Source organism: Paroedura picta, chromosome 9, assembly GCF_049243985.1.
Source record: "Paroedura picta isolate Pp20150507F chromosome 9, Ppicta_v3.0, whole genome shotgun sequence".
In the NCBI taxonomy this organism is placed as follows: Eukaryota; Metazoa; Chordata; class Lepidosauria; order Squamata; family Gekkonidae; genus Paroedura; species Paroedura picta.
The window spans coordinates 978478-1215791 of record NC_135377.1 but is presented as its reverse complement, the minus strand read 5'-3'; the positions used below and the strand labels follow the sequence as shown (position 1 = coordinate 1215791).

Here is a 237314-nt window from a genome sequence, read left to right as displayed (position 1 = left end):
CGCACCGGGCTGTGGATTGCGCCCGGCCAGGTCCTGGGTTCGAGGTCAGCGGCAGGAAGCCCTCACCCCGCGGCCTGACCCTTTGCCCCCCCCCCCCCCGGGAAAGAGGAGCCAAGCGTGTGGCCGTGCTGGGAGTGGAGCCCGGGTGCTTCGCAGGCCTCCCTGCCAGGGCGATGGGTGCCCAGCGTTTGGGGCAGCTCAGGGCAAGGCCAAAGTGTGCTTAAAAAAAGAAGTGGCAGCCCCCCCCCCTCTCGGAGCCTCCCTGTGGCTCACCGGGCACCACCCAGAGCCCTGGGCAGAATGGGGGTCTGGAACCCCTTCCGACTGTGTGACCCAGAATACCAGGGTAGGGCCAGGTGGGGCGCCCTGCCGGCCTCCCCAGGAATGAACCGAGCTGGTCTCAAAGTGTAAAAGTTGAAGGAGCCTTCTGGGGGCCTGGAGAGACCCCCCTCCGCCTCCTCCGCCTCCATCTGCAGCCAGCGGTGTGACCTTGGGCCAGTCACAGTTCTCTCAGAGCTCTTTCAGCCGCACCCACCTCTACTCCTCGGGCAGTCTGTTCTACAAGGTGGACATGGCAGGGACTGCAGATCTCTCTAAGCTTTTGGGTGGCCCCGCAGAAGGTCCTGCTTAGGTAAGTGAAGCTGTTGTGGCAGAGCAGCACAGACCTGAGGGGCCGAGGCCACGCACTGGGGGGGGGGGGCTTCATAGGCGATAGCCAATACCTTGACCTGAACATGGTAACAGACAGGCAGCCAATGGAGTGCCTGCAATATGGGGCTAATATCCATGCTCCACATAGAATCTAGAATCCTAGAGTTGAAAGGGAACTCCTGGGTCATCTGGTCCAACCCCCTGGATTTTGCAGGACACTCACGTAGGTACTAATAACATCTGAGCTGTGGCATTTTAAGCCAACTGGAATCTCTGAGCTGACTTCAAGGGCAGGCCCATTTTGAATCATAGAATCCTAGAGTTGGAAGGGATCTGCAGGGTCATCTAGTCCAACCCCTGCACAATGCAGGAAACTCACCGCTACCTGCCTATCCAAAGGGAGTCTAGTCTCTGTGGTTCCGTGGCACAGATCCTGGCAGCCAGATCTCCTCATTCAAGGCAGAGGGCCGCCTTCCAGTGTAGATGACATTGCAAGAAAGTGTTGGGTTGCAGCTGTATAGATTTGTTCATCCCCCACACCCGGAAAGCAAGGAGAAAAGGTGGCCTCCTCAAGCCCCGGGGTCTTTTCTTTGGGGGGGGGAAGTGTTACCCTCTGGGGGAGGCCAGCAGGACCAAAATGTGTGTGTGTGTATATGTGCGTGTGGGCGGGGGACAGGTTCTACCATCTGAAGCACCAAGTCTATTTATATGTGCCTTTGTTTATATGCCAGCTTTCTCCCAACAGTTTAGTCTGGGAAGGGGTACCTGACCCAAGGACCCCCAGGGAGTTCCCGCCAGAGAAAGAGGGGATTCGAACCCCAAGCTTTACAAACTGGCCAATCTTATTCTCTAGGAATAAGAATTGGAAGCAGCAGGCTCTGCCCACAGACAGGTCCAGATAACAGACAGTGTGTGTGTGTGTGTGTCCAGGGGCAGTTTTGTCACCTTGGAGTGGACAAAGAGAGTCCGGGGAGGGAAAGGACCATCCCTTCCTGATCCCTTGTTTTCTCCCCTTTGCAAAACTAATTTAGCAACTAGAAGCTCAGCTAAGGAAACTCAGCCTCCTGCAGGAGGCTGCGCTGGGTGGGTTTTCTCTTGTCCTGAAGTGGTGCAAGGAGCGGGGGGGGGGGGGGGCTGCTCATGATCCACTCTGCTGCCAAATGCTATGGGGGCGGGCCAGGTTCTGCTGGTTTAGCTCTTTTGCTCCAGCTGCCTGACCTCCCTCCCCAGCTGGGGGATCTGCCCTCCCTGGGGACTGCTGCCCCTGGTGGCTACTTGTCAAACCCGGCTGGCTAGCCCGATCCAAACCTCTATACCAACTGGCTAATCTGCAGGGCCAGGCTCAATTCCCTCCTCTTCCACATGCAGCCAGCTGGGTGACCCTGGGCCAGTCACAGTTCTCTTAGAGCTGTTCTTGCAGAGCAGTTCTGTCAGCGCTCTCTCAGCCCCACTAATGTCCCAGAGTGTCTGTTGTGGAGAGAGGAAAGGAAAGGTGTTGGTAAGCTGCTTTGAGACTCCTTCAGGCAATGAAAAGCAGGTATGAGAACCAACTCTTCTTCCTCTTCCTCTTCTGTTAAGCTGGAGCCAAGAATGATCAGCATCGTAGTTAGTCTGAGCACCTACACAGCAAGTTCAAAATCACAGGCATTGTTTTCCTTCAGTCTTGATGGCAGGAGGCAGGGTGGAGTTGCGCATAGAGGGTTCACCTTCAACCAGGAAGACATGGGTTCAAATCCCTGCTCGGCCGTAAAGTTCATGGAGTGATTTCAGCCCAGTCATTCTTGCTCCATCTGGTGTTACAGGGCAGGGTTTATCTATCTATCTATCTATCTATCTATCTATCTATCTATCTATCTATCTATCTATCTATCTATCTATCTATCTATCTATCTATCTATCTATCTATCTATCTATCTATCTATCTATCTATCTATCTATCTATCTATCTATCTATCTATCTATCTATCTATCTATCTATCTATCTATCTATCTATCTATCTATCTATCTATCTATCTATCTATCTATCTATCTATCTATCTATCTATCTATCTATCTATCGCCCAGGGCCGTTTACATGGGAACATTGTGGGATACATAGGACATTATACATTAACAGTAACAACAATATATCTACAATTCCAACAGTAAATATAAGTTTGAATATGTTAGAAGCATCCTGGTCTGAAAGTCCTTGCAAGAAAAGTAAGACAAAAATGGATAAACTACTTGGAAAAGTAAGTTGTTTTTTTGATTCCTCCTGCTTTGGAGTTGGGAGAGAACAGCTTGCCTGCAGCTCCTGGGAGAGTCGGTGGGGAGGGTGAGATTTGAATCCAGGATCTCTGGGGTGACAGTTCATCTCCCAGATGCAAGCAGGTAGCCGTGTTGGTCTGAAGCGGCAGAACAGATTTAGAGTCCCGTCAGGCACCTTCAAGGCCAACCAAGTTTTATTCGAGGCATGTGGTTTCGTGTGCAGCACGCTTCCTCAGATGCAGCGTCATCTCCTCGCCATGCCAGAGCGTGCAGCTGCAAGAGCCAGGATGGCCTTTCTCAGCTTTCTTACCACGGAGAAACCCCAGAAGTGGCACAATTGTGCAGAAGATGGCTGGGAAGCAGAGCTCTACACACCCCTCCCTGGGGCCCCCACTGGCAATTTTGGGAGGAGGGGGAGGTCAGCATGACCACACATGGTCGTTTCACTTGTGTCCCTGTCGGGAGGAAAAGTGGGGTATAAATGAAGGGCCTGAATAGGTGGATACACCTGCTGTTTCCAGGGCAGAGCTGAGAAGCATTCTTGGTTCTGGCATTTTCCAAGCCTGCTTTTCAGAGTTGGCCCCAGGAAAAAGCATCCTGCCCAAACCAACTGGACATTCAGTTCTGGGTGGGGGGTGGAGGGTCCCTTCCCCCCTGGCACTGCAGTGGGGAGCTTGGCCCAGGGGGATGGGGGTCAGGTTGCCGAAGAGGATGGCTCCTGAATGGAGCAGCTTCCAGAGACAGGAAGGGGAGAGGTCATCAGGGGCCCTTGGCCTGCAGGCTAGGCTGGGGCCTTTCAGTGCTTTCCTGGCAGGCACCTCCCTTGAGCTCCAGACCCCCTCGGCCTTTGTTGTGCTAACGCTGGGGGGAATTAAGCCCACTCTCCTGATGGCTTTGCTAAGGGGACTGCTAATGTCTCGCTGATGGCCCTGCAGGGCCAGGCAGGGAGGGCAGAGGAGCTGCCTTTGCTCCCAGCCAGGGGCCAGCCCTGCTGCTTTGCCAACCCAGGAGCCCCTTCGAGACCACTTTGTGTTGGGAAATACCAGGAAATTTGGGGGTGGAGCCTGAGGGGGGCAGGGTTTGGGGGGTGGGGAGAAGGGACATCAAAGGGGACGTTTTCTCCAGGGGCACTGATCTCTGTCACCTAAAGGTCCATTGTCATCCCGGGTCATCTCCAGACACTGCCTGGGGGTTGGCAAGCCTATTTCCAGGGCTTAAGCTTAGTGCTGCTCATGGGGGAGACCCTGGGGTTCAGGGAAGGTGTCCCTGGCTGCAGCCCAAGAGATACCCTGTGGAGTTTGCTTCTCACGCCAAGAGCTGGGTGGAAGACTGGAGCAGGGTTTGAATTTCCGTTTCAGGAGGCCCACTGGGTGACCTCAAGCGTGTCACACAGGATAGCCTACCTCCCAGGGTTGTTGTTGTGAGAGTAAAAAGTCAGGGGGAGAACCATGTATACATCCATGAGCTCTGCAGGGAAAAGATCTAAATATGCTTCATACACCAGTAGAATGAGGGTTGAGTCCAGTGGCCCTTTTAATACCAACAAAGCTCAATTTGGAATATAAGCTTTCATGTGCATGAAATAGCAAGGGCAAAAGGGGGGGCTTAAAAGCCTTGTTAGGAAACACCAGAAGGGCCCTGCTGGGGGAGTCCAGGGAGGAGGGTGCATCTAGTTCAGCATCATGTCCCACACAGTGGCCAGACAGTTCCAGGCCTTCTCCTGATGTTGCCCTTGGGCTCTGGGATTTAGTGGTTGACTGCCCCTGAATGTGGAGGTTCTCTTCAGTCACCATGGCTAGTAGCCACTGATGGAGCTCTCCTCCATAAAGCTGTCTATTCTTGTGGCTTTCACTGTGTTCTCTCCACAGCCCATTCCACGTTTTCATGGCTCTCTGTGTAAAGGAGAGTTTCCCTTGGCCTGTCTGAGTCGCCTGTCCACGGGCTCCAGTGGGTCGCTTTCAGTCAGCTCTGCTTCGGCACCTGTGAGGCTTCAAGAAACGCCAGATGTGAAGAGCAAGTGTCCCTCCTGGTGGTCTGCAGGTGCATTCTGAGATCCTGCTCCAATTCTGCTTTATTTCTATCCCACCTTTGTCCGCAAGGGGGACCCAAAGCAGCTTGCAACGTTCTCCCCTCCTCCTTTGCATCCTCACATCACCTCTGCGAGGTAGGCCAGGCTGAGCGTGTGTGGCTGGCCCAGGGCCACTCAGCAAGCTTCCAGGGCCCACGTGAGGATTTGAACCCAGGTCTCCTAGGCCAACGCTGTCACCACCACACCACACTTTAGCTTCTTTTCGTTTCCTTCCGACGGGGAGCCCACTGGGTGACCTCAGGCGTTTCCTTCTGACGGGGAGCCCACTGGACGGCACAAGAAGGAGATCACCACAATGGGTTTGCATTATCAGGACTTGCCAGAATGGGCTTAAGTTACAGGCAGAAAGGTGCTGGCTGGATATTAGAGGAGAATTTTCTTACAGTGAGATTAGTTCAAAAGCAAAACTAGTTCTGGGGGGAAGTGTTATTTATACCTCATACTGTAGGTATGTCCATGTTTAGAAATGTCATGCTCTGCTTGAGATTTCGGCTTGTTTTCAGGTTCCTGTAGCTGAAACTCCTCTTGGATCCTGTCGACTGGACCAGATTGTGAAGTCCACCTGCAGCCTCAGCACGAAAGGCAGACTCCAAGCAGCCTAGACTAATTAAGGAAGGCCACAGTGTAGCAGCGCATAGTGGTAAGTCGCACAGCTCTCTCTTCTTGCTCCTCTGTAGCATGCATCTCTGTCGTATGAACCGGCCACGCATTTCCTTTGGAGGTGCACATGAAGTGCGGCCCAAGGCCAAGTGTAGGCTCGAATTGCATCAGTCCCTCCCTGCTCTGCTTTCCCACTCAAATCCAGATCACTTCTAGAGCAGCCAGTTGGCTATCTGGATTCTGGATGGGACCTGCCATCCCGAAGAAGGGGCAGGAGCTGGTGAAGGCCTGTTGGTCCCAGACCTGGAACTGGAAGAGATCTGGCCTCGAGGGGAAGGGTGGGACGGATGGACCCTTTCACCCCCCCCCCGAAAGAATCCACTCAGGAAGGGAAAGTCCTGTTAATCACCTTTTCCAACCACGGACATGTACACAGCATGTGTATTTGTATTGTTTACACATATTAAGATCTACATTTGACTTTGGCCCGTTGGCCAATGGGCACATCCAAGAAGGCCAAAAAAAATTGACCTTGTGCAAAACAACCCTTCTCTTAAAACCACAACACGAAAAAACAGGCAGTTCTAAATAATTATTCTAACAGAAAAAGAGAGAACCTGTCCCAGGCTATCAAAATCAGTTAACAATATATTTATATATTTATATAATCTCTATTTTAATAAATGAAAACCTTGTAGAGGATGGAGCAGAGTTGTTCTCTCTTGCCCCGGAGGGACGGACCAGAACCAATGGGATGAAATTAATTCAAAAGAAATTCTATCTAAGCCGCCGGAAGAAGTTCCTGACAGTGAGAGTGGTTCCTCAGTGGAACAGGCTTCCTCGGGAGGTGGTGGGTTCTCCATCTTTGAAGATTATTAAGCAGAGGCTGCAGAGCCATCTGATGGAGAGGCTGATTCTGTGAAGATTCAAGGGGGTGGCAGGTGACAGTGGGTGGGCGAGAGGGTTGTGATGGTCCTACGTAGTGCAGGGGTGGGACTAGATGACCCAGGAGGTCCCTTCCAACCCTAGGATTCTATGATCAATGAACCACCTTCATTGTCAAGGGCTGTGCTCCAATTTGGCTTCGGATAGATGCACACAGCTTGCTGCACTTTGTGTGGGGTGCAGTTCCCCCCCCCCAGGAAGTGTGCCACTTCCTTGTGATTGGAACGCCATGCAATGCACACGCACACCTGCGGCTCTTGGAGAAGTGACCCTTTGGGCAAGGTCTGCTGCCCCGGTGGCATTTGCTGTGCTGTGTGGACTATGCCTCTGCCTGAGAGACGACCCTCTCCTGTCCTCCGGGTGTTTGTAATGTGGGGCATGTTTTGCTGACCAAAGGAAGGTTATGGTCCCCTTATGAGCGAAGCCGCACTAGTGCCCCACGTGTGGGAATTGTTTTACTGCTAACTTGAACGTGGTGGGCTCCGGTGGGCAGCCGAGAGGGTCTGACGCATGAGAATGAGGTTTGACTCCAGGGACACCTTTGAGACAAACAAGTTTAATGTATATAGCAGCCAGAATTAAACTTTCTTTGAATGTAGTGATGCCCTAGAGTGTGGGGGGGGGGGCGAATGGTGGTTCTCCAGATGTCCATGGACTACAGTTCCCATGAGCCCCTGGCAGGACCTCTGGAGAGCCATCGTTTGGCCACCCCTGGCATAGTCGAAGGCTGGCCACCACGAGCCCCTGCCAGCAGCATGTGGCCATCTGGAGAATACAAGGAGGAGAAAAAACCTTCCAAAACACTGAAGAGGCCACGCAGAAGAGACCCCCCCCCCATCTGCCCATGCAACTGGAGGGAGCACATGCAGGGGCCGCCACACCACCCTCCTTTTCCTCCCAGAGTACGTGGCAGAGACACAAAGTCCTGGGATTCCAGTGCAGCCCATGGGGATGCTTTCCCCTTGCTTCCCTCCCGCATACGTAGACCCCCATAGCTGCTTCCTACGGTCAGACCCTCAGTCCATCCAGGTCCGCATTGCCCACTCAGGCCGGCAGAGGCTCTTCAGGGTCTTGCACCCCACTTGCCACTGCAGCTGCTCTGCCCCTGGACTGTAGGTTACAGGGTGGGAAAGCCACGGGGTGGGAAAGCCACGGGCGTCAGGCAACTCAGTCGGTTCACAAAGCCAGCAGCCCCAAGTCTCAAGACAAGCCGGAAGCCGAGCTGCAGGAGGGCAGGGCAAGAAGAAGGGAGGACGGAGCAGCTGTCAGAACTTGTAGCTGCTGGGCCCACCAGGAGGGGCTGCCATGGACTGGAGCTCTGATGGTGACACAGATACTGCTTGATGCTGCAGAAGATGACACCTGAGAAGGTGCCCCATTCTCTGCAGTCAAAAGGAATAACCAAAGCACAGGGAAAGGTGACCCCCCAACCCTCCCCCCACTGATCTAGGTATCGAGGAAATCCCCCAATGGAGAAAAAGACGCTTCCTATTCAGAACATCCAGTCAAGGGGTCAGTGAAGATGCTGCCAGGTGGAGGGTCGCCATGTCCTGGCCGCAGGGCGAGAAAGGCAGGTCCTGGGATGCGTCCAGGGATGGGCTGGCCATCTTATGGACCCATTTCCAGTTGGCTCCGGGCCAAAAGAGCGGCTCCACAGGACTGCCAAGGTCTCCTCTGGACGGTGCTTTTCACAAGCCAGTAGGAGGATTGCTCTTGTGCGGGGGGTCAAGAGGCTTCCCACAGCAGCGAAGCCTTCCGAGAAAAATGCCCCCCCCCCATGTCCTGAAGCTTGCCACAGTGTGGGGGGTTGTCCATGCCCCCCCTTTTGTCCCCTGCCGTGTGCAGCCCCAGGCTGTGGCCTCAGCTGTAGCTCCTGCTGCTCCATGCTGGACCGGGGCTTGGGGTGCATCCAAGCAGAACCCAGTTTGGGGCAGGAGACTTTGACGGGAGGTCTGGCAGAGCAGCCTAGCAGCCTCTTCCGCAGGGTGTGGGGTGGGGGGTTCCAGCTCTCTGGCAGGGAGCCCTGGCCTTGTGCACGGAGGATCCCAGGGGCCATCAGGCAGCGGCCCACGCGGAAGATCTGGAGACGGGAACCCCTGGGGAATGTGCTGCTGTGGCTGTCAGCCCTGGCAGGTGGGACTGTGCTCCGAGATCCACAAAGCGGGGCTGGGGGTGGGGGGGGGAGGTTGATGGCAACGTTTGTCCAGCTCCCGCTTCCGGCCGGCTGCTCAGGAGGGGTCGTAGTGGGTCAGCACGGCCCTCCTGGCCCCCACGCTGGCAAAGGTCGGCTGCACAATGTCCAGGGGGTGGGACACCCACACGTCAAAGACAGTCTTGTTGGGGGGCATGGCTTGGTCCAGCTCCACAGAGAGCCGTGGCGGGGGGCCAAGCCCCAAGGGAGGGCCTGGGGTCTCCTCCCAGGACAAGGAGCTCCCAGCGGGCCCGGGGCTAAAGAAGGGCAGGCCGGGGACTGCAGGGAAGGCTGAGAAGGGGCTGGAGGGGGCCACCACGTTGGGGGCCACGCACTTGCTGTAGGAGGTGGGCAGCTGCTCCCAGTGGGGGGCGGGGGGAGGCAGCGGGGGAGGCGTGTCCCCCCCTGAGTCGGAGCTGCTGCTCTCCGGGGCCTGGAGGACCCTGGGGCGCTTGGCCAGAGCGTGGGAGCCTTGCCCCTTCCTGGGGTGCCGCCTCCCTGCCTCCCTTCCCTGTGGGGACGAGGGGCCGTGGGAGGAGAGGCTGCTGGAGGAGGAGGAGAAGGAGCGCAGGACCGGTGGGGGGCCCGGAGGCCGCCAGGGCAGCAGAGGGGGGCCCGAGGAGATGCGGAAGATGGGGACCGGGCTCCAGAAGTCCCCAGCAGCGGGCGGGGCTTGGGCTTGGGGCAGTTCTGCTGCTGCCCGGGGCTTCCCGCACAGGCCCACGTCCTGGAAGTCGCTGAGCAAGGCGTCGATGCTGAAGGGGCTGTTCTGCTGAGCCTCCTCGCCCGTTGGGCCCGGGCCCCGCTCTGGGGCAGAGTCGCCCGGAGGCACCTGGGAGCAGCGGAAAGGCCAGCCGTGGAGCACGTAGGGGGCCAGGTCCACCACAAAGGCCCGCTCCTCCTGGCGCGAGACAGGCGTGTTCTGGAGCTTGAGGGCCTCCAGGGGGATGCGGCTCACGTCCACCGTCCAGAAGTTGCCCTTGGCCTTGGGCTTGGCCGGGTCCTTCAGCACCTGCCGGAGAAGGGAGGATTAGGGTGGCTTGCCAACTCCAGATGGAGACCCGCAGGGAGATTTGGGGGTGGAGCCCAGGAGACAGGTTTGGGGGTGGGAGGGACATTGACTCTGTAAGACAGACTTTGTCTCAGCCTCCCTGGCTGCAAAATATTTTTTTGTAATGGATATTACCCAAGTGTAGACCGTCAACCTCTGTGGCTGTGGACCACAAGGGCAGAGTCTGGGATCCTCCTGCGGCACAGCGACTGGTGTGTGTGTGTGTGTGTGTGTGGCTTCTGGGTGGTCTCTGTTGGAACCGGGGTGGGCTAGATGGGCTGCTGGTTCTTCTTGTGCCCTGGCCCCAAGGCCGCTCCAGCCCCTGCAGTCGTGCACCAGGTGAGAAGAGACGTGTGGCCCTCAGGCTCCCCCCGGCCCGGCCCAGCCCACTATCCTCTCACCTTGTGGAAGCAGTCGTTGGAGGAGAGGTTGTGCCGGATCGAGTCCTTCCAGCCCTGGTAGCCCTCCTTGAAGAAGGGAAAGAGGGAGCTGATCTCCTTGATGATCTGAAAGGGGGAGAAGCAGCAGAGACAATTTGCGGATCCCCCCGATTTCTCTCCTGCCTTTCTCCCTAGTGGGAGTCCAAAGCCACCTGCACTCCGCCCCTCCTTGCCACTTGAGCCTCACAACAGCCCTGCGAGGGATCTGTCTTTGTCTCTGAAGAATTGGGCATTCCCAGGAAGGCGGATTCTGCAAGTGAAAGCTTGTTGGTCTTCAGAGTGCCTGGCTTGAACTTGACCCTGCTGCTCCAGACCACCATGGCCACCCCCTGAACCTCTGCGGTAAGTTGGGCTGGGAAGGTGAGCCTGGCCCAGGGTCACACAGAGAGCTTCCCTGGCAGGGCAGGCATTTGAACCTGGGTCTCCCTGGAGATGGCCAAGCATTCCCCTTTCCCACAACCCCGTAGAAGGGGACCACTCCCTTCTGGAAGCTCAGCCTAAACACACATTATTGGGAGGTGGGGGGGGATGAAATCCCCTTCCTCGGTTCAGCACTGCTTCCCCCTTGCAGGCTAGGGGGCCTTCCTGGGGTCCTGGTTGGTCCTGAGGCTGTTAGCAGGCATCCCCCACTCCACACAAGGGCTTTGGAGGTGCAGCTGATACACTTTCTCAATAGAAAACCACCCGGTCAGCTATGAGGCATCACCGGGAACCATAGAGTTGGAAGGGGCCTCCTGGTCATCTAGTCCAACCCCCTGCAGTCATCAGAATCCAGGCAGCCAAGCCTGCCACTGGGATAACCCCCCTGCTCAAGATGCTCCTAAAGCCACAGTTGTCATCTGGCCAGGAGAAAAAGTGCTTCTAGATGCAGCCGCAGATTTCCTCCTCTGTTTACAGCCCCTTTTCTCACAGAGGCTCGAAGCAGATATGCAGGGATGATGGGGGGGTGACTTTTCAAGCTGCTGTTAAGAGCACAGCTGGGGAGGGGGGTTGGAGGCTGGACTAGCAGCCTGAAGCCTCCCTGTGTGCAAGATTGGGTGAAGCACAAGAATTTCTTTCACCTTGTAGCTGCGAGGTCTCACGTCCCTGGAGAAAACCCTCCAGTAACTTGCACACTCTTGCATGCGCTGGCGTTTCTCTAAATGCTCTGGCCTGCATCTCCAAGAGAAGCAGAAGGTGCTTTCATGTGCTGTATGGCCACATAAGCAAATGCAAAAAGTCAATTAGGCAGGCCAAGCCCCCCCCCCCAATTCCCCCTTTGATGTGGAAATGTGTTGCTGGTCCGGCCTGTGGAGGCGAATTTGTGAATGCCAGCGGGGGGGGGGGGGGGAGATTTCCTGTGAGAGAAAGCCCTTTTTGACAAAAAGATTTGGCATTCCAACTGGGGGAGAAAACATTTTAAAAGTTATTTAATAATATACTAAAGTGCATGACTGGGAGAGGTCACTGGGTTGACAGTATGTAAAGAAAGCCAGAGAGGGCTTTTCCTGTTGAACTGCTGCCTCCTCTACAGCACTTAAAAGCTGCCAGGGAACGTTGAGGTAGTTAGTGGTGAAAGAAAGACACTCTGCACATGCCAAGAGGTGCTCCAGGTTCCCACAGTTTTTGTGCAAAGCCCCTCAAGGGCCCCGTGGCCTTTTTAGAGAGTAACAGCTTGAGGAAGCTGGGGGGGGGGGGGTTGCCCGTTCAGGGGTTGGAGCTCCTTCCCTGTGCAGAAGGGCTGAGGAGCCTCAGACAGTGTGGACTAAGGGGGGGGGTATAAAAAGAGGGGGTTTATCAAATGATGCCCGGCATGGAGGGAGCTGGCAAAGAGGCATTTCTTCCCTCTCCCCAAAGTCTTGAGAACTTGAGGAGGTCCAGTGAAGCCAATGGGCAGCCGGTTCAGGAAGGACAAAAGGACAAAGCACTTTCTCCCTGGGGTGGCCCTCCAGAGGTCCTCGGACTTGGATTATTAGCAGTCCCTGCCAGGCCGGGATTTTGTAGCCCATGGGCATCTGGAGAGCCCCCTGCTTTCAATGTGGACTTGGCTGCCAGGAGATGTTGGGACGGCCGTGGGCACAGACAGCTTCAAAAAGAGAGTTAGACACCTTCGTGGGCGAGAGGCCTCTCTGTGGTGCTCCTGGGAGGTGGCCGGGCCTGAGAGCAAATGGGCGGGCCCAGGTCTGCCAGAGAGCCAGGAAATGTGACCCAAGTCAGTGCGGGGCTGGGGCCAAACTGCTCCTCATTCATGCGTCAGACTGAACTGCGCACAAGCAGACCTGTAGCCTGCCCTGAGCCAGTTTGGATGCCCCTTGGCTCCTGGCAAAGACTTCCAGAAGGTTCCCTTGGAAGCTGTAAGGATGCAGCTGGGGGGGGTGGCAGGATTCAGCCTCCTTCTCGCTCTCCACAATGCCCCCCCCCCTGCAAAGCAATTTACACCCTGCTGGTTCTAATCTCCCAGCTGGTTGGGCTGACCCCTGACCTGGGGGAGAGATTTGCACTGCATACACTCGGGTGAATGGGGCGGCTGATGCCTGGGGCAGATAGCACTTCCCCTCCACTTGCATAGATAGGCCTTATCACCAGCCTGGCCTGCAGCAGCCCCCCCCCAACCAGAGGTCCAGGAGGAGGGCCCCCATGCTGAGAAGGAAGGAGGGCTGAGCAGATGCAGAGACCCAAGAGGCGACTAGCCGCCCCCCCCCCCCCCGGGGACATGCAGAGTGCCTTGCCAAGATGCCCCTGCCCTTGGACCCCAAGCCACCTCCGTCCTCATCAACTTTCCTCTTTGGGGGAGGTGGCAGGATTTCAGGGCTCCTGCCCCCACTCTCCACTGGCAGACGTATGGTTGCCAGTCTCAAGGCGGGTCCTGGAGATCTCCTGGAATTGCAGCATCTCCAGATGGCAGAGAAAGAAAGAGCTGCTTTGGATGCCTCCTGTGCCTGCCCCCCCCCCGATCTCCAGGAATCTCCCAGTCCAGAACTGGCAACGGCAGCCCTGCGGAGTGGAACCGCTGGGAGGCAAATGTCTGCGGCTTCCTTGACCCCCTCGCACTTGGGGCAGGCTTGCGGGGAAAACCAGAACTCCAAAGGCATCCAAAGAAGCTGTCATGGGGGGGGGGGAAGGCTTGGCACAGCCAGTGATGGGAATGTGGGATTGGGAGAGGGGGCCACGTGGAGGAGACCTCTAGCAAAGCCATGAGGAGCCTCCATGTCCGGAGGCAGTCCCAGAGCCAGGGGGCTACTTCGGGGGGAGACCTGGGCCCCCTTGTTTCCCAGGTTGCTGGCCTGGCTGAGGGGCAGGTGGAGGCTGGAGAGGAGGGACCCGCTCTTCTTTGAGACTCGTCTGCCCGACCCCTCACCCCCTCCGAGGGCTGCTGGCCGTCCCTGGGTCTGCGCCGAGGGATGATGGGCAGGGCGGTGGAGCGGCCTCCTTGGGGCGCCGTCCGGGCGGAGAGGCCTCTTACCTGCGAGAGCTTGAGCCGGCGCTCGGGAGCGGCCTGGATGACTAGGGCGATCATGGCCAAGTAGGTGTAGGGCGGCTTGGGGTGCCGGTGGTAGCGCTTCTGCTTCGCCTTGGGTCGCTTGCCGCCCGCTTCCTCGACGGGCGCCGGGATCCCGGGCCCAGCAGCCGCCGAGCTGGGTTCCTCGGGCGCAGACATGGCCGGAGGCTGGGAAGATGCGCGTCCCGGGACGGAGCGTCCTTGACGGCAGTTGGCCCAGGTGGGCTGGAGGGAGGAGGGCCCAGGAGGGCGCGGGGGTGGGCGTTCGTGCCCCTTCAGAGATGGCAGGGAGGGGCCGGGCCGGGCCGCCCTGGGGGGGGGAGCCGTCGAGGGGGCGGCGTAGCAAAAGCGGCCCAAGGCAGATCTCGGACGGGGTAGGTGGGTCCCCGAAGGGGGGGGGGCACGCGCCCTGCAGCTGGCAGACCACATACCCTCTCCACCCCCATCGAGGCAGCGCAGAACCGCGGGGCTTCCCAGGAAGGGCGCAGATAGGCGGCGGAGCGCGCGGGGGTTTGGGGACCCTGCAGGGGGCTGCGCCAGGTGCGAAGGGGCCCGAGGCCGTCTCTGGCGGGGCGGGGGGGGGGCTTGGCTGGTCGTGCGCTCGAGCAAGGGCCGTTCCCGCGCGCCTCGACGCCACTTCTGCCGGGCTCCGCGCAAGCCGCGCTGCGCAATAAGCTTCGGGCCCAGCCGCGCTGTTTTCTCTGTGGTCTTCCGGCCCAGATGCGGAGGATCTCCCCCTGCCTGGCGCTCTCACCCCACACGGCCGCCTCTCCGGTGCTCTACCCCGCCGCCCAGCCCCCTGGGCCCGAGCAAAGGACCAGCCAAGTCCCACTCGAGGTGGAAGCGCCCCTGCGCTCGCCCCCCTTGGCAAAGGTGCCCGGCCTGGACTCGGCCTTCTTCGGCTGTGCTCTGCTGCCCCACGTTCCCCTTGGTCCTCATCCCCCCCCCCCCCCAGGCGCATACAGGGAACCAGGGAACACCAATGTCTCCAGAAATCTCAAGAGGGTTCCGTTTTTGGAAAACGCCTCCCTCCCTCCCTCCTTCCCTTTATCCCCGAGAACCCAAGGGGGCCTGCATCATTCTCCCTCTTATCCTCACAACCACCCTGCGAGGTAGGCTAGGCTAAGAGGGTGCAACTGGCCCAAGGTCACCTGGCATGCTTTCATGGGGGAGATTTGAACCTGGGTCTCCCAGAGCTTCGCCTGACACTCTGACCTTGACCCCACACTGAGGACCCATGAAAGAACGCCCCCCCACCCCCACCCCGCAGATACATGCTTGGCATCAAGTGTGTCAAATTTCTGCAGAAGTTTCAAGATGAATTTTTTAGCAGGCGCTAAGGGGTTAGAAAACAAATAATCATAAAATCAGCAGCAGAATCAGCTGCTGGGTCAGAATTTGGCTGCCCATTGAGGGGACCACAGGCAGGCCTGGGCCCGAGGTGGCCATCAAGTCCTTGCTGTGGGACCTGCCTCTCCCCCCCCCACAGGAGCCCCCGTGTGCCCCTCAGAGGAGCCATCAGCGAGGCCCACCCTGACAGCCCACCAACACAGCTGTGGCAAGGAGTGGGGCACCAGGAGGCTGAGGGGGCAAGGATCACTGGGCCCTGCCCCCGCCTCTGCTGCTCTCAACCCCACCCCATCTCCTGCTCTGCACTCCTCCCTTGAGGCTCCTGGGGGTTGCTTCATCAGGTGCAACTCTTGTGGGCAGCCTGGTGCATTTTTAGCATCTCTGCCCCAAAATGTGTGTTTGTGTGTGTGCGTGGTGGGGGGGGGGGAGTTACTTAGTTGCTTGCTTGCTAACACACCTGGTTCCCCACCTGCGACCCAGATCAGCTGACCCGATTCCCCTCTTCCGTTTTCCTTTTTCCTCACAACGAACCCTGGATCCGAGGCAGGGGGCTCTCGGGGCCTCCCCCATCTTGTTGGTCTCTCAGGTGCTGCTGGAGTCAGGCCCACCTGTGAAGTAGGTAAGGCCCCCAGCAAGTTCCGTGGCAGAGTGGGGGTTCGTACCTGGGTCTCCCAGAGCCTCCCTGACCGCTGCATCCCGCTGGCTTCGCCTCTCCACTGCTGGGTCCCAGGCAGGACCCCTGTTTCTCTGCTGCCACTGCTAGAGGTGCTGGGGGGGGGGAGAATAACACACAATTCTGCAGGCCCCTCGCCTCCCCAGGGAGCCTTCCCATGGTCCAGGCAAGGCCTGGTCTGGCTCTGCCTGAACCGGGGGGAGGGATGGGGGGACCTTCTGCATGCCAGGCAGGCCAGGAGCCCTGAGCAGGGCCCTGCAAGTGGCTCCCAGGCTGGGGGCCGTTTCTATCTCTCCGGGGCCCTTTTGCTCTGAGCTTGGCAAATGGAAATCTGACATGTGTTGCTGGCTTTCTCCGCTTTCTCCGCTTTCTCCTTGGTCCCATTCAGCTCAGGGGCGGGAGGGGCAGTGAATGGAGAAGCACCATCGCAGGATCCGGATCACCCTTGAGGATTTATTGGGATGAGTGCCCACAAAGGCAGGAGGCTGCTCCTTTGGCAGCCTCCGTCAGGCACAGCCTCAAGGCCTCTCTTAGCCTGGGACGATCTGCCTGCAAGGCTGTCCGCTGGTCCCTCTTCCTGCCCCTTCGCCTCAGGAAGACTTCTGAACGGACCGGCCGGGATTCCGCAACGTGTTTCACCTCCCCCTTGTAGCCTGCCCTGGCTGGCTCTGCACAGGAGCCCCACCTGCCCTGCCCTGCCTCCTTGGGGGTCCCCAGAGCGCGGAGGCAGGATCCCAAGAGGACGAGGGCTCCCTCGCCTCCAGGTAGCCCTCCCGCCTCTTCAGAGGGCCCGACCCACTGGGGACGAGGAGTCCTGGCCGCTGCTCCTTCCCGTCGGGGCCAGCACTGCCCTGCTGTGGAGTCCTGGCCTGGCGCGGACGGTGAGGCCCTGCTCCAGAGACCGCCTCGCTGCTCCAAGGTGGCCGACTGCTTCTGTCCCTCGCCAGGGCTTCAGCCTGGGAAGTTAGTACAGCCCTCGAAGCCGGTCCAGGAAGCTGGGCCTCCTCCCCACTGGCTGCCCCTTCCCCTGGCTGTGCTCGAGGTCCCCCTCCGGCCCTGCGGCCGGCCTCGGCGCCCCCTCCGGCTCCTCCTTGGAGCGTGACTTCCGCGCCTTGGGGCCGCCCTGTGGGGGGTGGCCTTGCTTGCCGTCTCCCCGGCCCTTTGCCGCCCGAGCCCTTTTCTCCGAGTCTTTGTGCCGGGAGGGCTGCAGGGGCCGGTCGCGTTCCGCCCTCTTGGCCTCCCTCAGGGACCGTCGCTCAAAGGCCTCCACGATCCGGGGCACGCGGTCCTCGGCCTGCAGCTGGACTGCCACTTCCTGCGCGGAGGGGTCCGTCCCCTTCTGGCCTTCCCGCTTCGCAGGGGTGCGCTTGGCCCGGGCTTTCTGGCGCTCACAGAACAGGCAGGAGCACTCGGCTGGGGAGGGGCTCGTGTCGTTGCAGGGGACGATCCGTGCGACGGGCTGCAGGGGAAAGAGAGGAGGGGTGACCCTTAGACCAGGGGTAGTCAAACTGCGGCCCTCCAGACGTCCATGGACTACAATTCCCAAGAGCCCCTGCCAGCGAATGCTGGGAATTGTAGTCCATGGACATCTGGAGGGCCGCAGTTTGACTACCCCTGCCTCAGACAATTACGGCTTGCCGGTCCTGGCTCGTGATTCTCTTACTGGGCAGGGGCATTTATCAGCCGGGTGCCGAGTCTTCCCCCGGTGGAGGGGCCTGGCCCCTTCTCCCAGTGGCCTTCCCTGAGACTTTGGCCCAGCTACTGCAGCACGGAGAGCAGCCCTCCTGACCCCCTGGCCACCTCGGGAACTCTAAGGGGTGGCTGCAGCCGTCTGTCTGGTTCGAGTCGTGCAGCGGGACATTTTGCTCTCCAGATGGGCCAGAGGGGGTGTGGCCCGAGTGGGGCACGCCGGTTCCAGGTGTCAGAGGCCTGTGGGGGTGGGGAGAAGTGTGCAGGCTCCCTCGCTGGAGGAGCATGTGACCAGGGCTGAGCCTCAGGGTCCCTCCTGATCCTGGGTGGGAAAGCAGTGGCTCAGCTTTGGGGGACCAGAGGAGCTTGAGCCCACCCCTATTTCCTGCCGGAAGGGAATTTTAGCGTGAGGTAATTCCCCCCGCCCCCCCACACCCTTCATTTATATATTTGGAAATCACTTAAGTGGCACGTCTACACTTGGGACTTGCTTGAGGGGGCTCACAACGAAAGCCCTAAGACCCCCATGCAGCAGAACACGGCAGGCGTCCAAAGCACCGGGGGGGGGGGGTGAGGAGTGTGGGAGGGGCCGTGTGCACCCCCGAGCCCCGCCCAGAAGGAAGCTCTGCAGGTCTTGGAGGTGCTGCTGGACTCAAACGTTGGCCTGTGGCTTCACGGGACGCTGGAAACATTTCCAGTCTAAAGCCCCCAAATAAAACACGAACCCCCCCAGGTCTTCCCACCCGTCATACATGCCTGCCACGTCCAACTCCCTCGAAAGCCCTGGCCCACAGGCTGGCCTTGTAGGACCCCCAGGAGGAAGCCCCCCCCCCCGAGCCAGAGCCACAAGGGAAAAGCTGGCTTCCGGGTGGGGGGGCGTGACAGCCCAGGCTGCTTGAGGACTGTCATTGGCACCCAGCACAGCTTGGCTGGAGGCCAGGAGCACCTTGGAGGCCAACACGGTTTGGGGGAAATGAGCTTGGGAGAGTCAAAGCTCCCTTGGGAGGGATGCCAGCCTCCAGGGGGGACCTGGGGAGCTCCTGGAGTTCCAGACCAAGGGACCAGTTCCCCTGCAGCAGAGGGTGGCTTGGGAGGGAGGACTCTCTGGCATGGTACCCCACTGAGGTCCCCCCCCCAAGGGTCCACCCCCCAAATCTCCAGGGGTTTCCCAGCCTGGAGCTGGCAACCCTGTCCCTTTGAAGTCAAAACAAACCATCAGGGCAGGGCAAGGCGGGAGCAGGAGGGGGAGGAGCAAGCTGACCAGGCTGCTGCTTCACAGGGTCTGTGAGGGTGAGCATTTCTGTCCGCCTTGGATGGACATCACGGGGCTTCCTAAGGCAACAGCTGTGGTCAGCCTGCTTTCCCCCCTTTGCCAGATGGGTCGGGATGGAGCTCTCCGAGCTCTGGCTGCTGTAAAACGGCTTTGGGGAGGGGCTTGTTTATAAAAGAAGCAGCCTGGCCAAGCCCACCCCCCTTCCTCCTCACCTGGCGACCAGGACTCCTGGCTTTGTGGGGCTTCCTCCTGTGCCTGGGCTCTGCGCGGTTCTCCCCACTGCAAGGGGCTCCGGCGTCCCCTGCCCGGCCCCAGGGGGGCCCTTCCTTGGGCTGCCGGGAGCTGGAGGCACCACCCCTCCCTGGGCCCGGTGGGCTCGCCAGGTCCCTCTCTGCCTTCAGGGGCTCGTCTACGGGGGTCTGCTCCAGCCACTGCTGGACTTTGGCAAGCCTCTGCTGGGAGGAGGCTCCTCTCCTGTTCCTGCCTGGCCCTCTGTCTCCATCCTCTCCATGCCACGGAGGCCAGTGGTCTTCATAGAAGGCCTCCTTTTCGGCCGGCAGCTCGCGGTTGAAGGCTTGGCAGGCTCCACAGCTTTGGACGTGGCTGATCCGGCACTGGGGCAGGATCCTGGCCGAACTGCTCACGGAGGAGGAGGGCCTCCTGCCGTCCTGCCGGCCCTGGCCATAGTAGGTGCTTGGCTCATAATGGCCCCAGGAGCTGCAGGGCCAGTCCACCACCACCCCTCTGGCTGGGCCTGGCCGGCTGGGGTTCTGCCTCCGGCTAGTCCTCTCCGGTCCCACGCGGGCCGTCTCAGGCCTCCTCCGGCTCTGGCTGGGGCTGGCAGGCACTTGCGGGGCCTCCATGTTCTCGTAGCTGTCAGACAGCTGGGCCTCCTCGCCAGCCCAGGCCTTCAGCTTCTTGGAGAAGAAGGTGTCCAGAGTCTCCGCTGCGTTGCGGTTGAACACGGACGACCTTTCAATGCCCAGGCTGGGTGAAGAGCATACCTGTGGGCACAAGGGTGCCCGGTGCCCTTCCGGATCTTTGGCCGGAATCCTAGTAGAGTCTTTATAACTGCGAAGGTGGCTTTGGTGACGGTCAGATTCTTTCTTGTGGGAGACGGACCTTCTGAGGCTGCAATCTCGGATGGATCTCGAGAGATCTAGAAAGTAACAGAAAGTCTCAACTAAAGAATAGCCCCAGGTGGGTGGGGGGTTCACCCTTTGAAGAATGGCACCTGCCCAGGGTTGCTCTCTGTGAGGTTTTCTTGCTGCAGGATCATTATTGATTTATTAGTATCTGATGATGATGATTTTTACCCGGCCATTCCCCAAAAGGGCTCAGCTGGGGGAGGGTAAGCCCTGCTCTCCGCACCCCCACTAGCAGAGCGGAGGAGGGGGGCACCCTTGGCCAGGGCTTTTCCTCACCCTTGGAATGCCCCACCCCTTGAGGCTTGCTTGGTGCCAGGCCAAACGCTGAGTTTAATCTTTAATGTTGTTTTTTTATGTTCTGCCTTATGGACGCCATTTGAGGCTTTTTTAATGCTGTTTTTATGCCCTTGGCTTGTATTTATAATTTCATTTATCATTGTTACTTTTTATGCTGCTGATTTTATGATTTTTATTGTATTTGTTTCTTAACCCCTAAGGAGCCTTGAGCAGATCTCTGGAGAGACGCAGTAGATCAATTAACATGACATGCACTCCCTAACTGCCAGAATCTATCCTTTAGGGTCCTTGGAGGGTTTATAGCCCACAACCAACACAATTGTTGGGGGAACCATCTCAGCATCCTGCTTTTTGAGGCGTACCAGAAATGATAGAGGCCGTAGAAACCGCCTGCTCTCCGTGTGGCCTGCTGGCATTGTTGATGTAATCCGGGTCTGTCTCCCAATCCTCATCCTCATCAACGCTACGAGGAAACCGGGGTGCCGGCTCTGCTGTCTTGCGGCTCACCCTGTTCCTGCAGGCCTTTGGGGACCGGTGACTTCGGAGGCACCCAGACTGGTCCATGTTAGGGGATCAAAAAGAGGGTGGAATGTCCAAGTGGCAAACGGATGGCTGCTCAGAGAACGTGGCTTTGCGCCCAGCCAGAGCCGGTGGAGCCTGGCCACTGTGATGTCAACGCTGTGTCACATAGGATTCTCTCCTTCCACAGAACCTTCTGCTGATCTTGAGTGCAGCGTGGGTGTCAAAGAAAGAGAAGCGTTGGATCACGCTCTGAGCCAACATACCCGAAGGACCGCCTACTCTCTTGTGAACCTACCTGAGCACTATGGCTGTCCTATCGAAGCCCCGCCTCGGGTGCCCCCCCTTCTGAGAGGGTCTTCTCAGTTGTGGCACCAAATCTCTGGAGCTCTGTCCCCAGGGGGATTCGACTGTCCTATTGTCTTTTGCCAGAGGGTGAAGACTATTTGGTTTATGTTGGCATTCCCTCAGGGATCTCTTCTTCCTTGCCTATTTGTAAAACGGTTTGTATATATTCCATGGCCCAGGCCAGACTGACCTCATAAGATCTCGGAAGCTAGGCAGGGTCAGCTCTGGTGAGCACTCAGAGGAAGACCTCCCAAGAGGCCCAGCGTTGCTACACAGCGGCAGGTGATGGCAGCAGCCTCCAAGATTCAGAGAACCATAGAGTTGGAAGGGATCCTAGAGGCCATCCAGTCCCACCCCCTACTCAATGCAGGATCAGCTTAAAGCACCCTGGAGAACCGTCTGGCCTCTGAACATCTCTTGCCTTGAAAAACTGACACTGGGCCCACATTGTCACCATAAGTTGGCTGCAACTTGATTGCACTTTACAGGCACACATAATATACACATGTATTTTAACTCTGTTTTGTCTCAGCAGGAAAGCAAGAATCCAGTAGCACCTTAAAGCCTGAGAAAATTAGGGCATGAGCATTCTTCAGATACCTGGAACTAGTGAAAGCTCATCTCTGCCACAAATTGGGTTAGTTTTAAGGTGGTTCTGGGCTTTTCTGTTGCTGCAGACACAGCTACCCATCTGGATCCATCTTTGTATGGACCTTAACACTATTTTTAATTCTTGTTTTTGCATTTTTTAATTTGTGTGTTTGGAAAAGGGGGTTGATTTTTATGGCTTTATCATGTATGTTTTAAACTCTTGGTGGCTGGGCTTGCCAACCTCCAAAGGGGGAGGCCTGGATATCACCAGAGTTATAACAGATTTCCGGACTATACAGATCTGGAAATGACAGAAATGGCAGCTCCAGAACCCCTGGCAGAAATGGCAGCTCCAGAACTAGTGTGTAAGGGACACAATAAATTCTAGGTGAAAACCATCTCCCAAATCCCTTCTAATTCCACTCCTCTGTAGGCCTCCTAATCTCCAGGAATGTCCCAAGCAGGACTTGGCAAATCTATAACATTGTGGGGGCAGAAAGGCAGAGTACAAATTTTGTCAATAATCAATAAATAATAAATGATCCCACCAACATTGGATTTTACAAAATGTGTGCAGTTAGGGAATCGGGGAAAGCACCATCCAGGAAGATCTCTGTTTCTGTATCCTGGTGATGTCCCTGCAGAGGAAGTGGCTGCCCCCTGGGTGAGACTAGATGGACCCCCACTGAGGTCCTTATCAGGGGACGCCCTCGGCTTCTATGCCTGTTGTTGTACTCAAGAAGAGCTGGTTGGCCACGATGTGAGAAAGGATGCTGCACTAGATGGAACCTCCCTGGCCTGACCCAGCAGGGCTCTTCTCTTGGTCTTCTCAGAGGAAGGCCTCAGCCTCTCTGCCCTGTGGCTGGCCCTGCAGAGGAACTGGCTGGCCCCTGGGTGAGACGGGAGGCTGGACTGGAGGGACCCTCCCTGGCCTGACCCAGCAGGGCTCTTCTGAGGGTCTTCTCAAGGGAAGGCCTCGGCCTCTCTGCCCTGTGGCTGGCCCCTGGGTGAGACGGGAGGCTGGACTGGAGGGACCCTCCCTGGCCTGACCCAGCAGGGCTCTTCTGAAGGTCTTCTCAGGGGAAGGCCTCGGCCTCTCTGCCCTGTGGCTGGCCCTGCAGAGGGACTGGCTGGCCCCTGGGTGAGACGGGAGGCTGGACCGGAGGGACCCTTAATTTCCTGAGGCTCTACTTATGAGGCGCTGCTGGGAGTGGAAGGATAAAAATCTAAAGTGTAAATAAATCATAGAATCAGAATTAGAAGGGGCCTCCAGGGTCATCTAGTCCAGCCCTCTGCACAACGCAGGAACACACAATTTCTGCCCAGTCACAGTGACCCCAATGTCATGCCCAAGTAATTCCCCCACCCGCAAAAAAAACCTCCAGGATCCAGCGTGGCCTGGAGGAATTTCACCTCCCATCCCCTAGTGGCCATCAGCAATTCCCTGGGTTTGCAAGGAAGGGCCACGAGGGACAAGCCCTGGCCCATCCCTTCCTGCCCACCCACTGGCAGCCTTAGATCACTCAGTGTTTCTCGGCCTAGCCTCCCTCGCAGGGGTGTTGTGAAAGAGAAAGCCTTTTAGGAGGATAATTAGATCCGCCTCCTTTGGCTCCTCTGACCGGGCCTGATGGGCTTGCAGGACTCCTCCATGCACACGGCCTCTTTTGTGCCGGGGCTGCGAGACCATCCCGCCTTTGCTTTTAATTGCGCGGCCGCCCTCCGCCCTCCTCGGCTGCGCCCGCCCCGCCCCCGGCCCGCCCCTTGGCCACTCTCAAGATGGCGGCGGAAGGGCGGCCGCTGACTTCCTGCCGGGGCCGGAAGTGTTGCCGGTTGTCGTGGCGACGGCGCTGGGCCGAGTGGGAACGAGAGTCGGGGGGAGGCCCGGCTGGGGAGCGCGCGGGGGGAGGGGTAAGTGAGCGGCGAGGCGGGGAGGGGGCAACGGGAGGGAGGGGGGGGTCGTCGCGTGGCCCGGGGGCGGCCGGGGTCGAGCAGTCAGGTGACCGGGCCTGGGCGGGGGGCTCCGAGCAAGTGGGAGGAAACTTTGTAAACTCCCCCCTCCCCCCCCGGGAAGAGCGCGGGAAGCGGGACTGTCTTCCGGTGGGGCCGAGGAGAGGGGGTCGCGCCGGGCGGGGGCCAAGCTGACTACAATGCCCATGAGCCCCTGCCAGCGCAGAGGCTGGGAATTGTCGTCCACGGACCTCTGGAGAGCCTTGTGATCCTAGAAGATCTCCAGGGCTCACCTGGAGGTTGGCAGCCAGTCAGAGTGGTCCCCCTCCCCACGCCGCCGGCTGGGTCACCTCGGGCTAGGCGCAGTTCTCTTAGAGCTGTTCTCTCAGAGTGGCTCTCTCAGCCCCGCCTGCCTCCCTGGGGGTCTGGTGGGGAGCGGAGGGGGAACCCCTCTGGGGCTCTTCTGGGAAGTCGAAAGGGTACAAAAACCAGCTCTCCACCTCTTGCGGACCTGCGTGGCTCACACGCAATATTGACCGGCCCCCAGAGAAAATGCTGGTCTTTATTCAAATTGGACCTCCAGTTTCAGGGGCAGTATACCTGTGGATTCCGCAGCAGAAGGATAGGGACAGGTGAATGTCATTTGCCAGGGCACCCTCCCCAATCTGACTGTTGTGTCCACCGAAGGAGTTGGAGATGCCCCTCGTGTGGGCCAGGACAACATTGCCTGGGTGATGAAAGATACCAGGCCCCGCGATGGTTTCTCTGGGTGGGAAGGAGGAAGGGCCCTGAAGGGGAGGACTTAGGATCATAGAAGAACAGAACTGGAAGGGGCCTCCCAGGTCATCTAGTCGAACCCCCTGCATTATGCAGGGCACTCACCACCCTCTTGCTCACCCACTGTCACCTGCCACCCCCTTGAACCTTGCAGAATAAGCCTCTTTGTCAGATGGCTCTCCAGCTTCTGTCTAAAAATCTCCAAAGATGGAGAACCCACCACCTCCCGAGGAAGCCTGTTCCACTGAGGAACCGCTCTAACTGCCAGGAACTTCTTCCAGAGGTTTAGATGGAATTTCTTTTGAATTAATTTCATCCCGTTGGTTCTGGTCCATCCCTCGGGGCAAGAGAGAACAACTCTGCTCCATCCTCTATATGGCAGCCTTCTAAATGCTTGGGGTCTCTGGGCCTGGTGCGGGACCCTGCCCCCTGCCCTGTGTGTGGTTCACAGGAGGTTCCAGGGGACTTGTTTGCAGAGTATCTCCTGGCAGTGATGGGGGGAAGTGCTGTCCGGGTACTGCTGACTCACAGAGGCCCTGCAGGGTTTTCGGGGCAAGAGACATTCAGGGGCTACTTGCCGTTTTCTGCCTCTGCATGGTCAGCTACGTCTTCCTTGGTGGTGCTAACCAGGGCATAACCAGGGTATAGCCAGCCTAGCTTCTGCATTCTGATAGGGTGGGACTGGCCTGAGCCATCTGACGGGTGGTGCTGTTACATTGGAGTGACATCCCAAGGAGCAGTACTGATGACTGACAGAAGTGAGCTTTCTGAACCTTTTGCCTTAGTGGGAAACCTGTGCTGATCCGACAGTGTGAAAAACAGGATGCCTTCTTCTTTCAGCGATGGAGCCTGCAGCATCTTTGGTTTACGTCAGGAAGTGGTGTGTTGTGGTGTTCAGAGTGTCAGACTAGGATCTGGTTGACTTGGGTTCAAGTCCCCACTCTGCTGCCAGTCATACACGCTCAGCCTAGCCCACCTCACAGTGTTGTTGTGAGGTTACAGTGGAGGAGAGGAGAATGCTTTAAGCTATTCCTGCTGGGTAGGAAGATGAGGTATAAATGGAAGTATATGAATAAAATAAAATGCTTCATCAGTGCAGAGACTGAAGGGCTCTGTATTACACTAAAGCCTGCATACTTTAATCAAGTAGAAATGGCAGTTGCTATTCTGATTGTTTTGTGTCCTCCAGCAAATAAAGCACACCTTCTCTTTGCTCTGTGTTGCATCTTGGTATGTGGAGAGAAAGTCTGCATCTGTATCTCAGGCATGCTGGCTTTGTGGAGTGGATGATCTGATCGCCAGGCAGCTCCTTCATAATGTGAGCACCCCTTTCTGCTGACTTCCCTGCAGTTTCTTCCCTGCACGGCAGATGCTCCCCCTGAGCCTCTCTCCCTCTTTCTGGCCAGGGATACAGGAGTTTGCGCTTCCGTTTCTCAAGCTGACTGGCTGCTTTCAGACGGCCTCTTAGATCTCCTGCCGTCCCGTCCCCTCCCCTGATTGTTGTACCTTATGTTCTGCAAGGGAACTGCTGTCCTTATTTACCCTGCACACTTGTGTGCATTTCCATAGCAGCCACGCACAGTGGCATGCAGTGTGCACGCTTGCGGTAGATGGTGAAGCAAGCTCATTCAACCTGTTTTACTGGCTGGGCTGGCCTTTGCAAGCCACTGTTGTGCTGGCGCTCTCAGCCTAGGGAAGGCTGTGTTAATCCGAATAACTAGATTACTTTGCAGCTGAATTCCAAGGTGGCTTTCAGAGGAACTTAATTCCTTCTGCCTTTGAAACATTGCTTCCCTTTCTGAATGTTCTAGCTGTTCCCCTGGACTTGCTGGCAGGTAGTCCCAGGCCAAAACTCCTGCTTTTGTGTTCAGAAGGTTGAGTCTGTAGATGGCGGCCTCTGTTTATGTAGTAGGTTATTCTTAGAAAATTACTGTAGTCTCTGCAACCTCTGGTTTGGTTTTTGAGGGACGAGATGTGGCTGTCAACCTCAAGGCCCTCCTGACCCACAATAAGGTTGTTATCCTCTGATACGCAGAAACAGATGGGACAGCACTCTTGGTTTGGACAGGGGTTTATTGAACAAAACTGTTATACCATTTGTCTGTTAATTGTCTAAGAGGGCTTGCAAAGAGTGGGTTTAAAGAGAGAGAGAGAATAATTAAGCCCCCAGGATGTGACCATTTCCTCAGAGCCCTTCTAGAACTAATTTCCCATGGTCCTTGGATGCCTCCAGGGGTCCCTGTTGAGGAAGGAGCTCCACACCTTAGAAGAGCCTTCCACGAAGGGAGGAATTCCTCAGCAAGATTCCTCTCAGATGATCCAGGAACCTGGGAAGGCTTCTAGGGTGGAGGGCAGCCCTACAGCTCCTGTGGGCCAAGGCAGCCGCTCTTTCCACCGTGCGAAATAGCCAAGGCTGGGAGGCACAGGATGTGGGGAGGCTGGGGTGGTTATTTCAGGAAGACAAATACCTCCTGAATCGTTGGCTGTATACATACACCTCTCTTCCTGGTTGGACTGGTTCTTCAGAGCAGAAATCGAGCCCAGGGCCAGAGGAAGCTGCCTGCCTGGCCCTGCTCCTGTATCAGTGGGGCTTTTGTGGGATTCCCATGTGCGTCTCATTGGATTGGAAACAGGTAAGGGGCAGCTGTGCTTAACAGAAGGCTTCGGCTGTTCTGTGCAGCCCTTCAGCGGTGTGATCTCCCCTGGGCAGGGGCTTTCCTTGTCGTTCCCCCTCTCTGTGCCAGGAGGAAATGACTTGGGGAATGAGGAAGGCTGGGCACTGGGGGTGGCTGTTCCACCATCCAGGTGCCTGGGAGCCAGAGCTTGAAGTGCAACAGGTGCAGCTCTAGTCGGGCAAGAGCGGAAGGCCCGCCTCCTTATGCTTCTCCTCCGCGCATGTTGGAAGTGAAGTTCTGCAGCCCGCTTTGAGGCTTCAGCAGGGTCTCAGGCAGTTCAGAGGCCATCACAAGAGAAGTGGGAAGCGGCCAGACTGCTGCAGCCGGCCTGGACCAAGCTCAGTGGAGAACCCCCTGAATGAGGAAGGGATCAAGCTGGGCCTGAGGCCCCAATCTTCTTGCTTCCTGTTTTAGGGCCATGTGGGACTGGGCGGCAGGCCTGGGCAGACCCCACCCATCTCAGATTGGAAGAGTCAGGTTTTTATCTATTGTGGAGATTTTTATACCTCGTGAGTAATTGCCTTGTAGCAGGCTTTAGATGATTTCCTTAAGATCTGAGCCCTTTAACTTTTAAAATAATGTGGTTTGTCTGATGATGCCTTAGAGATGGCAGCCTCAGTTCCTCCCTCTCTGGATGGATGGATGGAAGCAACCCTGCCTGCTGAGCGAGCCGGCTACCTGGCTGGGCGGGATTTGCTGCACCCTCCTCCTTGCTGCCAAGAATTGCCCAATGCCCTTCCCCTGCGACCCAGCCTTGCCTGAGCACCTCCAGTTTTGGGTTTAGAAATCGGTGTAACATCTGCTGCTTTCCGTTCTTCTGGCACAGAGGCTGGTTTTAGTGACCAGTTCCACGGACTGGTCAGCTGACCCACCCTTTTCACATTCCAGGTCCTTGAGAACTCTCCGGTGTCTGCCCCCTGGACCTGGAGACTTCTGTCATTGCCTGTTGCGTTTCTGCAAGAGAAGAGAAGCAGGGCTATCTCCTTTATTTCTCAGCCATTGGACATGACGTTGGGAGGGCCGGTGTGGCTTAATCCATTAGAACTCAGAGAACAAACAGTTCCTTTGAACAGACATGCTTCCAAAAGGTGTCCAGGCTTGGATTTGTGCAGGGTGAGAATCGTTGGCGCTTCAGGGGTTGGGGCTTAGATAGCTGAGTGGGAGAAGGAGGCAATAAACTTGCGGACGTTTCTGAATGGCGAGAGTTATTGTTTTGGAAGGGTCTCTCTGGGGTGCTGCTGGCACCTTCTCTGATCGCAGACTGTAAGGAGGCAATCGCATAAGTCTGTGGACAATGTCTGGTTGCTTGACCCACGTTTGCCATGTCCGTGGCGGTCTGTTGTGATGAGCACATGACGCATGTGGTAGTGGATCCAAGGCATGCATGGTTGCACAAACAGCAGACTCAGCCTAGGGAGTTGTAGATGGCCCCATCTTGTGTCTCAGAGGTCTTCCTCTTGTGTGCTTCTTGCAGAAGTTGCAGTGCAAAGTTGTTTGGTCTGGACCGGTCTGGTCGGGGTCACGGCCTCTGAGTGGCTCTGCCAGGGGCCCTTCTTGGCAAGGAAGGGAGCAGAGTCCTTCTGGCTGCCAGAACCCTGCCGGCTGTGGTCTGACATTGACGGGAACCTACGATGAAGAGTGGGAGGCCCACCGTCAGAGACCTCTGTGGAATGGAGCCAGCTGGCCCCAGCCAGTATGGTTCTTGTGGGCACCCGCTGGCACCTTTCCTGGTGCTCACCTACCGTTTTTAGAAAATGGGTGGCTGCACAGACAAGGTTGTGTCAGTTGCAGCTGCCCCTGCAGTGTGGGCTTTGTTATCCTGCTTAAACCTTTTCCCTCCTCTCCCCTGCCCCCGAGCTTCCTCCCCATGCACGGTTCCTCCTGCTGCGGCAGCCGTCTTGCAGTTGTGTCCCCCACCCCAACCTGTGTGAGAATTCTGAAGGTGTCCCCCGGTCAGAAAGGCTGGGGCCCCCCTGTGGAAGCCCTGGGGCAGGCACGGAATGGCCCCTTGAGTCTTCGTGGGCGAGGGAGAAACGTTCACGCTGCAGCCGTGAGGGTGCAGACAGATGGGTGGCGGGCTGGAAACAAGGCAAACAAATTAGGTAATTGCATAAGGTGAGGAAAGGTCGTGTTTTCTGCAGCCATGGTTGCTCCTGAACCTAGGACCAGGTTGTCAGCGGAATGCCCCGAAGGGCTTCTGAGCTACCCTGTTCCCCTGCAGAGGCCTCTGGGGCAGAGCAGGAACCCGGAGGGATGTTTGGCTGAATGCTCACCTGAATCCCCTTGCCTTGAACCTCTGGGCCAACCTCTGGGGGGGGGGGGAATCTTTTCTCCCCAGCAGTAGTGCACAATTTAGCTGCTGCTTTTTGAGCAACCAGCACTCCTGGGGGAGGCTTCCATATCAGGCAGTGGGGAGGGGGTCCTTCTCCCCCCTCCCCTTCGCAGGAGCCTGCAGCACACGGTGTTGATGGGAGCTCTGTTTTATGGGCCCTTGTAAAACTGATCTTTGCTCAGGTTATTAGTGCTGATGATGATGTGTAAATCGCAGAGGAGGAAGTGTGGACATGCCGGGAGTGAACTCTCTCTCTCTCTCTCTCTCTCTCTCTCTGGGGGAGTGCCAGAGGAGCATTTGATCCCTCCAGGAGGGAAGCAGGTTCCCGAGGGGCTGCAGGAGCCCTGAGGTGCTTGAGCCGTTGAAGGGGGGGGCTCCTAATGGCATAGGGAGGGTTCCCGTGCAAGCTCCTGTCCTGGGAGATGGGCAGCTGAGAGCCCCAGCCTGCTCCGGTCCCTCCCTCCCCCATGGGCTGCCACCTATTCGCAAGTGTCTCAGGGCCCACGCCTGCCCTGCTCCTCTGTGCTCTTGGCCCTGCTTGGCATAGCAGCCCAAGGCTCTGCAAGGAGATTCTTGGCATTCTTCATTCCATGGAGGTTTCGGGAATTCCTGCTCAGCTGTGTGTGTGTGTGGGGGGGGGGCTGGAATGCAGCTCCATGGTGGGAGAGGCAGTGCTGCGCTTGGGCAAAGCAGACCTCTCACAATCCGGGGCTCTCTTCCTGTCCGGGGCAGCAGGTGAGGGCAGCCCTTCCTGCCTCCTGACTTCTGCTGTTCTCTTTTGGGAGCTGCTTTGTGGAGGATGCTCCTTTGCGCCTGTGATCTGGACAGTGGCTTTTACTGGTTTATTCGACAAGTGGCCCCGGATGTGGCATTAATGGGGGGGGGGGGGCTGGGCTCAGCCTCAATAAAAACAAACCAGTCCCACAATCAATAAGAAACAAGCAGTGCTGATATGCTGCACCCAAGAGCTACACCCGTGTCAAGAGGCCGCCTCTTTGGTGCTCCTCTGCCTGGATTTGGGTGGCCTTCCCACTTCAGGAGATCCCACTGCCCCTAAAGGCTGGATAAAAGTGGCAGCCAGACCGGACCCTCCGAGAGGCCACAAGCCCTTTGTCGGATCTCCTGGACCGGACCGGAACTGTTCTGCCGGAGGCTGCTTTTTGAGGCTGCCTCGAGGAACTGATCTGCCTGCAGTGGGACTTCCGCACGGATCAGGACAGGACAGGCCAGGCCAGCTGACTCTCGCCAGAGCTTGGAAGCTCAGCAGTGTCGGCCCTGGTGGGAGACCTCCAGGGTAGTCCAGGGCCGCCTCACAGAGCCAGAGGACAGCAGACGAGTGCTCCTGGAAATCCTCCCCCCACCCTTCAGGCCCTGCATCCATCCAGACCTTAGAGGCTGGGCGCATGGGGCCCTTGGAGCCCAGGAATGGAGAGTGGGTGGCTGAGCTGGTGCCCCCTCGCCTCATGCCCATTTCTGTCCTTGGGCCGTGGGATCAGGGCATGGCAAACGACGGCACACAGCCCTGGCCGGCCCCAGAGAGAAGGGTCCTGGTTGGGCTCGGGCTTTGAGAGCGGATTGGTGCTGAGGGCGGCAGAAGCCTCTTGGAGAGGAGGGATGTGGGTTGCCACAGGAATGAGGGCAGGACTCCAGGCCCCTTCCCCTGCTGCAGGGCAGGATGGCACTGTGCTCCTGGAGCCCGGTCTTCCCATGACTCACTCGCCTTCCTAGCCAAGCCTCTCTTGGGGGGCGAGAGGGGGGGGAGGCGCTCAGGCCACAGTCAAATGGCACAATGCAAAATGCGTAGGGAAGCTGAAGAGAGACGGTGGGGCAGGCCTGCTCCTCCCTCCCTCCCTCCTTTGGCACAAGCGGTGCGCATTCCTCTTCTTTGGGGATTAGGGTGCTGCAGCAGTGCTGCGTTGCTAAGCTCAATTGGGGCAGCATTCCTCTGGGGCTCTTGGGAAGTGATCCCTCTGGGCCTCGGGGTGGCTGGAGACCCACTGATGCCCTTCCAACAGGGTTTGCTTTGCGCGGAGTAGACCCCAGCCAGTTCTTGGAGGCCTCTTCAGCGAGAAGGCCCAGTCAGTAGGGGATCCAGTGCTTCTGAGGCCCTGGAGAGCCACTGGTCCAAGTGGGCAAGGCTGACCTGGGCAGGCTGGAGGCCTGCTCTGCATAAGGCAGTCCCCTGTGTCTAGCAGGGGCCAGCCTTGGGAATATGCTGGGCAGCTCTGTGTGTGTGTGTGGGGGGGGTGATTTGTTGGGGGAAGTGGAGGAAGCACTTTTGTAGCGGGTGGGGGGCTGTCTGCAAGAGGCAGGCCTGTGGATCTGCCTGGTTGTGTGTGTGTGAGAGAGAGATTGTGTGTGTGTCAGAGGGTCTGGAATGGACAGGAATGGGTGGCACTGCTTCATACTGAATGAGATCTTTGGTCCATCAAGGTAACTCGTGTCTACACAGGCTGTCGGCAGCTGCCCAGGGCCTCAGGCCAAGGTCTTTTGTATCGCCTGCAGCCTGGACCTTTGAGGTGGAGATGCCGGGACTTGAACCTAGGGCCTCCTTTGCACCAAGCAGTTCCTCTTCTGTGGAGCTACATCCCTTCCCTAGGAAGGACTCTGCCCGGATGACATCCGGCTGTGGGGACTGCTGTTGTTCAGCCCAGTGCCACAAAGGTCTCTCTTGAACGCGTCCTCGGCTGGCCCATTCCCCTCCGGGTGCCCCAGATGTGGTGGGCTGGATCCCTTCCGAGTCAGAGCTGAGCCTTCTGTTCCCCGCCTCAGCAGTGCTGAAATGTCTTGCAGCGTCTTGTAGCTGCTGAGGCTGACAGGCTTGTCGGGGGACATCCTGCAAGCGGAATTCTGGGCGGGGGCTTCTTGGCTGTTGCTGCTGGGCTAGCTGCCGTTCCCTTGCCGTGTCTGTCTGCTCACCTGTCTGGATATTGCCGTGGTGGCACTGAGCTTCTCGGCATGCCTGTTTCTGCCCTGCTTGCTGAACGACTGGGGCTTGGGGTTGCACCAAGGGCTGGATCGTCTGTAGCCCTTTGGGGAACCCAAGCCCGCCTTGCGCTTGAGGATTCCCTCATTCAGTTCCCTGTAGCCAATGCTCAATTGAGGCGCTTTTTGACTTAAAGGATGAGTGAAATTGGATGAACCTGACTTGTAGCTGAATGTCTACCTTGTCAGGCATCATGAATTCCTCCCTTTGATACTTCAGGCAATAAATCAGCATCCCAAACTGCCTTTGTATAAGGAATTATAAGTATTTTGGATTGCGTTTAGCTTGAAACTGCGTATACCTTATTCCGTTTGTAGCTGTGCTCCCGGCACAGAGACCCAAGAGCAGGGGTAGTCAAACTGCGGCCCTCCAGATGTCCATGGACTACAATTCCCAGGAGCCCCCTGCCAGCGAATGCTGGCAGGGGGCTCCTGGGAATTGTAGTCCATGGACATCTGGAGGGCCGCAGTTTGACTACCCCTGCCCAAGAGGGTGGAAAGGCCAAGCGGTGGACTTGGGAGGCTTGGGGCAGGCCTGCTTCAGCAGAGTGCTTGGCGTGGGGCCTTGGAGAAGCCCCAGCCTCCCCTTGCTGGCGACCCAATGGGGGGGAGGCTCTTGCCTTTCCCAGGGCCAGGGAGAGCATTCGTGGCCTGAGCACGGCACACTCCCCTGTTAGCCTTTTGCTGCACAAACAAGGGGGAGGCCTGGACAATCCTGCCCACCTGGCGGGAGATAACGGGCTAAGTGTCGAAATGACCTGACCGTCTGCCACTTTGGGATATTGGGTGGGGGGGAGGGAGGGAGCCCTGCTGCAGGCTGGGGGACAAAGTGCTTGGCCTGCGCACGATCCCCCTCCCTGCACGGTCGCTGGAGAAGAGATAAGGGGTGGTCTTTGTTCCCCAAGGGGGCGATGGGGGTGGGAGGGGGTCAAGAAGAGCCCGACCCCCTTGCCAGCCCTTTGACCTGTTGCTGGCAAAGTTTGCTACTCCCTTGGCCCTGTGCTGGCTTCCTGCTGGGTGTTTTGAATGCTCTTGAGAGGGAGAGAGAGAGAGAGGGGGGGGGGGCTTGGATTTGCTAAAGATGCAAGCAGTTTGTGGAAGTTGTTGATTGTAGGTTAATCCGGGCTTACAGCACCATGTGGGGTGGAGCGAGGGGTTGGGCTCTCGCCAGCAGTGCTGGCTGACTCTTCCTTCAGCTCCCCTTCTGAGTAGTTTCCTCTTCTGTTGCAGGACTCCCAGGCGGCTGGAAGCGGAGCCTGGCTCTCTGGAGTGCCTTCTGCCTGGAGGGAGGAGTCTCCGGCCTGGGTGGCTCCCCCCCCCCCGCGCCAGTTCATTCCACTGTGCTCCTGAGTCGCGGGCGGGATGGGAAGAGGAAGCGCCGGCGGCCGGTCTCCTTGCTGAAGGGTCCCAAGCGAAGTGCGCCCTCTCTGCTGCCTTGGAGAGGGTGGATGTGGCCGGGCCAGAGAGGGAGCAGCCAGCGGGGGGCGGCAGCTCCCGGGAAAGCTTTCCGAGACCCATCCGAAGCTCTGAAGGCGGCCGGGGGCTACGGGCTCCTGGAGCGAAGCGGCCCACAGGGTAGCCGTGAGCCGTTCCTGGGGAAGGAGGCGCGGCATGGGAAGCTCTCGCGGGCACCCTGAAGCCACCTCGCCCTGCAAAGAACGGGCTTCGGCAGTCGTGGCTTGGAGCGGGGTGGCCGTTTGCAGAGCCCTGCCCTCCGTTGCTGCCAGCCTCTGAGACTCTGCTTTGCCCGGGAGGAAGCACCAGGCTGAGCATTATCCAGCTAATGAGCTCTAATTGCCGGTGGGGCTGGGGCAGTTTGCCTGGGGAGAGCTCCTGGGAAACCGGTCCCCGCGCCCTGCACCGGGGATCTGGAGCGGCTGTGCGGGAAGCAGCTGGGCGGCAGCCGGGAGAGAACCCGGGCCGGGCTCTGCTCAGCTTCTCTTTGAGCAGCAGCCAGGGACTGGACTCGCCGTGCCGTGCTGTGGAAGACGGGCCTTAGGAACTAGGCCATTAGGACTGCAAAGCTGATCGGGGGAATACCCCCTGCACTCAGACCCCCTGCCAGGAGCCTTGGCCCAGCTTGCTCTCCTCTGCTGGCTCCTCCTCGCATGGATATCTTTTGGGAAAGCAGAGGGGCTCAGGGCTGACGGTGGGGGAACCTGCCCGAAGTTTGCAGCGTGCTTTCTTCATGAGCTCCCTTGCCTGGGTCCCCTCTGAAGGACGCCAGGCGCTTAAGGACCCATTTGTGACCCATGCCAGAGAGGGGCGATGGAGGGTTCCCCTTTTGCCCTGGAAGGGGTGCTGCCGCCTGCAAAAGTAGCCCCAGGGGAGAAGTAGGGAGACCTTGCCTCCGGAAGAGCTGCTGGGGATGCTGGCGGGGAGGCCCGGATCCTTAGGCCCCCTCCCCCCGCTCTCTTTTCAGCTCATCTGGGGACTTTGACTCAAAAGGAGGCCGGCCTCTGACGTTGCCCAGCCATGGCTGACCACCTGGAGCTGCTGGCCGAGATGTCGGCGGTGGGCCGGATGGGCACGCAGGAGCGGCTGAAGCATGCCCAGAAACGCCGCGCCCAGCAGCTGAAGAAGTGGGCGCAGTTTGAAAAGGAGTCTCTGGGCAAGAAAGCCAAAGTGGAGAAGGAGAAGAAGAGGGAGAAGAGGAAGGGGGGCGCCAAGGAGCGGCACGTGGTGTTTCCCGACAACGTCCGCCTGCTGGAGGCCGCCTGCCGCAACGACGTGGAAGAAGGTGAGCAGCCGGGGGGGGGGGGGGAGAGCCGGGGGGGGGCTTCTGATACAGCCGTCCCAGGGAAGCCGAACACCTTGCTTAGCCCCGAGGGGCCTGGACCGGACCTGGGAGCCTCCTGCACCGTTTCTGACGGGGCCCTTCCCTGCGGCTGAGCCTCCTGCCGTGAGTTTGGCAACGGGCTTTGGGGCTCTGTGCTTGGGAAGCCCTGGACACCTTGAGCAGTCAGGACGGGCGTTTCTCATTGTTCCCTGCTCCAGCAGCTGCTTCTTGTGGAGGTGGCTTCTGAGGACTAGAACCTTAAAATGTAGGTTCTAAGGAGGGCCTGCAGGCGGCACAGAAACACCTTGAGGATAGAAGCCTCTCCAGCCATGGCTGGAAATCCAGCACAGCCATCCATGGTCGCCAGTGGACAAAATGGGTGCATGCCAACCTCTGGGCTCTTCCTTTGGTGTGAAGTAAAAAGGGAAAGGTCTCCCCTGTGCAAGCACCGAGTCACGTCTGACCCTTGGGGTGAGGCCCTCCAAACGGTAATGCCTGGGGAAGGCCCTGGCAAACCACCCCGTGTGGAGTCTGGTGTGAAGCAGGTATTCTCAGGCAGGGTCTTGGCCATGAGGCTGGATAGTTGCATAGACTCATTAGATCTTGAGGGTAAATCAACCTGGGCACCTGTGTTAGTTGGTCTGGAGCGGTAGAAAAGAGCCAGAGTCCAGAAGCACCTGAAAGACTGGCACAATTTGTGGTTGGGTTGAAACCTCCATGAACCATCTGAAGAAGTGGGCAGGGACACACAAAAGCTCATACCCTGCCCCGGGTCTTGAGGGGCGAGGCATAATGGCAGAGCACCTGCTGTGCATGGGGAGATGCTCTGTAAGCTGGGTTTAATCCTCGGCATCTCCAGTTAAGAAGAGAAGAAAAATGGCTGGTTTTTTTCTATCCCGCTTTTCACTTCCCAAAGGAGTTACCAAGCAGCTTGCAGTCAGCAACTCTTCCTCTCCCCACACCGGACACCCTGTGAGATCGATGGGACTGAGAGAGCTCTGACAGAACTGCTCTGCAACAAGAGCCCTAAGAGAACTGTGACTAGCCCAAGATCACCCAACTGGCTGCATGTGGAGGCAGAGTGGGGAATCAAAGCTGGCTCTCCAGATTAGAGTCCACTGCTCCTAACCACTGACCCTCCCTGGTTCAGAGAGTAGGTAGGAATGTAAAACTGAAAATTCTGAAGCCATGGGGGGGGATCCCCAGAATTTTCCAGTTATCACACTGGGTAAAACTGAGAAAATCCTCAGACTTTTTAATATTGTACTTTTGGAGTGAGTGAGTTGCTTTGCAACACACGTCGTCCCCCCCCCCCGACAAAGAGAATATTTCACCGTGAGATCCACCCCCTCCCCACCCCCCCAGCACTACACCAAAGTGTTTGAAAGTTCTTCGGAAAGGTTCTTCAGCCGTTATCATGTTTTGAGTGTGAAAAACTTTGTCTTAAGAAGCATTTTCCAAATTGTCCATTAGAAAAGTTGGAGAAAATAAGTTTAAAAAATATTGGGGAGGATTTTTTTTTTTTTTAGTTTTTCTCAGTTTTTGCCTCTAGCCCCCCCCCCCCCCCCCCGGGCCCTCACATCGCTAGCACACGGGGATGCGATAGACCCATGCTTGAGGCCCCGGAGAAATCCTGCTCCTTGTAGGAGACGGTGCTGTTCTTGACCAGATAAGGCTCCGATTCAGGCTCAGGCTGCTCCATCATAAATCCCCCAAGCCCTTGTGCAGGTTTTGGTTTCTCTGCTTACCTACAACCCTCTTCGTTGTGTTTGGGGAGCCAGCTTGGTGTCCTGGTTAGGAGGCCTGATTTTGATTCCCTGCTCCTCCTCCACATGCAGCCAGCTGGGTGACCTTGGGATAGTCACAACACTAATAAATCTCACTGAGCAATAATGTCAAGGGCCTCTTGGCCTGCTGACTGCCTGCTAAGGAGCTGCCCAGCCCCCGCCCACCCCATTTAATCTGGCTGCCACCTTAAGCTGCCTGGCCGGGGGAGGGGGCCCTTTCAAGGCCCATTCTTAGGAACGGGCTTTGCAGCTGGTGAAGAAATGAAACACAAATTGTGTGGTGACTGAAAGGAGAGGTGCTATTTGGTCAGAAACTGCCTTGGACATTCTCAGTTGGGCCAGCCACTTGTTTTGGGATTGAGCTGAATGGCATCAGAAGCCCTGACCTTCTCAGCCACGCATTGTCACGCACATGACAGCATGTCAGTCGCAGGCAGGATCCATTGATGCTGGAGAGGGCCATCAGGCTGCAGTGGACTCCTGGTGACCTGCAGGGACAAAGGGAGGATCACTGGGCCCCCCTGGTGGTCTCCCCTCAAGGACTTGCCCTCCGAGTGCTGGTGTGATTGGGCTGCTAGCCTGGGCAGGATTAGTCCCATCTAAACAAAGGCTTGAAAACATGCTAGGCAGAGAGTCAGGCGCTGCCAGCATCTAAGACATAAATGTATTAATACAGTGCATGTTGCATAAACTCCTCCTCGAAACAGGCAGGGTGTTTTCCCATTGTAAATATTTATTTATTTATCATATACCGCCCTCCCCGGAGGCTCAGCAAAGGAGTCCGTGGCGCAGTGGGGCTCTGTCTTTCCCTTGATTTTTGCTGTGATTTACTTGTAGATGTTTGCCCTCATGGGCTCCCAAGTGTTGAGAGGGGGTTCGGTGGCTTCTTATGAGACTCACTGTTGGGACAGGTTGGGGGTCGGAGGCTAGTCGCTTTCCCAGAGTTCACAGCCATGGCGGCAGCTCCCAGCCAGCCTCCGTGGCTACCGGGTCCCTGCAGCCGTTGCCGGCTGGTGGTCCGTAGGAGGAAGGGGTGGCCGAGTCTGGCTCTCCCTTGCTGACGGCACTGGCTGTGGGGCTTGGCGAACCAGCTGCCTTTCTGAGGAAAGAGTGAGCTTCAAATCCCGGAGCACCTTTAAGACCAACAAAGCGTCATTCTGGGGAGAAGCTTTTGTGGCATGCACACTTGTTCAGGTGTCTGGAGAGGCACGCACAAGCTTCTCCCCTGAAAGGTGTCCCTGGACTCACCCTTTGTGCTGTTGCTTCAAACCCACATGGCGACCCACTTGAAGATTTGGGGGGTTGAAACTTTTGAGAGCGGAAGCTCCCTTCTGAAGAGTTACCTGCCGCTGGACCTCTGCCGGAGACCGGCATGGCTCCCCTCTGAAACTGTCTTTCTGATGAAGAGTTCTGTGTCACTTGCTTGCGTGCAAGGCTGCCTGATCCCGGTGCATGGGTGTGCGGTACCACATTGGTGCTTCTGTCAGCGTGTTGTTATCTTTTAATCGTGATGCTCTGCAGATTCTCGTGTTTTTCAGAAAGCCGGAAGCAATATTGGGTGGCCCTTGGATGCTCTGAAACGTTTAGGGGTGGGCAGGGTGTGCATGTCCTGGAGGTTAGGGTGGGCAGGGCCAGTTTAACAGGGACCTCCTCTTGTCTGAGATGACTCCTGCCCAGCGGTGCTCGCTCGGTTGCTTGCCGGGTTTCCTTCCGGGGCATTATCGGTTGGGAGGGGCAGAATCCAGAAACAGATTTTGAACACTGCTCCCACCCACCCACCCGCCTCCTCCCACCCGCCTCCAGCCCTGCTCTCCCTCTGGGCTGCACACCCTTCCGACAGGCCACATTCTGCTTGTTTTCTACCAGTCTGTGGAGCTTCTCTCTCTCTCTCTGCGGCATTTGAGGGTGTCTGAGCACCAGCTGTTCTCCTGGGGCCCAACGCCATCGCCCTCTGAGACGGTCTTCCGGCAGGAAGCTTGAGGGACACTTCCCACAGATGGGAAACTGAACGTAGGCCATTATGTGGGGTGGGTGAGGTTAAATGTTGAGAGCGGGAAGCAGTTCACCTGTCCCCATGTCACTTCCTTCGCCAAAACCCAGCTCAAACAGGCCCCTTTTGAGCTTCCGCAAGAAGAGGGGAGGCAGGAATTCTATAATGGAGAGGCCACTGTGGATAATCTCTGCCATGGAGTCCAGCCCCCGGTCCCTCTCCTCCAGTCCTGCCCTCCTGGCTCCACAGACCCTCCCCTGGGCCTCCCAGAGGGGGTCCTTCCTGTTCTTGCTTCCAGGCGCTGGAGGAGAGGCTTGTTCTGCTGCTGGATGGTCCCCTCCTTCCCCAAAGCTCTGAATTCTTGCAGCTGGCACAGAGAAGGCAGGTGGAAAAGGCTGTGCTCCCTCTGTCTTTGCAGTTGTGGGAAGTGGGTGGGGGTGGCCCATGTGGGGCAGTCCAGGCAGGTCTTTGTCTTGCTTGGGCCAAAAGAGAAGCAGCATGGGGGCTGGGCCTCACCCTTGGCTTCTGTGTCCAGCATCAACAGAAGTTCCAACTTGCCCTCGGGGGCAGGCCTCCCGCCCAGGCATGGAGGCACGGATGGCAGATGCCAGCCGCTGTGGATCTGACCGGAAAGAACAGGGGCAGGATGTGGCTCAGGAGCTGAGAAATCCCAGGCCTTCTCTCTGGCATCTTGAGGAAATGGGTCTCAGAGAGCCAGGATCGGAAAAGACCTTTTCCTGCCTGAGAGCGGGAGAGCTGCTGCCACTCGGCGAGCTGGGCCGGTGGTCAGATCCTGTGTACGGCACTTGTGTATGTCCGAGCGCTGAAGGTGGGCGACTGTTGGAGCCTGCCCCGTCTGTTCTCTGCCCTCCCCTTGCCTCACCCTCCTCCTCTTCACCCACCTGAACTGGGGCCTCGTGCCCCACTCGCCACAGGGGCAGCCGTGAGGAGGGGCGGAAGTGCCTGGGCCAGCCAGACCTGCAGGACCTGCTCTGCAACACTGAGGTGGTGGTGGGTCCTCCTCCAGTGTAGAGCTCTTCCTCCCGGGCTTCCTGGGCCAAGAAGCCCGAGCCTTTGACTGGATCCTGCTGCTCAGGCTGGCTCCTCCTGGGCCATGGGTGGCTGTTTGGATCTCAGGAAGCAGGTATCACCCCTGGGACCTCCCCAGAGGGTCTTCTGGGCATGCGGCCTGTTTCACTCATGAAACGGGGGGGGGGGGGGGCTTTTGCACGTGCTAAACAATGGAAATTCAGTCCGTTTCAGCAACCATAAGATTCAGTTGCAAAGTGGATTGAAAGTGTATTGTTCAGCATGTGTGCCAGGGCTCCGTGTATGTGTGTGGCCTAGGGGACAGGAGTCAGCTGTGTGAGTCAGAAGCTAAAAAGGCAAATGGGATTTGGGGCTGCATTAAACAAAGGAGAGCATCCAGATCTCACGAGGTGATGTTACCACTTTACTCCGTTCTAGCTAGACCTCACTTGGAGTCCTGTGTTCAGTTTTGGGCACCACAACTGACGAAAGATGCAGAGAAACTGGAGCGTATCCGGAGGAGGCCTACGAGGATGATGAGAGGTTCAGAGACCGAGTCAAGTAGACAAATGTGGAAAGGTTGAGGGAGCCTGGTCTGTTGAGCCTGGAGAGATAATGGCTAGGAGGTGACAGGATCACCAACCTCAAGTACTTGAGGGGCTGTCCTAAAGAAGCCGGAGCAGAGTTGCTTTCTGTTGCCCCAGAGGGTCGGACCAGAACCAGTGGGTGGAAATTGATTCAAAAGCATTTCTGGCTAAACATCCGGAACAAGTTCCTGACAGTGAGAGCAGTTCCTCAGTGGTGGTGGGTTCTCTTTCTTTGCAAGTTTGTAAACGGAGGCTAGATAGTTGTCTGACAGAAATGCTGATTCTGTGAACTTAGGCAGATGGTGAGTGGGTGGGCAGGAAGGGATGTGCCAGGGTTTGTCTCTTGTGGCCCTTCCTGGCATACCCAGGGAATTGCTGATCACCACTGTGGGATGGCAGGTGAATTTCCTCCAGGCCAGGCGGGATTCTGGTGGGGGAGGTCACTGGGGCATGAAATTGGGGTCACTGTGGGTGGGCAGGCAGTGGTGAGTTCCTGCATTGTGTAGGGGGTTGGACTAGGGCTGTTTTTTAGTTGCTGCAGTTAAGGAAAGGGGAAAAACCCAAGTGAATCCTCCACATCTCAGGTTTGCAAAGAAAAACTAGGAAATGCAGTCCTCTCTCTGAGCCCCACTGAGCCCCTTCCAGCCTGGATCAAAGGCATGCTTTGTGTCCCCCCCCCCCCCCCCGGGCGGCTGAGCACGTGCTCTGGCCAGAGGAAGTCTGATCCCAGGCATCATCTCTGTTTCAAGGGATCTCTGGGAGCTGACCTGGATAGCCCATGCTAGCCTGATCTCGTGAGATCTCAGCAGTTCAGAAGGGCTTGCCTTGGCCAGTCTTGGGCTGGGAGACCACTGAGGAGCACCTGAGGCATGAGGCAGAGGCAGGCCGGGGAACGCCACCTCTGAACGTCTCTGCCCCTGAAAACCCTGCTGGGGGTCTCTGCACGGCAGCTGTGACTCGAGGGCGGCCACAGCAGGCAGCAGACAGGGAGAGCTAGGAGGAAAGACAGCTGGGCTAGGTCGCTTGGGATGAGGCCACTTCCTTGGTTCGGCCCTCTCTTATTCTAAGCTTTTCTGTGCTGCCAAATCGGGCACCCAGGGGAGCAAACAGCAAAACACCCAGATCAGTATGGGTGGCCATGTTAGACTGACCGTAGGAGTAGAGGAGAGCCAGAGTCCAGGAGCACCTTCAAGATGAACACTGTTCGCTCCTCCCAGGCCACAAACGGCATTTGAAATAAAGTATACATAACAGAACATTCAATAAAGCTTGTAAGTACGCCAAGGGCCAAGAACAGTTGTTGTGGACACGCCAAACAAAACAAAGTCTTTGCATGCAAAGGAACTCCAAAGCTTCTGCCACCTCTCCCGGGCGGGCAGCCGTTGCCTCCCTGCGCTTCTGCTTCCAGGGCAGCTGGCTGAAGGCCTGGCCGGCCACCACGGCATGCAACCGCGGCATTGGCACAGGCTGCGTTCCTTGCCGGCACAGTCAGCGAAATGTGATCAATCTGTGCTTGGGCCTGTGGTCAAGTTTTCACAAGAGGCTAGACGGGTAGAGCTCCCCTCCTACCTCTTAGGAGCCTCCTTCAGGATACTGTTTCATGTATTGTTGACTAGTTTAATGTAAACCGCCCTGAGCCTTCGGGGAGGGCGGTATATAAATCTAAATAAATAAATAAATACCCGGAATTAGGCTTCAGCTGACAAAGGCTTCCCGTCCCTCTGGACTCCGGTTCCTGCAACGGTCCACTTTTGATTTCCCTGTTGACCTCACTGTGAACATTTCAGTTGGCCACATTTTGTAGTTCTTACTTGTTCAGACTTTGGTGTCGTCAATCACTGTTAATGGGATGACTTTATCACAAGGTCTTGACTTTCTGGTTTGTATTTGCACACGGATCAGTCTCTGCCACAAATGTTGTTAGTCTTCAGCAGAATGAAAGCCAGATCTTGGGGAAAGAAAGGGCATGCGGGCTGGCAGCAGGAGTGGCCGAGTGTCCAGAAGGAGATCAAAAGAATTTCCGACTAAACCTCCGGAAGAAGTCCCTGACCCTGAGAGGGGTTCCTCAGTGGAACAGGCTTCCTCGGGAGGTGATGGGCTCCTCTTCCTTGGAAGTTTTTAACTGGAGGCTAGATAAGTCATCTGACAGAAATGCTGATTTTATGAACTTAAAAGTACAACCTAGCATTTGGCTTGAGATTTGTACACTTGGACATTTGCTTCCAATGTTGGGAGCATTTCCACGTGTGGTGAAAGTGGACTCCTGCGTATTTCAAGGGGTGCCCTCGCTCGATGTAACGGTCGTTTCTTTTATACTCGGTGAGCTTTCTGGACTTGGAAAATACGACTGTTTTAGATTTGGTGAAGTTGATCTTGAGTTGGTTTTGATTGAAGTAGCTCCAAAAAAACTTGAAGAAGAGCTTTTAGGCCAACCTTTGTACAGGAATGGAGGGCCGCATTGTCTGCGTACAAAAGGGGGGGTGCTGGAGAGCTCCCTATGTACAGCGTTTCATGCACACATGGACAAGTGCAGCGTGCACATGCTGTGCTTGCGTTTGGCGTCCAGAAGGTCCAAGATTCAATCTCTGGCATCACCAGTGAAAAGCACCAGGCAGCGAGTGACATGAAAGACCCCCACGTGAGACGCTGGGCAGCTGCTTGGCATGTAGAATGTCCCAGTTCAATCCTCAGCAGCATCTCTGCTGAAAAGGACCAGGCAGGAGGGGATGGGAAAGACCTCAGCCGGAGACCCAGGAGAGCCGCTGCCCGCCTGAGTAGTGGGCAGGGGTCTGATGCCATGTAAGACAGCTTTGTTTATTAGTGGGTCTCCCCACCTACTGCCTGTGTTTATGCTGCAAACATCTGGGGCACAGGACATTCTGCTTACGTTGCTCTGTACGCCTGGGGACAGGGGAGAGATCCTTATAGCCAAGTGCCTGTGCAGTCCAGGGGCAGCGCACTGGAGAAGGGAGGCCCCAGTTCAAATCCCCACTCAGCCCTACGGGCCTTGGTGCCTTCTCTCCCGCTTGCTTTCTTGCTGTTGTGTAAGGATCAAAGGGTGGGAGGGAATCAGAGTGGAAGTTTTGTTTTCAGTAAAGCTTCAGCTGCAGAAATGGCTGATCCGACTCTGGATGCACGGCTGTTTCATCAGACTGGAGGGAGGTGAGTAGCGGGGTACCTCAGGGCTCGGTGCTTGGCCCGGTACTTTTTAACGTATTTATTAATGATCTAGATGAGGGGGTGGAGGGACTACTCATCAAGTTTGCAGATGACACCAAATTGGGAGGACTGGCAAATACTCCGGAAGACAGAGACAGAGTTCAATGAGATCTGAACACAATGGAAAAATGGGCAAATGAGAACAAGATTGCCAAGTTTAATAAAGATAAGTGTAAAGTTCTGCATCTGGGTCAGAAAAATGAAAAGCATGCCTACTGGATGGGGGATACGCTTCTAGGTAACACTGTGTGTGAACGAGACCTTGGGGTACTTGTGGATTGTAAACTAAACATGAGCAGGCAGTGTGATGCAGCGGTAAAAAAGGCAAATGCCATTTTGGGCTGTATCAACAGGGGCATCACATCAAAATCACAAGATGTCATAGTCCCATTGTATACGGCACTGGTCAGACCACACCTGGAGTACTGTGTGCAGTTCTGGAGGCCTCACATCAAGAAGGACGTTGATAAAATTGAAAGGGTACAGAGGAGAGCGACGAAGATGATCTGGGGCCAAGGGACCAAGCCCTATGAAGATAGGTTGAGGGACTTGGGAATGTTCAGCCTGGAGAAAAGGAGGTTGAGGGGGGACATGATAGCCCTCTTTAAGTATTTGAAAGGTTGTCACTTGGAGGAGGGCAGGATGCTGTTTCTGTTGGCTGCAGAGGAGAAGACACACAGTAATGGGTTTAAACTTCATGTACAATATAGACTAGATATCAGGAAAAAGCTTTTCACAGTCAGAGTAGTTCAGCAGTGGAATAGGCTGCCTAAGGAGGGGGTGAGCTCCCCCTCACTGGCAGTCTTCAAGCAAAGGCTGGATGCACACTTTTCTTGGATGCTTTAGGATGCTTAGGGCTGATCCTGCGTTGAGCAGGGGGTGGGACTAGATGGCCTGTGTGGCCCCTTCCAACTCTAGGATTCTGTGATTCTATGACTTGCAGAGGCCAGCGTGAGCAGCCAGAGCGTTGGTCATCTGCCGCAGAGCTTGTGCCCAGACTCCCGGTCCCGGAGCTTCCCCCTCTCTCCCTTTCCCGGGAGGGCAGCCCTGTGCAGCAGGCTGGGGAGTGTGCGGAGCCTGCAGGAGGAGGGCTGGTCCCTGAGTGCTGAGTCAGCTGAGCTAAAAACAGAAGCGATGTCCAACCGCTCGACTGGCCCGAGGGATCGGTGGCTCCTCGCACCAGGCTGGAGTAGGAAGCTCTGTGTGGCTTTGGGGAGTGCTACCCCGGAGAGCACGCTCTGCCGCCTGCCCAGCCCAGGCTCTTCCGAACTGAAGGCTAAGTGGACTGAAATGTGTTAGGCCAGAGATGTGCCACAGAACTCCTGCAAGCCCGACCTCCTTTCAGGCCCCCCACCCACCCCACCCGCAGCCCTCCTGGGTGCTTGCTGAACCCCGGGCAGGTTTTCCTGCTGGGGAGAGGCAGCTGAGTGGACGTTGACAGGTGCTTTCGGGGCATCAGCGTGCCCCACTGGCTGCTGGCCCAGGTGCCTTCCCTCGGTGGTGCCCCCTCTTCCTTTGGCTTCCGCCACGCTCTTGGCCGCCAGGAGTGGCTCCTGCCTCGTGGGAGAGTTGCTGGTCTTGCCCTGGGCCTGCCTTGGGAACGGCAGCTTTCCTCTCCACATGAGGCCCGCCAGCCGGCTTGGATCACAGCCCGATGTGCGATCTGCAAAGACCTCATCCAGGCACGGGTCTTTTTGCCATTGCATCCCATCATCCTCTGCTTAATGTCTGCACTTACAGCCTCGCACCAAGAGTTCTGGGTCAAGGTAGCTTCATGGTGGGATTATACTCCCACTTTCTCCCCCCCCCCCCAAGCTATTCACAGCTCCTACTGAGGAATGTGGCTTAGTGCATCTAATTGCTTATTTCTGAAAGAATATGAGCCGTCATTTTATTGTGTAGAATTTTTGGAGCACTTGCTTTAAGTTAAGTTAAATTCTACACAACAGCCCTGTGGGGTAGGTTGCTTTCGGTTCTGTTTGTCTGAGGCTGAAAGCAAGAGAATTGTTCAAGGCTGTTGCTCAGGTTGGTTGTTTAGCAGGCCCTTGAATCTGGGATCCTGGACAAAGGCTACTGGATGTTGCTGCTGTGCTGAAGACCAGCGCCCTCCCTTCAGAGATGTCCCTTCCTCCACCTGTTTGTGTTCCAGAGACTGTCCTGGTAGAAAGCCCCCTCCCATTAGTCCCATGGGGGGGTTTGGAAGCCTCGGGGAGTGGGAGGGTGCAACGGGCTTTTGGCCTTGGGCTCTTCCTGGGCCCTGGAATGGAGTTCTTCCTCTAGCAGTGGGACTGTGGCACAAACACCACCTCTGTGCCTGTGCCAGTCTGCATGGCAGGGAGGATGCCTGGCATCGTGCCCGACTGCCAGGTGGGTTGCCTGGAGGAATTGCAGGTGCTGTGTTCAAAATAAATGATGCAGGTGTAATCAAACATCCTGTTCAGCAAATTGGGCTTTGGGGCGGCTGGGATCTCCCCCCCCTTCCCTGCAAGGGGTGGGAGTCGAGCGGGGGCAGGAGGGTGTGCAGAGGCTGGAACTTGGCAGCCCTGAAGGCTGCTGAACTTCTGTCACGAAAAGCTGCCTGTGGTTTCCGAGCTTCGTATCCTGGCCGTGAATAACAGGCATGTGCTCAAAAGTCAACAGGCCGCGACTTCCAAGCCGGATCCTGACCCTCAGATCACGTGGCCCGTTCCCAGAGACTGCCCCGCCCCTGGCCCTGGCAAGAGGGGAGCTAAGCATGGCGGCCTCCGACCTGGAGAATGGGGCTCGAGCCCCCGCCTCTCCTCCTCCTCCTCCGCATGCGGCTAGCGGGGTGACTTTGGGCCAGTCTCAGTTCTCTTCGAGCTCTCTCAGCCTCCCCTCCCTCACAGGATGTGGGGAGAGGAAGGGAAGTGATTGGAAGCTGTTTGGAGACTCCTTGGGGAGGGGGGTTTGTGTAAAAAGTGAGATACAAAAAACCAGCTCTCCCCCTCCCCCCCATCTCTGCAGCTCAGCTGCTGCTGTGATCCTAAAGTAAACAGCCGGCTGGTGTTGCCCTGATGAAGGTGCCTGAGCTCTCCCCCCCCCCCCCTTCCAAGGACTGAGTTTCACCCTGCTCTCCTTTGGCTCACTCAGTGCTGGCGAGCTGCCCTGGTTTGTTGTAGGCACAACTCCTGGTGTTGCAGGTGGACTTTGATTGCCTAATTTCCTGGCTAAATGCCTCTTAAACGGTTGGCTTCTTCCTCCTCCTCTCCGGAGCTTCTGTTTGAATTCAAAACCTGCCCTCTCCCGCCCCCACCCAGCTTGGGACTCCGGTCCCAGCCCCTCCCGTCAACCCGTGCAGCCTCCAGGGTCCGGGCGTCTCGCCTGTGGCTGGGTTGAAAAGAAGCCGGACCCCCCAAGGGTGGGAACCTCTTTGCCCACCTGGCAAAGCTGCAGGGGGTGCCTGTGGCTTAACCTCAGCTGCACAGGGGGCAGGGGGGTCGGGGGTTGCCTGTTAACGCACTTCCTTGGCTCTAGTGCTCTAGGATGGGCAGAAGCTTCTGGTGCCACTTTTTGAGAGTCAGGTACAAATGGAAAGCACGTGTCCCAAAACCCTTGTTGGTCTCTGTGGTGCTCCCGGACTTGAATCTGGCTGCAGAGCAACCTGGCTGCCCTCTCCAACTGTTGCGGGTGGAACAGTGCAAGGCAGATCCTTCCCCCCCCCTCAAGACCACTGTAGTTGTGGCAGAAGCGCCTTCCACTCGTGGGCCGTGCCAGGCCTCTGCCTGCTCTGAGGGGAGGGCTGTGACCGTCTTTCTAGAGGGCTCCCTCTCAGAGGCCATGTGTCGGGTGGGGCCTCGTGCCATCCCAGGCCTGAGGTCAGGGGCGCTGGGGGCCACACAGGCCCCCCCCACGCTCACTTTCACTTCAGAGAGCACAGCAGGGAACGGGTGGTGCTCAGGGGCCTTTGCGCAGCTGTCCTGCAGTGTTGCCCATGGGAAAGCTGGCGGATTCTCCAGAGGCCGGGGGTCTCTGCCTTCCTCCACATCCTTGCAGCCTCCCCCCCCCCCCAAGTCCTGGGGTCCATCTCTCAAAAGCTCTTTTTCCTCCCCCAGTTCGGCAGTCCCTCTTAAGTGGCGTCAACCCCAACTTGGCCAATGAAGACGGCCTCACTGCGCTGCACCAGGTGAGTCGGACGCTTCCTCCCCAAAGCCCCCAGCACCCCCTCCATAGCTCTGCCTTGCCCATTTCCACCCAAGAGTTCTGTCTCTGCCTGCTGCTGACTTCAGGGCCCTGAGCAGTTCCCCTGGATAAGGCCGCCCCAGCTTCCTTTCCTGCCCCATTGCTGTTTTGGCTGGCAAAATCTGCACAGCCTGTGGTGGGCGCTTGTAGCCCCAAGAGGTATGCTCCTCAGGGGGACTAGAAGCTGTGTTTTAATGCTGGCCTGGCTTAACTTAATACTTTGTTTTTTACTTTGTAAGCTGCCTCAGACAGGTTGCAGGGGAGGCAGCACGCACGTTTTCTAACTAAAATAAATAAAAGCCAGCAGGTGGAGATTGTCCAGATGTTAAACCAGCCATACCGTCACAGGATTGGGGAGGCAAGCCCCCTAGACTCACTTTATTTACGCTGAGCACTGAGCTCCTGCCCAGAGGGGCAGAGGAGAGCCTGGCTTGCGACCTCTCTTGGCTCCCCGGTTCCAAAGGAAGCTCCCGGCCGGCTCAGTCTGGCAAGGATGCCCAGTTGTTTCCGGGTGGTCAGAGGAGTCTGCAGGGAGCAGGGGGGTGGCCGGGTCCTTCCAGAAGTCCAGCCTCTTTGTCTGGGAAGTCTCTCCCTCTGCCCGAAACCTCTGAGAGCTACGGCTGGCTTGAGGCTCACAGCAGCCTTGGAAGCAAGGGCTGTCTTGCAGCAGGGTTGGGGGCACGCCCTCTGAGGGGTCCTCTCCTTAGTCTGCTAATGCCCAGTATGGCTTGGCCAGCCCTGCCAGGCATTCCCGCCCGCCCTGCTCTGTTTACTTTGCTGCTCAGAGTTCCAGAATGCGCCAGCCTCCGTGCCAAACGGCTGGAATGTTTCTTTCTGCTGATCCCCAGCATGCTGCGAACTCTTGTTCAGAGGAGCCCCCCCGCTGCGCCTTTGATCCCAGCCCTCTTGCCCTTTGCAGAATGAAAGTGGTGGGAGACGGGTTCGAGCTGCAGTCTGGCAAGAACTCCTCTTGCACAGAGCAGGCTGCCGGCTGGCACCCCTTTCCCCCTCCCCTGGAAGGACACATTGGCCAAGAAGGAGAAAAACTGTCGTGAAAGGGAACTGAGTGCCTGTGTCCACCTGCCGATACCTCTCCCCCCCCCCATACGGAAGCAGTAGCATCGATCTACCCTGCAGGGCTGATGTGTGGGGACTGCTTTTTAACAGCGTCTTGCAATGCCTCAGTGGCCAGAAGGGGCTCCATCTTATTGCATCCCCCCCCTTTCTCCTGAAAGAGGGGACAAGGCAGATTCCATCCTCTCCCGCATTTTATCCTCACAACCCTCCTGTGAGGGAGGCTAGGCCAAGAGGGCGTCAGTGGGCCAAAGTTACCCAGTGAGCTTCCACGGCCTTCTTGGGGATACTAGCCCGACCCCCCTGGCTCTCATTGGGGGGGGGGGCTGATGCCTCCCACGTCTCCCTCCTGTCTCGCCTCGTTTTGGGATGGGGCCGCCCCGTGTTCAGATGAAGCCCCAGGCCCTCCTCAGGCGCTGAGTGGGCCCTCTCTGTCCCCTGGCCTTCCTTTCCTGCCTTGCTCCAGTGCTGCATCGATGACTTCGGGGACATCGCGGAGCTGCTGCTGGAAGCCGGTGCAGATGCCAACGCCTGCGACAGCGAGCTCTGGACCCCGCTGCATGCGGCCGCCACCTGTGGGCACCTGCCCTTGGTGGAGCTCCTCATTGACAAGTAAGGGCCGGGGATTCCAGCAGGGGCCCCGGGTCCCAGAGGCGGAAGATCCCCAAGTGCCAGGCAGCAGCTGTGCAGGGTGGGGCCTGCTGTTGGTGGGGCTTGGCTTAAGATCCAGAGGGGGTGGCTTGGCCAGGGACACCACGAGGTGAGTGTGTGTGTCTGTGTGTGTGTGGGGGGGGGGATAGAAGCCCCACCAGATCTATGCCTGCAGTTTGCTTTGCTTAATTCAGATTCTGCCAGCCATTGGTTAGGAAACCCTGAAACCCCATCTCTCCTGAGCCAGTGCACGTCTCTGGCCACCCCTATGAATATCAGGAGATCCCTGCTGGGTCAGGCCAGGGAGGGTCACAGTCATAGAATCACAGAATCCTAGAGTTGGAAGGCGCCACACAGGCCATCTAGTCCAACCCCCTGCTCAACGCAGGATCAGCCCAAAGCATCCTAAAGCATCCAAGAAAAGTGTGCATCCAACCTTTGCTTGAAGACTGCCAGTGAGGGGGAGCTCACCACCTCCTTAGGCAGCCTATTCCACTGCTGAACTACTCTGACTGTGAAAAACTTTTTCCTGATATCTAGCCTATATTTTTGTACTTGTAGTTTAAACCCATTACTGCGTGTCCTCTCCTCTGCAGCCAGCAGAAACAGCATCCTGCCCTCCTCCAAGTGACAACCTTTCAAATACTTAAAGAGGGGTATCATGTCTAGCCTTTCTCTGCATCCTCTGTTAGAGTTTGTCCATCTGCACCCAACAGTGGGCCTATTGCCTCCTTTACTTTACGTTTGCTCCTCACATAACTGAATCTTTTCTTCTCACAAATCTTTTCTTGTCACAATGGGCTTCCCTGGCCAATCTTAGCTCACTCTCAGCTTTGGCCTTTCTGATGATTGAGCTCATTCTTAGCTTTGGCCTTTCTGATGATTGATTGGCCACTGCCAGGCTCAAGAGCCCATGGTGGTTAACACCATGACAGTCCCCTGCTGTGTCTGATTTGCCTGACCCCCAAGTGGGCTCTGGACTCTGTGAGTGATTGCCAAAATGACGGTCGTGGGCTAAGGGGCCAGGGGACTCCCTGGTGTTACTGCGTGGCTCATAGGGAGGAGGTGGCTCTGCCCGTATTGCAGAGTCACCATTTCTGGATGTCCAGAAGCTGGCTAGGGACTGGCTCAGACCATCCCATGTTCCTAGGCATGCAACTATGGCAGGGGTCCAGGACCCGCCACACCACCCCATCTCTATGCTCCCAGCCCCCCTCAAGAGTTCCTAGTCTGTGTTGTGGCCAGGCCTCCCTGTGCCTTTTAACTGGCACCTCTCAAGAAATGCAGCCAAGGGGCTTTTCTTGGGCTCTGAGTGGTGGAGCTCTTGCTGATTCTCAGCTGCTGCAGGGACAGAGCCTCTGCTTCTGTCGCCTGGACTATCATCTCCATGGCAGGACAGATACTGCTGCCCCCACACTGCAGGAGACGGCACCCTCAAGAGGCCCTCCCAGGCAGTTACACCAGAGGCCGAAGGATGCTGGAGCCCAGCTCCTTGCCTCGTCTCACCTGGAATTGAGGTCGTTTCTTCAGGCTCTGGGTAATTGCTCAGATCTTGCTTGTAGGGCTGTAAATATTTAACGGGGGTGTATGGTTGACCCGTAACTGAGTCCTTGGTGCTGCTGGAGGCCTCCAGGGATCTCCTGTAAGCAGGAGAGTTTGGGGCACGTGGCACACAATGAGTTTGTGCTGCAGCCAGAGCGTGCAGCGTCCGAGCTTTCGTTCCACGGCAGGGAGTTCTGGGGGATCTCCCCATTAAGTATCCAGCCACACCTTCTGGCTATACTTCCCATGATTTTTATGTTCTCCAAGAATTGTAGCCTTAGCGAAATAACCTAATTTTAGGCTTCGCTGTACTCATCTTCACTCTCAACCTGGCCAATGAAAACTTAGCAGGGAGAGGGTCCAGGAAATCCGCCCTGGCTTGGCCTGCATGTGGGAGCCGTGCTTCAGAACCCTCAAGACGTCTCCCTCAGCTGCTTGAGAAAGCGGACAGGAGAAGTTGCCGGGTTTTGAGGCTGGTCCTGTCTGCCCCGAGCCGTGTTTGCAGAGGAGGGCTCTGGGCTCAGGGATCTAATGGGTGCAGTTTAGCCAGCCAGGTGGCCATTCACATGCAACTTGATCTGCCTGGATTACGGAGGACAATTCAGACTTCCACTCTGGCATAACTGATAGCAGACTAAGCAGATTTTGAGTCCAGAGGCACCGTTAAGATCAACAAAGATCGATTCTGGGTAAAGCTTTTACCTAGAATTGAACTTAGTTGGTCTTACAGGTGCCCCTGGACTCAAACTGGGCTCCTTGCTTCAGGCTGAGAGGGCCGCCCACCTGGATCTTGGGTGCCAGTGCCCTCAGGTGGCCTCCAACTTACGACAGCCATTTGAACCAATGCAAGACCCGCAGGGAACAAAAACCCCACCAGAGAAATCAAGTCAGGAACCAAAAGGTCGGGCACAAAGAATACTTAAAATCATTTATTATTGTACATGTAAATTAGATTAAAACCGCCATTGAAATGTAAACTCACAATTACGGTTGCCTCTGCAGTGCAGCACGTAGAGCCTCAAATGATGGCCTCACCTCGGACTGCTTCACACGTGGGGACACACACTGGGCACTGATCCTCAGCCCTGCGCAGAATGGTGGTTCGGGACCATTTGGATTTTTTATAGTGAGCTCCATAGTAGAAAATAAGATGATGCGTCCCCTAACAGGCCACATCGTCTTATCACACTTCTATATCAGGGGTGGCCAAACTGTGGCTTCCAAGATGTCTGTGGACTACAATTTCCATGAGCCCCTGCCAGCCACTAGCAGGTGATCATGGGAATGGTAGTCCATGAATATTTAGAAAACTGCGCTCGAAAGCTCACCCCTTGAATAAATCTTGGTTGATCTTCAAGGTGCCTGATTGGACTCTTATTTTTGTTGATCAAGCTGGTAGTTGACTGTGCCTTCCAGGGAACCCCCAAAGGCTAAGGCAATTCTGAGCTCGGTTCTCCTCCTGGCACCATCTCTACACCCGCTCAGCTGCTTCACGGCTCACGTCTTGCTTCCTCCGGGCTCTTGTGAAGAAGCAGAGAGGTGTTGGGGGGGGGAGGGTTCGGTTTCTGCCACTGTCCCTTGAGGTGAGGAGGAGAGGGAGAAACCCAACCCGCCAAGTGCACGGAAGAGCCAGCGCCCGTAGATCTGTGTTTGCTAAGCAGGCCTGGTTGTTCACGAACGAAAATAACTCCTTGTATCTGTTACACTTGGCACCCAGCAGCACCCTGGTCTGTGCCGGGCAGGCAGATGCCCTGGGCACGGCTCACTCCTCCTCTGCTCCTTCCCCAGAGGTGCCAACCTGCTCGCCGTCAACTCTGATGGGAATATGCCGTACGACCTCTGTGAGGACGAGGTGACGCTCGACTACATCGAGACGGCCATGGCGGACCAAGGTGAGGCTCTCTTTTGGGATTGGGGGGGGGGGCTGTGGCTCCGGGGCAGACCCTGTGCTTGGCATGCAGAAGCTCCCAGGTTCAGCCCAGTTAAAAAAGAATCAGGCCGTGGGTGACATGGAAGACTTCCGCCCGAGACCCTGGAGAGCGGCTGCTTCCCCAATACTGACCGATTCCGTGGATGGGTCCGTGTCCGTGTTCATGCGGCCATGTTCGTGTCCGTGTTCATGCGGCCATGGAGAAATCATACACGGTTGGCTTACAAGGTTGGCTTACAAGGAGATTTTTAAATAATTTTTTAAATAAAGCGTCAGACGTACCGAACGTGAGATCTAAGCTTCCGTCTGCTTGGCCACAGGTCTTGCCAGAGTCGGAAACCGCAGGTGTCGCTAAAACGGCACACCTTCTGCCCTGAATCCAGCCATCCCAAGCCCTGCGAAGAGCCTGGCCATCTTGCCTCGGGTGTCCAGGGGGGGCTGGCAGGAGTCATGGGGACTCATCCACCCCAGCCCCTGACGCCACAGCCACTGGCCTCTGCCGCGCCTGCTCCCCCAAGGGGCCAAGGGGGGTCAAGGGCAGGGCGAAGCCCCTCGGTGATCTCTGGCCATGCCCAGGTGGCAACAGGCTGGCCTGTGTGCCGAGGGAAGGGGCGCTGCTGAAGGACTGCCAGACCGCCATGACGGCCTGGCCCCCTGGACCAAGTGCAGGGCCAGGCCAGGGCTCCATCTCGGCAGCCTCTGGGAAGCCCAGGAGCAGGAGGAGGGCTGCCGTGCTCCCCCCCCCGGCACAGAAGGCAGAACAGCCCCCGGGAGTGTGGGGGGCAGGGATCCCACGTGGCTCCTGGCCCTCAGTAGCCCCGTCCTCCATTCCCCTTCTGAAGCCTTCTAAGGCGGGGTCCCTCACCACATCCGCCGTCAGTGAGTTCCGCAGTTTAACTGTGCCGTGAACATATTGGTCCCCGACCGCCCTGAACCAGAGGCCCCTTTGCCTGAGCTCTCCGGATTCCGGCCCGCCTGTGTCTTTCCTCCAGCAATGGGGCTGCGATGGGTCTCCTGTGCTTCGCTCCCCTCTTGCAGTTGCTTTCTGATGACACGGATGAGACACGAGGGTTGTCTGTCCTGCAGGTTGTTTGTTGATTTGTGTCTGGGCTGGCACCTGCCACAGCTCCGGTTGGGGGGCCAGGCTGGGGGTGCTTCTTAGTTATGACCTTCCCTTGTGGCCTGGAAGGGGGCGGTCGGTTTGCGGAGGCGGCTGTTCACAGCGATGGCCTCTGAGCCCGGGAGCAGGGCAGCTGCTGGGCAGATGGGAAAGGTGGAGTAGGAGCCTCTGAATCCGGGGGGAGGGGGGCAGCCCTGGGCAGCCCTGAGGCTCTCCTGCCTTCCTCTGGAGGGTGGCATCCCATGGACCTTCTTTCAGGAGCCAGCAAAGGGCAGCCCCCCCCACTTACGGCACCCCCCCCTCTTCCCTGCCCAGGCATCACTCAGGACACCATTGAGGAGGCCCGCTCGGCAGTGGAGAGGGTCATGGTGGACGACATCCACCGGCTGCTGAAGGAAGGTGTGGACCTGGACACACCGCTGGACCACAGAGCGACGCTGGTGAGGGCAGAGGCGGGGGAGGGGTCTGTCCCCACGCCGAGGCCAGACTGGCTCCCTGGCTTCCTCTCCGCCCTGGAGACGGGACCGTGCGTGGCCGAAGGCGCCCGAGTGGTTCCACGGTCCGGACCAGTCCTTGGGGCCCAAACCCTCATTTCCTGCCTCTTTGTGGCTGCCGCAACCGAAGTGTCCTTTCAGTAGAGCAGCTCGGTTTTGGTCCGCAAGCATCTTCATGGCCCACAAGATTTGGGGGGTGGGAGCCCTCGAGAGCCGCAGCTCCCTTCCTCAGACTCCCCACAGCGCTTGCCCACAAAACCCCCGTCGGTCCCCCAGGTGCTCCTGGACCCAAATCTGGCTTTCGTAGAAGCATCACAATCTCCGTTCTGGGCACGCTCAGCTGGACCACTGGGACCCCCTTGACTGAGAGGCAGGCAGCCCAGAGCAAGGTCCAAGGGGGAGGGGGGAGGGGGAGTCCGGTGTGGAAAGGGTCAAGGGGGCGGAAAGGCTCTGCACTCAAGAGCTGCCCCCTGAAGAGGGCCAGGCCTGGTTCTCTGGCAGCCCCAGGTGGGATCTAAGGGGCACAAGTGAGACCTGGGAAGGGGCGGGGAGAGGCTGGAAGGGGTTGCTCTAACCTTGGAGGTCCTGCATGGAGCATGGGGAGGGCGAGAGAGGCCCCATGGTCCAGCCCCCCCTCCCCCCTGCCCCAACTCTGATTGCAGGACCCTGCCTCCCCAAGCCCAGCTCTGCCCCCTGCTTGTATGAGGCCTGTGGAGGAACGCAGAGCAAGGACAGCTTCACAAAGTGTACTGTTGAATGCTGAATGTGTTGGGAAAGCACAGCCCTTCCTGGTGCCGAGGGCTAGAAGTGAGGGAGGGGCCCTCCAGCATCTGCTGCCCCCTCCTGGAGCAGTCATGGCCATGGCACCCTGGGCTGCCTGGGCGGGGGACCCTCCCTCCTCCCTCCTCCCCCTCTGAGCCTCCTCCCCTCCTGTCCCATCCTGCAGCTGCACATTGCCTCGGCCAACGGCTACCTGGAGGCTGCGGAGCTGCTGCTGGAACACAAGGCCAGCATGAGCGTCCAGGACAGCGATGGGTGGCAGCCCCTCCACGCAGCTGCTTGCTGGGGCCAGGTGAGTGCGTCCACCTGGGACGAGGAGAGGGCTCCCACCTGGCAGCAGAGGCCCTCTGCTCCCCCTCCCACCAGCCTTGTTCTGTGGGGAGGAACTGCCCCCTAGTGGCCACGGTGACTTTGGCCCTCCACACAAGGATCTTGTTAATCTGGATTTGCTGGGAGGCCAGGGGGTCCTTGCGCCCCCCTGCTCAGCTGTACAGAGAGCCCAGCAAGAGGGGGGGGGGCTGGTAGCAACGTGGAAGGAAGCGTCGGATTTTGTGCAACCTTCCTGGAGCAGCCTGGCCCTCAGGAGGGGGGTGGGTGCCTCCCAGGCCTATAGGCACGTGTGGAACAAGTGGGGTGCTTCAGAAGAGCCCTGCTGGGGCAGGCCAGGGGCCCACCTGCTCCAGCACCCCCTTCCACACAGCAGCCTGAAGGGCCCGCAGGCAGCGCAGGGAGGCCAAGCTCCTCCTCCCCACGGAATTGTCTGCCTGCCTCAGTCTCACATCTGCCATCTGCCAGTTTTCCATCTGTCTCCTCAAGCTCCACGTTAGGCGGCAACCAGATCCCTTTGCGTTTATTTATATCCCACTTTCCCTCTCCACTTGTGGCTCAAGGAGTCAGTCTGTCATTCTCCCCCACTCCATTGCTTTAGGATGCTTAGGGCTGATCCTGCATTGAGCAGGGGGTTGGACTAGATGGCCTGTACGGCCCCTTCCATCTCTAGGATTCTATGATTCTATGATTCTCTCATAACAACAACAACATCCCTGTGTGGTAGGCCTAGGGGAGAGTTTGCGAAGAGCCCAACTCCCTGCAGCGCACGTCCATGATAGAAGTGGGGGTTCAGACCCTGGACTCCTGAGCCCTTCATCCACGTCAACTCTCCTGGCCTCCTCGTGTGGGTGGTCTGAGGTTGGCTGCTTCTCCCCCAGTCCTGGGAGCTGCTGGGTCTGTGAGGAGAGGGGGGCGGGGGGGGGGCGGGGGGGGCAGGGCACCGGTCCTCCTGGCTCTAGCCGAGGAAGCTTGAGGGAAGGGAAGAACCTTCTGCTGTAAGGCCTCAGGGGCCACCTTTCAGGTCAGCAGAGGAGGAGACCCACTGTCTCCCTGGGGCCAGGTCCCCTTGTGCCATTCCTTGCCGTGAGGCCCCTGTGGCAGGGCTCGGGTGAGGGAGGCTGGCCGGTGAGCTGATCCGGCAGGGCAGCTCTCTTCTCCTTGCTGACCTGAAGCCTCCTTCCCTTTCGTTGGCAGATCCATCTGGTGGAGCTGTTGGTGGCCCATGGAGCAGACCTCAACGGGAAGTCGGTGCTGGATGAGACCCCCCTTGGTGAGTAGGAGACAGCAGGATTCCTAGCTGGCCCCGCTTGGTGGCCTCGGCCGCCTCCTGGCCAAAATTATTCATTTAATTAAAGCGTTTGCCGGCTGCCTTTCTTCCCTTACGGAAGCCACAGAAGCTTACAAACAGCGATGAAATGCGGCCAAAATGAAATACATCAAAAAGGGGCAAGCCTGAATCTAAAATGGCAGCTCAGGGCAGCTGGTAGGCTCAGTCCTGAAGAAGACCAGCCGTGGTCCTGCTGTCTGGCTCTGCTGGGCTGCCTCCGTGGGCCCCTCCCTGCCCCTCCCCTGCCACTTCTGCACAGACACAAGTTGCTCCTGGGAGGGACAGTTCCGGTTCCTTGGCACCTTTTGGCTGCAGCTTCCGTACAAGGCTGGGAAAAGGGACTCCCGTTGCCGTAGCAGAAGCGGCTGTGCGGGCCGGAACGGCGTTTGCAGGACCCCCCCCCCACCTTTTCGCCAGTGCAGATGCAGTGCAGAGTGGCAGCCCCCCCCACTCCCCCCCATGGCTTCGACACCCCTCCCTTTCCCTTAACCTTCCTTCCTCAGCCCACTTCTGGTCCAGTTTTGAGGGGGGAAAGCTTTTAAAGAATGAATGGCCCCATGGCCCCCGGGGAATTGGGAGACCAAGGGAGCCCTGTTTGGCCAAGGAGGGATGGCTGCTTCCCTGGGGGTGGGGGGTGGGGGTGGAGAAGAGGGGCCTTTGCAGGCAGCTGGGCTGCTGTTGGGGCATCTGGGACGATCCGTATCCCTGGCACGTTGCAGGATTCTTAGCCACTAAGGAGCGGTGGGTGGGGAGACATAGCGCAGTCCCTGCCGTTTCGGGGAAGGGATCGGGACCGTGGGAGCTGGGATGGGCCGGTGGGGCAGGCTAACGGCCTCTCTCCCGCGTTCCCTCTCCTTGCAAGACGTCTGTGCAGACGAAGAGGTGCGCGCCAAACTCCTGGAGCTGAAGCACAAGCACGACGCCATCATGAAGTCACACGACAAGCACAAGTCTCTGCTCCAGCGCCGCACCTCCAGTGCAGGCAGCCGCGGGTATGATGGGGAGAGCCTGGGGGAAGGCCCCGGACTGGGCGCTGCCCCACGCAGGGAGGCGGGAGAAGGCCAACCAAACTCTGGCCGGGGGGAGGGTGGGAGAGGAGCCTGTCTCCTGGGCTGCCCAAGACTTCTCTTCCTCCAGGAAAGTGGTGCGGCGAGTGAGCGTGACGGAGCGCACCAACCTCTACCGGAAGGAGCACGAGAAGGAGGCCATCGTCTGGCAGCGCATGGGGCAGCGTGAGAGTGAAGGGGAGGGGGAGGACGAGGACCGCCAGACGGATGCCGAGCTCCAGCGGCCGCTTCCGGTGAGTCGGGAGCAGAGCCCAGACCCTGCCATGGGAGGGAGGGCCCGATGCCCTGGCCCTTGGGCTGGAGGGGCGTTGATGGACGGCCTGCCTGTTTCCCCACCAGTCTGGAAGCCAAGCCATCCGAGGGGCACCAAACTCTCCATCCTGCCTCCCTTGGCCTCCCTGCGCTGCCTGCGGGCCCTTCAGGCTGCCAACCAAGTTTTATTGAAGATACAAACTTTTGTGTGGATGTAGGCAGATGAAGGCTCATACCTGCAGGAGCTGGTTTTTGTACCCCACAGTTTACTACCCAAAGTAGTCTCAAAGCAGCTTACAGTCGCCTGCCCTTCCTTTCCCCACAGCAAGTACCCGGGGCTGAGAGAACTCTGAGAGAACTGTGCCTGGCCCCAGATCACCCAGCTGGCTGCATGTGGAGGAGGAGGGGGGGGGATCAAACCCAGCTCTGTTTCTCTTAAGCAGGACGCCAAGTTCCCTCCCATAGTTTGGATAAAACATTGTTGGCCTTAAAGGTGCCCCTGGACTCAGACTTTGTCCAAAACATAAGAGAAGCCCTGTGGGTCAGGCCAGTGGCCCCTCAGGTCCAATGCTCTGTGTCACCCAGGGGCCCAAACCCAGGGGCCCTCAGGAGGTCCACCAGCAGGGCCAGAGCTCCAGAAGGCCCCCCGCTGTGGGGCTCCCCTCCCAAGTATCAAGACTACACAGCCTCCCTTTGTTCCTAGGGAAAGTGTTCCATCCCTTTAACCATTTGAGTTTACTTTCTTTTGCACCTTTCCCTTTCTTGACCTGTGGGGACCAGAACTGCACACGGCTTTCCAGATGTGGCCGCAGCATCCATTTCTACAGAGCGTTTTGATACTGGCTGATCCCCCCCCCCCCCCAGTTCAGTTGTTCTGCTGCTCCAGACTAACCCAGCAAATCCTTAACTTAGTCAGACATTGATTTTGGGGACGCAGGACAGTTAATGAAAGGCTGGAGTGTCCCTTTCCTTCGCAGCAGAGCCAAAGGGAATTCATTAAGGCCATCCTCAAGGAGAGTGGAGACGAATGAGGTTGGGGCAGGGTGAGGGGAACAAATATCTTTATAATAAAGTGGAGAGTGAGGAAACCTGTGCAGCTATCAGGACCCCCAATGATGGGGCTGAAAGGTCCCTCGCCGTTTCCGTGCAGCAGGACTGAAGGTGGCATATGGGGACGGGCGTGGCCAGTGCTCTGTCGTAGTTAGGGAATTCCTAAGGGACAGCGTTAACTCACTGGAGCAGAATTGGACCGGGATCCCCTACTGCTGGAAAACAGCGGGCCTTGAGTCCCTCGCTCCCGTTGGACTAGATGACCCTTCCAACTCTCTGATGCTGTGCGATGCCTCTGCCTCTCTGTCCTCAGGGTCATGCGGGGTCGTCCCTGCGTGGGGGGCCACGCGGAGCAGAGTGCATAACACCTTCTCTCTCTCTGTGGGGCTCTCGGAATCGGCCTTGCTGCTGTGGGCCCCGAGTGTGCCAAGCTGGGGGGAGCCGAAAGGCCGAGACGCCAGTGCCTCTATCTCTCCTCTCTGCCTCCAAGCAGGATCCTGCAGCCGAGGCCGAGGCGGTGAGGCCAGGGGGCCCGCCAGTGGAGGAGGTGTCCCAACGCAACGGCACGGCCCACCCCAAGCACCTGTACTCCAAGCGGCTGGACCGCAGCGTTTCCTACCAACTGGCCACGCAGGAGGAGCTCAGCACGGAGAAGGCCCACCACACCCTGGCTGACTTGAAGCGCCAGCGGGCTGCCGCCAAGCTGCAAAGACACCACCCCGAGGACTTAACGGCCGGCCCGGGGGAGGCCCCAAACTCTGTGTACTACACTGCGGCCAGTGGGGAGCCCCCCCTCCTCAAGCTGACCGCCCCTGCCGAAGAGAGCCCGGTCGAGAAGAAGCCTTGCTGCTACGTGATGTGAGCCGGAGCAGCCTCCCGACCGGGCCGAGCGTCCCATGGAGACAGGGCCTGTGCTGCTCCTGAGGGCACCTGCGGCCTCTTCTTTGAAAGCTGACACAGGGGGGCTGCTGCTCCCTTCTGGGGCAAAACAGGAGCTCGCCAAAGTATTTGGACAACAGCAGGCCCAGAAACGTGGCAGACCAGACTACAGTTCCCAGCATGCACCCTGCTGGGAGCTCTAGTCTCCGTGGGTCGTCTCCCTGGGTTTGGGGCAACAGCTCTTGGGCTGCACATGGCCTCCCTGGGTTCTCAGGGGAGGGTCCCTGCAGCCTTCTAGGGTCTCAGGGAAGGACGGGCCGTGCTGCTGCCAGGGCACCAGGGGAGGCCAGCCTTCCAGTCCCTTGGAGAAAGCCTGGGGCTGGGACGGGGCGGGAACGGCCGGAGTATTCTGGGGCTGGGCTTCTCTGCATCTCCGTGATGAAGCCGCCCCCTGCCTGCCGCATCCTTTGGGGTGGAGGGTGACGCTGGCAGCCCCGGCTCTGTTTCCTCAGGTTTGACTTGCAAGCAGCCCTCTGACGTTTTCCCAGCGGCAAAGGCCGCTCCAGCTGCACGGAGGGCAGGCTGCCTCTTCCCCCAACGGCAGGCCTCTGCTCTGCCCGGCTGTCTGGCATTGCTCAGAGGAAGCCCTGCTGGGAAGGCAAGGGGGGGAGTAGAGCTCCCCCTTCTCTCCCCTGGAAGCCCAGCCTGGCTTCTTGGCCTCCGCGGTCAGACTCAGCGGGCTGTTTGCTTCAGAGGCCCCGGGGCCCAGGCCTGGGGGGGAGGGCAGAATGACGGAGGGGCCAAGTGGCCTCTGGCTCAGCCGTGGAAATGGCCCCTGGTGGGGCAGGGGGCGGACTCTTCTCCCCTGTGTGGGGGCTCTCTGGCTCTGGGGTGCGGTCCAAGGGGACCCTCCCCTCCCCTTGCTCTGGGGGCCTTGGTGGGCAGCTGGAGGGAGGCAGAGAGGCTCCAGGGGCTGGCACAAGCCCTGTCCTCCCTCGCTGTGAGGTCAGGGGGCTTTGGATGATTCCAGCACTTTGGCACTTGGGGGAGGGGGGCTCACCTGGGGGAGCCTCTTTCCCAGCTGTCTGGGCTGCCAGCCTGCCTCTCTGCAAGGGGAACCAATTTGCACGAATCACGGCTGCGTTGATCCTACAGGAGACAGCCAGGCAGCCGCAGATTCCCCCAGGCCCTTGGAGAATTTTCTCTCCCCCCCTCCCCAGGGGGCTTGCACACTCTGGATTTTCTATTCTCTTTTGCATAATCTTTTTCTTAAAATGTTATCAGGGTCACCCCCCCCCCTCCATGTCTTGTCCTGTTTTTGGTCTTGAGACTTCCTCGCTGTCAATGAGGCAAAATAAACAGTGTGGCCCCCACCCTCTTGGCACCCCATGGCCTCTGAGCTTGGGTTGGGGGGAGGGGCTGGAAACCCACCTCATCTATGAGAGGCCAAAGCAAGTACCCCCCCCCCCACACACACACACGGACACATTCCAGGAGAGCAGCTGAGGTGACTGGGGGGGGGGGAGCATAGCTCTACCACGTTGGGAAGGGGCCTGGCCTTCCCCTGGCTCCTGGCTGCCTTATTGCCCCCCCTTAACAGGGCTGTTAAGGGGAGGAGAAGATGATTTGGGGCCTGTAGATTGCGGGGTCGCCATAATGGTGCATCACACGCCCAGGAGGGTGTGGGGATGCTGGTGGGAGGGCTTGGTGCCTCAGCGAAAGGACCCCCCCCCCCAGTCTAACTTATCTGGGAGCCTGATCTGCCCGACCACCCTTGCCAGAGCAAGCTTGAAGCCCGCCGGCCGGGAAACCAGGGAATGCAGCCGGCCAGAGTGCCGCTCCCAGGCCAAGCCCTGCAGCCACCCAGGGAGGTGAGCAGAGGGGCTGGCCCCCAGGAGCTGCTTTCCCAGGGGGTGCCTTCCCACTCGCCCCGCCCGGCTGCCACAGGAAGCGAGGCCGTCCTCATCCCTTGGAGGCCTGTGGCTCTCCAGCCGAGAGGGAGGAACGGCAGGAGGGGCTGCTCTGCCAGGGCCATCCCTGGTGGGCGTAGAGCGATGCTCCCGCCCCTGGCCAAGTCCTCCAAAGTGCAGCTGCGGGTCTAGGCTTCAGGGGGGCCAAGGACCCAGGCAGCAGAGAAGGCCCAATGGCAAACCCGCCGGGGTCCCTGCTTCTGGCCCGTTGGCCAGACTGGCTCTCCAGGTGTCCGTCAGTGACGATTCCCCTGGGCCGCTGTCCCTGAGGCTCCTCCCTGCCCCAAATCCCTCCTCCTCCTCCCGGCCCCACCCTCAAGGTCTCCAGGTGTCTCCAAACCCAGAGCTGGCATCCCTAGCCCCTCCTGGAAGGCAGGCAAAGGGCTCCACCCACCGGCCCCCTCCCTTATCTCCAGGCTCTGCATGTGGCAGGCAGGAGCTCCAGAACTCAGGACAATCAGCAGATAGTTCTGTTTGCGAGGAGGGGCCTGGGGTGGCCGAGGCAAAGGTCTCTCTGGGGCAGCCCCCCCCCCCCCAGGGCTTGGCCTGCCTTCCTCTCCAGACTCTGCCACTGGGATTGGCCCCCTGCTGCAGCTCGGGAAGTGGCTGGAAGAAGGGGGTCTCCTCCCCCTCCCCCCCCCCCACACACAGAGCTCAGCTTCCCTGGGCCCGGGACCACCCACCACAAGTCGGCTGCTTTTGTGTAGCTTTATTCAGCCCCGGCCCACTTCCCCGGTGTGGCAACCACCAGCGTGGCAGGGGGGTTCAGAGCATCTGATTAGCATCTGGGAGACCCCTGCTCTGCCGGCTAACTGGCGGGTGACCTTTGGACGGTCCCACCCTCCTGGTCCTGCCGGGGTGCTTGTAAGGGAGAAGGGAAGACGGCCGCCAGCTACTCCAGGCTCCCGCTGGGTACCAGGCAGGGCTGTGGGGGCAGGGCATGCTAACTTTCACCCAGCCCTCAACGGCGGGACCCTGCAGATCAGACCCCGGAGCAAAAGGGGAACCGATCGCTCTCATCTGTGTATCAAGCGTAATTTGGGGGAGGAGGTATCTCCCGGTCCCACCTGGAGATTGGCAACCCTGTGGTCATGGTGATGTTCCTGAAGCCCCATTGGGTGGGGGGAGGAGGAGGGGTACCCCGCCCTGGGAGCCTCTTTGTGGGGGGCAGCAGCTGGAGGGAGGGGCGCAGGCCCCCGGGGGCTCCTGGAGAAGTCTGAACGCCTCTCTTGCTTTGGGTCAAGGCTGGTGCTAAAACTGCCAAGTCCAGGTGGGGCCTGCAGCTGTCAGCCCCCCTGGAGAAAAGGCTGACTCCAGGGACCCCCTAGAGGGAGACCCACAAGGGTTCGGGGCCTGCGCTCCCCTCCTTGCAGAGGTCTCTGGCAACGGCCGATCCGGCTCTCCAAAGCCCCCCCCCTCCCCCCGCCTTGTTGGTTCCGAAGGAGCTCCTGGCCTCGGAGGTAGCGGCTCCCTTGCAGGCCAGGAGGGCATTCGGAGGGGGGGCAGGCTCCGTGGGGAGACCCCTTTCCAGACTCCCCCCCCCCATCTCCCGGAATGGCCCTGGCCAGAACTGGGAACCCCGTCAAGAGAGAGACTTCTGTGGCCGGCACAGCCAAGGGGTGGGCGTGGGGGTGGGGGTGGGGGCAGACCATTGGGCCCTCCTTAACCGCCCTCTGGTCTGACGCATCTGGGTTGGGAAAGGCCCACCCGCCACCCACCCCCACCCTCGTGGCACCTCCTCAGCAGCCCAAACGGAGATTGAGGCAATCTCTGGATCGGGAGCTCCTCCTCGCTGGGAGAGGCCTCCGCCCGTTCAGCTCCCTCCCTCCCTCCGTCCCTCCCAAGGGCCCACAGCCCAAGTGACTCCCGGCCGTCCTCCTTCCCTGGCCACCAGCCGGCCGCCACCCCACTGCTTCCTCCCGTGGACTCCGGCATCCCCTGGGCCCCAATGAGCGCAAATGCAGCAGCAGGGCCCCCGCCAGCATCCAGAGGGTGAGCAGCGCCTCCTTTGGGTCTCCTTTCTCGGCTGAGCAGAGCAGGGGGCATGGGGAGGGGATTCTGTTTGGGGGGGGAGCAAGAGATGCGGCTGCTGTCCCCCCCCCCCAGCAGGAATGTCTTGGCCAGCTGCTGACACCCGAGCCGGCTGAAGGACGGGTTCTCCTTTTGGCCCCTGGCTGGCAGTCCTCGCGGCAGGGCAGGCACCTGTCTTTCCCCGTTCTGCCCCATCCTTGAGCCCTGCTGGGGATCCTGGGAGGGGGAGGGGGCCTCCTCCAGGCAGAGACGGAGCCCTTCTCCCAGGCCTGCCTGCGCAGGGGTTGGCTGCCGATGCCCAGGGGTCACGAGCCAGTTGGCACCGACCCTCACCCGGGGAAAGTTGCCCAGGAGAGGCGGAGAGTGTGGCCAAAGCACAAGAAGCACATTGCCTAGACCAGTCCCCTGAAGGGAGCAGAGATCTGTGCCGCCTTCAAGTCTTAACACATTTTTATTTCGGTCGCGGCAGCAGAATCCGGCATGCGTTCATTCTAAACGTGCTTCTTTAAAAATAGTTCTTGAGCCAACTGCACCTCCGCCGTTCCCGTGTGACCCTCTCCCAGTTTCAGGCTGGTGACTGGCAGCAGACGGTCGGGCCAGGCGGTCCTGCGGAGGGAGCCAGCAGCCGTCGGGTGAAGGTGCGCCCAGGCTCCTGGGAGACTCCCTTCGAGAGAGGATGAGTCTCTTCTCGTCAGTTGTGAAATCTGCGGCCGGCCGGGAACACCTCCCCAGCAGTCCTTCCGAGCGAGGGCCTCTTCGCTGGCCGGGAGGAAGCCTGCAGGTCTGACTCTGCATGCGGGGCCACGCTCTCCGGGCCCTCGGCTGCTGGCTAGCTCCCAGCTCCGTCTCTGGAGAATGGAGTTCGGTCTCGCCGGAAGCCTGGAAATCCCCTGCCAGAATCATTGGTGCCTGGCTTGTGCTCCTGCAGCCCAGTGCTCTGCACATGCCCAGAAACACTCCTTGCCCCATCCCGACTTTGTGAGATCCAGGAGAGAGTAAACAGGCCTGTCCTAGATCGGCCCGGGGCCTGGCTGGAGAGAAGGCTGAGTCCCTGGCGTGCTCCTGGCCTGAGTCACAGGACGGCAGATAATGTCTCTGGGGATGAGCCCAGGTGACTTTCGGCCCTGCCCCTGGTCTCCGGGGCGGAGGTGGGCCCGCGTGGCTCTCAGGCGGTGGGAGGAGGGCCCTTCCCCTGGCCCGGGGCGGCTGCCGTGGCCCTGCTGTGGCCGCAGAGGACGCACTGCACGGAGTGATGGTGCAGCCTGGGCCCGGCCCTCGAGGCAGCTGCTGAGGCGGAAGCAAAGGTCAAGCTTGCCCGTCAGGTGACACCCGCTCCTGGCTCAGCCCTCCCTGGCCCCCACGGCCTCATTAGCCCCAGGAGGAGGAGGAGGAGGAGGAGGGCTGTCGAGAACCCGGGGGCACGTGGGCCCAAGGGGGGCAGCCCTCCACAGCACCCCTGCAGTCCGGCACAGGTAGGACCACCGTTGCCTTGCCTTGACTCGAAAGGGGTGGTGGGCTCAGGGTGGGGTCTGTCCAACTGCCGGCTCAAATTGCTACGAGCTACCTGCAGAAAGTACCAGGCACTGCGCTACAAACACCCTGCGTCCCCCAGCTTCCTTTCAAGAGATCCCCCAGCCCTCAAGCACTTCTGCTGCCAGCCCCCCATCTCCCCCCAGCCTGCTGGGATGTACAGAGCATGCCCCATCGGAGGACGGGGTCTGCTAGTCTTGGGGCTGGCTGATTGGGGGACTGCAGGGTCGTGGGGCTGGGGGTCACTGGTCTCCCTGTCCCCTATGGACTTGGAAAGGTATGGGGGAGCCCCCAGAGGGGCTATGGGGAGGCATTTTGGGGCCAAGAGAGGCCCCACTGCGCCTTGCAAGGGAACCTCTTGGGGTGCCCTTCTGCCTTTGCCCCGTGGCTTCATTGGTGTCCAAGGGGAAGGGAGCCCACAGCTGCCGGACGTCGGGCTCCTCAGGGCTTGGCCTCTCCTTGGGCCACCTGAGAGGAGAGACTTGGGGTCCCTCTGCAGATGGGGTGGTGCTGGATGGGACTTGGCACGTGCCTACTTTCCCCCGACTCTTCTGGGGGGAGGCAGGGATCGGGGCCCAGAGTTCAGAAAGGTCACCTCAGCAGGCCTTTTGCCCTCTGGCCAATCCCTGGAGGTTGGTGGGGAGGGCAGTTTTTCCTCTGCCCCCGCGAGGACTGGTGCCCTCTCCCCCTCCCCCTCCCAAGTTCCGCAAGAGCTAACCCACCCCAGGAGTGGCTGCCAGGGATTGGAACCCATAGCTGGGTTGCCCCCTGCCCAAATTTTATTTTTCCCAGGCACTAGCCCCCTGCAGGGCGGGCCTTCACTCCCCTGGCCGTTCCTGGGAGGACGCCAAAGGTGGACAATAGCAGCTCTGCTTGGCTGGCCACCCACTGCCTCTCCTCTGGGGTGACGCTTCCCCAAGAGCCTTGGCCAGGCGAGATGCTCCCTTTCTTCCCCAGGCCTGGGGGGGGAGGGGGGTTGCTGTTCCTGCCAAGTTTCTGTCCCCGAGCAAAGATGTGTTGTTGGCAGGGATGCCCCTTTCCTGCCTGTCCCTGTGCTAGGTGCCAGGCGTCCTGACCCAGAAGGGGCTCTGCTTGGGAAGGGCATTGTTGGCCGGTGGGCGGGCGGGGGGGGGGGAGGGCCACATGGCTACTTGAACAAGAAGCACCAAAGGAGACGGGCACAGGGAGGCCGGCCCTGGCTTGGCGTTGCGCCGGGTGCAGGATGGGGCTGAGCCCTGTGACGGTGACACCGGAGCCTATCGGCGTGTGCAGAGGGGCCCCGCCCTCCCCTGCAGCTCCCAGGGCCGATAAGAGGCAGCTCCCTCCAACTCCCATGACCATTGCCTTGTTTGCTCCGGAGGATCGTGGGAGCTGGAAAATCCCCAGGTGAGTCCTCGGGGCTCCAGGTACACAGAGCAGGAGGTGGCAGAGGAGAGCTTCGGAACACGTGTGCGTTCGCACACCGTGGAAGGGTGCCACCGTGCTGCTGCACAACTCCTGCGGCAGCCAAGAAGCTTGCCCTGCCGGATGGGGTCCCACGTCCAGCTCTGCTTTCCTTTGCGGGGGCTCCAGCCTGCAGCCTCCCGTGGCCTCTTGGGGAGGCCTTCGTTGGAGATCCTGCTGCTGGACACCCCCCACACCCCACACGGCCACCTTCACGGGGCTCTGGAGAGGGGTCTTCCTCCTGACTGGGATGCCAATCTTCTGGCGGGGCTTGGAGATCTCCCAGAATTCCTCCAGGCTATGGAGACGGGTGTCTCTGGAGCAAAAGGCTGCTTGGGAGGGTTGCTCTGCACCATGCCCCCTGGCTGAGGTCCCTCTCCAGGCTGCACTCCCAAATCTCTCAGCCCCACCTCCCAGGGGCTCCTGGGACAGAGATTTGTGAGGCTGGGGCATGCTCGTTCCAGAGATTACCCTGAGGTTTCAGCTCCCAGTGCGAATGCTGCACTGGCGGGCTGATCTCTGACAGGGAGGGACAAACTGTGCAGCAGCCCCTTTGAACAGTGGCCTTGCCCACCCACCCACCCACCCAAATGGTGCCCCAACATCTTGTGCCACCATTCTGAGATTGTTCAGCATCAGAAATTCAGCAACTGACGCTTCCTTGGCATGTCGGGGAAGCTGCACCGTGTGAATCACTGCCTGTTTTTATTTTATTTTTAAAAATAGTTTTTTTTTAAAAAAGGGAGAATATCTGTCCACCTATTGCTTAAATACTAAAAGATGAAAAGATGCAGATATATAAAGACTTCCGGTTTTCTCTACAAGAAATATGAAGTTACAAACTTATTGCTAACTTTGCAATTATGAATGAAAAATGCTCTCCCCACCCCCACCCCTTAATTATCAAAAATGCAAATCATCGGTTCACTTCACCCCCTTTTTGTGCAGAAGCTCTCTCGGGGGAAGGTTCCCCCTGAGCAATAAATGTAGATATTGTCTTTCTCCCATCCAAGTCGTAAGTTTAGCCCTCTCTGCGAGTTCCACCGTCTTCCGCGACCGAGCCCCCCGTGGTGGGGAATGCTGGACCTTGCCATCGTTGAGCATATCACAAGCTTACGGCTGTTACACAATTGTGCCCCGTTGCACAACTGACGAGGCTGCAGCAGCCCCATGTGGGAAACTGGCCTTTCCAGCTCCTGCGGCTCACAGCCGCACTCAGACACCAGATGATGGATCGGAGGCCGGCTGGGCCTGGAAGAGAGGCAGGCCAGACTCTGTCCCTCTGTTCTCCTGCCTTTCCTCCAAAGAGCTCCAGGTGGCACATGCATCTCTCCCCTTTTTTATCATCACGACAACCCTGTAAGGAAGAAGAAGAAAAGCTGGTTAGTTGTACCTTGCTTCTTAATATCTGAAGGAGTCTCAGAGTGGCCTCAGAGCGCCTTCCCTTCCTCTCTCCGCAACAGACACCCTGTGAGGTAGACGGGGCTGAGAGGGCTCTGAGAGAACTGTGAACAGGCCAAGGTCGCTCAGCTGGCTATGGGAGGGGGGGCGAGGAGGAGGGAATCGAGCCCGCCTCTCCAGGTTAGAGTTGTCCACTCTTAATCGCCACACCACGTTGGCTCGAGAAGGCTAGACTGGCCCCCGTTTGCAGCCGCGTGACTATCTGAATTCCGGATCTGCCTGGTCTTGGCCCAGCCTCCTAACTGCCACGGTGGCTACCTGTCAGCGCCTGCCTGGTTGTGGCCCCCTGGGTCCTGGGCTGCAGGAAGCAAGATGGGGGGGGGGGTAGGAGAGTCCCCTCCCCTTTCCACCTTGCCTGTGAGCTCCCCCCCCCCCCCACAGTGCCAAGCCGAGGAGCCTTCCAGCTTGCCAGGCCAGGGAGGGCTCCCAGGGGGGCGGGAAAGGGCCGGAGGGGCCAGTGGGCCTTTGCTGCATGAGGAGCGCCTCCGGGAGGATAGGGATGTTGGGTCCAAGCTGGGAAATTCACACGAGTTTGGGGCTGCAGCCTGGGGAAGAGGGAGGGCCTCAGCCAGGCATAACCCCCGAGGTCTCCAGGCCGCTCCTGGAGGCTGGCAACCCCACGCAGAGCAGGGGCCTGTCAGCAGGAGGCTCTGCGTGGCCACAAGACTGTGGCTTAGACTTGCTGGGAACGTGCCCTGGCCGTTGGGCGGCCCTCTCTCGCGGGGATGCCATGTCCCGACCGGCCTGGCTGCTGAGCAGGCTTGCTCCTCGCTCCTCGCTCCAGGGGAAGCCCCGGTTGGGCCTGCCGAGCAGGAAAGGCTCCCCATGGCCTCTCGGGTGTGGTCAGGCAGCCGCCTCTCTCTCTCGCCCACTGGCCTGGGAGGGGCCGGGAAGGTCCTCAGCGGGACCGAAAGAGATCTCTGGAGGACTCAGGGTTGCCAGCCTCCAGGTCGGGCCTGGGGATGCCCTGGGATTCCAGCTCACCTGTGCACCACAGAGATCAGTTCCCCAGGAGGAAAGGGCTGCTTGGGAGGGGGGACCCTACAGCATGGACCCCTTGGGGTCCATCTCCCTCCCCCCCACCAACCCAGAGCCTTGGTTGTGTTGGTGGCTCTCACTGACCTATTGGGATGCCTCAGGCCTCAAAGGGCAACCAGCCATGCCCCTCCCCCGGCACTGGTGGGGCAGAGGGACTGCAACTCCTGGAGATCTGGCAGGAAGAGCCCAAGCAAGGCAGGTTTTGGGCAGGGGAGGGGCTGGTGGGATCCAGCTTGGTGTGGTGGTGAAGAACAGTGGCTTCTGATCCGGAGAACTGGGTCGATTCCCCACTCCTCCTCCTCCTCCTCCTCCACATGCAGCCAGTCCCCGTTCTCCCAGAGCTCTCTAGGCCCCATCCACCAAATAGGGTGTCTGTTGTGGGGAGAGGAAGCTGCTTTGAGACTCCTTCGAGAGGTAAGAAACGGGGCTCAGAAAACCAGCTCCTCCTCCTCTTCTCCGCTGGCCCCTCTCCGGAGTCCCAGAACCTGCCTGGCGTTCCGGAATGTCCCGCCTTGTTCCGTTCCTCACAAAGCCAAAGGGCCACCTTGGCCTGCGGGGGCCCAAGACCGGCTCCTGCCGAGGGGGGAGAAGAGGCAGCGCAGGGAGGGCCCTGCCCCAGCCAGGCAGAATGAGGCACTCTTGGCGGGGCCCTGAGCCACACCGGCAGGTGAGAGGAAGCAGTGGGGCTCCCCCGAGGCACTCTGCAGGGGGGTTGGCACTCTCTTCCCTGCATGGAGCTTGACCTCTGTGGGTGTCCAAAAATGGGCAAACATGCTCTCCCTTTCCCGTGGGCAAATTCGTCAGGGACACGCCTCCCGGGAAACCGATCAGCCCCGTGCTTTGCTTTTGCGAAAGGGACTGGGGCCGTGAGCTTATCATCGCTCTGCCAGCTATATGTTTTCCGATTGGGGTCAAAGGGACAGAGCCGTCGAAATGGGGGTCAGGCCACAAAGTGGGATCGGCTCTGAGCTGAGATTCACTTCTCGGCTGCTCATGCAGCAAGCCATGGGGCAAATTTGGACTTGGCATAGAACTTGGGGGGGGGGCTTCTCGAGCATCCCGGAATGCATCTGTGAGCCCCCCTCCTCCCCGTGTCACGCTCCCGGGCAGCCTCCAAGGCAAGTAGCTGTGAGTTTCCTGCATTCCGCCCTGGAGGTCCCGTCTAAGAAGGGCCATTGGGAGGGGCCCCCTGAAGACCAACCGAGATTTATTCAGGGCACGAGCGGTTGTCAGCCGAAAGCTCTTGCCCTGAATACATCTCTGTTGGTCTTAAAGGTGCCCCTGCTGGACTCTGATTCTGTTGTGCTGCTTCAGACCCATGTGGCTGCCCATTTGAATCTATCCAGTTGCAGGGGGGGGGAGTGTTTTGACCCTGGAGTTGCTCTCTTTCGATTGGCCCTGCCCATCCCCTTGTTTTTTGCCTGCCTTCCTTGCTGGGGCTGCAGGCCGATCGCTCAGCGTGAGCGGATACAAGCAACAGGTTTTAGAGCAGCCGTCTAAAGAACGGGAGTGAAGCAAAGCTCAAGGGTTCACAGGACACGTGAAAAAGTCCCCCAAATTACTCCACAGCAAACTCTTCCCAGCAGTGCAGACCACCGTCCGTCCCCAATGCTTTCTCCAAGTCCAGGTGGGAGCAGTGAACTCTGTGGCCTGCTCCTGAATCTTTCAGTTCCGCCGAGATTTAGGGGGGTGGCCAGGCTGATCTGAAGCCCCCCGACATATTTGGAGTCCAGGGGCCGACAAAACCATTTCTGGGTCGAAGCTTCTGTGTGCCGACTTTGTTCAGTTCTGCACCGTTTGTGGGAAGCAGCCGGGAGAGGGGAGTCCACTCCGGCAGGGACGTTCCCAGCATCGATCCCCAGCAGCCTCTCCAGTTAAAGGGGCAGGCGATACGGTGAGGGGCAAGAGCTCCGCCTGAGACCCTGGGCAGCCCTCGACAGGCACAAGAGGCTGAGGCAGGGCAGGGCAGGGCCGCTCTAGGCGTCCAGCTGCATAATGGCTGGCCGCACTGCCCTGTCCGAGTTTGAAAGTCTGGGGGAGAGGGGAGGGAACCCAGCAGTCTGCCCTCCAAAGGAACCACTTTCTCCTGGGGGCTCCGAGGGGTCCCCAGGCCCCACCAAGAGAAGGGCAATCATACTAAGCAAGCACTGAAATTGGGGGGGGGTGCACCCTTGGGGAGCCCCCCTCCAGGCCCTGTCTGGGAGCTGTCCTGCTGTCTTCCCCTGCCCATTGCCTGGCTCCATTCGTGCCCAGGGAGGGGTGTCTCTTGCAGAACCCGTTCCTCAGGTTTGCTGGTAGCCAGCCTGTTTGCTAAGGGATTTGCCTCTCTGTTTCTGCCCTCCTAAGCCCAGCAGAGAATGTCCTGGCTCTTCTCCAGGGCACTTTTTAAACCCTGCCCTTCTCCTGAGGCACTCGGGTGAGTCCCTCCCACTCAGTTTCACCCTCTCAACAGCCCTGTGTGGTAGGCAGGCCAAGAGAGGGCGTGTGATTGGTCAGGGCTGAGAGGGTCGAACTCAGGTGTCCAACACACAACCTCCACCCCCAGAGAGAGTCAAGCAGGTGGCCATGTTGATATGAAGCAGCAGTTGGTCGTGCCCTCTCTGCTTGACCTCCCTCACAGGGCTGTTGTGAGGATAAAAGGGAGGAGGGTGAATGTTGTAAACATTCCCTACTGGGGTAAAAGGCCAGGTAAAAGTGAGGGTAGTCAATCAGTAAATAATGCCCCCTTCTCTGGGGAGCCAAGTTGCCAGTGCTGGGAAACACCTGGAGATTTGGGGCAGGGAGGGACCTCAGGGGTCTCTAATGTCATGGAGTCCCCCCTCCCAAGCAGCCAACTTCTCCAGGGGAACTGAGGTCTTTACTCTGGAGAGGGGCTGTAAAACCCAGGGATCCCCTGATCCCACTGGGAGGTTGGCATCCCTCCGGGGTCCAGCAAGCCATCCCTGCCCCACATGCCAAGGGCCAGTGAGGAGCTCCCCCCCCCAAGATGTGTGGGTCTCTCTGCATGGGGCCAAGTCGTATTCCCCTCGTCTGCAGCAGGTGTCCTGCAGGGGCCTTGGCGAGACCCTCTCCACCCAGGTCTTCTTCACCAGCTTCTGCAGGGACAGTTCCCCCCCAGGCCAGGCCAGGCCGCCTCGTGGGACGCAGGGAAGCCTCCTGGAGCGGGCTCTGGGGCGACGGTGAGCTGGAGGCCCTTCTCGTCTTGCAAAGATGGCTTTTCTGGAGGGGGGCCGTCCTCCAGGGGGGACCCAGCCCTGGCCTCTCCCGGCCCTGCCACTGGTCTCCAGGCAGCCAAAACCAGCCCCCCCCCCCCCCCGTTGGAAGCGGCCGCTTTGGTGGGGGCTGCCTCTGTGGTGTGGGCACAGTCCGAGCCCTCTGGGCAGGCCAAGCGGTGCTCCGGATTCAGCCCGGAAGGCTGCCTGGCAGGTGCTGGTGTGCGCTACCCCTGCAGGGGCCAGGCTGTGCTCGCACGACACGCCTGCATAGCCCTGCCAGGTGCTGTCCTCAAGTGGGAGGTGCGTACGTTGGGGTGCCAAGAGCCGGCAGTCTCCTTGAGAGCAAGCAAGCAAGCGGGGGGGGGGCTCTGTTGCCCGCTGCCTGCCTGAGCCTCTTCCGTGCCCCCCCAGCCCTGGCACCGAGCGCTCCTCCCTGCCCCTTCCCCATCCTCCGTGGGCAACATGCCCAGCGGTGCTGAAAGGCTCTGCGGGGGGCCGGGGGGGGCAGTTTGTTTTCCGCCTTTGTCCCCCCCAGCAGGCAGGCCGGGCCCTTTCAGCGGCTGTCCACAATGTGCCTGTGTCTCCCTGCCCCACGCCTCCTCCCTCCCTCCCTCCCTCCCGCCTGCCCTCTGACAGGCCCTGCTCCTTCCCCTCCCTGCCTGGGTGGGAACCGGCCGCCTCCTTCCCCGCCTGCCGGGCAGCTGGGTAGGTGCCCTTCTCCTCCGGTGGGGCAGGGCCCTCCCTGCTTGCCATGGGCTGGGGAGGGCCTCTCGGAGGAGTCCCGGCCCTTTGGCCCCTGCCTGCCGCTTTCCCACAGGACTTTCACCCGGCCAAGGTCCCCTGACGGCAATGCCGAGGAGGAGCAGAGTGGCCAGGGCCGTCCTGGCTTGCAGTGCCCACTGGGTGGGGGTGGGTGGGGGCCCACGACCGACGCCGCCCCCAGTCCCGCTGAGACCCGCTTCCCTCTTCCTGCACAGGGGCCAGCAGCAGCAGCAGCAGCAGCCGGAGAGCCTGCCCAGGATGGCGGAGAACGGGCCGGGAGGCCGCCACAAGGTGCTGACCCTGGGCTCCATGAACCCCTGCGTCCAGAGGGTGGAGTATGCCGTGCGGGGGCCCATTGTCACCCGGGCCGTCCAGCTGGAGAAGGAGCTCCAGGAGGTAAGGGAGCTGCTGGCCCTTCTGAGGTCCCGCTGCGGCAGAGCCCACCTGGAGGCCACCGGGGAGACCCTCCGTGTGAGGTGCTGTCTGCGAGCTGTAGCCAGGTCCCCGGGGCGACCAGCAGGGGGTGGGTCTGGCTCCCAGCTGTTGTGTGCCTGCACGCTGGCCCCTGCACGCCAACTTTGTTCTGCTGCTTCTGCACCTGGACCTGCTCCAGGGGGTGATGCATGTGGGGCCAGTCCCTGCCAGGCCATCCGTGGCACAAGGGTTGCCGCAGGGGTGCAGCATGAAAAAGTCCTGTGTGTACTCTCGACGAAGCTGTGCTGGGGGGCCACGCCAGCCCCCTGTGTCCCCAGCAGCTGAGCCCAATACCAGCCTGCCCTCTTCCACAGGTAGCAAGATGGTGGCTGGGCTGAGGCACCCACTGACCAGGCTGACCAGGTGGGGCTTCTCGGTCTGCACTTTGCCATGCTTTGCCGTGGCACGATGCAACACACCCCTCCAGGAAGGAGCTCTGGCCCCCAAACCTGTGCCCAGTTGCCTCAAAGGGTCTAGCCAGGAAGTTCTTGCAGCAACCCCAAAGAGGGAAGGGGTCATGCAGGCCATCTAGTCCAGCCCCCTCCTCAATGCAGGATCAGCTGCAAGCCTTGGGGCAGGTTCCCCCCTCTGCTGGAGGCAGCCCTCCTCTGCAACTCTCTGCCCCCTCCCAAGCAGGTGGGGCTCTTGGTATTACCTTCCGGGGGGGGTCTTTGGAAGGGCAGGATTCGTGTGGCCAGCTGCTCGCAAGGCCTTGTCTCTGGCCAAGCCCCCCTCTCACTGGGGGTCCACCGGGAGGAGAATGCAGGGGGGCAACTCAGGCCCGGCCATGGACGGCCTCAGGCCCAGTGTCAGAGGTCAGCAAGGAGGCAGATGCTTAAGGATCGCTGCCAGCCCCACTTCCTGGCCCCCACTTTGTCAGGGGAGGGTGCCAATTAGACATGTCAGCAAAGGGGCCCCGGAGCTGTCCTGTTTCGGGGGGGGGGGATGCCGGGAGAAGCAGCAAAGGGCAGCCTTGGGCTCCCCCCCCCCGACCTTCCTGTAGCTTGGGGACTTTGCCAGCCGTTCTCCTTCTGCCGCCCTGCCTGAAGGACCCATGAGCAGCTGGCCAGGTGACCTGGGGAGGGCCTGGGCAGGTGAGCCACTGGCCTGCTGGGCAAGGAAGTGCCCTGCCAGCTGGTAGTTGGGCTTGCCAAGCGGGGGAATTATGCCGCAGCAGCTGACTGACCAGGCAGGAAAGCAGCTCTGCAGGTAAGCAAGTGAAGAAATTGCCAGCTGACCAGCTGGACAGGCAACACGTCCCCTCCCTGAGTAGCTGGGAAAGGGAGCTTGGGGACTAAGCTGGAGGGGAATGCAGAGATCCTCTGCCTGTTTACTCAGGAGTAAGACCTCCCCAGTCCAATGGGGCTCCATCCGCAGCAAGTGTGCCTAGGGGGGAGAGGGGTGGGAGAGGGATCGAGGAGGCAGTCTGGTGGTGGTGCTGGTGTTGAGAGGGGTGAATCCTCAGGGCAGCTTGCTTGGGCCAGCCACACACTCTCAGCCTAGCCTACCTCACAGGGTAGCTGTGAATGGAAGAGAGGAGAGGGAAGTGATAAGGAGAAACTAGAGGGGAGGAGAAGGAAGCAACAACGAAATGTATAATCTGTCCCTTCCCAAAGGCTCAAGGTGGGTAATAACATCTGAACAAGCAAGACTAATTCAATCTATTCATGACCGAGTTCCCTTCCTCAGCTTGGCTCTCCAGTAGAGGTGTGGGGCTGGGAGGGGGGAGAGGGGTTCTTCTCGCTTCCAAGCAGGGGCCGGGGGGGGGGGGGTTGGCAGGCCTAAGGAGGCCTTTGTTTGCCTCTCCTCTTCCCAGGGAGCGAAGAAGCCTTTCACGGAGGTGATCCGAGCCAATATTGGCGATGCTCAAGCCATGGGGCAGAAGCCCATCACTTTCCTACGCCAGGTAGCATTTGGGGGCTTCGCTGGGGGTTGTGCAGTGGGGAAAGGGCCCCTGAGATCACTCAGAGCACACAGAGCCCTGCTGGGAGGGGGGGGTAGAAGTGGTCCCTCTTTAATGTCTGCCTACCCCGCAGCTGTTACAGGCATTGGGGCCCTACCAGAACTCCCTTCCTCCCTGGCAGGAACCATTGCCCCAGATATAGGGGAAGACCCCAGGATACCTTCTTGCCTGTCCTAAGCATTGACTTAGGACATTTATGTCCACCTCAGTGTTGTGGTGAAGAGCAGAGGCCTCTAACCTGGAGAACCAGGTCAGATTCTCCACTTCTCCCCCATACACAGCCAGCTGGGTGACCTTGGGCCAGTCCCAATTCTCTCAGAGCTCTCTCAGCCCCACCTCCCTCCCAGGATGTCTGTTATGGGGAGAGGAAGAGTAGGTGATTGTGAGCTGCTTTTGGACTTGGAAAGAGGGGTACAAAAAATCAGCTCTTCTTGTTTTTCTTAGAATCCTAGAATCACAGGGTTGGAAGGGACCTCCTGGGTCATCTAGTCCAACCCCCTGCACTATGCAGGACACTCAGGTCAAGAGAGAACAACTCTGCTCCATCCTCTACATGGCACCCTTTTAAATACTTGGTTATGAGATCCCCTCTCGGTCGTCGCCTCTCCAGGCTCCCCAACCTTTCCTCCTACGTCTTGGTCTTGTTGTTATTGTTCTCCCTCTCCGCCTCCTTCTGTGCCATCGCTTCAGATTCCGGCTTAAGGCAGCTGACAATTACAATTACTGCTATAAAAAAACAACTAAGCCATTCAAAGCAAGCCATGGGGCAGAAGCAGCGTGGAGATGATCCTTCAGCAGAAGCAGAAAATTGAAAAGGCTGGTGAGAGGAACCCCCAAACGCAAGGTCTGTTTTAGCCGGGCGCTGGAGAGGAAGCTCAGTAGGTGCCAGGAAAGGTTCAGAAGAAGAAGAATTGGGTTTCATATCCTCCTTTTCGCTGCCCGAAGGAGCCTCAAAGCGGCTGACAATCACCTCCCCTTCCTCTTCCCACAATAGGCACCCTGGGAGGGAGGTGGGGCGGAGAGATTTCTGACAGGACTGCTCTGGGAGAACAGCTCTAAAAGGACTGTGACTACACCAAGGTCACCCAGCTGGCTGGAGGAGAAGTGGGGAATCAAAGGCAGCCACTCCTCTTGACCGTTACATGCTCAGGAGGAGGGCATTTCTGTGCCCCCCCCCCCAGTGGGCCCTGCCTCGTCTCCATCAGCCTCACATGCAAAGGTGGGGCACAGAGAGCAGGGCCTGAGAGGCAGAGGGACCCACCCACTATGGAAACAGCTTGGGAAGACCCCCAATTGTGTGTGTGGTGGGGGGGCATTTTCCTCATAGCAGCCGAATCCTGCAAGAGAGACTTTGTCCCCGTCTGTCTTCTTCGATCTAGTCAAGGCTTGAGTCAAAGGGAACTTGGGCAGCCTTCAGCCCCTGGGGGCAGTTTCCAGGGTTCAAATTCAGGCCCAAGTGATGCGCGAGAGAAACCAATCGCAAGGAAGAGCATCCTTCACCTCCCCACCAGCAGCTCCTGCCCCCCCCCCTCAGGGTCCAGGCAGCTCAGGCAGGGGGGGGGGGAAGGCTGCAGGCGAGGAGAGGGCAGGAGCCTCATCTGGCTTCTCCCCGGCAGGTCTCTGCCCTCTGCATGTGCCCGGAGCTTTTGAACGACCCCAACTTCCCGACGGACGCCAAGGAGAAAGCCTCCCAGCTGCTGGACGCGTGTGGAGGACGCAGCATCGGTGAGGACTCTCTTCTCCCTCCCCGCCCCCTGGCCGCAGTGGGGTGTCCTTCCCAGGGTAGACGTGGTGGGGGAGAGACGGACAGGCCTCCTCAGACCGCCCCTCGGCCACCTGCGCATCGGAGGGCCAGGGAGGACCCCGAGACGGACTGCCGGCCAGCAGGCAGAGCCCAAGCGAGCGCCGTTCCGCAGGGCCGGTCGGACGGAGCTCTCCCACCAGGTCCGCGGGTGTAATTTATGTCGGCTTATTACGTCATCCGCCACAAGACGCCTTGCCGTGGGTGGCAGGATACAAGTCGAATAATAATAATAATAATAATAATAATAATAATAATAATAATAATAATAATAATAATAATAATAATAATAATAAAAGTCCCTGTATCCAGAGACCAGTTCCCCTGGAGAAAACGGCTGCTGCTTTGGAGGTTCCCCCTCCTCTCCCAAAATCTCCAGCAAGCACTCCAGATCAGGGGCCTGGTCCTGAGTTCCAGAGTCAGACTCCTCCCAGTGCCAGGGCCCAGGAGACAGGCTGCACTGACCCGCCTGTGGCTTCACACATTACGGAGAACCCAAGGGAGGTCTGGATCAGGTGCAACACACAGTGGCATGTGAACTGCAGGCTCTTCTCACTGCATGCACATGCAGCCCCTTGAAGCGGGGGGGGGGGGGCTATTTGGGGATGCGTGTGGTTTTCCCTGGGAGCGCTTCATTCATTCATTCATTCATTCATTCATTCATTCATTCATTCATTCATTCATTCATTCCACTGGGAAGTCGTACAAGGGGGGAGGATAAAGGTGACTCTCCTTGTGCCCCACAGCCCTGATCCTAAGTGGGCATGAGACTTAGAGGGACCGCAGTCAAGCCTGTGTGCCTGTGAGGCAGCTGACGGAGGAGAGGGGGCCCAGGCTGGCCCTGGGGAAGCAGGACTGGCCTTCCTCTTCTTGCTCGAGCCCGTCCTCCTCAGTGGCTGCACGGCCACCTGCCCCGAGAGGTTTGTCCCTCGGAAGGGGACACGAAGCCTAGAATGTGCTTCTTGGGCAAAGCAAACTTTGTTCCAACAATATAAGCAGAACGAGTTCCTGGCCGCAGTCTCGTTGTTGTTTTCCTTAATGTTAAATAAAACAAAGTACAGTATTACAAATCCCTGGCAGGTCCTCTGCTGATCCGCCTCCCAGGGCTGTTGTGTAAATGCATGCAAGGAAGGCTGAGACATTTTGCGCTGGAAAAGATCAACATATTATGAGTATGATGAATCATTCATGTTTGCAACTTGCTCATGATATGCAGACGCCTCTCTGACAGTCCCAGGAAGGTGTCCGGCCAAAGCCGTCTGTCCAGGACTCACCCCCTCCTCCCCTCCCCTCCCCTCCCCTCCCCAGGGGCCTACAGCGCCAGCCCTGGCATCGAGCTGATCCGCCGACATGTGGCCGCGTTCATTGAGAGACGGGACGGGGGCATTGCATCCAGCCCCGAAAACATCTTCCTCTCCACAGGGGCCAGTGATGCTATTGTGGTACCGGGACCCCGTACATGTCGATGCAGGGGGGACTCAGGGAGGGGAAGGAAGGGGGGAGTCAGGTGCTGCCCAGCTGGAGGCGGGTGGTCCTCCCCCCCGGAGTCCTCCAGAGCCGGCTAAGGCGGGCAGGAAGGAAGGAGCACCCACTCCAGGGGATGGCGGGAGGGAGGGAGGGAGGGAGGGGGAGGCGGACAGGAAACCAAACCGGCCGGCAGTAACCCCCCCTTTCCCCCCCCCGGCTTGCCCCACAGACCATCCTGAAGCTGCTGGTGTCGGGGGAGGGGCACTCCCGCACGGGGGTCCTCATCCCCATCCCGCAGTACCCCCTCTACTCGGCCGCCCTGGCGGAGCTGGATGCCGTGCAGGTGAACTACTACCTGGACGAGGAGGACTGCTGGGCCCTGAACGTGGAGGAGCTGCGGAGGGCTGTGCGGGAGGCCCGGAAGCACTGCCACCCGCGCGCCCTCTGCCTCATCAACCCGGGCAACCCGACCGGTAGGTGCCGTGCGGCAGGCGGAGGGCCAGGCTGGGAGGGTCCAGCACCTCCTCAGGAGTGGCCGCAGGGCCTGGCTCCAGGCCTGTTCCTGAAGGGAATCCGCATCCTCCCCTCCCAAGACAGGCTGGGCCCTGCCCGGCTGAGGCGGAAGAACATCCTGCCCACCTGCGCTTGCTGGGGGGGGGGGGCTGGGGGGGCTGAGTGGCAGAACGGCCCAGGGCTGGTCCCGAGGGGGTTTCAGGGAGGCTGGGAAGGGGGGCCTGCCTGACCCCATTCCGATTCAGGGGCCAGCTCCCTTGTCTGTCCCGGGGCTCTTCCTGCAGCCTGCCCTGGCGCTGGTGAAAAGCCCCCTCCCTTCACAGCTGGCTTCTGGCAGAGAAACAGAGGAGGTTGGGCACTCCCTGCCTTGTGCAGCCACTGAGAGCCCGTCACACTCTGCTTCCAAGACTCGCTTGGATCGGTCCGCCTGGCCATCCTGGTCGGGGCGAGCGACACAGAGGGGGCTGCAATCCAGGCCTCCCTGGGGGTCTCCCACACAGATACTAACCAGGGGGCTTCTGAGATCAGGTCTCTAATCTGGGGAGGGGGCCTCCTTCCTGTCCTTATGGGGGGTGATGTCCAGTCAGTAAACCCAGCAAGCCTGATCTTCCCACAGTGGGATGCAAGAAGGGCCCCTTTGCGGGTGTGGGGCGGCCAAAAGGCTGCATTTCCTGAGGGCTCCAGCTGGGATGGGGCCTGGTGTGGAGTGGCAAGCAGGCCCACTTGGTGGAGGCCCCCAGGAGGCGAATAAAGCTGCGTCTAGATAGGGAGCCAAATCATAGAATCATCAAATCCTAGAGTTGGAAGGGACCTCCTGGGTCATCTAGTCCAACCCCCTGCACTATGCAGGACACTCACATCCCAATTGCTCATCTACTGTCACCTGCCACCTCCTTGAGCCTTCACAGAATCAGCCTCTCCGTCAGATAGCTCTCCAGCCTCTGTTTAAAAATCTCCAAATCTGGAGAACCCACCACCTCCCGAGGAAGCCTTTTCTACTGAGAAACCGCTCTCACTGTCAGGAACTTCTTCCGGAGTTTTAGATGGAATTTCTTTCGAATTAATTTCATCCCATTCGTTCTGGTATGTCCCTCTGGGGCAAGAGAGAACAATTCTGCTCCATCCTCTATATCCTCTATATTTAAATACTTGAAGATGGTTATCATATCCCCTCTCAATTGTCTCCTCTCTAGGCTAAACAGACCAAGCTCCCCCAACCTTTCTTCATATGTCTTGTTCTCCAACTCTCTCACCATCTTTGTTGCCCTCCTCTGGACATGCTCCAGTTTGTCAACATCCATCATCAACTGGGGTGCCCAAAACTGAACACAGGACTCCAAGGGAGGCCGAACCAGAGCAGAGTAAAGCGGCACCATCACCTCCCGTGATCTGGACCCAATACTCCATTTGATACAGCCCAGAATCCCATTTGCCTTCTTAGCCACTGAGTCACACTGCTGACTCATGTTCAATGTATGGTCTACTAAGATTCCTAGATCCTTTTTGCACATGCTACTGCCAAGACAAGTCTCCTCCATCCTATATTGGTGCAGATGGTTCTTCCTACCTAAATGCAGAACTTTACATTTGTGCCTATTGAACTTCATTGTATTCAGTTTCTCGAGCTTCTCAATCCCTCTTTGGCACTACAGAATCCCTGGATGCTTCAGGCCAGGGTCCCGGCTGACTTTCTTGGGGTCACAGGAGAAGTGCCTGCCCCCACTCAGGCTCTCTCTGCCCTGCCTGCCCCCCCCCGGGTCTCCCCCAAGAAACCTCTCCGCCTCTCTCCCCCTCCCCTTCCCAGGGCAGGTCCAGAGCCGCAAATGCATTGAAGACGTGATCCACTTTGCTTGGGAGGAGAAGCTCTTCCTCCTGGCTGACGAGGTGAGCCCCCTCCCCCCCCCCCACTTGTCCACCTGTCCCCTGAGAAAGCTGAGAACTGGAGCTGGGGCGGGGCAGGGGGGGGGGAGGCTGTGCTGGGCGATCTGGCGGCTTCCTGCAGAGCCCCTGCTGGCCTTTGCTCTTGCCCCCCCCCCCCCGTGACAGCGCCCTCCGCCGGCTCTTTCTCCCGCAGGTTTACCAGGACAACGTCTATGCCGAAGGTTCGCAGTTCCACTCCTTCAAGAAGGTCCTCTTTGAGATGGGGCCCAAGTACTCGGGCACAGTGGAGCTGGCCTCCTTCTACTCCATCTCCAAGGGCTTCATGGGCGAGTGAGTGCCCCATCTCCCCTGGCCCAAGAGGGGGGGTGGGGTGGGGGTGGGGGCTAAAAGGTGCAGGGGGGTCACCCTTCGCAGAGGCACCAGCCCTTATGGGACGCAGAGGGAGCAAAAGGCTGGGCTGGGTCCTCGTGGAAGGACTGCAAAGGGGTTCCCCCTTGGCTCACCCTCTTCTCTGGAGCGGGGCTGCCTGATGGGGTTGCCACTTCTGGGGTGGGATACGCCTGGGGACTTTGGGGGGCAGAGCCCGGGGAGGGTGGGGCTGGCCCTCAGCATCGAGTCCCCCCTCCAAAGCAGCCGCTTCCCCCAGCGGAGGGGGTGTGGGTTGTCAGGGCAGGGCTTCCCGTGGGCTGCAGAGCGGCAGGCGGTGCTTTTGTGTGGCTGCCCCCCCCCCCGAGGGCTCCTCTCTCACCCCCTCCTGCCCCCAGGTGTGGCTTCCGGGGAGGCTACATGGAGGTGGTTAACATGGACCCGGCCGTTCAGCAGCAGCTCAGGAAGCTGGTCTCCGTGCGCTTGTGCCCGCCGGTCCCAGGGCAGATCGTCATGGATGCGGTGGTGAACCGGCCCCAGCCTGGGGATCCTTCCTACGAACGGTTCAGCCAGGTAAGCAGCAGGGGGGCTCCTGGGGGGGCAAGAGCCAAGGAGGCACTGACTGTTGGGCCGGGGGTCCGGGGCTCAAGTCCCGATTCAGCTCTCACACTCGTCGGGAGATCACGGGCCGGTTGCACTTTCTCAGCATGGCCTACCTTGCAGGGTGGCTGTAGGGGCTATGTGGGGAGAGAGGAACAAGGTGTGGGGTCCTGAGTTCCTCGGAGGAAGATCGGAATAAAAATGGCGGCTATCGGGTGGTGCTTCACGGACCGGCTGGGGCCCAGGCTGACACCCCCCCCCCCGGACCTGCACACCTTCCTTCCTTGACTCAGAGCCGATCCCCTGTGTTTTAGGACTTGTCTGTCTTTTGAATTTGTGACTTAATATGGGTTTTAATTTTCTCCCTTGGCCAGTTCTAAGCTGTCCTCGTGCCACGAGCCTCCTGCAGGGCAGAAAGGGTGGGCTGGGCTGGGCTGGGCTGGGGGCCGATGTGGGGTCAGAGGAAGGCCATCTTAGACATGCTGGCAAGATGGGGCGGGGGGGGGCTGGCCCCCCTGGGCTGACCGCCAGGCCTCCTCTTGCAGGAGAAGAAAGCGGTGTTGGGAGCCCTTGCCGAGAAGGCGCGACTCACCGAGGAGACCTTGAACCGAGCCCCAGGGTTCCGCTGCAATCCGGTGCAGGGGGCCATGTACGCCTTCCCCCAGATCCAGCTGCCTCCTCGGGCTGTGGAAGCAGCAAAGGTGAGGCTGGCCCTGCCCCCCCCGCCAGACCCCCCCCGCCCCCCAACATGCTTTTCCCTGCAGCGACCCAATGCCGGGTTTGCAATGGGGCAGGAGGGGGGCAGAGCTCCGGGGAGGAGCAGGCGCTTCCTGCCGGGAGGGGGGGGGAATGCCCAGCAGGGTCCAGGACCATGGAGAGCAGCCAGCTGGCCCAGCAGAGCAGGCTGGGCAGAGAGGGGGGAGAAGGGGCTGGGCCCTGTGGGATTCTCACAAGATTTTGTGCATGGGGGGTGGGGGTGGGGGTGGGGGGAGGATGACACCTCCTGCTGACCCTTCCTGGTGGGTCATCCCTGGGCACCTCTGCTCTGCTGTGCTCTGCTCTGAACCTACCTGTGGGGGCCACAAGCCCCAGGCCTTCCCAGGAGACATTCTGGTCTGGGGGCCAAAGGATGTGGGGACGGTGGAGGAGGGGTCCGCGAAGGACAGCCCTCCTGCCCTTGCCCCTGGCCATGCTTGCAGGGGCCGAGGGCCGCTGACCCTTTGGAAGGCTTTTCCACGGCGGGAGGGGTGGTGTGGTGTGGGGCAGGCTGCCGGCTGCTGGGGCTGCATCTCTTCCGGGGGAGGCTGTGAAGCAAGAAGAGGTAGGGCTAGCCACAGCCATGGAGAAAAGCCCCACCTGCCTCGGTGATGCCAGTCCCACCTCCCTCTGCCTCTCGGTGCTCAGAGCCCCCCTCCCTTAACCAACAAGGGGGGGGGAGGCAAACAGACTGACCTCCTGGCCAGTGGAGTTCCCCACGCAAGAGAACTCCACAGACAAGAGGCACAAGCCCCCCCCCCCTGGAGTGCTCCTAGCCAAAGGAGGCAGCTGGAAGCTCAGCTGGGAGCCTCCACCTGCAGCCGCAGGCTATCTCTGGCTCTCAGAGGCCTGACTCCTTGCAGGGCCTGTGCTGCTGGCAGGTTCCCCTGGAGCCCCAGGCAGAGGGCCCCTGCAGCTGCGACACGTGCTGGGCTCCGTCCTCCAGGCCTGGGATGGGGGGAGAACGGGAGTCTGGGACTAACGGGAGACAGCCTGCCCCCTTGTGCGGAGCCCCTTCCCCAGCGCCTCTTCTCTCCCCCCAGGCCCAAGGGCAGGCCGCGGACATGTTTTTCTGCCTGAAGATGCTAGAAGAGACAGGCATCTGTGTGGTACCAGGGAGCGGCTTTGGGCAGAAGGAGGGCACCTTTCACTTCAGGTAACTCTTTGCCCAGTCCCTGGAGACATTTGCTCCAACTGCAGATTCCAACAACCCCCCTGTAAGGTTGGCCACATAGCCAGCTTCCGTGGCCAGGCGGGGATTTGCACCTGGATCTCCAGCACTCTGGCCCTTGGGCTGATTTTGGGAGGGGGTGCGATTCTGGCTGGGTGAGACTGGCCCTGGCGGGGTGTGGTCAGCTGGGTGTGTCTGAGCCCTTCCTCACTTGCCCCCCTCCCAGGATGACCATTTTGCCTCCGCTGGAGAAGCTGCGGACCCTGCTGCAGAAGCTGACCCAGTTCCATGCCCGGTTCCTCCAGGAGTACTCCTAACCTGCAGCACCCAACACCGCAGGGGGGGGGGGTCAGGGGGGAGGAGCCAGGCAGAGGCAGAGGTGGGGAAGGCCCCCTCCTCCCCCGGCACCTCCCAGCAGCCCTCGGATCGTGCCCTCGCCCCTCCCTGCCAGGCCTGCTCCTGGCCGAGCAATAAAAGATGTCGGCACTCAGAATGGCTGGTGCTGGGTGGCTGGACTCTTTACCCAGAAGGCATTGCCTGGATGGACGTTGGGGAGCTCAGACGGGGGACCAGAGGGTGGCCGTTTAGGCAAGCCCCCAGGTGGCCCCTCAGGCTGGCAAAGAGCCCCATCCACGTGGAGCCTGCCTGTCCCCCACGGTTCCCCCTCCCCACAGGCTGCCCTTGCGGCCTCCTCTTGCAGGAGAAGCCGCTGTGCTGGGAGGAGGCTGAGCCCGTCCAGGGGAACAGGGGAAGGCCGCAGCTGCCTTAAGCATCCTCTCCGTGGGGCGCCTCTCTGGGCCTTCCTGGTCCCGGCTGCTGAGATCCTTGTCCCGGAGAGGCTGCTGGGGGTGAGCCTGGCCCTTGGCGTGCCCAGCAGGGGCTCCTGAGCACTGAGCCACGGCCAGCCCCCTCCCAGTGTTCCTGTGGCTGGCCCGGCCCGTGGAGCTCAGGCCAAGGGAATTTCCCACAACACAGCCCCCCCCCCCGCTGTCTGTGGGTCTTCTGTCCCCAGCAGGGGATTCCTGGGCGGGGGGCAGTGATCGCTCTTCCTTGGCCGGCTTCCGGGGTTCCCATTCTCTGGACAGAACGGGGGAGGGGGCAGAGTCGGGGCCCAGCAAGGCATGGCCAGCCATGGGGCTTGAGTCTGCTCTGTGGGGAGTGCTGCCACCCCTGCCCACAAGGCCTTTCTGAACAGGGATGTGGGGCTAGTTGGGTGGCATCTCCCCGCTGGGAGCCCGAGTGTGGGAAGCAAGAGGGTCAATAAAAACCTCTGGAACAAACAAGAGGAGGGTCGTCTTCTTCTTCCAGCCCTCCCCACCCTTCCTCTGCACCCTGGCCAGGGGGAGCACTCCCATCCCAGGCCTCTGGAGGCTGCCCAGCCCTTGTCCCCTGCCTGCTGGGACCGGCCACATCCCCGGCCATCCCAGGCCCTGCCCCTGAGGCCAGGAAGCACTGGTTGCCCAGGGGAGACGATTGTCCTGGGGAACGTCCAGAGGGCAGGCCACCGTGAGATATTTGGTGACTGTTTCCTGGGATCTTGGGTCAAGGATCTTCCAGGGCCCTGCCCTGGAGTCACACGCACGGATCTCCGATGCAGAAGGAGATGCCAGCACATGCCCCCTGGTTGTGGCCTTCTCCATTTAACTCCCCTTTACTAGGACTGGGTGGCCCCCAAGGAGGAGGGAGCACGTGGAGAGGCAGGTGAGGAAATGCCCTCCAGCAGGCCCAAGAACCAAAAACAGAAGAGTCGTTTCCCAAAGGCAGGCAGGCAGTCTGAAAAGCCTCTCCCAACAAAAAGCGCATGATGCAGATCATCGAACAAAACATTAATGACAGATTAGAAAGCATAGACCCAAGAGCCACGTCAAGGCCACCGACCGCTGGCAGAGAGGCAAGGCAGAGAGGCTAAAGGGATCCCACGAGGGGCGGCCAGGAGCAAGGAAAGTGGCCATGCTGGTCAAGCCACCATTTCTTGCAGTGGCACCTTCTGCAGGCTCTAAAGGGAAGCTGTGGCTTCGGGGGGGGGGGGAGGCTGCTCTGCTCTCAGGGAAATTCACCGCTGGTCTGAATCTGCAGGGCCTGGCAAGCAGCCAGGAGGACAACCAAGCCCAGACCTCTGAATGGGTGTTAAATAAAGTGGCAGAGAGGACCGTGGCCTGCAGACACTCTCCCCGTGCGACCCTCCGTCTGCAGCCCTGGAGAAAAGAGATCAACTCTCGAAGGAATGTCCTCCGAACGGCAGGACTGGTGAGGCAGTGAGCCAGAAGCTCATGGTCTACCATGCTGAACCCTGCTGTGCGGTCAAGCAACACAACTGCATGACCCGCCTTGGTCCAGCTGGCACTGGAGGTCACCCATCAGGGCAACCGAAGCCAGCCCTCCCCAGGGCCAGGTCAGAAGCCAGACTGGAATTGGTCAACGATTGAAGCCGCCCCCAGGTATACGAGGAGTGGGTGTTCCAGGACTCCCGATGCCTCCCGTCTCTCCCTCCTGGCCAGCCTCTCCTAACGTCCATCCTCTATGTCCTCTCTAAGTATTTTTAATTCATTTTTACTATTGAAAATTTTACACAACCACAGAAAAGACACAAAACCTATGAAACACTACCACCAACACCACCACAATAATCCCCTCCTACAAGGACAGACACCCTCAGAGCAGCAGCTGTGAGCCACAAGGTATAGCTGGATCAGTACGAAGGTTTTCGGATTGCCAATCTAAACCACAGCCTCTAGTCAAGGCATATCCATAGTGCCCCTAATATTGGTGTCATGCTACTGTGCTCCACTGAGAATGTAAAAAAGAAATGGAGGGAAGGACAGAGCTCTAAAGAAGAGTACCTACAGGTACTAGGCACTGTAGATCAATCATCAGAAAGGCCAAAGCTAAGATTGGCCAGGGAAGCCCACTGTAACAAGAAAAGATTTTTCAGTTATGTGAGGAGCAAAGCTTTGATAAGGTTCCTCATGATGTTCTGATGGATAAGTTGAAGGACTGCAATCTGGATTTTCAGATAGTTAAGTGGATAGGGAATTGGTTAGAGAAACGCACTCAAAGAGTTGTTGTCAATGGTGTTTCATCAAACTGGAGGGAGGTGAGTAGCGGGGTACCTCAGGGCTCGGTGCTCGGCCCGGTACTTTTTAACATATTTATTAATGATCTAGATGAGGGGGTGGAGGGACTACTCATCAAGTTTGCAGATGACACCAAATTGGGAGGACTGGCAAATACTCCGGAAGATAAGAGACAGAGTTCAACGAGATCTGAACACAATGGAAAAATGGGCAAATGAGAACAAGATGCAATTTAATAAAGAGACCTTGGGGTACTTGTGGATTGTAAACTAAACATGAGCAGGCAGTGTGATGCAGCAGTAAAAAAGGCAAATGCCAATTTGGGCTGTATCAAGAGAGGCATCACATCAAAATCACAAGATGTCATAGTCCCATTGTATACGGCACTGGTCAGACCACACCTGGAGTACTGTGTGCAGTTCTGGAGGCCTCACTTCAAGAAGGATGTAGATAAAATTAAAAGGGTACAGAGGAGAACAACGAAGATGATTTGGGGCCAAGGGACCAAGCCTTATGTTGATAGGTTGAGGGACTTGGGCATGTTCAGGCTGCAGAGGAAAGGACGCACAGTAATGGGTTTAAACTACAACAATATCGGCTAGATATCAGGAAAAGATTTTTCACAGTCAGAGTAGTTCAGCAGTGGAAGAGGCTGCCTAAGGAGGTGGTGAGCTCCCCCTCACTGGCCGTCTTCAAGCAAAGGTTGGATACACAGTTATCTTGGATACTTTAGGATGCTCTGGGCTGATCCTGCGTTGAGCAGGGGGTTGGACTAGATGGCCTTTATGGCCCCTTCCAACTCTAGGATTCTTTGATTCTGTGAACATGAGGAGTGTGGGGATAACTAATGCACTTCTGGGCACACGTGGCCTTATCCCGAGGAATCCTCACGACGGAGGTTCCCCCTTCACGGCAGCCTTAATGTGGCAAGACTGCCAATGCCAGAAATAAAGGAAAAGACTTATGTCAATCCACTCCCCCAAAATCGAGAACTTAGGCAAGGATCTTAACGAGACCATTAAAGCCATGTTGTGGAGACCAACTCATGAGTGCCCAAATGCTTGGGACCTGCTCATGTTTACCACCTACAAGACCACACGGGTTTTGCACCCTTTAAAATAGTTTATGGACAAAGGCCCAGAGGGATACTTAGTGAATGGTGGGCCATAGGGCACCAGCCAGGGAGTGTGTGCAGAGGCCGTGGGAACAACTGCGAAGGACAAGTTCAGAAACCGGACTATGACAAGAGGACTCGTGGTCCAAATCCTGGTGAAACGAGAGGTGTTAGCCCCGGTGGCCCCTTGTGGGTGGCCTTTGCTCCTGGGAAGACTCACCTGTCGCTCTGGCGGACGGTCTACCTGAGCACTGGCCCTTCCACACCGAGAAGAGGGCTTGGCTGCCCTCTGCCGAAGCAGCTGGCCTTTGCTGACCCCAAACGGAGCTGGGGAAGCCCCCAAGCACCCATGGATCCCAACCCCCTCCCCTGGACACAGAACGCAGCTCTCAAGAAGGCTCCCTGACTCTTGGACAACTACCGGGGGGGGGGGGCAGTCCCCAGCAAGCCTTCCGTGTGCAAAGGGGTCCCTGCCATGGAGTCCACAAATCCCTTTTTGGCACGTGTTTTTAGGAAAAGGGCGGGGCTTCTGCCCAGCAGGGCTTCTGAATGGCCATTGGAGATCTGCTTAGCTATGCAGTTTTTTAAACCGTCGTTTTGGCAGTGCTTCCCCCAGAGCACCAGGGGCCAAGCTGTGGCAATGGCTGTGTGGCTGGCTCCTCCTCCTGGGGCAGCCATTTTGTCGCTCTGCCCGAAAACGCTGGGGCCCCTCTAGAGAGCGAGGCAACCGGGGAGGGGCTTCCCCTCCCCTCCAGGGCTGAGCCTCCTGCCCAACCGCAAGCTTCCCGACGGGACGGGACGGGACCCCCCCCCCCCCCCCGAAATGAGCCAGCGGCCAGTCAGGCCTGTTAGGGACATAGAAAATAAATTTTATTCTCCATTTCAGTGTCTACACTGCAGGTGCATCGCTAGCCCCCGGCCTCCTGGGAAGAACGCAGCTGCCGTCACGCGACACAGACACAGGGGGGCCTCCGTCCGTCCGTCCGTCCGTCGCCAGAGTTCGCGCTCGCTGCCGAACGGGGGGGTGCAGGGGGGGGGAGCGGCAGCGGCGGCAGCAGCTGAGGCTCTGCTCTCCGACATACTCAACAGAAAAGAAACCATTCCGGCGGACCTCCCGTCCGCTCTCGTCCTGCACGCAAGGGCAGGCGGGAGAGGCGTGGCCGCGGCCTTCGCAGTGCTGGAAGCCAGAGGTGCTTTCGGTGGCGAGTTCAAGGCTGTGCTCCGGCGGCGGCAGGGACTGGCGAGCCCAGAGCGTTGGGGGAGGAGATGACGGGCGAGGCGGCCAAGCTGCCGATGGGCTGAGAGGCGGCCATGGAAGCGATCCCTGGAGGCGGCGGGGGGCAAGGGGAGAGGGTGAGCCAAGACGGGGGAGGGGATGCCCCCCGTGCTCCCGTGCAAGCCCTCCGAGGCCCCCCAGGGACATACCTGCCAACATACTGGAGGAGCTGACAGGGGTGTTAGCGGAGGACAGGCCTGCCGAGGAGCCCATCCTGGCCGGGTCTTTCACTATTGGATCTGAAGGGGAAGGAGGAGGACGTCAGACCCGCCCTGCTGCTGCAGAGGACCGGGGAGGGTCTGTCACGCTCTGCATCCAGCTGAGCACAGAGAAGGGACCAGGAGGCAGCAGGGCCACCCCATTTGCCCCGGTAGCATGCCAGAAAGGGAGGGCCCTTGCGTGGCCAAGCGGACATTGCAGAGTTTGCAGGAGGGGGGGAGGATGAAGGAGAGTCCCGGGCAAGCTGAGGTGCAGCGTGCAGAAGGGGCAGGGGCAGGGGCAGACCCAGGGCCAAAGCAGGACGACCCCTGGCAGCACAGCCCCTCTCCTTTGCCGAGATGCCCCTCCTTGCCCGGCACCTCAGCCCTCCCTCGCTCAATTCAGGCCGGGGGGGCCTTTCACAGGGGGGCCGGGAGGCGGGGAGACTCGGGAAGCGCCACGTACAGAAGTAGGGGTGCTCCATGGCCTCCCGGGCCGTCAGCCGGGTCTGGTGGTCGTAGCGCAGCAGCTTGTCCAGGAAGTCCAGGGCCTCCGTGCTGACCAGGTGCTGGTTCTCGCTGTGCACAAAGCGCTCCCACCGCTTGCGAGAGTGCCTGAGCGGTGGGACAAGGCGGGGGGGGGGGTGAGAGGCCAGCCAGGCTCCTGGCGAGGAAGCCCCCCCGGGGACCCCGCCCTCCCCCGCAAGGCCACCAGGCCCCAGGGCCGCTCACCTGCCGAGGATGTCGTTGAAGCGAGGGTCCAGCTCGATGTTGTACTTGTCGATGTAGTCGTAGAGGTCCTCTGTGCCCAGCACCTTGGCAATCCGCACCAGCTGCGGGGGGGGGAGGGAGGGGGAGCTGGCGAAGGGCCCCTCGCAGGCAAGCCCGGGGGCCCCGCAGACGTCGGGGGTGGGGAAGGGAAACGGCGGCAGTGCCAAGAGAAGAGAAGGGCATGCCCTCCCTGCGCCTCCCCTCCCCACGGCCAGGAGAGCTGGGCCCCTGGGAAGGCGGCCACCTCACCTGGTCATAGTTGTCGTGGCCGTGGAAGAAGGGCTCCTTGCGGAAGATCATACTGGCCAGCATGCAGCCCAAGCTCCACATGTCCAGGCTGTAGTCGTACATCTGCAGGACGGAGGGAGGGAGGGAGGGAGGGAAGGGGGGGAAGGCACTCTGTGAGCCGAGCAACAAAGCCAGAACACGGGGGGGGGGGGGGGGCTCGAGCGTCAGCCTCCCTCTCTGCCCCCCATGCCCCATGACTCAGACTCTCTCCTGTCCCAAAAGGCTGGCTAACTGCCTGGCAGTTCAGAGGTTGCCCCCCCATCACCCCTCCCTCAGCCACCCGCCCTCTGGCCCTCCCTCCGACTGAAGAGACCCGCCTGGTGTGCCCCTGCTCAAAGACCCCCCTCCCCCCGATCATTCACAAGCCCCCTCCCTCATGCAAGCACTTCTCTGCTCCTTTGCAGACCGTCGGAATATGCGTGGAAGTGGCCCCCCCCCCGGCTGCTCCCCTTTCCTGGCCCGGGGACAGAGGGGGCTCTCCCGCACTCCACCTCGCCCCCCTCCCCACCAGGGCGGTGCCGCAGGGGGAAGGCGGAGGGGGGGGCGGCTACAGCCCACACCTGATAGTCCACAAGGAGCTCCGGCCCCTTGAAGTAGCGTGAGGCCACCCGCACGTTGTACTCCTGCCCGGGGTGGTAGAACTCGGCCAGGCCCCAGTCGATCAGACGCAGCTGCGGAAGGGAGAGGAGGCCGAGGGTGCGATTGGCCGGCCACAAGGAGCACCGCAAGGAGCCCCCCCCCCCCTAGTCCAGGCATGCATGAGAACGCGTGACAGAGAACTGAGGGGGGTCCTCACGCAGAGACCCCCTTCCCAGCTGGCCCCGGAGGCACCCCTGCCCCCAAGCCCAAGCCCCAGCCCTCCAACGGTCAGCAGGGGAGCCTGGGGCCCCTCGGGTTGCTTGCCAATTGGCCCCTTTCTCAGGACAATGTTCCGGCCAGCAGACGGCCCATCTCCCCCTGCCAGATTTGTCTGGTTTTCCGTGACTCTACAGGCCCCAGGTATCTGGCCGGCAGCTCTTTGGAAGGTTTTGCTCACGAGGGAGATCCATTCCCATGCCAGGAACCCCCTCCCCAGGCTGCCCCCCTGTGTCATGGGGGGGGGGAGAAAGGACGGGGAATAAACACTTTCCTGACTGAACAGGGAGAGAGGTTCATGAGCCTCTCCAAAAGGCAGGGAACCCCAGGAACCCCGCAAGTGGCAGCCCAGGGCTGGTGGTGATGCGTGGGACGGGGCTCCTTGCCTCTCCCGCTGAGTTCCAGCAGACAAGGGACCAACCCCAGGTCAGCCTCACCTTCCTGTGCTCGTGGTCAATCATGACGTTGTGTGGCTTGACGTCCCGATGCATGACCCCCATGCTATGGCAGTAATCCAGTGCCTGCAGGGCGAAGGAGGAGACAGGCAGACAGGCAGGCAGGCAGGGAGGGGGCAGGAGGAGCACCCCTTCCCCTCCCAAGGGAGGATGCAAAGCAGCAGGCGGGGGGCCAGGCACTGCAGCTCTAATCCTGTGGTATTGTATTCACAGACCTTGTAAACCGCCATGAGACATTTGAGAGCGGCGGTATATAAATATAAAAACAAACAAAACAAACAAGAGCCTGCCGCTGAAGGGCAGACGATGCAGGAATGAATGAGCACAAGGGGGGCAGAGCGGCAGGGCTGAAGTGCAATGCCGGTTGCTGGCTGTGCCACCCTGAAGCCCAAAGGGTCCCTCTGGCAAACAGAGAAGGCCTCCCCGCCTGCAGCCCGCTACGGAGGGCCAGGCAAGGCTTGGAGCAGGCCCCCCCCGGCCATACCTTCAGGATCTCGTACATGTAGAACCGGATGTCGAAGTCCGACAGCGTCTGATACAATTGCTGGGGAGGGAAGGAGAGTGGAGTGAGGTTAGCCAGGCTGGCTGGGGCTCCACGCAGCGAGCTCTTAATGGCCGGGCTCTGCCCTGGTCAGAGAGAGCCCAACGGACCTGGGCGTCGGATTCAATGAACTCCATCTTATTCTCTTGGCTGCATGCGAAGTCTGTTTCTCACTGTGGCTCCATTCAGACTGCATGAGGACCAACGAGCCATCTTAATGGCTGCTCAAGGAACCGGCAGGGCGGATTGCCAGAGACTCTCTGGGACGACTGGAAGGCCGTGCCGAGTAAGACTGCAATTCCCGTCAACAAATTCCCAGGGGAAAGCCCCGGATGAAGCATGAGGCAGAAAGTGGGAGATTCTGAACCTAGGATCCGTTTGGCTTTACCGGATAGACTACAAAATAAGCTATGGATGCGGCCAAGGGAATGACGTTGAGTCCACTGAATACGACGCCCAGGTCACCCGGTTCTTCCTTTTGCTGGGCTCTCTCTGAGGGCGACCGACCTTCTTTCGGCTCTGCTGGTCAGAGAAAGCAGCAGCAGCAGCAGCAGCAGCAGCCAAGAGCACCTCTCTGCCCCCGGGGATCCTCTGGAGCTTTGGGGGAAAGGGAGGCCGGGGGCCCCGTGAGCCTGCCGCTGCAGTGCATTCTGGGGCTCCCTTTCAGAGGAAAGCCCGCCAAGGGCTCAGGTACGTCCGTTCAGCAGAGAAGCCTCCAGCCACTCCCAGCTGCCTGGAACCCAAAGCCTGACAACTCAGCTCTTGCGTGCTGGACCAAATGATGTCTTGGCGGGGGGGGGGGGGGGTGGAGAGGAGAAGAGATGCAGACGCTCAGGTGGGGGCCACGCACCTTAAAATCTGTGTTGTTGACATGCTCAAAGACCAGGGCGGGCGTCCGTGACTGGAGAGGCAGCAGCCGATGATGTTCCAAGGCAGGGAGGAAAGAGAAGCCCACAAGGAGTGTTTGAGCCTCGCCTGGGCAGCAGAGGAGACCCCTCCGGGGAAGGCAAGCCCTCTCCCCCCCCCCAGCTTTCTTAGCTGCAGGAGCAGTTAGAGGGGGGAATTTTGACCTGGGTCTGAGAGGGCATCATAGCCACGCCTGAAGAGGCCTTGCTTGGCCCTTTAAGACGTGACCAGCAGATGGTTGGCAAGACAAAAAGACATCACGGAAGGCTGGTGGGAGTCCCTCCTTGGGCTGCCCCCGGGGAAGCAAACACCTTTCGCCGCAGAGCTCGCCTCTGGCTCGGCTGATGTGAACAGGAGTGCCGAAGAGACGGCTGACGCAGAGCCCCCCCCCCCCCCGAGGCTCGAAAGAGTCCCTGGCAAGCGCTGAGACCTCAGGCCCAGCAGCCCCCCACACCTCTCATCCTTACTCCTACCCCAAACCAACAAGCAGCCAAGCGCTTTGCCCTGCTCGGAGAGGGGACCACGGAGGGCACAGGCTGAGAAGGCCCCGGTGACGCAGAGGGCAGCCGGACGGGGTGGGGAGGACGCCATCCGTGGGGAAGCCTCGGCCACAAGCTGCTGCGCTGGGGGGCCCTGAGCCTCGGCTGGGGAAGGCTGGGAGTGCCCAAGCAGGGACTGAGGCTCTCACGCTTTGGATCCACAGAGCAGGGGACAAGCGGACCACCGTCAGCCCTCCCCGCTTCCAGCCGCCGCTTCCCTTACCACGGGGTCCTTGACGATGTCCAGAAGGCTGATAATGTTGGGCCCCCCGCGGAGATTTTCCAGGATCTTAATTTCACGCTTGATCTTCTTCTTTTTCACTGGCTGCGGAAGAGAATCACACAGTCGCCTCGGGCCGCTGAAGCAGGAGGGCCCCTTGGTGGGTGTGCCCTGGGAGCAGGTGCCGGCTGAAGGGCCCCCAGGGGCCAAGGGGGCTCCTGCCAACTGACAAGTCTTGAGATGCCGTTGGAAGGTGTGGCTCCGTGTCTCTCGCCAAGAGGGTCTCTGGGAGCAGCACTTCTAAGGTCTAAGGCCCTGGGGCAGGGGGAGTGCCTCCCACAAAGGGGAGGGCGAGGTCCAACTTCCTGCCCTCACACTCTGCTCTTGAGATGCAAAGTAGACCTTCTGCTAGCCTGCAGGAGAGCCAGCCGCTGACGAGGCAATGCAGGGACAGTGGCTCAGCACCAGGGAGAGAGCCCATGACCCTGTCCCTGGCAGGGAGCTGCACTGCAGGCAGCCTGCCAACGGCCTTGGCCCACAGCAGCCACAAAGGGAGGTGGCCTTTGGAGAACGTGGCAGGCAAGAAAGGTCTTGCTACCCCTCCTTCTGTTCCTCCAGCAGCCCCACCTCAGCCACCCAACGGTCCCCTGCTCTCCGCCTCTCAAAGGCCCCCTTGCTTCCCCCTCCCCTGGAACTGCTGCTTGCAGGCCTTCCAGTCTCCCTCACTAGCCCCTTTCCTGGCCTTGGGTCCAGACTTTTCCTACGGAAATCAGGCCACAGCAGGGGCCACGGGAACAGACCGGCTTCCTTCCCTGTCCTTCCCTCATGTGTGTTGAACTTTAGCCTGCAAGCGCCTCTGGGCAGAGACCTACATTCTGCAAAATGCACTGCCACGAGGAAAGGCGATTTATGCACCTTCCCTTAGCGCTTGCTACAACCACCCTGTGAGGCTGGCCTACGGCAGAGGGCAGCCGAACCACCTGGGCCCTTTTCCCGCTGTCCTCACTCACCTTGAGGATCTTCACCACCACCTTCTCATTGTTGGTGATATTGATGGCTTCAAAGACCTCACTGTATTTTCCGCGGCCGAGTTTCCGCACCAGCTGGTAATCGTCTTGGTTGCTAGAGAAGGGGGGAGAGCAGAGTGAGCCGGCCAGAGGTCAGCAAGAGCCCCCCCCCCCCAGTTCCTGAGAGACCAGGCCTCCCCCGCTCTGCCCCCATGCCTTTGCAACCACCAGCAGCCCACCAACCCTGCTCTCGACTGCCAAACACCCAATCTGGTAAGCGGAAGTCCTGGTCAGACTCAGCAAGAAACACTGAAGCCAAGGGCAGAGATTTCTGCCGAGCCGCGGAAGATCCGGGTCTGGGAATGCCTGCCGCTGCCTGAGCCCCCCAGCCACCTACACGGGAGACGGGCCAGGCAAGCACATTCCTCTCCAGACCTCGTGCTGTTTGGTCGCCTCTTCCCCAAGTGGAGAACCTCCCCCAGGGCCCCAGCTGCAAGGCGCTCTCAGGGACCATCTGGGCCAGGACCACGGGGCCCTCCTGTTGCGAGCCGCCCACTGCCCTTGCTGCTGCTGAGGCTCCTCCGTCTCCCGGCTGCACCAAAGCCTCTCTGGCCAGCCTCTTCGCTCGCACTGCAGCCCAACCGGCAGCCTCTGCAGGGGGGAATGGTCTGCCGTGGGTGGTCCCTTGCAGCCGAACAGAGCCAGAGCCCCGGAGGCCGACAAAGGCCAACGCAGCTGGCAGCAGGCGGGCCCTTCTGTGAGTCACGGGTCACTTTTCCTTTGGGTGACCTATTGTGAGAGTTTCCTGGGCAGCCTGCAAGTCCCTGATGGGCGCTTCATGGTCTGAACAAGACTCCACACTCCGGATCCCTGAAAGGCTGTGGGAGAACATTCCCAAGCTATGCTCTGGCTCCCTGCTGTGGACCAAGGCCCATCTCCTCCTCCACTGCGGAGGACGATCCCAGCCACCAGAAGAGACCTCCCAGCTGCCCTCAGCCTCCTGCCCTCCCTTCACCTGGCTGCCACCTGTCTGCCCCAAGAGAAAATTCATGCAAGACTCCTGAGGCTGGCTTGGAGGCCTTTTTGGAGAACACAGAGCAGTTCTGCCCCAGCTCTGCTGCCTTTGCCCCAGGGCCCCCACGGCAGGGGAGGGAAGGCAGGCATTTGGTGCCACCGCCAAGGCTCAGAGCTTGAGCTGAATATCCCTGTTCCTAAACTCTGAGCGGATCACGCAAGCTCTCCTTGCCTAAGAATGGCAGCCCCAAACCTGCCCAGCTGTCCCCATGACCTGCTTGCACGTGGGTACCGTCTCGCGACAGCGGATAGGAACGAAGTGGGTCCCAGAACAAGACTGGCCACACCAGCTGGGCGGGAGTCAGCTGCAAAGTCCAGAAAACCAGTGCCCAAACCTGTGCAGGGCTGCAGGCAGTGGCAGTAGAGGGGAGAGGCTGGCATGCCAACCCCTGGCCCAGCCAAGAGACTCAGGGAGAGGCCGGAGCCTCCGGCAGCAGCTGGGCAGCCCTCTTAAGAGGCCCACCTCCCTTGCTGGAGAGCAACCCTGTCCCGCCAGACACAGGAGCCTCCAGCCATCATACATACCCCCATTCCACGACGTGAGACTCATAGTCCCAATACTCGCGGGGTCTCTGTGTGTTCACGTCCGCGTAGACCCTCGCCCGACTTGGCACGGGGCCCGACATGCTGTCCCGGAGGAGCAGTCAGCGCCTTGAAGGCTCTGAAAACACAAGCCCACCGCAAAGGCGGGGGGAGGGGGATTAGATGGAGGACAGGGGGACTCCTGCACAAAACTAAAGGCGAGGGGGGGGGGAGTCCCTGCTTCCCACACGAACCAAGCCAGCCTTTCCCAGGCCTGGTACTCAGAAGGGGAGACGGGGGAACTCCGCAGTTCTTTCTTTTTGCTGTTTTTCCTAGCTTTGGCACACGGTGGGGAAGGCACCGGAGCTTAGTCTGTCCTTTCTGAACTTCTTTTACCCCCGAAAACCCCTCTGAGACCTTCTTCAGGCTTCCAGAAACCCAAGAAGTAGGTGATCGTGCAGAATATGGCGGGGAAGCAGAGCTGCGGACACGCCCCCCGGGCCCCCCCCAAACCATCCAGGCCCATCATTGGCCACTTTGGGAGAGGGTGGGTGGGTCGACATGACCATTTATGGTCATATCACCCAAGAAATGTTGGGAAAGTTTAAAAAACACATGAAAAATCATTAATAACTCCCACCCACACAAAAAACCCCTGCAGGGCATGAAGAAACCTCAGGGCTTCATGAAAGACTGGACTGGACTCCCGGAAGGGCAGAGCCCGTCCCATCTCCAGCCTCATCCTGGACTTTCTGGGCCAGAAGGCATTGACGGCACCACAGGGATGGCGGCCCCAGATGGTCCCAGGGAGGGAGCGGCCCCCTGTTGCTCTGTGGACCACCGGCAAGGAGAGAAGGCGGCCTGCTCCCAGCCCCGGCCGAGCAACAAGTGACCAGGCTCCAGACCAGCCTGAGCCCCGACTCCTCTCCAGCTGGACGTCAGCCCCCCTCCCTAGGCTCCAGCTCGGGGTCTGGCAGCAACTCCCCCAAAATCCAGCCCAAGTGCACTACCTCACCGGAGGCAGAGAGGAGAGGCTGGAGAGTGATGTGACGGGGGGGGGGGGGGGTCGTGACAACTGTCCTTAGGAGAAAAGTCAGGCCAATGGTGGAAGGGGGGGGGTCCAGAACTACTATGTGGAACCTCCACGTGCAGAGGCAGTATACATGTGCAGGGCCACTGTGAGCAAGCAGGATGGGAGGCCTACTGTGGCCATGGCCTACGTGGGAGGCCTGGAAAGCCCGATGCTGGACTACTTTAATCCACTGGGGCTCTTGCAGGTGCCCTCCAAGGACTGTCACCTGCTTCCCTCTCCTTTTCAGGCCAAGGTGATCTTCTCAACCTCAGAAAACGGAAATTGTTTCCCAAAAAGAAACGGAACAGCCCAGGCAGTGAGCGCAGGGCCACTTTCCCTGGACTGCAGCGGGACCTGCTTGTGCTGCTGCTGCGGCTGCTCTGAGGGCCAGGTGCTCCACCTGCCCAGGTGGCCTCTACCAGCTGCCCCTCCAGATTCCTCCAGGTGCCCCAGATCTGACAGGGCTCTCTGAAAACGAGGCTTCCTGGAAGCCCAGCTACGGCAGCATCTCTGGCTGCCCTCTTGGGACGCTGCAAATGAGCACAAGGCTGCCGGCGTGCAGGTTTCCTTTTCCCCTGGGAGCAGCAGGCCCGGGTGAATCCCCGGTCAGAGGAATCCACTCGGACCACAGATCTCCTGCCACCTGCGGCAGCCACAGAGGACCGGGCTAAGCAGCTTTGATAAATATTTTACCAATGAAAACTGGCACACACACATGCACACACCCCTGCGCACACACGTTGGAGCATGTGTTGAACCCTCGCTGCTCAGAACGCTGCTGTGAGGCACGGCAGGGGACACTGAACTGACCGAGAATCGGTGTTCAAGCTGGCAAACAGATCCGAGGGCCAGCGAGAGAGGTGGCCCCAGGATGGGTTTGCCACGGCACCCACCTCCCGCTGCGGGTTAAGGGCACCCAGGGCCGGCAAATCACAGCCCTCGAGGGCCTGACTGCTGAGCAGGACTCAGGAGAGGCACTTCTCCACTCCACAAGCAATTGGCAGTGGCAGTGGAAGAGGGACGACCGCCAGCAGGGCCAGGACGTGAAAGGGATGAGGGGAGGCCTGTCAGCAGAGGGAGCCTCCGTGTTCAGAGGCAATAGACTGCAGAGGACCAGAGCCAGGAGACAAGTCTGCCTGCTGCTCCTTGGCCCTCCGGGGCAATTACACCGCCTCCGTGTGGACAGGATGCTGGAGGAGATGGGCCAATGCTCTGATCTAACCGGCCAGCTCTTGGGTTTTTATATTTTGCAAGGACACAGCCTCAGGCACGGTACACGAACACACCACCCGCCCGATCTGAAGGAACAGAAGAACAGCTGGTTACTCTTACGCAGCTTTTCACTACCTGAACTAGTCCCAAAGCATCTTACGAACACCTTTCCCTTCCTCTCTCCCCAACAGACACCTGTGAGGCAGAAAGGGCTGAGAAGAGCCCTGAGAGAACAGCTGTAGGAGACTCCTGGAGTGGGAAGGGGCCACACAGGCCATCTAGTCCAACCCCCTGCTCAACGCAGGATTAGCCCTAAGCATCCTAAAGCATCCAAGAAAAGTATGTATCCAGCCTTTGCTTGAAGACTGCCAGTGAGGGGGAGCTCACCACCTCCTTAGGCAGCCTATTCCACTGCTGAACTACTCTGACTGTGAAAAACTTTTTCCTGATATCTAGCCTATATCGTTGTACTTGAAGTTTAAACCCATTACTGCGTGTCCTCTCCTCTGCAGCCAGCAGAAACAGCATCCTGCCCTCCTCCAAGTGACAACCTTTCAAATACTTAAAGAGGGCTATCATGTCCCCTCTCAACCTCCTTTTCTCCAGGCTGAACATTCCCAAGTCCCTCAACCTATCTTCCTAGGGCTTGGTCCCTTGGCCCCAGATCATCCTTGTCGCTCTCCTCTGTACCCTTTCAATTTTATCCACGTCCTTCTTGAAGTGTGACCAGCCCACAGTCACCCAGCTGGCAGCATGAGGTGGAGTGGAGAATCAAACTCTGTTCTTCAGATCAGAGTCCACTGTTCTTTAACCCCTACGCCATGCTGGCAGCCAAGGAGCACGGCCACTCCAAACCATCTCCTGTCTGGGAGGGCTGCTGCAACCACAAAGGGCAACATGTTCCCACAAGCAAAAGCTGCATATTTACAACATATCCGCAGATGCCCATCTGCCCCTTCCTCTGAGGCTTGTAAGAAGAAATGCCAGCGCTCTGCAAAGGAAAGAGGCAGCAGCCCGCTAGACACTGGCACACCACGACCGAGGGGGGCTCATGTGTAATCCCCTTCGTCAGGCCCCGTTTTTTCAGCACCTCTCCACTAAAGAGGAAGTGATCAGCAGCAGCCTCTATAGAGATCTGGATCTCATGGAAGATAATCTGCCACTAAAGAGAAGCAGCAACATCTCGGGGAAAGTCCTAAAAGAAGATATCCATCCGGGATTTTACCGAGGTCAGGGGAAGCACTGCATCGGTTCTGGTCAAGCTCAACTCGGTTGCCCATTGCCTGTCAGTGGAGGAACGCACACCCTTCCGCACACCCTGAGCCTCTGGCACAAAAGAATGATCTTCCGCCCAAAGCTTGAAAAATCTTCCAGGGACCGAAGGCGAGCAAACAAACGGCCCTAGCCAAAATGCTTCCCCTCAACCTCCAATCCCCTTCTCTTCCCAGGCACACAATATTCCCTGGTCAGAGTATTTCAGCTTCTTCACATGACTGTATGTTTATACAGGCTAGGCACGGGCTAGGCACACAGAGTTGCCTGCCAGGCATGCAGACGCAGAGAGCAGCCATCTTGGTCTGCAGCAGAGCAGCGAGAGACCAACTAGATCTGGAGAGGCTTCTAGGATCAAAGCTACTTTGGGTCAGAGGCAACTTTGGCTCTCCAAAGCTCATCTCCCCCCTCCCGGCCCCAATCTTGCTGCTCTCTGTGCTCCTGGATTCATGTCTAGGACACACTGACTAGACCTGTCAGCACAGACGAGCACCTCATACCTACGGTCAGGGGATCGTGAACACTCCTTCAAGGCCCTTCCAGCCAGGATTCCACACGCCTGAAAAAGGCTACAGGAATTCGAGGCAAGCAATACATAACCTGCTTAAGGAAACTCAACAAGCCCATCTCACCTTTCTCAAAACCCTGGATAACCTCCCCATTTCAGTCCTAGGAATGTGTACATGGGCTCTCCCAGTGTGGCCAGGTGCCCATGCCTCTCAATGTGTGCATGCGCAAAACTGCAGCACCTGCAGCACCTGGCCACATACCGGCCGTGGCACAGGGGACAATGCGGCGTCTGAACCAACCCCCTTTCTGGGAAACGAGCATTCCAGGCACAAGTGGTCAGGCAGCAGGGAAGCAGCAAGAGCAGTGGCAGCCCCCCCCCCCCCCCCCGACCAGCCCCAGGCCCAGTCTTGAGCACTGCCCTTGCGCAAGGGCCGGCAGCTCCGACCGCAAGCCGCACGGCATCACAGGACGACTCTACCTTGAGCGCCGGTTAATCTGTAGCCGGAAAAGCACCTGGAGCCGTCCCACGGGATGCAGAGGTAGGCACGTCCAGCATTCCAGGCGAGGAGGAGTCGGGGAGGGGGAGAGAGGGGACAGGCAGGGCCGGGGCGGCTCCCACGTGGTCAGCAGGCCTCCATCCAGCCCCAGAGGAGACGCGGAGAGGGGCTTCCCAAGGAACAGGAGGGCCTTCACAGCATGTCCCTGTCCCTGGAAGGAGAGCAAGCATTTCGATCATACATCTCCCACCCCGGCCTCTCTTTCTGTCCCTCCACCTTCATTTATCCAAACTTTGATCCTGCAGGTCTCTTGCTGGGGACTGCACCACGACGAGAGCAGACGAGGGCTCCAAAACCTCCCAGCTGAAACACCCCCAATTCCCACAAGGCTCATCCACAACCCAAAAGCTTTCTGCACAATGCACCCACAATCACACACACACTCCAGACGGGGCCGTGAAACCCACGCCAGCACCTACTTATGGGTCTGATGTCCGTGAAAGAGAAAGAACAAATCTGCACCCAAAAGTAATTCTTTGCCTAGAGAGGTTTTGGCCCTTAAAACAGGCAGTGAGATGTAATGGTGAGAGCCTTGGACTGAGGTCCAGGAGACCCAGGTTGAAACACCCACTCTTCCAAGCAAACGTTCTGGCTGACCTGGGGGCCAGTCACTCCCTCCCAGCCTAACCTACCTCACAGGATTGTTGTGAGGGTAAAATAGGGGAGAGGAAAAGGATGGAAGTTGCTTTGGATTCCCATTGGGGGAGAGAGGTGGAGTACCAACAATACAAGAATAAAATTAATCCACTTCAGAGACCAAAGAATAGAAAAGGAAATTGCAAAAAGGAGCCTCCTCCTCAGGAATGTGTTCCAGACCATGGGTGGGCAGGAAGGGAACTGAGGCCATCGGTGGGCCCATTCTAGAGGCCCCCGGACACCTCCTGGCCCCAGAGATTCTTGCAAAGAGCAGTCTGAATCTGACCCTGCAAGGCCCTTATTCTGCTCCTCACCAAGTGCGCAGAGTGGGGTCTCTTAACAGAGATGGACAGCACCAGTGAGAGCCAGAGAGGGCGCTGGCAGACCCCAAGTATAGCAGGGTGAGGAGGACAAGAGACCATGTGTTGAGCAATCCTCAAGTTACACTCAGTACAGCTGTACAAATTATTCTAACCACGTATTCAGGTGCTGGCCCCTGAGAAGACCCTCAGAAGAGCCCTGCTGGGTCAGGCCAGGGAGGGTCCCTCCAGTCCAGCCTCCCGTCTCACCCAGGGGCCAGCCAGTTCCTCTGCAGGGCCAGCCACAGGGCAGAGAGGCCGAGGCCTTCCCCTGAGAAGACCCTCAGAAGAGCCCTTCTGGGTCAGGACAGGGAGGGTCCCTCCAGTCCAGCCTCCCGTCTACCCAGGGGCCAGCCAGTTCCTCTGCAGGGCCAGCCACAGGGCAGAGAGGCCGAGGCCTTCCCCTGAGAAGACCCTCAGAAGAGCCCTGCTGGGTCAGGCCAGGGAGGGTCCCTCCAGTCCAGCCTCCCGTCTCACCCAGGGGCCAGCCAGTTCCTCTGCAGGGCCAGCCACAGGGCAGAGAGGCCGAGGCCTTCCCCTGAGAAGACCCTCAGAAGAGCCCTTCTGGGTCAGGACAGGGAGGGTCCCTCCAGTCCAGCCTCCCGTCTACCCAGGGGCCAGCCAGTTCCTCTGCAGGGCCAGCCACAGGGCAGAGAGGCCGAGGCCTTCCCCTGAGAAGACCCTCAGAAGAGCCCTGCTGGGTCAGGCCAGGGAGGGTCCCTCCAGTCCAGCCTCCCGTCTCACCCAGGGGCCAGCCAGTTCCTCTGCAGGGCCAGCCACAGGGCAGAGAGGCCGAGGCCTTCCCCTGAGAAGACCCTCAGAAGAGCCCTGCTGGGTCAGGCCAGGGAGGGTCCCTCCAGTCCAGCCTCCCGTCTCACCCAGGGGCCAGCCAGTTCCTCTGCAGGGCCAGCCACAGGGCAGAGAGGCCAAGGCCTTCCCCTGAGAAGACCCTCAGAAGAGCCCTGCTGGGTCAGGCCAGGGAGGGTCCCTCCAGTCCAGCCTCCCGTCTCACCCAGGGGCCAGCCAGTTCCTCTGCAGGGCCAGCCACAGGGCAGAGAGGCCGAGGCCTTCCCCTGAGAAGACCCTCAGAAGAGCCCTGCTGGGTCAGGCCAGGGAGGGCCCCTCCAGTCCAGCCTCCCGTCTCACCCAGGGGCCAGCCAGTTCCTCTGGAGGGCCAACAACAGGGCAGAGAGGCTGAGGCCTTCCCCTGAGAAGACCCTCAGAAGAGCCCTGCTGGGTCAGGCCAGGGAGGGTCCCTCCAGTCCAGCCTCCCCTCTCACCCAGGGGCCAGCCAGTTCCTCTGCAGGGCCAGCCACAGGGCAGAGAGGCCGAGGCCTTCCCCTGAGAAGACCCTCAGGAGAGCCCTGCTGGGTCAGGCCAGGGAGGGTCCCTCCAGTCCAGCCTCCCGTCTCACCCAGGGGCCAGCCAGTTCCTCTGCAGGGCCAGCCACAGGGCAGAGAGGCCGAGGCCTTCCCCTGAGAAGACCCTCAGAAGAGCCCTGCTGGGTCAGGCCAGGGAGGGCCCCTCCAGTCCAGCCTCCCGTCTCACCCAGGGGCCAGCCAGTTCCTCTGGAGGGCCAACAACAGGGCAGAGAGGCTGAGGCCTTCCCCTGAGAAGACCCTCAGAAGAGCCCTGCTGGGTCAGGCCAGGGAGGGTCCCTCCAGTCCAGCCTCCCCTCTCACCCAGGGGCCAGCCAGTTCCTCTGCAGGGCCAGCCACAGGGCAGAGAGGCCGAGGCCTTCCCCTGAGAAGACCCTCAGAAGAGCCCTGCTGGGTCAGGCCAGGGAGGGTCCCTCCAGTCCAGCCTCCCGTCTCACCCAGGGGCCAGCCAGTTCCTCTGCAGGGCCAGCCACAGGGCAGAGAGGCCGAGGCCTTCCCCTGAGAAGACCCTCAGAAGAGCCCTGCTGGGTCAGGCCAGGGAGGGTCCCTCCAGTCCAGCCTCCCGTCTCACCCAGGGGCCAGCCAGTTCCTCTGCAGGGCCAGCCACAGGGCAGAGAGGCCGAGGCCTTCCCCTGAGAAGACCCTCAGAAGAGCCCTGCTGGGTCAGACCAGGGAGGGTCCCTCCAGTCCAGCCTCCCGTCTCACCCAGGGGCCAGCCAGTTCTTCTGCAGGGCCAGCCACAGGGCAGAGAGGCCGAGGCCTTCCCCTGTTAAGACCCTCAGAAGAGCCCTGCTGGGTCAGACCAGGGAGGGTCCCTCCAGTCCAGCCTCCAGTCTCACCCAGGGGCCAGCCAGTTCCTCTGCAGGGCCAGCCACAGGGCAGAGAGGCCGAGGGCTTCACCTGAGAAGACCCTCAGAAGATCCCTGCTGGGTCAGACAAGGGAGGGTCCCTCCAGTCCAGCCTCCCGTCTCACCCAGGGGCCAGCCAGTTCCTCTGCAGGGCCAGCCACAGGGCAGAGAAGCCGAGACCTTCCCATGAGAAGACCCTCAGAAGAGCCCTGCTGGGTCAGGCCAGGGAGGGTCCCTCCAGTCCAGCCTCCCGTCTCACCCAGGGGCCAGCCAGTTCCTCTGCTGGGCCAGCCACAGGGCAGAGAGGCCGAGGCCTTCCCCTGAGAAGACCCTCAGAAGAGCCCTGCTGGGTCAGGCCAGGAAGGGTCCCTCCAGTCCAGCCTCCCGTCTCACCCAGGGGCCAGCCAGTTCCTCTGCAGGGCCAGCCACAGGGCAGAAGGCCGAGGCCTTCCCCTGAGAAGACCCTCAGAAGAGCCCTGCTGGGTCAGGCCAGGGAGGGTCCCTCCAGTCCAGCCTCCCGTCTCACCCAGGGGCCAGCCAGTTCCTCTGCAGGGCCAGCCACAGGGCAGAGAGGCCGAGGCCTTCCCCTGATAAGACCCTCAGAAGAGCCCTGCTGGGTCAGGCCAGGGAGGGTCCCTCCAGTCCAGCCTCCCGTCTCACCCAGGGGCCAGCCAGTTCCTCTGCAGGGCCAGCCACAGGGCAGAGAAGCCGAGACCTTCCCGTGAGAAGACCCTCAGAAGAGCCCTGCTGGGTCAGGCCAGGGAGGGTCCCTCCAGTCCAGCCTCCCGTCTCACCCAGGGGCCATCCAGTTCCTCTGCAGGGCCAACCACAGGGCAGAGAGGCCGAGGCCTTCCCCTGAGAAGACCCTCAGAAGAGCCCTGCTGGGTCAGGCCAGGGAGGGTCCCTCCAGTCCAGCCTCCCGTCTCACCCAGGGGCCAGCCAGTTCCTCTGCAGGGCCAACCACAGGGCAGAGAGGCCGAGGCCTTCCCCTGAGAAGACCCTCAGAAGAGCCCTGCTGGGTCAGACCAGGCAGGGTCCCTCCAGTCCAGCCTCCCGTCTCACCCAGGGGCCAGCCAGTTCCTCTGCAGGGCCAGCCACAGGGCAGAGGGGCCGAGGCCTTCCCCTGAGAAGACCCTCAGAAGAGCCCTGCTGGGTCAGGCCAGGGAGGGTCCCTCCAGTCCAGCCTCCCGTCTCCCCCAGGGGCCAGCCAGTTCCTCTGCAGGGCCAGCCACAGGGCAGAGAGGCCGAGGCCTTCCCCTGAGAAGACCCTCAGAAGAGCCCTGCTGGGTCAGGCCAGGGAGGGTCCCTCCAATCCAGCCTCCCGTCTCCCCCAGGGGCCAGCCAGTTCCTCTGCAGGGCCAGCCACAGGGCAGAGAGGCCGAGGCCTTCCCCTGAGAAGAGCCTCAGAAGAGCCCTGCTGGGTCAGGCCAGGGAGGGTCCCTCCAGTCCAGCCTCCCGTCTCACCCAGGGGCCAGCCAGTTCCTCTGCAGGGCCAGCCACAGGGCAGAGAGGCCGAGGCCTTCCCCTGAGAAGACCCTCAGAAGAGCCCTGCTGTGTCAGGCCAGGGAGGGTCCCTCCAGTCCAGCCTCCCGTCTCACCCAGGGGCCAGCCAGTTCCTCTGCAGGGCCAGCCACAGGGCAGAGAGGCCGAGGCCTTCCCCTGAGAAGACCCTCAGAAGAGCCCTGCTGGGTCAGACCAGGCAGGGTCCCTCCAGTCCAGCCTCCCGTCTCACCCAGGGGCCAGCCAGTTCCTCTGCAGGGCCAGCCACAGGGCAGAGGGGCCGAGGCCTTCCCCTGAGAAGACCCTCAGAAGAGCCCTGCTGGGTCAGGCCAGGCAGGGTCCCTCCAGTCCAGCCTCCCGTCTCACCCAGGGGCCAGCCAGTTCCTCTGCAGGGCCAACCACAGGGCAGAGAGGCCGAGGCCTTCCCCTGAGAAGACCCTCAGAAGAGCCCTGCTGGGTCAGGCCAGGCAGGGTCCCTCCAGTCCAGCCTCCCGTCTCACCCAGGGGCCAGCCAGTCCCTCTGCAGGGCCAACCACAGGGCAGAGAGGCCGAGGCCTTCCCCTGAGAAGACCCTCAGAAGAGCCCTGCTGGGTCAGACCAGGCAGGGTCCCTCCAGTCCAGCCTCCCGTCTCACCCAGGGGCCAGCCAGTTCCTCTGCAGGGCCAGCCACAGGGCAGAGGGGCCGAGGCCTTCCCCTGAGAAGACCCTCAGAAGAGCCCTGCTGGGTCAGGCCAGGGAGGGTCCCTCCAGTCCAGCCTCCCGTCTCCCCCAGGGGCCAGCCAGTTCCTCTGCAGGGCCAGCCACAGGGCAGAGAGGCCGAGGCCTTCCCCTGAGAAGAGCCTCAGAAGAGCCCTGCTGGGTCAGGCCAGGGAGGGTCCCTCCAGTCCAGCCTCCCATCTCACCCAGGGGCCAGCCAGTTCCTCTGCAGGGCCAGCCACAGGGCAGAGAGGCCGAGGCCTTCCCCTGAGAAGACCCTCAGAAGAGCCCTGCTGGGTCAGGCCAGGGAGGGTCCCTCCAGTCCAGCCTCCCATCTCACCCAGGGGCCAGCCAGTTCCTCTGCAGGGCCAGCCACAGGGCAGAGAGGCCGAGGCCTTCCCCTGAGAAGACCCTCAGAAGAGCCCTGCTGGGTCAGGCCAGGGAGGGAGGGTCCATCTCCCCCCCCCAGGGCCAAGGGTCCCTCTGGGCAGCCTTCCGGGGGGCTTAAGGCCTCCGCCCTCCCCGAGGTGCCTCCTGGGTCCGGGGATTGACTGCCTCTGAAGGTGGAGGCTCCCTTCTGCTGCCATGGCCAGGAGCCAAACGCCCCCCCCGCAGTCCGTCGGGCGGATGCCACCCTCCAGGGCGGGGCAGACCCATCTATAAGGACCCCCCCCCGGGGATCTGCGGCCAGCCCTGCAGGGGAGGCCAGCGCCCCGCCCGCGGGGGGCCGTGACGAATGGGGTCGCCCTCCCCTCCCCCGTCCGTGGCTCCTGCAGGCCCCTCCCCCTCCAGCGGCCCCCAAGCGCGGCGGGACGCTTCGCCCCCCCCCCGATCATCACGCCAGGGGGGAGGGGAGGGGCCAGGGCGCCCCCCACCCCACCCCCGGGCTCGGCCTGCTCGCCCCCCTCCTTTCCTCCCCCCTTACCTCGCCGGGCGGCTGGGGCGGGGGCGGCGACGGGGGCGCCCGGGAGGGACAGTTCTCCGCCGGGTCCGCGCCCGCGCCAGAGGGAGGGAGGGAGGGAGGGGGTGGCCTCTCCTCGGTCCGCTGGGGGTGGCAATATGGCGGCGGTCGCGGCTGCGCTGGGGGAGGGGAGGGGCGAGAGGCGCCGCCAGGCCGACAGGGGGCGCTAGGACGACGCCGCTTCCGCCGCCCGCAAGGGCCCCGCGGCCGCTCTGGCCCAGCCGCACCATAGAGGAGTTCCACAGGGCAGCCGCAGAGGGAGGCGAAGGGCCCGCCTGCGACCGGGGAGCCCAAGGATGCCTTTCCAAAGGGAGGGTTGCCACTCTCCAGTCGGGGGAACGGGGGAGGGGGGGCGATAAAGGCTCCCTTGAAAGGCCTTCAGGACCGAGAGAAATGCTCCTCCACAAAAAGCCATTTCAAGCTATATATCCATTGCGTGGAAGACGAGAAGTTTCAACAAAAAGTCACTGGGTAACCAATATTTTGCAAATATTTTAAGAACACTTATTTACATTGCACAGTAGTCTATATGACAAAGTAGCATTACTTATTTATTTTCTATGAAAAGTACTAAGTTTAAAAGTATTATTTAAAAAAATACAAATTATTAGAGAACATTTCAGAGGATAAGGAAAATGCCTTTAAAAAAAGAAATAGCTGTATTTGCCCATGCAAAATGTGCAACATGAAGGGTTTTTTTTTTTTTTATGTAAGCCCGTGCCCAGCATTATTTGATAGGGTTGCCAGCCTCCAGGTTGGGCCTGAAAATCTGGAATGACACTTGACCTTGGGACCACAGACTGGTTCTCTTAGAGCCAACAGCTGTGGGGTCCCTCCCCATTCAAGGCCTACCCCCGCCAAGATACACCCCTCCCCCATGTTGGCAGCCCTCGGCCTCTCCTTTGCCTGGGCTGGCTTTGACCTTCTCTGCCCCACTGCTGAGAAATGGACCCTGCATTCCCTGGCTACCCTCTGTGTGACATCTATGGCAAGGACATGCTTATTGTGTAAATACAACTACTTTAGTCTTCAGTTTATACGTGTTCTGTGCTGCCAAATCATTTCCACTTTGTGGGAACCCTATGAATTACTGCCCAGCTAAACATTGCTAGGTCTTGCAAACAGAGGGCCTTGTGGCTTCCTTGCCTCTGTCCATCCATCGCCTTTTGGCGTCTTCCTCTCTTCTGAGAATTGTTGTCTTTCCAGTGAATCTTGGCTTAGTAGTGTGTATGCTGTGTTAATGTTAAAAATAATACATCATCATGGATAATAATACATCACGAATGTTAATAATACATCATAGCCATCTTCAAGTATTTAAAAGGGTGCCATGTAGAGCAAGGGTAGTCAACCTGTGGTCCTCAGATGTCCATGGACTACAATTCCCATTCAACTAATTCAACCACAGGTTGACTACCTATTTTCAACTGGTAACATTTCCTGTCCCCAAACATTTTCATTTTCTCAAAGGCTTCTTCCCCCTGCCTCCCCTACCCTGTTTGCTCCAGAAGTTGCAGGATTTTAAATCTTTGCATGCAGAGACAGTAAACCTCGGAATGGCAGTTGGTTGGCCACTGTGTGAGACAGGAGGCTGGACTAGGTGGGCCCCGGTCTGCTTCAGCAGAGCTCTTCTTACATCCCCCAACTGAAGAATCTGCACTTCTGAGGGGGGGCTTTGAAGGGGAAGAAACCCCTGAGGCAAGTTTGCTCGGCTGTGACCTGCCATTTTTTAGCAAAATATTCCGAAAAGAGATAGCCCCTTGACCCCAGGTTTCTTTGGCACAGGACGGTGCCAGCTGGCTTCAGCCTGGGGGCCAATGAACTACCTTGAGACCCCCCCCTCCCCCCGACAATCCGAGTTCTCCTGGGCTTCTCCGCTGCTTGGAATGCCACTGAGTGTGGCTGCCTTCTGGGCTAGGATGGGTCCCGGAGGCAGAGGGTGGGTGGGCAGATTCTTCCTGCAGGGGCAAGGTGGTGCTGAGAGCCTCCATCCTGGCCTCCGGACTCCCTCAGAGTTCCCACCTGAACCAGTCTGTCGCTTAAATTCTACACGTGGGTTTCCACATATTGGCAACCCAAGGACCCCTGCCTTGATTGACAGGCACTGGGGCTACCTTAGGTTCCGAACAGGGAGGAAGGAGGAGGCTGGGTGAGCAGTCTGTCTAATCCCACACCCTGCAGCAGTCAGTTCAGTGCCCGCAGAAAGCCCCAGAAGCAAGGTTGAAGCTGCCTCCTCTGGTCATTTCTGCCCAACATTAGCGGGATCCAGAGTGAAGGTGCTGCTTGGGAAATGCCAAAGCGGGCCCAAGGCCTGCAGGTGCTGAGAGAGAAAGACACCGGGCCTTGGGCAGTGAGGGGGAGCTCCAGCGCACGGAAGACACAGCAGCCGCCCGGGAGGAGAGGAGAGCTGCAGTGGTTGGTCACCTGCACAGATGGGATGCAGCATTACAAGGCTCCACTCCGATGGGGCTTAGAGCCCATATTCACTTATGGGCCAGGGTCCAACTGCCGCCTTGGCAAAAGTGTGTGTGTGTGGGGGGGGTGTGTGGAGGGGAATTAGGGGGCATCCAGCTGGCAGCAGAAGCCATACCTAGGGGAGGTCGGCCTCTCTCCTGCCTGTCGAGGCGCTGCCCACTGAGCAGTCCTCTTTGAATTCCTCCAGCTTTTTAGAGAGTCGGTGCCAGAAGGTGCCAGCCTTGGAGTCCTTCTGAGGGAGACCCTGGACGCCCCTGGGGAGGGGGGGGAGTTCTCCATGGCCTCAGAAGGTACAGGGCTGTTCCTTGGCCTGAAGGGAGGCGTTTCAGGCGGAGACAGCTATGAGTGGGCAGGCTGCCCCCCCAATCAAGAGGCAGGAAGCCAGACCACTTCCAAAAATATGCTTTAATCACTTGGTACCGGGCAGATACAGACTGCAAAGTCCACCACAATTGCTAAGGTGACCAACAGGGAAAGGGCAGGCACAGCCAGGGGGGTCACCCCGAGGGGCGTCCCGGGCAGCTGCCACCCCAAGGAAAGAAGAGGACCGCCACAGAACCATGGCAGCTAGGGAGGGTGCCAGTCACTGCTGAGCTCAGCTCAGCTCTCCTTTGGACTGGGGCACGTTGGAGGGACGGAATCCCCACACGGCCTGCAAGAGCCCAGCCTAGAGCCAGGCCCAAGGCAGGGCCAGGACTGGCCGTGTGAACCCCGGGGCTGGCAGGACCCATTCCCAAAAGGCCCCCCAAGGAGAAGACCCTTTCCAGCTCAGCTGCCGGAAAACTGCCTTCTCAGGATGCCCCGTGGGACCCCAAGGGCCTTTAAAGTGCTTCAGGGACAGCGCCGGGGTGTGTGAAGGGGCAGCGCTGCTTGGGCTGCAGATGCCAGGGCTCCTGGGGGGCAGAGGGCCCTTGGCAGAAGTTCACACTCCCTCACAAAGGAAATAAAGGCCCACCACTACCACCGGACGGAGCGAGGGCCACAGGTGGAAGGCCCCCCATGCAACTGGCTCCCGGGGGGCAAGCGGCCAGAGGCCAGCCTGCGGGGTGATTGCATTGATCCAGTGCTCACGCTCAGAGGAGCCACAAGCAGCCCTCTGGCACACAGACACACAGACACACAAAAGTCAACACACAAGGCAGCCTCTCGGCAACATCTCTGCCCACACGGGTGAGTTGCGAGGCGCCCACAGAGCAGCAGGAAGACAGGCTGCCTTGCCCTTGCCCGCCAGGTGCCCGGAGGGAGCAAGTGGGCAAGGCCGGGCAGCGGAGGCAGGAGCACCAGGCCCCTCCCCCCCGGTCACTGCCGGCCTTCGTAGTTGAGCACGTAGTAGTCGTGGACGTACATCAGGACGGCCACCGGCTGCCCGATGATCAGGGAGATCCACACCGCCGCATTGCCGTAGTTGCCCTGCAGAAAGCGGCCCACGAACCAGGCCAGGGGGATCTGGGGAGGGAAGAAAAAGGGGTGTCTCAGGCTGGAGGGGGGCAGGCTGGGGGGCTTGAACTCTGCGGGTGAACCTGGGTCTTCCACATCACCCACTGCCAGATCTTTTCAACGGGAGATGCTGCTGGGGATCGAACCTGCGCCCTTCTGCAAAGCCAAGCAGAGGCTCTGCCACAGAGGCATGGCTGGCTAGAGCAGGACCATAGGGCCAAGCAGGACGGACACACCACACGCTTTGGGCCCTCACCTGAGCCATCATGCCCATGAAAGCCCAGAGCCGGAACATCTTCAAGGGCACGCTCACCAGGTACTGCAGGATGAAGAGAGAAGAGGAGGCGGATGGAGACGGCGGGCAGCAGGTTCGGTCCAGGCAACAGCCGTGTGAGACCCCCCCCCCCCGGCCGCAGCAGTCCCTTTCCCGCCATCTTAAGAGAACTGCAGATCCTCCCCCAGGCCCATCCCAAAAGGGTCCCCAAACAGCCGGCTCAGGGCACGGCCAGGACCCTCTGCTGCCCCTCCTCCCCCTTTGCTCAAGCCTCCTCACTGAGACCCAGGGAAAGGGGGGGGAGACCCACATCTTCCTCTCAGAGGAGAACAGAACTTGTGTGTGCTCAGTTACTGCTGATCCTAAAGCATTTCTCAATTTTCTCCAAACAAAAAAAGGACATTAGATTAAACCTGAGCATCAGAAAACTACTAAGCCACCCATTCTAAAAATAATTGCCCTGTTGTAGCTTTTAGACTCGCCCCTCATTCCTGGGCGCTAAGCACCTTAGGGTGCCCCCAGAAGGGGGCAGCAGCCCAGAGGATCCCGTTCCTGCTCCTGGATGCCGGGCCTGACCCCAATCTGACTGGGAGGCAGTCTCTGCAGAGCATGCCAGCAGGCACAGCGACAGGGGCCAACCGGAAGGCCTGCAGGATCCTTTCCTGCTTTGACTGACCTCGTGAAAGAAGGCAGAAGCCAAGAAGACCGCCGTCTGAGCCGTCCACTTCCCGACCCCCCTCTTGATCATGGGCTTGTAGAAGTGCCTGCCAGCAAAGGAGAGACTCCTGTGACTCAGGGGCCTCTGGGAAGGGCAAGGCGGCAGCTGCGTTCTGGGGCCAAACTGAATCATTAAGCCGAAAGTGCACCCCACTGAACCCCCCCCCCACCCACCCTGCAAGTCCCTTCAGCCTAGCAAGGTCAGCTCTCCCTCCTCCAAGTAGAGACGGGGACCCTCTGCATGCACAGGGGAGGTTCTACCACCCACTCTGGCTGCCTTCATTCCACCCCCCCAGCCCCCCCCCCCCCCCCCGGGGAGCCTGGCTAAAGGAGCCTGGCTCAACCCGGCAGCAGGTGGAAGGGGGAGGCAGGGGGCGGTCCGGGGTTTGCACCAGCCCTCCAGCCTTGTGTGCACACAAGGCTCACCCCCCTGCTCTTGCCCAGCAGATCTGGGCACAGGCAGCCAGCCCATGCCTTCAACATGGGGGTGTTTTCTAAACAGAGTTGGCAAAGAGGACTTTTTCTGCCTCTCCCAACATACTAGAACTCCTGGGCGTCCAATGACAGGCAGTAGGGACACAATGGGGAAGAGGCAATACAGCTTTACATCCAGGGACTTAAACGTGGCCCTCACTGCCAAAGGACCTGGTGATGGCCACAGGAATAACCCAGTTGAAAAGGGGACGAGAGATCCATGGAGGATGAGTGGCTGCCAGCCACGGTGGCTGAAGGGAGCCTCCACGGTCAGAGGGACTGAACCTCTGAATCCCAGAGCAGGGAAGCTGCCCCGGCCTCTCTGCCCTGGGGCTGGCCCTCCAGAGGACCTCTGTGTGAGGCGGGAGGCTGGACTAGAAGGGCCCTTCCTGCTTTCAGATCCTCCGCTTGGGAAAGACGTACCTCAGGCACCATTTGTGGACGGGGATGTTCCAGTTCTGCCAAAAATAGGTCACGGATTCAGAGTTCCTGCCGAAGAGCAGCAAATGAACGGAAGTCTTGGCTGTTTGCACCGACAACCCCTCCCCACTGGCTCTTTGTTGGGGGAGGCATGCTCCCTCCACCGCAGGCAGCTCATTGGTTCAAGGCAGCCTCCCACAAGAGAAATGCACCCAGGGCTAGGCGCTTTGGTGTCCGAAGCGGGGGGGGCAGGGAATATCCTCTCCAATGACCTCCAGGCTCACAAGTCTTACCCACAGCTAACCCTGAAAGGACTCCCTACTTCCACTTGGTTGCTAGGCCTTTCATTTCTGTCCTACCCTTCCTGCAAGGACCTCTGGGCAGCATCCCTGATCCCCCCCATTTACTCCCCACAACCACCCTGCGAAGTAGGCCATGCTGAGGAAGTGACTGGCCCAAGGTCACCCAGCAGCCTCTGTGGCAGGCCTCTGGGTCCATTTTGGAGTACTCACCACATGGCCCCATTCATGGACGGCCCCTGGAAGCGACTGGAAGCCACTTGGAGACTCCCTCAGGTAGTGAAAAGTGGGGTATAAAAACCATTTCTTCTGAACCTTTAGCTTTGGGGGTTGGATATTTAATTCCTTTTCTAAATTTAAAATAATGCTCTTTTCCCTATCACTTTGATGCTCTATGGAGACGGCACCTAGCCAGACTGGGCTCCCCTCTGGATCCAAAAAGCAGGCCGAAGCATCTCAGTTCAAGACTCACCACCAGTCGCGGTAGAACTCCCTGTCTCCGAACTGCATGACTTCCGCTATCACGTTCAGGCTGGAGTGGAAGAACCAGTAGAAGAAGATGAGCCAGATCAAGTGATTGGGGACCTGTGGGGAGCAACAAAGCAAAAGTGGCAGGAGACAGAGAATGAGCAATAGGGTTGTGAGTGTCCTGCCTTGTGCAGGGGGTTGGACTAGATGACCCAGGAGGACCCTTCCAACTCTAGGATTCTATGAAACGTCAGTGCGCTCTCTTGGCTCCCCAGTGTAAGAGTCCAGCCATGAAATGGCTCCTGACTTCAAGCCAAAAACTCAGCTCCCACTTGCTGCTGAGGCAGTCTAGCCCACCAAGTGGAGCAAGGACCCCAAGCAAGCCAGCCAGCTGCAAGCAAGTCCAGGCCTAGCAGCAGGGGCTCTGCCCTGCCCAGGCTGCTTCCTCAGGCCACTCCGCCCCGAAATGGCCTTACACCAAATCAGCCCCCTGGCTCTTCACGGTCAGCATTCCCACTTGGACCTCCTGCCTGCCCCTGCAGGCCAAGAGATGCTCCAGCACTGGGCCACAGTCCTTTCCCAGCCACATGCTTGGCTTGCCACTCTGCCCCCAGCATGCAATACTTACAGCCAGCTTCAGGAGGCGCTCTATGATCCTGGAGTAGTCCATGTCCTGTGAAAGGGAAGTGGGTCCTCTCAGCCAGGGCCGCTTAAGGGCAGGCTTCTGGACCTCATTTCACCCTCCCAGGCTAGCAGAGGACGGGCCATGAGGAAGGGCAGAAAAGATGCAGGCAGGACCCAGCGAAGAGAGATCTGGCCCTTTCCTGCTTCCTTTGCCCACCGGGGTCCTATTTACGCATCTCCCCAAGCCAGTGGTCAGGCTCATGAGGACCAGGCTATGGGCATTCTTCCTCCAGAGGCACTCCAGGGAATTCCCCGCGGAAGTGCGGCCGCTCCACATATGCTCAAGGCTGCCTGCCGTCACCACCACCCCCAATCCCAGAATGTGGCACGAGCCACGCCCAGGTGGGGGAGGGGGCTCCACAGGGGGCTTCCCGGGGGGCCGAGAAGAGAGGACCAAGACGCTGCTCACCCGGAAAGGCTTCATGGAGTTCTGAATGGTGGGGACCATCCACTGGAACGAACAAACAAGCACAGGTCAGCCCACCTGCCTGGCAGGGCACTGAGCCGAGCCCTCTCAGGAGCCTGGAATCAGGGAATCCCCTGCCCCCGGCCACACTGGAAGGCCACCCCACCCAGATCCCAGGTGACCTCAGAGGCCAAGAACCCAGAGCTCATCCGTGCCCGCACCCCCCCCCCTCCGTCCGGCATCTGCCAGTGCCAAGGGCACAACCGCACCGGCCGGGAGCTCCAGCCCCTCCTGGGTAAACTGTGCCAGCCACACTGGGGGAAGGGGAGAGGAAACCGCGCCAGGCTGGCTGGGCCCCCTTTGGGACGGCTTGTCCCCAGCAAGGGCGGCCTGGAAGGAAGGGGGCTGGGAGTCTGCTTCTGGCCTGGCCCCCTCCCAGGAGCCCAGCATCCTGCCCCAGCAGGCCTCTTCGCCCCCCCATCTCTGCCCCCCCATCTCTGCCCCACACTTACTTGCTGGATCAGCCCGATGAGCAGCTGAAGGAAGAACAGCTGGAACAGAAAGGGCGGTTGTGAGGAGGAGGAGGAGGAGGAGGGCAGGCGCAGCCCTGGGGGTGGGGGGCCCCAGCACACCCCAAGGCAGGCAAGAGCAGCCCCCCCCCATCCCCGTCCCCATCCCCCTCGGGGCCGGAGGGTCTCACCATCTCAAAGAGCCTCCGCAGCAGGAAGCGCTTCCGGATCCGAGGGGAACGAGGGAAGTTCAGCTCGTAGCACAGGGTGGGTGCGAACAGGAAGTAGTACAGGTCTGCAAGGGGGTGGGAGAAAGGCAGGGATGATGCCCCCACCCCTGAAGCAGCTCACGAGCTACCCGCTCACCCCCCCCCCGGGAGCCAAGAGGCAGCAAGCGCCCACCCCAAACAGTCAGCCATTGGCTTCCCTCCCCCCCCCCCCCGGCCACAGCCAGCTGCCGGAGAGACGCTACCTCGGTAGGTCAGGTTGGCCGGGTACGACACTCCGCTCGGAACCACGTCCCCGTTGGCCTTCTGCAGCCCAGAAGCTGGAACAGAAAGGCAGAAGGAGGGTCCATCTCTGGGGCCCACAGGAGAGGCCAGGAGGGCCTCCAGCAGAAAGATCCAGGCCCAGGAGCAGCTTCCCAGAGCAAGGCTCCCCCCAGCCCAGAGCCAGGCTCCTGGAAGGCGTGGCTCACCTGTGCTGGCGCTCGCCAGGCCCCCCTTGGCTCCCCTCTTCTCCCGACACCACTTGTTCACGTCCTTGAAGGAGAAGAGCTTGAGGAAGAGGATGGTGTGGACGGCCAGCGTAAAGACGGCCCCAACTGGCAGACAGAGAGGAGAGGGGAGTCAGGAGCCCACGCGGGAAGCCACGGACACGGAACTGCCTCCCACCAAGTCAGACCTCTGGGCGGCACAAACACATCAGTCTTGCCGACTCAGGCAGGCAGCTGCTCCCCAGGGTCTCGGGCAGAGAAGGGCCTTTTCTCCTCCCCTCTTGGCCAAGTGGAGATGCTGCCGGGGATTGAACCAGGGACCTTCTGCACACCAAGCAGAGGCTATTTCACAGACTCCGGCTACAGGCCTAGCAGCCTCTTGCTCTGCAGACGTCTTCTGGGCCTGTGGGAGAGGGTGGTGGCGGCAGGCCCCCCTCCCGGGATTTCGAGGGGACCCCCCCCCAGCTCCCCAAAGGGCTCTCACTTGGAGTGATGGACGTCACCGCCAGCACCACAAGGGCCGGGAAGCACAGGATTGTCAGGAGGTTGACGGTGTGCAGGATGGTCCCGCTGCGCTCACATAAGCAGCCCTGCGAGAAATGAGACCACGATCGGCAGAGCCCCTGTTGGGAGACCCCCTGCGGGGAGACCCCCATGCAGGAAGCGGCCTTCGACTGAAGAAGGAACCCCTCGGCCCACCAAGGCCAGGCCTCCCCACTCCATGCTGGCTCCCGGGGCAAAGGGACTGGGGCCACAACGGATACTCCGGAGCACTGCTCCTCCATGGCCACTCCCCCCTCCCCCCCAGACAAAGGAGGGCGCACAGGACAGCACTTACTGTGGCCAGCCTCTGCTCCGTGTGCAACGCTGCCAATGCAAACAAATTGGCCACTGGAGACAGAAACAAACAGCGGTGGTCACCCAACACAACATGGCAGGCAGAGCTCCAGGACACCCTGCTCAGCCCAAAGCCCCCAACTCACCAATGACAAGGCACAGGGAGGGCCAGCTGTAGGGGTCCTTCAGGAACAGGGAGATGACCTGGATGGGGTCCACCAAGATGCCGTACCTGCGGGGGGGGGGACTCTGCTTGAAGACGGCCAGTGAGGGGGAGCTCCCCACCTCCTGAGGCAGCCCATTCCCCGGCTGAACTAGACTCCTAGAATCCTAGAGTGGGAAGGGGCCATGCAGGCCATCTAGTCCCACCCCCTGCTCAGTGCAGGATCAGCCTCCAGCACCCAGGAGAAGGATCTGTCCAGCCGCTGCTTGAAGACTGACAGTGAGGGGGTGCTCCCCACCTCCTTAGGCAGCCCCTTCCACTGCTGAACTACTCTGACTGTGAACATTTATTTTGTTCTCCATGTAGTTTAAACTCATTACTGTGGATGCCCTCGTCTGCTGCCCACAGGAACCTCTCCCTGCCCTCCTCCAAGGGACAACCTCTCAAGTAAGAGGCAGCCGTCCTGCCCCCTCTTCTCCAGGCTGAACATTCCCAAGACCCTCGGCCTTTGCTCGGAGGGCTTGGTCCTTGGAGGCTTTGCCGCAAAAGCAGATGATGGGGTCACATGTGGGGGGACTGCAGTGTTCCTCCTGAGCCAGGTGGTGGCAGCACTCCCTTGACAAAAGCTCTCTGCAAGCCTTGAGCAGGCCAGGGTGTCTCTGTGCTCCCTGGGTGGGGGGTGGGGGTGGGGGTGGTTCCTCAAGCCTCACAGCTCCAACCAGCAGGCCAACGAGGAGAGGCCAAAACTGCCTCTTGCCACCCTCAGCCCTTGCAGGACCACACAGGGAAGCCACCCGGAAGAGGCCTCATGCCGCTGCCGGCAGCTGCTCTTCTCCAGGGCTCAGGCACAGAGAGGTCGTTCCCTTCACCTGGCCACCGCACCTGGGACCTTGCTGCAGGTCAAGCAGATGCTCTTCCACTGAGCCACGGCCCCTCCACAGCCTCTGGACCAGGTTCACAAGAGGGGGGGGGGCCGAGAGCACGCAGGGAGGGGGGCTGTGGGGCAAGGGTGCCGAGTCTTCTCCCAAGCACCAGGCAAGTCCGGCACTTACTTGATGAGATTCTCCAGGAAGAGGCGGGCGTTGCTCAAGACCTGGAAGCAGAAAGGAAAAGTGAGGAGCAGGCCTGGAACACTAGAGATGCTTCCGCCCTGCATTCCCTCACAAGAGCCCTGCTGGGTCAGACCAAGCCAGCCGCCCGTCTCGTACACCAGCTGAGGTCTTCCCAAAAACTGGATCAGACCAGGGAGGGTCCCTCCACCCCAGCCTCCTGCCTCCCACAGGGGCCAGCCAGTTCCTCTGCAGGACACAGCGGCTGAGGCCTTCTCCTGGCTGCTCAGTGCCTTTGGACGTGGAGGTTCCCCTGTGTTGCCATAGCTAGAAGCCAGTGACAGACTTAGACTCTATGAGGTGGTCTCAGCCCCGTTTAAAGGTGTTTCTCCCTGTGGTCCTCACAGGACCCGCTGGCAGAGTGTTCCTCCTCCCCTAGCTCAGAGTCAGAGTTTCGTGCAACGCGGAAGGAAGCAACTGGTTTTGGGTAGGTGGAAGGCCATGTGGCAGGGCAAGCCCAGCACAGGCGGAAGAACCCTGCCCTGATGGGTGGGACCCCGCAGCCCCACTCCCAGGAGCACTTGCTTCCAGCGAGTAGACAGGCGGCACTGGGAGCAGAATGGCCCGCCAGAGCCAAGGCAGCCTTGGAGAGCCACCGTCCTCAAGGCCTGGCTCAGCCCCAAGAGGAAGGGGGCAAAGAGGAGAGTGAATTCTCATGACTGGGGCCCAAGCACAACCGCCCCCTCAGCTCTCTCTCTCTCTCCCCCCCCCTGCACGCCTGGAAGCAGTGATGAGGTGGCTCAAGGTCAGCCCCACCTATGGCCAACCTGGAGGGAGGGCAGCTATCAGTGGCTCATGCCTCCAGGCCATCGGAGTTTGGTCCTCGATACCTCCCTCTCTCTGAGGCCCAGGTCCCGGGAGTAGCGTGGCAGGTTTTCTACCATCTACGCCTGGCTACTAGCGCCCTACTTGGCCCTGGATCACCTAGCCACAGTGAAGGGGCCCTACAGGCCATCTAGTCCAACCCCCTGCTCTACGCAGGATCAGCCCAGAGCATCCACGGGGCACTCGCTAGACTGGACTTCTGCCACCCGCTCTACGCACGCCTGCCCTTAACCTCCAGCCGGAAGGGGCAACTGGTCCAGAAAGCCGCAGCCACGATCCTCACAAAAACACCGTCATGGGGGTCCCACATCTGGCCTGCCCTCCAACAACTCCACTGACTCCCAGCCGAATTGCAGATCAGGCTTAAGGTTCCGGTAATAACGGAATCCTAGAGAATGGAAGGGCCACCCAGGGACCTCTAGTCCAACCCCCTGCACAACTACCTGGCAATGTTTTGTGTAAACCGCCCTGAGCCTTATATAGAAATAAATAACAAATTTCCACATCCCCCAGCTCAGCCAAGAAGACAGCAGGGGGAAATGGATTCAAGGCTGCCAACTGTGCGTCAGGAAACGCCTGGGATCTCAAGGGGGAGCCTGGGAAGGGCCGTCAGTGGGGCGCAATGCCGAGAGCCCCCTCTTCCAAGGCTGCCTCTGGCTCCAGGGAAGTGAGCTCTGGCATAAGGAGGTCAGCAGCCGTTCTGGGAACGCTCCAGGTCTGGAGGAGAAAACAGCCACCGGAAAGCGGCTGCAAAGGGCTGTCCGTGGTGCTGGTGGGAGAAGAGGCGCTTCCCTGTCCAGAGGCCGCCACAGGTGCCCCTGCGAGGCCATCAGGACCGCAACACCCGTCTGGCGGTGGGGGGGGGGGGTAGAGGAGGCAGAGTGCAGCTCCTCTCAGGCTCCCCAGAGCTGCCGAGGGGCCCAGCCTCCCCCCACTGCGCTGCAGCATTTCCTCGAAGGCTCCCCCAGGCCTCTTCCTCAGCACCCAGGAACTGGTAGCCTTGGCACACAAGGGCACCGATCCTGCACCCTGGGGCACAACTGAGCACCCACACCAGATTGCTCCTGAGGAGACGCCTTCCTGATGCCCTCTGTGAGGAGCGGCAGCCATGGGTGTGCCCACCACACCTCCAACTTGGCACCGTCATGGCGAAATGGGAGCAGCGGGTGCCAGAACGGTCTGCCCCCCAAGGGCCCTTCTCCGTCCCTCGGGAGAGGCAGCCCAATCGGAGACGCTCGGCCAGCAGAACACCCAGGGGGCTGCTGCCCACCCTGCCCCACTGGGAGAATGGGGGGGGGGGAGCCTTGTGGAAGCAGAGAAGGATGATGCCTCAGCCAGCTGGCCTCTTCCAGGGACACTCAAGGGGGCCCATTCCCACATCACAGGCTGTGGCTGGCCCTCAGGCCCCTGGGCAAACTGGCACGGCTCTGCCTCAAGGGCACGCTCAGGACTGCAGGCGGCCGGAGGGGGGGGCAACGTAGATACAGGTCCCAGGAGGGCAAACTACAAGTCCAGGGAAACAGCTCCTCTCTCTGCCTGGGAGCCAGCCTGGTGTGGGGGTTGAGAGCGGCAGCCTCTCTCTGGTGAGCCCCGTACTCCTCCTCCAGCACGGAGACCTGGGGCAGGCACAGTTCTCTCAGAGCTGTTCTCACACGCAGCCCTGTCAGAGCTCTCTCAGCCACCCCTCCCTCACTGGGTGTCTGTGGTAGGGAAAGGAAGGGAAGGTGACGGGAAGCCACTCTGAGGAAACTCCCCTTCCCCTTTCTGCTTCCGGGGGTGGAGTGCCTAGTCTTTCCGGAGGGCTGCCAGGGGCAGGCCAGCAGCTCTGTGCTCTCCCTCTGCGCACTGCCGCTCGGGCTGGAGGGTCCCCAGGTCAGCAGCTGGGCTCCCTGCGGAAACAGGCTGCATTTCCAGGGGAGGCGCCAGGAGACCTGAGGGGGGCACAAGGGAGCTACAGACCACCCTCCCCCAGGGCGACCTTCCGGGAAGGAGGGCGTCTGTTGCTCAACCTCCCAGTCATTTTCCCAATCAGGGCAAAGGCTCCGGAGGAGGAAGACGGCATCGCCGGCCACAGTGACTCAGCAGAGGATGAGCTCTCTCACTCCCACAGGAGCAGGAGGGAAGAACGTAGCTGCAGCTCTCTTGCAGCCACGCACCGGAGCACGTGTGGCTTCCTCCCTGTGAGGACGGCCTGCTCAGGTGCCGCCCCCTTGCAAGAGGAGGGAGGCTGGGTGATCCACTGGGACATTCTGTGTCTGGAGCTCAGCCGGAGCGCAGCAGATGCCTCCTGGGGATGGGCCAGGTGGCCCCTTAGCCATTCAAGGCCACTGCGTCCTCACGCCTTCGCAAGCCACAGCACATCTGAGCGTGCATGCCGGGAGGCTCACCAGCCTCTGGCAAGGGCCCTGCTAAAGGCAGGCATGGCCCCAGGAACTCATGTGCACAGTTTGGGGGCAGAAAACAGGACAGAGACCCTGGGCAGCCCCACCCCCCACTCCCTTATTTCCCTGGCCGGGAGGCCACTCTGAGCAAGCAAAGGAAGGGCCCGGCCAGGCACAAGGCCCCCAGTCTGCATCGAGGCAGCCCAAAGGAGGCGACATGGGGGGGGGGCCCTCCCATCCCATTCTGTGCCCGTGAACACCCAGGAGGCAGCCTCGTTTGGAGCCACACCTGCCTCGGTCCATCACGGTCAGCAGAGCCCACTCAGACGGACAGTCGCTCTCCAGGGCTCAGGCAAAGGCCTTTCCCTCCCCTGCTGCTCCCCACGGACAGCCTCCTGCGGGCCAAGCACTGAGCCCCGGCCCCTCCCCAGCCCCATCGAGGCCACGTTCTCCTGTCTGCAGCAGCAGTCCCACTGGCAGGCCACGGCAGAGGAGGAGGCCATTGACTCACTTGCCCCCCCCCCGGCTGAACTGCCCCTCCCCTGCTCCATTGCCAGCTTGGAAATTTCTTTCTGTTTAGCTATCCCTTCCAGAGGAAACGGACCACCTCTCTGAACGCTCTGCCCCCTCCCGGCTGCTGCAGCCCACGTTGCAGTACCTGCCCAAAGCCTTTCCTGCCAGTGAACCTTCAGTCTTTTCTCGAAACTCCTTAATGTGTTTTAGCCACCCACCCCAACAAGTTTCAGGAAAGCAGGAGACAAATGGTGCCAAGCGGTTTAGGAAGGAAAGGCTCCATCCGTCCCCCCGGGCGACTTACAAGGGAGTGTCCAGCCAGCACAAGGCCTGGGAGACCACCTGGAAGGGCCTCCAAGCCACGGGGCAGGCTGGCCGGGGGGGGGGGGGGGCTGGGGAGGAAGGGCCCAGCGTGGCACTCACCAGCATGACGACACACCAGTTCAAGACCCCCCGGTAGTTGCTGTAGCCGCTGGCGGAGCTGAGCAGGGAATCCTGAAGTCTGTGGCACCTGGAGGGTGGAGGCAGGGGGGTTAGGGAAATGGCCCACAGGGGGGGGGGAAAGGACCCCCCCCCAAAGCCTGCAGTGGGCAGAGCAGAAAGAGGGGGCATTCTAGGGAGCTCACAGGCAGCAGGTACCAGACAGAAAAAAAGGAGATTTTACTTTTGACAGCGAGGGATTTGCTGCCAGAGGAGGCAGGGATGTCCACGTGAAAGGGAAGGACGTAGATTCACAGAAGCCAAGCCCAGCAGTGGCCGCTAGCCATGGTGGCAGAAGAGAACCAACCTCTGAATCTCAGGGTCAACCTCAGGGGAAGGCCTTTGGCTTTGTGCCCTGCAGAGGAACTGGACTGCCAGCTTGGGGTGGTGATTAAGAGTGGCAGCTCCTAATCTGAAGGGCCAGATGTGATTCCCCACTCCTCCTCCACATACAGCCAGCTGGGTGACCTTGGGCTAGTCTCAGTCCTGTTAGAGCTGTTCTCACAGAGCAGTTCTGTCGGAGCTAGCTGCCCCCTCCTCCAGAAGGGCTCCCGCAAGGGAGGGAGGGAAAGGGGACTCGAGGAGACGCCCCCATTCCAGGCTCAGGCCAGGCTCCACGGGAATGGTGGGAAGGTGGGTGCCTCGGCCACGCAGCCATTGTCTGCAGACTCTCGGCGGGGGGGGGGGGGTGATTCAGGCAAAAGCGGCTAGAAATGGATCAGGGAGTGATGCTCCAAGAAGGGCATGTCAGCATCATGCAGCCCTGCTCTGGGGCACCGATTCACAACTGCCCAGACGCTCAGAGACTGGGGCCTCGGCCTCCCTTCCGGGCCGTTTCCGTGGCCGCCCCGCCCAGGGAAAAGAACTGCCCTGAAGCCGTCCAAGGAGCGCCCTGGTCCTGCTCGCAGGGACACGTAGCCCAAGCCTGCCCAGACTCGCCTGGCACTGCAGCCACCTCCCAGCACTGCGTATTGTGCCGCCATCCTCGTCGGGCAACACAGGCAGTGGCAGGACAGGCCCAGGGAGGGCAGAGCCAGCGGGCAGGAGGGCTCCTCGGCCCCTCCCGAGCTCCCCTTCCGGCTCCAGGCCCACGAGGGCCCCAGGCTCTGCCCTCCACCCCCACCCTGGCCAGGCTACCACAGGAGGCGCCAAAGAGCTCCCAGGCCAAAGAGGGAACAGCCCTTCTGTTTGTAGAGGAGGCGAGGCCGGTGGTGGCTGCTTGTCCCGGTGGCCCAACTGGCAAAGCGGGCGTTGCTTCACAACCGGCAGGAGGGGAGGCCGGAAGTGAGGAGGAGGTCAACAGATGGAGCGGCCCCGGCACTGTGACGCCTTCAAGGGCCACTCTATGCCCGGCACACTTCATGTCTGGACTACCACCCTGGCAGAAGCAGGCACCCGTTCTCCAGAGGGCAGAGAACCCGCCACCCCCTGCACGACCCAGCAGGAGCAGCGCTTTCTGTCAGAGCATCTCGGCACGGAAAACCGCTTGGGCACTGACCTCCCTGTGCACCCCAGGAGCCCAGAGTCCACCAGCAGCTGTCCTGTAACATCCCAGGCTGGAGGCAGCCTCTCCAAGCAGCCGTGCACACCAAGGCCCTCCACCGGTCACTCCTAAGCAAGCCGCCTGTCCGACAACAGGCCTGCAGGAGGTCTCTCAGGGGACGGGACAGCCCCACAGAGCCTTCCCCCCCCCCATGGGCAGAGAAGGCTGAGAAGAGGGCCCTCTGCTTGCAAGACCCGAGAGGACATCTGGGACACTTCCCGTTCAGCCCAGTCGTGGCTAGCTGGGCCGCAGGGTCTGCTTAGGAGAGTCCTTGGAGGGGACGCCACCCAGGGTGGCCAAGGCCACGGGGAAAACCACCCCCAGGCCTCTCCTGCCTGGAAACCTCTCGGGGTTGCCCTCAGTCAGCCTGCAAAGCTCCTTGGGGGGGGGGGCCTTCTGCTCAGGTGGAGTCCAGGAGGGCCGGAGAGTCCAACAAGAGTTGGGGGGGGGGGCTTTTAAGATGGGCACCCCTTCCTCAGGTGCAAGGACCACAGTGGATGGGACACAAGGTGATGCAACTTTGCCCCCTCCCCCCAGCAATCTTGTGGGTCTCTAGGGCATGACTGGCCCCAAATCCAGGGCTTCTACCCACACAGTGGCCCTCTGAAGCTCCCCTGGTCACCAGGGCACCAGCCAGGGCAGGGGTGGGAGCAGAGAGCAGATTCCTCCCAGGCACAACTGGGGTTTCTGGGGACGTCCCACCTGAGGCCTCCTCCGCATGAGGCACGGGAAGGCCACAGCCGGCGTGTGGCAGGAGCCCCTCGCTGGAGTAGTGCTGGGGCCACAGGCTGCGAGGAAAGGCCACCGCTGCGGTCCCTGGGCCCACCCAGAGGAGAAATGCTCACCCCCCCTCCCCCACTAGACACACAGTTGTGCTCCCAGCGGCCTCCCCCCCCCTTGCAACCCATTTCCAGCCACCAGCCGGACGGCCAGGGTGGGAGCTACCAGTGGCAGCCAGGGAAGGCCAAGACCAGCTGCGGGACACCAAGGCCCAGGCTAGCCCCGCCCTCTGCTCTGCTGGACAACCCTGCCTCCCGGCGCAACAAGGGAAGGGGCCCTTCAGCTTCCCTGGCCCCCTCCCCATACTTGCCCTTTGGGTCCCAAACTGCACCTCCAGCGGAACACGGGGGGGGGGGAGAGCTAAATGACCTTCTGGTCACTGCAAGCTGTTCCACACCCCCCTCCCGTCCCAGCCAGCAGAATAGATAGAAAGGCGTGGGCCGTGGAGGGTGGGGAAGCCCGAGGAGAGCGGCGGCTAGCCTGAGCGGGAGGGGGAGTCCCAAAGTCGGGGTCCCCAGGCCAGCACGCAGAGGAGCCCCGCGCCGCCCCCCGCCGCTCCGGAGCCCTCCTCCGGTGGGGGTCCCCAGGGTGAGGCCCTTCCTTCCACGCGGGTCCCGGGCCGCCCGCGTGCCCACCCTGCCCTGCCCAGCCGAGCCCAGCCCAGCCCGCAGCCAGGAGCCGTCGGCGCCGCCGAGGGCGGAGGCAGGAGTCCCGACGGGCCGCCCAGCAGGCTTGCGGAGGAGCGCAACCCGAGCCCGCCGGCCCCTCCTGGGCTCTCCCTCGGCCGAGCGGCCGCGCCCAGGCAAAAGTCCGTCGGGGCGCAGGCGGCGGAGCGCGGGTCGAAGTCCATCCCGGCGCCGCACCCGAGGGGGCAGCCAGGCGGGCCCGGGGACCGTCAGCGCGCGGGAAGGGCCAGGGGCGCGCCGGGGACAGCCTCCCTCCACCCCCCCCCCCGCTGGGCACCTGAAGTCGGCGGTGCCGCGGGCGTCGTCGGGCTCCTGGTCGGCACCATCCCCGCCGCCCCGCTGGCCCGCCGCCGGGGGCTCCTCCTGTTGCTGCTGCTGCTGCTGCTGCTGCCGCCGCCGCCGGTGGTTCCCGCCGCGCTCGCCCATCCCGTCGGGGCCCGCCGCTGCCTCCGCCGCCCCCGCCCCAGGCTCGGCGCTCGTGTCCGCCGCCGCCGTTACCAGCAGCGCTCCGGGTCCCGCCCCCTCGGAAGCCTGCATGGCGCTCCGCGGACACCGTAGCCGCCTCTGCCCGCGCGGAGCACCACGGGAAACCGAGTCCCAGCCGAAGAGCCGCTGCCCGCGAAGCCGGAGACGCCCAGGGGCGCCCTTTTGTGCAGCCGAGCGCGCCGCAGTGCCTGCCGGGAGATGCAGTCCTGCCGCTCGCCCTCGGGTTTAGCGCGGAGGGTGTCGGGCGCTGTAGTGCGGCGGGCCGCGCGCGCTCTGGGGAATTCGTGGTGGGGACGGCGACGAGGCTCTGCGGGGCCCGCAAGGTCAGCATGGCCTCCTTCCCGGCGAGGAGGGCCGTGGATCGGGGCCCGCGAGGCCCGAGAGCTTCATCCTGCAGGCTCGACGGTCCTGCGGGTTAAGGCTGCGCTCCTGGGAGGAAGGAGGGGCACTGACGGACACCCGTCGGGCACCTGTAAGACCAGCAGAGATGGAGTCGAGGCGGGAGCTTCCGGGCGCAGGCATCTTCCGCAGACCCCTCGGGTCCGTCTTTGCTCCCCCCTTCATGGGACTTGCCCGGGCATCGCCCAGAATTACAGCTTCTCTCCAGAGGTCAATTCCCTTGGGGAAAGTGGGCGCTTCGCAGGGCAGACTTTGTCCCTTTCCCGGCAACTGTGCCCAGGGGGGAGGGGTCCGGCCACCCTGGAGATGATGGCCCTTCTGCTCCTGCAACCTGGGAATGCTCCGCCGGCTGCTGGCTTCCTTCCCCGGGTGCCCAGGAAGGGCAGGCGCCCTAGCGAGAGTCCTCCTTGCTAGAGTGACCCGGCAACGCCAGGGGGGCTTGGGGTGGGGTGCGGAGGAAGCGAGCCCCTGCCTGGCCAGGCCTCCTCCCAGGGCTGGAGCTCCACGGGGGGTGCAAAGGGGCAACATCCTGGCCTGGCATCAATAACTGTATGGGGGGGATAGCTGGTTCCAATAGCTGGATATCAGTAACTATCGTGCAGGAGAACAAATTTTAGGTAGATCCGTAGTCGCGACGGTCTGAAGCGTCCGGCCGAAGCCTGAGCCCGGGGGATCCTGAAGAGCATCCCAGTTTCCTGCGAGGGAAGCGCGTTCTCGCCCATGCCGGGCACTGGCCGGCGTCTTCCTTGGCCTGACTCCGACTTTGTTGTGCCTCGACCCAATGCAGCCGCCTCCCTGGCGCTCTCCGAGGTGGGGCCGCGGGGCAAGAGGTCTTCCGCGCCCCCTCGCTGGGCAGGCTCCGCCGCCCGCCCCGTCCTTCCCGAGGCACGGGGGCTGTCCTTCCCTGAAAACTACAGTTCCCGAGATGCCTTGCGTGGCCAGCGGCCCCCCGGCCAATGGGCTCCTCGGGTGGCGCCAGCGCCTCCAATGGGGGGAGCGAGGGCGGGGCTTTCTCCGCGGAGACTCCCGCTGCTGCTGCTGCTGCTGCTGCCGCCCGGCCGTCGGGGGGATGAGCCGGAGGCGGAGGCGGAGTGCGGGCAGCGGGGCCCGGGGCGGTGAGCGGCGGGGCGGGAGGTTGGGATGTCCGTGTCCAGCTGCTGCTGGCGTCTCCTCCTCCGGCACGTGGCCGGCCTCGATCCCCGGCCGCGGGCTCCTACTCGCCGGGGGGCACGTGTCCGTGGGGGGTGGCCGCCAGGCGGCCTGTCCGCTGAGCTGGGCGCGGGCCCCCTCCTCGGAACCGCCTCCCCCTTTCTCCGGGGGCTTTCCCGGCGAGATGCTCCCCGGCGCCCCCCTGCCCGCCCCCCTGCCCGCCCCCCCCCCCACCCGTCGCAGGCTCACCGGCCGCCCCCTCCCACCCTCCCTCCCTCCGTAGGCGCGGAGCTCGGCGGCGGCGCGAAACAGGAGAAGCGGCTGCGGATCCACCGGGCCCTGGCGCGGGACCCCGTCGACGTGGCGGTGCTGCGGGCGGAGGCGCTGAGCCCGGGGGGGCTCCTGACCGACGAGCTCCGCCGCAAGGTGTGGCCCAAGCTGCTGGGCGTCAACGCTTGCCGCCTCCCGCCCAAGCCAGGTGCGCTCCCGCCCACCCCGGGAGAGCGGGTCTCTCTGCTTGCCGGTGGGGAGTCATCCGGCCTGGGTTGGGCTGGTTTGGCCACTCCTTGGAGCAATTATAGGCTCTCTCTGCCCCACTTGGGGCTGAGCTGAAGGGGGTCAGTGGCTTCCACAGTCCCTTGCCCCTTTCTGGGAAGCCTCCCCCCTGCAAGGCATGGTATTGGGGGGAGGGGGGCTCTTGTCCCAAGCTGGAGGCTGCTTGCCCGGCCCAGGTGCAAGCGGAGGCTCAGGAACAAGCCCCTGGCCGAGGACCCCCACCCACCCACAGCCAGTTCTCGCCCACATCCTTTCTCCCCCAGGGCGGGATGTGCGCCAGAACCACAAGGATTATAACCAGGTCCTCCTGGATGTGTGTCGTTCCTCACGCCGCTTCCCCCCAGGTGAGCTGGACACGCTCTGCTTCCCCCCCCCCCACGCACACACACAGGCCTGAGGCCCCTGGGAGGAGATGCAGAGGGCCTTGGACTGTTCAGCCCCAAGAAGAGGGGGGAGAGGACAGGAGGACGTGAAGGGTGGTCCCTTGGAGAAGGGCAGGGGGATATCCCCTCTTGGCAGGAGAGAGGACCTGCAGACATGGGTTTAAAGGACGTGGAGAACAATATCGATACCAGGGAAAACATTTCTACAGTCAGAGTAGTTCAACCTCTGAGTCACAGGGAGGACAAGCAGCCTGGAGGAGAGCAAAGACGGGGCTCAGCTCCCTCGGGAAACAGGCCAGGGGCACAGGAGGGCCCCGGGAGACCCAAGGCCACCTCCCGTCTCGGCCAGGACCCTTGGGCCGGCCACTGGGTTTCCCTCACAGGCTTATAGAGAGATGGACACGCGTGCAGCCCCAGAATCCTTGGAGGCAGGGTGGATGTGCGGGAGTTATCAGTGTGACGGTTTGTCTCTGTGCCGTGCAAAGAGCACCTCTGAACGCAAAGAGCACCTCTGAATGCTGATCCAGCAGGCTGGCCCCGGCCCCGGCCCCGGCCCCGGCCCCTCTCTCCAAGCGGCGTTCTTCTGGCTGGGCATGGCCCTGGTGCTGGGAGAGGAGGGGGCAGATCGCAAGTGGGAGTGTGACCGGGGCCGCCTGCGTCTCTCCTGCTGCAGGCATGCGTGCAGAGCAGCGGCAGATCCTGCAGGAGCAGCTGGTTGACGTCATCCTGTGCGTCCTGAGAGCCCATCCGGAGCTGCACTATTACCAGGGGTACCACGACGTGGCCGTGACTCTGCTGCTCGTGGCCGGGGAGCGCATGGCCATTGCTCTGCTGGAGAGGCTGTCCACGCTCCACCTCAGGTGTTTCCTGGAAAGAAACTCCACACTGATATTTCCCTGCCTCACTGGGGGTCTTGGGGGGGGCGGAGGGAAACTCCTACATGATCCGGGGCTGGCCCTCGCTGCGGACAGGCAGGACGCTAGGAAGATGGGAGGTTCGTTGTCCGTGGGCATAAGTGGCTAGCTCTTTCCTCGGTCACATGATCTGCTGGTTTTTAGGCTATGCAATACAGCCATGAAAAGAAATCATATATAATATAGTATACATGTTTGGTTAGCGTCATTCCTTCATCATCCGTAAACTAGTCTCCGTGATTATTACCCTTTTTAAAAAAGGTCACCCTTTCATGATGATAATATATACATAATTCCCAGGAAGGTAAATGATGGTGATTAGATCTTCTGTTTAATGACCTGGTTCAGTAGCCCCACAGCGGGGCAAATAAAATTGGCTTGTAGGATTTGTGTCGTGTGGAATCATAGTTCAGAGAGCCGGAGGGGCCCGTTTCTTCTTTGGAAAGAAACCGCCATTAAAAAGGATCTAGGCAGGCAAACTCTAGGTGAGTCATTCCCTGCCCGACAGGTACAGAAGAACTTCAGGGGAGCCCTACTGGGCCAGACCAGAGATCCCATCTAGTCCAGCATCCAGCTCCTCCGGAGGGCCAACAGCAGGGCAGAGAGGCCGAGGCCTTCCCCTGAGGTTACATCCTGGCTCGGATTCAGAGGATTAGTGACCCCTGAACCACTGTGGCCAGGAACTGATCCTCCATGAATCTGTCTAACCGCTTTCAAGCTGTTGATCCCTGTGGCCATCCCATCCTTGCATACTCTGGCAGCCAGTCCCACCTCTGAATCCCTCTCGGCCCATCGGCCTTGTAGGATCCTCTTGCATTCAGGCATTTGGGAGGCCAGACTGGTCACTCCGAAAGACAAATGTTCCGGCTTCCTAGGCGTCTCGGACGTGGCAAGCGTGATACGTGAGGCAGGGCCAAAGGTAGCCACGAGGGTTTGTCAAGGGGGGGGGAGATCTCCGGGGGGAGGGGCACTACCTCCCTGCTTGGGCAAGAGGCTTCCTGCTGGGCCTGGAGCTGCAGACGGAGGCAGGCTCCCTTCACGTGGGCCGCAGCCTTGTGGGGAGCCAGGGTCCTGGGTGCGAGGTGATGCGTCATTTCCTCCTACCTCTCCTAGGGACTTCATGGACCCCACCATGGACAGCACCAAGCACATCCTCAACTACCTGATGCCGCTCCTGCAGCAGGAGAGCCCCCGCCTCCACGACTTCATGCTGAGGTACCCCTTGAACGTGATGGGGGGGCATGACTACATCGAGGGTCCCCAACGTGTCACCCATGGGAGCCACCGTGCCTACTGACACCCCCCTTGGGGCCATCGGAGAGGGGCTCGCACACAGCAAAGCTCCTGATTGGCTAATGAAGGTCTGGTCAGCTGTGCAGGTTCACAATCAGAGGGTCCCCTGGCGGCTCCCTCTGCAGCGTTCACTTCATTCTCTCTCCCGGGGGATTTCTGAAATCCCCCCTCTTCTCCTTGGCACTTTGGCTTCCGCTACGATTGGCTCCGCCCCCTGTGGCAGCCATTTTGGAGTTGCCAGGTAGGAATCTCAAAGGTGCCCACAGGCTCCAAATGGTTGGGGGCCCCAGTAAGCGGCCCCTGCCAAGGAGTGGCCGTGATAGTCTGTTGGAGCCAACGGAAAGAAGGCTCTGCCGGCCCTGAAGGACTGCCCCCTCTTCATTTCCACACTGATTCGTTTGCAGTATTTATAGTCTGCCCTTCCCACTGCGACTCGAGGCAGGCAGAGGACGCAGACGAGGTCAAAGCAATCCGTAGCAGGAGGTGTCTAATGAGCCAGGTATTTAGGTGAACGTGGAATGCGGCATGCTGTGTGACACAATGCAGAAAGTATTATGTAAGTATGCAAGCTAGGAGCAAACACAACATACAAACTTTGCATATCTTCCTGATCCGTCTCATTCCCATGGAGCTCTGATGCAGCTGGCTGGCCCTGGCTCACCCGGTCCTGCCACATGTGGGAAGCCAAGCTACCCTGGCCGGGGCTTGGGCGGGAGACCAACAACCCATTAGGGTCGCCCTGCAGAGCCGCCTCTGAACAGCGCCTGCCTTGGGAACCCTACAAGGTCGCCAAAAGTTGGCTTCAGCCTGGAGGTCCCTTTTCACCAGCATGACCTTGATAAAAGCCCCTCCTGGACAGTTCCGTTTTGCATCATTGGCAGAAGCTCATCACACAGGCCGTTCCAGGACATGAACTTTGTCCGATAAGCAGCTGTGGATCTACGAACTCACTCAAGCCAAAGAGTCTAGTAATGGGGGGGGGGGTGTATGGGGGGGGATCAGGGGAGTTCAGGCTTGACTGTGTGGAGGGCGGAGGGGAAATTGGCAGCTTCTCATGAGTGGCCCCTTATTTTGCAGAGCGGAAGTGGGGACGATCTTTGCCCTGAGCTGGCTGATCACCTGGTATGGCCACGTCCTGTCCCCCTCCCACCACATCCTGCGCCTGTATGACTTCTTCCTGGCCTCCCACCCCCTCATGGCAGTCTACTTTGCCACAGTGGTACGGCAGAGAGTGGGCCGCGGGGGGGGGGGGTGCTGTCTACAGATGGGGTGGGTGCATGTGTAGGGCTGTTTGGTGGGCTTGTGCTCATTTCAGTACAGGATCCAGGTTACCCTCTGGAGCAGTGGTTCTCAGCCTGGGGGTTGGGACCCCTTTGGGGGTCGAACGACCCTTTCACAGGGGTCGCGGCAGGGCGAGCAGCCCTTTTCTCCACGGGGATCCCAAAGTGGCCGACCGCTCCTCTTCCTTTTCATCCACACAACAGCCTTGTGGGGTAGATCGAGAGAGCGTTCGTCTGTCTGGAGCAGCGGAAAGACCGAAATCGGCAGGGTGGGAAAAGAGGCAGAACTGAAACCCAGGGGAAAAAAACAATTTATATTCAGTCATGAACTGTGGATCTTCACACCATTGGTCAGTTTTGTTTTAATTTCCGTGAAAGAACCCTGGCCTCATTTCATGGCTGTGGGTCACCACAACAAGAGGAACTGTATGAACGGCTTGCGGCATTAGGGAGGTGCAGAAGCCCTAGCCTGGAGGGTGCCACCTTTTAAAAGGAAAAGAGCGAGGACTCAGCGGTGGGGGGAGGGGGCCGCGGAGAGGAAAAGAGGCCGCAGTCCTAAGTATCCCTCCCCCCAGGTTGTCCTGTACCGGGAAGAGGAGGTGCTGGCGTGTGACTGTGACCTGGCCAGCGTCCACCAGCTCTTGTCCCACATCCCTCCAGACCTTCCTTACGAGAGTCTCATCGCTCGAGCCCACCAGCTCTTCCAGCAGCTGCCCCCCACTGAGCTGGCTAAAAAGGCAGCACTTCAGCACCACAAGAGGTGAGAGGGGGTGGGGGTGATCCAGCCCCCAAGGAGAGCAGGGAGGGAGGAGGAGGGGCAGAAGTCCCATCCCCCCCCCAACTCCATCTGAGGCTGTTTTTGTCCCTCACCTTTCTGCCTGGCAGAGCTCAAGGCTGCTTGCAAGGAGAGGAAGAGACCAGGCGGAGAGGAGACAGGATTGCTGTCTTTAAGTATCTGAGAGCAGGGAGCGGTTCTTGTGGGCAGGAGGACAATATCGGCTAGATCTCAGGAAGAAATTGCTCACTGTCATAGTGCAGCCATGGACTGGGCTGCCTCAGGGCATGAAATTGGGGTCACTGTGGGTGGGCAGGTAGTTCCTGCATTGTGCAACGGGTTGGACTAGATGACCCTGGAGGTCCCTTCCTCTCTATGATCTTATGATCCCGCATGGAGCAGGGGATCGAGCTAGATGGCCTGTATGACCCCTGTGATACTAGGTGCGCTCCGAGAGCTTTCCAACATTTCCGGTAATCTCTTTCTCTCCCCCCCCCCCAAACCAGCATTGCCATCGGCTCTTTCTTGGACTTCCAGCAGGCGGCCTCCTGCCAGCGCCCAGATGAGGTCCTCAGGCGGCAGCAGCAGCAGCGGGAGCATTTGGGACCCGGCAGGACCAAGACGGACCCGCTCCGTCCCCCCATGGAACACAGCCCTCTGGTGAAGGCAGCCGTCTGGGGCCTCACGGCCACCCTGGGGGCAGCCGCGCTGGCCGTCACGCAGACCGCCCTGGAGTGGGCCCCCGAATTCCTCCTGCAGCTCTTCTAGCACAAGCTGGGCAAGACGTCTGCCGTGAACGAACCACGCAGCTCTTGCCCTGGAGCCCAGAACGCTCTGATGGACGCGGGTGGCCGAATCCCAGGCCCTCAGCCCCGTCTGGCCCTGCTTACCAAGGCCTGCAGGCTCCCTGCCCACCTCTGCTCCCGCCCGTGTGTGGCCTGGTGAGCCGCTTACCTGACCGTGCCCAGAAGAGCCAAGGGTCACAGGCAGCTTCCTCCTGGGAGGGGTCTTGAGGCCTGCTGGTGCCCCACCAGAGGAAGCTTCATGGGAGCACTGGCCCGGGCCTGAGGGGGGGCGAGGGGGAGTGTCCTGCTCACCTCAGGGCTGCTTGGCCAGAGGGTGAGCTCAGGGACATCTCCCCACCTTCTGGGTGCTGCATCGCCTTTCCCTTCTCCTTCCGCCCTCCGTCCGCAGAGCTCGGCTGTCTGTGCCTTTATCAGAGTCTCTGCGGGGTCCTGTCTTCCCTGATCACAGACTGATGGTTTTCCTTCCTTCCTTCCTTAACTTATGCCCCACTTTTCTCACCCAGGAGGGGCCCATAGAGTGTCGACCCTTCCCCCGCCCTCCATCCTGTCCTCAAGGCAAGGGCTCATAGGAGGCCTGTGCTGGACTGCGTTGAAGTTTTAGAGAGAAGGACAAGGAGCAGTGGGCTCAAATTAGAGGAAGGGAGGCTCCACAAATATTTTAGAGAGCATTTGATGGCGGTCAGGGCTGTTCATGGTTGGAGTCAGCCGCCTTGCAGGGCAGTGGAGTCCCCTTTTTTTGGAAGTTTTTAGGAGGAGATGGGGCGAGCCCCGTCAGCAGGGTGTGTGTTTTAAAATCTCCGAGAAAGTGGGGGTTGGACTGGGTGGCCCTTGGGGGTGATTCTGAGTCAGGCAGCCCTGTGAGGCAGGTCAGGCTGAGCACACATGACTGGTCCCAACACACCTAGCAAGTTTCCACTGCAGAGTTTGGATCTGAACCTCGGCCTTCCGGATCCTGTCCGCTGTCCCTGCCTCCCCCCCCCCTGGGGCAAGCAGCCCCCCAGCCAGCATCTGTACCGGGAGACTCCAAGGGGGGCTTACGCAGGCCAAGGAAGTCTGCCTCTCTACAACCCTCCCCTCCCGTCTGTCTCCTCAGCCCGCCCCTGAACTCTCCGGCGTTCAGGCAAAGCAGGGACGGAACATGTGAAGGTCCAGGGTCTGTATCCATCGATCTTTATTCAGAAAAGGCAGGCTCACCGCCACGGCATGGGGGCAAATAGCGGGGCTCTTCCTGCACTGGCCGAGGTGCCTTGCAGAGCAGGGCCAGGCTGTGCTGTGGCTTTTTTAGGCTGCCCACTCCCGAGTGGCTTTCCCGGGTCCTGAGGAGACCTCTTTGTGGCTGAGAAGGCCAGAGGGGTGACTTAGGATGCTTTGGGCTGATCCTGCGTTGAGTTGGACTAGATGGCCTGTTTGGCCCGTTCCAACTCTATGATTCTATGTGATGTGGCGGGGGGGGGGGAGCAGTTGCCATCCCTGAGTTGGCCCAGTGGGCGGGGAGTGGGGTGAGGCCAGCCCAGGTGGGCTGGCCCCTCCTGAACGCACCTGCTTAACTGACAATCGTCCCGCCCTGGAGGGACACAGCTGTGGGCTCCCGATGGACTGGTGTGCAGCAAATCCGGGAGGAGAGCAGTCCCCCCCAGGCCCCCCCCACCTGCCAGGCTCTCCCCCCTTCCCAGCTGTGCTTCCATGGCAAAAATGGACATCTTTGTTGGTTGGGTTTCAGGAGGCTTGTGAGGCAGCCTAGCCGGAAATAAATGCCTTTGACCTGCATCTCCTTCTCTCCTGAAGAATGTCCTTATGGTTTTCCTCCGCAGGAGTAGGGGGGAAGTGAAAGGGCTACATCCCCCGGTTTCCTCTCCCAGAAGCCCTGGTTTGTGTGTGTGTGTGTGTGTGTGTGTGTGTCTATGGGGGGGTCTCCAGTCTGGGTGGATGGGGGGGGCTAGTCAATGGGCCGGAAGGTGAGCAGAGGGGGCTTCTCTGGCATGAGGATGAAGCCAAAAACGGTTTTAATGTCTGCCTTGGAAACGGTGTCAATTTTGAAGTTCCGCAGCATCTGGAAGGACAAACACAGGGGAGGGGAGTTCAGGGCTGGGGGGGGGGCTGCCTGGTGGATGGGGCCCTCCTCCCCGTTCTTGCTGTGAAAGCGCTTTGTGTTCTGCAAGGGCAGAGAGCGCAGCCCATGTCCTGCCAAGCGAGGGAGAAGCCCAGTGGCAAAGGCTAGGCCACACGCTCCTGTGCCGTCTGCACCCCTCGCTGAGGCAGCCCCGGCTGGCCCCGAAGAGGGCTCCCTCCCCCCCTCCCTCCCCGCGGACTCACATGGAAGAGGAAGAGCGTCATCTCTGCTTCGGCCAAGCGCCGCCCTATGCACTGGCGGGCCCCAAAGCCGAAGGCCAGCGCCTTGAAGTTGTTGTCCTCCTTGCCCAGCCAGCGCCGGGGGTTGTAGACCTCTGGGTCCCGGAAGACTTCCTGGCTGCGGCCCATCGCGTAGAGCCCCACCTGGCACAGCGTCTGGCAGCGGGGAGGGGCAAGGGGGAGAGGGTGTGTTCTCTGTCCCCAGAGCTGGCTGCCTCTTGGCTCCTGGAGCTGCATGCAGGGACTCCAGGGTGTTCCCCGGCGGAACTGGCACGCCTGTGCCCTCCGAGGCAGAGAGGCAGGCCTGGCCCTTCCGGGGGTGGGGTGGGGGTCATGCCAGCCAAGGAATACTTACTCCAGCGGGCACACAGTAATTCTGAATCACCACGTCTTGCGTTGGATAGCGCTGGACGGTGATGCCCACGGGGTAGAGCCTGCAACAGAAACAGAAGCCCTGGGCTACTTCTCCCAGTCCTTGCAGTAGGGAGTTGGGGGAGCCGGCTTCTGGTCAGCTACTCGCAAGAAGTGGTAACAGGGAGGCTGCTCCGTCCCAGCGCTTGAGGCAGGCAAAGGCTTTTCCCTGCAGCCAGCCCAGACCCCTCCCCTCCTAATCCCAGAAAGGTGCATCTGATGTCCCGGAGGGCTCCTGCACAGACGGCTCTTTGCATCTGGGGCTAGAGCTGGGGGGAAGCCCGTGGTCAGGGGGGCTCCTGGGAACCAGGGGCAGGAAGCTGAGGCAAGAAAAGGAGGTCCAGAGAGCAGACATGTGGAGAAACAGCAGACCTTTGCACCAAACGGCCTGCTGGGGGAGTTGCTCTTCAGAGGCCTTCAGCCAGTTGAGCGATGGAACGTGCCTTCAAAGTTACAGCCGGCTCATGGAGACCCTCCTCAAGGCCGGAGGGATCCAGAGTGGCTTGGCCTAGGCCTGCCTCTGCGTAGCAACCCTGGGCTTGCTTGGTGGTCTCCCTGCCGAGATGCTGAGATCTGGTAGCACATGTTGATCATGTCCCCAACTTTCCTGTGGCTTCATGCAAGGTTCAGCTCTCAGGGAACTTTGACTGCATAAGGTTAACTTGAATCTTTGGCAGTTAATGGAAACAGTTCCAGAAACATCAGGGTGACGGGCATCTCGCTTTAGAAAAGGGAACAGGAACACCCAGCAGTGCTTCCTTAGAGGCACCTGCTTGATTCTCTCATGTGCAGAAGCTGATCGTATCAGGCATAGTTAAGAACCAGCCACTTATTCAGGTCACTGTCTCGTGATTAAGACAGAAGAGATGTAGAGCAAGGGTGGGCAAACTGCAGCCCTCCAGATGTCCACGGACTACAATTCCCATGAGCCCCTGCCAGCGAATGCTGGCAGTGGCTCATGGGAATTGCAGTCCGTGGACATCTGGAGGGCTGCAGTTTGCTCACCCCTGATGTAGAGTAAGATAAGGTATTTCTCTGCAAAACCCCATAGCGGTCAGAGGCAAATCACATTTCTCTTGAAGATGGCCATCTCAGAACATTTCTTTGTGTGTCTCACTTGGGCTTATTAATGTTTCGATTTATATCCCCAGCAAGCGGGCTCACGGCGGGTCACACTGAAAACCCCAGTAAAATATACAATATTGTCCCATTAAAGCACCCATTAAAAAACCCCTATGATGGCCCAATTCAAATCCCATTGTGCTAGCTAGCATCCGGTCTCAGGGGGACCCCAAGCACCGACCCCCCCCCCAGCAATGGTCGGCTACTGGGGGCTTCCAGTGCAGGTCTTCCTCCTCCTCCTCTGCCGGGGGGGGGGGTATCAGATCTTCCTGGGCTGGCCTCAACCACAGACCCCGCGGAAGGGGTTACTGCCACTTCAATCCAACCAGTGACCCACGTGACTCTACGGCTAAAAGCAGACAATAACCTGAACCTGGGTTTGCTTTAAAATACTGCTTACTACAATAGGATTAAGAAATGCCAGGAAGTCTTGATAATTTTAACACTCATACCAACAACAGCTCTAGGGTTAACTGCCACATGCATGTACTTTCTAACATCTGGCCTTTAAAAAAGGGAACTATTTCCTTTTTCCACAAAAGGGAATGTCTCTGGAGGGTCACAGCCTGGCTTGTTGGTCTTAGTTCAAGTGAACTTTGTATTCTCAGACTCTGAGGCGGAAAGGGGGGCTCTCCGGGTGGGGCTGGGGGCAAGCCAACCCTGAGGAGTTTCCGGGAGGAGCTGCAGAGTGTGATGCATCCCCCTTACCTGAGGGTCTCCTTGATGGTGGCCTTGAGGAGCGGCAGGGAGTTGAGAAGTTTGGAGAGCTCCTTGGGCCCCGGGGCCTCGGCTGCCTTGATCTCTTCCCGAAGGGCCGTCTGGACGTGGGGGTTGCGAGCCAGTTCAAAGAGCGTGAAGAGCAGGGGCATGGCTGTCTGGGAGGGGAGGGGAGGGGAGGGCGGCGTCAGTGTGTGACGTGCCCCAACTAGACCCCCCATGCTGGTTCCAGACTGGATCACGCCAGGCGAGCCCTGCTGGGTCAGACCAGGGAGGGTCCCTCTAGCCTCGCACAGTGGCCAGCCAGTTCCCCCGGACAGCCAGCCAGCCCCCTTTCCTTTCCCCATGGCCATGTGCTGAACTCACCGTGTCCACCCCACCAGCCGTGAACTCCGTCATGTTGGCCTTGATGGAGTCCAGAGGTAATTCGGCATTCAGAAGCAGTTCGGCCATGACCCCCGAGTACTTGCGGGGCTTCCCAAGGCAGAATTCCTGGTAGATGTTCTGGATGCACTTGTCGGCTGCAGAAGCAACGAGACGCCGGTCAGCTCCCCGCAGGGCTCAGGGGGGCTTCATTGCACGTCCTCTCAGCCTCCTGGCTGCCCTGATTCAAAGCAGGGGGCAGGGTAGGAAACAGCGCCATGGAAGAGCCTGCCGGCTTGAGAGAGCTGATAAAGGCAGCAATGCTCCCCCCACCCCCAATCAAATTACAGCAGAGTTGCAGCAACTTGGTAGGGTTTCCAGGGCAAGTGACAATCAGAGTGGTTTGCCGTGGCCGTACCTGCGTGGCCCCCTGGACTTCCTCCGTGTCTAACCAGGACCGACCCTGCTTAGCTGGCCCCTGTCCTCCCTGGGCTCCCCCCCCAAATGTCCAGGGCAGCCCCTCTCCCTCCTGCGCCAGGGCCCCACCCTCGGCCCCCGCCTCTCCCGCGTGGCCCCTGGAAGGGCTCCGGGGCTGACCGTGCTGGAAGATGGTGTCCCAGGCGTCCATGTGGTCGTGCCAGAGCCTGGGGTTGACCCAGCGCATGATGCCCGGCGGGAGGAAGAGCAGCGGCAGGGTGGTCTGCAGCATCGTCTCCAAGGCCTGGATGAAGCCCTGGGACTCCCGACTGGGCGTGTCCTCCAGAAGGCCCAGGCGCTCTCCGTAGAAGGCGTAGCTGCTGGCTGTGGGGGAGGGGGAGGCTCAGCAGGGCCAGGGGGCTGCATGCCGGCTGTTGGGCAGGGGGCCGCTCCCCACCCCAGCCCTCTGTCTCATGGGACTGTTGGACCCAGGGCTGCAGGGCACCAGCAGTGGGTCAGGGTCCCACATGGACCCCTCCCAGAGGCTCCCCTCTGTCCTGGGGTCACAGCTGAGCAGACCGGAAGCCCAGGCCTGTCCCCGCCATGGGAGAGGGGGTGGGCCAGGCAGTGGTGTCATGTGGTAGTTGAAGAGGAAGAGGAAGAAGAAGAAGAGTAATTTCAAAGCAACTCCCAGTCTCCTCTCCTCACCACAGACACCCTGTGAGGCAGCTGGGGCTGGGAGAGCTCTGAGAGAACTGAGACTGGTCTCCACGGTCACCCAGCTGGCTGCACGTGTGGCAGGAGGAGTGGGGAATTGAACACATCCCCTGCTTAGTCGGCTGCCCTGACTCCCAACCCCAGGCTAGTCACGTGTGGCCATCCCGTGAGGCTTTCTAGGCCAGAGACATCCAGAGGGGTCTGGCCCCCGCCTGCCTCTTGACAGCCACCTGGGCTTCCCCAGCAGTCTCTACTGACAGGATCTTATGAGATCTGACTAGCCTGGCCTAGGCCAGCCCAGAGGCAGAAGAGGCAGCAAGAAAGAGTCCAGGGCTTTGCCCTGGGGGGCATCCCATCTCCAAGTGCCCCCCCTGCAAAGCTGACAGCTACTCCCCCCCCACAGGCCTTGGGTCTGGGATGGCCTGCACTGGAGGAGGGGCGCTCTCAGCACTGGCCTACCTTCCAAGGTGAAGCGGAAGAGGTCATGGTGAAGGTCAACCGTGAGCAGGCGCCTCGTGTTCTTCCTCACCCGCCGGTGCATGAAGTCGACAAAGTCCTCTGCCACGGTGTTGAGGAAGGGCAGGAATTTGAGGGTGCCCGCGGGGCTGATCACCTCCTTGTTGAGGACCAGCCGGTCGGCACGCCAGTCTTCCCCGTTCCTGCACAAGGGCAGCCCCGGAGTGAGGGGAGGCCCCGGGTGCCCCAGCCCCACTGCCAGCACCCCTTTCTACCCCCTGGGCTGTCTTGGCCTCCCTCCTGGAGTTTTCCAGAGCCCGGGGATCGGAGATCCCTTCTTAACGGGAAGTGCCCGGGCTGAAGTGGAGGCCTCTGGGGGGGTGGGGGGTGCCATTGAGACAGAAAAAAGGAAAGGAAATGTTGAACTTTTTCTGGGTGGTGGTAAAGGCACCGAAACAGAACTCCACCTAGAGACTGGGGCCGCGGTCCGGAGGCTGAAGTTGGAAAAGCCGAAGCCCTGTCCAGACATGGCGGAGACAGCACAGGTCTCAAAGGCTGGTGCTCCGGGAGGGGGGGATTGGGCCCACTGCTGCTGGGGGAGAGGAGGTGGTGTGGCTGGTGCCCCTGACCCACCTGGGTGCTCGTGGGCCCAGCGCTGCTGCCAGAGTGCTTTCTCTTGGCGGCATTTGGGTTCTGCCACCTCCTTCTTTTCGGGCCGTGCTAGTCCACCCTTTGGTAACCCCACAGGGGGAGGGTCCAGGAGCAGCACTTTTGTGAGTCATGCCTCACTTCCGCAGATGGACTACTGTAAGATGCTTTACATGGGGCTGCCTTTGGAGACACCCCAGAAACTGCATCAGGTTCAGAAAGCAGAGAGCCCGGTTAATGGTCCAGGGCTGGCCAATGGGGATGCATCTTGCCTCTGTTCAAGCCCTCCTTTAATTGCCTGTTAGTTTCCAGGTTCAATTCAAGGAGCTGGCTGTGACTTGTGAGCTATAAAACCCACATTTTGAAGGGCCATCTTTCGCGGTATGCCAGCCTATGCTCCTCAACGTGCCATCTTCTCATTGGTCCCCTGTGTCAGGTGATACTGAGAAGAAGCCATTCCCACGGTAGAGTAGCCCTCATCTTTCGGAAGGGGGGCTCCCTAAGTAGGTGGGGGTGCCATCTTGAGAAGTTTCTGGGAGGTCTCGTAAAACCTTTTTATTTGCAAGGACCCATCAGGGTGTTTTGGCTGCAGGCATTCCTTTCCGGAAGGTGGGATTGTTTTTTTTTTTTTAATGTATTATGGATAGTTTTTTGACTGTAAACCCCAAAGCAGGGAGTCAGTGTGGTCAGAAAGAGACAGAATCATAGAGTCAGAAGGGACCTCCAAGGTCATCTAGTCCAGCCCCCTACACAATACAGGAACTCACAACTACCTGCCCACCCGCAGTGACCCCAATTTCATGCCCAAGCATTCTCCACAAACACACCAAAAATCTCCAGGATCCAGCCTGGCCTGGAGGAGATTCACCTCCCATCCCACAGGGGTGACCAGCAATTACCTGGGTATGCCACGAAGGGCCACAAGAGACAAACCCTGGCACATCCCTTCCTGCCCACCCACTCACCACCTGCCTGAGTTCATAAAACCAGCATTTCTATCTAGCCTCTGCTTAAAAACGTGCAAAGAAGGAGAACCCACCACCTCCCGAGGAAGCTTGTTCCACTGAGGAACCGCTCTAACTGTCAGGGACTTCTTCCAGATGTTTAGCCCAAAATTCCTTTTCATTCATTTCAACTCCTTGGTTCTGGTCTGACTACAGAAAGCAACTCTGCTCCATCTTCTATCTGGCAGCCCTTCAACTATTTGACGATGGCTATGAGTCGTCTCCTCTCCTTCTCACACGTAGTGTGCCAAGGCAAGTCTCTCCCCTCCTAGTGATACGTTTGATACCTAAATGCAGAACTTTACATTTATAAGAAAATAAAAATCTAGATTGGCTAATGCGTAAGAGTTTGACATTTATCAGTATTGATATTCATTTTATCCATTTCAGCCCAGTTTCCCAGCCTGATTCTGTCTTCTGGCATGTTGGCCACCCCTCTGCAATCTAAGGCCATGGCAAAGGAGGCCCCGCTAAGTCGGGTCCTGCATGTCCTCACTCACAAGAGGAAGACGCCGCATTTGTGGTTCCGCAGCACCCGGTGGGCAATCCAGGAATCGATGCCCATCCGGCGGGGGTAGGTCCCCTCCGAGTGGAAGAGCTGGGCCGCGTCCCGGGGCAGGAGGACGTTGACGCTGCTGTGGGTGCCCACCGTTTCCCTGCCAAAGAAAGAGCACGCCGGTTGCCCAACCTGGATTGGGGAATCCCTGGAGCATCGGGGAGAGGCCCGGCCCCCCTGCCGCCCCCCCCCTCCCGCCCGCGGGCCCTGACCGGTAGATGGGTCCGAGGCGCTGGAAGTTGCGCTGCATGATGAGGTGCAGGTGCGGGAAGCTGTTGGCCCTCCAGAAGCGGAAGAGCTGCAGCCAGGCGTTGGGGCCGCTGCGCGGAATGGCCTCGAAGGGCAGCACCCGCGACGGCCTCGCCTCGGCCGCCACCGACGGGGCCCCCGCGCGGCACGCCGGCCCGGCCCACACGGAGCGGCACAGGAGGAGGCGGCGGCACGACGGCGCCCCACGGGCACTCACGCGGCTGCCCGCGCCCATCGCCCCGCCGGCCCTCCGCCCGCCCTCTGCCCGGCGCCCCGACGACGACGACGCTTCTTATGGCGCGGCCGCCCCGCCCCCCCCCCGCCCCCCGCCGGGAAGACCATCCTCCTGGGATGCCGCCGCTGGGCGGGGGGCAGAGGGCAGCGCGGGGTGGCCGGGCGGCCTCGGTCCCCACGGAGGCTTCACTGGCCGCAAAGGTGAATTCTGCTTTTGCGCATCAGCTTTTGTGGGCCCGCAGAATTCCACCTGGTCGGTCTCAAAGGGTCTCCCGGGGGCTGTGAGAAGCTGGAGAAACTGCTGGAGCAGACAGGGTGGTCAGGAGGGGGCTGCCTGGATTTGGGGGCCTAGAACCCCCCTCCGCCCAAGCACCTGAGATCCAAACAGGGCATCACCCCTTTCATTTCCCATTTTGCTCTAGTCCCCTCTAAATGCGGTGAGCAAGAAGCAAAAGGAAGTGGATATTGGGGGGGGGGAGGCGATGCTGCTTTAATGGTGGGGATTCAGCCAGCCCCCCCCCCCCAGCAGTTGACTCCCTGCCCTCTCCCATCTCACTGCAGATTCTGGGGCCAGGGGCAGAAGGGGACTGCTGGCCCCTTAGGGTCAGTCTGCTCTCCAGGGCCTCAGGGTCAGGTCTATCCCACCACTTACTGACCGGTCCCTTTGGCTGCTGGGGATTGAGCCGGGGACCTTGTGCATGCCAGGCAGAGGCTCTACTCCTGAGCCACGTCCCTCCAGAAATGCACCAAGCCTCCTTCTGTGGAGTCAGACCTGTGCCCACTCGCTCGGTCTCGTCTTCCCAGATGGGCAGGGGCCCTGCAGGATCCCGGCCAGAGAGAGGAGCCCCCCTTGCCTGCCTCGTGGCCCTTGGAACAGCAGCTGAGAGGGTTGGGACTGGGGGGCTGCTGCGTGCCCAGCAGAGGCTGTGCTGGAAGAAGGGGTGTGGAAGCAGAAGATCAGGCCAGAATTACACTTTGCTGGTCTTCCAGGTGCCTCAAACTTGCTTCAGGGGCCCTTCCACTGAGCCGGGGCCCCTTCCCAGCCTCTGTCCCCAAAGACCCCCTCCCCCTCTGCTTTCCAAAAGAGATGCTGCATCAAAGCTCCCCAGGCGCTCCAGCTGCCCAGGAAGGGGGTGGGGTGGGGTGGGGTGGCTGAGCACAACTGAAGTGCTGAGTGGCCATGGGGGCCCCCCGCCTGTCCTTCTCCAAGGCTTCCCCTGGGCCCTGCTGCCCGTGTCTCCCTCCCTCCCTCGCAGGCACTCTGGAGCTGCTGTTGATGTTTGGGGGGCAAGCAAGGAAGGGGGGATTGGGGAAGGAGTGGGGGGGGCGGTGAGATCCAGTCCTCAGCAGAGCATGGGTGACGTCAGTCCCAGCTACACAATTTGTTCCTGCGGAGTTAAAAATAGCCCCAGAGCCCAGCGGGGCAAGGACGGGGGGGGGGGGGGGATGTGCATTGTTCCCTCTGATCTATTTCTAGCAGAGTGGAGGCAAGCTGGATGCCCGGGAGGGCCACGATCCTGCCCAGAGCCAGGCTACGGAAGGGACGGGCTTCTCATGGGTGGTGCCAAGGGATGGGCAGTAGGGTTGCCAGCCTCCAGATAGGGCCTGGAGATCTCCAGGAATGACAGCTGCGCTCCAGGCTGCACCTTTGGGGGGGGGGCAATCTTGATGGAAAGGCATCCCTGCCCCCCTCAGATCCTGTGCTCTCCGCTCCAGCCACTTCTCCAGGGTTTCCCAGCCCAGCGTTGGCAACCACAGAGCAGGGGTGCTTCTCAGCGAAGTCCGGGGTGCTTTTCAGCCCAGTGCTGCTGGGCAAGCGTGCAAGCGCAGGAAGGGGACCAAGGGGTTGGCATCCGGAGTCCCCTCTGCCCTTTTGTGGCCACAAAGCCATCTGAGTGGCTCTTGGGGGCCCAGCAGTTGAGCCCAAGGGGCCCAAAGGGACCCGCCCAGCCGGGGGCCATTTTGGGACAGGGAAACCACCCAAGGGGGAGGAGGCCGTGACCTCTCCCCCTCCAGAGTCCTGGGCAAGTCAGGGGATGCAACTGCTGGGAGAGGGTCCTCCTGGCCCACACCTGCCTGGGGGGGGGGTGGCAGCCCTGGGTTGGGAAAGGCCTGGGGGTTGGGGAGAGGCCTGAATGGGGCAACATGCCATGGGGGGGGGGTCATGCCGTAGAGCCCTTTGTCAAAGCAGCTGTCTTCCCCAGGGGAGTCAGTCTCTGCCACTGAGGGGTAAGCCCAGGGGTTCTACAGGCCCTGCCTGGAGGTTGGCAGCCCCATGACCAGCAGGCAGATCAAGGCCACAGCCCATCAGCAGGCCCCATCAGCAAGAGAGAGGGGCGGAGGCCTCTCCAGAGCATTCCCTAGCAATCCTGCCTGGCCTGCAAAGGGGCCGGGCTTTCCCATGAAGCTTTCTGCCACAGCCCCGGGGGCTCTTTCCGCCCCAGCCCAGCCCACAAAGAGGGCCTTGCCTGTCTGGGGATGGCTGGCGATGGTGGGAGATTCTGAATTGGGGTCACTTGGAGGAGGGCAGGGGGCAGAGAAGAGGCTGTGGAGGATGGCAGGGCGTCTAAGGAGCCCCTTTCTCCAGAGGAACTGATCTCTGTGGCCTGGAGGTCAGCTGTAATGCCAGCAGGTCTCCAGCCAGCACCTGGAGGTTGGCATTCAAACTCCCCCCTTCGCAGGATCTGTTCCCAAATTGCCAGGCACTTCCCAATCCAGATGTGGCCACCCTAGCCGTAATGCCTACCACGACCCGAGGGAGCAGGCCATGACTTTAGTCCTTGTTTGGGGGACAGGAGGTTGGGAGAGAAAGGAAGCCGCGGGTGAAGGCCCAGCCGGGGGGCTGCTGGCTGGGGAGGGGGGTCAGCGCCTGGCGTCTGACATAGGCAGCTGGATCTTAGGCTGCCTGCGAGAGCCTTGGGCCTGGAGAATGTCAAGGCCCTCCTAGGACTGGAGCCACCCATGACAAGAGCCTTGGTGATGGATGTCGCTCACGGATGAGGGGGGGGGCCTTAAAAATAGATTTCGCCAGGGAAAGAGACCGTAGGACACCCTTCCGGTGACGCATGGGCCCAGGGGGCCTTGAGATGCTGCGTGCACGGAGAGGGGCTTTTGCATATTTTGTCAGCTGCAATGGGAACAAACTGAGTGGCACCCCCTCCCAACTAGCATGGGGCCCTATCCACCAGGAAAGTCAGCTGTGCGTGCAGGGCTACAGTGAGTAGCCAGCAAGGAGCAGTTTGGGTCCCTTTCAGCTTGCGTTCATTCCGGGCGGGGGGGGGGGGCTTTGCAGAAGGATTTCTCTGGGGATCATGCCTCAAGGGTCAGGCCTTTCCATCCCCCCAGGGCTGCCTCTGCATGGTGAAGTGAAGGACTTTCCGATGCCATCCCACACTTCAGAGGGCGAGGAGAGAGAGCCAGAGGGGTGGATCGGTCAGGGCTCGCCTACCCGTCCTTTCTGGTGTTTTGGAAGTTGCCGTGTTCTCGCTCCTCCTCTGGCTTTCCTGCGTCTCCTCCAGGGGAAGGCTGGATGCTCTCTGGCCTGCGCTTGGACAGGTAGAGTCCTTAGCAGGGCCTCAGCAACCAAGGAGCCTTTCAAGGCACAAGCTCAGTTTGTCAGGACTCCAGTACAAATGGTCCTTTCATCCCAGTCAGAAAGGAGAAAAGTTTCATATATGCAGTTGCTTTGGACCTCCGGTAACCCTATGAATGAATGAATGAATGAATGAATGAATGAATGAATGAATGAATGAATGAATGAATGAATGTTTATTTATGATTTATTTATAAATCATTTTATATACTGCCCCTCTGTGTCTCGCCATCTTGGGGGAGAGAACAGTTAATAATATGATTAACAACACAATAAAATTGATATACAATTAAAAATATAATCGAAACAGTTCTCTGCACTAGAGTTATAAGCAACTCTCCCCACTGGCATGGATGACGGCTGGCCCATTAAAAGGGGGTGAAAATGTGCAGGGGAGGAGGGGGGAGGGAGGCCCGGTTTGTTCTTAGGATGTAGTTTCTGACTAATCGGCCTCAACCAAAAGCCCAGCGGAAGAGCTCTGTCTTGCCGGCCGCTGCTTGAGGACCAGCACAGAAGGGAAGAGGCCCGTTTCCCCAGGGAAAGAGTCCCAGAGCTGTGGTGCCATCACTGAGAAGGCCCTTCTGAGTTGCCATCCCCCCCATGTCAGACACAAGAAGAAGAAGGAGAAGGAGAAGGAGAAGGAGAAGGAGAAGGAGGAGGAGAAGGAGAAGGAGAAGGAGAAGGAGAAGGAGAAGGAGAAGAAGAAGAAGAAGGAGAAGGAGAAGGAGAAGGAGAAGAAGAAGAAGAAGAAGAAGGAGAAGGAGAAGGAGAAGGAGAAGGAGAAGGAGAAGGAGAAGGAGAAGGAGAAGGAGAAGGAGGAGGAGAAGGAGAAGGAGAAGGAGAAGAAGGAGAAGGAGAAGGAGAAGGAGAAGGAGAAGGAGAAGGAGAAGGAGAAGGAGAAGGAGAAGAAGAAGGAGAAGGAGAAGGAGAAGGAGAAGGAGAAGGAGAAGGAGAAGAAGAAGAAGAAGAGGAAGAGGAAGAGGAAGAGGAAGAGGAAGAGGAAGAGGAAGAGGAAGAGGAAGAGGAAGAAGAGCAGCTGGTTCTTATGTCTGGCTTTTCACTAACCGGAGTCTCCAAGAAGCTTACAACTGCCTTCCCTTCCTCTCCTCACAAAGGGGGGATGAAGCCGAGAGGGCTCTGAGCGAGCTGTGACTGGCCCAGGGTCACCCAGCAGGAGGAGCAGGGAATCCAACCAGTATTCCGGATTAGAAGCCGCTGCTTTCACCATGATACCAAGCTGGCTCTCAGAATCTCGGAAGACGACCCTAATGGTGTTGCAGGGGGAGAAGGACGGGGGGGGGGGGGGGTCCTTCGGCTATGTAGGGCTCTGAAGGCCAAGACCAGCTCCTTCACTGGGGAGCCAGTGTGGGTGAGCCAAGGCTGGAGAGATGCGGTCCGGGCAGCCCCCTGCAGCTTGCACATCCTGCCTGCAGCTTGCACACATGGCTGTGCCCAGGATGAAACTTGGTGGCTTGCAAAGGCAGCCCAGACCCGAAGGGGCGGTGGCTGGTGCTGCTGCTGCTGCTTTGGCCCAAGGTGGCTGCCCACCTGAACCGTCTTTGGCTGGACAAATTTAGGCACCAAGTTTTACTCAAGGCGGGAGAGTTCGAGTGCGCCCGCACTCCCTCAGAGCCGATGTCGGAAGTGTGCTACTTGGTGGGTCTTAAAGAGGCCTCCGTTCCCTGCTTGGATCCCTCTTCCTTGCGGTATTGTGGCTCACCATCTCCACCTAGTGGCCAGAGGCGCCATTGTAGCCCGACCTGAATGACCTTGAACATCTGCTTTTTGCTTGGCGTCTGCAGCACAGGAGGGCCCCCATGGAGCAAAGGGAGCCCCCTTAGCGCAGGCACAAGGGACTATGACGTCACACTCTCAGGGGGCAGGGCTGGCTGAAAAGGGACGGGATGGGGGGGGGAGGTTCTGGCTTCTTGCAAGAAGAGGTCATGTCAAGTGGGGCCATAAAGACAAGAGAGGTCTCCTCTGCCCCCCCCCCACCCCCGCCCCCCAGGCTCTGAACTGCTTCCATTGATGCACTTCCATCCTTCCATCCATCTCCTGTCCTACTTCCGCCTCCGGGGGGGGGGGGCTGGGAACCCCCAGGTTGGGCCTGGAGACCGGCTGTTACAATGGATCAAGACCAGTTCCCCTGTGCGGCCCTCTGCCCCACTGAGGCCCTTCTCTGTCCCCCCTGGCTCCACTTCCAAAATGTCCAGGAATTTCCAAGCCAGGAGTTGGAAAGCCTCTCCCTGGTGCATCCTTCCCCCACCCTCCACCCCCCACCCCCATGGGAGGAGGCTCTTTCCAGGCTGGGGAAGCCTCTCTTATCTCCCCCTCTGCAGCCGTAGCAATCACATTATGTGGGGGGGGGGCAAGGCAGCTAATCAGCATCTGCAGGGGCTGCAAAGGGAGAGGCCTAATCCTGTTTGCCGATTAGCTGGGGAGAGAAGACCAGCTGGAGGGAGCCAGACAGGCTGGCCAGTGGGGAGGAGCTCCTGGGCAGAGGCAGCCCCCCCCCCCGCCTGCATCAACGCACAGGCAGGGGATGGGGGGCACACCGTCCGGGACTCTTGTGTGCTTTTGTGTCTACGCAGGAGGGGCAAGTGGCCAGGCCTGGGGGGTTCCCTCACTTGAGCCTGGCCCTCCTCTCCCTTTCCCAAACCAAGGTTTCTGTTCTAACAAAGAGGGGACCACCAGTGGACTGAAAGCCCCTGGAGGAGCAAAGCCTCGGGACGGGAGAAGAGTTTTTTTACCACCTGAAGGAGTTTCCAAGGGGCTTCCAATCGCCTTCCCTTCCTTTCCCCACAACAGACACCCTGTGAGGTAGGTGGAGCCGAGAGAGCTCTGAGAGAACTGTTTTGTAAGAACAGCTTTAACAGGACTGTGGCTAGCCAAAGGTCTCCCAGCAGGCTGCCTGTGGAGGAGTAAAACTCAAATCCAGCTTGGCAGATTAGAGGCTGCTACTTCTTAAGTACATGCTGGCTCTCAAATCCTGGGTTCGAATCGTTCCATGGATAAGAGGTCACTGGGCCATCTTGTGCCCCTCAGTCTTTGTCAACCATATTGTCAAATTATTGTTTTTTATATGGCAGGCGTGCACACAGGAAGCATATACTCCTCCGGTCCCCACTAGTCCTGAGAAGGTCTCTTTGCTGGATGGGTGGTTTCCACGCCTGCAGTGTGGCCGTGAGGTCCTGCCACTGTCTCCAGCCAAAAGGCTCTTTAGCGTTGCCCAGGCCACACCCCGAGGAGGCAAGCCAGATGGCAACAGCCCCCCCCCCCCACGGTCATCAGGGCGGAAGGAGAAAAGAGCGCCACGGCCAGCCAGAGGGTGCGAACAAAGATCATGCAGCGGAGTCTTCAGTAACCCTTGCGACAACCTTGTAAGGTAGGGCCCAGGAGGACCTCCACATAGCAGACTCTGTCCTCTCCGGTGTGGCTGAGGCTTCCCTCCTCTGCGGGGCCCGCTTCCTCCCCCCCCCTGGGTCCCCCATGAGGACCAGACAGAGGTTCTCCCTGGAGTGCCGGGGAGCACGGAGGAGGCTACGGAGAGCTGGGGAGAAGCTCAAGGGGAACGGGGTCCCCACCTAGCTTGGGGCTCTCTCCTGTGGGCAAACCACAGCCGGAGGCCCACCCAGTCCTGCCTCCTGGTCCACCCTGGCTCTTTTCCATGGTGGCCAAATGCCTTCTCTTTGCGGGGCTGCCCTGGAAAGGGCACCCCCCCCCATGTGCTCCTCCTTGAGACTGCACGTGCGCCAGAGATGCCTCTGGACCCTCCACACGCCTCTGGGCTCCATGCAGCAAGGAGGGGGACAGAGAGGGGGCAAAGAGCATGGCTCCAGCATGTCACTCACTGCCACAGGTCAAGTCCCAGCTGACGGGGGGGGGGGCAGTGTTTGCAGGCAAGGGAGGTTCAGAGGTGGTTTGCCTCCTGTCACACCAGGACTTCCCTGGGGGGGGGGGGAGTGGCGCTTTCCTACCCTCCCCAATCCTAACCAGGGCTGGCCTTGCTTAGCTTCCAGGACCCGGGAAACTGGACTGGGCAGGTCGCCCTGAAGAGGGGCCCTCGGCCAACAGCTGTCCTCCGCCTTACACCCCTTGCTCTAAGGTACAGTGGCCCTGAACATGGAAGCTCCTGCGGCCATTGGGGCGGTGATGAGGCCCCTGCGGGCTCAGCCCCTTCAAGCCACTTGGCCCGGCCATTGTGCGGCGGCAGCAAGAGGGCCAGGAGAGGCTGCCCCCGGGACCCCCGCGCCCCCGCACACCTCCAGCGCCAGGCCCGGCCTTCTGCGCTCAGCAGCCCCGTTGCTCCGGGCCGTGCGGAAGGGCGGCGGGAGCGGCAGCAGCAGCGCCCCTCCCCCGAACGCAGCCGGAGCAGCGCACGCCACTCCCCGCCTCCCCCCCGCCCCCCGCCCGCCCGGCTGGCCTGCCCACCTGCCTGCCTGCCTGCCTGCCTGGGAGGGGGCGCTGCGGCGGTCTTGGGCCTCGGCTGACCCACGGGGGGGGGGTAGGGCGGCCCTCCTGCGCCTCGGCGGGGAGCCCTTGTGGCGGGGCTGGGGAGGGGGTCTCTCCTGGGGGAAGGCGCCGGCCCCGTCGCAGCCCACCCGGCAGGCTGCCCAAGGCCCGCGTTGGTGCCCCAAGGACGTCAGCCCTGCAGTGCTGGCCAGGATCCCTGCTCGCTGACTGGCCGCCTCCCGCCGCCCCCTCCCGTGCAACCCGCGCTGCAGCACTCTGCCCGGGGCTGACCCCTCCCGCGCCCTGGAGCAGGAGTCAGCAGGCCGGGAGGCGAGCGGGGGGGGGGGAGAGGAGAAGGGCCGACCGGCGCCGAGGGTCTCCGGAGCGCCCCCCTCGCTCCGCCCCGCCGGCTGCTGCAGGGTGCAGGATGCAGGATGAAGGACGGGGCTGTGACTTTGCCCACTCAGCCGGGCTCTCCAGCCGCCGCAGCACCTTCGCAGAGCCCCCCCCCCCCGCCTGGCACAGAAAACCTGCGCTCAGCGCTCCCCCCCCCCTCCGGAGGGAATGTGCAGACTCGGCTGCGGAGGTGCAGGAGCCGCAGCGCTTTGCTGCCACTGCAGCCGGATTGCAGCCAGCAAGCCAGCCGTGCAGAGAGCGCCAGGCCCAGCGGTTGGGCAGCGGGGGGGGGGACAAGGCCCCCGCGCCTGCACCAGCAGCACCAGACCAATGCGCCACCCCCCACCCACCCCCAGGTGCTCTCCGCCTGTCCTTCGGCCTCTCTGGGCAGGGTGGGGAGAAGCCTCCCCGGGGCACTGTGGGTCCAGAGCATGTGGGGCACAAAGAAAAGGACCTCAGAAGAGACCAGAGAGGGGGGTCCCTCCAGTCCGGCCTCCGTCTTCTCACCACCGCAGGAGGGTCCAAAATGGGGCCCAGAGGCCGAGGCATACCCTTCGAGTAGAAGAAGCCACATTCATGGATGGATTGATGGATGCCTCCTTGCATCCCCAGGCCGCTCCTCCCTGCCAGCAGGCTCCCGGCAGCTCACATGAAAGCCATTCACCCTTTAGCCTCGCTTCCGCTGCCCCATTGCATCGTAGGCCTTCTGCCGGGCCCCACAGGGGTGGGGTGTAAGAGAAGGAAAGGGGCTTGAAGAGGGGAGGCAGAGGGAGGCCCTCAGGGGCCTGGTGGAAAAGGGCCATCTCACAGTCTGAGGAGCTTTATGAGTTCTGTCCGGGCCCCGGTCTCTACTGGCAACTTGGAGTACCCGTCAGGAGCCAAGACCCAAAAGGCCCTGGCTCTGGTCAAGAGCAGCATCTTCTACTCTGGAGGGCCAGGTTCAATTCCCTGCTCCTCCACATGCAGCCGGCTGGGTGACCTTGGGCTAGTCACAGTTCTGTTAGAGCAGTTCTGTCAGAGCTCTCTGACAGAGCTACCGCCCGTCTGTTGTGGAGAGAGGAAAGGGAAGGTGACTGGAAGCCTCTTTGAGACTCCTTTGGGTAGAGAAAAGTGGCATCTAAGAACCAACTCTTCTTCAAAGTTGGCAGCTTATTGCCAAAAAAGATGCCAGTCTCTCTCCCCAAAAGACACCCGTGCCCGAGGGGGGGGGAGCGTGGGGAGGAGATTCCCTATTCTCCCTCTGCTGCATATTCTCTGCTGTTTCTGAGAGGCCCGAAGACGCACAAGCCATGTGCTGGGCAAGCAGGCATAGGAGAGTTCTCGGCCTCTCTGCCCTGGGGCTGGCCCTGCGGAGGAGCCAGTGGACCTGCGGAGGAGCCAGGATGCTGGACCCTCCCTGGTCTGAACCAGCAGGGCTCCTCTGAGGGTCAGACAGACAGTCCACAAAGGAAGGGTGACCCTGCGGGGTTTCAAGGCAAGGGACGTTCAGAGGGGGTTTCCCACCCAGGAACTAACCAGAGCTGACCCTTCCGAGCGTCTGAGAGCCGGCAAGAGCTGGCCAGCCTCGCCCACCCAGGTCAGGGCAGAGGGAGGGGGACGGGGAGAGGGAGACCTGAAGGGGAATCTGCCTGTGGAGAGGAGAAAGCCCCTTGAGGGAGGGGCTAGGGCTTCCCCAGGAACTGGAATTCAAGGTAGGCGTCCTCCTCCTCCTTGCAAAGGGCGGAATTCTGGCCCAGGTGTCCCCCCCGCCCCGCCCCGCCCCGCCCCGCCCCGCCCCGCCCCGCCCCGCCCATTCCTCCACCCTTCCCAAGCAGCTGCAGGCCTCTGGAGAGAACCAGCCAGCTGGAGGGCTCTGCTTGCCTCCCTCCCCCCCCTTCCTCCTCCTCCCTCCCCCCCTTCCTCCTCCAACCCAACCAGCCCCCTCCCCCCTCGGTCTTGTGGGAAATTGCTTTTCTGCTCCGGGTTAACTAGGATGAAAGGCGAAGGGGCTTCCCTTTGTACCTCCTCCGAAGCCTTTAATCAGAGGAGGGGGAGGGGACGGCTTAGACGTGAGCGGAATGCAAGGCGGGGGGCGGGGGGCGGGGGGCGGGGGGCGTGTTAGGGCTTCCCAGCCTCGCCACTCCCTCCGCCTCTGCTGCCCTTTTCGCGGCGCTGCACTCTTACAGCCAGTCCGCGGGGAGAGCCCCCCCCCCTAAGAAAGAGATGATCCACAGGCGAGGACGCGCCCCCCCCCCAGCCGCCCCCGCCTGGACTAGGTGAAACGACGGGCCCTGCCAGAGCGCCACTGGCATTCCCTTATTTTTAAACGGCGGCTTGAGAACCTCCTTCTCCATTCTCTCACTGCCACAACAGCCCTGTGAGGTAGCCCAAGCTGAGGGTTCAGGAGGGGCCCGCGGAGGTCCCCTAGCTAGGCTTCGCGGCCCTGCGCTCCCTCCCCTCCCGCACCCCTCCCGGTCAACCGCGCGCTGGGGGGGGGGGGGACGACGCGACAAAGGCAAGGAGGCCCAGCAGGTATTGCAAGTTCGTCTTTTCTGGTTTTATTGTGAAGGGGGCGAGGACCCCTTGTGCTCAATTGTGCTTTACGGGTACATCATTCATCCATCGACTGGCTCAGAAGGGCGCGTCGCCCGCCCGTCCGCCCCTCTCCCCCGCCCGCCCGCCCCTCTCTCTCCTGGCGACGCCGCCGCCGCCGCCGCCTCCTGCCCGGCCAGTCCGTCTCCGCCGGGGAGGCCGGGCGCCTCTCTCCCTCTCCCTCGCTCTCGCGTGCGCGCCAGGCAGGCGGGCAGCAGCCCCCCCCCGCCCCCCCCCCCCGTTGTCTTTTCCTGAAAAACCCGCGTCCGCTGCGGGAGGATCCGAGGCGCCCCCGGCGCAGGAGAGGGGGTCGTCCCCGGAGCCTCATCCATGAAGCTTAAGTACAAAACAGGAGGCCTAGGCTAATACACGTTCCGTCTACCTGAATTCTAGTAAGGTTTTTTTTTTATTCTTTTGTGCTGTTTATTTTTTTTTCTTAAGTTATTCATAAAATGGAAAGACCTAAAAGAGGAAGAAGTGCCTTATGGGTAAAAACTGGGGCCGTCCACGTGGCTTTAGGATGCAGGGGGCCTTTTCTGTTTACACAGAAAGCCTGGCCTGGGGGAGGGAGCGGTCATTTCTCCCCCACCCCAGGGTGTCCACGGTGAGGGAGGGGGCACACGCAGGGCCGCCGCCCCCCCCCCCCCGGCCAGGTTGCCTTCTGCAGTCCAACAGGGGCGTTTCAAACCCCCCCCCCCCCGCCTCCGGCAAAGGATGTTGGGGAGGTCGCGATCCTGGGCGTCCCCAGGGGGAGGCGCCGGCAGAGGAACTCTCTCTCTTCCGGCACCCACTCCCTGAGACCCTTTCCGAGGGGTGCCGGGGACAGAAGCTGGACGCCTCCCCCTGCGCTCCCCGGGCTCTCAGCAGAGGCATTCCTGTGGGGGTGGGGAAGGACCTTGGGCTGGCCCTGGGAGGGGGGCTGGGGGCTAGGGACCCCCGTCAGACTGTGTCCAATTGCAGTCGCCCCCGCCCCCGCCCCCTACTCGGGGAAAGCCCGAGAGCGTCTCTCCTGAAGCCGAAATGGACCGCCCCGAAAGGGCTCTTTAGAAAAAACAAGGTTAAGGGAATTGCTCGTAGTTCTCCGGGCAAGGCAAGCGCTACAAGCCTAGAGAGTTGACTAAGCTACTCGGAAGTAAGTCGAAGAAGGCAGGCAGTGTGCATTCATTAGAAGAGAAGAGAAAAAAGAAGGAAGAATCGCCGTATTACTCTATCTTACTACATTGGCAAAGTCCCTGATATCCGTTGCTATTAAGAATATTGGATTAAAATGTACCTGATTTCTCAGTAATACTATTGTCTTAAAAATAACATGCATTACATTAATTATTGCTTCTATTAGTTCAGTAGGAGAATATTGCCCTCAAATAGACTATTATTATCTAAAAGTTTGGCAAAGAAAACAAGTGACGTAAAATTGTTTACAAATGAAAATCCATAATTAATAATAATAATAATAATTTAAAAAAGCATCTTCAAATTGGCATAGATTTTAAATACGTTCTGTTCCTGCATGCAAAAAATCCAGAGTGTTAGAAAGGATGGCAACAGCAACCCCTCCCCCACCCCAAAAGAAAGGGGGACCAGGGTCCGTCCGTCCTCCTCGCGTTTGTTTCCTCGACCCCCCCCCTCAAAAAGTGACGTAGACTTTGGCATAGTAAAAGCAGGCCTTGGCAACAACCCTCCACACTGGAAGTCAACCGCGGTGCAAACAGAGCTGGCGCTCATCTTTAAGGAAAAATCGCAACGTAAACTTCGTAAAGGAAGGGGGCGTTCCCCCCTCCGCGAATAAATAAAGAAATAAATACATAAACAAGTGCATCCACAAATAAATAAGAAAGCCTCCGCTTGAAATATATACCTCTAATTTGTCTTTGTATTTAAAAAAAACCCAGTGAAAGAAATATATAACCAACCGAACACGTTTAAGAAAATAGAAATCAGACGCTTTTTAAAAAAGAAAAACCGGCCCCCCCTGGGGGACTCAGCCGGCCGAGAAGGGGCCGCGAAGCAGAGGCTCGCTCGCCTGACAGGCTTGGGGGGCGGGGGGCGGGGGGCGGGGGGCGGGGGGGAACACTGGCTGGGGTCGGTTTACCTGGCCAGGTGAGCGCTGGGTGGCCGTTCATCGGCTGAGGAGTTTTTGCAAATCTCTCTTCGCATTTTGAACCCAAAAGGCCGACCCTTTCGGAAGCCGAAGGAGGGAGAAGGAGATGCGGTGGGCAGGCTGGCGGGAGGGGAAGCGGGGGGGGGGCGCCCGGGGGGGGCGGGGGTCTTGTGGTTTGGGGAGGGGTGCCCGCAGCCCAGGCCCCCGCCGCTCCCCCTCCTGCCACCTGCGCGCCCGGGCGTCATGGCTGTGCTCTGTCGGCGAGGCGAGGCGGGGGGCGGGCCCGGAGCGGGGCGCGGGGAGGTCAAGCCTCGAGGGGGCTGAGGGGGGGCGGCACGGCGCCCTTGAAGCAGGCCGACTCGTAGTGCTTGTTCAGGTAGGACTTGAGGGCGAAGGTCTTGTTGCAGCGTTTGCACTTGAAGTGCTTGAAGGCCGAGTGGGTCTGCATGTGGGCGCGCAGGTTGGAGCGGTCGGCGAAGGCCTTGCCGCAGTGCGCGCAGCCGAAGGGCTTCTCGCCGGTGTGCGAGCGCATGTGCCCCTGGAGCAGCCAGGGCCGGCTGAAGGCCTTGCCGCACACGTCGCATTTGTGCTTGAGGTCGTGCGTCAGCAGGTGCATGGCCATGGCCGGCATGGAGACGTACACCTTGCCGCACGTCGGGCACTTCTTGGCCATCTTGCTGTCGAGGCTGCGGTGCGTCTGCTTGTGGCGGCTCAGGTTGGACGACGTGGCGTACGTCTTGCCGCACTCGCTGCACGTGTGCCGCTGCTGCTGCGCCGGCGCCGGGCCCAGGCGGGAGGCCGCACCGCCCGTGCCCGCACTCGCGCCGCCCCCGCCGCCGCCGCCGCCCGCCGCCTTGCGCCGCGACCGCCCGTCGGTGATGAAGAAGGCGTCGACCGCGTAGCCCTCGCTCACCGCCGCGTCGCCGTTGATGTAGCCGCCGGCCAACTCCGAGTGCGGGCTGTCGGGCTGGTCCGAGTCCGGCGCGCCGTAGTCGCCGTGCGCCCCCGGGTAGATGGCGCCCGACGGCGAGGGCACCTTGAGGCCGCTGTCGTTCTCGCCCTCGTACACCGACGACGGCGTGATGTACTCGCGGATGTATCCTCCTGGGGGCGGGAAGCCAGAGCGGGACAGGGAGGCCGGGGAAGAAGAGAAAAGCGCCCGTTTAGAGAGCCGCAGGCACGGCGGTTCCGGGGGCCGCGAAGGCGCCTCTGATGAGTCAATAATTGATGGGCTTCGGCCGCTCAGCTCGAGAGCTCTCTAGTTAATAGATGCAACAAGCTGGAGCCGCGAGGAGCTCCCCCACCCCGCCTCCCCCCTTCGCCCCCCTCCCCGCCAGGCTGCTCCTCTGTCATGCTAATCTCCGCGGCGCTTTATGAACCTCCCCCCCCCCCCCAGCCGCTCCATCATTCCCAGCGATTCCCCGGCCTTTCACCTGCGGCTCGTTTGGCCAGATAACGGGCTGGCAAGGCTCGGGAGGGGGCTGAGTGTGTGTGTGTGTGTGTGGGGGAGAAGACTCCAGGCCCTTGGGCAGAGAGGGAGGCGCCCCCTTCCTCTGCCCCCACCCCTCCCTTCAAGGTCAGCTCTCTGCAGGAGACCGGGGGGGGGGCTTTGTGGGCAAGGAAGCTGCGGGCCCTCTCCTTTCTTCCCTCTTCTCCAACCACTTCAGCAGAATTCCGGCGATTATGCAACGCGCCGCAGCCGCGTTGCCCGGAACAAAAGGAGGGGGGTTCATCAGAAGCCCAGGCCGGAGGGTGGGAAACACCCCTCGGATTTCAGCCGGAGCTCCCGGAACCACACACAATGTGCAGGGGGGCGGTGGAGACCGCCCTCTACGGCCCCTCCCCACGGGAAGAAGGGGAAGGGGGAGATCTCGGTTTGCCCTTGAACTTGAGGACTGCAAGACAAAAGGCCTCTGCTCACGAGGACAGCCGTAAATGGGCCCCCCCGGAGGGTTTCCTCCTCACCCCTCACTGCTGCCCCTATGCAGATCTGGGACCCCCGTGTTCACCCCACCGTGGCCGAGGCTCTCCCTACCGCCCGTCCCCGCAAGGTCTAATTTTAGCCGGAGCTGGGCTGTCAGCTGAAATGTGCAGAGTCAACGCGGCAGCCAGAGAGGCGCAAGAGCCTCCCCCCCCCCCCCAACATGGCTCGCTCCTCCCGCGGCCGCGGCCGGCATTCCAGGAAAGCAGCCGCATACCGCGACAGGCTCGCGCTCGGCCTCCCTGGGTGCAGGGACGGGCCTTGCGGCCGACTGGCATGGCGGGAGCCCCCCACCCCAAGCCCCTCTCGCTTTCCCGCCCCCTTGCTGGATTGCCCCCCCCCGCCGCCCGCCGCCCCGCGGGGTCTTTACCCTTGTCATGGATCCGGGAGTTGAAGTCCGTCCGCGATCTGCTGTAGGAGTTTTCTAGATCCGCCGAAGAGAAATCGTCGAGTTTGACCTTTTTCACCAGGAAGGATCTTGGCATGGTTTCGGAACTCTCCCGAATTGCAAAGGGGCTCCCGCAGCTTCAAGCCGAGGAGTTCAAAGGGGGGGGGGGGAGGTCGAAGGGGAACGACCGAACTGCAGCGCCCAAAAGAAGCCCCCCCAAGCAGCACCCTCCCCGGAACCAGCGCGGAACCCCCCCAGTGGCACAGCTTAGGCAGCGGCCGGGCGGCGGCGGCGGCGGCGAAGGCGCAGGAATGGCGCTGGCGAGGCGCTATGGCTTTGTGCCGCTCCCGGCGCCTGGCGCGAGCTCTGCCCGCCGCGGAGGTCTCCGGCCCGGGCGTCCCGGCGGCCCACGGCCCCGGCTCGTCCGGCTGCTGCTGCGGCGTCGGGGGCGGGGGCGGGGGCGGGCGTCCGGCTTCCCCTCCAGCGCGGCTCAGCAGCCCACCGTGAGTCCCAGAGGTCGCGCCCGGCGCCCCGCGGGTTCATAAGCGGCGGCCGGCGAGTTCAGCACCTGGACAGCTCCCGGAGAGCGGCCTCCGCCGCGGCCGGCCGCCCCCTTCCCGCAGCACCCCCGCGCCCTCGCTGGCTGGCCGGCTGGCGAAGGTCCCGGCCCCCTCCTCGGTCCTCTCCAGCGCTGCGGCGGCGGCTGCGGCGGCTGCGGCGGCTGCTGCGGCTCCGGCCCGGCCAGCCTCGCCTCGCCTCTCCTCTCCTCTCCGGGCGTGTGCGTGCGCGTGTGCGCGCGGGTGTGTGCTGCAATTCGTATTGTTGTTCCGCTTCGGCGGCGGGGGCGGGGGGGGGGGGTGTCGCGGCGCCGCCGGCCGGGGTCCCCTTTCAGCACTGGACAGCTCCCGGGCCTCCTTCTGCAGCGCAGCCTCCGCCTCCGCCGCCGCCTCCGCCGCCGCCGCCGCCGCCGCCGCCGCCGCCGCCGCCCGGTCCTGAATTTCTGAGGCTTCGCGGATCAGCTGTTGGGATTTATAATGCAGCGATCAGGTGGTGGACGGAAATGGAAGCGCTTAATTTAATCCATCAAAAAAAATCTCTCCCGGGAACAGCGCGGAGACAGAATGATTTAGTGACGCTGTTGTGAGTCGCCTCCTGCCCGGCCTTTTGATCACGCCCCCCCTCCCCACTCCTCTCCCCCACCCCGCAAGTTAGACGTGCAAAGGGGGAAGCCGAAAGAGGCAGAAGCGAACAACCGGGAGGCGATGTGTGGGGCTGGCCACCTCCAGCCTAAAATTCTCCCGGATTCCCCTTCCCCTTGCAACTTGCCAGCGGAGGCACTTGTGCTTGGGCCCACCAACTCTTGGGACTCTGCGGGGGGGGGGGGGAGGAGGAGGAGGAGAAGGAAGGAGCAGGGAGGGGAACAAAGATGCCTCCTCCCCCTCCCTCCCTCCCTCCCTCGCCAGGGCTATGATTTATTGGAAGGAGCGTCAGAAGGACCTGTGGTCCCTCTGTGATTCCATAAAGGGGGCGACATGCTCCCTTTCTAATGAGGGAAGGGGGACGTGGCCTGTGCCTTTTGTTCTCGCTTCCACCGAGGCCGGGCAGCCCGAGCACAGCCCTCCGGGGCCCTGCCCCCCACCCAGGCCCTGGCCAAGAAGCTGGGGGTCCTACCTGGAGGGGTGGGCTGTGAGCTGGGCAGGCACACAGCAGGTGGGCAGGAAGGCCCTGCAGAAGGGCTCAGGCGGATCCACCTCCACTGGCTGACCTCCCGTCCTGAATCCCAGGAACGTGGAAGCAGATGGGGAAGACTCTTTGCACATGCTCAAGGAGGCCGTGTCTGGGTCCGAGAACAGAGCCAAGAGTTCCTGAGCCAAGTGGAGCTCCAGGAATCCTGGGGCCTACTCAGATCTTCTGGAAGGGGGTCTAGTGGATCACAGGAGGTGCTCGGGAATGGGATCTCCATCCTCCAACAGTAGGACCCTTCGCAGCCATTGCCAGGGCAGCAGGGCAGGGGATACGTTTAGTAAATAGACAACGTGCCTTGGGAGAAGCAGGCAGAGCCAGGGGCCCAGAAGAGCAAGACGCCAACAGGTGTGCCTTCCCAGAGGGCCTCCAGGGTCTCTCCCTCCCTTGGCGTTATGTACAGAATGCACAGAAGGGGGCATTTCACTGAAAGAGGAAGCGGTCTATGCACAGTGCCACTTAATGTGGGCAGAGGGGAAAGATGCCCTGGATGGATGGATGGATGGATGGATGGATGGATGGATGGATGGATGGATGGATGGATGGATGGATGGGAAGATGTGAAGGTGCCTCCAGGCCCCTCTAGCTTGCCACTCCCTCCTCTCCCAGACAAGCATCTCCTTTTGCAATGAGAGAGGGGGAGGGAGGGAGGATTGTCCAGGTCCTCTGGGACCAGAGACACAAAAATGGGTAGAAAAACATCCATTGTTCCAAAGTGTACACATCTGAGAGTGCACAGCCTTGGGGCCCCACAGGACGCTTCGAACACATGCATCTGTCTTACACCAAATCAGACCCATGGCTCGTTAATGGTCCTTCCCTTTCATTTGATTCTCCCTTCATAAGGCTGAGAAGTTGGGCCTGGCCCAAGATGACCCAGTGACCTTCCAAGGCAGAGCGGGGGCACAGCCAGAGTCTCCCAGATCCTAGCTTGACCCTCCCCAGATGGACCCCCCCCTTCTGGTATTTCATGATAAGGTGATCTGCACCACAAACCCATTTAAGCCTGTTCCCCTCCTCCAGGATATTTCACTCCCTCAAATAGTGAGCTAGTATCAGAAAGGCCCTTAGTTCAAACCTCACCTCTACTACGAGCAGCCATCCTCACACACCCTCAGTTGTAATACAGAAATAATAACAATAATACTGGCCTACCATGCAAAACTGTTGTGAAAAATCACAAAAAAGAACTTAGATCCCTGAAAGAGCTTCAAGCCTCCCTGACGGCAGGTATCTGCTTCCTTTGTTCTCTCATGGGATCCCTTGGGGTGTTAATGAGGTCCCCAAGAGATCCCCCATCGGGCCACTGAGCAACCTCAAACTGGATCACTTGCGGCAAGGACACCACGCCAGCTCTCTCCCTCTCCCGGGAAGCCCTGGGCATAGAGGAGCAACCGGAGAATCTCCTGGGCAGAGGACTGGCTGTGTGCAAATTTGCTTTGTGCCCAAAAGTGGGGAGGAACCAACCCTCCAGGTCAGATCTGGACTTCTGAAATGCACCTGTCAGGGAAGAAGCCCCAGCCCTGGATGGGAGGGGGAATCCCCTTCCCGAACCTCTTTCCCCAGCCCTGGCAAGCCGCTGGTGCTTTGCTCTCCCATATCCAGGCACACCACTGGGCTGCATTGGTTTCTCCTCAGCTCCTCTGTGGCCCAGCCTTTGATTCATGCTGCTCTCCTTCCCTGCATCCTAATTAACAAGCCTGCTGTGAACCCCAGGCCTTCGCAGGAGCCAGTGAGCGCACGAGCGCATCTGGGGTTTTGTTCTGGTTTTCTGCCCTCCCTCTTTACTCCAGCAGACTGATGGAATTGCAAACCAAGCTAACAATCTACAGTCACCCAAAGTTTACAAGTCACCCTCTGACATCACAGCCCCCAAGCCAATGATGTTCGCTTCATGCTAATGAAGGGGGCTGGAGAGCAGAAGGTCCCCCCCCCTTTTGCACAATGATTCCTTTAGGAGACATATGTCCCTAATTAACAAATATCTAGGAACAAGCCTGCGCCCTATTGTCTTTCCCTGTGTAGATTTGTTTACTTCTGCAGAAAAGAAACCAGGCTGAGCCAAGAGGACGGGGGTGGAAGGCCATGGCATGAGGAAGTCCCCGTTGTGTCTTTCTCTGCAGAAGGGCTGTCAGGGGTTTGGAGCAGGCCTGACCCAAGAAATCTTAGTGACCAGGGTGGAAGAAGCACAGCTCTCTCCAATCTCCCTTGAGCCAGCCAGGGACACAAGCCACCAAGAATATCTCCTGCTCAAAAATGGTCGATAAGCACTAACAATACCCTCATTTCTTTCAGGGATCTAGCCAGGGAGGGTCCCTCCAGTCCAGCCTCCCATCTCACCCAGGGGCCAGCCACAGGGCAGAGAGGCCGAGGCCTTCCCCTGAGAAGACCCTCAGAAGAGCCCTGCTGGGTCAGGCCAGGGAGGGTCCCTCCAGTCCAGCCTCCCGTCTCACCCAGGGGCCAGCCAGTTCCTCTGCAGGGCCAGCCACAGGGCAGAGAGGCCGAGGCCTTCCCCTGAGAAGACCCTCAGAAGAGCCCTGCTGGGTCAGGCCAGGGAGGGTCCCTCCAGTCCAGCCTCCCGTCTCACCCAGGGGCCAGCCAGTTCCTCTGCAGGGCCAGCCACAGGGCAGAGAGGCCGAGGCCTTCCCCTGAGAAGACCCTCAGAAGAGCCCTGCTGGGTCAGGCCAGGGAGGGTCCCTCCAGTCCAGCCTCCCGTCTCACCCAGGGGCCAGCCAGTTCCTCTGCAGGGCCAGCCACAGGGCAGAGAGGCCGAGGCCTTCCCCTGAGAAGACCCTCAGAAGAGCCCTGCTGGGTCAGGCCAGGGAGGGTTCCTCCAGTCCAGCCTCCCGTCTCACCCAGGGGCCAGCCAGTTCCTCTGCAGGGCCAGCCACATGGCAGGGAGGCCGAGGCCTTCCCCTGAGAAGACCCTCAGAAGAGCCCTGCTGGGTCAGGCCAGGGAGGGTCCCTCCAGTCCAGCCTCCTGTCTCACCCAGGGGCCAGCCAGTTCCTCTGCAGGGCCAGCCACAGGGCAGAGAGGCCGAGGCCTTCCCCTGAGAAGACCCTCAGAAGAGCCCTGCTGGGCCAGGCCAGGGAGGGTTCCTCCAGTCCAGCCTCCCGTCTCACCCAGGGGCCAGCCAGTTCCTCTGCAGGGACAGCCACAGAGCAGAGAGGCCGAGGCCTTCCCCTGAGAAGACCCTCAGAAGAGCCCTGCTGGGTCAGGCCAGGGAGGGTTCCTCCAGTCCAGCCTCCCGTCTCACCCAGGGGCCAGCCAGTTCCTCTGCAGGGCCAGCCACAGGGCAGAGAGGCCGAGGCCTTCCCCTGAGAAGACCCTCAGAAGAGCCCTGCTGGGTCAGGCCAGGGAGCGTCCATCCAGTCCAGCCTCCCGTCTCACCCAGGGGCCAGCCAGTTCCTCTGCAGGGCCAGCCACAGGGCAGAGAGGCCGAGGCCTTCCCCTGAGAAGACCCTCAGAAGAGCCCTGCTGGGTCAGGCCAGGGAGGGTTCCTCCAGTCCAGCCTCCCGTCTCACCCAGGGGCCAGCCAGTTCCTCTGCAGGGCCAGCCACAGGGCAGAGAGGCCGAGGCCTTCCCCTGAGAAGACCCTCAGAAGAGCCCTGCTGGGTCAGGCCAGGGAGGGTCCCTCCAGTCCAGCCTCCCGTCTCCCCCAGGGGCCAGCCACTTCCTCTGCAGGGCCAGCCACAGGGCAGAGAGGCCGAGGCCTTCCCCTGAGAAGACGCTCAGAAGAGCCCTGCTGGGTCAGGCCAGGGAGGGTCCCTCCAGTCCAGCCTCCCGTCTCTCCCAGGGGCCAGCCAGTTCCTCTGCAGGGCCAGCCACAGGGCAGAGAGGCCGAGGCCTTCCCCTAAGAAGACCCTCAGAAGAGCCCTGCTGGGTCAGGCAGGGAGGGTCCCTCCAGTCCAGCCTCCCGTCTCACCCAGGGGCCAGCCAGTTCCTCTGCAGGGCCAGCCACAGGGCAGAGAGGCCGAGGCCTTCCCCTGAGAAGACCCTCAGAAGAGCCCTGCTGGGTCAGGCCAGGGAGGGTCCCTCCAGTCCAGCCTCCCGTCTCACCCAGGGGCCAGCCAGTTCCTCTGCAGGGCCAGCCACACGGCAGAGAGGCCGAGGCCTTCCCCTGAGAAGACCCTCAGAAGAGCCCTGCTGGGTCAGGCCAGGGAGGGTTCCTCCAGTCCAGCCTCCCGTCTCACCCAGGGGCCAGCCAGTTCCTCTGCAGGGCCAGCCACAGGGCAGAGAGGCCGAGGCCTTCCCCTGAGAGGACTCTCAGAAGAGAAACCCTTATTATGTCCCCTATTAGCCCTCTGTGTAAGATGGCTCCATGGGTGCCAGCTCACCTCTGTCCCATCCCGTCCCCCCACCCCTGTCCCGTTCATGGCAGCCGGACTGGCTCCACCCCGCAAAGAACGGCTGTGCTGGGGACCCTTTGCCAGCGGGTAAATGTTCCTACTGCCCAAGAATGTTCTTGGTACTGGCCTAAAAGAACCTGTGGCAGCATCAGATGTGTGTACAAGAATCAACATTGCCTCTGTGTATGTATCTGTGGAGGTCAGATCCTTCCTGCAGTGCAGTTTGCACATGACGGTGCAGCTGGTGGGGTCCTGAGCCCCAGGGGATGTGTGGGGCTAGTGAGGCCCACCTCCTGGCAAAAAGCAGGGGGGTCAGAGGGCCAGTTCCCACCCCACAGGTCTTTGAACGCCCCACATACGAGAGCATTGCTTCCGCCCCAGCGGCCTCAGCTCCCTGGTTGCCCAGCGCTGCCTTCTTCGGAGGCGGAACCTTTTCTTCTTCTTTCTTTGCGTCCTTCACCTGCACCCCACTTTCCTCCTCAGCAGGGACCCACGGCTGTTTGACCACCCTCCTCTCCTGCATGTTATTCGTGCAGCAACCCTGGGAAGTGGGAGGGCAGCGCTGGGGGCCCAGGGCCTCTTCACAGCCAACCAGGCCCCATCCCAAGGAGATGTTTTTGTGTGTCTCCCGGGGCCTTTGGGGCAAGCGTAGCTGGGAGGGAGCGCCCGTGCCCCCATCACCCAGTGAGCTTCCGGAGATGAGCCGGACACTCCCCCTCACTCCAGCAGCTGGCCCTCCCCAGTCCGGGTTCCCTCTTCAGGTCTTTCCTGTCATCTGATACCCAATCCTTTCAACTGGAGGTGCTGGGAATCGAACCTGGGACCTTCCGCAGGCCAAGCAGAGGCTCAGCCCCTGAGCTCCAGTCTGGACTCCATAGGCAGCTCTTGGCACCTTGAGCTTGCCAGGCCCAGTAGCTTCTGAAGCCCGGCCCCAGCAGGAGAAATGGCAACATTAGCCTCGGACCAGGGGCCTGGCACAACACAAGGCAGCGCTTGAGCCTTTGGGGTGGGCGGGGGGGGGCAGCGTGGAGCCCAGTTGCCAGGGCCGCTGAGGAGCCAGAGGACTCCCCTAATTTCCTCTCTCTGTCTCTCTCTGTCTCTTGACAGATTCACGTGTGTAGCCCTCTTGGTCTGAAGTGGCACAGCAAAGGCAGAGTCCAGGAGCACCCTGAAGATGTCGTCCTCCCCCTTTCTTCTAGGGACACAAGGCAGGGGACACAGAGAGGCCCCTACGGTGGTCATCCAGCAGGTGGTTCTTGGAAGTCTGAGGCCGAACCCAAGACCGGGCATGATACGCCAAGCCGGACAGGGAAGGCGGGATGGGAGCCCTAGCCAGCAGGAGGGGCCACAGGCCCAGCCGTGTCTTCAGGGGAGGCTGGAAACCATTTTGTGTGCAGTGAAGGGAAGCCCTTCAGGCCTGTTTGGCCAGGTCTGGGGAAGGCCAGGTGGGTAGGAGGGGCTTCCCGGACCTCCTTGGCAAATCGTTCCACAACGCGGGAGCCACGAGAGAGAAGGCATGTGTTGAATAAAGGCCGTCTGAAGAACACCAACAAATCACACGCCCACGGGCTCCCACCCCATGACTTGCCCCTGCAGAGGTTCAAGGAGGGGGGGAGGCGGCGAGGGCTGGCGAGGGGTTGCCTGGCAGGGTCATGCCCTGGGGCCGTGCTGGCTGCTGGTGCCTGAACCTCTTGGGCTGGGGGTTGAGATCTGGGTCCCGGCAGGAGCTCTGCCTGTTTGGATGGCTGCCTTGCCGCCCCCCCCCCCCTCCACTGGATTTCTGGACCTCTGTCAACTGTTGGAATAGGCAATGTCTGGTGTACAAAGCGAAGAAGGGCCTGAAGGGGGCAGCAGCAAGAGGACCACTGGGGAGGTCAGGGAGGTCAGGACCACTCTCTGCTCTTAAGGGTTCCTCCTGGTCTGTCTCTAGAATGCTGCTCTCAGGGGCCTCCTCCTCCTCCTCCTCCTCCTTTTCGGAAGCTTCTGCCTCTCTCCGAGGCAGCCGTGGAGACAGACGCTGCCTCTCTCTCTCCTCTGCACTGTCACAGTATGTCGTTCTGTAAATAAATCCTTTTCTCCTAATCCTAAAATACAGCGTGTGCATATCAATGCCATTTACTCTGCTGACATCAACAAGTGACTGGCTCCAGCTGGGATGCCCCAAACAAGCACAGGCCAGATAGCCAAGGACGAAGGAGGAGGTTTGGAGCCCGAGAGCTCTTCAAGCACTGCAAGAAAGGTGGCTGAGGAAGCTAAGGTGGCTGAGGAGGGCCACCTGCACACCCAGCCTGAGCAGGCCTGAGGAGGCTCTGAGGCACGGAGCGCTGAGAGCTGCTGAGGAAAGCAGGGCCCAGCCCGAAAGGAGGGCCAGCATGCTCCCCATCCATCCCTGCTCCCTGAAGACTCTGCCCAGAAGGCAGCGGGGGGGGGGGGCTGTGGCCCAGTGGTCGGCGTTTGTGTGGCCGGCTTCAGTCCTGGAGTCTCCAGGCCAAGGGACCAGGAAGCGGGTGGTGCAGAAGACTTCCCTCTGCCGGAGACCCCCAGGAGGTGCTGCCCCTCCGAGGAGCCGCTGTCGGCCTTGGTGGCTCAAGGGCAGACAGACTCAGAGACCGCTTGGACTGTGGCTGATTTCCAAGATGGGGCTGGAGACTCTCCCACCTGGGGACTCCCGGGGACGGTGGTGCCTGGCTCTGCCGCCCGCCCACAGCTTGCAGCTCTCTCCCTGCTGTGGCTGGAGCTCTTTCTGGGGCTCTGGGGCTCCCGGCAGGAGTTGCTGCAGCAGGAGAGCTGGATTGGACCAGAGCTGCTACTAGTTGGTCTCATGCTTGGTTGGGGGCGTCAGATTCACCGCTGGAGGGAGGAACCTCTTTGGAGGCCCGGGCGGGGGAGGTCCTGGGACGGGGTGAGAGTGGAGCCGGTTTTGTCCATCCTGCATCTGCCGGATGCCCTCGAGGACTAGCATTTGGGGACAGGGAGGAAAAGTCCTCTGGGTCAACTCTCTCTACCGCCCCCCCCCCACCCCCGTGACATTCGATAAACTTCTGCCACATCCCCTCTTAGTGTCTCAAGGCCCTCGCAGGCGCTCTTCCCCACGGCCTCCGTAAGCCGGACCCAGATGGAGGGCCCTCGGCACAGGCACACGGAGGGTGGAGGCTGCTCGCTCCCTCGCTCACTGTCCGCCACACTCTCCGGAGAAGAGCTCGGTTTTATACCCCAGCCTTCCTTGTCTCTCCCCAGGTGGGGTAGGTGGGGTTGGGAGAGCTCTGGGAGAACAGTTCTGACAGCACTGGAACTAGCCCCAGGTCACCCAACTGGCCGCATGGGGAGGAGGTGTGGGGAACTGAACCCGGCTCTCCAGGGGAGAGGCTGCTGAACCCCCCCCCCATAGCAGAGGGGTCGGGTGTTGTGCCCGAAGGAAGAGGGGAGAGTGGGAGGGGGCGGGAGGGATGAGGCTGTTTGGAGCACCGGCGACGCCAGGCCGGCCAGGCGGGGGCACCTGCATAGTTGTCCACCTCCAAATTTGGACTCGGTGACTCCGCATCGCTGTCGCGCCTCCCGCTTCCCCCCCCCCCCCCTCTGGCAACTCCAGGCTCCCTCGCCAAGCCTCGGTTGGCCGCCCGCCCTGCCTGCCTGCCTGCCTGCCTGCCTGCCTGCCTGCCTGCCTGCCTGCCGGGGAGGACCGGCCTGAGCCCCGGAAGGGAGCCCCGGAGAGGCCCGGGAGAGACCCCGGAGCGGGAGGCTTTTTTTGGAGGGGGGGGGGCTCTTGCAAACGTGGAGGCATTTCCGGGCGGCGGGGGGGGGTGATGCTTTGGGGGCCGCCCCCCTGGCCACCCCCCTGGCCACCCCCCTTTCCCCGGGCCGTGCTGCGCCCCTTCCTTCGGCCAGGGCGGCGGCGGAGCGCGGCTGTCGCTGCCGCAAAGAGCTGCTGATTTCAGCGAGGGGGGAGGGGGAGGGGCGGGGGCCGCCCGCCGGCCGCATTTGCATAAGAATCGTCTGCAAGGGCCGGCAACACGAGAGCGGCTTGTCTGCCGCGAAATCAAAGCGCTTCATTAGCATTTAATTCTCACTCTCGCGGCCCAGAGCCCGGCAGCCAAGACGCCCAGCCTGCGCCGCCCCCGCCCCCCCAGGCAACAGGAGCCCCAGGGGCGGGGGGGAGGGAGGGAGGGAAAGGGGGGCGGCTGCCCTCGACGCCCCTCCCTCCTGCGCCACGCCCTGGGGCATCTTTGCCCGTCCGTCCGTCCAGTCACCCCCCCCCACCCAAGGGCGAGAGACACTTTGAGATCACTTGAGCCTTCGGGGAGGGCAGAGAAGAGAAGCCTGGCTGGCTCAAGCCAGCGGCCCAAAACCCCAGTGCCCTCCAGAGGGCCATCAGTGGGCTCTGGACCCCAGAAGCTCCCCCCCAGCCCCAAGAAGACAGGGTGTCACTGCCCCAGACATCAGACAGCGAGCTCTGCTTGGTCAGACCAGTGAAGGTTCATCCAGCCCCCCCCCCCCCGCCCCAGGCTCACATAGTGGCCCACCAGTCCCTCTGCAGGGCCAGCCACAGGGCAGGGAGGCCGAGGCCTTCCCCTGAGAAGACCCTCAGAAGAGCCCTGTGGGGTCAGGCCAAGGAGAGTCCCTCCAGTCCAGCCTCCTGTCTTCTCACATGAGGGCCAAACAGTCCCCCTGGTATTCCAACTAGAAGGCAGGGAGGCCGAGGCCTTGGAAGCCAGCTGGTTGTCCTTGGATGAATTACACACTCTCAGCCTAACCTACTTTACAAGGTTGTTGTTAGGACAAAACACAGAATGCTGTAAGCAGGATTGGGTCCCCGTCAGTGAGGAAAGGGGAGTGTAAATAAAGGGAATGAGCTAATGCCTGCCCCGGCAGCTTGACTTTCAGGAGGCTGTTCTGTATTTCGGCATGGCTGCCCAGCTGGGGGCCTTGTGTGCCCAGAGCCGCCTGCCACCTCTGACCATGCCCTTCCTTGCAAGAGCTCATCCTGTTTCCCGCCCTTCCCCCCCTTGTGCCCAGGGAGCTTCATGGCAGGGCGTGGATTTGAACCCAGGGCTCCCAGATCCTCCTCAGACACTCGTATTGGCGCTGTTTCTTGCCCCGTGATGGGGTGAAGAGACATAGCTTTGCTGTCCCCACCCAGCTCAGCTGCTGTGCCCGGATTCTGAGTGGACTGGACCACCCTCAGCGGAGATGCTCCAACACAGTGGGCCCCAACCTTCTTATCACCAGTCAATGCTTGACAATTTTACTGAGGCCCCGGGGGGGGGGTAGTCTTTTGCCGAGGGACGTCATCACTGCCGCCTGAGCCCCTGCTCCACTTGCTTTCCCACTGGTGCCCCTGACTTCCTGCCGCTCGCTGGGGGGAGCTGCCATTAGTAGCTGCGCAGTGCCCTGCTGAGGGGGAGGCCCAGCCATGGCGGCCGCTGGAGAGCACCAAAGGTGAGCCGGCAGCAGAGTGGCAGGGCAGCCCCCGAGGCAGCAGCTGGGGAGGAGGGCGAGGAGGAGCCGCGGCCCGGTACCGGTCTTTGAACAGGGAGTTGGGGACCCCTGCTCCAAGAGACATGATGCTGCCAGGGAAGAGGGAGGGGTTGGACTAGATGGCCTTTGTGGACCCTCAGTGCCAGTATTGCCTACTCAGGCTGGCAGCAGGTCTACAGGATTCTCAGCAGAGGCCTTTGCTATCCCGTTAGCCATTTTTGTAACTGGAGAGAGGAAGGATTGAACCTTCTGCCTGCTAAGCAAATGCTCTGCCTCTGAGTCCCCAGGCCCAGGAGCCTCTGACTCGCATCTTTGGAACCCCTGCTCCCCCTCCAGTGGGATGCCCTCCAGCTTTGTGGTACTGTTAATCCTGGCTTGGAAAAAGGAAGAGCTTTGAAAAGAGGAGGAATTGCTGGCCAAGGGGGCCTCCCCCCGCTGCCCCCCAAGTCAAGGTCAGTCAGTCTTCCAGCCCCATGCAGTTGGGGGCTGCAGCAATGTCTGGAGTGTTCCCTGGTGGGCAGGAGGGAGGGCAGGTGGGGGCACGGGTGCTGTGCCACTCTCGCCCTTGCCCGGGGGTGCAGAACCGCCAGCCAGGAGCTCTTTCCTGCCCCCTCCCTCCTGGGGGGGGGGGCTCTGCTCCTCTGCTCACTTGATTCCTGCCTCCTCCGCAAGGGCCCTTGTGCCTGAATAGCTTATTAACTTTATTGTCAGGTGGTGGAAGGGCGGTTGATCAGCATTAGCATCCATGGCCCCGGGGCTTTTGTGAGAAGGTGCAGCTGGGACCAATTCAACAATTACCCCCCCCCCTCCCCAGCAGCATTTCCACCCTTAGCAGCTTCCAAAACAGCCTCCTGGAGCCGGCTGGCCTTGGAGGCCGGAGAGAGCTGGCCCTTGGCCACAGGTGCCAGGAAGGCCAGAATCCTCCAGGGCCAGCCCCCCTCTCTACTGGGGGGAGGGCTGCGAAATTCCTGGAGATTTGGGGGTGCAGTGGGTAGAAAGGGGAGCAGTGTGCAAAGCCATGGAGTTTGCCCATTCCGCCAGGGGGACTGACTAATCTCTGCCATCCAAGGACCAGCGGTAATCCTGGGAGGTCTAGGGATGCCAGCCTCCAGGTGGGACCTGGGGAATCTCCAGAATTACAGCTCATCTCCAGGCATCAGAAATCACTTCCCCCGCACTCGATGGCTCCCAGCTTGAATAAATCTTTGTTGACCTTGCCTGATTGGACTCTATTTTTGTTGGGCTACTTCAGTCCAGCACGCCACCCCCTCGGCTGCAGCCGCTGCCTGGGATCAAACCCGGGACCTTCTGCAGGCCAAGCGGAAGCTCTGCCGCTCAGCCACCATAGCCCCGCTCCTCCTTCTGGAATTTTCCAATAGTGCAGCTGGAGAAATCCCTTGGGATTTAAAAGGAAATGTATCAATTGCCACGTGTATGAGAACTCAAAGGCCCTGGAAATGGTCTTTGACACTTTGACGCCTCCTAATAACTTCCTGCTGTTCTCATCCAGCATCTGCAGCCCCTCTGCAAGATAGAAGGAGGGGTGGGGGGACCACGCCCTGCATCTGAAGAAGTGAGCAGAGGCTCCTGGCCCTGGACTTCATGAGCCTCGAAGAGCTCCTGGACTCTGGCTCCTTTCGGAAGAGAGCCCTGCTGCCTTCCTGTGGGGGGGGGGGAGAGAATTAAAGGGCAAGAAGTGCAGACTAGGGCATGGGGCAACTCTTCAGGACTCAGTGCTGTGACGTCCTGTGCCTTGGCCTCTTTGAAGATGCCTCCTTCCCCGCCATTCCCGAGGAGCCTCCTTGACCCACAGCTTCCCTTTGGGGAGGGAGGGGATGGGAGGGGAGGGGGGCAGGAGCCTTTGCAGGCTGCCTGGCTGGCTGGCTGGCTGCTGCGCCTTGGAGTTCAAAGCTCCCTGCCAATTGGGGGCTCTTAAGAGGCATGAGGGCAACAGAGGCAGAAGAGCCCTTCGGAGGCCTTTGAGGGGAGCCACTGTGGAGGCTGCAGCCAGGGAAGGCCCTTTTGGCGGAAGACGGAGAGCGGAGCACCCCCCCCCCCACTGAGAGGGAGCTAAGTGCTGAACAGGTGTGGGGGGTGTCACATTAGCAGGGGGTCTCCAGGCTCCTGCCCCCCCCCCGGTCCTGCTGTCTGAGTTCTTCCCAGCTGGCTTCAGGGTCCCTCCAGTCCAGCCTCCCGTCTCACACAGGAGCCAGCCAGATCCTCTGCAGGGCCAGCCACAGGGCAGAGAGGCCGAGGCCTTCCCCTGAGAAGACCCTCAGAAGAGCCCTGCTGGGTCAGGCCAGGGAGGGTCCCTCCAGTCCAGCCTCCCGTCTCACCCAGGGGCCAGCCAGTTCCTCTGCAGGGCCAGCCACAGGGCAGGGAGGCCGAGGCCTTCCCCTGAGAAGACCCTCAGAAGAGCCCTGCTGGGCCAGGCCAGGGAGGGTCCATCTGGTCCAGCCTCCTGTCTTCTCACATGAGGGCCAACCAGTCCCCCTGGAATTCCAACTAGAAGGCAGGGAGGCCGAGGCCTTGGAAGTCAGCTGGGCAGATTATAAGGGATATCCATTTTCTCCAGAGGAACTGATCTCTGTTGCCTGTTGTGCCTCCAGGAAATCTCCATCCCCTGAAAAGCTGAATTGGGGCACACCTTAGAGTAATACCTCCTCTGTTCCAATAGGATCCCCCCCCCCCCCCCCGTCTCTCAGCATCTCTCAGGCCGCATAGCAAAGCTACAACAATTCTGGCCGCTCTGCCACAATCTGAAGTGCAGGAGTGGCACGGACACTGCAGCCCCCACCGGCTTGTTTTTCAAAGTGGGGGCAGGGGGACTGGGGCTCCCTCCAGGGGCCTGCTAGCAGTCTGGGAACGAGGCGTATGAAAGATGGGGACCCCCTGGAAGCAGGACGGCTGCCACCCACGGCCACACAGAAGCCCCTCCCAGCCCCCCAGAAGCGATCCTTCCGGCTGGGCTGTCATTCCCTGCACTGTTTCTTCTCGTTGTTATTCTTATGGAGGCTGCCTTGGGCAGGTCCCCCAAAAAGCCGTGTCAAAATGTTCCAAATGAATGGAGTGGGGCAAAATCAGGGGGGAGGGGGAGGGGCTTTATGGAAGAGCCTCTGCTTTGCCTGCGGAAGGCCCCAGGTTCCCAACCCCCCTCCCCCACGGAGAAAGGACCTGGCCACAGGTGATGTGAAGGGCATCAGCAAGCAGGAAGCATCTTCTTTCTTTTTTTTTAAACAGGGAAGAAATAGAATTGTCACAGTTAGTACATCGTATTACTTATACCCACTATAATGACAGTGTATTTAAAATAGCCTCCTTCTAGTTCAGCTTTTACTATCTATTTAAATAGTTCAGACAGGGGCCCCATTGTTCTTGAAAGCTTTCTTCAGTTTTCCCGTTGACCATCAGCGTCAGTTTTGCCATTTGGGCCAGACCCGCCAGCTCATTCAGTCAATCCCTGCTCATCGGTAGCAGGAGTCCAGGAGCCCCTTCAAGTTTGTGACGGGGGGGGGGGAGGGGAGGGCTCTGGGGCACCCCGGCTCCCTTCCACACACAGAGCAAGCTGGGTGGCCCCGGGAGTCCTGCAGCAAGACTGACACATTTCGTGGCCGGCTGGGGGCTTTCGGGAGCCACGGTTCTGAAGAAGGGAGCAGTGACCACCCAGAGAAGAAGGCAGCGGGGGGGGGGGGTGTTTCCTTCGCCATGCAAAAGTACCAGAGAGAACCTTGTCTGAGTAGCTCTGAACATGTCCGAGACAGGTGAAGTTTGGCCATCTCCTTCTCAACAGGAAGTTTCCCCACTCTGAAAACTAACTCCTGGTCTTCAAAGGCTAGCTGTCATGTCACACGTGGCAAAAAGGCCGATTTTGGAAAGGGAAAACACCTTGAATGATTGCCCCCCCCCCTGTGGTGCCCCTTGCCCCTTCTTGGCCAGGACAGTGGCCAGGAGCAGCAAACCTTCCCCTTTGTTCCCAAACACGAGGCGGAGGCCTCCCGTCTGTGCTGGCAACCATTCGGCCCCTGCTGTCTGCTTCGTGGCCCAGAGAGCGTTTCACGTGTGCATCTCACACCTGCACTTCATTTCTGCCCGGAAGGAATTTCTTTTACGTCCTAAGGCATTGAATTCTCCCCCCCCCCCCATGTGGATGAGACGGATGCGCTATTCCCACTTGACTCTGCGGAAGGAGACTCGGGTGTGACCCACAAGGACATGCAGCAGAAACACACACACACAACGGCACAAGTAACACTCATGTGCCCGATAGTCTCCTCGCACGCAAGGGCACTTATGTGCGCTCTCTTCGGCCTGCGGTGCCCCAACCTGAGTGTCCTGGTTCTCGGCCCTTTGTGCGGCCCGGACAAGGTGGCAGGAGCGACATTAATCTTATTTGTCATAACCGCTCCCTGGAGGGGGGAGGGGGGCCTGGCAGCTGAGCCCTCATTGGCCGCGAGGGGCTGGCCCCCTTTATCTCCCTCGTGCAGTGTGGGAAAGTTGGGCTGGGAGCACCTCCATTATGCAAATGGAGTGTCTGATCCTTGTCGGGGGTCCCCGGGGGCCACCCTTCCTTCCAGGCCGGGGAACAAAGAGCTGCCTCCCCACCCCCCAGCTCCTGGGGACTCCTGCACAGCCCGTCTTCGGCCTTGCCAGGGCGAGAACACCCTCGTGGCACCACCCCCTCCCTCCCCTCCCCTCCCCTCCCCTCCCCTCCCCTCCCCTCCCCTCCCCTCCCCTCCCCTCCCCTCCCCTCCCCTCCCCTCCCCTCCCCAGCCGGTCCGTCCACACGTGTTCAGGTGGGCTAACCCAGCCAAGAGGGACTGAGGTCGGAGGCCTGCCAGAAGTCCCGGCCAGAACGGGAAGCAGCCATGCCCTCACAGGCCGACCCCCTGCCACGGCATCAGAAGGCTGGACCACGTGGCCCCTTCCCTCTCGCTGCACCACTGCGTGCCCTGCTTGGCCCAGGCTGCCCATCTCGTCACCCCTCAGGAGCGCAACAGGGTCAGCCTTGGCCAGCGGTGGAAGTACGCAAAGCCCCTCTGGCCATCACGGGCCTTGGAAACCCTGCGGGGGCACCTTATGTGGCACCCACTTAGACTGGACTGTTTGCAGAATGGCCCCAAGTGATCCTGTGAAGTCCTCCTTTCCCCTTGGGGTTACTAGAAGAAGATGAGCTGGGTTTTATACCCTGCTTTTCACTGCTGGAAGGAGTCTCAAAGCAGCTTACAGTCGCCTTCCCTTCCTTCTCCCCACAACAGACGTCCCGTGAGGGAGGTAGAGCTGAGAGAGCTCTGGCAGGACTGCTCCAGGAGAACAGCTCTATCAGCGCCCAAGGTCGAGGAGGAATCAAACCCAGCCGGCCAGATTAGAAGCCCCCCACTCTTAACCATCACGCTGTGCCCCTCCTCAGGACTCATCAGGGAAAGCACTTGCTGAGTCCTGGAGAGGGAGCTGAGGACCCCCCCCCCATTCCCCAGTGCCGAGAGGTCTGCAGAGGGAGCTGGAATGGTGATGAGCCGTGGAGACCCAAAGTCAAGCAAGCACCCCAGGCTGCTGTTGCAGTGCTGGCACCTGGATGTGCGTTCCCGATTCTGCGGGTGGCGTTTTGACTGAGAAGGGCGGCATCCAAAGCCACCCTGTCCGGGATGGGTCTAGGGGTGCCGTGCAGGGGCTCCTGGGAATTGTAGTCCACAGACATCTGGAGAGCCATTGTTTGGCCACCCCTGGTGTAGACTGTTCCCTGCGGCCACGTGACTCTGGAGCCGTGACGTCATCTGCGCATGATCCTCAGGGCCTGGCAGAGGGGGATCGGGGTTAACACCACTCCCCCCAATGCCCTCCACCCCCATGAGGTGGGGGCTGGGGGGTCGCCCGCCCTGTCTTTTGCTCGGGAAGCTGAACTAGATGGACCACATTTCTGATCCAGCAGGGTCTCCTTGTGTGCTCATGAACACAGTTTCAGTCCAGGGCCCCTTGAAGGTCAACAGTTTTTAAAGGCTTTAAGCTTTCGGGTGCTCCTACCCTGCAGGAAACTCTAGTTGGTCTTCAAGAGGCTCAGGACTCAAGCTTGCTCTGCTGCTTCAGACCCCCCCACAGCCCTCTGGATTCTGCCTGGCGTTCCTCGGTCTGGAGGACTCCTTCCCGGCACCAGAGGAGCCGTCTCCGCCTCCGGCTCCAGTGCAGGGCAGCCGAACTGCCCCAGAGGCCCAGTCTGGGCTGAGGGAGGGGAGAGGAGGCGGCGGCAAGGCTGGGGGATCCCCCCCCACACACACACACATTAACATTTTGATGAGAGCCTTCCAGGTCCTCCGGGGCCTGTTCCGGGAGACTGCGCAGGGAGATGGCACCATCTGGCCCTGCCTGGGATCATTACGGACCCCGGGAGAGGCTGGAACGGGACTCCCCCCCCCCACCCCCCACACCTTGCAAGATGTCTTCGTCAGACCAGCCCGCTTGGGGGGGTCAAGTAACCCGGAACTGGTTTTCCAAGGCAAAGGTCACTTTGAAACACAGGAAGCAAGGACAGAGGGCTTCTGAGCATAGGCAGAGTGCCTCCCAGCCCTCACTGCACAGGACAGGGCTAAAGGGATTTTGCTTTTGGTGCTGACTGTGGCTCATGACCCACCAGGGGCACCTCTGGCTCTCTGACGGGGGTGCGACACAAGCTGGGCTCTGTGCTGCCCCCCAAATGTGACCACAAGCCACGGCTCCCGGGTCATGCGTGCAGAAGGCAGCCAGTTCCTGCCCCCTAACTCCCCCCCCAAGGAGGAGAGAGAGAGAGAGAGAGAGAGAGAGAGAGAGAGAGAGAGAGAGTAGTTCCACTGCAGGATGGTGCCTGCCAAACATCTGGCACCCCCGAGTAGAATCAGAGTATAAAACCGGACTCTTTTTCTTCTACGGGCTAGGAGTGAGCCAGCTTCCGTGGGCATGGGCCTGTCTATCTATCTTGCTTCTCTGCTTTTTGTAGTTCATCAAATTGTAACTCAGCGCCAGGATACTAAAGCCCTCAACAACTGTAGCTGCTCAGAAGTTCAGCCGGTCGAGGGTCCGCCCAGGAAGTGGGATCACCGCGTCTTCCTCAGCACTTGCTCTTGCAGGCTCACCATGGAGGCATTCCCACATGCGAGTTCTTAGCCAGCTGGGTGTCCTTTCCGCCCGTGACCCTGCCTGGGCTCTCCCAGTCACAGGCAATATGCCCGTGCCCAGACTACTTAACACACTCGGTTCATGCACAGTCTGCTTCAACACAGCGTCCACACACGCAGCCTAAAAACTGGCCATCCTTCGGCCGTGTGACTGATTTGGGTTGCCCCCATCCCAGTGGCTTGCTCCGTCTAGTTGCCATTAAGTTTTTGCTAAAGGACTGAGCAGTTGGGATGCTTATGAACATTCCATAACATGGCAGGACCTGGGTCCTCAGTGGCACTCTGCAGCCAGGGAGACATTTGTTCATGGAGTTCAAAGCCAGCAGCCTGATTTCATTTGTTTTATTTCTTCTTTTGCCATGCCTGTCTGACTGAGAAGAAAAGTTGGTGTTATTTTTCTGAAGACATCCAAAATCTGTCCTTTTATTTGCGGCCTCATGCCTCTCCCTAGAACCGTGGGAGACACATTAAAGATCACGCATGGATTTACGCATGATTGAAGTTTCCAGGTTGCTGGGGTGCTATGAGAGAGCGAGAGTGAGGATCCGGGAGACCCCAGATTCAAATTCCCCTTCATTTGCAGAAATTTGGGTGAGCCTGGGGAACTCTGCTGGGGCCTCTTCAACAAGGCTGCCTGTTTGTTCATTTCTGTCGAAGGCTTTTCGCCACCTTTTCCATCCAGTTTCAGACCCCCAAAGTGCCTCACAATCGAAACAAGCTTTTAAAAAGACAATGAGAAGCAGCCACTAAACAAGATACATAAACCCTTAAAGCACCAACGCAGCCGGACGGTGGCCGAGAGAATGCCAAAGGCCAGGCAACCCTTCCCAGGCGGACCAAAAACAGGAAAATCCGGGGGGGGGGGGGATGCTGCAGTTCTGATGCCCAGAGGAGGCCCGTGCTCTGGTTGACACCAGGCTTGCTGAATTCCTGGAGATCTGGGAAAGCCAACATCTGGGTCTGGGAGGTCCTCAGTGGGGCCTGCCATCCCACTGAGTCTGCCCTCCAGTTCTCCAGGGGATGAGCCTCTGCTGTTTGAGGCCTAAGACTCTGGTTCCCCCGAGGTGCCTCACCCTTTTAACAATGCTCTGAAGGCAGAAAGGGGTGCCAACGCTGGACTGGGGGATCCCTGTAGGTTTTGGGGGTGAAGCGTGGGGAAGGCCGGGCTCAGCCTTTTCTCCAGGGGAACTGATCTCTGCCATCTGGAGATCAGTTATGATTCCGGGAGATCTCCAGGCCCTCCCTGGAGGTTGGCAGCAGGGTGTGTGCCTGTCCCAGCACACCTAGATGGCAGAGTAGAGATTTGTGCTTGGCTCTCTCAGAGGCCGGCCAGGCCCTCCAGCCACTCGGCTGACTTTCCAAGGCAGGGTCTACAGCTATGTGGAGGGGATTGACCTGCTGGCTTTGTTTGCATTGGGCCCTGCATGGGGAGGGCTGGGGGGGCACGGCGGGCGGGTGGGTGGGTGGGGGGGGCTCCTCCGGTGCTGCATGGCTGCAGAGCTGCCAAGGAGAGCCCCGGCTGGAGAACTTAATTGGGGGATAATCAAGTGCAAGGCACATGTTCCCGGAGCCAATTCCCTCCCCCTTAATGGCAGAGGAGTCCCGAGCACATGTGTCCCGTTGGCAGGCCCGGCTGGGGGGAGGGAGCCGGTTGCTCCAGGCCAGGCTGGGTGCAGGGGAACGGGAGGGGGCACCACCGTGATTTATCGCCCTGCGCCAAGCTGGCGTGGAGCAGATGTGCATGTGGATTCACTATCAGCCCCCCGCGCCAGCCGGCTCTCTTCCCACATGCGTCCCCCCACCCTTAATTAGCCCCGGGCCTTCCCGGACCCCGTGCCCTCATTTCCCCAGGGGGCCCTTGGCCACTGTCGGCGCTGAGACCCACCTTTCCCCGTCCCTCCCCAGCTGTAATTACCCCAGCAATACAGACAGGCCACCCCTTCCCCCCAGCCCAGCTTCCCAGACAGGTAGCGGTGGATGGAGCCGGCTGGCAGAGGCCCGGCTGTGAGACCTGGTGGCTCTTGGGGCACTGCCAGGCTCTGGAAGCCCCCACCCTCCCAGCCTGGCTGACCTGGGCCCCAGTTGGCACAAGGAAGCAGGGAGGGAGGTGTTCTTGCCTTAAGTGACCATCAGCACATGGGGGGTCTCAAGGGCCATGGGAGGAGGAGAGGGAGGGATGCCGGACCCTAGGGGGCCCGGACCCAGCCTGGCCGGTGTTTTGGTCACGCAGGAGCTGACAGCTTCCTCGAGGAGGCCCAGGGACAGGATGCGTGCCACAGCATCCCCGGACCAGAGAAGCAGAACCACCTCTGGTTTTGGAGGGAGCGGAGATCCCGCACGGCTGGCAGCCATCGCCCGGGAGCGTGTCCCCTCCCTCTGGAAAGCCTTCCGATGGAAGCGAGGGTGAAGGGCCACCGAACCACCCAGAGAGGAGAAGCCCCAGCCCAGCCCTGTGCCCCTTCTTCTGGTCCCTGTCTCTCTCAGGGTTGCCAACTCTGGGGGAAGACGTTCCTGAGACCGGGGGGAGGGATGGAGGGCAGGCAGGGCTTGGGGAGAGGAAAGGCCTCAGCGGGTCCCCCCTCCAAAGCTGCCTCCAGGAGAACTGAGCCTGTTGCCCGGAGAACTGTTGGTTGTCCTTTGGGGAGCGCTCCAGCCCCGGCCTGGAGGTTGGCAAGACAGATCCTGCTACTCCCAAGGGCTTTCTCCAGTTCCAGGAGTCACCTGAGTCCGCGGCCGGCAACGCTGCCGGGGTCCCAGCTCAGTCCTGGTGGACTGCAGGAGTGACGCTTGAGCCAGCGTGCTGCCGACTGATCCTCCAGAGCATGGCAGCGGGCGCACGAGGGCACCATGCAGAGCTTTGCCTGGGATCATCTCACGGTCCCCGTCTTCATGCTCAGGAAGGAAGCGGGAGATGGGGGGGGGGGAGCCACCCCTTCCTTGGCCAGCCTTCGCAGGCACAGGCCCAAGCGGCTCGCAGGCCAAGGGCTCCTCGGGTGTTTGCACAGCCCAAGGGGCAGTGCCTGAGCAGGGCGTTTGCAGAGGGGGGGGAGGGACTGGGCTGCCTCCCTTGGCTCAGCCTCTGAGCTGCCTGATTGCCTCTGGTATCAGTCCAGCCGGCTGGCTCCCCCAGGCCTGCCTGCCCCTGATAAGGCCGGCCTCCTGCCTAAGCCTGATTAGTGAGGGCCGAAGGAAGGTGGAATTAGGGACGGGCTTGGAGGGGAGACTCCCAGGCAGGGAGCCCGAGAAGCGGCATGGGGGAGGGCAGACCCCAGAGCTGGCAGCAGGGGAAGGGCTTTGGATCCCGCCCATTCTGCCCCCTGCCTGGCCACCCAAGGCCTGCAAGGAGCCCTGAGCTCCTTGCCCCGCTATGCTCCTCTCACCACCCGCCTAAGAGGTCGGTCTGGCTGAGAGACAATACATGACCGACCCCCCAGGGAGCCATGTGGCAAGCAGTGCACTGAGAGCCATGTCTGCACGGCAACCGCAGGGCCCCGATGGCTCTCCAGCCCACCCCGGGGAGACTAGCTGCTGCTGCATGGAGCAGGGGGTGGGGCTGGATGGCCTTCAGGGCCCCTTCCAGGAACCAGCCCAACCCCTGTATAGAAGACGGTCGGCTCAGAAGTCCCTGCCCCAAGGAGCTTACAGAAAACCCAGTCATGCCAGAAGCCGGGCTGTTGTCCCAGCTGGACGCCTGCTGGATTCTGTGCAAAGAGCTCACTTGGGGAGGGAGGCCGGGACCCCAGCTGAGCCGATGAGCGGGGGCACCCTTGGGTGTAACTTAAATCACCGGGGGACGGGGAGTGGCCAAAGGGTGCCGGTCAGCGTTGCGTCTGTAGACCTGCCCAGGCCTGAGCTGGAGGTCCGAGGCAGGATGGGGGAATCCCGGGCGGCCAGCATGTGGCGGGATCCCGCCTGCCAGATCCTGCTCAGGTTCCAGGGAGAGCTTTTCATTCCCTGCTTGTATCCAAGTTGGGGTTTTGTGGCCTTTCTCCAGTTTTTGCCTCTTGAGCCCTCCTGCCGGGGTCACCATAAGGAGCCGAACTGAACCCCCAGGGTCCCGCCTCTGAACCCACCGACCTGACAGTCAGCTCCTCCTAAAGACATCTTAGGGGCATCTGTGGCCTGGACTGGCCTGGCCTGGCCTGGCCACCCTCAGAGCCCAGCAGGGCCCTGACCCCCCTCCCCCTTCTCCAGTGGAGGAAAGCTGCTGCTTCTCAGGGGGGCCGGGGCAGGGCAGACCCCCTCCTTCTGGGGCCCGAGCAGCCATGGGCAGCAGTTGTCCAAAGGCCCCCAGGTGAAATGGGCTGGGCTGGGCTGGGCTGGGTCTCTGACCAGGAGTGTCACGGAGGGAGCTGGAACCAGGCAAGGGCCCTGGCAGCATGCCCCTCAGCAGGCGGGCTCGGCTTTGGGGGAGGCATTAACCCCACCTGCCCGTCTTACTCAGGGCAACACCTTCTGCCTGACCCCTGAGAAGCAGCCCAGGGCCCCAGCAGGAAGAACCGGGCCCCCTCCAGAGTCCGGAGAACTGCCCAGCGCAGCACCCAGCACAGTCCAGATGGGGCTGGGGGGAGGGGGGTTCCAGTCCAGTGCCCCCTCCTGGCTGCTGGGCATCGGCTGGGTCCAGGTGCTGGTAATTAGCTGTGTTTGGTTAATTGGCCCCTTAGAAGGAGCCCCCCCCCCGGATAGTGCAGAGCCACCAGGCAGGCTAATGAGATGGGCACGATCCAGCGTGGCAAACCGTGGCTGTTGTGGACAGTCGGCTCAGCTCTTCCTGGAAAACTCCCAGCCCGCTCCCTGACCCACCCTTGCAGACCTTCTCTCCCCATGGTATGGTTGCCAGCCTCCAGGTGGGGCCTGGAGATCTCCAGGAAGGACCACTGGTCTCCAGATGACAGAGAGCAGCTGTGATTCTGGGAGATCTCGAGGTTGCGCCAGGGATCCGTTCCCCTGGAGGAAATGGATGGGTCGGGGGGGGCACACCACGGCAGGCCCACACCTTGCCCTCGCCAGGCTCCACCCCCAAACCTCCAGGAAGATGTCCAGGGATCGTCCAGCCCACAGATACACACAGCACCGGCGGTCCCTCCAGCAGGGCTGCCTGCCCTCTGTGCCCAAGGCAGACGGAGCCTGACAGGTGGGTCGGGGGAGAGGACCTTCCCCAGCAGAGCCCCTCCAGGTGAGCCGAAGGTGGGCAGGACGTTTGGGAGGCAGCCTGCAGGAGGCTTCCGTTCCTGGGGGAGCCAGCCAAAGCGTCTCTCTCCTCCGGTCCCTCCAGCAGGAATCTGGTCCGGTAGCCTCGCAGGGGTCTTCCTTGGCAGCCACCCTTTGGAGGGGGTGGGCGGAGGAAGCCAGCAGGGCCATTCACTCACGGGGCCATGACGGGCACCGCGGTTCCCCAAAGGCCTGCCTCACAGTGTTTCCTGCAAGGTAAGCCACTGCTGCAGAATCTCTCCTGGACACACCAGGCCCTGCCAAAGGGGGGGGGGTGCATCACACCTTCCCAGTTGGGCTGACTCCCTGCAGTGAGGCACGAGAGCCCAAGTACTTTAGGCAGGCGCTGTGTGGCTAAGGCATCAGACCAAGACGTAGGAGGAAAGGTTGGGGGAGCTGGTCTGTTCAGCCTGGAGAGGAGACGACGGAGAGGGGATCTGAGAGCCATCTTCAAATACTTGAAGGGCTGCCACAGAGTGGGGGCGGGCAAACAGTGGCCCTCCAGCTATCCATGGACTACAATTCCCATGAGCCCCTGAAAGGTACAGCCCATGAGGATGCAGTAGAGTTGTTTTCTGTTGCCCTAGAGGGTCAGACCAGAACAATGGGTTGGAATTAATTCAAAGAATTTTCAGCTAAACATCCGGAAGAAGTCCCTGACAGAGCGGTTCCTCAGTGGAACAGGCTTCCTTGGGAGATATTGGTTTCACCTTCTTTGCAAGTTTTTAAGCAAAAGGCTAGAAATGCTGATTTCATGAACTTGGGCAGATTGTGGGCAGGAAGGGATGGGCCAAGGTTTGTCTCTTGGGGCCCTTCCTGGCATACCCAGGGAATTGTTGATCACTCCTGTGGGATGGGAGGTAAATTCCCTCCAGCCCAGATTCCCTCCAGGGATTCTAGTTTTGTTTTTTTGTTTTTTTAGGGGGGGACATCATCTGGTCATAGAATTGGGGTCACTGTGGGTAGACAGGTTGTTGTGGGTTTCCTACATAGTGCATGGGGTTGGACTAGATGACCCTGGAGGACCCTTCCAACTCTATGATTCTATCCTATGATTTTACGTGAGCCTCCATAGCAGAATGCAGCCCCCCCACCACCACCACCGCCACCCCTGCAGGGGGCTGGGCCACCAGAACAGCTGCTGCTTGCTAATGAGGCTGGTTTGGCCTCCTGAAAGCTGGGCAGGAACCCCCAACGCTGAACAGACTGGGGAGGGAGTGGAGAGGGGGAGGCTGGGGAAGGGGGCCAAACACGGGAAGGCCTCAGTGTCCCCCTCGTAGGCCTTCTGAGGCAGAAAATCCAACCGGCACTTCCCTCCTTGCTGGTGAGCATGGGGTGCAGAGCATCGTCCAGCCTGCACATGGCTCAGGAACTGAGTGAGGCCGGCACAAGGAAACTGCCCTGTTCCCTTGGCAAAGTGGCCAGAAGGGATGAGGGGCTCCCTGGCCGTTGGACCCTGGGCAGCACAACCCTCCAGAACAGGCGGCCTCGCCAGCCCATTCCCCGGGGGCATCTCTGCCTCCTCTGGGGGAGTGCCAGCGTCCAGCTCCCTGCCCACCAACCGGCCAGTGCTCCAGGCTCTGCTGGCGCCAGGGAAGTGGAGAATGCGCACTGCGGGAGGCCGTCAGGTGGCTCTCTTCCCCCTGGCAGGGCCCGGGAGGCCCCAGAAGCAGAGCCTTCCCACCCCGCAGGCCCTGTCCCTGGGCATGGCACCCTCTTCCTCGTGCAGGCGGCACAGCACAACGGCTTGGCCGCAGCCCGGTGGGGCCTCTCGGTGCTTTTGGGGGCAGTGGGCAGTGGGCAGGAGAGCGGGGGCCAGGTGGCAGGGTGGGGGTGGGCGGCGGGGGCTGCTCCGGAATCTCCGGCGGGGCCAGCAGATGTTGCCGCCGCTCATTAGCTTCCTCCCGGAGCACAACTGCCAGCTCCGGTTTGCATCAGCCCTCCCCGGCCTCTGCCGACTCCCACCCACCCTGCCCCGTGCAGGCTGCTGCCAGCCAGATCCTGCCAGGGACGGCACTCCTGCCCGCCAGTCCTGCTTGCCTGGAAGCCCCCAAAAGCAGCCAGGATAGGCAGGCCGGGCAGGTGGGCCGGGGCCAGAGGCCAGAAAGGTCGTGAGTGCAGCCACTGGACTGGCCCCTGCCCCTCTGCGGTCGTGGGGGTGTGTGTGTGTGGGGGGGCAGTCCTTTCTGGCTGAGGGTGGCCCCACGGAGGAAGGGATGGTCTCCACACAGCCTTCCTCCGCAGAGACTTGCTCAGACTCAGGTGGGCGGCCATGTCGGTCGAAGCAAGAGGACCAGGATTGCGTCCAGGAGCCCCTCTCAGCCCAACCCGGTTCCCTTCTGGGCAGGAGGTTCTGTGGGCTCCCTGTGTCCGTCCGCTCACACTCAAGCCTGGCCCAGGCCTTGCAAGCCGAAACGGAGCCATGCTGGTTCGGAAGGATTTTCCAGGAAGTTTCTGGCTAGAAAAAAGGTGCTTTGCTTGATAAAGTGGGGCAAGAACCCCAGCCCCAGCTCTGGGCATGTGAGTGAGGGGCTTGGTGCTCTCAGTCCATGGGGGGGGGGGGCTAATGCCCCAGAGGAAAGGACTGCCAGGCAGGGAGGTTGGATAGGCTGGGAGATGGGGGGGGGGGCACTAGGAGCCAACAAAATGGATTTGAATAGGGAGAAGGGTGAAGGGATGGCCTTTGGGATGCATCAATAGAAGACGGGGGCAGGAGGAGGACGCGGGGGAGGGCCCTGGCCCTTGCGGTGGGCCGTAAGTGGGCTGGGAGCTTATTGGGCCGCACGGGGAGGCGCACAGGAGCCAGAGCAAGGGACCTCGTACTGCCCCCCTAGTCTGCCCTGGCGGGGCCCCGCGGGGAATCCTGGGTCCAGGTGGGTCCAGACGAGGACGAGGAGCAGCGGGTTCAAGTTACAGCAAAGGGCCCTCCACGGAGCCGGCCGCAGGGCAAGGCGCCGGCGAAGCTTCTCCCGCGCGGGGGTCGGGAGCGTCCCCGGGTCCAGCACAGCCCCGCAACCCCAGGAGCGGGACGGGCCCCCGAGCTGTTGGCACCCCCGCCTGCCCCCCTTACAGCTGTGCCGTGTAGCGCATGCCCCGGGGGCGCCCCGAGGGAGGGCCGAGCAAGGTCCACGGGGGGGGGTGTCTGCTGCCCGCCCCCAGCCCTAGAGCCCGCGGCCCTCCCCAAGCACCTGTGGCGCCCCCCCGGGAAGCCCCCGATGCCCTGCCAGGTGCCCCTGCCCGGTGGCCTCGGTCGGCACAGGTTGGCCCCTTGGTCCTGGCCCGGGTTCACCCCCCCCGACCCAAAATGCACGAGGGGGGCCTCAGAAGCGCCGGGGGGGCGGACTGGGGGAGGCTCCCCAGCAGCCGTCGAGGGCCCGCCTCGCCTTCTGTCTTTCGCCAGGCCGCGGGCGGGGCCCCCAGGGGCGGCGACACCGGCGCAGTCGTGCTCGGAGGGTGGGGGTGGGGGTGCAGGTGTGGGGGGGGGGCTGCTTCGGCGGCCGGACTTGCCTCCGAAGAGACGGGGCGGCCTGCGAGGGAGTCTGGGAGGCCGGAGGGCGGCGCAAGAGCCAGAAGTGGCTGTAGGGGGCTGAGAGCCCGGGGCAGAAAGGGGTTCATGGGGGGGGGGCTATGGGGGGGTTAGGTTGTAGGCCGCCACAAGTCTTTGGAAAGTGGCAGGATAGAAGCCTTTTTATTATTGTTGTTGTTGTTATTAATAATAAGTGAATTCCTCTCTGTCTCGGGAAGCGGGATTGGCTGGGACCGCATGGCCAGTAGCCTGAGCCCTCCGATGGAATCCCTGCCCTGCCCGGAGGACTGGCTTTGGGCCCCTCCCTCCCCCCTCCCCACTCAGCCTTCCTCACAGGACTGTTGGGTGGATGGAAGGGGAGGGAGCAGGAGCCCCTTGGCGAGTGGGCAGGACCCCAAAGGCCCTGGGGGGAGTCTGGCTCAGCCCCAGACAGTGCAGCACCTACCAAGCGGGTGGGCTTGCAGGGGTCCACAGCCAGCCCCGCCCCCCCAAGTGTCCCCAACACCAAAGCGAACGAACTCTGAGTCCAGCACAGCCCACAGCATGTGCCCAGAATGCAGCTCTGTTGGTGCCCCTCCCCAGAGGTTACTGCAGAGGATCCCCAGCAGGGATTCTCGGGGCCCACAGCTGCCCCTGGGGGAGGAACTGGCTCCCCGTTTCCCTAGTGGTCAAAGAGCAGCAGATTCTTCTCATCAGGAAATCTGGGCTGGATTCTCCACTCCTCCACAGGCAGGCAGCTGGGTGACCTTGAGCTAGTCACAGTCCTGTTAGAAGTCATTCTCTGAGAGCTCTCTCAGCCCCACCTCCCTCACAGGATGTCTGGTGTGGGGAGAGGAAGCTGCTTTGGGACTCTTTCGGGGAGAGAAAAGCAGGGTATAAACAGCCAGTTCTTCTTCTTGCTGGCAAATGTTTCCATCTGCAGGGAATGGCCGGCCACGGAGATGAGCACCCCAGAGGGATCAGTCGCTCCATACTTCAGCGTAAGAGTTTGGGCAAGAGACCAGGGGACTCACCCCCCCACACACACACACTCACACACACACCATACTTTGTGCCATCTAAAGATGCTTGGACCAGCTCAAGCCGAGGAGGAGGCTGGCACTGGGGGGGGGGGCTGCCATCCTAAGCAGCTGTGGCTGTGGAGGGGACTGGGGTGGGCACTATGACCCAGTGCGGCCCCCTTGCGCACCCCCCCACCCTTTGTGCTGTGTGCCTTGTCACTGTCACCGGTCACAAATGAAGCGGTAAAGGAACAGATCAGCTGTCCCCCCCAGGGAGGCCGCAGGCAGCCGTCAGAGTGGGGAGAGGGGAGGGGAGGGGAGGAGGGCTTCATTAGTTGTGGATGGAGTCTGTTTCATTGTTCACTCTATAAAAGCAATTAAAAGGGGATGCCTCTCGCAGCCGTGGGGCGGGCGGGCGGGCGGGTGGAGGGGGGGCATCATAGGCCCTGCGTGCTCTGGCATGGCTGCGGGTGGCAGAGGCGGAGGTGCTGAGCAGGGGCGGCAAACCAGAAAGGGATCTTCCGTGAAGACAGACTCAGGCGGGCCGGGGCCAAGGAGCAGGGAAGCCACTGAGTCCAGCAGCACCTCGAGGACCCCTGGGCTAAGCTTTCTCCTGATACATCACAACAAGACTTCCTGGGGGGGGGGGGGTTTGTTGCCGGGAAGGGCCAGCTAGAGGCCAGAGGCAGAAGTAAGGGCAGAGTGATACACCGAGCTAAGACCGGGTTCAAGCAGTGGGCAAGACCTGTGAATGGCAGCAGATTGGTTGACAGGTAATAAAAGAGTTGGTTTCCAGTCCCTGGGTGATCTTGGCCTGGCTTTGGATGGGGCTCAGGGGGGGGGGGTGAATAGTTCTGGCCTCCTCTGCAGGAGGGGCCCCATTGACCCAGGGTTCCCTTCAGCCTGCAAAGTGGGGCCCAGCCCAGCTGGAAAACCAGAATGAAGGAGAAAGAGCATGGCGGGGCGGGGCGAGGTGGGGCTCTCCTGGGGCTGGATTTGAGAACACTGAAGGTGCTGCTTCCCCCAGCAAAGACCGGAGCACTAAGATAAGCGGAGGACAAGTAGAAGGAAGACCAGAGGTCAAATGGAAGGCAGCCGGAACAGAGGACAGCCTGACAGGAGATGGATGGATTCTCTACCCAAAGGAGTCTCCATGCAGCTTCCCATTGCCTTCCCTTCCTCTCCCCACAACAGGCACCCTGTGGGGTGGGTGGCGCTGAGAGAGCTCTGACGGAACTGTGACTGGCCCAGGGTCACTCAGAAGGCTGCCTGTGGAGGGGGGGGTATCAAATCCTGCTTGCCAGATTAGAGGCCGCCGCTCTTAACCCCACACCAAGCAAGTCCAGGGTGGCTGTGCAGAGGCGGGCCGTGGTAACCCTCCTCTGTCCCTCTCTTGCCGGAGACCCCCCCCCCCGAGAGGTTGCCCTGAGCGGTCTGTGACTTGATGGGATGTTCCACTGAGCCCAGGCTGGGCAGGACTGGTGAGAGGTTCCAACTCCCTCTGCCAGCTCAACCCCAGGAAAGGGACTGACTGCTATTTGCAGGTTTTTGGAAGGGCTTGAATCCAGTCTCAGCTCTCCTTATCGCTCTCCTTATTACCCAGTTTCTCCCGCAGCTTGGCTCTCCCTGGGCCTCCCTGGCAACTGAGCTCCCCCCCCCCACCTTCCCAGGGAGGAGGAGAAGAGCAAACCGCATGGCTGGGTTTTGTATTCTTGCAATCTTGAATCTAAGTTTTTAGAATTATGTTTAAATGTAATTGAAAGTTTCATATCTAAATTTTATAATACACCAAACAGTAGGTTTTTCTTCTTGTCACCTGCCCTGAGCCTTGGTGGAAGGGAGGGGGGCCTCAAAAGGGATCATGAATAAATTCCAATAAATACCGAGAATTAAACTTTGTGGGTCTTAAAAGTACCACCAGACTCAAACGAAAGCTGAAACCTACAATTAAACTTCAAGATGTTTTTACCTAGACTCCGCCTAGGTGAACTGCACTAGAGTACCATAGGGCAGGTGTGGCCAAACTGCGGCTCTCCAGATGTCCATGGACTACAATCCCCATGAGCAGCCAGCCAGCTGACCTTGGGCCAGTCCCAGTTCTCTCAGGGCTCGCTCAGCCTCCCTCCCAGGGTGGCCCTTGTGGGGAGAGGAAGGGAAGGTGCTTGTAGTCGAGACTCTTTTGGGGCCAGCCCCCACCTTTTCTGCCTTAGGGAGCCAGCCTGGTGCCGTGGTCGAGAGTGGCCCGTGCTTTGCCCTTCTGCCTTCCCGGTCCTTGGGCTTCTCCGGGCGGGGAGGCTGGCGTTGCCTCCCCCCCCCCCACCAGGACAGGAGAGGAGCCCCGGAGCCCGGCCGAGCCAGCCGCCGTCGAGGGCCTGGTGCCCCGTGTCCGCGCCCAGGAGCTGCAGGGCAGGACCCCCCTTTTTCCTCCCTCCCCCCCCCCGGCGGGGGCCTGGGAAGGGCAGGGGCCGCGCCCAAGGAGACCCCCGGCGGGTCCGCGCAGCCGGGCAGTCCCTGCAAAGGGCCGCAGCGCCACCTAGTGGGCCCGTCTGGCCGGACCGTGGCAGGGGACTTCTCTCGCCCGGCCCTCGGGGGTCAGAGCCGTCGGCCCCAACCTGCTGCTCACGGTGGCCGCCCTTCCCGCCCAGGGCTGGAGCTTTCTCTGGCTGCCCCTCATCAGAGCCCGCCTGGGGCCGGGCCGGGCCAGCGAGGGGGCAGGCGCTGTGGCCAGCAGGAGAGGTGAAGGGCAGCCAAGACAGCAGACCACCACTCGCCATAAGAAGAAGAAGTTTCTGCTTCGGAGTCCACACTCCTCAAGTGCCCCTGTGCCTTTGGAGGATGCCATGGACCTGGCCTGGTCCCACAAGCTCCACACCAAAGGGGGAAGGTCCTGGGTTCAGTCCTCAAGGGGTGCCCAACTAGAAGAATCAAGCGGTCGGGTCATGTCAGAGATTTCCGCCTGAGACCCTCCAGACCCTCCGCCTGAGCAGGCAATACTGATGGGCCAATGATCTGATTCAGAATAAGGCACCTTCCTACATAGAATCCTAGAATGATAGAGTTGGAAGGGACCTCCTGGGTCATCTAGTCCAACCTCCTGCACCATGCAGGACACTCACTGCAGCTCACATGCAGGCTTAGTTCACAGCAACATGGGGACAGGATCCCTAGAAGTATCACCCTACATTAAAAAAGATATATTTGGGGGGAGGGCCCATGGCTCACTGGGAGAGCCTCTGCTGGACATGCAGAAGGTCACAGGTTCAATCCCCCCCCTCCCCAGCAGCAACAGCATCTCCAGGATCTGGCAGGAGGGGAGGCAAAAGACAACCATTCTCCCCGAGGGCAGCTGGCCCCACCCAACACACTTTTAATAGGCAGCCTCCCCACCCTTATCATCCCAACCTCCCCCCCCCTCACACAATCTGGTCCTCCACTAAGTCCTCGTCCTCTTCCTCCTTGGGCTCGGGGGGCCGGTGCCGGATGACGTGGCGCATGGAGATATCCTCATAGTCAAAGTAGTTGAGGTTGAGATTGCGGGCCACACGGCGACCCAGGATATCTATTTGCTGCGGGGGGGGGGGGGGACAGGAGGCGAAGAGAGAATGAAGAAGAGACAATGAATTCATGCTCTCCAGAACATCCTCTGGTCATCAAAGCTGCGCTCAAGTCTTGCGAACGGAGGGCCCTAGTGGCTCCCGCTGCCCTTGGAGCGCCTGTCCGGTGGGTGCCCCCGCCCCTCGGGGGCACACCCACTTTGGGGTCACCTGGGAACCACTGAGAGTGCACCAGGCCTCCCCCAGGTCCTCCTTCCACGGCCAAAGAGTCTCTTGTGAGTGGGCTAAAGGCCCCCTCCTCTTCTGCCAGGATAACGTTTGAGTCCAGGGGCACCTTTCAGACAACCCAGTTTGAGGCCATGCCTTGTAGGCCTTGGGGTTCACAGGCGTGCGTGCCCCCCAAAGCTCACGCCTTGACTAAAACCTGGCCTGAAAGATCCCTTGCTCTGCTGCTTCAGACCAACACGCCCCCCCCCACCCGCATCTCAAAAAAGCTTTGGGCTCAAACACAGTTTTGCACTTCAGGCGCCCCCCCCCCCGCCCCCATGTGTCCCATGTTCACTCCCAGTTTGCTCACAGGGCTAGCCCATCCACCGATACATACAGAGGTCTCTCATTAATTGTTTAGATTTACTTTTGGAAATTATTTAACTGCCTGCCTTCCTCCTGGGCACGCGAACACCCAAGAAATCAGGCATTTCTGTGGAACGAGAGACACCAAACCCTCCCGAGCCCCCTTCATGGCCACCCATGGAACGCAGCTGCACCCAGCACCCAAAGGAGCAGGGAGGGATCCTCTCTAATCAGCTGGTGAAGCCGCCTTCTGGGGAAGGCCGCGCTTGCATCGCACTGGCAATGCTGGCGAAGGCCCAGAGCCACCGGCCCTGGCTGAGCCCAAAGGAAACCTCCTGCTCACCTCAAACTTGCTCGAGAGATTGGCCAAGGTGAGCACCTCCAGACGGTACCCGTTGATAATGAGGCTGTAGAAGAGCTTCCCGTAGGCTGGGAGGAGGAGGAGGAGGGGAGAGAGAGGGCAGATGTCACGCTCCAGGCACGGCTCTGGATTCAACGGGCCTGGAAGCCTTTCTTTCGGCCACTCTGTGGGGGATGGGCTCATGGACAAGGGTCCCGCCCCACCGGGAAGCTCACCACGGCAGATTGCGGCAGAAGCGGGAAAGCGTGCCAAGAACCCGGAGATAAAAATAGCTCCAAGAGCGGGTTCGGATTCTGGACTGAGTGTTGCAGCTGGGATGTGGGGCGAGGATCGGATGTGGGTTCAGATGAGACTAGAATCAGGTCCCCGCTCTACCAAGCGCTATCTTAATCATATTCTTATTTCCTTTTTAGTTCACAAGCAGCCTCAGGCAGACTCCCTGGAGAGGCAGCATCACATTTTTTGGAATAAATGCCATGGAAGCTGGCTGGGAGACCCTCCTGGCCCAGCCTACCTCACAGGGCTGTTGTTGGGAGAATGTAAGGGGGGAGAACAAGGTTCCAAGCTGCCTGGGACCCCTAATGCAGAGAGAAAGGAGCCAGCGGGGTGCAGAGGGTCAGACCCTGACCTGCCAGGCCCAACCTCAGCTCCTCCTCCTGGGCACAGAAGCCGGCGGGGTGACCTGGGGCCACTTAGCATGTCCTCCCTCGCAGGGCTGCTGTGAGGATAAATGGGGGGAGAGGAGAACTTGGGAAGCTGCTTTGGGTCCCCACTCGGGGTGGGTGGAGGAGGGTGGGAGATGGATTGGATGGATTGATCAGCTGAGGCTTCATGGATACCTCGAGTGGGGTGCGAGTGATAAACATCCCGTCTCTTTGTTTTTAAGGTGTCTTTGGTGTGTTGGGAGGTGAGGCCACAGGGACCCAGTTTGGGTCAGAACCATGGCTTGAAGGGAGAAGAGGTTTCAATCAGTCCAATCAGGGACCTTTAAGACCAACAAAGATTTATCCCGGGCGTGAGCTTGCGTGTGCATGCTCGCTTCCTCAGACTAAATGGAGCAGGGATCATAAGAGTACAGCTATAAGGAGCAAGTCAGTTAGTAGCAGATTAGTGAACAGCCTCATGAGTCCAAATATGGAGCATGATCATTCTTCCTTGGCTGCCCAGGAGGGCTATCTAGTAGGTACCTCTGGCATAAACGTTCTTTTAGTGATGGGCAGCTCTACCAGGGAGCTCATCCACCAGAGGCCTTCCGGAGTCCAAGGTCCCCCTCCGGGAGAGCTGATCTCTGTTGTCCAAAGATCAGGGGTAATTCCAGGAGAACTCCACCCACCTGGAAGCCGGAAACCCTACACCAGCTGGGTGTCCTGGTTAAGAGCAGCGGCTTCTAATCTAGCGAGCCAGGTTTGATTCCCCAATCCCCCTCCACATGCAGCCAGCTGGGTGACCTGGGGCCAATCACAGCCCTGATAGTGCTGCTCTCACAGAGCAATCCTGCCAGAGCTCTCTCAGCCCCACCTACCTCGCAGGGTGCCTGTTGTGGGAAGAGGAAAGGGAAGGCGATTGTGGGCCGCTTTGAGACTCCTTCGGGTAGAGAAAGCGGAGTAGGAGAACCAGCTCCTCTTCTACACGGACCCAGGGGCTTGGTTGGACCGGCTGTGTAGTGGCCTGGCTACAGGAATGGGTGCTGGTCATCTTCTGTTGCCCATGAGGGGTGGGAAGGGGGAGTTGTGGGGGGAGTTGTGCCCCCCCCAAAGGAGCCCCTGATAAAGGGGCCGGGGACAACACTGGCTGGGCGGGGCCGGGACTCCACCTCGGCACAACTCAGGACCCAGCCTGACAGCCCTCGGAGCCCCCCCTCCCCCCGTCTGCCCCTCCCGGCAGTCACCGTCCCGCTGGGCCACAAGGCGCACGTAGATCTGGTACAGGGGCCCCTCCTGCCAGAGGCAGCCCTTGATGTAGAACTGGTAGAGCCCCTTGTTGTGGTTGATGATCAGGCGCCGCTTGTTCATGTTGCTGGCGATGAGCCACAGCCCAATCGTCATGCCGTAGATGAAGAAGCCGGAGAAGTTCTGAGAGCCCTGCAGGGGGAGCGCGAGGGAGGCCCCGTCAGGGCACCCCAGGGCCATGCTGAGCCCACCTCCCCAAAGCCTTTCAAAGCTTCGGCCTCGGACGTGCAGGGGCCGAGAGACCTCCTGGGGCTGCAACTGGCGGGTGTCGGGTGCCAACTCTGGTCTGGAGAATCCCTGGAGATCTGGGGGGTGGGGCCTGGGTGGGGCCGAGTTTGTAGGGGGCACAGCAGCTATTTTTCTCCAGGGGGGGAGCAAACAAATATTTCCTCTGCGACCTTGAAATCAGTTGTGATTCCAGGAGAACTGCACACACACACACACACACACACACACCCTGAGGCTGGCCACCCTGAATCTGCTGTGGGGGCAGAACCAGAGACTCCAGCAGCCCTATGGAGCGAAAGAGCCCTCGAAACCCAGCCAGGCCCGGAAGTCAAAAGCCACTCCTACAGCCAGTAGGGGACATTTTACCCTGCGGGCTGTGTGGGGGGGGCCACGAGAGACCAGCCACGCTATGGCCATCAGCAGAGACTTGGGATCTGAGCACTACCCAAGAAGGTGGACCAAACGTGGGCCCTGAAGCCCAAGGGGGGGGGGTCAGCCAGCCGCAGCCCCAGCCCTGAGACCTCCAGGCCTAGCTCAGCTCTTCACAGAGGGCGTCACGGACTGGGTGCCAATGGAGACGTTCTGCCCATGCCCACGGGGTTGGTGAACATCAGCACAACACGAGGCTCCCTTTGCCTGGATCTGACCCCGGCTCCCTCAGCACTCTCTGGGCCCCCAGCAGAGAAAGGTCTTCCCCATCTCTCTGCTGCCAGGATTGAGCCCGGGGCCTCCTAGCATGCCAGTGACTCTGCCTCTGAGCCACAGCCCCCTCCCCCCAAGCACCCTGCAGCCCCACTCCTCTCCCCACAAGCATTCAGGACCTACAGACAAACTGCCTTCCCTGTTGCCAGTGGTAACATGGACACCCCAGTGACCTACCTCACAGGGGAGGCCAACAAAAAGGCTCCCTCCAGGGAGGGAGAATGAAGAGTGGCAAGGCTGCCTGGGAGGCAAGGCTGGGCCCCCAACCCCCCCCCCCCCCCGCCAGCATTTGTGTTGGGTCCAGGTGGATGTTGTGGGAGGGGTTGGCAGGAGAGCAGGGGGAGGGACCACCCACAGGGGCGGGGGGGGGGGCTGGCCTGGAGAGCAGCAGCAGTTTCTGCCTACCATTTCTGACCGGAAGTAGAAGACGCTGGCCACCAGGGAGGAGACAAAGAGCAAGGACCCCTTCCACAGCATGTCCTTGTAGTACTCCATCACAAACACTGCAGCAGAGGAGCAGGGGGGGGGCAGTGGTCAGGACCCCGCAGAGCTCAGCCAGGGGCCAGGGGCTGCAGGAGCCCTTCCCTCCTTCAGGCCATCGGACTGAGCATCTCCAAGGTTGGGGCAGCAGGAAGAGGTCACAATTTAGCAACTGCAAATGCAGATTAAGTGTAGAGAGCCAGCTAGGTGCAGTCTCTAAGCTGCAGAGTCAGTTCGATTCCCCACTCCTCCTCCTCCCCCCCATGCAGCCAGCTGACCCCCAGAGACACAACGGATTGGGGGCTTTGAATCTGTCCCCAGACAGACCAGGTCCCCCCTTTTTCTCCCCTTGCCATTCCTGTGCCCAAGAGTAACCAGGCTGGAGCCAAAAGCCCCCAGCTGGGACCGTGCAGGACTATTCAAATCCCAGGACAGCTACCCCCCTGCACCAAGCAGGTAGGGACAGCCCCCCCCCCTGTATTTATGCTCCACTCCAGAAGATTCCTCACCTCTGGGCTGCTGCACCTGGAAGGGGAAGAACTTGTTCCCTTGGAGCTTCTGGGAGAGATTTTTCACTGGGTTGGAGAAGCTGAAATCCCAAAGGACCAAAGGCCCCCGGAAGAGGGATAGATTCTGCCCCATGAGGCCAGAGATGGGGAGTGGCTGTTCTGCTATCCAGGGAAGACCTGCTGGAGGGATGGAGAAGAGGGGGAGGGGGAGGACATGTGGAGAATGAGGGCTCCTAGCAAGGACCCCACCCCCAGAAGACATCATGCAGGGAAAGACCCCCAGAGCCACCCAAGGGCCCTCCTGTCACTAGCCCCCACCCACCTGTGCAGATTTCCTGGGGAGACCCATCTCTCCTCCAGCAGTGTGGGAAAGGGAACCCTGAGCCTCAGCACTTGGGGGCAGCCTTGCAGCCCCCACAGTGCATCCCCCCCCCCCGCGAGTGCTAAGCTCATGCTCCCCCCCCCCCGCCAAAGAGCCAGCTGTGCTCAAAACACCCAGGCCCCAGAGAGCCAGTGCGGTGCGGTGGTTAAGAATGCCTGGTCTTGGAGACCAGGTTCAAATCTTCACGTGTGCCCTGGAAGCTCACTGGGAGACCTTGGACCATTCACACCCCCTCCAACTGACCTACTTCACAGGGTTGTTATGTTGATAAAATGGAGGGGAGGAGAACGACACGGAATCAAGACAAGGAATAAAGACATTAATGCTCCTTCATTCTCCTGAGTCAGCCAGGCGGAAATGGGCTGAGGGGTCCCTGCAAACCGAGGCCGCCTCTCCCCCACCCTGCTGCTTCAGACACACGAAGGGGAGGGGGTGTGGGGGGGCCTCCACCAAAGAGGGGGGGGGATTTCCCAGGGAAATGCCAGTTGCCACTTTGGGATTGAGAAGCAAATGTCCTCCAGGCCAGGATTCTGGCTTTTTTGGGGGTGGGGTGGGGAGTATCATCTGGGCATGGAGTTGGGGTCACTGTGGGTGGGAAGGGAGTTGTGCATTTCCTGCATTCTGCAGGGGGTTGGACTAGATGACACTGGAGGTCCCTTCCCACTCTAAGATTCTAAACTGTGAAATGACAGATTGTACTAGAGATTCTAGAGATTTGTGCTCTTTAGCCCTTATTTTCTCAGCCACCTAAACTGTTATATTAAAACAGCAGTTAACCTGGTTGCCCCCTTTCCTTGCAGGAGATGAGGGAGGGGCTAATCAAGACGGCCAGTTGGAGCAGGAGGCTTTGGGCCTCAGCCACAGGCCAGGCAGAGCAGCCCTGCTTCACAAGCCCCGGGGGACTGAGCCGAGTTGGCCGAGCTTCCCACCAGGGAAAGGCCCTGGCTCTGCTTGAGGCCACGCTGATCTCTTTGGGACTGGAGATCCTGCGCGTGTTCTGCTGGCTAGATCTTCGTACTCTCTGGGGCAGGGCTAGTCAACCGGCGGTCCTCCAGATGGTCGTGGACTACAATTCCCATGAGTCCCTGCCAGAAAACGCTGGCAGGGGCTCATGGGAATTGTAGTCCGTGGACATCTGGAGGACCACAGGTTGACTACCCCTGCTCTGGGGGACCTAGCAGGGGAGATGCTCCCCTAAGTACGAGAGTGCATAGTGCAAGGAGCGCGTGGCTCTTGGGGAGCAGGTTCACTCCCTTGAGGCTGGAGCTGCCGACCTGGAGAAGCTGCGGCAGAGAGGGAAGAGCCCCCTGGAGACCTCCAGAGCAGCCCCCCTCCTCTGGGGGCTGGGGGGAGAGGGAGTCTCAAGGCCAAGGGGCGCCAGTCTGAAGAGCAGGGCTCCACGGGCCCTTCTCAGAAGTGCTGGGGGTCCCAGGCAGGGGACCAGCTGGACGGGCACGGATCGGGGGTCTTAATACATGGGTGAGAAAGTGAGGCTGGGAGGAGGGGTTTAGATTTGTTAGGCGCTGGGGGTCTTTCTGGGCCAAGCTGGACCTGCCCGAAAGAGACAGGCTTCACTTGACCCCAAAGGGACTCATACCCCAAAGGTGCCTGGGCAGCTTTCAAACTAACCCTGGGGGAGAGGGGAAGAGAGGTGATAGGGGCTGGGGGGCCTCCGGTTTGGGGCTAGGCAGTCCCCTTTCCCAAGGAAGGGCTGGATGTCCAGGAGCCTCCTCGTCCTTGGCCACCAGACTGTCTCCTGCCAAGCCTAGAGCCCCGAAGTCTCCCTCCTGGGGCTTCCTACTAAGCCCCCCCAAACCCCACTCTGAGCTCCCCCCCCCCAGAGGCTGCCCTCCAACGGCTACCGTGGGGTGCCAGGCGAATGAAGGAGGCCTCTGAGGACGGGCATCCGCAGTAGCCCCCTGCAGCCTGGTCTGGGCACCACCATGGCAACGGCTGGCAACGGAACCCCCTCCCCGGAGAGAGAACCCCCCTCAGGGCTGCGCCATCCATGCTGGCCACAGAAGCAACAGGAGGGGGGCTCCACAGGGGGCAGCTTCAACCCCCCCACCTCCCTTCAGAGCCGGTTTGCCCATTTCAGAGCAGAAATGCCCTCTGGGAGTGAGGGAGGACACAAGGCGTTGGGAGCTGGCATGGGGACCTCAGGAGCTTCTGGGGAAGAGCTTTGGGGGAGGACCTCATCTGGGGACAAGGCCAGAGTCCCCCCTCCAAAGCAGCCCTTTTCCCCACGGGAACTGGTCTCCATCCTCTGTAGATGCCCAATAAGGCCCCTGAGACGCACGTGGGCCCCAACTGGTGCCGCAGCAGCGCCCAAGGCTTCCCTGCTCTGGGCAACCCCCCCCTCCAGCCAGAGCCTTCCCGCCAGCAGGGAGCCCCCGGAGTCCAGCCAGAGTGCAGGAGGGCCTTAAAGATGACCAAGGTCTGTGCCAGGGGAGGCGCCTTCATGAACCACAGCTCTCTTCTTCAGAGCCAACTAGCGAGAGTCCCTCGGACCTGGATTTGGGAGACTGCCGCTGCCACCCCCAGGCCATCTGCATAGGATGCACCTCTGCTGCCGGAGAGGGGCTACACACAACTGAAGGTACCCGAAGAAGCGCACAGTGGGCCTTTCCGGCGCTCCTGCATTCTGGCTCTTCTCTGGCCACACACAACTAACAGGGCTGCCCATCTGCCCTAGCTGAAGGGTGAGCAGGAACTGCCAGCGCATTCTCCCCCTGCCCCAAATTCCGGCTCTTTTCTGCTGCTCCAGACTGGCTCATGCGGCCACCCATCTCGACTGGCAGCCATGTGGGCATTTCACAAAGAATGGGCATTCTAGCGAGGCAGCCCTAGTGGGGGCATCCACACACTGGCCCAGCCCCCCAGGAACTCGGCAAGCGGCACCTACAAGCCACAGACCCTCCAAGGGGCACAGAGACTGAACCGGTTGCCCCAAGCCCCAGCTGTGGGTGGACAGGTGCCCCCAGCAATCCCATGGGATGGCATGGCTCAGGAGCTCCATCAAAAGCAAGGCTTGAAGGGAGGGGTCACCGGCCCTTCTAAGCCCGAAGGCACATTCGGAAGTCTGACACGGAGGGAGGGAGGGGGAGCCACAAAAGAGCGGCTGCGAGATCCTTGTGCTGCAGTGGCAGAGACTGCCACAAAAGCAACATTTTTGGTGGGCCAAACTTTTACAGATGTAACCCCTGCCAACTTGTTCAGGGGCACTCTGTTCCTCTCCTTCCCCAGACCCACTGATGGGATCCCTCCTCCCATCCCAAGTGCCCCCCCCCCCGTTTCCCTCCTGCCCCCCTTCTGGATTCCTCCTCTGGCTCCTCCTGACTTGGTTCCGTGGGGCAGCCAGCCTCCAAGTGGGACCGGGGGACCTCCCCACAACTGCAGCTCCTCTCCAGACTGCAGCCATCGGTTCCGCTGGAGGAAAGGGATGGTTTGGGGGGGGAGGGAGGGCTCTGGCTGTTCCACTGCAGACCCACAAGGCTGCCCCGAGAGTCCCTCGTGTGAGGCATCCCTGTCCAGGAGCGTCCTTCTGAAGTTCCGGCTTGGCCACTGACACCCCAGCCCTTCTCTGCCAGGTCCCTTCGGGTTCCTCCTGTTACTTCACAGCTCAAGGAAGCTGCAAGCAGAGGTCTGACGCTCACGGCCAGCCACACGCTCGCTTTTCAAAATGCATTCAGGGACTTTATTAACTGCCTTTCCGTCTAAACAGACTCAGGAGGCCATTGACAGATAACTCCCAAACAACATAATGACTGGCATCATTCAAACAGTCCCCTCCCCCCAAAAGCCACCCTAAAGTATAAACGTGCCTTTCAGAAAAGGCCCTCTGGAATAGCCAGGCCTTCAGACCCATCCGGAAGGCACCTGTTTCCTGGGAAGCATTGGGGGGGGGGGAACAGAGGCACCTTTCCCTCCGGTCCCCACCCATCAGCCACACTTCGGACAGAACTGGTTCCCTGAGGATCTCAAGACCTGTGTCAGACAACGTGGGAATTGGTATTTGGTCTCTCCCAGTGGGGTCATCTTGCCCCCAACAGAGCAGCTGTCCATCTTAGGTGTGCTCCGTTGAAGAGAAGCAGCTTCTAAGGAGAAGTGGCCAAAAGACGGTCTGGAAAGGTCAAGGGCTATAAAACAAGACTGCCAGAGTGTCAAAGGAGGCCTGACCCAGATGCAAGCTGGGAGTTGTGTCCGGAGCAATGGTTCAAAAGAGGGAAAGAGTTGGTGGCGGGCCGGCCGCTCCTCCTCCCACAGACAGACAAAGGGAACACTTGCAGCAACTCTGACGTAAGGAGTCCACAGCCTGCTGGCACTGCCCAGGCAGAGAGGCCCCGGGGAATGGAGAGCGGCCATCGACTCCCACCATTTGCATGACGGCCCCGAACTATGAGCAGCAGCAGCAGCAGCAGTAGCAGGACTACAATCAGTCCTTTCAGGAACCTGTGAGAGAGCTAGAAATTAGACATCAGGAACTGGAAAAGAGGGTCGGGTCGTCTCAAGCATCCGGAACGCTTCCTTTCAGCCTCCTTGCTGCCTGGGACCCTCCACACCCTCCCTTGCAGGGGAGAGGAGGAGGACGGCTGCCCTGGCAAAGGAGCGAGAGCCATCTGGGAAGAGGACTGGTGCTGCAGATTTGGCCAGGAGTGGATTTGGTCCAATACGAGAGTCCTGCAGAGTCAGAGGGGCTCCTCGGGGTCGGCCAGGAGGTGCTGCAAACACTGGCGGATTTCCTCCTGGCCTCGATAGGCCTTCTTGGTGCCGCGTGGCAAATGGCGACAGGACGAGAGGTTGAGGTAGACGAGGGCAGGGCAGCTGGCGATCAGGGTCCTGGAGGCAGGAGAAGAGACTGCGGTTAGCGGGACTCCCAGAGTTCCCTCCTCCTCCTCCTCCTCCTCCGGGGAGGTCAGAGAGCTGGTTATCACAACCCTGCTTGTAACGCCAAGGTCAACTGCTTGATGAATTGTAGGCCTGACACCAGCCCTGTGGTTGTTTATGGCTGGGCATACAAGGCCCAAGCCCAATTCATCAAGGTTTGGGAGAAAACGCCCCCCTCCCCTGCCAGGGAAGGGGGGATCAGCTGTCAGGGCCAGTAGCACCCAGGTCAGCATAGCTGTAAGAAACTGTTCAGAGAAAATTTAGCCGCTAAAGAACCCCCCTCCAAAAAACAAGACACCTAGTTAAAAAGTCTTTAGGCTTCAGAAACACGAGAGACCCCGACCCATGAGTGGGATTCCCGGGAGAGGCCCTCGGGAGAGCCCAAGAACGGAGCCTCCAATGGGGTGAGGAGCCCGGGAGCTCAGCGAGGGCGATCGAGGCAGAGCAGGAGGGAACTTCTCCAGCATTAGGCCATCCGTTCAGCTATAGATTGAGGCTTGAGTTTATGCCCTCCCCCCTCCTGCGAAAGGGGGCTCAGGGCGGATCAGAACTGTCGCCAAAACATTGCATGATGAAAGCAGCACAATAAAGGCACAGTAAACCCCAGTCTTGCCATTACAATGATTACAATATGGCCCGAGGGGGGGGGGGATATTTATTTATTTTATTTGTATTTTTATTCCCACAACACAACATAAACAACAACAACACTGGGGAGATCAAATTGTTCAGTCAGGGAAGGGCGCCTGAGGGGGGCCCAGCAGATGTTCTCAGTCGGCCGGCCTCAAGTGAAAGAGCTCAAGTGAAAGAGCTGGTGGAGGAGCTCCCTTTTGCAGGCCCTGCGGAACTGAGGAAGTTCGGGCAGGGCTCTGATCTCCTCAGGGAGCTCGTTCCACCAGGTGGGGGCCAGGACCGAAAAGGCCCTGGCCCTCGTTGAGGTCCGATGTGCTTCTCTGGGGCCAGGGATCTGCAGCCAGTGGGAGGTGGCAGAGCATAAGGCTCTTCTGGGGGTACAGGCAGGGAGACGGTCTCTCATGTACACCGGGCCCAAACCACGTATGGCTTTAAACCACGTATGGCTACCAAAACCTTAAGCTTAATCCGGAATTCAACTGGGAGCCAGCTGAATTGTTGGGAGGGCCGGCCGGATGTGGGATCTCCATGAAGTTTTGGTGAGGATCCTGGCTGCAGCATTCTGCACCAGTTGCAGTTTCCGGATCAAGGATAAGGGTAGGCCTGCGTACAGCGAGTCCAGCCTAGAGGTGACCGTCGCAGGGATGACTGTACAGGAAGGGAAGAGGTTTGCCAAGAAGAGACATACAAGTTCAACATCAGCCATGAGCTGCTGTATCCTTCCGGCTATCAAAATCCAGGCAATTGTCCTGCATTACTCTAGAACAAGTTTAAACTAAGCCAGTTAGGAAGGCAAAACACCAACAGGGGAGTTGGGGGGGGGGAAGGTTTTCCAGGGAGTGCCACGTTCATGATCATGTACCCACTAGGTGGCTGTGTGCTCGCTGCATGGCCCTCATAACCCGGAGAAGCTGAGGCAGAGAAAGATTTCTTTCGGGGCCTAGCAGGACAGCCCCGGTCCTGTGCTGACAGCTCTCCTGCTCTTGTTGGGGATGAGAGCCTCAAGGCTTGAGGGCATCCACCTGAGGAGAGGGAAGCGACCACTTCCCTGTGCGATAGCTCTGGGGCTGGGGGGGCGGGGAGCTCTGCAGTGGGTGATTTAATTATTAAGCATACAGAGAGCAGAGTCTGTGACAGGCATGGTGACCATATTATTATTATTATTAGATTTATTTCCCGCCTCTCCTGATAGGCTCGAGGCGGGTCACAACAACTAATCCCATTAAAATTCCCATTCAAACATCAATCTACTAACATGGTGGCTAAAATCCCATCCCTCCCCCAATTATTAAGAGGTGAAGAGGAAAGGATAAGGGAGTAGCGTACACTCCAACTCCTAGGGGGGGAGCGATGCCCCTGATTTGCTGACCCCAGCCTCAACCATAGACCTGGTGGAAGAGCTCCGTTTTACAGGCCTTGCGGAAAGCTGACAAATCCCACAGGGATTTGGGGACTTGCCGGTCCAGTGCGAAGGTTGTGGGCACCATGTGTCAAGTAGAGTCATGATGCATGTGGGGATCAGTGACACTGGGAAATGTAGTCCCACAGTTCTGGAGGGAAAAGGTAGAGGTTCACAAGAGGACCAACGTAAGAGAGGGCTGGGGAGCTGGATGCCCTTGAAGAAGCCCTCAAACCCTCCCTCCCACTCACCTGACAGTGCTGAGCATGACCTTGGTGCCCGTGAGGTTGAGGGAGCGCAGGGGAGGGCCTCCCCCCTGGCTCCGCTCCTGGCCCAAGGCAGCCATCGCCTGCTCCAGGCTGCTCTCGCAGAAACCCAGGCCAGCCAGGTCCAGCTCCTGCAGGCTGTGGCTCCACTTCTGGGTGAGCAGGTGTATCCCTTCCAGGGGCAGGTGGATGTCACTGGAACTGCAGTACAGGCCCAAGTAGAGCTGCTCCAGGGCTGCAAGAGGGACACAGCAGATAAGGTCACCGGGAAGGGCCCTCCAGATGGTCCCCTAATCAAAGAGGCCCATCCAGAGCTGCTGCTGCTGCAGTGTGTCCTCCCTTTGAGTTTCCCCCTGCTTTCCCATTTTGCAAAGAGCTTTGACCATTCAGCCAGCAGGACACAAACTGCCTTCTGGAGTCACAGAGTTTAGGATTTAGAAGCCCCGCAAAAAGGCTGTGGGAAGACACTGGCTGAGGCTCAAACTCAGGAGAGCCAGCACTTGAAGGCCAGACCCCAGGCAAAGCATGCCGGGGCTGGGGCTGATGGCATAAGGGGGCATAAGGGGGCATAAGGGGGTGAGCAGAGCAGAGCAGACTCTCTCGCCGTTTGTGTCCCTGCATTCCACTACACAAATGCCTTTCCCAGAGAGACTGAGACACCGAGCCCCAAGCTACGCGGAACAACGAACGGATTGGCCAGCAGGCCCCAAACTAGCCCGACCGCATCACAGATCAGCAGGGTCGGCCCTGCTTAGCGTTTGGAGGAGAGGCCCCCAAGCCAGACCGCCTCGGAACAATTCTTGACTTGACCCCCCCCCCGGTCACCGTGAGTCGGCCACTACTCGACAGCCCTGCCCCCCACCCACGTCAGGCGGCAGGCCTCGGTTCAGGCTGAGCCTGAATGTCTGAGACAGACATGGCACGTCCACAAGGCGGCGCAGGAGCGGGGGGGCTGGATCCTTCCCCACCTACCTGGGCACGGCAGCAGGGACAGGGCTTTGGGCGTGACACGGAAGCAGCCGCGCAGGTCAAGCATGCGGAGCCGATCCGAGGCCCACAAGATACGCTGCAAGGTGCTGTCATTGACAAAGGAGTAGGAGGTGGTGGCCAAGCACAGCTCTGCCAGCTCTGGGAAGCCTTGGGAGGTGGGGGCTGAGCGGGGGCTGGTCTTCAGGCTCCAGACAACATTGAGCAGACGCAACACCTGGAAGGCGGGAAAAGGAGGGCGAGGACACCTAGGCTAATCCCCACGGCATAGAGGGGAAAACAGGGCCCTTTTGAAACAGCAGGGGAAGGGGGGGCAGGGGGGCATTTGCCGCACAGTGGCCTCATCTTCCTACCTGCAGGTGTGGGCAGGCATTCTGGAGCTGCTCAATGGACAGGTGGAAATGCTGGTTCAGTTGCTTGATGTCTGTGTTCACCTCCAGGAGCCGCAGTTCAGGGCAGGAGCCACCCTGCAAGAGGAAGGGGCTTCAGGGTTTTGCTAGGGGGACTTACACGGGGAGAGCTGAGGCAAATGGGCCGGCCCCCGTTACGGCTGAGCAACCCTGATGCAGAAGCGATGCTGCCCGAATGCATGCGCAGATGGGACCAGCCCCATCCGCCTGGCCTCATGGCCACGAGCCGCCTGCCCTTGGATGCTGCTGAGCAGCAAAGCCAGCAGTTGAACCACGCCCTCCGCTGTGCTGCCCCACTGATTCTACGGTGCAATGCATTTGCGCTTTCTCAGCTGTCCTCACAACCACTTGATTCCCATTTTACAGAGAGACGGGAGCTGAGAGGTAAGTCCCCCAAAGCGGCCCAAGGATCCCGCTGGCTAAGCTAGATCTGTGCCTGGCGCTCTCTCCCCCTTGGCCCACACTGCCTCCCTACAGCGGGAGCAGCAGAGCCGCTGTGAGGCCAGAGGAAGGAAAGACTGCACAGGCCCACCAGGAGCACGCCTCCTGCTCCCCCTCAGCCGCAGGCTGAAACCAGCTGCCCGAATGTTCCAGGTGGGCTTACCAAAAGCAGAGCAATAACCGCGCTTGTTTGGCTGCTGTACGTCAACCACAGGTGCCGGATTCGAGAGCCAGCCGCTTCAAGAAAGCTGACCACAGCTGAAGAGTGAACCTAGGCATGCAGAAGAGGACGGGCGTTGGAGAAGTCCGTAAAACCGAACCGCTTAGAGCGGCTCCAGCCGGCCCTCTCCTTCCTGGCCTCTCCCCGCCACAGCGGCCGGCCCTCACCTGGGAATGCTGCAGATTTAGACTCTCCAGCTTGGGGCAACGCTCAGCCAGCACCGCCAGCGACTCTGCAGTCACCCCTCTGCAGTGGGACAACTTGAGAGAGGCAAGGAGGGGGCAGCACTGGCCGATTTCCTGAAAGAAGACGGACACCGTTTGCCTCCGGGAGGCGGGAGGCTCGGCCTTCTGCCCCTCCGCTGCACCCACGGGGCCCGCCCGCCCTCACCTGCAGGACGAAGGGCACGTGGTTCTTCCAGTGGCAGAGCGCAAAGTCCCGCAGGTGGGCAAGTCTGTGGGAGAGAAGTCTCAGGCGAGGCTCCTGCCGAGGCTGGGGCAGGAGGGGCAGGGGGGGCGGGCAGATGGGGGGCTCACCTGTGGGCGGCCAGCCACTGCACGGTGCCCAGGGCCCTCTTCTGTACGGCGGGCGGCCACCTCTGCCCGGGGGGGGCCCAGCAGTAGCCCAGGGAGACCTTCTGCCACAGGACGGGGCTCGAGGCCGCGCCGTTCCACCGCCGGCACACGCGGGCCGCCCTGCCGGGACCAAGGAGGGAAGGAGGGCGCTCGAGGCGGAGGAGGAGGCGGAGGAGGACCCCCCCCGCGCCCCCCCACCCACCCCCACCCCCCGGCCCCGCACCTGCAGAGGGAGGGCACCGCCCCCTCCGAGCCCGCCACGAGCAGCAGGATCCGCTCCAGGAGCTCCCCCGGGAGACGCTCGCCCCACGCGCCCCCCCCGCACGACCCCCCCGCCCCCTCCCCCTCCCCCTCCCCCACCCCCCTGGGCCCCCCCCGGCTGGGCCCCCGCCGCCGCCGCCGCTTCCTTCCGGCGCCCCCCTCGGCGATGAGGAAGAGCAGGTCGCCCCCCTCCTCGCGCACCAGCACCGGCGAGCCCCGCCCCCCCCGCGCCCCCCGACCACGACGGCGCCCCCGCCCCCGCCCCGCCGCCATCGCCATCGCCCCCGCCACAGCCACGAACGCCCCGCAAGGCCCTCTGGGAAGCGCCCGCCTCTTCCGCTTCCGGGGCAGGTCGGGCGGGAGATGAGGCGGGAGGTGAGGCGGGAGATGGCCGGGCGCTCCGGGAGGGAAGCCCCAAGGCCGCACCCCTCCCCCTCCCCCTCCCCCTCCCCCTCCCCCAGGGAAGCGGGAGACCCGCGAGGGCTGGCGGGGGAAGGGGCCGCCTGCCGGGGACCTGCCCCCCCCCCCCGCGCCAGGTACCGACTGCTGTCCCCCCCCCGCCCCCCCCCGGCGAAGGGATGCCGGAGCCCGCCGTGCGCTCGCTGCAGAGGCCGGGGCAGCTGAGGCCTCCCCCCCCCCTCGGGGCCAGATAAGAGCGGAGAAGGGGCCGCCTGCGGAGGGAGCCATAAAAGCCCGGCGGCCTCGCGAGCAAAGTCTCCTGCTGAGCGGCCGGGGGGGCGGGGCTGGCGGGGCTGGCGGGGCCATCTCAGGTGAGGGAGGGAGCCGCCAGGAACGGGCCGCTCCCCAGCCCGAAGACAGCTCGCCTCCGCTGTTGCTCAACGCCCCGGCCGGATCCCCCCCCCCCCCCCCCGAAGGAGACACGTGCTGGCCGACGAGCGCTCCCCCTCCCCCTCCCCCCGGTGCCACCAGTTAGTTACCTGCCTCTGGCCCAGCAGGGGAGCGTTTTGCACCGGGATTCTGGCGCAGGGTCTAAACCGCTGACTGGCTCTCTGCTCTTGCGTTCTTTTGCAGGGCTTGTCTGGCTGGGAGGCCCGGGCATCTCCGTGGCGTCTGCTGAGATCTTGCACCCGGCTGCGTCCCTCCTGCCCCCCTCAGAACGATGCTGCTGATATTCTGACCCATCGCAGCCACGGCTGGCAGCAGGTAAGAAGGGGCTGGCGGGGGGATTGCAGGGCCCCTTTGGACTGTTGCTGGAGGTTAGAGGGAGGAGAAGCCCAGCACAGGCTGCTGGCAAGAGCAGCCAACTCTGTGCTCAGGTCTAGTGGGAGGGTTCGGGGACCAACTTCGTATTCCAGTCGGAGGAGCGAGAGAAGAGCAGCCCAGTCTGTCTTGCCCTGAAAGCACAGAGTCATGCAACTAGTTTTCCAGGCAGTGTACTAAAGGGCCGTTTGCGTACCTGCAGGAAGCAGCTCTCAGTCCAGAAGCCAGTTCCTCCAGCAAAGGAAAGACAGTTCAGGATTTTGGTGCCCTTCAGCTTGCCACTGACAACTCTGAAAGAGAACAAGAGCAGGTACCCCAGACGTCCCTCCCTCTCCAATTGGCTGTTGCTAATTCTTAATCTAACATTGATTTCAGGCTGCATGTTTGCATCGCCATTCATCTGGAGCATGACATTTCAGTCCTCACGTTGTCCTCCAGCTGCAGAGCCCTGTTCCAGGGCTAAAGAGGGGCCCGCCTTGTCTTGGTGAGGCTCTCTCGGGCCTTCTTTCTTTTATTCTATACACATTCTTCTATACGCATTCTATACGCATTCTTTTATTCTATACACATAATGTGAACCATACTTTTCACAGCTGAATTTCAAAGCAGGATAACATCTCTTGTTTCCTTTAATCATATTAATAGTCTTGCTGCTGGAGGTAGAACTCCTATTAAGCGCGTGGATTTTCTCTCTCTTTTTTTATTGCCGTAGCCTCAAAGGGCAGCCTTGGCCTTATGCAGGGTTTTCACTCTCTTACATTTCCTATAGAAGGTCGATGCTTTCCCAACCACACTTCTTGCCTGTTGAGCACTGCCACCAAACATGAGAAGTTCCTTCTTTACCCTTTAGTTTGTTCCTTCTTTACCATTTAGGCCAGGGGTCCCCAACCTTTTGGCACATGGGGGCTGCATGAGCGTGCCCAGTGCCTAAAGAGTGCCACATCTTAAAACAAAATCTAACAAAACTATTAATTATAAATGTAAATGAAGAAATGTTAACTTTACTGCAATCCATTTTGGAAGAATATTTTCCTGTGGAATCCGTTTATGTAGCTCCACGGGCTTCCCTAGTCAGTGTGGGTTTTGTGCCTCTTGTCTGTTAGCCAACAAGCCATTGCTGCCCAAGTCAAGGTTTGGGACAGACCCTCTTAAAATGTCCTGTCAATGTTCATCTGTAAGCCTTGCCAGAGGCCAGAGCCACCAGCTCTTGTTGTGGATGGAAGAAGGCTTGTGCTTGCAGCAGCCACCTCCCCAGTCACTTTGGAAGCCACTTGCTTTGATGGGCGGAGCCTCTAGAAATGCAAAACGCTTTGTATCCTTTTTTTTGCAAAAAAAATTCCAGGTCTTTTACTGTCCTTTTCCCACTTGTTTTTGCAAAAGCAGGCCTGACATCTCCTAAACTCATTCCCACAGCAACTTTACCTTCCTTATATACATTCATAGCTTCAATCTGGTAATTGGTGGAGAGGGGGAGTTAAAAGCTGAGCGGTCTGGGGGCCTGAGCTTGGCTGGCTGGCAAAGCAACTAGAATGGCCCAAATGCTGTTGTGGAGGATAAGAACCAGAGGGGCTGACAGAAGGACCCATGGAGACCCCAACCAAAAAATGCTGCTATTGTCTTTTTGGCAAGAAAGGGCCAGGGTGAACAGCACTAGATGGTGCCTCTTGAGGCAGGGGACAGGATGGGTCTGAGGGGAAATGCCGTGAGGGCGATAGAGCAGGCAAGTGGGTGGAGGGCCACCCAGAAAGAGGGTGGGGGCTGCATGCGGCCTGTGGTCCTCAGGATGGGGACCCTTGCTTTAGGCTGCTCCTGCATGGCCCCTCCCAACTGCATGGCTCTCTGCTCTTCAGCAGATTTGGGAAGCGGCACAAAGCCGTGTGGGTGTGCAGTGAGCCCGGCAGAGCTGTCTGCTGGTATTCGAGAGCCTAACATGAGCATTGGATTTTAACCTTTAGAGATTAAGCTGAGGTAGTGGAAGGCTCTTCCGCTCTTGAACTAATTCCAGGACTACTTTAGGGGAATAGTTCTGCTCTGCCGCCTTTTCCAGGATCCCCCTTGGTCTGCACATGGCCTTAGGAAACAACGTTTTCACCACATTGGTGGTGAAAAGGGCTTCTGTGAGGATAGCTGGAATGATGTCTCTTCAGCAAACTGCGGAGTAACCCTTTGAGTGTGTAACCACTAGGCAGTGTATTCTTGATGGAAACTCAGAATTTGGTTCAGCCCTAACTACTGGGCAGCATTTCCTTAGCAATATCAAGGGCAAAATGAGTAGCTGGCCAAAAGGCATCAATCCCCATCCCTGAAGGGAGGCACAGGGGGAGGGAGCTTGGGCGCTCATTGGCCAGGGACTGGCTGCAGGGCTCCTGTTGCTGCAGGAGACGCTATGCAGAGGCTCACCAGGTCTCCTGGGAGGCCATGAAATCTCCTGGCATGTCATAGTTGCTCCACAGGCCCAGTCTGTGCCAGGCTGGCTGCTTTCTCCCACGCTCTGGACTAGCGTCACCAGGTCTCTGTGGCTGAGGCGCCTGGGGTCCTCCGTGTTCCTGGATGGAGTCGTGGGGCACCATGTAGTCTGCCCTGCCTTGCATGATGCTGCCATGGATTGCACCACCATTGGCCAAGGATGCCAAGCCCATGTGCAAGAGGAGGGAAATATACTGCGGAGGCAGGAGGAAGGGTTTCAGTTTGCCTTCCGGGGCTGGGTCCTGGCAGAGAGAGCGGGTGGAGACATCCTGGAATTGTTGTGGCTTGTGGGCAAGATGAAAGACTCAGCCTCTTGCTCCAGGGAAGCTGGCCTGCTGGCACGCACGCTGCCTCTGCGGCTGGCCAGCTCTTGCCCCAACCTGCCACCAGCCAGCCTGCCAGCCTCCCTCCGCAGTCACCAAGGGCTGCTCTCCTCCTGAGGCCCCTGCTGCTTCTGGAGAGGGCTTCTTTGACGGTGGATATTCGCCTGCTCTGCTTCCAGTCGGGTTCTGCCCCTCCTTCCTGTTGCTGGTGAGGGCAGGGCTGGAGGAGCTGTGCGGGAGCTAAATATGCAGAGGTCAGGAGGAGAGAAGCCGGGGACCTGCTCAATTGCGCCCGGCCTCCCTCCGATTGCATGAACCAGAGAGAGAGAGGGAGAGAGAGAGAGGGATGCTCTTCCAGGAGGCCTCTCAGCATGTTGAGTGCCGTGCAGCTTCCATTCCCAGCCACAGTTGGGTCTCCCTGGAGCAGCAGGAAAGAGCCGGAGTCTGGTTGCATCTCGAAGACTGACGGAATGTGTGGCCCTTGCGGGGGCTGGTGTAGGAGAGGCAGGGTGGGGCCCAGGCGGGTGAGAGCTGCCTGCAGATTCCCGTCCCCTGCCCCCTCCCTGCTGAGCCTTCTTAAGTGTAGGGGGCTGGTGTAGGAGAGGCAGGGTGGGGCCCAGGCGGGTGAGAGCTGCCTGCAGATTCCCGTCCCCTGCCCCCTCCCTGCTGAGCCTTCTTAAGTGTAGGGGGTTCTGCCTTCCCCTTGGGCTGCTCTTTATTTCCCCCCTACCCGTCATGGAAAGGCTGCCTCATGAGGGAGAGCGAACTGTAGCTTGGATGGTTTTTAAGGTGCTTGTTCAGGATGGGCAGAAGCAAATGCTCCTTTGCACAGAGAGTGACTAAAAGGTGGAATTGGCGGCCAGAGGATGTCGGGATGGCCACAGGAATTAACCGCTTGACAAGGGGGTTAGGCAGATTCATGGGGGACAAGTCTGCCAGTGGCTCCTGGCCAGGGGGGCCGAGGGGGACCTCCCCATCCAGAGGCACTAAACCTCTGGAGCCAGGAGGCCACCTCAGGGGAAGGCCCAAACCTGTATACCTTGTTGGCCCTCCAGAGGAACTGGTTGGTCTCTGTGTGAGGCAGGAGGCTGGCCTGGATGGACCCTCCCTGGTCTGACCCAGCAGGGCTTCTCTTATGTTGTTTGTTTCTTTTGCAGTAAGCACAGTAACGCTCCCTCCTCCAAGGGAGGCCTCTGTGCTGCTCACTGCTTTTCCTCCGTGCTCTTCAGCTGGGGACTCAAGTTGTCCTGTATTTGGAGTGGCTCAGCCTGGTGGTCATTCCTCTGTTCTTTTGACTGAGCCCAGAGAGACTTCGACTCTGTGTGTTTTGTATAAATGCTGTGCACATCGGAAACCAATACAATTTTTCTTTCCCACAAGGACAGCCTCCGTGGTCTGAGAAATGCTCCGTCTGACCTGATGTGTTCTTCCATTCTGGACTAGAGCGGGGAAGCCGGCGGTATCTGAAAAGCAGAGCTGTGATCTGTGGTAAGGCAGGGAGGGGTCGCCAGCCCTATCCCCATTCTCCTGGCTGCTTGCTAGCTACCTCTCTTCCCTCCTGCAGCTTCCCATGCGCCTCGCTGTCCGAGTTCCTCAGTCCTCTGGGAGGAGTGCTTGGACCCTGAAGCGCCTGTTCCCCAAAGGCTGCTGTGGCCTCGATCCTCGGCCTTTCCCTGGAGGCTCCATGTCCACTGCTCCTCAGCAGTTATGGGATTCCTGAGGCTTCCCTCCCATTGGATCCAATAGCTCCTGGAGTTGTGTCTCCTCGGGTGAAGGGGATGTGGGGCTCTTCCCAGGCTTCACCAGGAGGTGGCTCCCGCGTCCTTCCTCGCTTCCTGGGAGAAGGCACCCCCTCCCTTCCCCAGGTTCAGGGGTGCCAAGAGGGATCTCCTCTGCGCCGGGTGGCTGCTGTGGCTCCCCTCTTCTCTGCTGCCGTCTTCCTCCTTGACGGGCCTGCAGCAATCCCCCTGCTGCCTCTCTTTCCGTGCTCCGTACTTGTGGCTAGGACCCTTCCCTTCCCTTCGGCTCTCTCAGGTAAGTGGCCTGTCCCACTGTGTTTCCCTGGCTGAGGCAAGGATCCTGCCGAATAACTTTGCCGCCTTTCATGCTCTGTGCTGCGACTCGGGAGGCTGTTTGTGTACTCGGAAGGCAGGGGTGGTTGTCGGCATTGGCTGGCTACCCTTGGTCATCCTGTCTGCAGAACTGCCGGGGCTCGTGCTCCACTGCTGCTCTTCCTGCCCAGCAGGGCCTTCCGCCTGCAGTTCTCCATGGCCAAACCAAGGCCCGGGGCGCAGGCCCGCCTGTCGCAGGTCTTGGGGAGTCGCCCCCAGCCACGCAGCTGGATGGGCAGGACCGGGGGGTCAGGCAGCCCCACCTTTAATCCCACCTGTGGCTGCTTCCAGGGGCTCCTTTGGCCCCTTTCCCCCTCTTCCCTGGGCTGGGGGCTGGGAAACGCTGGGTGGCTTCACCCGCTCTCGGGAGTCCTGGGAGCCTGGCTGGCCCCACTGAGGGCAGACCCGTGGGCATGGGGGGCGCTGGGCTGGGAGACCTGAAGGTGCTCTCGGCTGAGTCTGGCTCTGCTGGGTCACCATCTGTCCTGCCTCCTCTGCCTGGCCGTGGGTGGCTCTTGGGCGGAGGGAGGTCTTCCGCATCCCCTCCTGCTGGCTCCTTTGAACGGGAGGCGCTGCTGCGGCTTGAGGCTGGGGCCCTTTCTCTCCCCAGGGCCGGAGGATGTCTTCTCCCCTGATCGGCCGCTCTGTGGCCACCCACGTGCTTGTGGCCCTCTTTGGCATGGGCTCCTGGGTCTCCATTAATGCCCTGTGGGTGGAGCTTCCGGTGGTGGTGAAGAGGCTCCCGGAAGGTAAGGACTGGGGCTGGCATCGGCAGACTTTGTGGTCCCCATGCCTGGGATCAGGGGCTGGCTCCTGGGTGGGGGGGGGGAGTGGCTCTGGGGGGCTTCCCGAGGACTACTGGGAAGCCAGAGCTGGGTGCAGCAGTCGGAGGGAGAAGGGGATGCTGGGCAGGGCCTCCCTGGAAAGGCTATGGAGCCTTTGCTTTGGGATCTCCGTGCGTGCCCCGTGGAGCAGAGCAGAGCAGGGGCCCCTCGGGTTGGCATCCTGCTTCCCACGGTGGCTGAGGCCATTTAGGGTTGATCTGTGAGCACCACTTCCTGTGAGACCCTAGTGGTTCCCTTCCTCCCATTGTGAGGCCGGAGGACCAGTTCCTGCCCTGCCCTGCCCTGCCCTCCCTCTCATCGTGAGCTGACCTTCTGCCTCCTGGGGACCCGATCTTTTTTCCAGACCCCTTGGAGGCCTTGGGAGCTGCCGGGCAGGACTTTGGCAGAGTCTTCTTGGGCAGCTGGAAATGTGGGCCTTTTAACGCTCCCGGAGAACTCCAAAGGTCCCGGGAGACTGAGCTTCCCCGCCAACACTTCCCAAGCCTGCTGTGAATCCCCCATAGCGATTCTGTTTTAGATGGCTGGACCAGCAGACTCCCTATTTGGGGCTGCCGTGTGTCTCTTAGTCCCCCCCCTTCCCCCCGCCTCCAGTTCTGAAACGCCAGCTGGGCCTGGCCAGATCCTCCCTCTGAAGCTTCTAGGCCTGGCCTGGCCTGGGCCTGTCTCCCTACCCGGCCTCCCCTTGGCCAGGCGCCACTTCCACCCAGCCCTCTGCCCAGAGGCTTGAAGTCCCTCTCCGCCTTTCCTCTCTGCAGGCTGGAACCTCCCTGCCTACCTGTCCGTTCTCATTGCCCTGGGCAACGTGGGCCCCATGAGCGTGACGCTGGCACACCATTTTGCGCCTGGGCGGCTGAAGGAACGCTGGCTGATCCATGCCATACAGCTGCTGGCAGTGGGGGCCGCCCTCTTCCTGGCGCTCTTCTGGCACCGGACGGCGGCCATTGCTGGCATGGAGCACAGCCTGGCCTACTTGGTGCTGGCCTTCCTGCTGGCCCTGCTGTGCTGTACCTCCAACGTGTCCTTCCTGCCCTTCATGTACCAGTTCCCACCGCTCTTTGTGCGCACCTTCTTCATTGGGCAGGGGCTCAGTGCCCTCCTGCCCTGCGTGCTTGCCCTGGGGCAGGGCGTGGGGCAGCTGGAATGCCTCAACGGCACGCAAGGCAATGCCTCTCAGCCGCATTACCTGGAGGAGAACTTTTCGGCCACCACCTTCTTCTGGCTGCTCCTCGGCCTCCTGTGCATCTCGGCTCTGGCCTTCCTGGGCCTGCTCTTCTGGCACAAGGAGGGGAAGAGCTCCTCCCAGGAGAGCGTGGCCTCGGAAGAGTCCTTCCCCTTGCAGACCAACGGCGCACCCACCGCTGATGGCGCCACAGAGGGCCCTGGCTCAGAAGCGCCCACCAAGCCACCGGCCGCCAGCTTCTGGACATGGAGGAACATCTACCTGCTGGGGCTGCTGGGGGTCTGCAGCGCCCTGACCAACGGGGTCCTGCCTTCGGTTCAGAGCTACTCCTGCCTGCCGTACGGGGGCATGGCCTACCACCTCTCCGTGGTGCTCAGCAACATCGCCAACCCCGTGGCCTGTTTCGTGGCCATGTTCCTGCTGTGCAGGTGAGGGGACCGAGGGTGTCCATCGGCTGTTAGCAGAAGAGGTGATGCAGCGGCAAAAAAGGCGAATGCCATTTTGGGCTGTATCAACAGGGGCATCACATCAAAATCACAAGATGTCATAGTCCCATTGTATACGGCACTGGTCAGACCACACCTGGAGTACTGTGTGCAGTTCTGGAGGCCTCACTTCAAGAAGGATGTAGATAAAATTGAAAGGGTACAGAGGAGAGCGACGAAGATGATCTGGGGCCAAGGGACCAAGCCCTATGAAGATAGGTTGAGGGACTTGGGAATGTTCAGCCTGGAGAAAAGGAGGTTGAGAGGGGACATGATAGCCCTCTTTAAGTATTTGAAAGGTTGTCACTTGGAGGAGGGCAGGATGCTGTTCCCGTTGGCTGCAGAGGAGAGGACACGCAGTAATGGGTTTAAACTTCAAGTACAACGATATAGGCTAAATATCAGGAAAAAGTTTTTCACAGTCAGAGTAGTTCAGCAGTGAAATGGGCTGCCTCAGGAGGTGGTGAGCTCCCCCTCACTGGCAGTCTTCAAGCAAAGGCTGGATACACACTTTTCTTGGATGCTTTAGGATGCTTAGGGCTGATCCTGCGTTGAGCAGGGGATTGGACTAGATGGCCTCTATGGCCCCGTCCAGCTCTATGATTCTAAGAGGGGCAGGAGCTCCAGGGCAGGGGCAGGCGGATGGCAAAGATCTTTTGGGCCTGAAGGGAGGGGAGAGAACGTGGGAGGGGGTTCTGGGTCTGCCACCCAGGAGTGTCGGGGCTCCCAGTTCTCAGCCCCGCCTCCCGCACTCCCCTTCATGGCCAGTATCCCTCAAGACTGGCCATGCTCTGATGGACTAGATTCACAGCCCGCCTCAGGTGCTTTTGGCCGTCCTGCAGGAAGCAGGGCTTTGCACTGGATCAAGGGCCTTTAGGCTCCTTCCAACTTGCTAGTTCTGTGAGTAGTGAGTTGTCTGCTTATGCCCCCCACAGGGCCCTTCACTCTGTGGGTGTGGATTTTCTTGTGGTTCCTGGCTCCAGAGAGGCACACCTGACCTTGACCTGGTCCGGGCCTTTTCCGTCCTAGCCTTGAGTGAGCTCGCAGGAGAGCTGCGGGCCCTGACGGAGCTGGCAAACTTCTGCCAGGCGTTTGGTTGAGGCCAGGCCTGTAAGATCAGTGGGCCCCCCTCAGGCTGTGCTGTACAACCTCTAGCACACCCCTTATGTGATGACTGTGGTAGGTAGGAGGGACCTGGCCATCTTGGCAGCTTTGGCATCAATACTGTTTTAGGGGTTTTTATGGGATAATACATATATTATCCCATAAAACCCCCTAAACCTCACCCACCTTGAGTCTAAGGAGGAAGGTGGGCTATAAATTTAAAGAATCATCATCCTGCTCACGCCTGCCATGTTGGGGGGGGGGGGGTGAGAGGGGCCATTGGAGGGGCTGGCCTGAGATCTTGGCAGTCTGGGGGTGGGAGAAGGTGAGCCACTCCCCTGCTTGCCATTTGCCTTTTCCCGGCACCGGGCACAAGAGACAGCCTCGGGTCTTTCTCCATGGAGATTCCTGTGGACTGCAGCTGCCCCTCGGCCACCTGGTGGCAGCAGCCACCAGCCGTCCTCTCCCCCCCCTCCCCCCCACACACACACCTTTTAGTCAGGATGGAAGACCAGGCGGGGTGGGGGGGCTTTGCTGTGCTGCCTCTGGGCCCCCTTCCCTGCAGGTGTGTGCGTGTGCCGTGCTTCCACTGACGGCTGGCTTGCCTCTCTCTTTCCCTGCCAGGTCCTCCCTGGGCCTGGGCCTCCTTTCTGCACTGGGAGGCGTGTTCGGAGCCTACCTGATGGTCCTGGCGGCCTTCAGCCCCTGCCCGCCACTGGTGGGCAGCCCCGTGGGTGTGGCACTGGTGGTGAGTGTGGTGGGGGCTGCTGAGCAGAGCATGTGTTGGGAGGGGGGGGGGGGTGAGCAGACAGCTGCTGCTGTTCCGGGGCTCCACTCCTGTGAGGCTTGGCCACACTCCCTTTTCCACTTGGAGCTGGAAGCCACAGCCCTGGGGGGAATGGGGGGGGAAAGGTGGGGGGGAGAGCTGTACTCTGTCTGTCTCCCCTCTGGTCAGGGAAATGGAAGACCCAGGGAGGGATGGGGTGGCTCTTTGCATGCAAAGGAAGCCACAGTTGAGATGTCTTCTCCCAGCAGGTGGCCTCCTGGATCTTGTTCATGGGCCTCTTCTCCTACCTGAAGGTGGTGATCGGCAGCCTGCTGCATGAGGCGGGCCACGCGGCCCTGGTCTGGTGTGGCACCATCATCCAGGTGGGCTCTCTGGTGGGCGCCCTCATCATGTTCCCTCTCACCAGCGTCTACCACCTCTTCCACAGCGGGATGGACTGTGTGGACAGCTGCGTGGTGTGAGCAGAGAGCCAGTGCCAGGAGGCCAGCCCCCCCTTTCTGCAGCCAGTGGGCAGAACGTGATTCTTCCTCAGCCTCGGGAGGGCAAGAAGCCAGGCCCCAGGGTGGCTTTTCTCCAGAGGGGCACCACGGCCTTTATTTCCCCTCTCGCCTTCCTCCAGGCAAGCAGTTCCTCTCCTTTGGGTCGGGCACAGCCAGTCTGCAAAGAAGACCCCCCACCCCCAGTCTATTCTGTTTTTTTTTAACGTGAGAAATCCCCATTCCAGCCGTGGCCACTCTGTCCCAGTGGGTGCCAAGCCAACCCCCCTGCAAGACTGCACTCCGTGGGGGAGAAAGCGGGCAGGCTCCTCTGCCGCTGCCACCAGCCTCCCAAGGGGGGGGGGAGGGTCTCTCTGAAGAGCGGCGGAAGCGGTGGCTGCCGCCTCCCTCCCCTTCAGAGGCTGCCTATGTAGCCCCCCCCCCCCCCCGTGCCTTAAGAGCCCTCTCCTCGCTCTGCCCCAGGCCCTGCTGCTTCTGGGCGCTGCTCAGTGGCTTCTTGTCCCCTGCCCCTTTCCCTTTTTGCCAGCTGAGCAGACTGGACATTTCACTCTTGCCTGGGGTGGGGGGATTCCAAAGACATCCCCAGATGCCCGGCAGTCCTAGCCCTGGGAGGGCTGTGCCTTGGATCCTGCAGGCTGGGCAGGAGGGGCTCTAGTCATCGACACATTTCTCTACTTTGGACTTGGCTCTGTTGCATGGTGCAGAGGGGAAGGTGGGCTTCAGAGCCCCTTTCTGTGTACCCCTCGATAGACCCCAGAGCAGGGAATTTAAGAAGCCAGCTGTAAGCCACACCTTCTGCCTTACAGATGCCCAGTTCAGAAAGGAGGACTGGAAGATGTACCGCAAGGGCCGTGTTAGCCCTGCGGGATCAGGTCACTCAGGGGCCATCTGGAGGTCCATCAGTGGGGCCAGAACTCCTCCCACTGTGCCCCCAGCATCAAGAAGACAGAGTATTCCTGCCCCAGACATTTTCACTTTGCATCTAGTAGCTGCAGATGGGCCTCTGCTGTTTTTCTCCAGCCCCCTCTGGAAGCTGCCTGTGCTTGCAGCCACCCCTGCTTCCTGAGGCAGTGAATTCTACGGAGGGACTTCCTGTCATCTGCTCATCCTGCTCATCGATTTCATGGCGTCCTTGTCTTGTGAGAGAGGGAGGAAAGTCCTTTCTCTCATTCCCTATCCCATGCAGCCTGTGGTCAAGGCCCGCTCCTCATTTGTGCGAGCTGAAGACCCCCCCCCCCGTCTCTTTCATCATTCCATCCCCTCGGTCATTTCAGTTGCCTTGGCCGAGGCTGCGGTGCCTTCGGAGATGTGGGGGCCAAAACTGGACACAGGATTCCGAATGATGCTCCCCCCCCCCCTGATTTCTGTCCTCAAAGTAGGTGCTCTAAACCTCTGTATGCACAAGAGCCAGTTGTGGGGGTCTGGTTCCCACGGCCCCTCCTGCTCCACGGTTGTAGGAACACCGGCTGCTTCCTGGAGAAGAGCGGGGAGAGGGGCTCTCCTCCCTCCAGTCTCTGGGGTGGGTGGGTGGGTGGGTGGAGAGTTTGGGAGGCAGGCCAAACTTCCAGAATCAGACCAAGGGCATTTCTGCACCCGTTAAATGCAGTGAAATGCTTATCTAATGTAGTCGCTATATTCTGCCCCCTCCGTGTGACGTTGCCAACATGCAGCGTCTGGGCAGTAACCGGCTGGCTCCATCCTCCATTTTAAAGCAGAAGTTGGGGAATTGCGTAACGAGGATCCCCCAACCTATTTGGCGCGAGCGACAGGAGAGCAACCAGCAGAGGGAGGTTGTGGAGTGCCTGCCTCATCCTGCCCTCGCACCCACCTCCTCCTCCCTTGTTTCCGGGGACGGGAATTTCTTTTTCAAAATGGCCTAACTTCCTCGAGCAACAAATAGGTGGATAAGTGTGCAGGCAATGCCAGAAATAAAATATTTTTTCCAAAGTTGTAACACAAAGCGTGTCTTTCGAGAGTTTTCTCTACCCTCCCCAATCAAGAATGAGATTAATTTTTAAAAGTATCAAAGGACTCACGATCCCATAGGGGTTGGCGTTCAAAAGGCACTACATATCTATGATTCTAGGCATAGGCGTTTCAACAGAGAATTATGAATTTAAAAAAAAATTAGCAGGCATTGCAGAACCTTTAAAACATGGAGAAAGGGGATTGGCTCCTGGATTGATTGACATGCAGAAGAGAATTACATATAAAGCATCTTGCTCTCTTCTGCCACTTCCAGCAGCAGATGTGGAGGGTGAGAATTGCAAAAAGACGGCAGATGAGTGAGACAGCAAAAAGGTGAGGAGGGACCGGGGGGCGCTATATGATTTAGTGCTACGCCATTGAGCTGGCATAACACTATTATTACTGATGTGCGGGAATTGCCCAAATATCTGCTTCCCTGCATAGCAGCATGCCCAGAAATCAGACGCGCGCGCACACACACCCCTGGGAATTATCAAGCAGTGGGGTGGGAAGAGGCTGCCCCTCTGATGCAGAGTCTGAAGCAGGAGAGTCTCCGCCGTTAAGGCAGCCATGAGACGCACTGTACAGTATCCGTTGTCACCCAAGCATCACCTCTGGCCACAAATGTTGTCTTCATCTTCAAGAAAGAGGGAAAAAGAGCATCCGGGTCACTATCAAACTGTCAACTTGACATCTGTAACTGGGAAATTTTGGAACAAATAGTCCTTGAGCAGCTGGAACAGAGAGCTGTGATTTCTAAGACAACCGAAGACAGAATTAGAATACAGGATGATCTTGATAGGCTCGAGAAGTGGGCAAAACTGAATAAAATGAAGTTCAATAGGGACAAATGTATAGTTCTGCATTTAGGTAGGAAAGACCAAATACACCAATATAAGATGGGGGAGACTTGTCTTGGCAGTAGCATGTGTGAAAAGGATCTAGGAGTCATAGTAGACCACACATTGAATTATGAGTTAGCAGTGTGACTCAGTGGCTAAAAAGGCAAATCGGATTTTGGGCTGTATCAAACGGAGTATCGTGTCCAGATCACGGGAGGTGATGGTACCGCTTTACTCTGCTCTGGTTCGGCCTCACTGTGTTCAGTTTTGGGCACCTCAGTTGAAGAGGGATGTAGACAGACTGGAACGTGTCCAGAGGAGGGCAACAAAGATGGTGAGGAGTTTGAGGACCAAGATGTGTGAAGAAAGGTTGGGGGAGCTTGGTCTGTTTAGCCTAGAGAGGAGACGAGAGGGGATATGATAACCATCTTCAAGTATTTAAAAGGCTGCCATATTGAGGATGGAGCAGAGTTGTTCTCTCTTGCCCCGGAGGGATGGACCAGAACCAATGGGACGAAATTAATTCAAAAGAAATTCCGTCTAAACATCCAGAAGAAATTCCTGACAGAGCGGTGTTTCAGTGAAATAGGCTTCCTCGGGAGGTGGTGGGTTCTCCATCTTTGGAGATTTTAAACAGAGGCTGGATAGCCATCTGACAGAGAGGCTGATTCTGTGAAGGCTCAAGGAGGTGGCAGGTACAGTAGATGAGCGATTGGGATGTGAGTGTCCTGCACAGTGCAGGGGGTTGGACTAGAAGACCCATGAGATCCCTTCCAACTCTATGATCCTATGAAATTCCTAGAATTCTGCATGGCATGAAGTTCAGTTTGTTATAATCTTTGATCAGCATAACACGGTGTGAAGAACTGAGCCGGATGGCTCCGTGCCCTCTTTGAGTCCGTCTGGCCTGCCCCTCGTGTGAAGATCATGAGACAAGCAGGCTCTCTGCCTCCTGACCCAGGACTGTGCAGAGCGGCTGCAGCGTGGCATGCCTTATGATGCCGAAGCCAAATTCCATTGCCTGCCGGGGGGCATTGTTGAAGCTTGCATGGCACGATCCTGAGAAGCATTGGTGGCTTGTCCAAACAGGAAACGTTGTTCTTCAAGCATCACTCTGGTGTGGGAATGAAAAGGGTTCCATCCAGGTGCATCTTCGCACGGCGCGAGAGTTCTTTTGGTCTGTCTGGCTCTGCCCTCCTGTTCCTCCAGGCTGGCCACCGGGGGCACCAGTGAGGAAGCCCCACAGCTGGCTCCGGGCTCTGCTCTGCTCTGCTCTGCAGCACCTCCTCTTCCCCCAAGGAGGTCCAGCGTCAGCAGTGCACCCCGGCTGCAGTCCCAGGAGCACAGGGGCAACTGCACACTTCAGAGCTGTAGCGTTGTGGGGTGGAGAACTTTTTGGCGATAGAAAATTAAATTAATAAAAATATACACGCACTGGGTTCAAGCAGTCAGGCTAGGCAAGGGTGAAAAGGGGCACGGTCCCCTTTGCATACAGTTTGTACGTCCCCTAAAGTGTTTAAATATGAAAGACATCAACCAATCAAGTGCCTTTATTGGCATAGTTTAGTTGGTAAAATTAAATTATGAATAATCCCAAAGCAGATCAGTAGAATTGTCCTTTTCCAGACTAAATTTCCATTGTTTGGTTACTGTTGTCAAAAAAACTGTGACCCTGGATTCTTCATGGCCAGTAACTTGATCAGCCATCTTCACGCGCTCCAGGGCAACATGGCATGACCCCCCGTAAGGTGGTAGTGTGGAACCTCTGACTGGCAAGATTGTGCCAGGGAGGCTGGGAACCTGCTTGTGATCAAGATGGACTCGTTCTACCACCTTGCAGCAGATGTGCCCTCCTCAGCCGGCCTGCCAGGGAAGGTAGGAGGCACGGGGCCCTGGCTTCCTCAGTTGACAGGCGAGCAGGCAGCTGCAGCTGCAGCTTGCCAAAGGTATTCTAGAGACTTGACCTAGCGGGTGAGACTGTGGCCCAGCTGAGGGGCCTGGCCTGCACCTTGGCTTGAATAGCACAGCTGGAAAGACACTCAGCATGGGAAGTAGTGACTGAAGGCAGCTCTTCAAAAAGGTTGTGGGCAAAACGGAGGGTGCAGAGGAGGGCAAGGAGGACGATCAAAGCCTATGAGGCCAGGCTGAAGAACTCAAGACTGAGGAGGCTGAGAGGGGGCAGGATGGCTCCCTTGAAGGATTTGAAAGGTTGTCACTTGGAGAAGGGCAGGGAAAGGATCCTGTTGGCAGCAGAGGAGAGGACCTGCAGGAATGGCTTCAAACTATGTATAGAACAGGACCGGCTAGATGGGGGTGGAGGGTGGGGAAGGGATTTCACATTGAGAGTAGTTCAGCAATGGAAGGGGCTGCCCCAGGAGGTGGGAAGCTCCCCCTCACTGGCTGTCTTCAAGAAGCGGCTGGACAGATCCTCCTCCTGGATACTTGAGGCTGATCCTGCACTGAGCAGGGGGTGGGACTGGATGGCCTGTGTGGCCCCTTCCCACTCTATGATCCTAGGAGTCTAGTTCAGCAGTGGAAGGGGCTGCCTGAAGAGGTGGGGAGCTCCCCCTCACTGAGCAGGGGGTGGACTAGATGGCCTGCATGGCCCCTTCCCACTCTAGGATTCTAGGAGTCTAGTTCAGCAGTGGAAGGGGCTGCCTAAGGAGGTGGGGAGCTCCCCCTCCCTGGCGGTCTTGAAGCAGGGGCTGGACAGATCCTTGAGGCTTATCCTGCATTGATGGCCTGTAGGCCCCTTCCATTCTATAACACTAACATCAGACCTGGCATAGGCCTAGCCTGGGTTCAGGCTGGACTAAGGGCTTTGTCTCATCCATCAAATTCTTGTCTTGTTCAGCATTCTTAATAAATAGGATCCAAGTCTGCAGAGATCCTGACCAGCAGGAGGCAAGGGGTTTTCTACCTTGCATGGCAGCTCCTCCTAATTTTGCTTTCTTCTTAGCGCTGAATGGGAAGTACTAGTCTACCTCCCCACCGAAAGGTGGCTTGGTGGAAGGGTGCTCGGCTTCAGGAGGGGCCTGCATGGAATGTGACATACACCAGGCCCCTCCTGAGACAGCCCTGCCGCCCAGCTGAGTGCTAAGCCGGGCTCTGCAGTGACCTAGCCAGCCGGGGCAGGGGCCCAGGAAGGGCTGCCAGACCACACTCACACACCCTCTCTCTCCCCCTGACTGAAAGCTTGAGCACCACCCTGGCTGGGAGGCCTCATGCAGTTGGGGGTGGGGGGGGGTCTTTGCTGGGGAGCCACAGAGCCTGGAGCGAGTGCTGAGGGGTGTTGGCTGATCCCCAGTGGCCTTTGATGACCGGTCCAGAGCTCCGGAGCCCCTTGAAACACCCTCCCTGCAAAGGGCATCTGGACACGCCCCTTTGGGTGACTGGGGGTGTGCCTTCTGCAGCTGGGCAGATGCAAGGAAGCGAGGACCAGCCGGCCAGACCCGTCTGTGCGGGCTCCCACTGCCCTCTGCTCAGCAGCAGACTGAGGGGCCAGGCTTGACCCCAGACCCAAGGTAGGAGAAGGCCAGGGGAGGCTGTGGGGGGGGAGAGAAGCAAAAGGAGACTGGGGGGCAGGCTGCATCTACAGTTGCTGCCAGCTGCCCCCAGGTCTAGCCCTGCCCTTGCTGCCCCTTGGAAAGACAGCATGGGCAAAGAACTGGCATGCCCCAAGGGACCACCGTCTTCTCCCTCTCGCCACCTCCTGAAGTCAGGGAACCTTGGCTCCAGGGCACACACCCGTTAGTGGGCAGGGATGGAGGCCCAGCTCCCCTGGGGAGGGGGCAGGCTGCACAAGAGGCTGCTGCAGAGACCAGGGCCAGGTGGGGGCAGCAGAGCGCCAACACAGGCATGCCCATGGAGAGCAGGAGGACCTGCCTGCCTCCCCCCCCCCCCGTACCCCCCCCCCTGGTGCTTCTCCTCTTTTTCAGCAGGGCTGGGGCAGGTAGTGGGGGGTGGAACGGACAGGCTGGCACCTCCTGCGTGTCACTTGTCACAGTTCCAGGGACTCAGCTTTGCCTTCCCGGGCCACCCTCCTCCTCAGCTGCCTGCGAAGAAAGCAACCGGGGTGCAGTGGACCCCTTGGCTTCCGGGTTGTGAGGCTCTCTTGTTGCCAACTCTGATATGAAATTCCTGGAGAATGGGGTGGAGTCCAGGGAGGGCAAGGCCTAGAGGAGAGAGGGCCCCGGTCAGTGGGAGAGCCCAGCTGCTATGGGGGCAGAGGAGCAGGCAGGGGGATGGTTTCACCAGCTAGGCAAGGCAGGCTCCAGTGACCTCTCTCTCTCTCTCTCTCCTTCTCTCCCCACAGGCTGTGCGGCCGGAGTGTGAAGCCATGGCCTTGGCCATCCACCTCCTGTCGGCCCTGCTGGGCATGGGCTCCTGGGTGGCCATCAACGGCCTGTGGGTAGAGCTGCCCTTGCTGGTGCCAGGCGTGCCCGAGGGTTGGCTGCTGCCCTCCTTCCTGACGGTAGTCATCCAGCTGGCCAACGTGGGCCCGCTGCTCGTCTCCCTGGCACACCGCTTCCTGCCGGGGAGGCTGCCCGAAGTGGGCCTCATCTACGCCCTCCTCTCCCTGGGCTGCCTGGCCAGCCTGCTGATGGCCTTCTTCTGGAGGGAGACCCGGGTGGTGGCGGGGGCCCCCCGCAGCGTGGCCCTCCTGGTGCTGCTCTTCTGCCTCGCCCTGGTGGACTGCACCTCCTCGGTCACCTTCCTGCCCTACATGCGCAGGCTGCCCCCCTCCTTCCTGTCCTCCTACTTCGTGGGCGAGGGGCTGAGCGGCTTGGTGCCCGGGCTGGTGGCCCTGGGGCAGGGGGTAGGCGTCGTCCGCTGCCGCAACGGCAGCCACGTGGGCAACGGCACCCGGCTGCAGGCGGCCTACCAAGCCCCGCGCTTCTCGGCCGGCGCCTTCTTCCTCTTCCTGGGCGGCATGATGGCGGGGAGCCTGGCTGCCTTCCTCCTCCTCAACCACTTGCCCGTGGCCAGGCAGGAGCGTGCCAAGGAGAAGTACTCTGCCCAGCTGCGGGTGGACAGCCCCCACAGCGCGCGGGTCACGGTGGAAGAGGGTGCTGCTGCAGCCCACGGCACCTTCCGCTCCGGCAGCCCCTCCTGGGCCCAGCAGGCCTGTCTCTTTGGCGTGCTGGCCTGGGTCAACGCCCTCACCAACGGCACCATGCCCGCCGTCCAGTCCTACGCGTGCCTGCCTTACGGGAACGCCGCTTACCACCTCTCGGCTACATTGGCAGCCTTGGCCAATCCCCTGGCTTGCTTCCTGGGCATGTTCCTGCCAAGCAGGTGAGGGGGGCCAGGCCATGGCCTGTGAATTGGGGGGGGTGCTGACCCCAAGGCGGAGGCACTAGAGCTGGGGGAGGCTGAGCCAGGGGCACAGAAGGGCTGAATGAGCTTGTCTGATCTGCCTGGGAGAGCTCGGGGGCTTGGGGAGGGGTCTTCCAGGGGGCTGAGCCCCCCCCAGCAGCCATTTTCTTTCAGGGAACTGATCTTCAAACATCAATTGTAACTCTAGATCTCCAGGCTCTATCTGGAGGTTGGCAGCCTGGGAGTAAATGTCACACATTGCCTGAGATGCAATGCCAGGTGCCAGGCCTGGTAGGCAGGAAGAAGCTGGAAGAGGGCCCCAGAGCATGTACAGAGCACCTTCTCCCTGCCCTGCCACCATTCCACCTCAGCCCCCTCCCAGGAGGAAGAGGAAGCTGCAGCAGCCAGGGATGCTGGGGTGGGTGGGGGGGGGGGGGTCTTGAGGATCAGCCTCACCTTGGGAGCCTCCGAGCAGGGGGGAGCTGGCTAATGCCCATTGGGGGGGCCTCCCTCCCTCCCTCCCAGGTCCCTGGCGCTGATGGGGACCCTCGCTGGCACCGGCTCCCTCCTTGCCTGCTACATCATGGCCATGGCGGTGCTGAGCCCCTGTCCTGCCCTCCTCCATCTGCCTGCAGGGGCCATCCTGATGGTAAGTGTGTGTGGGGGGGACCTCCCACCCCACCCCTTTGTCCAGCCTGCCGAGACCAAGGTGGGGGGTGGGGGGTGTCAGGCCCGTGGGGCTTCCCTGCGGCTGCAGCCGGGGCACAGATCTCCAGGGGCCGCTTGCCCCCAGGTGTCCTCCTGAATGCCTCGCTTGGCCTGCTTGCATGGGAGGAAGGTGGGCACGGAGGAGCCCACAGGGCCACTGGTCTGCCCCCCCCTAGCCAGCCCCTGGCTGCACGAAGAAGGGCTCAAGGGGAGGGCAGGTGTCCTGCCTGACGCTGGACCTCGCCTCTCTCCGCAGGTGCTGTGCTGGGTGCTGTTCGTGGGCACCCTGTCCTATGTCAAGCTGATGATTGGGCTGACCCTGCGGGACGAGGGGCACTGTGCCCTGGTCTGGTGTGGGGCCGTGGTGCAGGTGGGCTCCCTGCTGGGGGCCCTCGCCATCTTCCCTGCTGTCAACGTCTATGGCCTCTTCCACTCGGGGGACCCTTGCCACGCCAGCTGCCCCGGCTGAAGGGGAGGCTGTGCTGCCCTGTGTGTCCGAGGGGATTCGGCCTCTGGACTTGGGGGTGGGGATGGGAGCTGCTTCCACATTCCCTGCTGGAAGTGCGTTTCGCAACATCTCCTCCTGGCAACTGGTGCAGGGCCTCTGCTGGGCAGACTCCAAGGCTGCCAACTCCCAGCTGGGAATTCCTGGCGATGTGGGGGTAGCCTGGATGGGGGAGGGACCTCCGCAGGGCTGAAAGTCCCAGGGCCCCCCACCCCTAAGGCAGCCATTCCCTCCAGGGAACAGGTCTCTAGAGTCTGGCCAGCAGGGCCCCCCCACAAAGGCCAACACCAGAATGGGCCACTCTTGACTGCAAAGGCTCCGGAAGAATAAACGTGTCCCTCTTCTGGTTCCCACGGGCTACTTTTCTGTGGCCTTCAGCATGTCCTTTTTGCCAGTCCACACGGGACATGGGTGAGGGCAGGCTGGCTCCTGCCTGGAGACCGGGGGCTTGGAGTCATAGAATCACAGAGTTGGAAGGGACCTCCAGGGCCATCTAGTCCAGCCCCCTGCGCTATGCAGGACACTCACCACCCTCTTGCTCATCCCCTGTCATCCGCCTCCCCTTGAGCCTTCACAGAATCAGCCTCTCCAAGCCTAGGAGCTGATAGAAAACCTCCCTGAAGGTTTCAGTTGCTCAGGACAATATATATATATACTAGTAATAAGGCCCGCTGTATAACGAATACAGCGGGCGCTAGCAACTCACCGGTTTTCGTGGCGGCGGTCTCACGGTGGTGGCAGCGGCAGTTCTCGGAGGCGGCGGCTCTGGGAGGTGGCGGCCTGATGCGGTGAGAGGCACTTCACGCCTCTCGCCGCATCAGGCCGCCGGGCAGGGAGCTCCGCACGACTGCCAGGGCAAAGGAGCAATTGCTCCGCCGGGGGGACTCGTAGGGACCAATCCAGTAGTCTGTCCAGCGGAAGGGGCCAATTGGCACCCTTCCTCATCATGGACACATCCCGCCTCCCAAGCCCTTATTCTTTTATATTTAGTCCGCGGCGCCCGCACCGCAGGCTGTGTTAAGATTAAACAGTTGAAAGAATTAGAGGAACTTTATCTTTGAAATAAGACAACTGAAGAAGAAAGATATTGAAAATGGGAAATAGAGTTATATAATTTGCCGGAACCCATTTTGGTGGCTGTTGATTAGTTATTTGAAAGAATTGACATTAAAAATAAAACAGAATAAGAATAAAAATAAGGAGAATTAAGAGCAGCCAATTGGCCGAGTTTTTTCTTATTTTCTGGACTAGCCATACGACCAGCCTTCTCGGCACCCCCTGGAGGTTTGTCAAGCCTCACCTGGGGGTGACTCCCCTGAAGCCCAGGGGCAGGCAGGCCATGCTCGGGGCAGGCAGACTAGCAGCCCCGGAAGGAGCCCCATGGCCAGGGTGACCTTGGAAGGGACAGGGCCCGTCCTTCCCACAGCGGAGCCAGGGGGCTGGGCCACCCCCACCGCCCTTTGTGCCTTTTGGGCCCCTTTTCCCCATGAGGGCGTCTCCAGGGCTGCCCTGCAGAGTCCCAGTGGCGGGGGGCTGGCTGCTCCCCATAGTGGGGCCTCCTTCCTCCCCCAGCCAGGGCTCTTAACAGCCCCATGAGACCCCGTGGCCTGACTAGGCTCCCTGGGGAGGGTCTCTTGCTCTGGGGCAGGAGGGAGTGGAAAAGGCAGTCGAGGTGCAGCCAACCGATGACAAGAGACCTGGAGGGGTGGGCTGTGGACTGCTTTGGGGGGGGGGTCTCTCCTGCCCTTGCTCACAGCCCCATGCCCACCAGCCCTTCACCATGGTCAACGCTCCAACTGAGCGCGAGGAAGGAAAGCGCCGGGTTCCGGCTCAGCGTGCGGCCATGCAGCGCCACCCCCACCAGGCGGGCTTCTCCCTTCTTTGTGGCAAGCAGCCGTCGGCCACGCAGGAAGGTGGAGTGCCGGATCCCGCCCGCCCCTCCTGCCCCCTTGATCTGGGCCCAGGGGGAGGGGGAGGGGGAGTGGGAGGGATGCCGCTCGCTGTCCCGGTTTCTGGTGCCAGCATGACGCTTGGACAGGCTGACCCATCATTATGGCGAGGAGCAAGCGGCTGCTCTGGAGCCCCCAGGAGCCCCCTCCCCCCCTCCTGCCGCCCAATCGGGCTCTGCAATCTCCTGAGTCACCCCTCCGCGAGACCCTTTCATCTGGGAACAAAAGCGCCTTGAGCCGGGCTGGGCGGCAGCAAAGAGCTCCTTGTTCGGCCAGGCCCTGCGGAGTGGGGGAGGAATGCGTGTGTGTGTGTGGGGGGGTGGCCCCTTGCAGGCAGGCAGGCAGGCTGCACCTGTCCACTGGGCCAGCCCCTCCGCACACGGCTGTGGGGGGCCTGGCCTGAGAGGAGCGGAGCAGAGCCAAAGAGGCCACGTGAGCCCACCCTTGCCTCCCCCCCATCCAAGCCTGGGGCCTTCTGCAGCAAAGGGGCCCCCCAGGCCACACGAAGAGGTGCATCCTGGCTCCTGAGCACCATTTGGAGAAGCCCCAAGGCCAGGGAGAGGGGCGCTTGGAGAGGGGGTCGGGAAGGGCCTCCCCCCTGACTGATGTGTCTGGTCCCATGGGGGAGGGGGGCTGGCTTTTGCACTCAGGGAATGCTCCCAGTGGTGCCTGTGGGTCTGGAGAGGGGGCAGGGCCAAATCCACCTGGTTGGTGTCCCCGGGCGACCCTGCCTGGCCTGCCTGTGGCCCAGCAGCCCCTGGCTCCTCTGAACCACCCCTCCCTGTCTCAACCGGCTCCTGCACAGCCGCTGGTGGGATGCAGCTCTGCTCAGCTGCCCCCTCCCCCGGGACACTTCCCCAGGCCAGGCGTCCCCTGCAGCCCACCCCCCTCCCCCCCCCTCCCTGCCAGACAGGCGTCCCCCAGCCGGAGTTGCTGCCAGAGGCACATGGAGAAGCAGAGGAGCCCCTGCCAGGTGGGGCAGGGTGGACCCCACCCCAGGAGAGGTCAGTCCAGGCACTTTGGCTGGGCTCTTTCAAGTGTGTGTGTGTGGGGGGAGTGAATCCTGGGCTGCCCAGAGAAAGCAGTGCCTTTGGAGGGTGGGCTCCACAGGGGCTTGGGGGTGGAGGAAGGGACCTCAGGGGCGCTGCTACAGCCGCAGGAGGAGCCCCCCCCCTTCTGCAACCCAACCCAGCCCAGCCCCAGGTCGGCCCCTAATCACCGGCCAGGAACAAAAGCCTATTGAGTTGGTCCCCAGCCACAAAGGAGCCCTTGTTGAGGGGGGGGGGCTGGAGGGCGGTGGCCATGGGCAGGATCCAAGCGTGCACACACGCTGTATGCACATGCACGCAGGCATGCCGCTGGCCTTGCTCATGGGATGGATGGGCAGACCAATGTGAGGCGAGGGGGAGGACAGCCTGTCCTTTGCCAGGCACCTGGTTCCTTGGCGGGGGGGGGGGGCTTTCTGACACCACCTGGCCCCACCCTGTGCACCTCAATTTAATGGTAGGCTGGCGGGGGGGCTGAGACCCCCTCCAGTAGACTGGGAGAGCGCATGAGAAATCATTCCTTTCTAAGGTTGCCAACAGCCCAGTGGCCTCCTATGTGCAGGGGCTGAACTGCAGGCCTAATGTGCCAAAGGGGTAGGGGGATCTGGGGGGGTCATGGATGCTGCTCAAGGGGGGGGGGCCGGTACCTCCATGTCAATAGCGCAGGGGGTCTCCGGAGGCGAGCCAAGCCACCCATCCAAAGGTCCCCTTCTGGCTGGCTATTTTTGGAGGGGCGGCTCCGTGGCTCCCCAGTGCTCCTCGTGGTGTAGGGTGAGCATCTCCATGGAGGGCGGCCATACGGCGCAGCTCAACAGCTCTCAGGGCGCAGGGCTGGGGGGAGCCCTCCTTCCAACACCTGTGGCAGGAGGGCCAGAGGCCACAGACTCCAGCCTGGTCCCCCTCCCCAGGCAAACATCTCCCCTCCGCTAGCCGTCCCTGCCCAGTGGGGAAGGCCTGGGTGCTGGGTGAGGGGCGGCCTGTGCTCCAGGAAGGCTGCTCAGGTGTCTCCCGGCTCCTGCCCCACCCATTCCTCCCGGCCCCACAGCCCAAGCTGCCTCTAGGGCTTGTCTGGCCCCTCGGATCCTGACTCCTCCCCGTGGGGGAAGGCCCATATAAGGGGCCTTTTGTCCCCAGTCCGCAGTGCCCTGCTGTGTCCAGGCCTGGGGTGGGGAGCTCCAGCTAGGCCAGCGACATCCAGCTCTCCGGGAACATGCGGCCGCAACACAGGTAGGCCCCCCCCCGCCCCCCGCCCCAGAGTGGGGTGCTCAGAAGGGGGCACTGGCATGCCCTCCTCTCTCCACTTGCTGCCTCAAAGGGGCTCCTGCGGCACAACCTGGAGTGTCCCCGTCTCTCTGCCCGGGAACTTTGGGGGTCTTGCCAAGATCCCATCCGCACCGTGCTGAGGAGGCCTCCATAACAGCAGATCTGGAGTTCCTTCGTGCTTGCTCTGGAGGAAGCCGAGCACGCATGCTTCAAGGAGACAGATGGAGGCGGATCACCTGTTGGTCTGAAGCAGCAGAACAATAGTTGAGTCCAGGGCCCCCTTGCAGACCAGCACGCCCACAAGAGCCTGGACCCTGAAGAGAACTTGCCTGGTCCGAAAGGGGTCCCTGGACTCAAACGTTGTTCTGCCGTTCCAAGGAGAACGCTACGGGCTCTGCTCAGAGCCGCTAGAGGCTCACCGGGAACACCAGCGAGGGGCAGGATAGGGAATGGACAAGCAAGCATGGGAATGCCCCCCCCCCCCGGCATCTTGTGAGGCGGCACAGAGAGCAAGCCTTGAAGGCGGGGAGGACAGCTCTTTGGGCAGAAAGGATCAAGCAAGGAAGCATGGGGGGCAAGGGGGGGACAACCAAGGCGCCCCTCTTGCTCTCTCGCGGCCCCGCCTCCATTGCTCCCCCTGCCGCCCCCAGCCTGGCCTCTCCTCTCTTCCCGCAGGTTCCTGGCGCTGGCTGCAGCCCTAGTCCTGCTCCTGGCAATCGTGCTGGCTGATGGTGAGATGGGGGAGGCGGGCCGGGGGTGGGGGGTGGGATGCCCAGAGGGAAAGAGGAAGCTGGGGGCATTCTACTGCCCAGGGTCCCCCAGGGCCTAACCCCCCTTTCCATCTCTGCAGAACCCCTGACCTCCCCAGACCCCACTTCCCCAGCAAGTAGCCAGACACCAGGTATGCCCAGAGGACCTCTGCACGCCACTTTTGGCTGGGCTCCATGATGGCCCTATGGGGCCGCCCCTCCCACAGCCTCCCCCTCACTGGGCCTTTGTCTCTTCCAGAGCCCAGCGTGCCTGCCAAGTCCGAGGCCTCGGGAGAAAGTAAGTGCCCCCTTTTTTGGGGGGTGGGGGAGCATGCTGGTGCATTTCCCGTCCTGTTGAAACAAAGCCACTTTCTGATGCTTCCCAAGATTGTGGGTCAAAGCAGCAGCTGGGGGCAGGGCCTTGGGGAGGGGACCAATGCGCTGGGGGGGAGGACCTCCCTCCTGGGCCTGTGCTGCTGCCAGCTGAGTCTGCCAACACCCTTGGCAATGAGCCACTGGGGGCAGTGCCCAGAGGTGGCTGTTGTCCGGCCAGGTGCTGCTTCTCTGGGCTCCTTCTGCAGCCATGAAGGGCCCTTTCTGTCCTCTGGGGAGTAGCTCCCAGGGGTGCCATCCCAGGAGGCAAAAAGAGCTGGCAAAGAGAAGCTCCATGCTCCAGAGGAGCCCCATGTCTCAGGGAGGGACAGAAGATGCTTCCCATTCTCCCACTGGCCCATTGGGGCCGCTTTGGGGCGAACCTCACATCATCACACCCCTTTCTGGCAACCCATGGCTGCCTTGGTCCCTCCACTTGACAGAGAGGGTGGGGCGCAGCCAGCTGCTTTGGGGGTAGAGGGGAGGCCATGGGGCTGGGAGGGCTCTGGGATCTTCTCCAAAGGGAGCTTCTCTGAGTCAAGCTGTTATGCCAGAGAGGGCAAGACCCTCTGCCCATGCGCAGAGATGCTATGAATTTGTGTGCACCAGAGTTGAGCTACTGCCTTAAGGCTGCCGGCTAGGAAGGCTGTCAGCAATGGACTTGGTGCCAAATAAGCTGGGTCGAGACTGGTCCGTGGAGCTGGAGAGGCGTGGCCAGCCACTCACGCCCGGCAGCCCCTCCGCTCTCAAGAGCCGCAGCCAGTCCGGGGGTGGTGGGGAGAGAACCAGGCCCCTTGCACACCCCCCATCCTCCGAGGAATCCCCAGAGAGGGTCCTGCTTTCCCTTCTTGCCCATCAAGGCCTCCGGCGGGGCTCAGGGCCACAGAAAAGGCTCTCCCCTGGTCAAAGGAGCTCCTCGCCTCTCTCTCTCTCCCCAGAGATCGACAGAAACCCCAGAGGATCACCACCAGCCAGGGGGTGGGAAAGCTCTGGGGGTGATTCCAGGGCTGCTCAGGGGCTGGGGGGACAGGAGCAGAAGAGGGGCACAGCCTCTCAGGAGGGGTCAGCTGACTTCTCACCTTCATGCCTACAGGTGAGATGGCCCCCCCTTTGGAGCAACTGACAACAGGTAGGCTTGAGGTGTGTCCAGGCCCCCCCCCCCACCATGCTCCCACCAAGCCTCCTTTTGCAGCCCTTTCTGTCCTTGGGCCCCATCCCACACTGGCCGTCTTCAAGCAGTGACTTGAGCAGAGGGCTGGGCCAGATGGCCGCTGGGGTCCCTTCCGCCACCTCGGTGATTGCCTGGTGTGCCTGGCAGCCTACCTCTGTTCCCCCTTCCAGGGATGCCCCCGGTGAGCTTCGCAGGGGAGGAGCGGTCCCACACAGACGACGTGAACGGGGGTCTGCTCAACAGCGACACTGCCAGCCTGGGCTCATTCAGCTTGGAGCCACTGCCGGGAGAATCGCAGAGCGGTAGGCCAGTCTACGCGGAAGAGCTCCTCCTGCCCCAGAGCTGGGAAGAAAGAGGCGGCCTTCCCCTTAGAACACCCTCACCGGGCAGGAAGGGAAGGCTCCGGCTGCATGCCCCTCAGGAGCCCCCGAACCTGCCCAGTGCACCTGCTCTGTGCAGCCTTCCCCCCCCCCCCCCCCGCACTGCTTAGGCTGCCGTGGGCCCAAATGGTGTAGCAATGCCCCGGATGACCAGGGCAATGGAGCCCCTGCCGGCCTGCAGAAGGCCCTCTGAGTGCCTCCAGGGAAAGGGCCCTGGAGAGGCCCTGCGCTCATCCCACCAAGGCCAGGCAAGCCTGAGAGAGGCAGGGGCTCCCGCGGGGGAAGGCCCCTGCAGGCATCCGGCTCCCCTCTGTCCCCCTCCCAGGATCACAGGATTGTTCTCTGTGCCTTCTGTTTCAGGCCCGTCCGCGGAGACCCAGAGCCAGTCGCACGAGTCCCAAGAAAGTAAGTGGCCCCTGCATCCGGGGCTGGCCCGGACCCCCTTTCCCCACGCGGGACACAGCCGCAGCAGGGGAACCTGAGTCTTGCGCACGGGGGTGCGGCATGCGGCAGGCCAAGGGGATGAGGCTCCTGTGGAGAGGCCAGGCGGCTCTGGGGCAGAGCATCCCAACCCCTGGAGGCTCGCGTTAAAAGAGGGCGAAAAAGCTCTCAGCCAGTCAGAGCGGCCAAGGCTGCCCTTGATGGGCGGCCTCAAGACAAGGCAGCTTCGGGGTGGGTGGGTGGGTGGGGGTGGCACGGCTTGTGTCCTCCCCTCTGACAAGCATCAGGTCCAAAGGCCTCACTCGCCTTGGCCCACCTGAATCAAAGGGGCAGGTGGCAAGCCAGCCAACTACCACTTCCTTTCCTGGAATCCCAGAACGTAGGAAACCCAGTTATTCCGGCTGCTTAGGGTCACACAGAGCAAAAGGGACATGGCCATGGGAGATGCAGTGGGGGGGGGGAGCTGAACCCAGCACCTTCTGCAGGCAGACCCCCCCCCCCTTTCTGGCTCCTGCACCTCACAGCCATAGCTGCAAGGAACTGTTCTCCCTCCTAGGCGTGGACCATGACGCGGAGTCTGAGGAGTCCCTCGCTTCCCAAGGTCAGTGGCATAGGCAGGGCTGCGCCCCCCCCCCCCAAGGGATATCCCTGGCTTCCCACGGTGCTCCTGGTTCCTATTGGGCCCTGGCACGACCTTGGTCAAGGTGCTTGGCTCTGGTGCCCAGGGGCTGCCCGGGGGTGGGGGGTGGGGTTACACCTCCCAAATCCTAAGAAGCTGACCCCTCCTGGAGCTGGAGCCAGCTCCCAAAATCTCCTCGTGGGTCAGGGAAGAGAGGCTCAAGGCCCAGGGCAGAAGCGGCACCGAGGGCACTCCGGAGACTCCAGAGCTGTGCCCTTGCGAGGAGACCAAGGGCAGCCCTGGGGTGACCCTCTCTTTCTTCCTTTCTTCTCCACAGGCATGTGAGAAGGGCCGCTTCCCCCCACCTGCCGAAGACCCCCAGGCTCCACTGGACGGGCCTCCTTAGCCAGCCCGCTGCTCAGTTGCTTGGGCCCTTGCTTCCTGCCACCCACGTGTTGATGGGGTGGGGCCCCCAGGGCCAGCCTCCTGCCCCTCTGTGTATGCCAGAGCCTGGCTTGCACTCTCTGCCTTTGCACGCCTCCTGCCCCCTCGGCCTGAGCCAGCCCAGAGGCTCAGGGGCTCTCCCTGGGATCCTGCCCGCAGGATCCTGCCCGCAAAGCCCTCTGGCCCCTCCCCAGCTCAGACCTGCTCCCACCAGTCGTGCCCCAGGGTACACAGCCCAAAGGCCGATGAGGCTTCCTAAGGCAGGGAGCCAGGCTGCCTGTCTCTGCAGGAGATCTCCTGGGCAGACGAGAGAGAGAGCAGCTTCCCTGGAGGGCCGACTCCCTGGCTCATCCCACACTGAGCTCCCTCCCCAGGCCCCCAAGCTCCTGAGCCAGAGGCCTGGAGGTGGAGGAGGGGCCTGCTCAGGGTGGCTGCAGCACACCTCCGTCGGTGCCCCCTCCTCCCCAAGCCTATCCCGCCCTTTGAGGCCAGGCAGACCCAGTCCCCTCCACAGGACCCCAGAGAGACGGACAAGATGGGCTGGGGATCCCTGGGGGCCTGGCCAGCAAGGTTCAGCTAAACACCCACCCACAACCCCTTAGGGCAGTCAGTGGGGCAGATGTTCAGGGAGGGACCAGAGCAGCCACCAGCAGCCTCCCCCCCCCCCCCCGTTTGAGGGAAGGCAACATGTGGGATCTTCCACACAGACACACCCAGTCCTGGCAAAGAGACGGTTTCAAAAGAAGACAGTTTAAAAGGGGTCACTGAGATTTCATCCCCCCCCCCCCGGGTGTCCTCTGGGGCCATGGGACCTTTCTGGCCCCGATCCTGGGCAGGGGAGCACCACCCAGGCCACCTTTGGGAGCAGAGCTGGCTCCAGACACACAGGATGAGCCACCGGGTCCCTTCCGGGGCTTCTGATTCCCTGAGCCGGCTGGCAGGGCTGTCCCCCCCCCCCCCCAGCCTGTGCTTGGCCATTGCGGCCTCACCCCTGGCTCCACCACTGGGAAGGCATTACAGAGCGGGGGGGGGGGGGCTTGGAGGCCTATCTTCCTGTGGGGAGGGGTGCACCTTGTCTGTTGCCGTTGCCGCCTGGCCTTTGGTTTTGCATGAAGCCCCTTCCTCCTGTGAGCCTTCCTCCCCCTCCCCAATAAAGATGAGCAAGCAGCACCACCGTCTGGGTCTGGCAGTGTCTGGCGGGGGGGGGCAAGCAGAGTTGCTCAGCAAAATGGGGAGGGGGTTGCTGGGTTCCTCTCTACTCTGGTAAAAAACTGAGACCCCCCTTCAGCCAGACTCCCTGGTGGGCTTGCCTGGTTTGGAGGGAGCTGGTCTGAGCGCGGCCTCCGGGGATGTGGGGGTGGAGCAGAAGGAGCCCCGAGGCCTCCAAGAAGGTGCCCACTGACAGCCTGGGCGGGCTTAGCGCTGAAGGGCTGGAAAACAGACTGGCAAGGACGTCTCCCGGCCTGGAGGGGCAGTTTGGACCTCTCGGCATGAAAGCCAGGCCCCCAGGATGCCCCTGGCAGAACAATGCAGTGTGCTGTGGGGCACAACTTCCATGGGTGCCTGGGGCTAGGGCACAACCATGGGGGTGTGTTTAAGTGCAGAAACAGGTGGGAACGGTGTGG

The 237314-nt window shown here is 60.3% G+C and overlaps 14 protein-coding genes across 45 annotated transcripts; 6 read left to right on the top strand and 8 right to left on the bottom strand.

Moving 5' to 3' along the window:
• Nucleotides 1-7076: 7076 nt before the first annotated feature.
• On the bottom strand, nucleotides 7077-13928 carry LOC143845264 (forkhead box protein H1-like). The gene is made up of 3 exons (XM_077353547.1): nucleotides 13661-13928; nucleotides 10180-10284; nucleotides 7077-9739 (listed from the first exon to the last, which is right to left on the bottom strand). Exons 1-3 carry the CDS (start codon nucleotides 13853-13855, stop codon nucleotides 8765-8767), a joined length of 1275 nt encoding a protein of 424 aa, XP_077209662.1. The 5' UTR covers nucleotides 13856-13928; the 3' UTR covers nucleotides 7077-8764.
• A 2230-nt stretch (nucleotides 13929-16158) lies between these two features.
• Nucleotides 16159-20788, bottom strand: LOC143845253 (uncharacterized). The gene is made up of 3 exons (XM_077353506.1): nucleotides 20489-20788; nucleotides 18894-19840; nucleotides 16159-17178 (listed from the first exon to the last, which is right to left on the bottom strand). The coding sequence occupies exons 1-3, from the start codon at nucleotides 20688-20690 to the stop codon at nucleotides 16684-16686; spliced, it is 1644 nt and encodes a 547-aa protein (XP_077209621.1). The 5' UTR covers nucleotides 20691-20788; the 3' UTR covers nucleotides 16159-16683.
• A 2605-nt stretch (nucleotides 20789-23393) lies between these two features.
• Nucleotides 23394-61760, top strand: PPP1R16A (protein phosphatase 1 regulatory subunit 16A). 3 transcript variants are annotated; one of them, XM_077353512.1, is made up of 11 exons: nucleotides 23394-23492; nucleotides 33531-35040; nucleotides 47765-47835; nucleotides 49432-49577; nucleotides 52947-53050; nucleotides 54524-54648; nucleotides 55649-55774; nucleotides 57007-57082; nucleotides 58002-58131; nucleotides 58277-58439; nucleotides 60002-61760. In XM_077353512.1, exons 2-11 carry the CDS (start codon nucleotides 34776-34778, stop codon nucleotides 60368-60370), a joined length of 1575 nt encoding a protein of 524 aa, XP_077209627.1. In that variant the 5' UTR covers nucleotides 23394-23492; nucleotides 33531-34775; the 3' UTR covers nucleotides 60371-61760. The 3 variants fall into 3 exon arrangements, with proteins under 3 accessions (XP_077209627.1, XP_077209625.1, XP_077209626.1); XM_077353510.1 differs by having other exon boundaries at nucleotides 59999-61760; XM_077353511.1 differs by lacking the exon at nucleotides 23394-23492 and adding an exon at nucleotides 26838-26941 and having other exon boundaries at nucleotides 59999-61760.
• Nucleotides 61761-64202: 2442 nt separating this feature from the next.
• On the top strand, nucleotides 64203-85322 carry GPT (glutamic--pyruvic transaminase). 9 transcript variants are annotated; one of them, XM_077353501.1, is made up of 13 exons: nucleotides 67290-67304; nucleotides 72897-73039; nucleotides 74053-74233; nucleotides 76128-76217; nucleotides 77891-77999; nucleotides 79384-79517; nucleotides 79772-80015; nucleotides 81860-81939; nucleotides 82130-82266; nucleotides 82701-82875; nucleotides 83448-83603; nucleotides 84702-84814; nucleotides 85056-85322. In XM_077353501.1, exons 3-13 carry the CDS (start codon nucleotides 74096-74098, stop codon nucleotides 85144-85146), a joined length of 1467 nt encoding a protein of 488 aa, XP_077209616.1. In that variant the 5' UTR covers nucleotides 67290-67304; nucleotides 72897-73039; nucleotides 74053-74095; the 3' UTR covers nucleotides 85147-85322. The 9 variants fall into 9 exon arrangements, with proteins under 9 accessions (XP_077209615.1, XP_077209618.1, XP_077209614.1 ...); XM_077353498.1 differs by lacking the exon at nucleotides 67290-67304 and adding an exon at nucleotides 70348-70527 and having other exon boundaries at nucleotides 72900-73039; XM_077353496.1 differs by lacking the exon at nucleotides 67290-67304 and adding an exon at nucleotides 70348-70527.
• Nucleotides 85323-89865: 4543 nt separating this feature from the next.
• Nucleotides 89866-108810, bottom strand: LOC143845266 (casein kinase II subunit alpha-like). The gene is made up of 14 exons (XM_077353549.1): nucleotides 108635-108810; nucleotides 102213-102442; nucleotides 97672-97807; nucleotides 96076-96187; nucleotides 95069-95170; nucleotides 94251-94301; nucleotides 93344-93403; nucleotides 92842-92925; nucleotides 92110-92220; nucleotides 91511-91612; nucleotides 91223-91323; nucleotides 90957-91105; nucleotides 90443-90532; nucleotides 89866-90341 (listed from the first exon to the last, which is right to left on the bottom strand). The coding sequence occupies exons 3-14, from the start codon at nucleotides 97770-97772 to the stop codon at nucleotides 90226-90228; spliced, it is 1179 nt and encodes a 392-aa protein (XP_077209664.1). The 5' UTR covers nucleotides 97773-97807; nucleotides 102213-102442; nucleotides 108635-108810; the 3' UTR covers nucleotides 89866-90225.
• Nucleotides 108811-111535: 2725 nt separating this feature from the next.
• Nucleotides 111536-127499, bottom strand: DGAT1 (diacylglycerol O-acyltransferase 1). 2 transcript variants are annotated; one of them, XM_077353518.1, is made up of 17 exons: nucleotides 127143-127499; nucleotides 123800-123887; nucleotides 119601-119641; nucleotides 118532-118617; nucleotides 118387-118439; nucleotides 118033-118138; nucleotides 117531-117656; nucleotides 117306-117380; nucleotides 117025-117128; nucleotides 116837-116875; nucleotides 116328-116369; nucleotides 115863-115907; nucleotides 115239-115351; nucleotides 114471-114536; nucleotides 113533-113620; nucleotides 112839-112901; nucleotides 111536-112591 (listed from the first exon to the last, which is right to left on the bottom strand). In XM_077353518.1, exons 1-17 carry the CDS (start codon nucleotides 127400-127402, stop codon nucleotides 112445-112447), a joined length of 1542 nt encoding a protein of 513 aa, XP_077209633.1. In that variant the 5' UTR covers nucleotides 127403-127499; the 3' UTR covers nucleotides 111536-112444. The 2 variants fall into 2 exon arrangements, with proteins under 2 accessions (XP_077209633.1, XP_077209634.1); XM_077353519.1 differs by lacking the exon at nucleotides 127143-127499 and adding an exon at nucleotides 126102-127030.
• Nucleotides 127500-128386: 887 nt separating this feature from the next.
• LOC143845260 (TBC1 domain family member 20-like) lies at nucleotides 128387-136672 on the top strand. Of its 5 annotated transcripts, none has more exons than XM_077353527.1 (8): nucleotides 128387-128865; nucleotides 129183-129325; nucleotides 129718-129798; nucleotides 130511-130697; nucleotides 131865-131966; nucleotides 133122-133263; nucleotides 133900-134084; nucleotides 134640-136672. In XM_077353527.1, the coding sequence occupies exons 1-8, from the start codon at nucleotides 128471-128473 to the stop codon at nucleotides 134761-134763; spliced, it is 1359 nt and encodes a 452-aa protein (XP_077209642.1). In that variant the 5' UTR covers nucleotides 128387-128470; the 3' UTR covers nucleotides 134764-136672. The 5 variants fall into 5 exon arrangements, with proteins under 5 accessions (XP_077209642.1, XP_077209640.1, XP_077209643.1 ...); XM_077353525.1 differs by having other exon boundaries at nucleotides 134637-136672; XM_077353523.1 differs by having other exon boundaries at nucleotides 128399-128865; nucleotides 134606-136672.
• On the bottom strand, nucleotides 136666-144167 carry LOC143845258 (cytochrome P450 11B, mitochondrial-like). The gene is made up of 9 exons (XM_077353520.1): nucleotides 143878-144167; nucleotides 143610-143765; nucleotides 141461-141660; nucleotides 140465-140668; nucleotides 139871-140025; nucleotides 139496-139662; nucleotides 137610-137688; nucleotides 137219-137410; nucleotides 136666-136955 (listed from the first exon to the last, which is right to left on the bottom strand). Exons 1-9 carry the CDS (start codon nucleotides 144147-144149, stop codon nucleotides 136842-136844), a joined length of 1539 nt encoding a protein of 512 aa, XP_077209635.1. The 5' UTR covers nucleotides 144150-144167; the 3' UTR covers nucleotides 136666-136841.
• A 10935-nt stretch (nucleotides 144168-155102) lies between these two features.
• On the bottom strand, nucleotides 155103-160779 carry SCRT1 (scratch family transcriptional repressor 1). Its single transcript, XM_077353560.1, has 2 exons — nucleotides 159612-160779; nucleotides 155103-158364 (listed from the first exon to the last, which is right to left on the bottom strand). The coding sequence occupies exons 1-2, from the start codon at nucleotides 159724-159726 to the stop codon at nucleotides 157565-157567; spliced, it is 915 nt and encodes a 304-aa protein (XP_077209675.1). The 5' UTR covers nucleotides 159727-160779; the 3' UTR covers nucleotides 155103-157564.
• A 30681-nt stretch (nucleotides 160780-191460) lies between these two features.
• Nucleotides 191461-198840, bottom strand: CATSPERQ (catsper channel auxiliary subunit theta). Of its 3 annotated transcripts, none has more exons than XM_077353561.1 (6): nucleotides 198678-198840; nucleotides 196434-196613; nucleotides 195850-195947; nucleotides 194454-194646; nucleotides 192548-192633; nucleotides 191461-191643 (listed from the first exon to the last, which is right to left on the bottom strand). In XM_077353561.1, exons 1-6 carry the CDS (start codon nucleotides 198823-198825, stop codon nucleotides 191491-191493), a joined length of 858 nt encoding a protein of 285 aa, XP_077209676.1. In that variant the 5' UTR covers nucleotides 198826-198840; the 3' UTR covers nucleotides 191461-191490. The 3 variants fall into 3 exon arrangements, with proteins under 3 accessions (XP_077209676.1, XP_077209677.1, XP_077209678.1); XM_077353562.1 differs by having other exon boundaries at nucleotides 196434-196610; XM_077353563.1 differs by lacking the exon at nucleotides 198678-198840 and adding an exon at nucleotides 198445-198567.
• Nucleotides 198841-200489: 1649 nt separating this feature from the next.
• Nucleotides 200490-207173, bottom strand: FBXL6 (F-box and leucine rich repeat protein 6). The gene is made up of 9 exons (XM_077352864.1): nucleotides 206857-207173; nucleotides 206595-206753; nucleotides 206449-206512; nucleotides 206226-206357; nucleotides 206002-206109; nucleotides 205341-205454; nucleotides 204973-205204; nucleotides 203986-204235; nucleotides 200490-201654 (listed from the first exon to the last, which is right to left on the bottom strand). The coding sequence occupies exons 1-9, from the start codon at nucleotides 207171-207173 to the stop codon at nucleotides 201504-201506; spliced, it is 1527 nt and encodes a 508-aa protein (XP_077208979.1). The 3' UTR covers nucleotides 200490-201503.
• Nucleotides 207170-219434, top strand: SLC52A2 (solute carrier family 52 member 2). 13 transcript variants are annotated; one of them, XM_077353534.1, is made up of 8 exons: nucleotides 207833-208058; nucleotides 212285-212392; nucleotides 212469-212661; nucleotides 212864-212938; nucleotides 213626-213764; nucleotides 214616-215468; nucleotides 217254-217377; nucleotides 217662-219434. In XM_077353534.1, the coding sequence occupies exons 5-8, from the start codon at nucleotides 213635-213637 to the stop codon at nucleotides 217875-217877; spliced, it is 1323 nt and encodes a 440-aa protein (XP_077209649.1). In that variant the 5' UTR covers nucleotides 207833-208058; nucleotides 212285-212392; nucleotides 212469-212661; nucleotides 212864-212938; nucleotides 213626-213634; the 3' UTR covers nucleotides 217878-219434. The 13 variants fall into 13 exon arrangements, with proteins under 13 accessions (XP_077209645.1, XP_077209646.1, XP_077209647.1 ...); XM_077353540.1 differs by adding an exon at nucleotides 208318-208425 and having other exon boundaries at nucleotides 212469-212938; XM_077353530.1 differs by lacking the exons at nucleotides 212469-212661; nucleotides 212864-212938 and adding an exon at nucleotides 207170-207269 and having other exon boundaries at nucleotides 207927-208058.
• An 8-nt stretch (nucleotides 219435-219442) lies between these two features.
• LOC143845263 (riboflavin transporter 2-like) lies at nucleotides 219443-230073 on the top strand. 2 transcript variants are annotated; one of them, XM_077353545.1, is made up of 4 exons: nucleotides 219443-220214; nucleotides 225039-226021; nucleotides 226568-226691; nucleotides 227007-230073. In XM_077353545.1, the coding sequence occupies exons 2-4, from the start codon at nucleotides 225063-225065 to the stop codon at nucleotides 227217-227219; spliced, it is 1296 nt and encodes a 431-aa protein (XP_077209660.1). In that variant the 5' UTR covers nucleotides 219443-220214; nucleotides 225039-225062; the 3' UTR covers nucleotides 227220-230073. The 2 variants fall into 2 exon arrangements, with proteins under 2 accessions (XP_077209660.1, XP_077209659.1); XM_077353544.1 differs by lacking the exon at nucleotides 219443-220214 and adding an exon at nucleotides 224057-224247.
• A 1260-nt stretch (nucleotides 230074-231333) lies between these two features.
• On the top strand, nucleotides 231334-236859 carry LOC143845277 (uncharacterized). Of its 2 annotated transcripts, XM_077353574.1 has the most exons (9): nucleotides 231338-231477; nucleotides 232189-232244; nucleotides 232364-232414; nucleotides 232522-232560; nucleotides 233728-233763; nucleotides 233976-234107; nucleotides 234546-234590; nucleotides 235183-235227; nucleotides 235583-236859. In XM_077353574.1, exons 1-9 carry the CDS (start codon nucleotides 231461-231463, stop codon nucleotides 235588-235590), a joined length of 429 nt encoding a protein of 142 aa, XP_077209689.1. In that variant the 5' UTR covers nucleotides 231338-231460; the 3' UTR covers nucleotides 235591-236859. The 2 variants fall into 2 exon arrangements, with proteins under 2 accessions (XP_077209690.1, XP_077209689.1); XM_077353575.1 differs by lacking the exon at nucleotides 232364-232414 and having other exon boundaries at nucleotides 231334-231477.
• The last annotated feature ends 455 nt before the right edge of the window (nucleotides 236860-237314 follow it).

Coding starts and splice junctions, on each gene's coding strand:
- SLC52A2 (XM_077353530.1), top strand. CDS start 213,635: ATGTCTTCTCCCCTGATCGGCCGCTCTGTGGCCACCCACGTGCTTGTG. Junction 213,765..214,615: donor GGTGAAGAGGCTCCCGGAAG/GTAAGGACTGGG, acceptor TCCTCTCTGCAG/GCTGGAACCTCCCTGCCTAC. Junction 217,378..217,661: donor CCGTGGGTGTGGCACTGGTG/GTGAGTGTGGTG, acceptor GTCTTCTCCCAG/CAGGTGGCCTCCTGGATCTT.
- DGAT1 (XM_077353518.1), bottom strand. CDS start 127,402: ATGCAGGCTTCCGAGGGGGCGGGACCCGGAGCGCTGCTGGTAACGGCG. Junction 118,139..118,386: donor CGGAGCAGAGGCTGGCCACA/GTAAGTGCTGTC, acceptor CATTTCTCGCAG/GGCTGCTTATGTGAGCGCAG. Junction 114,537..115,238: donor GAGTTCTACCGCGACTGGTG/GTGAGTCTTGAA, acceptor GCTCTTCGGCAG/GAACTCTGAATCCGTGACCT.
- LOC143845260 (XM_077353523.1), top strand. CDS start 128,471: ATGCCGGGCACTGGCCGGCGTCTTCCTTGGCCTGACTCCGACTTTGTT. Junction 129,326..129,717: donor CCGACGAGCTCCGCCGCAAG/GTGTGGCCCAAG, acceptor TTTCTCCCCCAG/GGCGGGATGTGCGCCAGAAC. Junction 134,085..134,605: donor GCACTTCAGCACCACAAGAG/GTGAGAGGGGGT, acceptor CCCCCAAACCAG/CATTGCCATCGGCTCTTTCT.
- LOC143845253 (XM_077353506.1), bottom strand. CDS start 20,690: ATGGACCAGTCTGGGTGCCTCCGAAGTCACCGGTCCCCAAAGGCCTGC. Junction 19,841..20,488: donor TACGGCCTCTATCATTTCTG/GTACGCCTCAAA, acceptor GTTACTTTCTAG/ATCTCTCGAGATCCATCCGA. Junction 17,179..18,893: donor CCAGGAGTCCTGGTCGCCAG/GTGAGGAGGAAG, acceptor TTTCCCCTGCAG/CCCGTCGCACGGATCGTCCC.
- SCRT1 (XM_077353560.1), bottom strand. CDS start 159,726: ATGCCAAGATCCTTCCTGGTGAAAAAGGTCAAACTCGACGATTTCTCT. Junction 158,365..159,611: donor CTCCCGGATCCATGACAAGG/GTAAAGACCCCG, acceptor TCCCGCCCCCAG/GAGGATACATCCGCGAGTAC.
- LOC143845266 (XM_077353549.1), bottom strand. CDS start 97,772: ATGTCGGGCCCCGTGCCAAGTCGGGCGAGGGTCTACGCGGACGTGAAC. Junction 94,302..95,068: donor ACATCGTCAAGGACCCCGTG/GTAAGGGAAGCG, acceptor CTGCCTCTCCAG/TCACGGACGCCCGCCCTGGT. Junction 92,926..93,343: donor ACATGTACGAGATCCTGAAG/GTATGGCCGGGG, acceptor TTCGCCCTGCAG/GCACTGGATTACTGCCATAG.
- CATSPERQ (XM_077353561.1), bottom strand. CDS start 198,825: ATGGATGGCGCAGCCCTGAGGGGGGTTCTCTCTCCGGGGAGGGGGTTC. Junction 194,647..195,849: donor TCTACTTCCGGTCAGAAATG/GTAGGCAGAAAC, acceptor CTCCCCCTGCAG/GGCTCTCAGAACTTCTCCGG. Junction 192,634..194,453: donor CCTTGTGGCCCAGCGGGACG/GTGACTGCCGGG, acceptor TCCTCCTCCCAG/CCTACGGGAAGCTCTTCTAC.
- LOC143845258 (XM_077353520.1), bottom strand. CDS start 144,149: ATGGGCGCGGGCAGCCGCGTGAGTGCCCGTGGGGCGCCGTCGTGCCGC. Junction 141,661..143,609: donor AAATGCGGCGTCTTCCTCTT/GTGAGTGAGGAC, acceptor GCCCTTGTGCAG/GAACGGGGAAGACTGGCGTG. Junction 137,689..139,495: donor ACCATCAAGGAGACCCTCAG/GTAAGGGGGATG, acceptor TTTCTGTTGCAG/GCTCTACCCCGTGGGCATCA.
- LOC143845277 (XM_077353574.1), top strand. Junction 232,245..232,363: donor GGCAATCGTGCTGGCTGATG/GTGAGATGGGGG, acceptor CCATCTCTGCAG/AACCCCTGACCTCCCCAGAC. Junction 232,415..232,521: donor AGCAAGTAGCCAGACACCAG/GTATGCCCAGAG, acceptor TGTCTCTTCCAG/AGCCCAGCGTGCCTGCCAAG.
- LOC143845264 (XM_077353547.1), bottom strand. CDS start 13,855: ATGTCTGCGCCCGAGGAACCCAGCTCGGCGGCTGCTGGGCCCGGGATC. Junction 10,285..13,660: donor GCCGGCTCAAGCTCTCGCAG/GTAAGAGGCCTC, acceptor TCCCCCTTTCAG/ATCATCAAGGAGATCAGCTC. Junction 9,740..10,179: donor CCAACGACTGCTTCCACAAG/GTGAGAGGATAG, acceptor CTTCTCCGGCAG/GTGCTGAAGGACCCGGCCAA.
- LOC143845263 (XM_077353545.1), top strand. CDS start 225,063: ATGGCCTTGGCCATCCACCTCCTGTCGGCCCTGCTGGGCATGGGCTCC. Junction 226,022..226,567: donor GGCATGTTCCTGCCAAGCAG/GTGAGGGGGGCC, acceptor CCTCCCTCCCAG/GTCCCTGGCGCTGATGGGGA. Junction 226,692..227,006: donor CTGCAGGGGCCATCCTGATG/GTAAGTGTGTGT, acceptor CTCTCTCCGCAG/GTGCTGTGCTGGGTGCTGTT.
- PPP1R16A (XM_077353510.1), top strand. CDS start 34,776: ATGGCTGACCACCTGGAGCTGCTGGCCGAGATGTCGGCGGTGGGCCGG. Junction 47,836..49,431: donor GCCTCACTGCGCTGCACCAG/GTGAGTCGGACG, acceptor GCCTTGCTCCAG/TGCTGCATCGATGACTTCGG. Junction 55,775..57,006: donor CAGCTGCTTGCTGGGGCCAG/GTGAGTGCGTCC, acceptor TTTCGTTGGCAG/ATCCATCTGGTGGAGCTGTT.
- GPT (XM_077353496.1), top strand. CDS start 70,363: ATGTCCCGCCTTGTTCCGTTCCTCACAAAGCCAAAGGGCCACCTTGGC. Junction 78,000..79,383: donor GTGTGGAGGACGCAGCATCG/GTGAGGACTCTC, acceptor TCCCCTCCCCAG/GGGCCTACAGCGCCAGCCCT. Junction 84,815..85,055: donor GAGGGCACCTTTCACTTCAG/GTAACTCTTTGC, acceptor CCCCCCTCCCAG/GATGACCATTTTGCCTCCGC.
- FBXL6 (XM_077352864.1), bottom strand. CDS start 207,173: ATGGCGATGGCGGCGGGGCGGGGGCGGGGGCGCCGTCGTGGTCGGGGG. Junction 206,110..206,225: donor TAAATCTGCAGCATTCCCAG/GTGAGGGCCGGC, acceptor CTGCATGCCTAG/GTTCACTCTTCAGCTGTGGT. Junction 201,655..203,985: donor GTCATGCTCAGCACTGTCAG/GTGAGTGGGAGG, acceptor TCCTGCCTCCAG/GACCCTGATCGCCAGCTGCC.